A 288,358-nucleotide genomic window follows, 5' to 3' on the forward strand; every position below is an offset into this window, starting at 1 on the left:
TTTGTATAGACAGTATTATGATCTTTGACAAATCAATTAATTTGGTTCTAAACCAACACATTATTTCATATTCTTAAGAGTAAGACACTAAAAATGTACAAAACTTCGTTCTTAACAACAAAATACATTTGGTTTGGAAATATCCCAGTGATACTTATTATGGAAGAATTAATCTACAGTCTTAATGAGGAAAATGTTCTCCTGAAATACAACTTTTATGTTGAGATATCAACTCAATTAGTTTCAATAAAATCTCCGTTCTTTTTGGTTTCACTGCCTACTCACCGTCTGTCATTGAATTTTTTTCAATCCTTGATCTATATGTAAATATATTGAATTCCTTCCCAGTGCATTTCCTCTGCATTGAGGAATTTTAATCTCATGTATATAATACTATTTCTTTATAGTACAATAAATTGTACTTTTTACCTATTTTTCTAAATAAACTATGAAATGATTATATGCATTTATATTTTTGGCATTTATATTTCTAAAGCTGACTGTTCTATTTGGATTAAATTCATAAAATGTGAATATGAATTCATGATTTTTTGATGTGAAGAAAATCTATACATATCTTAGTCTCTCATAGTTATTAATTCTTGAGGATTAAGTGGTATCTATACATCCCAGTACCTGGAAAAGGAATAATTTCAATTAATATTTACTTATTTAACAGAAAGTTAAAATGGAAAGTCAGAGGTAGCAACTATACTTTCATTTAACCAATGGACACTAATTTGTTGTTTTATATTCAAACGTTGGAGTGGTGACCTGTATACCATAACTTGCTAAATAACAAAAGAAGGGAAAACTTCAAATTCTCTATGTCATTCTTCCTTCAAACATTTTTTTTTTTTTTTTTTACTAAAAGGGCAGAGAAACACTTATCTCAAACTTTGTTTTACTGCAATTTTAAGAGAATGTGTTTTATGCAACTCTGTGAATTTGAAGATCCTCATTTTTGGCCAGGGATTGCATTCTAAAAATGAAGGATGCCATATGTAATTTAAAAAACTGACTTGCCAGAAACTTTTTTTCAAATCAAAGCAAACACTTTCACTAAATATATGTAGCTATAAAATATTGCTTTAATTCATGTCCATACTTCTCTGTTCCCCTCCAAAAAATAAAATAAACAAGACAAAGACTAGAGTGAACTAATTTATTTGGAATGTGATCCTATGTGCTTTACTGATAGTGTGCTTTATTGGGAAATTCATAAGGAAAGTCTTCTAGGAGCACTCAGTTGAAAGATTAAAGGCTGGGGGCATCTGGGTGGCTTAGTGGTTGAGCATCTGCCTTCAGCTAAGGTCATGATCCCAGAGTCCTGGGATTGAGTCCCACGCTGGGCTCCCTGCATGGAGCCTGCTTCTCCCTCTGCCTATGTCTCTGTGTCTCTCATAAGTAAATAAATAAAATCTTAAAAAACAAACAAAAAAAAAATGAAGGGCTGGAGCATTTTCCAACAAGATCCATCTATTAACCTTGGAGAGCTGTGCCCCACACTTCCAGGCTAAAGTTTCACCAATATCTAGAGCTCTAGAAGTCCTTGGGAAGGTCCTAGGGCACATGTGGAAAACTAACAGATATGCTTGAGGCTGATACTGGTGCCAGGGTCAATCAGACCTTTTGGGCATCTGAGCTAAAATCAGATATTAGCCAAAAGGATGTGCTGCCGTTACCCAAATTACTTGGCACAGTAGTTTTCTTTAAGACCTGACTCCAGGTGCTTGGAATGCATCCATGAGTAATACAAACAAAAATCGTGGCCCTCATGAAACTTCTATTCTGGTAACATAAAATGTTTAAGTTGAGTTAGGTAAAGATTTGGGTAAAATCATTCCTTTATCATTTCATTGAATTTAATAGAGAATAATTTGCAATATTTCACAATAAGCTTTTCACTAAAAAGAATTTACTTTTGTTACAACAGTTTTCCATCTGGGAAATGCAGGAAATTGCACTAATATTTAGTGATAAGAAATAGCAGGGCTAATATATTACTATTAAATTATTTATAAATATCTTCATAATCAGAACATAACGTGTATACTGATATGTATATTTATTGAAAACAGTAAAAAATTTTCCATATGTAACATTAATAGCATCTATCCAGAACTAAAAATTAGAATACTCTACTTTTTTAATCATTTCCTTTTAAGACACATTTTATTTTTACTTTTCACAGGAAATTCTGCAATTGGTAACATAAATAAAATAATACAACATTTATCATCTTAATTTCTCCCCAATTTCCACAGATTTTTAATTCTAAAAAAAAAAAACAAAAGAACTATCATATTTCCGTATTTTTCATGATGGAGGGGGGAAAAAAGTATTAGTTCACATGCCCAAGAAAATTTTTATAACATCCACCATGAAAATAGAATATTTCTATAATTAATTACAATAAAGAAAAAATATATTTTTAAATCCCAATGTAATTGTTTCAATAAACAATCTACAATTCACCTTGTATTTAACGTTCTCATTCCAAGATACCCCAAGATATTTCTGAGCAGCTTGCTTAATTTGCTAATGCTAGCATCTAAATAGTTTCATAACGTCGAAAAAAGATTCAGTTGAGATCCTGTCCACCTGGAGCCATTCAAAGTAGCTGCAAAATTAGGATCAAAAGAGAAGTTTTATTTGAAAAGAATGTGTGAGATCTTAAAATATTGATAATATTTAATGCCCGCTTGGGAGAAGCAATTCTCCCTAGGGTTGTGCAGAGAGAAAGAGGTATTTATTCATAATATTTGGACTGATTACACTGCTTCTTGTGGCAGGCAGCATTTTTGAGAGAAGTCCACAACAATGATTTTCCATATCACGTGCTCTTCTAGGTGGTGACTGTGTATTTCTACAATGGATAGAACATAATCCTTCACTCCTTGAATCTGAATCATCTGTCACTCCCTTGCAACTAATTCGATGATGTAGAAGAGACACTGATGACTTTGGAAGCTAGGTCATATAGGGCAATGGACTTTCTGCCTCCTTTGATTGGACAACATTTGGAGCCCTGAGCCACAATAAGAAGACCCTTCTACTCTGTGTCGGCCATGGCAAGGAGAAACTCAACCACATGGAGAAGCTCTTAGACTACATGAAGATAAAGAGGATGTGAGAAAGAGAGAGGAGGAAATGTTTGAGGGAGGGAGGGAGATTGAGAAAGAGAAAAATGATACATTTACAGATGCTCCAGTCCCGTGCTGTTTCAGCTCTGCTCCCTACCTGAAGGTAGTTACAGGAGAGATACAGCCAGAAATGCCCATCAAGGCCTTTTGGGATTCCTGACCCACAGAAACCATGAGAGATGATAAAACTATCCTTGCTTTAGGGATATAATCAAAGTACTTCTTCAGGATAATATCCTTAACTTTTGTATCTTTAAAAATTATAATTTATACCAAGACTTTATCCTTCTAATAGAGCCCTAAATGTTTTTGCTTAATATATATTAATTGATAATTTAACTTGCTAACTTTCTTTTATTGGAGATATCTGTATGTTTATACCTAAATTTTCTTCAAATACTTTAATACAGAAAAACATAGTTTATGCAAAACTGTATATGTGAAATAGTTAAATGATTCCCCAGGACCTCATTGTTTGCATATCTTGGAAATAGGCCAGGGGTTTTCTGAGATATTACTCAACTGAACTGGAACCTTTTTTTTTTTTTTCTAATCAAAATTATTCCTAAAACTCAATGGCTTGGAGTTCAGCCTTTCATTCTCCAATTTCAAGAAATCTGCAAGCTATACATTAACTTTGTTATTTATTCTTCACTCTGTACAAACCATTTCAAAACTCGGTAATTTAAAACAACCACCTAGGCCAGAACTGGAAGGTCCTTTTTGCTGCTTTCTATTGGCACAGCAAGTCACAAAGCCAATCCATATTCGGTGGATGGTAAAATAGACAAATAGACTTCATCTGTCAATGGAAGGGAGCCTCGAAGCCATGTTGCAACTGATTTCAAAAGTTGGAAAATAACTGTCATTTTGCAAACATTTTGCCATATGAACCTGGTGGCCAGTCAAGTCATATGTTACCAAAACAGAAAGAATAGAATCGCTTTCTCTGACAGTCAACCTCTCTGCCTCCAGACTCTGTATTTTGTTTATTCTCACCAGATTTACTTTTTATACTTTCCGTGATTGTGGTGATAACAGAAACAGGAACACCAACATTCAAAAAATAACAGTTAATAGCTACTGACCACTACTCTCTACTAGATATTGTACTATTTACTGGCATCATCTAATTTATTCCCCTCAGGAATGCTATGAAATAAATGCAATTATCATATGAAGTTGTGATTGAATAACTGTGCATAGTTTTTATTTCATGCTGTTATGAATGACAGCTCTATATTTCAGTGTAGAAACAACTGTGTATTGGCATTTGAGGACCCACACAGTCTTACGCACTAAAGATTCTTTGATGGCATCTTCCGTTCCACCGTCATCTCATTGCCCTACAGAAACTCTGGCCTCCTTGCTCATCTCAAAGTGGGACAGGCATAGTCCTGTGCACTTGGCATTCCACCCACCTGGAGCAATGCTGCCAGCTTGATGTGTAGCTACTTCCCTCAAGACTTAAACATATCGAGCCTTCTTAATGAGCTCCACCCCGACTACGTTATTTACTATTGTAATCTACTCTCCCTCCTCCATTCCCCTAACCTTGCCTTTTTCTGTTTTCTACTTATGATGTGTCACCTTCTAGCACATTATAAAATACACTGCCAGAACTCAGGTTGGCCAACTACAACCTCAATTGTGGTTGGGTCTAGCCTGATTTCTGGTTTTAAAACGAAATTTTATTGGAGCACAGCCATACTCCCAGAATTGTGTATTATCTAGGGCTGCTTTTCTGATATAATGGTAGAGTTAAGTACTTCAAACAGAAATGTAGGAACCCTAAAGCTGAAAATATTTATTTTATGGCTCTTCACGGAAAATTGTTCTGACCGTGTCAAAATGTGAACTCCAAAAGGCAGAGGCATTCTTTGTTCTATATAGTCTAACGTCTAGAAAAACAAGTTAATTTCCGAAGAAATGAATTCTCCAGGCTGCATCTCTTTTTTATATATCTACACACTAATTTCTAGTATAAATATTTTGGGTCAAAATCAACATAATATAGGAGGAACAATTTTGAGGCGTACAACATAACACAGTTTAAAAATATTTTCATGTCAGGGTGCCTGTGTGGCTCATTCAGCTGAGCATCGGGCTCTTGATTTCAGCTCAGGTCATGATCTCAGGGTCCTGGGATCAAGCCCCAAGCTGGGTTCTCCATGCAGCCCTCAGTGGAGATTGTGCTTGTGTCCCTCCCTTTCTCTCCCTCTGCCCCTCCCCCCACTCATGCTCATTCTTGTTCTTTCTCTAAAATAAAGAAATAAATGTTTAAAAAACATATTTTATGTTCTACATATATTCATTATGTGAACAGGTAAATACATTTGTCTATTCCTTTCATACTAGAGTTTACTGTTGAAAGATTTTTCTGATGTCTATGTCTTGATATTATTCCTCCTCAAAATTGATTGTTCCTCCTCCTTTAAAGGCCAATTAAAGGCTCATATCTATTTTTGGATCCTTTCCAAATACTTCAGTCTCAAACATGTAATACCAATTTTAATTTCTGTATCTCCTAGTAATTCTATTATCAGTATAGACAGTTTGTTATATGCTAAAGTTTTCTAGATGTATGCATAGTGTTTTGACAAATGACATTTAAAAAAAGAGTTTCTTAAATGGGAGTTTTGTCTTCATCTACAGTGACCAACACTGAACGTGGATTTTGTTGTGGTCAAAATTTAGCTTTGCTAAAAATAATTTTGAGCCTGCCAAGTGTCTGTCTTTAATTATAAAATATTATGCTTATTATTTCCTGTGATGATAAAAGCAGTCTAATACATATTTTAAAAAAATCATTAGAAGTTTCTCAAAAAGAGAAGTCCTCAAATGCCCAGCCCTCCCTTTCTTTATCCGAGGTGTAAATGTCACATCTCAGCCTTTGTCATTCTACTTTATTTCAGACAATATTAGAAAGTGTTGACATGTGAGAGGTGGATACAAGTTTTCATTTGAAAACCATCCAACCTCGGAGAAATATTATTTCACATAATTACGAGTGAATTAAAGTCAGGACTTATCATATGAAATCAAGATTCATTTTTAGCTCCACTGTAAGATGTATTATATTCATTCATTTGTTCAATAAGCATCTTAAATTTCCATTTGCACACACTTCATTGTGTGACTCTGGATAACGAAGGCAACTAATGTTTGTTTTTTCTCATAAAGGAGCCCACAAACGGAGACATGCGCAGAGTGTTACCCATGAATTCTCACTGAATTCTACATTCAGATGTGTATTTGCAAGATTTACATGGATTTGGTCCAATCTATATAGACTAACATTTTACAATTAAGTTTTTTTGTTTTTTTTTTTTTTTGGTTGTTCTTTATAATCATACACGGGAATTAAATTATATGTCCTTTTATTCTAAGTCTTCTGAAGTTTCAATTCCTTAAAAAAATAATTCTGAAGGATATTTTTTGGAAATTTCTATAAAAAATTCTTTAAGTATCTATTTATTTATTTATTTATTTATTTATTTATTTATTTATTTAAATTCATTTATTTATTCATGAAAGACACAGAGAGAGAGAGAGGCAGAGACACCAGCAGAGGAAGAAGCAGGCTCCATTCAGGGAGCCCGACGTGGGACCTGATCCCGGGACTCCAGGATCACGCACTGGGCTAAAGGCAGGTGCTAAACCACTGAGCAACCCAGGGATCCTTATCTCTCACTTTAAAGACAATACCTGATACTGCAGAAATAAATTTAATGAATGAAAGATATTTATATTTCCTTCATCTTTTGAAAATTAGTGGTTCAAGAAAATCCCTAAAGAGCATATATCCTCTGGATAATATTTTGACATTGATAAAATGTCATTTCTAATAAAATATTGTCATTTTTCCTAATATCCTGTTTTCTGACTACTTTTGCCTCATGTGATCTCTTCATATGCTCGATAAAATTGCTAAATATAGCAACTACTTGACACCCATATAATCTTCTGTTTTGAGTTATATAGCCATTTGTATATACTTTATCTTCTCAATTATATTTTCCATAGCAAGGAATGTGTTGTATTTATTTTGTATCACCCATTAAAAAACTATACTTTATTAGATGTTCATAAATATTTTAAATGATTGGTATTTTTAAAACTGTAGATTTAAAAAGATATTCAATTGTTATTTTATATTTCATCTCCACATAACAAACGTTTGTGGTGAGTTCCATATCACATAGAAGTTAGAAATTTCTTCAGAATTATGTACAGTTAGAACAAAACCTCCATTCTTATGCTCAACATCAAAATGGAGATCTGTTCCTGGTCTTCCGCTAACATTTTTTTTTAAGATTTTATTTATTTATTCATAAGAGACACAAAGAGAGAGGCAGAGATGTAGGCAGAGGCAGAAGCAGGCTCCCTGTGGGGGAGCCGGATGTGGGACTCCATCCTGGGACTCCAAGATCACACCCTGAGCCAAAGGCTCAATCACACCCTGAGCCAAAGGCTCAACCACTGAGCCACCCGGGTGCCCATTCTACTAACACTTTAAACATACAGTCCATGCTTAAATCTTAATTGAACCCATGTTTGCCTTGCCTAGAAGACAGATTTCTCTCTCCTTTGCTCTCCATTTCTTTCCAGATTCTGTTCAACATTACCTTAGCAAAGGAATCTCTCAGATTACTCTATATAAGAAAGCAAACTAAATCCTGTTTATCCATTTGCCACATCCCACCACATTATTTTTTCAAATATCTTTAGACTCTGGAGATATTTGTTTATCTATCTATCTATCTATCTATCTATCTATCTATTTATCTATATCTATTCACCACCTCCACCCCCAGAATAATGTTCTCTGATAGGATGAATATGTTTGTCTATTTTCAACCCTTTTATTTCCTAGTGCATCAAATAATACCTAACACATAGTAGGCATTCAATAAATAACTTTTATCCATACCACCAATTACAATTTTTTAAAGTAATAATGAAAATACCTTAATGGATGAATGGTGATGACTAGTCAATATTTTAGTATTTCCTAAGTGTTAATATGTTTGCCATTTCTTTCATCGCTCTTCAGTACACCAATATGTAAATAAAATATTATTTTTGTTTTATTAGTTTTAAATGATAACTGTTACGTTTTAGTTCTTATTTGAAAGCAATACTGAAAATATAACGTTATTTTCGTTTTATTAGTTTTAAATGATAACTTATGTTTTAGTTCTTATTTGAAAGCAATACTGAAAATATAGGTATCTTAATTTTTTGCCCTATCCTTTCATAGGTAACTTGTAACCACATAATTAATACACTTATTAAAATACTTGGATTTCATTTTCAGAAATTCCAGTGAGATATTGGGAAGAGATGATCTCATTTTGTTCAAAGGACTATTAAGACAAAATGTTTTCCTTTTCTTTTTGCCCTAAACTATCTAGTTAAAGGCAGAATTTAATTAATGGCAGAAAATAATGATTTTGTTGAAGATGTTCTCATTAAATTAATCTCTAGAGTTTCAGTATTTTTAAGAGTACTGAAAGGATTTGTATTTTGGATTAAGAAAGAATAAGTGTAGCTAAGTACCTGTTTGTCATCAGCTCTTCCTATAATAGTTCTACTTCCCATTTTTAAAAAAATTGTGATGAATTGGGACTCATTCAACAAAGTAGTATGGGACAGACATATTTAATAACTAAGTAGTATTTTTATTTTTTATTTATTTTAATAGTATTTTTAATATATATTTTTTATTTGACAACAGAATCTTCAAGAGAAACTCCATTTAACTTCTAGGAAGTTAGTAGCAGCTAGGTACTATATAAACTATTACTTGAATTATTGCCATGAGCTGATGGGATCAGAGTACTTGATTCCAATGGATTAGAACTAATCCTATTAGATGAGCATATTCCTTTAAAAAATAGGTCAACATGTCTCTAGCCACTGCTGAATACCCAATCTTCAGTTAACAGAGGCCAACACTGAATCCCTGATATAGCACCATTCTTTGGGTTATCAGGCAGGTATCTGGTAGCAGATTGATTAATTTGGACCACTTCCTTCATGAAAAGGGTAGTGCTTTGTTCTTACTGAAACAGATCCTTACTCTGAATACAAATGTGCTTTCTTACAGTTCTTCTGCAAAAACTACCACCTATGGACTTAAAGAATTCTTAATCTATTGTGATGGTGTTCATAGCTTTGCCTCTGATCAAAGAATTTACTTCCAGCAAAAGAAGAGCAGCAATGGGCTCATGCTCATAGAATTCACTAGTCATCCCATGTTTCTCACCATCCTAAAGCAGTAGATTGATAGAACACTGGAATGGCCTTTTGAAGTCTTTAGAACCAGCTAGATGGGTCTACCTATCAGTCCTGGGACAACATTCTCCAGAAGACGGTCAATGCCCTGAATCTGTATCCCATCTATGCTGTTGTTTGTCCCATAGTCAGGGTTCATGGGTCCAGGAAGTAAAAAGTGGAAGTGAGAATGACACCTCCATTATTCCTAGTAATGCACTAGCAAAATGTTTGTTTCCTGTTCCTATAAGTTTATGTTCTGCTCATCTAGAGGTGTTAGCTCCAAAGAGAAGAGTGCTTCTGTTAGAAGTCACAATAATGATTCCATTGGATTAGAAGCTAAGACTGCCACCAGGACATTTTGGGCTCCTTACATCTCTGAATCAACATGCAAAAAAGAAGTTGCAGCACTGGCTAAGATGATTGATCCTGACTACCAACAGGAAATTGGAATAATATTTCACCATAGTGCCAGGAAGATGAGGAAGATTGTATCTCAAATCCATTGTGGCATCTCTCAGTATTATTATGCCTTGTGATTAAAATCAATGGAAAAGTATAAGAAATCAATTCAAGCAGAACTACTAATGGCCCAGACCCTTCAGGAATGAAAGGTTGGGTCACCACTCCTAAGTAAAGAACACATGATCAGCTGAGGTGCTTGCCGAAGAAAAAGAGAAATAAAAAATATGAAGTGGAAAAAGATAACTATAAATACCAGTTACATCGATGTGATCAGTTACAGAAATAAAAGCTGCAATTGTCTTATTTTCTTATTTTGTTATGAATGTGTGTGTGTGTGCATGTGTAGCAAATATTGTTCTCTTCTCCCTCTTTTCCCTTATCATGTAATATAAGATGTATTGACTATATATCATGGTATTTAAATATTTTAAATTTCATATTACAGTATTTAAGAATAAACATCACTCACTACTCCAGGATTTTACCCCCTCTTCTAGGAAGAGGGTTAGTGATTTTCAGTAGTACTCAGGATAGTTATATCATGTTATGTAAAATTATGACCTTGTTATCTTCTTCATTTGGAGAGAAATATGATTTAAGAAAATGGATGCCAAGATGACAAAGGATTGACCTCTGATAGTTGATTTTATGTGTTAACTTTATTGGGCCTATGGAGTCACCAGATATTTGATCAAACATCATTCTGTAGGTGTAAATAAGTTTCTGAATGAGATCAACATTTGAATTAATAGACTGAGTAAATCAGATTGCCCTCCCTAATGTGGGTGGTCATTATCCAATCAGTTGAAGACCTAAATAGAACAAAATGCTGACTCTCTCTCTAATAAGGAGAAACTCATCTTGACTGACTGCACTACAGTATTGATTTTTTCTGGCCTTTGGGTCAGAATGAAATGTTGACTTTTCTTGGATCTCCAGCCTCCTGGCTCTTGGACTGGAACCTATACAACCTGGTCTCCTTGTTCTCAGGTTTTTGGACTCAGACTACAACTATCCATCAGCTTTCCTGGGTCTCTAGTTTGCAGACTACAAGTCTTGGGACCTCTCAGCCTCCATAATCAAATGAACTAATTTTCTATAATAAATTATATATATATGTGTGTATATATAAGTGTATATATATATTCTGTTTATTACATATTATATATATATTATTCTGTTTATCTAGAGAGCACTGACAAATACAACAGATATTGGAGATGAGGCTAGAAGTGTTAGTGGAAAGGTAATGTAGAGGGTTAGACTTATCAGAGGCACACAAAGTTCTGAGATGTCTGCCTAATTTACCAAGTGAAAATATCAAGCCAGGGAAGGGCAAGTTTATCCAGAGCTTACAAGTTGCTGAGAATCTTCTGGGTTGCTGCCAATGCAGGTGTGAGTGCCTGGAGTGAGGGAAAACTTAACTGGAGCACATGTTGCTCTGGGACATCCTCAAGATCCCTGGATTGTCATGCTGGACAATTGGGTTGGAAAATTAAATAGAACTTGTAAAAGATAATTAAGCAAATGTGAGATATCATAATCACCAGAAGCTAAAATCTAGGAACATATATTTTGCCAATTTTCCTGCCAGCAGGATTCTTTTAGTATGAAGAAAGGGAATGATATTTGGAAAATAGAAGTGTAAGGAAAATCCTTATTGTTCCAGAGAAGGTGAGCAGGGATGTGAGCTTTGCAAATGCCAAACATAACAATTTGTCAATGGTTTCCATCATCTTCAATTAATCCCACATTTCATTGCTTTAAAAAAAAAAAAGGCTGAGATAAACAGCACCGGTTTTCTGTGATACATGAAACCTTAGGCTATTTTGGAACACTGGAATTTTTGAGTGATCTTTGTTCTAGCCCCTCCATGTGTTTTATAAGCACATAATTCCCTACATTAAATCCTTTCCTTGGGGCACCTGGGTGGCTCAGTGGTTTAGCATCTGCCTTCCACTTGGGTCATGATCCCGGGATCCTAGGATTGAGTCCCACATCAGGTTCCCCGCAGAAAGCCTGCTTGCTTCTCCCTCTGCCTATGTCTTTGCCTTTTTTTTTGTCTCTCATGAATGAATAGACAAAATCTTTTTAAAAATCCTTTCCTGCCAGAAACACATATAATTAATTCATTGGGTTCTTTTTTTTGGGGGGGGGGGATGTTAAACTTTGAGTAATATGGAAATGATTTCTAATTTATGTGCAGAGAAAATGAAGCAGGCATGTAAAGTGAAACAGAAATTATACTGTATCTTTAAGGTTTCTTTTGAAATTTATTACTGTATTAATTTGCTCAGACTACCTTAAAAAAAGTACCACAGGGTGGGTGGGTGACTTAAAAAAAAAAAAAAAAAGAAAGAAATTTATTTTCTCAAAGTTTCAGAGATGAGAAGTCCAACATCAAGGTGTCAGCAGCCCTCAGTCTCCTTTGAGGGCTTGTCGAGGGCCTTCTTCTTTCTAGCTCTTCACATGGGTTTTCCTCTGTGTCCTAATCTCCTCTTTTCAAAAGGACACCAGTCATATTGGATTAAGATCCACCCAAATAACCTTATTTTAATTTACATACCTTAAGGACCTTATCTCTAAGCCCAGTCAGTTTTTGAGATCCTGTGTGTTAGAATTTTAAGAAATACATTTTGTGGGGAAAGATGCGATCCATCCATAGTAATCACTTAAACAATATAAACCCCAAAATCTTGTAAAATTACTCTTAAGACATAAAATACCAATTCTAATTGTAATATTTGTAAGATCTTTACTAGATTTCCATATGTGCATACAGGGTTTTCTAACTCCTCACTCGATGAAACAACTGAAACAACTTAGTAATCAATATTTTTTTTAAAAAAATTGCTTATTCATGAGAGACACAGAGAAAGGCAGAGACATAGGTGGAAGGAAAAGTAGGCTCTCTGCTGGGAGCCCAATGTGGGACTCAATCCCAGGACCCCAGGATCACGACCTGAGCCAAAGGCAGATGCTCAACCACTGAGCCACTCAGGTTCCCCAGGAAATCAATATGCTTTTACCCTCATTTTAGTAATTAATATTCACTCAACTGAGGGTCTGAGTTGTTGGATAACTCATCCAGTGCCATTTACCCAGAATGATGCCTGTTAAGAATGAGCCATTTGGGATAATTGTAATGGGGCAGGAAGATATAGAACCTATATTATCAGAGATGAAATAAAATAGAAATCATCTCACTAACACTAAATGTTACAACTAACTCCCGCTTTGAAATCTGAAAATGTTTTATTGTTATACTTGGAATTGTGATCCTATGGACAATTACACTTTCTTGCTTTTCGATCTTCATCATTCTGCCTCTACGATGAGCTAATTTCAGAATTTTCCAGGACATGTGTTCTTCATCTGTTGATATTTATAATGAAAAATTAAAATAACTAGGCAAAAATTCTGAAACCCATCTCTTACAGTTTTAGTATTGAAACACATTACTATTATAATGGAGTCCAAAGTCATTCTACTGGCCTGTGATGGGCCAATAAGTCGAGAGGCAAGATGTTGAGGTAAGGAAAGCAACTTTATTCAGAATGCCAGCAAATCAAGGAGCTGGTCCCAAGAATCATCTCCCCTTAAGCATAAAATTCAATTCAAGCATTTTTTTTTTTTTTTTGGTTAGCAAAAGAGGGAAGAAGGAGGGAATTGGAGTCAAAGCCAACTGACATTTGTAGATACCCAAGAAAGATTGGGCAACATCTTTGTCAGTTGATCTTTGCCTACAGTAATCTGCCATGTGGTTCCTGTTAATCTTAAACATAGCATGGTCATTTCTGTATGTACTTTCTTATCCCCTCAAGCAAGGTAATTTTTGGAAAGAGCAGTTTTCATAAATCTTAGCTGTAAGCAAAATTCCTTTGATGATTAACTTAACTATTGCAGGGCTAAGCAGACATTTCTAACTGTAGGGCACAGCAGCAAGGGAAATAGAAGCAATATAGAGTCAAATATGCTAAATCTCTCTGTTACACTATAAGAAAATGCCAATTTTATTTTACTTTATTTTATATTTTATTTTATTTTTAAAGATTCATTTATTTGAGGAAGAGGGCAGAAGGAGAGGGAGTGAGAGAATCCTAAGCAGATACCTTGCTGAGCATGGAGCCCAATGATGGGTTCGATCCCATGATTCCGAGACTATGACCTGAACCAAAATCAGGATTTGGACACCTAATGAACTGAGGCACTCAGGTGCCTCAGAAATATACTGGCATTTTAAATAAGAAGATTTTAAAATATTTGATACAAGAATCTGCTCTGCAAATAATTTGGCACAATGGAGATAAATAGGAAAATAAGTAGGTATTTTATAAGGATTGGAGAAAATAATTATGAAAAATGAATATTATACTATTATCCATTTTTCAAGTCATTTTTATATGATTTTCTAAAGTATTAAAAGCCACAGTAATTCCTTCTTCCCATGTCTGAAGTGATGCTAAAGACATGGATGGTGATGAGAGGAATTGTCTCTGCTTTATGCGTTACTTCTCTGTGTCGCCAACTGCTTTGCCAGCTCAAAGAGTTAAGAAGAATGTCAGCCTCATAGTAGTCCATACAAAGGGGCAACCTGATGAAACAGAGGAGAAATAAAAATCCCATTGCAAGATAATTATGGAATCATGCACAAACCTTTAAAGGTTAATGAGCTCTCTAGAGAAGATGAATGACAGTTCTGGAATCAGTTGTCTGCCTATAATCCATTTTCAACATAATCCTAGTCATGAAGATTTGACATATTACAGGTAATTTGGGGTGAATGTTAACTGTGAAAATGGTAATTTAAGTAAGCCCAACTGATATTAAAAGAAACATCATTTGACCAAAGGATAAAACAGAAGAATTTAAAACTTAGTAGCTAGAAAAAAACCAAGTGCACCTTAATGGTAAAAAGCAAAGTGAATGACTGAAAAATGATCTTTGAATTCATTCATCTAGGTATTAGGTCAAATGAGACCTGTTTTTCTGATTCCTCTTTTAGGTGAATTTTCAAGTATATAATAGAGAAAAAATTTTTCTATTTAATATCATGATAGAAAAGATAATACAAAGAGAATAATGTTTATCAAAATATACCTGAAACACCTAGATTGCTTTTACAGTAGAGGAATATAGCATGATTTTTTTTGAGACAGTATTTTCCTACGTTATATTTACTAAAAACCACACGCTCAAAGAACACAAAGGCTGTAGCATGGATGTTTACAGGGGTAGCCAATTCGCTACTTGGGGAATAAGTTAGGGTAAGAATAATTTGTAAAATTAATTTGGTGAAATCATAAAAAAATTACATTTTTATTTCATATAAAAAGTGTGTTTTATAGATATAATGTGTGTTTTATAGATATAATATTTAAATCTGACTTAAATGTTAATCACATCTGAAATATAATTTTATATCAATATCTAGATTGGTGTTTGATCAAACAACTGGGAACCATAGACTAATTGATGCACAAAATGAACCATCAGAAATGTCCAATCTGTGAGCATGACTAAACTTCATCATTTTGAGGAACCTAAAATAAGTAAGCTAACAGTGATTCAGCTGATGTTGTGTGAGGGGTTTTAGAATAAATAAGTGAGAGAGAGAAAGAGAGAGACATATTTCCTTTAAAAAAAAAACTCAAAAGGGAAACAATAAGAACACTTTTTCTTAAGATTCAAAGCTTAATTCCAAAACTAAAATATTAATTAAAAGTTGTTCTGTATATCACACTACAAAACTCACTGCTAGAGCTTTTATGTTGATTAATATCCACATGTGGATGTGGCTTCAAGACATCAAGCTATGTCGAGAGGAGACGTGAAGGTGTGAAAGAACTCTTTTCATTTTGTAATTATAGTGATTGCAACATTTATAGATTAATTCCATATCCATTCTTACATTTAAAAAATGCTGAAATTAATTTGCACCTAAACTATTTTAAATGATTAAAATATGCAAAAACTGCATTTAACCTGAATACTATATAATTTTTACATTTTGTGTTGCATTTTACAAAACAATGATCACTTATTGATTTTGTTCAGAAGACTGAAGGCCTGTTTTAAATATTCTCTGTTCTTTCGAACACTTTACAGTCCTTTACAAATGTTAACACTATGAAAGTAAAAGATTTTAATTGGTTACAGACTACTGGAAAAAAGTTCATACAGATGTAGATTGTAAAAAAAGGACTCAGTCCAGTGACAGAAATATAATGGTGCTTCTGACAAAATTAGTAGAAGAGGCATTCCTCTTATCTCAGTTTTCTTATAGGCAAAATATGAAATAAGCCATATAATATCTAACAGTTCCTAAATTACATTTACATTATTGTCATGCAATATCATATACATATGTATATATGCATAGATAAACTCATGCAGGATGAAAAGATTCTATATCATAGTGAGTATATAAAAATCAAAACCAAAATCTTTACAATAAATTTGTTCCTTTTTGATTAAATAATTAAAAAATCACTTTGCTCATATTATTTCTGTATAACAAAGAAGGGACTCTAAGGTTACAAGAAGTGTATGGTATTGTCTGTCCTCATGATTGGAAAGAACAGATATTGCACACTTTGCTTAAACTGTTTGACAGTAGAAAGGCTGAAAAGTTATTATCATGAAAGACACTGAGTTTGCAAATGTTCTTCTCAGAGCCACTGAGAGCAGTTCTAAGCACGGGGAAGGAAATGCATACCAGAAACATGATCAGAATCCCTGAAATCCCAGAGACAAATCTATCTGTATTTTCATGTGCTTCCATAATGGGTTATCACGTTTCCATTTGGGTACTGGACTTTCCTGCTGCTGTCAGGCATTTAGTATCTTTCCAGTTATAGGTTTAAAAAATCAGCATTTCTACTCCAACTTTTGCAAATCCTTCTGAAGGGGAAAATTAAATAAAGCACTTACTGCGAATACTAAGGCAAGTAGATTTTCCAAGCATTTTATGTTAAAATAGAATAGCATAGCAGACAATAGAATGATGGTTCTTAAAGATTTCTTTTTCTTCATATACACTCTTCTTTTTTGTATATGCCAGATTTTGTTTTACTTTCTTTCCTATTTTTTTTAAGCTAGCTTAAAATATTTAGAACAGAAGATAGCAATTCTCCTCCAGAATTTTGAATGTGAGATGTGAAAGCTAAATTGAAGTCTCCATAAAAATGGAAGAAGCAAAGTTATCTAAAAGAGACGACCAGGGGAGTAAAAAGGAAACAGTATTTTTTTTTTCCTGTTAGAAAAAAATAAAGCAAGGACTGGCTTATCTAGGATCTTAAAATAAATCTCCCTCTAAATAATTCTGTAATATATATTAGCCATTTCTCCAAATCATAGGCACAGTGGTCTTTACTAATACTGTTAATAGGTTGGAACTGATGAATGAGAACAGATGGAAATTGGCAGAAGGCTATCTTAGATATATCTGGGATACATTTCCCTGAGGATTATAAGATGTATAACCGTTAAATATATATTTGTAGTGAGACATACTGTTCATTCTCAGTCTATTCTGAACATTCTTCATTGTTTCTAGGTAACATCTTTTTTGTCTGGTAGTTTTTCTTCCTAAAGATAGCTTAAGGTTAACATTTGCCATGAACTGGTGCTGACTTTGTATATTTCAGTTTGCCTCCAAAAGAAATGTGAAACGATTAAACATTAGTTAAATTTTACAAAGTTGACATTTTGCATAATCCACATACATTAAAGAACTTTTCATAGAATGAGAGATTGTCATCCCCAGTATATGCAAGTAGCATGGTGTCTCTCAGACACACTGTGGGAAAATCGGCGTGAGCAATCATACTCTTATTTTTAGTTGTTTGCATTAATAGTTCAGTGTTCAAGCATGTGTTTGTTATCCGGATGTGATAACCCTTTTTTCGTTGATAATGGCTATTTTTTCATTATAGCTTAAATGACATGGTCTTTATTGTAGATACAACACCATTAGTAGAAATTAAATAATTGGCTAAAGATCACATTTTCCAAGGGGCCAAATGTTTTATTCTTGACACTTCTCTGTCTCTCTCACACACATGTATTTGACCTATTGGCAAATAATTTCAACTCTACCTTTTTGGTATGCCCAGAATTTATCATTTCTCAACATCTTCATTGCCACTACCTGGGTCCAACACAGCAACAAACCACACAGTATTTCTTGCAATAGCTTTCTATTTCCCCGACCCTCTATTTCTGATACAGCAGCGAGTGTGATCCTTTAAAAATATTTCAGACCATATTATTCCTCTGCTCCAAGGCCACAATGATTCTTTTCTGATTGTTCCAAACAAAAGAGTATTACCAACCTCACTCTCAACGTCCAAACCCTTTTCAGATGCTTTAATCTTCTGAATCGCTCCCATATCCGTGTGACATGTAACATTTCTGTGTTTGCCATTTATCCTCCCAGATACAACATAATGAAAATGTGGGGTCAGGGACATTAGTTTCTTCAATACTATATTTCAAGTGCCTAGAATCTTCCGGTCCATTATAAGCTCTGAATAAATATCAGCTGAATAAGTAAATTAAATTAATAATACACCAAAATCCATGATTGCAAATAAAATATAGATAGCCTGGGGGTGCCTGAGGGCTCAGTCGGTTAAAATGTCTGTCTTCAGCTCAGGTCATGATCCCAGGGTCCTGGGTTTGGAGCCCTGCATTGGGCTCCCTGCTCAGCGGGGAATCTGCTTCTCCCTCTCCTCTCCCTCTGCCCCTGACCCTACTCATTCTCTCTCTCTCTCTCTCAAATAAATAAATAAAATCTTTAAAAAACACATCATATAATATAGTTGACAATTGCACATTGATTAACAGGTAATCTCCTTTAATATAGATCAATTTTATCATTCTTATAGGTTAATCATACCAACAACTAATTTTTTTTTCTGTTTTTATGTTATAAGGCACTGTGGTAGATTTTTATATACATTGTTCTATTTAATATTCTTATAGTACTATGAGGTAGTTGCAAAAATTTCACCATTTTTACAAATGAAAAATCAAAACCTCGCAAGATTACATTATCTTCTTAAGGTAAGAAAGTGCTTACATAGCAGAGCTGAGCCACGTCAGATTTATTCCCAGACCTGTTTTATGTGATGGCTGCCCCAATCTGCAACTTAGATATTTTAAATTAAGTCGTGGTGTGCAGATTTGCCAGGCAACATCACCTGCATTGAGTAATATTTGCAAATTCATGAACCATTTTCCCAATTCTCCAAGTTTTGTCTCATTATATTCTTTATCATCATTCTCAAGAATATAGATTCTCATGATTCTGTTCATATTTACTGCATTCCTTTTACTATCCAGGTATGCTCTTGAGATTTCCAGCTATGATTCAGACTCTACCCTGGCCTTATTCAGTAGTGGTCCTCTTCCTTTATCCAGGATCTCAGAAATTTCCTACTTGTGGTTTTTCTTTGTGGGCAGCACGTCTTCCTTATCCATCTCTACCTCACATAAAACATGACAGTAATATCTGGCAAAATGTTTTGAGCCACTTTCTCCATTTCTGTAATTTCTTTGCTCTTTGCCTTTTCATTTGAAACTCACCTACAGAATATGTTGAAACAATTTCTTCACTTAGAATTTAGTTTACTAGTATATTATACCTTTTCAGATTTAATTTAGGGTAATAAGAACAGAAATACACACTTATTTCAACTAAGGGGTCTTTGTCAAGACTTTTCGGATACCTAGAAAGTCCATGGGTTAGATGCAGGGATTCCGAGAACAGCTGTAAATTGTCTGTCAAACTGGTATGTGTGTTTGTACAACTGTGTGTGGTTTCCAGAGAGGACATCCGTAACATTTATCCTATTTCCAAAGGAAAAGTTGCCACAAAAAAAATTAAGAATTTTCATATCATTGCACTATATTTTTAAGAAGTTTTTGAAAGGATGTAACCACAAGTGCACCCATGAGCTGAATCTGAATCTGGGCAGGTAGAGGCTCCTAGCCTCCTTCCCTGTCCTTGGAATGTAACTTCTGCCCACTGTTCTCATGATGGGAAATATAGTCATGAGAGAACAATGTGTTGTTGAACTCATCCGAATGGTATATTTGGCTGAACCCAGTTAAGGCCTCTTGATAAACTTCTAAGATTCTAGTGGGTGGAGGCAGAGATCTATTCACCCGGTGACTGCCAAAGGCAAACTTTGTATATAAGTTGCTTGTTTATTAAAACTTACAACTACCAATCTGGGGTGGCCCGTTTCTGTTTTTTATCTCTCTTTGCCCTTTGTATATGGGATCTGGTTTGTGAACCAACAATTAGTCGAACAACCAGGAGACAGCAAAAAATGGGTCTTGGGAAAGAGTCATCAACAGAGAAAATCCTAAATTGGCCATGAAGCTCTGTGGGGAAGGGATCCTGTTAGATGCTTGTGGTCCACAAGCATCTAAATATGAGGACTTCCTGAAAATGCCAGCTGGTTTGATGCATCTGTTTGAGGAACTGCAGAATGTAGGGTGACAGGGAAGGGAAACAAATGGCTGCTGCAGCGTGCTGGCCTCCACTGCGGGCATTTTGACCAGATGCCAATGCCCAACTTGTGGCTGAAACTCAGGTTAGAAAGTTAGAAGAAGAGCTGAGATTAGAAAAACACGTGCATGTTTCTTCACTTTAGGACTGGCAGAGAAGGTAGAGAGCAGGATAATCAGTTGGAGGCCTTAGTGTCTGTTTTGCAAAGCTAGGAGTGTGCAAGCTGCCACAGATTCAAATCTGAATGATTGTGACAAGCCTGATTAGGATGCTAAGAGGGTGAAATCCCAGAGAGAGTGAGGAGAATGAAGACAAGGATGTCTTGGTGATTGACAGCACAACAGATGAAACACCCCTGTCCTCTGACCCCTACTACAAAGGAAAGTAAAAGCACAGCAACAACAACTCCAGCCAGTGAGGCCACTCCCAGTTCAGGCAACATTCATGAAGAGAGGATATGCTATTATTGAGTTTACTGATATATAGCTGCCAAGCTTCGGCAGAAGGCCAGGGGAAGAGTCCATGTGTTTTTAGTGTGGTTATGGGATATAGAGTATGATGGCATTTCTCTGACCAGGCAAGAGGCAGAGAAAGTGAGCAACAGCACCACCCATCCTGCTCTCATAGAGTGACTCATTACCTTAGACTGAATTATTCTAGCCTATAGGGAGATCTCCTTGGGCATGCAGGACCCTGGACATCTACAGAGGAGGTACGACACATTCTCAGGGAGTTGGGAATGTGACAGGCTCTATGCTCCTCTTTGAAGTTCTTGATCAAGACATATTCACTGCAGCACTGAAAGCTAAGATACGCCAGTCTACCCACACCACCCCTACCCAGGACCTGGTTTGGGATGCTGATATCCATGCTGAGCCTAGTCATGGAACAAGATATTTATGATATTGGACAATCCATTGCTGGAATCTGGAAGAAACTGACCACTCTCAGGAGCAGGTAAAGACTGTGCTAAAGACCCAAGATAGAGAGGGAGCTTGGGAAGCCAAGAGACTTCCTCAACATCTGTATGGTTCCCAGCAAATGTAACACGGAAGCATATGTGGTTGGGACACCTTGGTGGCTCAGCAGTTGAGCATCTGCCTTTGGCTCAGGGCATGATTCCAAAGTTCTGGGCTCAAGTTCCCACATTGGCTCCTGCATGGAGTCTGCTTCTCCCTCTGCCTATGTCTCTTCCTTTCTTTCTTTCTTTCTTTCTTTCTTTCTTTCTTTCTTTCTTTCTTTCTTCTTTCTTTCTTTCTTTTTTCTTCTTTCTTTCTTTCTTCTTTCTTTCTTTTTTTCTTTCTTTCTTTCTTTCTTTTCTTTCTCTTTCTTTCTTCTTTCTTTCTTTTCTTTCTCTTTCTTTCTTTCTTTCTTTCTTTCTTTCTTTCTTTTTTCTTTCTTTCTTTCTTCTTCTTCTTTCTTCTTTCTTTCTTCTTCTTCTTCTTCTTCTTCTTCTTCTTCTTCTTCTTCTTTTTCTTCTTCTTCTTCTTCTTCTTCTTCTTCTTCTTCTCTCTCTCTGTCTCTCATGAATTAAAAAAAAAGAGAGAGAGAGAGAGAAGCATATGTGGCTGACCTCAGTGCTACCCTGACTCTACCTGAAAAGATAGACAAGCAACCTGGTCCTGTGCTTGTCAGCCTGTAGAAAGCCTCAAAATGTGAACAACACTTTAGACCTTCCCAGCCTACGCTTACCATCCCCCATCTATTGGAGCAGAGCCCTCAGGGATATAGTCAGGGTGGATGCCTCTCATACCCAGGAAAAAGATGCAGACCAAGACTGACCCCAGATGAGTGCTGTTGGAAGTGATCAGAGGCCTAATGTTGAGCTCACTTTGGTCTCCTAGAAATAATCAAAGGTGATAGCTTTGCTTATACTGGAACTGAGTGTGCTCTAACACATGGTAACCTTCAGATGTTTTCAAGCCCTCTCAGTGCCATTGATGATTACAGTTGGCAAACTGTTAAGGTTGGGAAGGTCCCTTTGAATTTGAAATTAGGTGTCCTTCCCCAGAAAGGAAAACTTTTTATCTCTTTAATACTGGAAAACATACTGGGCATTGATACCCTACTAAGGCCAGATCTGCAAACATCTATTAATGAATTTCCCTTGTAGGTTAGAACAGTCAATCCAGTGTTGAGGGGAAATGCCAACTGGAAATCAGTAAGTCTTCTGCCCCCATGAAGACCGGTAACTGTCAAACAATATAAAGTGCTTGGAAGCATACGGAATTAGACTATACCAAGTGGGTATTGTATGCCCTGCTCATAATGCTTTCAATAGCCCAGTATGGCTGGTAAAAAAAAAGCCAGATGGCTCAATGCTGATGATGACAGACTACTGAGAATTGAGCAAGGTAGTCCCCCCGACCCATCCATGAGGCAGTGTCCAACACTGCCACCATCTTAGGTACATTTGTCATGGTCCTAGGACTGTACCATACTACACTGGACTTAGCAAATGTTTTTTCAGTATCACTGGGTCACAAGATCAATTGGTCACTGAGTCATAAAATCTATTTGCCTTCATGTGAGAATGGAAACAATGGGTTTTTCAAGCGCTTTCCAAAGACTACTCACACAGCCCCACAATATGTCATGGGATGGTAACCTGAGATCTGTCCCTATTTTCCTTCCTCATATCAATAACTGGGTCCATTATGTTGCTAATGTTAGCATGTGAAGACTTGCCTCTGCTGCAGGGCATTCTGCAGACTGTGCTGGTATAACTGTGAAGGAGAGGATAGGTGATGAACCTATAAAAATTCAAGGCCCAGACACGCTATAAAGTTTTGAGGATTTCTTTGGGTTGGATAAGACAAGCCTTGTTCCAGAAACTGTAATTGACAAGGTGGAGACCCATCCAATCTCAAGGAACAAAAAAAGAGTACAAGACTTTATAGGGATTTGGGATCTTGGGAGAACTTTAACTCCCTGTCTGGCACAGTGTCTCCATCCTTTATACCACCTAGTAAAGAAAGGGCACATGGGTGACAGGACAAGCAGCCTTTGAAAAGGCAAAATTACTAGTGGAGCAGATTAGAGTTCTGGACATCTCCCAAGCACAGCTACAAGCTGAGTTAACTGTGTCTATGACTCTGGAAATTATGGGTTGGGCTTTATGGCAGACATAACAGAAAAGAATATCCATAGGACTTTAGTCTCAGCTCTGGAAAGGGACAAAAACCTAAGATACCCCATAGAACAATAGCACTTAACAGTGTGCACAAGGCTCCCCTAGGAAGAATCTCTCATGAAGGAACAACATTATCATGGTAAGAACTTCCCCATTTGTCAAAGGATGAATTAGGAATATGTTCTATTGACCCACCTTGCTGTGATTCAAATTCCCCACATAGACTACATGGCATGTCTTGTAGTAGTGGACTACCCTGTCTCCCAACACACTGTTTCTAGAAATGTAGGTGATACTAGGCTTTGTAGAGTACATAGAACCTTCAAATGTCCCTGAGGTGGCCTCTGTGGCCATAGAAAGGGAGTGGGGGAATTTCCTTCTAATGCCTGGTACATAGGTGAATCTAGTTCAGGCAATCTGCCCAGGTGGACTGTGGCCATGATTCAGCCCAACACTGACCCATCTGAATGGAAACAGAAATGAATTACAGCAGCCAGTGGGCTCAACTGAAAGCAGTTTGGTTGGTGATCACTCAAAAGCCCTAGCCATTGACTCTTTGTACTTATGGGCTTTCTAAAGAGATTAAACCTATGACTTAGACAACAGGAGGCTAAGGAGTGCATCATGAATTAACCCTTGTGGGATCAGGTTATGTGGAAAGATGTTGGGTTCTCTCACATGAGTATAAGGCGATCCTCTCTGTCTACCATGTCCCAGCTCACAAGACACTGACAGCCCTGTGCAATTAAGAAGCTAATGTCCGAAGAAGAAGAAGAAGAAGAAGAAGAAGAAGAAGAAGAAGAAGCAGCAGCTAATATCCTAGCTTGGGTGCAAGCCCTAGCAACTCATCTTTTAATAGATAGAGCAGATTGGGTGTATAGGAAGGGCAGCCACTAGAGTGCCCGGGTGGGATGACATATTGCCAAGGACACCAGATTGCCTTTGAAATACAGTGACTTGGTTAGTGCAGTAACAGAATGTTCTGTGTGTTTTAAACAATGCCCAAAACAACTGCCAAAGGAGTTTGGGACCATCCACCAGAGTTACCAACAAGTGAGAAATTGGCAAATTGATGATATTGGCTCCTTCCCTGCGAGTGGGGTTCTAAATACATGCTGGTTTGTTCAGACATCTGTTGTAACCTAACCTTTCCTCTGGCATTGCACATGACATGCTATCACAATTAGGGGACTAAGAAGCTGAGTATTATGGACAGACACCTCATTGAATAGATAGCTATTTGGGTCATATTTCAAAGGTCATGATGCAAGCTGGACCAGTTGAAACATATGGTCTGGAATGGAACATGCACCACTGAAAGAGGTGCATCCCACCCACCCCAGGACATGCCACCCCCAGTGCATCTCATCACATCTGACAGTGGTGTCTCCCCAGGTTTCCCCTGGTATACACAATCTGGTCAAATTCCTAAAGCTGCAGCCACATTAACTTCCCAGTATTAGGCCACAACTGCAATTCTTACAGAAGGGGAAGAGCTCTCCATATAAGCTCATACTAAAATATCAGTCTTTCCAACCCTAGACTTCTGTGGTATCCAGTTACACTGATATCTAGTCATGGAATGGGCACCTGTTGGAAATACCTTTGTACAGTGGGCTGACTGTATGCCTAGCAAAGGAATCAATCCAAATGTTAGGCATATGGGTAGGTGCCTCTCTCTAGCTTGTTAGGATTATCATAGTGGTTATCAACATTCCAGGGGAAATAGGAAAGCCCTCAAGCAGCACATTAAGGAAGAACAAGCTAAGGCTAGGACTCCATTTTTTTTTTTTTAAGATTTCACTTATTTATTCATGAAAGACCCACAGAGAGAGGCAGAGACATAGGCAGAGGGAGAAGCAGGCTCCTGCAAGGACCCTGATAGAGGACTCCATCCCAGGACTCTGGGATCACACCCTGAGCCAAAGGCAGGTGCTCAACCACCGAGCCACCCAGGTTACCCAAGGCTAGGACTCTTAATACATCTGATATTCCCAATACTGATCTAGAAATGTGACTTATATCGCATACTATCAATAACATTGGGCATGGATATTCTACACATGCAGCCCATCAAACTCCTGACCATAAAGTTCCTAAAAATACCATCATTAGATCCATGGGTAACAGATGCTCAGATTTGGGATGGGTTCATGTGGGTCATGTGGGGTTATGAACATTTGAACAGCTGAACACAATGGAAAAAAACACTCTAAACAGAATCCAACCCAATTGTCTCAGGAATATGAGACGTAAGTCTAGGACTGTGTAGCCAGTCACACTAAAGATAGTGACTGGTTTGCCACAGACTGGTTGAACCATCCAGCTATTCATTGTGTAGCCTAGACAGGACCCAGTGGTTATGTGGCACAAATCTTGGGCCATGGCTTCCACATGTGTGGTTGGATTGCTTTAGTCTGGGCTTTCTCTGGAAAGAGGGGAGAATCTGTTCCACGGAAACAAAAATTGCCAACCACCCTCTCCTCAAGGCCAGATGCACAAGTTCTAGTTTCCACTGGCCTGGCCATTTGGTTGAGATTTTTGTTCCTTGCATTGGTCTAGAGGACATTTTTGCACCTATAGGAGCCCTTACTAGATTTGCTCAGCAAGCTTTAAATGATAGCTAATAAAGCCTGTCTTTACTGAACACTGGACTGTCTCTAATGAGAAAAACTGTTCTCCAAGATAGGAATTGGTCTTAGGCATTATTACTGCCTTGCCAGTAGGCACCTGCGCCATTATCCAAATAGAATGTTGCGTTCATACTTGATGAATCTGCTTAATGTATCATTTTTATTTTTATTAAATCACATGAGGACATTCATAATGGCCTGAGTGATCAACACCCAGCCTAGGAGAATTAATAAATCAGTGGTTCAGATAATGAGGCTCAGATACTGGGGGAAAAATGTTCCTTATTTCAGGAATCATTATGTTAACTTGAGTTTTCTCTTGCATATAGCTATTTTGCTGTGCTATCTGCCTCTATATAGCCAGACACATGCCAAATGAGCTATCTCCATGTTAGGGAAACCTCTTGCTGGACACTCAGGACACACTGCAGAAGAGAGGGCCCTGTAAGATTGTAAAAGCCCCATTCATGAGGGATAGGGTGTTGGAGCAGGTCATCCAGAGGATGTGACCAGTGGTTGACTAAAGAGCTGGATCCCAGCAATATGAGGTGCCTCACCCCTTCCTTATCCTTGGAATGTAAGGTCTGCCTGGCATTCCTCAATGAAAACTGTTTCCAAGGACACAGACTTAAAAGCATAATGTGCTGTTGAGACCCCCTGGATGGTGTACATAATGGAACACAGCCAGGTAAGGCCTCTATACGAACTTTTAAAATTCTAGAGTGAGTGTGGAAATCTACTTGTCTTGTTGCTATAAATTCCCTTCCTTTTAAATCATCCACCTACCAGTCTGGAGTGGTGTCCCTCTTCAGTGTCTCCTCGCCTTTCTGTGTATGGGAGCCAGGTCGCAAACCAACATTATTATAGACATATTATCAAATAAATTGCATTTCTGCTAAATACTTTTAGTCCATTTAGAAATTATACACTTTTTTTTTTCACTTTATCCGGGCCTGTTTAGAGTTGCTATTATTTTTCCTAACTGGCCTCATTTCCATAAAGTTTTGCTTCCCACTCATCAGGCCAACCTGAGCCTTTTGTATCATATTTTGTTTCTTGAGGCACCGTTGTTTTCTGTGGAGGAAATAATACATCAAACACAAAGAGTGTGCGTCTTTATCGGGGAGGGGAGAGGAGAAATGTGAGATGTGAATTCTGTTCTGCCCACAGCCTTTGTCAGCCAGCAGCAAGGAAAAATTTTTTTATAAAAATCTACTGCTCTAGTGGAAAGGGAATAGGTAGCAGGGAGTATTACTTTAAAAGGCAAAACAAAACCCAATAATAGAAATTTTTGTTACTGTTTACAGCTGTGTTTTTCTGCCAAAATAAACATGGCTCTGTTGCAGCTCACCATTTCTCTTTCTGTCCCTCTTGGCAAAAGAAAGAAAAATTCACACTTTACTGATGAGTTAAATCATCACTTTCTGAGGCACAGGTGGGGAGTGTGTTAATCGTTCTTACAGATATTAGTCAGCATTTTATTTCTCTATTAGGAAAAGTTGACGGACAGGATTCAGTTTTTTCTTGACTGGCCATGCTATCTTCAATTTGTCAGTTTCCAGATTACACATCAGCAATTTCACTGGTCAAAATTTGTCATGTTTACGACATTTTCCTCACCATATAAGTATGTATCTAATATCAAGAATCCCTAAGATTTGGCAGATTTTCAGTGTGTGTGTGTGTGTGTGTGTGTGTGTGTGAGAGAGAGAGAGAGAGAGAGAGAGAGAGCAAGAGAGAGAGCTGTTTGAAACTATAGATAACAGCTTAACTCTGTGACCTGTAATTCAGAGCAAAACATCATCAATATAAAGTTTAGTTTATTTAGTTAGTATATTTGGCAAAGCAAAAAGCAGAAAATAGACTCTACCTTTGATTAGTACTTTCAGGGCAACACCTAAGTAAGGGGAAAAATATCAACTGCAAGAAAGAGAGAAGTCAAATAGGGATTATGTTTAATGACTATTGTTCTAGCACTATATTAGTTTCCATATTAATAATTATATTATTAATTGTTACTGCAAAAAATTATCCCAAACTCAGTGGCCTAAGACAACAATAATTTATTATCTTAAAGTTCCATACATCAGAATTATGAAATAGGTCTCCCTAGGCTAAACTCAGGGTGCCTGCAGTGCTGCATTCTGTCCTGGAAGTTCAAGGGGAGAATCTGTTTTATTGCTTTTCCCACCTTCTAGAAGCTGCCAGAATTCATTAGCTCATCATTTCAATTCATCCACAAAGGCATCAATGGGGCAGAGAATGAATGAGTCCTTTTCGTATCTGAAAAGTAGCAGAATATGCCACCCCAGAATATGTCTCTTTGGCATAGGGATTATTTTGAGCTGATTATTTTTGAGAAATTTCAGACACAGAGAAGCTCAGAAAACAAACTAGACGTTACTCTTTGTAAGGGAAATTTACATTTATAAAGAAAATCTCCATTTGTAAGAGTGTTTCCCTCTGTACCAGGTAGGAAAAGATGACTGGAAATCACAAGAGAATCTTGTCAATGGAGAAGGTCTAAACTGAAATAACATAATAGAGCAATCCTCACCCTTGTTGCCCTTGCTTTTCCTGGTCTCCTAACTGGCTTCTTTTCCCAACACGTTGCTTTTATCTTTAGTTGAACATGTTATTTAAGGTGGTGAGTTGGACAATTTTGGGGAGTTGCTCACTTTTCCTGGGTTATCACCCCTATGTAAAAGAATAAACTTGCATTTTTTTCTCTTGTTAATTTGGCTTTTACTACAAGGGGTCTCAGATAAAAATGCAAGAGTGGAGGGAAAATTATTTTTCCTCCCATACACATCATATCACTCTGACACAGACTCTTGTGCCTCCCTCACCCACACTTTGGGACCTTCCTGGTCACTTATGGCCACTAAATAATCTAGGATCATCTTTCCATGTAAGACCTGCTGATTTGCCTTAATTATATTTGCAACTTTAATTTCTCAGTGCATGTAACATAACATATTCATAGGTTCAGGAGATTTGAACACACACACTTTGGGGGCTATTGTTCTTCCTAGCAAAATAATATAATATGTACTTTATACTGTGCCAATTACTCTAGGAAGTTGAGGGAGGGGAGAGCAAGTCGGAAGTGGATATGTATTGATAATACAGTATATTTGTTAACATATAAGTATTATGAAAATACTATGTACCAAAACAGAGAATGACCTCCAATGGCTCAGGGAAGCCTGGGAGATAGAACTTAAGAGAGAATCTTAAGTAGGCTCCACACTCAGCAGGACCCTAACTTGGGGCTCTACCTCACAACCCTGAGATCATGACCTAAGCTGAAATCAAGAGTCACCCACTCAACTGACTGAGCCACCCCAATGCCCCTGGACATTCTTTTTGTTTGTTTGTTTGTTTGTTTGTTTTTTGTTTTATTTATTTATGATAGGTACACAGTGAGAGAGAGAGAGGCAGAGACACAGGCAGAGGGAGAAGCAGGCTCCATACACCGGGAGCCCGACGTGGGATTCAATCCCGGGTCTCCAGGATCGCGCCCTGGGCCAAAGGCAGGCGCTAAACCGCTGCGCCACCCAGGGATCCCCTGCCCCTGGACATTCTTAAAATAGTTACCTGTGGGTAATTGCACAACCCTAAGACAATGGAAAAAGTGACAGCCCAATGTAAATGATAAGCCCAAAGTAAATAAATAAAAATAAAATAAAATAATAAATAATAAATAATAAATAAATAAATAAATAAATAAATAATGGTTAGCTAATTTTAGATAACTTATAAAACCTCACATTAGAGGCTAAGAGAGGTCTTCATCCAGGAGGAGAGATCACTACCTTGTAAAGTAGCTTCTTTCTTCTGTACTTAAATCATCGTCCTTTTCTCTGAAGGGATTGTGCTTTGCATTCTTTCTCATACAAAGCCAATAAACTCTCTTGGCAAGGGGCCTAAGGCCTTCCCTCTTGGGGCCTCAGCCCATCTGGCATCAATACCATTGAATGCTAGAGGTGTTAGATTTAGCTCTATATGAATCTCATTATCATTAGGCCTTGATTATTGATTCATCCCACTAACAATATAGAAGAATGAGAAGATAATTTTGATCTAGAAAGCACCTGTGTTTGGGAAAGTTTGAAGAATTGCCATTTTACCTATCCCTTGACAATTCTTCATAAGTTCCAAGAGTACGTGGAACACCAAATTGTTCTCACAAGGTATGGATAAACCTAACTTCGCTTTTAGAGGAAGTCTGTATTGAAGGTTTAGAACAATTAGCACATATTAGGTACTGGATAAACAAAAATGAACAAGATATATTTATGAAATGCAGCATCATGCTAGAAGTACACTGAGTATCAAAGAGTATGAGGAAAGGACATTTAGGTTGCTTCAGAGTCAAACATCTTGTAGGAGGTGTTGAAGAACAAAATCCAACTGAGTACTTTTGAAGATCTGATTGGCTTTATTAAGGCATCCATGAATGGGGTTAGCATCCCATCCAGCAAGTAGAGGGGAGCTGTGAAGAGTTGTACTAGATGGAAAGTTTTTATAGGAAGAAGGGTGGGGCAAGAAAGTCAATGACAAAAGATAAGAAAGGATTATTCCAGGCAAGTTCACCTGCCCCTGGATGGAAGGACAAGGGGTCTTACTGAGTGGATTACCTCATCTTTGGGGATGGAGGTGGTCCATATGACAGATAATCTCATTGGCACTGATCAAAAACTTCCTGAATGACTGAGGTTGAAATTGCAATTTCATTAGGTTTTAAGCCTGGGTTTGGTGACAACATAAGTGACACCATTTTGATCCTATGATTTTCTTTTTAACAGAGGTAGTATGTAATTGGATTCTTAGACAAGAGGTAAGATTAATTTGTGACCAAATGTGAGTAGGAAAAATGGGTTGATGGCATGCAAGCAGAGCAAATAACATGAGAGAAAAACCTCACAAAAGTATGAAAACATCAGGGTACTTGGAGGTTACAAAGATTTCTAAAAAGTCTGCATTTTCCACTGGCATCTTTATAAATTGTACATAAATAGGAGATAAATAATTGCTTATGAATAGACTAATCAGTTATAATAATTGAAGCACATAATTCATTTATTCACATAGAAAATTATGATGGCTTAGAGTAGATGGTCAACCTCTCAGTTGTCTTCCACATATCATTTATTCCAGGTGGGAGAAAATAACAAAATAATACCAAAGAAAAGCTCTGTCCCACTCCCATGCTAGTGAAGGGAAACAATACACAAAAACATAGTTATGACAAAATAATTTCAGATTCAAAGACTGGCAACAAGAAAATAAAACAAGACATAATGTGACTGAAAAAAAAGAGGGGATAGCATTTGAATAAAATTCATAATAATAAGAAAGACCCAATAGTAAAAATATCTAGGGAAAGAGGATGTTAATTTCTGGGGCACCTGGATGGCTCAGTGGTTGAGCATCTGCCTTTGGCTCAAGTCATGATCTCACTGCCCTGAGATCAAGTCCTGCATCAGGCTCCCTGCGGATGTCTCTCCCTCTGCCTATGTCTCTGCCTCTCTCAGTGTGTCTCTCATAAATAAATAAAATCCTTAAAAAAAAAAGATGTTAATTCCTACAAGCAGAAGCATAAATATCTACAGCTATATAAAAATAGTAAAAGTTAAATATTACGCAGAGAGCAAATGTGGATTTTATTGATCAAAAAAGGGCATCTTAAAAGTGAGAAATCATATTAGAATATTTATTGAGTAACTGAATGATCTTATTCTATTTTATTAGTGGTCAACAATCAGTCAAAATTTATTTAGAAAATAAAATTAATTCAAAACAAGTTAAAATCACATATATCTACGTTAATTATAGATACATTGTTACTAAGGCATATCAATGAAAACAAACGTATTATTTATATTAAAAGTGAAATAAGCAAAATATTTTTTTCTGTTGCATATTCATGCATTTCAGTTCCTTTTTCTAGTATGCCTTGCAACTGGTCTTTTGCTGCAAAATATTTTTTTAAAAATATTTTATTTATTTATTCATGAGAGACAGAGAAAGAGAAAGAGAGAGAGAGGCAGAGACACAGACAGAGGGAGAAGCAGGCTCCATGCACCGGGAGCCCGACATGGGATTTGATCCCGGGTCTCCAGGATCGTGCCCTGGGCCAAAGGCAGGCGCCAAACCGCTGCGCCACCCAGGGATCCCATATTGTAACATTTTTAATTGAGAAAATTTCTTTCTGTCTCACTTTTTGGTACCTCGTAAAAACAAAATAAACTATTAAAAATGGTAACTAGTTTTCGTCTTTTGTTTTGTTTGTTTTGTTGCCATAAAATATGAACACATTTTTTTCCAGTCAACTTATAGATACTGTCCTATTTGCCTTCATTTGGAACACTAATATTTATAAATAATATTTTATAGGACAAAATTTGCTAAATTAAATTGACTTATATCTGGCTCATTTGAATAATCTTTTGTATGCCTCCTTTGACAAACATGGGTGCTTCAAAAGCAGAGAATCTCTCCATTTATTTCCATGCCAGTATAAAATAGAAATTATCAATAAAAAAATAGTACTCCACCAAAAATTCTCCCCACGTGTAGAGATATTCCAAAGCACATTTGTAGACTTTTAAAATTAAATCTGTACATGTATGTTCTTACTGTTTAATTCGGTCTTTTCATGGCTTTTGTAGGAATACATTTTAATGGTATCTTCTTTGCAAGATTTATTTGCAATAATTAAAAGTTGATAATATTTCCAATATAAGTGTGTGCCACTCCACTTATTGGATAATTTTATTAGTGAATTTCACTTGAATTTGAACAAAATGAGTTCAATATTTAGAGGATTCAGTGGCAAAAAAAATGTATTGCTCTATATGCCTAAGATAATTAAAAAAAAGCAGTTATTCCAAGGCTTGAAATATCTAGAATGCGATCACTGACAAGCAGTCAAAAATCAAAACACACGTAATCAACATCAGCTTTATAACTATCCATTTTTAGTTTAGATACTTTGTGTGTGTGTGCTGTATATGTGCATGTGTGGGTGTGTGTGTGTGAGAGAGAGAGAGAGCTGCATTTGGTCAGTAAGATGTCTATAAGCATTTATAAATGTATTTTAAATTGTGTGTGGGGGGGTATGAAGGTGGGCTGGAAATGAAGAAATAAGTTCATACAAGAAAACAGAGTAAAATGTATTTAGGTTTTCAGGATTCTTTGCATTATCTCCAGACAATTTGGCAAGTTTTTATATTCAATGATATCCTTATTTTTTTTAAATATAAAAAAGATGAACCATAAGAGCTATTTTAAAAATATAATCAGTTTGGGGGAAAGGGGAAGATAAACTTCACTTTAGATAGGAGTATCAAATATCAAGACTATTTTAATTTATCTACAGATGCATATACACTAAAATGCACACATACATGCATATACATAGGCATGTATGTGTGTATTTTTACATGGATTAATAGGCATACATATATTTTAAAACTTTATTATTCGGAGAGCCTAGAAGTAGTGATGCCTCAGTAACAGTGAACACACTCAGTTCCACATCATGATTTATAAATCCCATTCTTCAATAAAATAAACCAAGTTTCCCTGAAGTGATCGTGGATTCTAGAGCTCACAAGGAGAATGCAAGATAAGCCTGGTGCATCATGTAGTTCCAGAAAACGAAAAGGATAGACTATATCAATATGATATCAGAGGTAACATCTCAGTGTTCCCAATGGCTCAAGCTGGACTAATTTAAGCAACAAAATAAATAATGGGAGTATTGGATTGCCACCCAATAAAAGTAATATTCATAAATCCATACTGATGTGAATAAATATTGTACAGATACATATAGGGATGAGAAGGTATACTTTTATTTTAACAGAGGAATGCCACATAACAAATGTAAAAGGAATGAAGGAAATTGAAAATCACCAACAGAATACCACAGTAAGTATGGCTATAGGAATGTCCCAATAATGAATGCTAAAATCATTGTGCAAAATTCTAAGGAGAAATAATATATTTGCAAAACCTCAAAGTAATTTCTTCAAAATAGTGATGAATTGCTGGGCCCGATTTACCATTTATACATTATACATCATCTATACATTATACATCTATACATTACTTGATACTTTTCTTTCTACGAGGTGGAGATTTACTTACCTCCCCTTGAGGATGGGCTGGATGTAGTGACTTGCTTCCAAGAAATAGTATGGAAAGGGAAAGATAGTAACTTCATAGTGGAGAACCCTTAGGGGACACCACCTTAACCAAGGGATCAAGATTAACATCAATAGTTAATGCTGATATCATAAGTCATGTTGATATACTTCATGATACTTTGGAATGATAACGCTATTTCATTCACTGCTGCATCATTCCTCCAAACATTGTGACCCTAGCCTGATCATAAGAAAATATTAGACCAACCCAAATCAAGCAACATTGCACAGAATTGCTTGGTCAGGACTCATCAAAAGTGGCAAGGTCATGAAAAACAAGGAAAGAGTGAGAATTTGTCAGACAGGAGGAAACTAAGGAGACATGATGACTAAATGCATTATGGTACCCACGTTGGACCTGTTAATAATAAAAGAACATTAGTGGAAAAATATAATAAAATCTGAACAAAGCACAGGCACTGCTCATTTCTTGTGCTTCACTTTATTGCACTTTGCAGATACTGCGGGGGGTTTTTTGTTGTTTTTGTTTTACAAACTTGCAAATTTGTTTTACAAATTGAAGGTTTGTAGCACCACTGCATCAAGCTAATCTCTGGTTCCAGTTTTTTCTGACATTTGCTCACTTCATGTCTCTGTGTCACATTTCAGCAATTTTTGCAATATTACAAACATTGTTATTATTACATTGATTATGGTGATCGGCCATTGTAACTAGATAAAAATGTAGACGATGGTTAGCACTTTTTTTTATCAATATGGCATTTTTAAATTAAGATATGTACATTGTTTAAAAAAAACATAATGCTATTTATTGCACACTTAATGGACTACATCAGAGTGTAAACATAACTTTTATAAGCACTGGGAGACCAAAATGTTCTTTTGACTCACTTTATTGCAATATTCACTATTTTGTGGTGGTCTGGAATGGAAGCTGCTGTATCTCCAAGTGTGCCTGTATTGTAAATGCTAATAAAATATGAATGCAGTCTAATAAATGCTAATTTATTAGTTTTAATTATGTACCATGATTACAGAGATGTTTGTATTAGGGCTGCTAGGTAAAAGTTTTATGGGAGCTCATTAAACTATCTTGACAATTATTTAGTAAATCTAAAATGACTTCAAGATAATTGACAACTTGCAGGAAGTTTAATGGGTAAAAAAAAACATAAAAACTTTGTTCTCAGTTTTATGTCAAACAAGTTGTGTTTCTTCTTTGGTTTTCAGCTTTCTAATTTGTAAAATGTGAAGATAAGACAAGGTACTTCACCTCTGATGCTTTCTTTAGTTTCTATAACATCCTATAATGTTATGTGTAAGATTTAAATTATGTTGAGCCATAACTTGGATTTTTGTTAGTGAATTGTTAGAAGCGGCTATAGAAATAAGTGGGGCACCTGGGTGGCTCAGTGGCTGAGCTTCTGCCTTTGGCTCAGGTCATGATCCCAGGGTCCTGGGATCCAGTCCTGCATCAGGATCCCTGCATGGAACCTGCTTCTCCCTCTGCCCATGTCACTACCTCTCTCTCTGTGGCTCTCATGAATAAATAAATAAAATTAAAAAAAAATTAGTATAGCAGACAACCTGTAAAATGCTCCCCACTGATGTCCTCCTCCATGCCCTGGTGTAATAATACCCTCTCCTGGAGTGTGGGCTGCATTTGGTAACCCATTATCAACAAGTAGCACATGAAAGTGATAGGATATTATTTCTCTGATGATCTTATAAAACATTGCAATTTCCACCTTGGGCTCTCTTTCTTTCTCACTGGTTTTGAAAGAATCCTGTCATCAAGCTGTACAGAAGCCATGTGGATGCAAATGTGAGAGATTATCTAGAATATTGAGTCTTGTTTCATAAGGGTTTATTTCTTATGTCTGTTCTGTCAAATGATATATTTAAGCCAAAAGACAATCTAATATTAAATGATAGGACACCTTGTTCTAAATATGCATTTTTGAGGGACTGTGACTTGCCTTTAACTTGTGATTATAATATTCATTGGAATAGGTAAGGCCTTGGTTATTTCCGTAGTGGTCATCAGCTTCATTACAATAAACAGACTCATTCTCATTTTTTTGTAAACTTTGCAACTGAACAACTCCTTTGGGGGGTAGCGCCTCATAATCATTCTTAAATAAGAAGTCTTATTTTACATAATTTCATTTTCTCTGCTTGAATCTTATACCAACTTCATTCTTTCTCTTCTTCGTACCCAGAAACCTTTTTGGCACCACAACTTCTAGGGGTTAAAATTTGACTAAATGAAATATTGGTTTCATTTCATGTTATATTTATTACTCTATCTAAAATCATATGCATCTATTTAATTTTACAGCATTAGTATAAAAACTTTCCTTTGGAGTAATTCTAATTATACAAAATATAATACCATTAATATTGAAAAAGAAAATATGTAAGAATGTTCTATTTTATATGATGATGAAACACCATGATGATTTATAATATTTCACTACGAAATAAATATATCTAATTCTGACCAAAACTACACCCTATGTGCTCTCAGAAAGAGTTAACTTTTTTAGGTCAAGTTTGGAACATCAATTTGCTATATTTTTTCTACTTCAAATATTAAGGTTGATAATTTGAAGATACTAATCTTAAACTTTCAAGAAAATTGCTAGTTGGTCTAAAATAAAATATCATGTCATTTTGGAATTAGCTATTTAATTAAAATTTTCATTCATCTTCTTGAAAATAGAGATAACTGACAGGCAAATTTTAACCTCCAAGAAATTACTAGTTATAATGAAATTATTAAACCTAAATTACAAAAATTTAATTTTTGGTTTGCAGACTTCTCAGGTATTTTATCTTCACAGATAGTTGAGATTTAATTGTCTGAGAGAAAATCCATATAAATATACATTTAAGACAAGGTCGCCTCAAAGTTAATCTATTTATTTTTTAACTAGTAAACTCATGACTGATCTTTGAATTTATTTTGTGATATTAGTCAAAATATGTCTTAATTTTAAAAATCCCTGTTATACTTCCTTGACAAACATAAAGCCTGAGCATGCTTATCCCTGTACAATAAATTGATATTATTTTCATGATATCTCATTTTAGTTAATTAAATATCTGATACAACTATTATTTTTTCTTTAAAATTATTTAGACTTCTATTTCATAAATTAGCTTACTACTCCAAAATAAAGCTTCACATTTAACCATCTCTTATAAACAACAATAAAACATTAAATAGCTTTGCAAAGTCATAGGTATGATTTATCGTCAATTTTGCTCTTTTAAGCATTTCACAGGGTAGATTGAATGACCTAAGAGTTGAAATAATGGGTCTAAACTGCAAATTCAAAATCCATTTAAATACATACACCAAGGTCTACATTCTCACTCAAATATATGAACTGCGTTTTAAAATTGAAGGAAAAAAAGTGCAAGAAGTAAGCATATATATGTAACTGCTAATTCTGACTCTTCCTGTTGTTCCTGTAATTCTAACAGTGGAGAATATTAAATGAAATCACCAAGTAATGGAAAGGACAATTGTGTTAAAAGGGCGGAGGTTATTACCCTTCCTCTTGGCAGTGCCACTGTGATATGATAAGGGACCACAGAGATCAGCAGGAATGCAGAAAACGTAATGATGATTCTAATTTTTATGCAGATTTTCCTTGTACGCGTAGAGTGTCTTGCAACACGTTCCTTTCAAAACCAGGAACTGCCCTAATGTGCTCTGCCACAGGCAAAAAGCATGAAGGAAACATTTTAAAGACACGTCCTCAAGTCTGAGTTAAACAGTGTCTGGAAAACCAGAGTGGACGTAAAGATAGTGTGTTAGTGCCAGCAGGCAGCAGATTAGCCAAAGAATCAACGTGTTTCATTGTTTGAATCCTAGCTCTACGACTTGTTAGCTGTGATCTTACGTAAGTTATTTAACCTTTCTGTGCCTTAGTTTGTCAGTTGTAGAATAGTGATAATAATAAAAATAATAGTATCTCTTTTATCAAGTTCATGTGAGTCATAGAAAAATTAATAGAAGAGCAAAGCACTTAAAGTAGTAGCTGGAACATAATGGGCACAAAGCTTATTTTTATGCCTAAAAAGAAAAAAAATATGTTTTACGAAATAATATTTGAAATTGCTTTTCTGCTTAGAAAAGATATGCAAGTCTATTGCAGAAAAATTCGGAAAACAAAGAAAATAGTGAAGAATGGAATCTTAATCGTTCATAATACTCACAAGTCACTATTATGTTTTAACCCAATTGCTTTGTTTACATACTGAGAATATTTTCCATCTATTTAATATACTTTTATAATACTATTTTTAGCAATAGGTTATTATTATTAGATTTTTCCATAACTAATTTACTGTAAGCACCCGGAACAGGCTACCCCAGGATTGCTTACTTTGGTATAAAGATTATTTTGAGCTAAAGGGTTTCAAGACCTTGTAGACTCAATGGAAACTCTTCACTCCTCGCTAAACTACAAAGAAGGGTTTAGATTGATAGTCTTCTCCAGAATAATGATTATTACCAGATATAAATTTTATCTGAGTGATTCATCTGTCTATATAGCAGTGCAGACTTCTAATTACCAGTACCTGCTCTTCTTATTGCTATGTGAATTGTATTTCTTTCCTCTGAAGTCCCAACACCTAGGCCCCCTTCTCCTTAGTTCAAGATGATATAGATACTTCATTTTGCCTGATTGGCGTCGGAATATCCATGTCTCTGTGGATTCACCATATATATCCTATTAAATTTTATCTTCTCCTGTTGATCTGCCTCATGTCCATTGATTTTTAGTCCAACTAGAAGGCCTTTGAAGGGGACTGAATACTATCACTCTCTGACACTACCATGTAATATTTGAGCAGACCTCAGTTTCTCATCCCTAGAGTCCACATGGTAGTATCTACCTCTTTTTATTTTATTATTATTATTTTTTTTTTCTTTAGAGAAGGAGAAAGAGAAAGGAGGAGGAGAGGGGCAGGGAGAGGGAGAAAGAGAATCTCAAAATGCCACACCTAGCACATGGCCCAAGGCTGGGCTCTATGTCACAATCCTGAGATTATGACCTGAGCTGAAAGCAAGAGTCAGATGCTCAACCAACTGAGACACTCAGGTGCCCCAAGTAGCTACTCTTAGTATAATAGGAAAAAATTAAGTTAGCCAATGTAGAGAGAGTTAAATTTTGGGCACCAAAAACAAATGTTGGTTATTTCTCATTTCTATTTATTGTTATTTCTTAATAATCATAACTTCTAAAAAAGTCCATTTTACTTTAACCCCTACATCTTCAAGTATGTATTGAAGAATTCACCAGCTTGACATATTGAGGCACACATTATAAATGCTGCTAAGATTTTAAGTGTAAGAATCATTTTTAGGGATCCCTGGGTGGCGCAGCGGTTTGGCGCCTGCCTTTGGCCCAGGGCGCGATCCTGGAGACCCGGGATCGAATCCCACATCGGGCTCCCGGTGCATGGAGCCTGCTTCTCCCTCTGCCTGTGTCCCTGCCTCTCTCTCTATATCTCTGTGACTATCATAAATAAATAAATAAAATAAAATAAAATAAAATAAAATAAAATAAAATAAAATAAAATAAAATAAAATAAAATAAAATAAAATAAAATAAAATAAAAAATAAATAAAATAAAAAAAGAATCATTTTTAAATTGCAGTTAAGCATAACTATTTTGACTAAATTTTCCTTGTTTTTTCCTCCAAGCAAATTAAATCCCAGAATCCCATCTCATTTTTCTCTTCTTAAGGTCTCAATTCAATAGTTCTCCAAACAAAGACTTAGTATACCCTTTCAAATTCAGGATTACACTATACGCACTGCCTCATTTATCACCCTTTATATAGTTAATAGGGTTCTTTAGCCTTGAACCATCTTTTAAGATATTTAAAGGTGATTTTATAATGCAAATAATTTCAATTTTATATCTATGACTGTAGGGAAATTATTCTAATTTGCAACGATATTAAATGCAAACTAAGTGAAAAGTACTAGTGAGGAACTGCAGTCATTCAGCTTTAGATTTTTTTCATAATGATATCTTCTGAGTTCTTCATTGGACCAAAGTTACACAGAAAGTCTATATCTATATCATCTATATCTATATCTATATCTATATCTATATCTATATCTATATCTATCTATATCATCTATATCTATATCTATATCATCTATATCTATATCTTTATCTATATATCTATCTATATGTGCAATTTAAAATTATTAATTCTCTAAACACGAGCTCACATTTTTAAACAATATGTCATGTTTTCACATAAGGACTGGGTTAAAAGAACTGGGGAATTTTTGTCATGTGTTGCCAGTATAAGATTCTATTTCATAGCAAAGATTTTGGAGCATATTTCTTAGATTATGGACATTTGGCAACTGAAGAACTAAGGACATACTCTTTTGAATGATGGAAACTCTATTAGAATTTACTATGATCTTTTTTTTTTTATTTTTTTTTAATTTTTTATTTATTTATGATAGTCACACAGTGAGAGAGAGAGAGGCAAAGACACAGGCAGAGGGAGAAGCAGGTTCCATGCACCGGGAGCCTGACGTGGGATTCGATCCCGGGTCTCCAGGATCGCGCCCTGGGCCAAAGGCAAGCGCCAAACCGCTGCGCCACCCAGGGATCCCAGAATTTACTATGATCTTATTAATTGTCTTGACTGAGTAGTTTAACTTGTAACATACACATTGCTTCTAGTTTGGCATTGCAGTTATTTTGATAACTCTCTAACTCTTTTTAGGCAGTATGCACAACCATTGTCATAGAACTATGAGAAATTATTTTAGCAAGTGGTAAAGTCCTACAAATTGCTATGACACTATTAGTAACCAATACAATTCCTAGTATTCTTCTGAAATCCTTTTCTTGTTATTATCAAAAATTATGTTAATTTTTATAAACAAAATTGCACTCAGAAAATAGGAGGCATGCAAGTAATGGTAGCTAGTCTTCTTTTATTCATGAACATTATCATTATTCTATATTGGATATGGAATAGGTTCCAAATATTATGCTAAATCTGGAGAATTGTAATGAGGATCTAAAACTGTGCCAAGAACCAAAGTAAAGAGATCGATTAGCAGTACTTGCTGAAAGAGTATTGAGAAAACTAGTGACATGTGTACCATGTATTAATCATGCCCAATGAATTCATTCTCAGACTACATTTTTCTCATTTTCAATCCCTCTTGTGGTTCATTATTTCTTTATTAGTCAAGCTTCTCCCAGCTGCAAGGAATAGAACCAAATTCAGAATTGTCTAGAGAAAAATAAATGTTTTTGATTGTCTAATGTAACTTGCATCCTTACTGTTACATTTATGTTCAGGAACAGGCAGATATGGGGCCTTTCTCAAATCCATCTAAGCTCTCTTTTGCCTCCATGTTGCCTCACTTCAATATACAATCTGTTTTTGTAATTTCAAACACAACCAACATCTTCAGGTTTTTATATTGTCAGTTTATAAACCCCAGCAGAAAAGAGCATCTTTCTAGTTACAGAATAAATTACATGGTACTTTCATTTGTTCAAGTCAGAATGCAGCTCAGTAGTGGAGGAGGGTTAACTAGATCCAACAGAATTATATCATAGACCAATGGTGGAAAAGAAGTGGTACTTGAAAGAAAATTCAGGAGGTTTTCACCTGAAAAAGGATGAAATCACAAATGGTCATGCTAACAAGAGATATTAACTAAAATGGTACTTTAACCATCTTCACTCTATTAATTTTTTTTTATTTCTGAATAAATAATTGCCACAAATTTAGCTAACAGTAAGTTGTGCCCTTTTATTTTGTTGCAGTATTTTAGGTCACAAGTCCAGGCATAATTTAGCTAGGTACTGTGCTCAGGATCTCACTGAATGGAAAAAAGATGTCAGCCTGAACAGTATAATTTTTACAGTCTTCCTCCAAGCTCAATGACCATCGACAGATTTCAGTTCTTCATGAATGTAGAACAGAATCCTTTAGCTCTTAGAGGCTTTTCATCATTACCTGCCACATGTCATACTATTTTGCTTTATCAAGGCCAAAATAATACTGTTTCTGCTGCTTCCATGCCACTGACCTCTACTTCCAGACCTGCTTTTCAGGGATTGATGGGATCATGTTAAGACCAACCAGGATAATTTACCTCTTTTTTCACTTCAAGTCAAGTGATTATATCTGCGATAGTACATCTGCAAGATTTCTTCAGTTTTTCCATATAATATAACATTCATGAAACATGAAACTTGGTGACTATTTTAGAATTCTGCTTATCACATCTAATGATCACTGCCATCAGTATAAAATGTCAATGCCCAGCTCTAAGATGGACGTGGACTCATACTCTTTAACATATGAAGAAAGAATATTTTCAATGCTATGTCTTTCTGTTAAGCTTATTGGCATCTCCTACCATCCTTCTTTAACACAAAGAATACATTTTGGTTGTTAGTTTCTTATTGTCTATGCTTGTTTACTGTCCTTTTTTTTTTTCCTTTCCTACTTCTAGTAACCCATAATCTTCATTTCTATCAAAAACTCCAAACATGAGATAGTATTTCTCCCATTATGTAAATCTTCAAAAGAAATGATATAAAGTTTCACAATTTAAACTCATATAAAATTATAATATAACACAACCAAAGAATCCTTTTGTAAAAAGTTTAAAAAGATTTTAGGGGTCATGTGAGCTATTACTATGGCAATGGCATTTTAAAATTCTTTCACTAAAAGCAGGTATAAAGCAAGACAAAAATGACAAAAACAACTATTTTAGTACACTGAAAATTGGCAATATATTTGCTTGAAAAGGTGTCTATGCCTGAATGAATACTAGATAGACATCTAGTAAAAGCAATATGAATCTGTGGGGATCCAGAATGATGATTCTCCTTCCCCAAACTCTTATCCCAGAGCTTGACAAATGCAGAGACTCTGCCAGGACAGGACAGAAAAATACAGCTGCTTCTTGACTGCAGTCAAAAGATGTTCACTTGATCTGGAGGTGTGGACAGTGTCTATATCCAGCAGGTTATTGATGAGAGTAACAATTTCAGATATGGTGTTTGAGAAGGGCCAACTGTTGTACTAGCTCAGGGTTATGCTCATATTTGAAAAAAGCTTATTTATGGCTGGGTGTATAGGAAATCGCATCAGAGAAGAAAGTGTCAAATACAGCCATACACCTCTGGCTGACGGTAAGGATTTCCATATGTGCACAGAAGACTAAAAACATAGCTCAATAGAAAAAATAGAAGATGGGGTCGACTTGAAAACAACAGAACTTTTAAATATTTCTACTGCTTATAAACAGACTTATCAGCATCAATCTAATAATTGATTGACCTCTAAATTGCATTAGGATAATAGTTCTAGTAAACCAATCTTAAAAATAAAATACAAAAAATTTAAAAAAAAAGATAATTGAACAAAGACAGCTACTGAGGCCACTCACCACAGAAAAGCAAGATTTTGTAGATTTTGCCAAGACAAATTACTTAATGAAAACAGAAACAAAGACAGAGCAACAACAACCTTCAGAAGAGTAAATCAAAATCCAGAATTGCTATAATGCTGAATTTTCAACAAGACATTATGAGATATTTAAATCAGAGAAAAGAAATATAAGTCATAATTTGGGAGACAAGATACTTAACAGATACTGTTTTAGATACAGGACTTGGCAGGAAAAGACTTCAAAAGAGTTATTATAAAAAGTTTGAAAAAACAAAAGCAAACAATGTTTAGGAGTTGAAAATATTAGAATAATGATTCAACGAAAAGAGATATAGAAATCATTAAAAAATGGAAATTCTGTAGTTGAACATTAAAATAACTAAAAAAAAAAAAGCAAGAGGAGATCTAACAAAATTTGAGATAGCAGAGAATATAATTAATGGACATGAAAAACACCAACAGAAATTATCCAAGAAGAGCAGAAAGTAAATAATGAAGAATAATTAGCAGAACCTTAGAGAACTAGAAAATTATCAACCTATTGACAAGTATGAAGAGACTTCAAGAGGAAGAGAAGGTAGAGAAAAGAAAAAAAAACTGAAGAAATAACAATCAAGAATTTGATAAAACAAATTAGTTTTTTAAAGGAAAATTAGTGTTTTTTTAAAAAAGATTTTATTTATTTACTTAAGAGAAAGTGAAAGCAAGAGAGAACACAGAGGGAGAGGGAGAAGCAGACTCCTCATTGAGCCAAGAGCCTGACACAGAGCTCAATCCCAGGACCCCAGTATCATAACCTGAGCTAAAGGGAGACACTTAGCTACCCAGGTGCCCCCACATTAGTGTTTTAATAAAATTGTCTTTAAGGACAATTGTAAATAAATCCACGTCTAAAAAAAATCATAGTCGAACTGTTGAAAGACAAAGACAAATTTTGAAAAAAGCAAAAGAAAAATGCCTCACCGTGTAGAGCAGTGACACAATATGATTAAAAGCTGACTTAATCTAAAACCATGGAAACCCAAAGACAGTGAAATGACATATTCAAAGGAGTGAAAGAAAAACAAACTAACAGAAAACTGTCAACCCAGAAATGTATATCCAGCAAAGTATCTTTCAAAAATAAAAACAAAATTCAGATATCCATAGATAAACAAATATTGAAAGAAATTGCTCCTAGTAGATCTGCCTTATATGAAATTATACAGGGAATTCTTCAGACTAAAGGAAATTATGTGAGACAATACTCAAGTTACTGGAAGTAATATAGAATACCATAAACACTAAATAAATCAGTTAATATAAATGAATCTATGAGTATATTTTTCTCATATCTTCCCTAATGTCATTAAAAGGCAAATATTATAACATAATAATTATAACATTTAATTATTCGGTTTATATCTCTTAGAGATGTACTGCATATAAGCTAATAATAGTATAGTGGTGAGAGATAAGAGCTATATTGGAACAAAGTTTATAATTATACTGGAATCAAGTTAGCATTCATATGAAGTGAACTTAATAAAGTAAAATTACTATTGTAATCCTGAGATCAATCATTAGAAAACAACTCACAAAAATATACAATTTTTAAAAGGAACTAAAATTGACACTAAACATTTAGTACAAAATTAGGCAGTCAAGGAGGCCTAGAAATACAAAATAATAGAAGACATACAGAGAGCAAAGACCAAAAGTGAAAATGTAAATCCAACTATATCAATAATTATGTTAAAGATGAATCTCTAAAGACACCAATAGGGGCACCTGGATGGCTCAGTTGGTTAAGTATCTGCCTATGGCTCAGGTCATGACACAAGGGTCCTGGGATCAAGTCCCACATCCTGCTCCCTGCTCAGTGAGGAGCCTGCTTCTCTCCCTCCCTCTGCCTGCTGCTCCCCCTGCTTGTTCTCTTTCCCCCTCTCTCTCTCTCAATTTCTCTCTGTCAAATTTAAATAAATAAATGATAGGCAAGATAAAAAATAAGAACCAACTATACACTGTCTACAACAGACAAAACTTAAACTCAAATAAGTCCATAGATTGAAAGTAAAAAAAATAGAAAAAGATATGCCATGCAAAAAGATAAGAAAACTGAAGTAAAAAGTATACAAGTATCAGAAAAAAGTCTTTAAAACAATAAATTTTCTTAGAGAAGGAGAAGTACATTTTGAAACAATAAAAGGGTTAATAAGTTAGGAAGATTAAACAATTATAAGTGTCTATTCATTTAATAACAGAGCCACAAATACATAAAGCAACAATAAAAGTCAGAAATTTTAATTTTCAGGATCCCTGGGTGGCGCAGCAGTTTGGCGCCTGCCTCTGGCCCAGGGCGCGATCCTGGAGACCCGGGATCGAGTCCCACGTCGGGCTCCCGGTGCATGGAGCCTGCTTCTCCCTCTGCCTGTGTCTCTGCCTCTCTCTCTCTCTGTGTGTGACTATCATAAATAAATAAAAAAAAAGAAAAATAAATTTTAATTTTCTACTCCCAATAACTGAAAGAACCACTAGATCAAAAATCAGTAGAAAGCACAAAAAAATAATAATCTTCAGTGAGGAATAAAAAACTTTAATAACAAGATCAACTAGCACTATTAAACTGACTTATATAGAACATTCCATATAATGATTACAGACTACACATTCTTTTCAAGTAGATGTGGAACATTCTCCAAATAGATCATATGCTTAAATCAAGTACCTTAAGCCATAACTTTAAATCAAGTTTAATAAATTTTAAAAAATAAGTCATACAAAGTATATTCTTCAACTGCAACAAAAAATTGAAAATTAATAACAAATATGAAATGACTGGGATGCCCATTTTTCCACTTTTATTCAGCATAATACCAGAAGAAAGCCACAATCAGACAATAAAAGCTAATAAAGCATACCTAAATTAATAAGAGAGAAATATTTGCAGATAAAATAATACTATATATAGAAAACTAGATGGGATCCCTGGGTGGCTCAGCGGTTGAGCATCTGCCTTTGTCTCAGGGCATGATTCTGGAGTTCTGGAATCGAGTCCTGCATCAGGTACCTTGCATGGAGCCTGCTTCTCCTCTGCCTTGTCTCTGCCTCTCTCTGTGTGTGTTTCTCATGAATAAATGAATAAAATCTTTTATTTTATTTTTTTATAGGAGTTCAATTTGCCAACATATAGCATAACACCCAGTGCTCATCCCGCCAAGTAAATGGATACAATCTTAAAAAAAAAGAAAAGCAGAGACTTTACAAAAAAAAAAAAAACATTAAACTAACAAATAAACTGAGTAAAATTGCAAGACACAAAATTAATACACAGAAATCTATTATGTTTCTACGTATTAATAGAAAAGTAGCAGAGAGAAATTAAGAAAACAATCTCATTTCCAATTTCATCAAAAAGAATAAGATACTGAGAATTAATATTATTAAAATATCCATTCTACCAAAGGCAATATACAAATTCAATGCAATCCCTATCAAAATACCATTTGTCATAGAACTAAATCAAATAATTCTGAACTTTTATAAAACTACAAAAGACTGAATAGCAAAAGCAATCTTTAGAAAGAAGAACAAAACTGGAGGATCCCAACCCCAGATTTCAAGCTATACTACAAAGCTTTAGTAGTACAAACAGTATGATACTGGCACAAAAACAAACACACTGATCAATGAAACAGAATACAGAGCCCAGAAATAAACCAACCTTCATAGGGTCAGTTAATCTATGACAAATGAGGCAAGAATAAACAATGCAGAGAATACAGTCTCTCTAATAAATGGTGTTGGGAAAACTGGACAGCTACATCTAAAAGAATGAAACTGGACCAGTTTCTTATATCTTAGGCAAAAATAAATTCCAAATATTTCAAGACATTAATGTAACACCTAAAACCATAAAATTCATAAAAGAAAATATATACACTAATCTCTTGGACATTAGCCTTAGCAATATTTTTCTGGACATGTCTACTTGAGCAAGGAAAATAATAAAAATAAACTATTGAGGCTACATCACTGTAAAAAGCTTTTGCACAATGAAGAAAGCTGTCAACAAATGAAAGGCAACCTACTGAATTGAAAAAGATATTTGCAAATGATATATCTGATAAGGGGTTACTACCCCAAAAATATAAAGAACTCCTACAGCTCAACACCAAAACCCATAGAATCTGATTAAAAATGAGCCTAAGACTTGAATAGACATTTTCTCAAAGAAGACATATAGATGACCAACAAGAATATTAAAAATAAAATCTCCACCAGTAACCATCAGAAAAATGCAAATCAAAACCATGATAAGAAATCACCTTTTTCCAGTCAGAATGGCTAGTATAGAAAGACAAGAAATAAGTGTCGATGGGGATGTGGAGAAAAGGAGACATTTGTGCACAGCTAATGGGAATGTAAATTGTTGCAGCCACTTTGGAAAGCAGTATACTACATTATCCAGTAATTAAAAAATAAATATACTGTATGATCCAGTAATTCTGCTTCTGGGCATTTATTCAGAAAAATAAAATCAAAACCAAAGCCAATATTAATTCAAACAGATGTATGCACCCCTATATTTATTGCAGTATCATTTATATTAGCTAAGATATGAAAGCAACTTTAAGTATCCATGGGTAGATGAGTGGGTAAGGAAGGTGTTGTGTGTGTTGTATTTTTATGCACACATACATATACACACACAAACATATATAATATTTCATTATATATGTGAATATACACATATGTATCCATGAGTATATATCATATATAATAATATATATACACATTGTGTGTCTGTGCATGTATACGATGTATATATAAAATGGAACTTTTTACACATATAAAAGTATATATAGATAAATGTATATATATATATATATATATATATATATATATATATATAATGGAATTTTTTCGGTCATAGAAAAGAATGAAATCTTGCCATTCATGACAACATGGATGTACCTAGGGGTTATTATGCTAAATGGATTAAATCAAATAGAGAAAGATAAATACCATATGCTTCCACTTATGTGTAGAATCAAAAAAATAAACAAACAAACAAACAAAAATAGAAGCAGACTTACAGAGAACAAACTGGTGGTTGCCAGAGGGAAGAGGGGGTGGATGGAGAGGCAAAATATAAGAGGATTAGGAAGTACAAATTTCCAGTTATAAAACAAATAAGTTATGGAGATGAAAATTACAATATAGGGAACATGCTCCATTTTTTTACACAAGAGCCCTTGGTGCATATTAGAGTTTCCTCTTTGTGTTGTACAGTTCTATTGGTTTTGACAAATGCATAATATGAAATATCCACCATTGCATTGTCCTACAAAATAGTTTTTCTGTTTTAAAAATCCCCTGAGTTCCACCTACTCATACTTCCTTCGTTTCCCTCAAATTCCTGGCAGCCATAGATTTCATCCTACCTCTATAGTTTTGTCTTTTCCAGAAACGTCATACAGCTGGACTTATACAGAATAGCTTCTTGGGTAAAAGTTCCTCTATGTCCGGTCATAGATTGATAGCTGACTTCTTTCTAGCAGTGAATAATATTCAATCACAAGATGTATCACAGTTTATCCATTTGCATATTAAAAGGCATCTTGATGAGATGAGCGCTGGATGTTATACTATATGTTGGCAAACTGAATTTAGATAAAATTTAAAAATTTAAATAAAGGGCATCTTGGTTACTTCAAATGTTTGATGATTATTGATAAAGCTCCCCTAAATATTTGAGTACAGGTTTCTGTGTTGGCTTACATTTTCAACTCAATTGGATAAATACGAAGGAGCATGATTGCTAGATCATATGGTAAGACTGTTTTACTTTGAAAGAAATTGTTAATTTTCAAATTGCTGTACCAATTTGCATTTCTACCACTCCATTTTGTGACATTCTTGTTGCTCTACATCTTCATATATACTTTGTATTTTCAATGTTTTACATTTTAACCATTCTAATAGATGTAATAAAATTATGATATATTTAAATACTTGTATATGGAACAACTACAAGAAAATTGATTCTGTAAAGAATTCTCTTTAACTGTGACCTGGCAATATATAAATGATGTTTTTACTTAATGGAATATCTGTGGAGAAAGCAAAGCACACTTGATATATTAAAAAAAAAAAAAGTTGTTTCAAATTGTTACGTTCTAATGACATGATACCAAACATTATTTCATATGCTTATTTGTGTATCTTCTTTGGTTAGCTATCCAGATCTTTTGCCCTTCCCCATTTTTTCTGCCCATAATTAACTCGTTAGTTTGTTTTCTTATTGTCCAGTTTGAATAATTCTTGTTATATTTTGTACACAGGTCTTTTATGAAATAAAGATTTTTCAAATATTTTCTTGCAGTCTGTGGATTATCCTTTTATTATCTTCTGAGTATTTTTCAGAGAGCAGGAGTTTTTAATTTTAATAATGCCCAACTGATTCCTGTATTGGATTGCAGTTTTGGTGTTGTATCTAAACAAGCGTATGTTAGTAAGGTGTTGGGGAAGAAGTTTTCTTTAATCTTATGATTTGGTCTCAGTTTTTTATTATATCTATACCCCTGGGCTCTAACCTTCACATTTGCTTCTGAGAACTTTTTTCCCTGTAAGTACACAGGTAGGCAAGATAGGGGCTAGAGTTGGGTACTTCCCTTACCCAGGTCAGTTAGAAACTGTGATAAAATAGTTTCATTAAGGCAGATGTTTATTAAGGAGAGCAGAACACTCTGGACTTATTACAAAATGGCTATTTTCCTCTATCTATGCCTGAAGTTTTAGGAGATTTTCCTCAAATATTCACCCTGAGAATCTGGTGGGTTTCCTGAAGGTTAAACTCATAAAATTATTACTTTTTCATTAAGCATGCTCTAATACTTAAGATAATCATCATATATTTCATTCTATCATATGAAAAATTATGTAATAGCAGTTCTCATCAGAAGTATATGCAATGTGAAATTAGGCATTCATTAATTTTTAGAAATGCAAATAATGAAACTAAATTCACAGAAGTATTTATTGTATTTGTTCAAGCTCATGAATGAATAAATGAGTGATCAGTACAAAGAAATCAACCAATAAAACTTCAGAAAGAATCCATAACTTAATATTCTATATATTTTAAGAGAATTCATATATCGACTGGTCAATATCATACTAATAGTCTGGACATCCTCACTCCTTTATTCAAGCTAATTGTTATTATTAATTTTCCTTTGAAGTCATATTCTGATATTGTATGATGTACATATACATTTGTTTTACAGAATGTATTTCAGGTTAGCAAATCCTAAACACTCAGTTCCTTTTGATCATGTTTCTTCTCATGCAAATGGGTCTGATGAAGATAATAAGTGACTATTCAAGGAGAGTTTGCACAGTCTTTCAACAGACTCACAAAACATTTTATAAATGTTGGGGTTCCCATAATCTAATTTATATTAATGTGGTCAGAAAAAAAAATAAACCAAACTTCTATCAAAAAATTGGTGGTGTTATAAATCTTCTCTTTATATTTGAGCAGAGCCACCTTAATGAAAATCATAAATATCATATTTCTTCTTTATACTTAGCTAGGAATTTTACTCTCTTTATTCTGGAGATGTGAAGTTCTTTCCATGAAATACAAATGCTTATAGAGAAGAAAACAGAAAATCACTGATTGAGTCAAGATTAGGTGGAGGGAGCAAGACAGATGGGAGAGAGAGAGAGACAGAGAGTATGAATGAGAATTCTAAGAAACAAAAGAACGTTATATGAAGGGAGATGATTTCACAGAAAGAAACTCCCAGTAAGAAGACATGGAATATGGAATTAATGTGTAATTATCATTATATTATTCTGGGTTTTCACTGAGAAGTTTACTCACCAGTGGGAAGGTAATTTCCTTTTTCCATAAAAATTATAGTATTTTTTTTGTGAAGTCTAAAAACTATATCAACAGGGAAGCCTGAGTGGTTCAGTGGTTGAGAGACTGCCTTCGGCCCAGGGCCCCAGGCCGTGATCCTGAAGTCCCAGGATCCAGTCCCACATCAAACTCCCTACAGGCAGCCTGCTTCTCTCTCTGCCTATGTCTGTGCCTCTCTCTCTCTCTCTGTGTCTCTCATGAATAAATAAACAAAATTTTTAAAAAATAAATAAGAATAAATTTTTAAAATAAAAAATATATTAACAGAATAACATACTGTAGTCCATATATGTATTGAAAGAGGCACTTTTAAATGGAACCATGAAGGGATGGATTAATGAAAGCTAAGCAAGAATCCTAGGCTCTTATATATCAGTCTTCTAGAAATGCTAGGTTTGGATTTCTTTAAAAAGTATGTCAACTATTTTATTTATTTATTTATTTATTTATTTATTTATTTATTTATTTATTTATTTACGATAGTCACAGAGAGACAGAGAGAGAGAGAGAGAGGCAGAGACACAGGCAGATGGAGAAGCAGGCTCCATGCACCGGGAGCCCGACGTGGGATTCGATCCTGGGTCTCCAGGATCGCGCCCTGGGCCAAAGGCAGGCGCTAAACCGCTGCGCCACCCAGGGATCCCAACTATTATCTTTTTTAACAATAATTTTCTTTCAAAATAAAATAATCCTTTTCCCCCTATTTATTTTGCAAAGACCAAGTCTATGGCAAAAAAGCAGAATTCCATACTTTACATTTTATGGGCAGTCTCTTTAATCTTCTCATATTCTGTACCTTTGAGCTCATGACACTTAGTTCATGTTTTTTCAGATACCTAATTCCAATTAATGTTATTCATGGTGTGAGGAGATGTCAAGTGATGGATGTTCTGAGGTCTACTAGAAAACTACCAAGCTTTTTGCTCATAAGCACAAAATCTATATATTAAATGGGGGATTTACTGGGTGTAAACACATTTTACACATTCACAGAAATGGAGGGGTTCTTTTTTTTTATTATTAATGTATAAGGGGTAATCTTATATTGTCCGTTGAGGGTGAATCACAAAGTTTTTACTTGTCTTACTAAAAATAAGTGAAATTAAAATTTTATTTTCCCTATTTTATTCCCATATGTCAACTCTCTTCTTTTAATTAGTTTATTATTTATGATTTTTGCTATTGTTTCAAAATTTTTCTACTCATTCCAATTAGATATATCTGTCATTATATGCATTATTTTCAACTTATGTCAAGCATGTAACCTGATATAGTTCTTTAAAATTACCAGCATAAGACTTCAGCTTTCTATTTATCCATATTCCCCATTATAAAAGTAATGTATAGAAAACCTGAAGCAATGTAAAAGTCTGTAAGTTAAAAATAAAAATAATATTTTCTTTGTCGTCACCATCTGTCTTCTTCCCACTTCAAACCATTCCTATCATGAGTAAGTATGATGAATTTTTTTATATGTGTCATTCCAGATCTCTAGATCTTTTTCACAGAGCATTCACACACACACATATAATTTATTCTAACATGATTATTTTAGACTTATGAGTCTGTGAGCAATTTTCCCCCCACTCTATTACTCATCAAGTTAGCAACACAAATGTCATCTCATCTTTTTAGCTTACTGCACACTATTCTATACTCCTGAAATTACCACAATGTTTTTATTAAGGTACGTGTAGGGAGTTACTGATGGTTTTTTCACCTTTGTAAATAATATCGTAAGAAACATAATTTGTCTAAAAAAAGAAATATAATTTATCTCTATGCATCACACCAAGCATAAATAATTGCTTATGATATTCCTAGAATTAAACTTGGGTAGTCAAAAGTATATATATTTTATATTTTTGTTAGATACTATCACATTAATCCCTAAAACCTCTGTAAACTCTGTGACAATTTATTTTATTTTGTTTTTATTCATTGTGTTTTGGAAAAGTTGTCAGGCTATTTTTTTTTTAAACAAAAAAGGCATTGTGATAACCCTAACTTTTGATAGTATCTTCCTAAAATATTAATCAGGAAGGGAAGCAAGATTAACATAGTTCTAAGTAACTGCCTATTAGCCTGTCGTGAGAGTGAGTTTTCTCTCATTTTTCTGGAGACATTATTTGACTTTTTAATTTAAATTTAATTTCCAGGGCACCTGGGGGGCTCAGCGGTTGAGCGTCTGTCTTTGGCACAGGGTGTGATCCTGGGGTCCTGGGATCGAGTCTCCCATTGGGCTCCCCGCATGGAGCCTGCTTCTGCCTCTGCCTGTCTCTGCCTCTCTCTCTCTGTGTCTCTCATGAATAAATAAAAAAAATAAATCTTTAAAATAAATAAATTTAATTTCCCACACCAAATACACAGAACTCAGTGACTTGGGCCATTATCTACCTAAGTTGTTCTCATTTAGATTTTTCACATGACCATTTTCATCTGAAATACACAAAAATAACTAGAATTAGATAACATTAACTTCCAAATTAAATGATCTTAAACTATGGGCATTCTTTCTATATTGCCCTGAAGTCTGATTTTTCAACGGTGTAGTCACTGATATTTAAAATGACACTATTGGGGCCTTGGGTGGCTCAGTAGGTTAAGGTGTAACTTCAGCTCTCGTCATGATCTCAGGGTCCTGGAATAGAGCACCCCCTAAATCAAGCATGTTTTGAGCCCTTACCTGGCTGCATGTTCAGCAGGGAGTCTGCTTCTCCCTCTTGGTCTCCTTCTGTCCGTCCCCTGCTCGTTTCTCTCTCCCAAATAAATAAATAAAATCATTTTAAAAATTAAAATAATATATAATGGCACTACTGATTTCGGAATCACATTAGTTCTGCCATTGTGGTGTTTCTTTGGTGTATTAAGTTTCAGTCTTCCAAATGGACTCATCAAATTATTTCTAGCCTACCTCTGTAATCTCTATTGCTTTCATCTGTGGGTGTCCAGAAGTCCTGCCTATTTGTGTTTAATCAATTTGGTGATTATTCTCTGTCCATGTCATTAATGCAGATACAATACAAGATCCTTTGCTGCATCCAGAAGAGATTAGCAGCGGGCTCGCCTGGTGCTACTTCTGTGAAATGAAAGAGGCTGTAACTCATGTTCTCTAATCTCCCTTCCTTTCTGATCTTCCTTCTCATTACCAACCTCTCTCTCACCATATTTTTTTTTTCCTCCACTTTCACAAGTACTTTTATCCTTGAGAGGTTTGTGTTTCTATGGAATCTTTCTTTAAAAAGCAGTTCGAAATGCTTACCTGTCATCATTTTGGTTAATTCTCATAATTCACTTACGTTTCCAAGGAGCAAATTCTACACTGAGAGTCCCATTTAACATTGACTCTAAGGAGTAAAGAGACCAAGTATACTTTTAAGAACACATCACAAAAGAGAAATACAATCAGGATTAAACTTACTTTGAATTCATTCTTCAACAGCTATTTACCAAAGGTCTCCTTTGTCAGAGCTCAAGTATGACACAGTTGATTCTTTTTCTTTTCCCAGATAAAATACATGATGTTTCTGTAAGCATATAAAGAGACACGGAGTATTACTAACATTGATGTATTATTATTCAAGAGTAGGAAAAAGTGTGTATTTTCTGCTTTTATTTTCATTTCCAATCAGCAATAAAATATGTATAGAACTCACCGGTTTTTTTTATTTGCCTACACTTTGCTAAAACTTTCTTGGGGAACTCTGGCAAGGGTGAGATTAAAAAAAAAAAAAGACATACCAAGAAAGTTACATCTTTTGATGTTGGATCTCTATCAATATTTGGTGAATTTAAATAGTTTTTTCAAAGATTTTACTACTCCAGGAATACAAATTAATACTTCTAAGTTCCATAAATTTTAGGACTTAAAAGTATTTTCATATGCATCATCCTAATAATCTTATCAGTCCTTGGAAATGCATATAATTGTTCCTGTTTCATAAATGAGGAAATTGGGATCAGAAAGTTTAAATAACTTTACTTTTTAATTTTTTAAAGGTTTTATTTATTCATGAGAGATAGAGAGAGAGAGAGAGGCAGAGACAAACATGCAAAGGGAAAAGCAGGCTCCATGCAGGGAGCCCGACATGGGACTCGATCCTAGGTTTCCAGGGTTGCACCTTGGACTGGAGTCAGCACTAAACTGCTGAGCCACCTGGGCTGCCAGTTTAAATAATTTTAAAGGGCTAAGGGTATCTTAATTTTTAAATGAAAGAACTAGGGGATTCCTGGGTGGCTCAGTGGTTTGGTGCCTTCTTTTGGCCCAGGGTGTGATCATGGAGTCCTGAGATGGAGTCCCACATCGGGCTCCTTGCATGGAGCCTGCTTCTCCCTGTGCCTGTGTCCCTACCTCTCTCTTTCTCTCTCTCTGTGTCTCTCATGAATAAATGAACAAAATCTTTTCAAAAAATAAATAAAAATAATCTTTAAAAAATGAAAAAAAATAAGTGCAAGTTTTCCGGCTCCAGGTCAGTAACTTTTGACTCTTAAGACACATAATAATTATTAAGGGTTTATAAAATGCCAAGAACTATTCTAAGTGTTTTTATGTTTCAAACACTGAATGGAATGACTTATTAGTATTCTAGCTTTACAGGTGAGGACTCCGAGACATGAATTCCATGGTTAGTTGAGAGTGAAGACTGGTATCAAACCCATAGGCCTGACTGCATAGTCAACACCCATGGCTGTTAACACCCACTTTTTGTCACTTTTGACACTACCTGAACCAGCATTTAGTATATACTTTATTCATGTAATTTTGACCAGTGTAGAACAGTTGCTTTATATTCCTCAAAAGTACACTGACACATTATGCCTGGGATGAAGTCATGGATGTGTCTTTTGTGCCTGACTACTCATCAAGGTGCTGGCTGCATAGCCAGAGCAATAGCTTCACTTGAAATCCTATGAGGAATTCAACACCCAAGGCTCCACATGACAGACCTGCCGCATAACAATCTTTATTTAACTAAGATCTCCAGGTGATTCTCTGAATGCTAAAATTTAGAGAGCACTGACTTAGTCAATTGGCAAAAAAAAAACAAAAAACACTTTGAATATAAAAGAGGATTTCAGAGTTATCTTATTTTGGTAATTTTTAGTGGCTGCATTTATAAATATACTTTTGACCCTTATGATGCCTTTGCACTTTGTAGGGGTCTGTGGTTTTATGAACAACAAAATTTAAGAAAATGTCTTTTCTATTTAGCCCCATTGGGTCCACCTTGGCTTTAGCCCCCTAGATTTCTCTTTATTAAGTTTCAGGAAGATCTGTTATTTGATGACAAAGTACTTTGTATATATTAGCACTATACTCCTGCAATATAGATTACATACTAAAAAAAAGAAAGTGAGGAAAAGGTTAGTTTAGAAAACTTGAAGCATAAATCAAAAGCTTGGGAACATTTAAAATAATATCCAAGAAAACCATTGAAGATAATAACATACCTAGGTCAGGCTTTTGTTATTCGAACACTGGAATATAATAATACAGTATTCCGTATAATGTCAGAAATGTTTTAAGATTTCATAATATCTCTCCTCTGAATCTGTATCTCAAGTTAAAAATGATCAGAAAAATATTGTATATGCATGATTTGCATCTGTTTAGAAAATTTTGAAGAATAGAAGAAGTATCAAACGTACATTTATATCCTCATAAAGCTCGGACACCTAAAGAAAGAAACACATTTTTTTAAAAGGAGAAAAAAATGTTAAGGCTATCAGCCCAGTTGATCACAATGTATCTTTCCAATCCATAATATTACTAAGGTTATATAGCTCTAAGTGTCAAGTGATTTACCTTCATTCATTGCTATCTTTTCATCCATTTGTTTTGCATCATTTTAAAAGGTTATAGAATGTAAGGAAGTATATTACCAGTTAAAGAAAGACTAGTTTTCTGTCTACTTTTTTACCCTCAGGCAACAAGTTGACAAATGGACGTGAATTTAACCTCTGAGTGTTCCATAAGCTGGTATTGTCGTGACATTGCAAAGTGTTTACCACAAAAATCCTCTGCATCTATCACCCAGGGCCAGCCTTTGCCTGATTCTAATTCCACTGACATTGAAATCTGAAGCTCTCTGTGAGTCATTTATCACACTTATTAAAATGTTCCATTGTGGATTAGAATAGCAATTCACTATTATTTCAGAGTGCTGCCCACAGGGCATTCTATGCAGCAATCTTAATACTTTATTGAAATAGTACTTTGGTTTTAATAAACGATTCTTTGTAAAGGTACCTTGCTTTCAATTATGAAAGGTGATGTTGGCTCTTTAAATCTGGCATCTGTGCTCAAGATTATGTAAATCCTTTAGTTTAATATTGCATTTTTCTGCTCTAAATATTCCACCCTCAGTATTTTAACATGGATATGTCAATTGGATTAATTAAAGTGTTGTGTAAAGAATATCTTTCAAAATTTCCTTCTTGAAATGTGGTCAAAAAGGGACACCGGGATGGCTCAGCGGTTGAGCATCTGCCTTTGGCTCAGGGCGTGATCCTGGAGTCTCGGGATCAAGACCACATCGGCCGGCCCCCTGCATGGAGCCTGCTTCTCTCTCTGCCTGTGTCTCTGCCTGTGTGTGTGTGTGTGTGTGTGTGTGTGTGTGTCTCATGAATAAATAAATAAAATCTTTAAAACAATGAAATATGGCCAAGTGATCAACATATAATGAAGACTTTGAAGTAACAAATATATTTCATATGAATAAAGAGAAAATACTTTTTTATGAGAAATGAGGTATTAGCACAACCAAGAGATAATTTCAGAATAGAACCTATTATTTTGTACAGTAGGCTTTCTCCCAAACCAAGTTTTGTTACAATTTTTTTTTCTCAGAAACTTTTGGATATATGGCATCACAAGCCACTCTTCTGTCTTTCTCCTCCTTTCTTTCATTCTCAGCATGAATGACATTATCTCTTTGATATTTGACTAGGAAAAGGATAAAAAATGATTTGATACAAGTTCTAATTCTCCTCTCTTATTTGAAGATTCAGTCACTGTGACTCCAAATAAAGTTTTTATTTTCGAAAGAAAAAAAATTAAAAATTTTAAATACTGCATAAAATTATAGGTTGTGTAAAATGATGTCCCATGTCTTTTGTTAGCTGAAACATACCAGAACAGTGTGTATTTCCTCCTGAAATATATTTCCACCTTAGCCAATAAAATGATTGAACTACAGGTTAAATTACTTAACCAATGTTACACAGGAAATGAGAGGAAGAGACAGAAATATAGCTTTTAACTAAAAAATCTTAATGCCTTTTCCTGATGCTAGGTTGTACTTATTTCTCAACTTTGACATGTCTCTTTAAATACCTGCTTTTTTTTTTTTTTTCCAACCAGGAAAATTGAGTTGGAGACTATATATACATATTTTTTTTTCTAGATTCAAACCTGATCCAGTAACTTTATAGCAATTTATCATACTGAACCATAGGAGATTTAAATTTCAAAATGACCTTAATTCGTTGGCTCTGCAATGTGATCATTTTTTAAAATCTTTATGGAAAATTTACAAGGGAATGTGATCCCCATATATAGTAAAACACATAAAAAATACATGTGATTAGATCTCTTATGCCAGACAACAAGGAAAATGCTACAAAGCAAAACTCAAAAAGACCAAAAAGTTAAATATGAATACAATAGAGTGAATGTGGAGAAATTAATCTGAGGGAGCTAGTGAAAACAATAAAAATCCTATCTGAATGAAAGGGATTCAGACCTCTAAAACTACTGAAGCACACCTTCAGTCCCCATTTTTAACTATCTTTTGTCTTCAAAGTGGAAAATCATTGGATTTTGTCTCAGAAGACTGTTCTGTCTAGAAACTGATTCCAAAGAAGTCTCATTAATGGCAAAGAACAAGAAAGAGAAGGCAATCCATAGGGTCTTTACTTCTTCTCCAGAATAAACACCTGGGAGTGGATTCAGAAATTAAATTCATCCTGGTTTCAGGATGAATGCTTAGAATTTCTACAGCTAACAACAACAACAAAATCCAAAGAAGTATGTAGACAGCCTCTAATGTAGCTTCTATTCTGTGACAGAATGGATTATATTTTTATCTTCCATTTTCTGAAATTTGGGTCCTGAGAAATTGAGAGATTCCAAAGCCTTGCCCAATTCTGACACACATGCAGTCATGCAGAGGTGAAGATTTAAAATCATGGGACAGGTGATATCCTATGTATCGACAGACCTGATTATGACTATTGGGAGTCATGATCATTTATTAAAGAGGTAGCTGAATAGACAACTAATACAGTTCAAAACAGCAATTATAAAAATAGATGGGATAGTATCCCACCCTTTGTTTAGAGAGCGAGAAAGAGAGCAGGGATAAGAGGAAGGGAGAGGCAGAGAGAGAATCTTAAGTAGGCTCCACGGTCCACACAGAGCCTGATGCGGAGAAGGATCTTAAAATCCCAACATCATGACATGAGCCAAAACTGAGAGCTGGACATTTAACTGACTGAGCCACCCAGGTGCCCCACCATCCCCTTTTCTGAACAGACTGGGACAATCTACGAATTAGTTTTATGAAAAAGTACTTTTTCCTATAGCAACTATCTTTACAGGATGAACAAATTCCCTACTTCACAACCCAGAATATATATATTTCAACATATATTTCAATTTATATATAATATATATTTCAATATATATTTATATTTCAATTTCAACTTATTCTAGGTTAAACCTGTCAAGTTGAAGTAGTATTTTCTTTTCTGCTACAAAAATTTGAGGACTTCTGTGAGTATATGAACAATGATGACTGTGTTATAGTTAATTCAATATCTGAAAAAATAATAAAGATATAAATAAGAAAATATGATAAGTGTGGGAAGAGATACCTTCAAATTGAAGTTTGATTCAGGTGTCCTTCATGTAACTTCCTATTATAGAAATAAGAATTAAAGCCCAATAACACTTTGTTTTTATTTACTTATTTGTTTTAAAGATTTTATTTATTCATGAAAGACACAAAGAAAGAGGCAGAGACATAGGCAGAGGGAGAAACAGTCTCCCCAGTAGGAGGCTGATGTGGGACTTGATCCCGGATCCTGGGACCATGACCTGAGCCAAAGGCATGCTCAACCATTAGGCCACCCAGACGTCCCAACATTTTGTTTTTAAATAACTTATCAGTAAAAATAAAACTATTAGAAATAATCTGACAGCCATAGTAAGAACACATGAATCCAATCACATAGTGATAACATTTTTCCATCTCTGTTGCTAGTTTAATATCCATAAAAGTTTGGAATTCCCTTCTATGTTAAATAACAGCCTGATCTTGAAGAAATTAATTAAATTGCAAATAGTAATTTGCATGTTCCGTTTTCACAATAAATACATACGTAAAGAGATTCACTTACCAGGCACCTATCTAATTAAAATTTTTAACATAAAATAAAATAAATGGATTGGACTCCAGTTCATCTAAATCACATAAAGTATATGAGAAAAAGGCCAGAAATACCAACTGTTATGAAGTTGCAATAAAAATATGGACTTTTGGGGCAGCCCGGGTGGCTCAGCAGTTTAGCTCTGCCTTCAACCCAGGGTGTGATCCTGGGGTCCCGGGATCCAAAACGTGTCGGCTCCCTGCATGGAGCCTGCTTCTCCCTCTGTCTGTGTCTCTGCCTCTCTCTCTCTGTCTCTCCTGAATGAATAAATAACATCTTTTTTTAAAAAAAGAAGATGGGCTTTTGAAAAAAAGTTCTAGGATTTTACCTATACTCCACTACCTATAAATGTGATGGTACATTTATTCAGTATCTTTGAGATTCATCAAATTTCCATGAAAATTATGGACAATAACACATGGAAAGTTACTAGACCTATGCCTGATACTTCTTTGGTAAGTTCCCAAGAAATAAATTCCGAATTATAATTACTAATTGTTAAACTGGAAATTTTGTGATTTAAAATTTTAAATTCTAGTAAAAAGCTTACAGCTTTCAGATATACTAAAGTTCAGAGGAAAAGTTATAAAATGTGAATTTTTTCACTCTCAGATTAGTAAAGTTAAAAAATAATATATTAGCATATCTAGCTAGAGAGTGTTTCACTTTTAAATTTCTATGGAGATTCAAAATTCAAACTTCATGTGCTTTTCTACCCATTATTTCAACTTCCAGGGATTTATTATATAAATGTACCTATATATGAAATGGATATTTTTTCATTGCCATCATTCTACTATTCTTTTCTAGGGTTATGCGTTATGGTCAGATAGGTATCTGTATTATTTTCACTTCTTGAATTTTCTTGAATTACTTTTTGCACTAAAATTCTATTAAGAAATTATTTAGATGCTGGGAAGTACTCTTTGGTGTATGATATTTGATATTCTTTTGCTTTGTTTTAATTTATAAATCAATTCCTGTGAGCCATATATCACACTGTTAAATCTTTTTGCCATTTCTGTTGAAATTTTTTTGCTCAGGAAATTTTAATTTAGAGTTTATTTTATTATACATTTCATGAAATAAGACATTAATATCCAACGTATTTTTGTTTCTGTTTATATGCTATAGTTAAGAAATACTCTGGCACCTGCCACCCCCCCCAAAAAAAAATACTCTGGCCGAGAAGAAATTGATTGGGTTATTATGAAAATACACTAAGGGCAATTTTTTTTAAAGATTTTATTTATTCATGAGAGACACAGTGAGAGAGAGAGGCAGAGACACAGGCAGAGGGAGAAGCAGGCTCCATGCAGGGAGCCTGACGTGGGACTCGATCCCGGGTCTCCAGAATCGTGCCTTGGGCCGAAGGCAGTGCTAAACTGCTGAGCCACCTGGGCTGCCCTAAGGACAATTTTAAATAGATTTTTTAAAATATATTGTTTTAAGATAAAAATATGCTAAGAGAAAAACTTCTGATGTGGTTTCTGGCTGTGATTTTTTTTTTTTTCCTCTAAGACAGAGTAAATGGATATGTTCTGTTCCTAACCAAGAGAGCCAAACATACTTTTTTTGTTTCACTTCATGCAAAGGCCAGATAAATACACGGGTATAGTTAAGATTTGGGGGAAGTTATTGAGAAAATGTGAATTTGTACCCATATTCCACCACTTAATAAGATTGTGAGAAACCTACCTAATTTCTCAAGGGCTTGGTTACCTCATACATTTGCCTAAGGATTAGCTAAAATAAGGCAAATAAAGTCCTAATTGAGTGCCGTACATGGTAACCTCTCAGGGTTTAGAGTATGAAGAAGTGTATATTAGATTTAGCTTATTTTTATGTTATTAAAATGTAAATACCTTTTGTTCATTTCATATATAGCTGAAAGAGCTGAACTGAATTTTCCTTCTATTAATGTTTTTCTATATTCTCTCATATTCTTACAGGTTGTTTTTTGTTTTGTTTCATTTTGCTTTGTTTTTAATAGCTTTGTACTGAAGTCCTCTATTCACTTGTAAAAAAGAAAAATGTGTTCTGTTTTTGTTTTTGTTTTTTCTCAGTGTCTTGAAATCCTTTCAGGGAATGGTGTTAATATTTACTGAGCACCTTCAATGTGCTGTTTGGTGCAAGAAAAGTTCTTTTTAGCAAGAACAGTCTTTTCTGGGGGTGGAGAGTCAGTTTCATAAATAGAGCTATATCTGCTACTCTTATGAGATCTAGCTGAATCTGGCTAAAGGGGTGATGAGCTGAATGGGGGCTCTGTCACAATGAGACCTGAGACAAAACCTATAATACCCATCCCCATCTTACAGGCTTTAATGATAACATATGATGCTAAATGTTATGGCTCATAAATACTTTAACATTTCTAATTTGGGGTTATATATTTTATAATTAAAAGATAAATACTTCTCAGGCACCTGGGTGGCTCAGTCCGTTAAGTGTTAGTCCGTTAAGTGTCTGACTTTTATCTCGGCTCAGGTTATGATCTTAGGATCATGAAATCGAGCCCCATGTCAGGCTCTGTGCTGTGCTGGGTGTCGAGCCTGTTTAAGATTCTCTCCCTCCTTTTACCTCTGTTCCCCTGCTCACATTCTCTCTCTCTCTCTTTAAGTTTTTATTTATTTATGATAGTCATCAGAGAGAGAGAGAGAGAGAGAGGCAGAGACACAGGCAGAGGGAGAAGCAGGCTCCATGCACCGGGAGCCCGACGTGGGATTCGATCCCGGGTCTCCAGGATCGCGCCCTGGGCCACAGGCAGGCGCCAAACCGCTGCGCCACCCAGGGATCCCTCACTCTCTCTCTCTAAAAAAAGAAAAGAAATAGAAAAGACAGAGAAGAAAAAGAAGAGTGCTTTTGTCTTATTTAAGTTTTCTTTTACCTTGATTTTAGTTTAGTCTTAAAGATTGTGAATTCTAAATTTTATGTTTTTATTTGCCTGGTATGACTTTGCTCATTTTATAGTTTTCAATGTCCTTGGGCATTTTTTTAAATGTAACTTACAAACAGGTTTTCTTTATAACCTATTTAAACTTTTCTTTTTAGACATGGGTTTAGCCCAGTTACACCCATTATCGTCACAGAAATATTTCGTTGACATTCTTTCATATACCATGCATTATCTTTTGTCATAATTTTTTGCTGTTCATTTTCTTTTAAAATTTTATTATATGTTTTGTGTTTTCCTTCCTTCGTTTCCTCCTCTTCTTTCTTTTCTTCCTATTCCTTATTTTTAAAATTATTGATTGATTGATTGATTGATTGATTGATTGATTTGGTGGAGGAAGTGTACTTTTGTAAGCATTTCTCTATAACTCAATTTTACTCTGGATTAATTTGAAGAAAATCTGATTACTTGATTACTTTCTCTTTGTAAGTGATTTGAAATTTTGTTTAGTTGCTAAACTCTTTTCTTACCATTCATGAACACAATCTTTACTGAGAAATGTCTCATTTTTGACATTTCTGTATCAATAGTTCTTGGATTTGTGTTACTTGTTATTTCAAAGCACTTCAATTAGGTATTAAAAAATAGAAGAAACTAAATAGATCTGTGATAGATCTTCTTTGATTAGATCTGTGTTTGAACTCTGCTCCTTTCAACTTCGCTTATTTCTTCTTCATTGAGCAATTTCTGGCTTACCATTCATTTCTGTCATAGCATCCTATTTTCTTTTTAGTTATTTCTTGAGTTCTGTTGTTCATATTTCATCTCATTTATACACTTTTTTTGGTCTCTGCATTGTGTTCTTATTATACAATGGGAATTGAGGTTTTGTTTTGTTTTTCAATTTATAGTGGAATCTCGTCAAACACTTAGTCTGCTCAATGACACCATTTTTTTTATTGCTTATCTGCCAACATTTTCACGTCTCCTTTTTTTTCCTTTCCTTTTCCTATTATTGCTTCCTTTTGTTTTCTTTTTCGTGATATTTATCTTCAGATTCTATTTGGGTTTTAGGCTAATTATTGTACTTTTTCAAATGAGGTAAGTTTTGGCTGGACCCAGCTATTAGTAAAAGGTTCATGTTGGGGAAAGGCCAGTATCTTGTTATAAGGTATTTAAAATTCTTCTTATGATACACAGTTGTTTCAGTAATTGATTTATTAGCCTTCATGTCTCCAGTCAACCTAATTGACACAGCGTGAGAGCTCACAGATATTTTTGACTCAGCAGAAGAGTGTTGAAGAGACTCAAAAGATTTAATTGAAAGAATGGAAATATGGAGATTTTCCATCCTTATTTCAGTGGCATTTGGCACAAGTCCAAAGTCAGATAACTAATCTGTAAAGAATTAGGGATTTTGGCCATAGCTGTGTCACTCAGAGTAAAGCCGTTTTTGTTTTGACCTGAATAGAGTCCTATGCCTTATCCTTGATTCCCTTCCTTTTATTCTATCAAAGCAGGCCAGTGGCTATCTCACCTAGAGCCAATCTCATTTTCATGCGTAGAGAAACAGACTTACCCAAGATAAGAGTGTAAATAGACAAGCCAGGTCCATCCGACCTTATTACTATACATATATCCATTTTAGTAATTAGAAACATAAAACAGAAGACAGAAAACCCCCAGCAATAAATTAATAGATTTGACTAGGAACACTTAAAAAATCAAAAGGAAAATATAAATCAGAAAGTATGTGCAGTATGTTTAATATACTTGGAGGAAAATTATTAATAACAGCAGCAGAAAATAGATAATGTATCAAAACAATTTACAAGAAAAAGGAATACATGTCCAATTCAGATATATTGGTTCTTTGTTGGTGCTCAGTTGCATAATATTTAAATAACTTGCCTTCAAATGGGAATAAAAGGTATTTTTTAAAAATTCTGTCGAGTTTTCAAGGATACTGTGCATACATTGTTGATTGGGATACAAGCCGGTAGTCAATTTATCAAAATATATTAATCTTTAAATATATGTGTGCTATTTTACTGAATCATTCAACTTCTAGAATCATTCAACTTCTAGAATCATTCAACTTCTAGAAACCGAGTCAGAGGAAATGTTTGGCCTCTTTCAGATAGAGTAGTCAAGGACATCATCTCTGAAACTCAAATCATGAACTTTCTGGTTCCAAAGCCCATTGCTTTCAGCTCTTTTCATAAAGTGGGAAATCCTCAGCAAATATTCTAGGTTTTTCATAATGTGTTATCAGTATCAGACACTGTAATTCCACATGCATTATACATTCTTGATGTAACGGCCCACTTAGGCTTTCAATAAGCTGAGCTCTTATCTTTTCTTACCACGCTACCCTATATTCTATGTTTATTCTATTTTTCTCTCTTCCTGGAATCTTCTTTTCTACACTCACTTTTATTTTCCCCTTTCTGAAATATGTTTTGGCCTATAGAGGCAAGAATATTCCCATAGTTTTCCCATCTCAGTTATTGGCTTCTCATTCTTTTAATATCTCAGATCAAAAAAAAACCTTGGAGGTATTCTTGACTCCTCTCTCAAAAAGCGCATTAATTATATCCACAAATTTTGCCATCCTCCCTTTCAGAATGAATTCTGAATCTGACCACAGTTCACAGTACCCACTTCTTGACAAATGCTGGTCAAGCTATCTTTGTCTCTTATTTCTACTATTAAAATAGTCTCTTAATGAGTCTTCTTCTGACTCTTTTCATTTGGTGGTAGTAGCAATGATTGGGTTAATAAATCAGATCCTGCTATTCTTTTCCAGCCCTCAGTTACATTGCTGTCTGAATCCACAAACAAACAAGCCGGTATTTGAATAATGACCTAAGAGTCCCAATATGATGTGATCCTATTTGCCTCTCAGACCTTCCCTCCCCGTCCTCTTCCTCCCTCACTTATCTCCAGCAACATGGGCTTTCTTATTCATTTTCAGTCAGGCTGATGTATTTATACCCACTTTGGGGACTTTGCACATGCTTTTTTAATTTTTTTTCTTTTCACTTTTTTTCATGTTACTACTTATTCTAACGTAACCTGTTTCTCATGCTTACCTGATCACAATATATTTTTCTTAGTGACAGGATTTAAAACTATCTCCAAACTATCTCTTACAGAAGCCAAGAATATCATATGTAATTGCTAACTTTACCATAAAATATTGGTTAAATTGAATTGAACTTGGATTCAAAGGGCTTAAATGTGTAACTGAAGGTCACACAGAGTTAATAGTAGAGAAAGAAATGTGTCCTGATTTGTTGATTGCAAGTCAAGCAGCTGGCCTGTTTTTTACCCCTTGTAGAAATTCATATTGAAGGACTGAGTCCTATTTTACTGAGTAGTTCTCATTAACTGACAATTTTTTCTTCATAGTAGAAAAGTCTCATTAAAAGGACACTGACACTCATGGGATTTTCATATGGGCAAGCAGAAAAACACAGATATCATTTAAATAAAAACTTGTACTTCTCCATGAGTGGCCATCCCTATAATGTCTCTCTGTAATAACCCTCTATGGATATAAATATATATTTATGTCTCTCTCTCTCTCTCTCTCTCTCTCTCTATATATATATATATATATATATATATATATATATATATATAAAATGTGTGTGTGTGCATTATTCCAGTGTATTTAGTAGAAAAAACATCTTTACTTTATCAAATGTTTTTTTTTTCTGAGAAAAATCAGGTGTAGCTGAATAATCTAAATGGAATTTAAAAATATCTTCCCATTCCCTACCCTTACACACTCTCTTATTATTTCATTCTTTTACTTATTCTGCTATTTTAGACCCTATTTTTTTCTTCTTAGTTTCTTAGAATACTGATGGCCAAATCATCAGGATGACTAAATATTATAAAAGTCATTTCAGATTTTAAGACTTAAGGAGAGCTACAAAAAGATGTTAAATAATGGATGAAATACAGAAAAATTATTTTTAAAATATTTTATACTAATTGGCCATATTGTGTTTTCCTTTAACTTAAACCATTGAATGAAAATGAATGCTGAATAACCCTTTTAAACAAATAAACAAAAAGATGATTTTAATTTAATCTTTAAGTCTATCAAGTGAAAATAAACTATTTTTTCCTTTGGGAATTTTTAAAAATATTTTATTTATTTATTTATTCATGAGAGACAGAGAGAGAGAGAGAGAGAGAGAGAGAGAGAGAGAGGCAGAGACACAGGCAGAGAGAGAAGCAGGATCCATGCAGGGAGCCTGATGTGGGACTTGATCCTGGGAGTCCAGGATCACGCCCTGGGCCCAAGGCAGGTGGTTAATCACTGAGCTACCCAGGGACCCCCTCCCTTGGGGATTTTTGATCATGTTTAAACTACCCACTAGGGATACTTTCAGAGTAATGATAGACTATATTTAAAAAAATAAATAATTCTATTTTGTTACAGGATAGAATGTTGTTGGATGAACATTGTTGTTATTTTCATGTTTGTCTTGCCACCAGATACTGAGCTTTCATAAGAGATACAGAAAACTTGACTTTGTCCTTTGAGCTTGCATTTATATAACTCTACACATTGCTCCATTATTATTTAATTGACTTGATTGGAATGTAAGACAAGTTACTTTACCTTTTACAGTGTTGTTACTTAACTATGTGATTACTGTGTTAAAGATTAAACTGTTCTCTTTTAACAATATAGTAAAAATGTATAATATGAAGTTTCCAAGCTTCTAGAAAGGTTAATCCAACTTTTTTATATCAGTCTAGTGAAATTCACAAAATATTTCAGAGAGGGAATGAGGAATACACAAAAGATTAACTATAAAACATGTCTTAAGTTTAAAGAGCCAGATTTATGAAGAGCATCATGAACAATGGAATGCAACGAGAGTAAACATAAGAACAGATATCATAAGAAAACAGACCCACAACTACATTCCTTTTCTTCATCTAAATTCTTTATTTTAAAAAACTGATTTGCACAATAATTTGCATGTGCTTTGCCATAGATAACATTCTTAATATAATGAGATTCTTAGGAATAATATTCAGAATGTAAAGAAAATATTTCATCTCACAAAATATACAAGATCATATACAAACTCCTTTAATAATTTTATGATGGAGCATTTAAAATAATAATACATTTGGACCTGAGGATAACAATGAGGATGGTGATGATGTTGATGGTGATGACAATGAAATCCTTTCAACCTGTTGTATAACATAGCCCAGTAATGAGAGTGACATCTCACTTCATTTGGTAGATTTAATTTGTTAGAAGCAGTGTAGAGGTGTCACCTCCTCTCAAGGAGAGGGAACTATACCACTCATTGGGGGTTACCCTAGTATATGTCAGTCACAGTTAAAGGTGTTGTTAGAAAATAAGGATGATGTTTAGAATATGACTTAAAGCAAACGTCGTGGACTTCTTTGTAACTTAAGTCATTCTTTGACTCATTCTCTTACTCTTATATATTTAACACCAAGCTCCTAAATTGGACTATATGAAAAAGTCATTAAAATTGCATTTACTTTCTTTAGAAAGTGAAAATTGAATTTGGATAAAGAAAAGGTGCTGCTGCTAAAGTGTGCACATATTCAGGCTTCGATTTTTCCAGAAGGCATTTAATATTTTTGGCTGAAAACATTAAACATCTAACCACAGGGAAGAATCAAGTTTCTAGGATGTCATAAGTACACTATTCAGCACTGAAGAAATTGGTTTTAGGAGGTAGCCAAAAGTAATCTTGAAGTAGCATGAGATGCTAGATGATCGGCCTAAAAGAAAGCAACCAACTTGTGAAAAAGATTAAAATCTCCATGCAGGGATCCCTGTGTGGCGCAGCGGTTTGGCGCCTGCCTTTGGCCCAGGGCGCGATCCTGGAGACCCGGGATCGAATCCCACGTCGGGCTCCCGGTGCATGGAGCCTGCTTCTCCCTCTGCCTGTGTCTCTGCCTCTCTCTCTCTCTCTCTGTGACTATCGTAAATAAATAAATAAAAAACCTTTAAAAAAAAAAAAAAAAAAAATCTCCATGCATTCCCAGAAAATGCTGCTTTAACGTCTACTTTTGGAGCTATTTGTTTTGGTACCTTTTTCTTTTTCTTTTTTTAAAGAGAAACAAAATGTTATATGCTTTTGGCAATGGATACAATAAACTGTAATGGTCTGTAAATAAATAAATATTGACATGCAAAAAAATGATTCATTTTTGATAATTTGATTTTGTCCTAAAATAATGAAAAGCAAATAGATTTCAAAAGTAAGGTCATTATACATTTTAGGGAAGTTCAGTATGACGTTTTATATATCTCACACCTATGATAATACATTCAAAGGAAATACTGAGAGAAATACTTTGATGCTGAGTAATAAAGATGTTTATTATATCACTGCTATAAGAGTAAAACATCAAGAAAAGTCTAAGTGTCAGAGAATTAGCTAAATATGTAACTATTTTATTGAATACAGTGGACTAAATAAGGTACCTTCAGAAATATTTTTTCTACAATTTATATGTTCAAACATCATCCTCCTTTGTTACCTTCAAACTTAATGGTATCTTGAACCAATGGCATAATTTTATTTTCATTTTGAAAATTACTTGTAAAATCTATTTATATATTAAAATTCAGCTAAATCATAGCTATAAACTTAATTTCAATCTTAAGTTTCTGCCTTTCCTCAAAGTTCATCTGATCATGGATCCAAGAACAGTGGGAGAAGAGAAAGCCTATGATCTTTTCTTTTCAGACTACTGTCATGACTCTCCTGCTTATCCTTCTGCTTCTGTCCCTTTTATGGTTGAAGAGAGTTGTAATCAGAAGAGCAAGAATGAGAGCTAAAAGATCAAATTTGTGTTTTGTTTGCTTTTGATTTTTCGTTAGTAAAGGCTATTTACATTTCTCTTCTGCAATCTATCCAAAGGCAGGTATTCAAGTATTGGCTATATGATGGGATTCTTTAGTGGGTTCTTCAGAGCTTTACAAGATCTTCACAGTGCACCATTCCCTGCTTTGAACCATGACTTCCTGCATTGTTCTTTCCTACTTCTTAATAACAGAATACTCCAATGTTCTTCTAACTATACTCTCCAATTATCAGCCAAGTCTGTCATTTAATGGACTTGGGGTGAAGAAAGGAACTTTGATTGTTCTTCCAGTTACCCCAGTGTTCTACTTTCTCTGCATCCTTCAGATCAGGAATAGGGATGGAGGTAAAGGGGCCAATCAACACCCTTCTTACACTTTGGCAATCAGGATGCCTCTCCTATGACATATGCATCACACAACATATGCAAGTAGCAATAAAAAATACAATAAATACACTAAAGAATATGGATATCTTGTTCATTCAAGATCTTGCTCAGTGTTGATACAAGAAGACCTGTAATTTCAAGGCATTTGCCCTCCTAACCCTGTTGTGACCTCAAGGAAACATTTCTCCATCTGTCTTTTGTTTATTTTGAAAGAAAAAGTACCTACCTTCTAGTAACTGGAGAGTTTGTGTATCCTATCTTCAATGTCAGAGTCATACAATAAATACTTTGATTTTCAGTTAATATTTATGTGATGGAAATGCTGCAGTAAGAAAAAAGACTGATGAATTAATTTGCTTATTCTTTATTTCAGACAGTATGCGTACAATGGATTCTTGCTTAGTAAAATATTTCTCCTCATCTGAAGAGTGCTGAATTTTAATTTTCTTGTTTCTCCAGGTGATTCAATTCGTGATTTCAGAATTAGTGAGATGCTTTCAGGCAGCAGGTACATATTGTGATTAAGAAACACTTTAATATTAAAAAAGTATGTCACTTTAAAATTTGTGCATATTACATGTGTCTGTGTGTGTATACATATCTAAATATAATGTGCATTATTATTTTAATATTTTATGTATTTATTCATGAGAGATACAGAGAGAGAGAGATGCAGAGACACAGGCAGAAGGAGAAGCAGGCTCCATGCAGGGAGCCCGACGTGGGATTCGATCTTGGGTCTCCAGGATCAGGCCCTGGGCCAAAGGCAGATGCTCAACCACTAAGCCACCCAGGCATTCCCATAATGCATTATTAATGAGATACCAACCTATTAAACTGCCAACATGTTGCTAGCTTGCAAAATTTATTTTTAATTATATGAAATACTTGAATATATTTTAAAGACTTAAAATGTATCTTAATTTCAAATGTTTCTATATTCATTATTGATAATTTGTATTTTGTCTTTTAATGCTAATAGGGAATTGTGAATTTAGAAGCAAAGTAAATTTTTGAAGCATATGAATATGATATAATTATACTTAATTATATTTTAATAGAAATGTTCACATTTTTATGCTTTCAATAGATTACATTTTATTTATAAAATATTTTAATTTATTGGCATCTGAGCATAAATTATTTGAAAAATTTGATTAAAATAACATAATTATTGTTTTTCTGAGAAAAGGTAAGCAAAATAGTCCATCTGGAATAAATATAAAAATTGTGAATTATTTGTATATTTTACCTTATTACTGACTTAAATATAACTTGCCATATATAAAATATTTAGAAATGTACAATAATAAAATTACTCATATTTCATAAAATGTGAGCCTTACACATATTTTAAAATTTTATCATTATGAAGTAGTATTAAGTAGGAAAACTGAGTGGATGTTATTTAACACTTTGTTATGTTGATTTATAATTGATAATATTTATATGTATATTATTTGAACTTTTATATGTGCCCTTGCTGCTGGCTTGGGGATAAGAGGAACATTATGGAAATATATCTTTTTATTTAACTAGCAGAGCTTGTTTTGTTTTTCTTTTTCCTCTCTCTCTTTTTCCCTGAATCTCTAGGTATAATGATTAACTATCAGTGTCTTCTGTGGCAAACATGCCAATGTTGAAACATTTTTTTCTAAAGTATGTTTGAGGGGCATCTGGACAGCTCAGTCGGTTAAACATTTACTTTCGGCTCAGGTCATGACCCAGGATCCTGAAATCAAGCCCCACACCTGGCTCCCTACTCAGTGGGGGGTCCATTTCTCCCTCTCCCTCTGCCCCTCCCCACCTTGCTTGTGTTCTCTCCCTCTCTCTCAAATAAATACATAAAATCTTTTTTTTTTTTTAAGTATGTTTGAATTCTTCAACAAATCCTACATATCTTCCCAACAGCCAATTCTTTTTTCAAGATCTGGCTTATTGTTTTCCAAACAGCCCTGCTGCCTCAGCTGTTATCTCCATCTTTGTACATACATTTATCTCTTGTTCCTAGAATCTCTTGGGCAGGCAGACAATACTCCTGGGTTTGGTATTGAGAAAATGCCTCTAGATGAGCTAAATTCTTCAATGGTAACCCTATATTCACACAACATTCACATATCAAATGGAGGGAGTGAGTCTGTTACACTCAGGTAAGTTGAAGGTTCAATCTGGTATTTTTCTCCAATTCTTAGGTTGGCACAAGGGTGACTCATAGAATTGAATGCCTTGAATTCTTTAAAGCATCATATTGAACAGGGGCTACCCACTTCCAAACAAAATGGGGAAAGGAAAGAGTAGAATATTACTACTGAACCACTCTTCCCCTGTTTATTTCTCTCTGTAAACAGTGAGTGTGGCACTGAATTAGTAAGTGGAGTCTCTTTAACTTGGCAATTCAGGGAAAGGCATCTGTCCCTGATATTGGCAATTCTATAGTGGTTCATTTCGGAAGAAGAATTTTCACTTATGTTTTTAATTATTAGAGACAATTAGTGTAAAACCCCCATTCTATATCCTGTTGTGATGGTAAGCTGAAGCGTGAGATACTTATAATACAAATTATCTTAAAGGAAAATTGGCCTATTATTACTTCACAAAAAAATGTCAGAAACTTAACAAACAAATATATATATTTTGCCAAGCTGGGGGTGGGCGTGGGGCAGCCTGTGAAAAAGAAAGTGCTCTTCTTTAAGAGAAGAGTAAAAATCTTAAAAAAAAAATAATATTAGAAATGGGGAAAACAAAACACTAAATAGCAATCCACAGGTCAAAAAAATGTGATAGAACCTGAAAGAATCGTCAAAGGATGACATCGGCTCTGAAAGGATCTTCCACTTTAAGAAAAAATCATTTTATTTTCCACTCAGAAAGCAATTTCCTATTTTTAAAAATGCATGTCTAGCTTTGACATTAAACTAATATGTATCGATTCCTATCTTTCTGATTGTACTAGAGAATATTGATTCATATGTTAAAAAAATTATCGACACCCTTATCACAGTGTTTCTGAAATTAATATTTTAACATTTTCAAGAAAGCACTAATCTATTCAATCAGCAGATTAATATTCTGACCTCAAAATTCACATTTGCGGAAAAAGGGTAGAGAGAGAAGACCTCAAGAATATTATAGAATTTTGTCTACGCCTTAACTTTTCCTCTTTCTGTGCAATCATTTGTCTTTTGTGTTCATATTACTGCGAATCTTCAGTGTTATGTGAAATAATTGATAGATATTTGACATGTATGCTCAGAAAAGTAAAATATTTTTCTAACTGTGTGCTATAAGTAGAACAAAACATTCTTTGTATGATGTGTCAGGTTCTAGCCATCTACTATTAACTTACTCATTCCTCTAATTATATATATAATTTTGTATTTGGAAAACAGGTATAGAGACACTAGAGGATTTTATAAAAGTAACAGTTAATAAATCCTAGAGGTGAATCCTGAATCTGGGGCATTAGCTTCAGTGTTTCCACTTTACTCATAACAAAATAGTGTCTGTTATATTGACCAAATATTGTGGTATTAAATAATTTTGTCATGGTGATGGTGGTGATGATTTGTAGTGGTTTTTTTTTAATTAAAATAGAAACTAAAGAATTTATTTGGCTAGGATTTAGTGAAATTATGAAGGAGGAGGAAGAGAAGAAGGAAGAAGAGGGGAAAAGAAAAAGGAAAAGAAACAGGAAAATGAAGGAGGAAAATAAGGAGAAAACAGAGGAGTATGGTCAGGAGGATCATGAGGAGGAGGATCATGAGAAGGAGGAAATGTTATTCTGTTAACTAGAGTTAAACCAATGTTTGTTTATAGCTCACAGGCTTATATCAAGATTCAAAATTTATTTCTCATGCCCTATGTTATTAATAAACTGATAATCTCATATACTACAAAAACATAGACCAGTTTAATGAATAAGTTTCCGAATTAGAGACCTTCAGAATCTTATGAAACCATCGTATTTCTCCCCATGACTGCTGATTGCATTAATACTGTATTTATTCTTTTTGGCCTTTCATTTGATGATGGAAGAAAGTTTAAAAAACATAAAATATCTAGTTCTGATAAACTCAATTCTGGTAGTGGACATCTGGCAGTAACAGTTTTCAGATATTTTGGGTTAATTAGTTTTGCTGATGAGGACAAACTCACTTCAATCCTGCTACATTAGCTAACATTGAGCAGAAGAGAATCCTGTTCTCTACACAAATTTAACCACAAATAGTCACATCACATGCAGTATAGAGGTTTTGGTGTACACAGAGATTATAATATGAATAGTTTAGTAAAATTTATAAGATGCCAAAAAGAAGAATGTGAGAAAATTTGGTGGGGTCATTTTAAGAGTTGAAGTACTATACCTCAAAAAACCTCCATACATATTATATATGAAAAAATATACACGTGTTTCAACAGCACAATACTAATAATTGTTGGGTATGGTTTTAATAGAGGATATTCATGAACTGTATTTTAACATTTGCTTTTTAGAATATTTTGAAAGCAAATGGCATTCAAATAGATTAAACATATTTAGAGATACCCACTCTCTGTGGTATTGAAGCTCATACATTAAGTATATAGAAATAAGTAGATATTGTCCCTAATCTTAAGGATCTCATAGACTGGAAGAAGAGGAGGTTTTCAACAGATGCACAATATATGAAAAGAAGGTTGAGAGGATTCTGTGCCAGATGAAGAGATAGTAGTACAGAAGGAAATTCAACTCTAGAATGGTTTATGCAATGATTTAATTCATTCAGCCAAGGAAAAAACATGGGGCTGACAATCACATGTTTCTTTCAGAAAAAGATTTCAGCAAGTTGTTTGGTTCCAGATCCTTTGTGGTGGAGTGCAAAGGAAAAGTGATAATGCAAACAGTAGTACAACATGTCTGTATATCTATCCATATTTTTTAATTTAAATTCAATTAATTAACATATAGCATATCATCAGTTTCAGAGGTAGAGTTTAGTGATCATCAGTTGCATATAACACCCAGTGCTCATTAAGTCCAGTGTCCTCCTTAATGCCTATCACCCAGTTACCCCATCTCCCCCGACACACATCCCCTCCAGCAACCCTGTTTGTTTCATATAGTTAAGAATTTCCTATGGTTTGTCACCCTCTCTGTTTTCATCTTATTTTAAATATACTGAACACTTCACAAATTTGCATGTCATCTTTGCACATGGGCCATGCTAATCTTCTTTGTATCATTTCAAAGATTTTGAGTTGAAATTTCCATACAACTACCTAATTCTGGGTTACTCAATGCCTTAGAGAAGACCAAGCTCATAATCAGTACTTATTATTAACTACTGAATTGAATTGAATCCACTTCCCAGCATTGCTGACAAATTGTTGACAGGTTTAGTTAAATTTCAAAAAATATGTAAAATGGAAAATTAAAACTTTATTGACACAGAAGTTATAAAGTGCCCAATTTCTTGTATAATTAGCATCTCTAAAATTAAGAATTTTAAAAAAGTGACCCAGTGTAGTGAAAAAATTCCTCATTATATTAGTGGTAGTCTAAATTAGTTCATTTATGGCAAATAATTTGACAAAAGCCTTAGCATTTTACAACACTCACATCAAAAATTTTATTTTTAAGTATTTATTTTATAGGAGAAATTGAGGACATATTTAAGATACAGCTGTAACATTGTTCATTGCAATATAGTTTGCAATAGAAAAATTTCTAAACAACCTAATAGCCTTAGAATAGGAAATTGATTGAATAAATTTTCAACCGTTACCATATAACACTGTGCAGTCATTAAACATTATGGTGTGGAATAATATTTAATGGCTTGGAAAATGGTCATAAGGTAATGTTAACCCAAAGAGCAAATTACAAAATAGTGTGTAAAGAATAATGTCATTTAATGCATACAAGATAGATAGATTCTCTCTCCCTCTGCCACTCTGTCACCCTCCACCCTTATTGTGTGTTCACTCTCTCTCTCAAAAACAAATAAATAAAAGTAATAATAATTATATACAATCACTTAGGATATTAATGATAAAAATAAATTAATATTGACACATGTGTTATGTAAACTGAACATTTGAATGAATATTTTGATAGTATTGAATCTTTCCTTCTGAATCATTGTTAAAAATCCAATTGAAAAAAAATAAAAATAAATCCAGTTGAGCTAATATGATATATATGACTATTGGAAATTGATTTAAATACAAATTTATTTCAATTAATTGATTTTCTGACTTATTTTTGTGTCTCTCCCTTCATTTTTAAAAGTTAGCCAGATAGAGATAATATTTTGGTAGTTAGTCCCTGATGTTCTTGACAAATTACTGAGATAAAATTGAGAATAAAATACAAAAGGAAAAATTCAAATTTATTTTATTTTTAAGAGGTTTTGCTTAGTTCAAAGAACCTCAATGCTTGAATTACTTCAAATATATATCAAAACTATTGCAGACAGATATCTATTCAATATACAATTTCTAGTCAAATAAAGTGATTGGTTATTTCTTAATGTTGGGGTCAGCAAACTCTATGTATAGGTCAAATTCAGTTTACCGTCTCTTTTTGCAAATAAATTTATATTGGAACACACTACCTAATTAATTTATATATATTTCATGCTTTGTGCTGCAAAGACAGAGTTGAGTGGTTGAGACACATAACTGACTCTGCAGAAAATGTTTGCCAAACCCTGCTGTAGAAGTACCTATATATTTATCATTTATTTAATAAATTGTTCACTAATCTATGATCATATAAGTCAGTGTATGAGTAAAGGCAAACCCAAATGAAGAATTTTAAGTTCAGTCTTTTAGAATTAGAAAATAATGGTAAGTGGCTATTATTCTTTAAAACACAATAAAGAACAGTTTTAGGATTTTTTAAAACTTTTTTTGTTTTTAACTTTTTTGTATAATTATATTCAAACTTAGTCCTTGCTAAATTTTCTTAAATTTAATGTTAGTTGTGAAAAACATTGGTATGGTCTATTCTCATTGTGTGAATCAAGAATGAAAGTTTTCAAAAGCACAGATTTTAAAAGCCAAATATAGTTGAGTATACATTTTCTCATTTCTTCCAACTTACATAATATACTTGAAAATGTTACCAATATACCAATATTTCTGCTTGGCAGTGTGACTTCCTAGAAATAAACAACATTCACGACAGGCATTGTATTATTGTCTCTTCCATTAGTTTAACTGTCTTTAACAGATCACATTAAAATGCTGTTTTCCTTGTTAAAGCAGGCTAATAAAACCTGCTCTGGAAATAGATCAATCAATGTGCATAAAAATAAATAGAAATTTTACATATCATAAAAATTTACATGTCGATCTACTAGTTATGACTATTAAGTAATGTGTTCTGTATGTATTTGCATAAGTGTGTTCATATGTGAAGATATGGGTGTATTCTAGCTAAAACTCACAATTTATCCACATTAATGCTAGATTTTGAAAGATAAAACTCACTCTGAATTCTAATAATAAGGGAAAAATTCTTTAAAACGTTGTTTAAATTGTTTAAACCCTTTGATTAAAACCCTCTTTGGCTCCCACATCACTTATCTAAATATCATGGTCCTTTGGTGGCAAAATTATTCATTTGGCTTCTCCCTTATTAATCTCCCAATTATGTCTTCTGGTACACCCACATTATTGCATGATTCACCTTAGGGCCTTTGCACTGGCTAAGCCTCTATGCCTAGAGTATTCGTCCAAAAATATCTACAAGTCCTGCTTCCTGATTTCTTCACATCTTTGCTTTAAAACAAACAAACAAACAAACAATACTGTCTTAACATTTATTTTGGAGACTCTCTGACTTTGAGTAATTCCCTAACTTGATATTTATCTCTATGCATCTTTATTTTGACTTCACTTTTCTATATTATTTTCTCTATATATAAAATTGTAGTTTAACAGATATTTTCTTTCCATATTTAAAACATTTGATTCTATTGTTTCCTCACTCTCATTATTTCTGTTGATAAGTCAGCTGCTAATTTTATTTATTATCCTTGATAACAATATGTCTTTAAGATTGTCCCTCTGTTCTTGCATTTTAGCACAATGACGTGCTTAGGTGGGGTTGCCCTCCTTGGTATTCATACTTGCTCCTTGTATCTAAAACTTGAAATATTCCATCAGCTGTAGGCAATACTTTGGGGGAAGGTTGAAGCTGTGATCGGACAGGAACTGGGAAATGAGTGCCATAGCTTGCTGACAGAAATCTAGATGAGGTGCCAAGCATGCTATATTATTGGTAAGCAAAGATCAGAAACTATGCAACATGAGTCAAATATGGCTTACAGGGTATTTTGTGAATCATATTTTATTGGATCACAGTCATACTCATTTGTTTAGATATTAACTAGATCGGTTTTCATTCTGAAATGAGAAATTAAGTAGCTAACACAAAGACCATACAGTTTACAGAACCCAAATATTTATTATCAAGTGATCTATAGAAAGCTTTCTTACTTCTGGTTTAGAGAAGGAATATATATGGTCTTTGCAGTCAGGCCATCTTGATAAAAAAAAAAATAAGAAATCTGGTTTTAAAATATGATAAAACTCTTTACCTTGTACTCAACTTTTTTGAACTTTGCTTGGTCTTCATATACAGTGGTAGTAATATTTGCGTAACATGATTATGAGAAATACATAAGAGAATGCATGTGAAGATTCAGATATCACCATGCGGTACATAGCAGGCACTGAGAAACTGTGATTTGATCAATCCAATTTTTCCTTTGTATTTTGGTTCATGATACCTGAGTTCAGGTCACATACGCCTCAAGTCTGGAATACTGTAATAACAGTCTGGATATTTATCTACTGTTTCCATTTTCTTTCCTCTCCAATCCTTTACTTGACTACATTTATAACAACAAATGTTTTCTTATGTTGTAAAATAGTAAGAACAGCTGTTCTCTTTTGATACAAAACTCCTTATTTACCTTTGCTTTAGCCAAAAGAGTGATTTTCCTTATTTTCAAATGAAAGTGGCTTTCCCAAGGGTAGAATGTGTCCATGCTGAAAAGTCAAATGTGTTACATGGAGATTGAATACTTCTAATAATGCAAAAAGGGGAAATATGTTGTTGCATTGTTATTGTTGCATTGTTGTTATTGCCCCTGAAGACTCAGTACATTGCCCTGACTTCAGTGGACCATTAAGGTGCTTTTGGCTGACCACAAAGGGCTTTTACATGCATTTTATGGATATTCTAGATATTCAGGGGATGATGACAAAAGGAATAAATAGTCCAAACATTAGGCAATCATCCTGGGATGTCATCCAGTTACGCTGGCAAAGGTAACCATTGCTTGAACCTTGCTGGCTCAGGGTCCACTCCAGCTGACCACCTTGTCCTCAAATACATGGGAAACTAACCTCGCCTGGATTCTGATTAAAAAGCAGCTAAATGTGCATTCTTCTCATGGGTGGAAAATCCATCCTTTCTGTCAAAGTGTTCTTCCAAGTCATCTGCTCAGTAGAAGTAATGTCCATGAAGTATGTCCTGAATCTTCACAGTATTTCCTTTGAAGTACTTCATGAAATCTACCCCCAGCACAATTTTCTGAGGAAAGTCTAAGAACCTTGAGTACTGGGGAGCAGATCCTTGACTTAAATATATCTGAATTGCCAGGAACTAGGACATTATGTAGGGGCATTACTATTGCATTTATTTCATTCTCTTTTATGTGATGTTGCCTGTTTTGCATCAAGCGTCTTTACATTTTGGGCAATGAGTATACCTCAAAGTATTTTACCAGAGAGCAACTCTTAACTGTAGTGTGTATCAGAATCAACTGGGGAGTTTGTAAATACCCACGTTATTGGGCCCAGACCATAGAGTTTCTGATTCAGAAGGATTGGCATGGAACCTGATTTTGTATTTTAAGCCAATTTCCCACATGATGCTAATGTTGGTGGGAAGACAATTGGAGGACCACTGATAGGACATTCGAAACATAGAAAAGAAAAAAAAAAAAAAGAAACATAGAAAAGATAGAGTTCTATTATGGAAATATTCTGTGGGATAATACTCATTTGCATTTTTCATTCTGGATTACTACCATCTTTGCTGCAATTTTCTCAACTAGTGTAACCACTTCAAACATCCATCTCCTGTCTTTTGTAGATATTTTCAGAATTTAAAATTAATCCACCAGGTTATACTAAATCCCCATGATCAAGTGAGAATATGCAATTTATCTGTTTAAGAATTTATATATTATGTGTGTGTGTGTATTTAAAATTATTGCACTTTATTTCAGTTGCAAATTTTATTCAGGTATGACTTAAGGATGGGCCTTTAAGCCCTGGTCAGTGCTCATTCTCTTATTCTGGCTCTGGATAATCCATTGACTCTATGCTTTTTTGAGAGCCACACAATTTCATATGGAATAGCTACTTCAAAGAATATATGGCCTCTTTATCCTTTTAGCCCAAATTCCTCCTTATGGTTATCAAACATCTTTAAAAAAAAATTGATTGCAAAGAGGGGCGCCTGGGTAGCTCAGTCAGTTAAGCATCTGACTCTTGATCTCAGTTCACATCTTGATCTCAGGGTCATGAGTTCAAGCCTTGCTTTGGGCTCCGTGTCAGGGTATGCAGTCTACTTTGAAAAAAAAAAAAAAACAAGATTGTCAAGAAATCCCCCTCTTTATGCAATTGCTGCTCCTCTTTCATTTCTCAAAGATGGTTTTTTTTTTTCCTGAAAGTTCTCATTATTCCTCTTTTTCATTAAGCTTTGACTATGTTAAATTTTTCAATTTGTGTTCTTCATTATTCAAACTGTCAGCTGCAAAGTATTGTTATATCTATTTATTTACCTTTCTCCAGTCTTAATTAAAATATAAGGTATCGATATTTGCAGTTCTGGAACAATGAAAAGGGTTTACACCCCTTCAATTTTTCATGGAAAGAACTTTTCCATATTTATACTAATTGAAACAAATCTTTCCTCCTATTCACAAATAATAGACTCTGATACTTTTCGTTCTAAGATGAGCAACCATCTCCCATGCTATAGTCTCCTGCGATTAATTATAAGTTAACTAACACAACACATAGCACATATTAGACATTATTCTCATTTGTTGACTAATTCTTCAAGTCACAATTAATTTGAATTATGTTACTTGTTTCAGCAAAAGATTTAAATAGAGATAAAATTTAAAAATTAAACAAAAACCAAACAAATGGAAAAACCTAACCAGCTAAGAGCATGTTTAGGATCTTACTTTGGCATATGGCTTACATAAAAAAATAAAAAGATATCTGTGCATGAAATATAAGCTCTTTGAAAAGGATCTTATTGTGTTTTCTCTACTCTCTTTCAATCTTTAGAGTTAATGAAACATTATCATGTTAGGTTTTGTTAAAAATATATATATTTTTTTGCTAATGAATATGACACGTGAAAGAAGCAGTTACACTTCCCTTAGTTTACTTTTAATGTTAAACCACTTTTTTGGTTAGTTCATGGACAAATAAATGAGGGTTGTATCTTTCTTTTTAAGAAAAACATCTTCTTTTAAAAGAAAAATGCTCATCTGACAAATATCTGAAGCTAATTATAGCTTCAATCTCTGTTGGGTTGGTTTGGTTACTATTTGATTAGGAATGAAAAGACTTCCAAAACATTGTATTAAAGGAAGGGCAGTGTCTTCTTCACCATGTGGCATCAGAATTGGGCTTTTCTAGGAATAAAAATGCAAAACAAATGTAAATAATGTGTTTTAAATTAATAGCAAGCCAAGCTGTCTATGGACATGTAATCTCTGGACATAAAATTTCTTAATGATTAAAATTTCTAAAGTCTAAAGTTATAATTATAAACAAGCTCTACTTCATGGTTTTTATGTCATTAGAATAATTATTGTTTAACCACTGCCCTCTTTCTAAAGTAGAAAATAAATGGTTTCAAGCAAAACTCATCATTCAATTTGTAGTTAATTGATATAATTAAGAGTATATTTTGTCATTTTATCTTTCTAACTGGTAATAATGTGAAATATGTGTACCTACTTTGCATTTTCTTTTTTAAAATATTTTTAAGTGAGTTAATAGACTGGAGAAAGCATTTTCCCTAGTTTTCAAACTACACAGAATTTTTTTCAGTTTTTCATATAAGCTAGGGTAGCTTTCATATAAATTTTGATTGTTTTTTTTTCAGTTGTGGTGTTCTTTCGGGATTTATGGTAGATTTAGATCTGGCTATTACTTCTCCCAATAAATAATTTGGCTGAAGACTTAACCTACTACTTGTTTTCTGCAAATCCTAAAATGTTAGATTCATAATTTTGTGATTATTCTATATTCATATGGCTCAATGTTTGAGGTTAATTTTAGAAATTAAAATAAAGCAATGATTCTATAATGAATTGATTTTGCTCCCTAGGGTAAAGTTGGCAATGTCTATACACACCCTTGGTTGTTACAACTTGGGAACGTGGTGTGCTTTCGACACCTAGGTGTAGAGGAAAGGAATGATATCCTATAATGAACAGGACAGTGTCCCATAATAAAGAAGTTGCTACCCGAAAATATCCATGGTTATGAGGTTGATAAGTCTGATCAAAAGTATCTCACTCTATTCTACTATACTCATAACAAAATTCGAAATCATATTTGGAACTATTCTTTCTGTATATTTTTACATTAGCATCTCATTAGCATCTGAGTAGATGACCTGGTCAGTCATCTCTGTTTACTTTGTCCTCTTTTAATTTTCCTGAAATATATAATTCCCTGACACGTTGGCTGAGTTGTGTGTGTGGGGGGAGGCAAGTTGAGGAATGAAAAGAAGATCTCACTTTTTTTTTGGAATGGGTTTTTGCTTTTTATGGATAGGTATTAAAATTGTACAGTACACCACCACTGGTTTTATTGTTTTATTTGTTTTCCTTTCCTGTGTGATTATATTATGTTTAAGTGAGATTTTTAGATTTCACAGAATAGATGCTTTATTTAAAACTACAGGAAACGTCAAGTTGCTACTCATCTCTCTTCTCAAATTCCAATTTACAAACAAGGATGCAGCGTCTTGGGGAAAGAATTAAGGTTAGTCATAATTCAGATGCAAAAAAAAATGATTCACTTTCCCATCATTTCTTTGAGTAAGCTGGAAAAAAAATGCAAAGATGAGCTGAAAATTCAAAATAACATGAGCATAAAATTAACAGGGCAAAAAAATGTGCCCTATTTTCATCTCTTTCATGAAGAAAGAAAAAGAGCAACCAACATTCTGTTCTGAAGTAAATTTTGAAGAGAAAAACACATCCATGATTTGAAGTCAGGTCTTGAGACTTAGGCAATTGTATTATAGGACCGTGTAGCTACATGATTTTTTTCAAAATGAGGCTTAACGTTATTGGTACAAAAGTGCATTTTCTCTTTACCTTTCTCCATGATCAAAGGGATATAACTATCATCTTTCTCCTAGGACAATGAACAGTGTTTGTCTTGGGAGAAAATGAATGTTGTGAAGAACAAAATCTTTGTATCTCAGGAGTTTTCTGCCTTTATAGTAAAAATGTAAAAAAAAAATGCCTTTGAGTACTTCATGTGTGCCTGCCTGTTCTAACTACTTAAACAACCCCAAAGAGCACCTATGCTTGAGGCCTCAGTAGCTGTCACACAAGGACTAAACTTTTTACCCAAATGGGGCCTAGTTTCCTTGAGACTTTGGTATTGAGATAAAGAATTAACATTTATGAATAAGCCATGTATTTTACCATGCATATGAAGAGCTGAAAGAAAGGGCCCAAAGAAACAGGGCTGCAAAAAACACAAGGAGGGACGCAGAAATAAGACAGGGAATATAGAATTCATAACATGTCCCAGGGCTCTTGTGGTGCTCTGAAGCCAGATAAATATACCTGCTTTATTTTCCATGAAATCCATTAAATCTTTATAAAAATGTTACTTCCAGGGTGTAAGTTAAACTATGCTATTATGTTACTTTTAACAAAGGGATTCTAATATAGTTTATGATATCATCGATAATGTTCAATGAATACTAAATACACCCCACACAGTTCTAATGTGTTTACATGATGTTTTCACTCATTGTGTTTTCCAAACCTATGTGATTGGAAGGTTGCCCACTTTTATAGATGAGTTAACTAATTGTATTAAACTGGTCATTAAGAAAGAAAAAATATGCCTCTGAAGACTGATGTTTTACACAGAGTTAATTTTTTGGCATAAGCCAGAGATAGATTAATGTTCATAGTTGGAATATTCAAAAGTTATTCAAGACGTTTGCATGAAATGTAAAAGTCGTGAGAACTTTATCAGTAGTTTCTTTTAATACGCTATAAATCACTATTTTCTAGTATTATGTATTTAAATTTGTCTGGGTCTAATTAAAGTGAATTCATATACATACAGACTTATATCTTCAGCCCCTCCTCTATACATCCACACCCACCACTTAAATAAGCACTTATTATTTATATAGCTTATAAATAAATATATATTGTATATCATCCTGCATAGCTCCACCCCAGAAGACTCTAAGCCAAGAGTGAGGAGGGTCTCGTGAGGCCAAAAAATTGACCTAGAGACAGTGATTGAAACATAGGTTTATTAGGGGAACTTATACACAGGAGTCCAGGAGCAGCTGACCGGACAAAGCATCTGCTTCTGGACTCTACATGCAACAAGCTTTTATAGTGTAACAACTTGCCCAGTAACTATCTGTGGCCCTTCCTCCCCTTGCTTGGCTAGAGTTCAGAGAAGATAAAGGGATTCCATCTGGACATTCTTCAGTACCAAGGAGACACTGACCTCGATTACTGAGCAACATGTTTCTCTCCTGTTTGATGGGAATATAGAAGGAGAACGGGATCTCTACATTCTTAAAATAGTGATCAATAGGGACATTCAGGGTGTTTTTGTACAAACTGGCCACCCAGCACCTACCATATACATTTATACTTACATATATTTATATATATATATTAATATGTTAATATATAATATAAATTATATATAATGTATAATAATATATAGTATACATTATGTATAATATATAAAATATATAGTATACATTATAAATAATAATATATGATATATGTGTATGTATATATTAATATATATAAATAAATTGTGGGCTTAGGAGAGATTTCAAATATAAAATGAAAGGAGTTGCTTTCAAAGAAGCAGAGCCTTTTTTTCCTCTTCTGATTTTTTTTTTACAAATACTCTTTCATAATCAAAGCAGACAGAATAATTTTAAAGTATCTTCTGCTTCTCAAAAATGCAAAATAGTGCTTCATTTATGGTTCAGTTTACATTTGAAAGAGAAAAGGAAATTGTTTTTGAGAATGGATTCTATTGCATAACTTTAATAAAAGTTTTTAAAATAAATATTAATACTGTAATAACCTAGTAGCTGAGGGTACACAAAAGATGCAGAGGTCAGGCAGGTCACCAAAATCTTCATCCCTTATGTATTGACCGTCCACCCTGAGACAGGCTGTTCCTGGGTTAGAGCTGTGAGGAAGAAAGTAGGAACCTGGTCTTCATAAGGCTCATGATCTGTCCTCTGGTCAAGAGGTAGGTGAAGGAATAGACAATAGAAATCAAGTTGAAAAGACAGGCTACAATGAGTCAGTAGATCCGAGTGTGAAAAAGTGGAATCCAGGAATCAAATTGTAGGAAGCAGCTCCCTGACTTCCTATGCATGGCAATGGAAACTTTGAATCACTGGCTATTCTGAAGCTCATAGGCAGAGGTGAGTAGAAATACCTGACCCAAATGATATGTAGGTTATAAGACACTCTGCCCTGTATTAAGCTTTCTAAATCAGAAATGATTATTTCGAGTCTTAAATCTTTTTCATTTTTTTGCTCTTGATGGCTAATTTAATGTGTCAACTTGGCTAGGCTACCATTCTTTGGTCAAACTTTGGCTAACCCCATTTCTTTGGTGAAACGCCAGTCTGGATGTTGCTCTCAAGGTATTTATTTATTTATTTATTTATTTATTTATTTGTTTATTTATTTATTTATTTGAAAGAGTCAACATTTCAATCAGTAGACTTTGAGCAAATTAAATCATCCCCCAGATTATGTGTGGGCATTATCCAATCAGTGAAAGACCTTAAGAACAAAGACTGAGGTTTCCCAAAGAAGAATTTTCCTCAAGATTGCAACATAGGAACTCTGCCTGAGTTTCCAGACTTCTACTCTGGAGAATTCACAGGAAGGGAGCATTAACAATTCCTACATTTCCAGCTTGTCAGCCTTTCTTATGCATTCCAAACTTATAAGCCACACAACTACTAAACCAATACTTTAAAATAAATTCTCTCTCTCTCTCTACTTATAGATGGATAGATTATAGATATAGATATATAGAAAGATAGATATACATATACATAAAATATATATATATATATAATAGGTTTTTATAGGTTCTGTTTCACCTATAAATACTGTTTCTCTGGAGAACCATGGCTAACACAATTGTATACACTGTTGTTTCTGTGCATTGTATCAGTGTCCAGTGTCCATTTTCTGTTTCCCTCTGCCCTCCAGCAAGGTGAGATGTCATGATGCTACTTTTCTTTGTGTCTTTGGCAATGGACCTTTCACTATTCTCCGCCTCCCCCGGGTCTTGATTAAGCTGATTCTCTTGCACATGATTTTATGCCTACAAAACTGCATCTCCAGTTGCTTTTAAAATATTTGTTTGATAACTTGCAGAAGCATTTTTTTAACTGTTGAGACAACTACTGTTGTATAGGGTTCTATTTCTATCCCCTGTGGCTACCCTCCGGCAACTGCTGCTATCACTTTTATACCAAAAACTTTTGCAAGTCACAAGAGCTCAACAGATTCTCCTTCAGCTCAACGATTTTAAAAAGATAAAACCATTTGATCTAAAAAAAAAAAAAATACAGAGCATTTAAGCTTACTAAGAAATTTGAGGAACACACTGATACTATCCTTTGCTACTGTTAAAAGTCCTTCTGTTGTCAATGTGACAGTGGTATGAGATTGGCAGGATTGAGAGAAAGAGTTGAAAAAAGGTCTTTAATCTGTAGTATCTGTATATCTATTCTACAATGGAAATACTGTTGCAGCATGCCCTTTTCTCAGTAATCTTTTCCTACTGCTAAGATTTCAAAATAAGTAGAAAAAATGTCAAAGGTATTCACATGTTGACACATATTGATGTTTATGTGGCACGTCTCTTGATACTTGAGCAATATGCTAGACAATTTGCATAATAAGGGACTAGAAACTGGTTCCATGATATAGTTTATTTTCTCACTTCAAGATGGTTACTTCTGGATTAAAGTCTGTGATTCTAAAAAAAGTATAATCTTACACGAGTATCCTTACTTCATTCTTTGTTGACAGGAAACAGAAAATGTACTGCTAGGTTGACAGTTGTCGGCAATTATTAAGCTTTTGTTCTGAGAAATAATTATATGTTTACTGAGAAAAGAAAAAGATTTATAATTAAAAGTACTCCAAATTTTTTACCTTTAATATTATTTCAGAAACCATAAAAATAAAGTTTATAATATTTTATTGTAGATTTATTACACAATTAAATAATTCTGACTAAAATTCTCTTTCTCTTCTCACTGTTCCATAATGTATCCATCCAACAGATGCCTCCTGCCTTTAACCCACATTGACCTTCTCACCATTCAGTTATTATTACACCCTTTTTCTTTTTCCTAGAACATCTTTAGTTCTCTCCTGTAATTGTAGTATATATACTCAGTTAAAACTCAGTGAAGGGCAGCCCGGGTGGCTCAGTGGTTTAGTGCTGCCTTCAGCCCAGGGCCTGATCCTGGAGACCCAGGATTGAGTCCCACATCAGGCTCCCTGCATAGAGCCTGCTTTTTCCCTCTGCTTGTGTCTCTGCCTCTCTCTCTCTCTGTCTCTCATGAATAAATAAATAAAAACTAAAAAAAAAAAAAAAGACAAAAATAAAAAACCTCAGTTAAAATGAGTTTTCTAATGAGCAGGCTTATTTCACACACCTACCTACATAAAACATATTATGTCATCTTTGGTGTTGGAAAAGAATATACATCTATAGAAGAATATACATCTATTCTAAGAGCTCCAATTTTAGATGAGGCTTCTGTTTAAAGCATCTTTCTTCTTCAAAGTATGATCTCCTTGAGGGAAGGGGACAGGTCTCACTCTTATTTATGTATGAAATAATATAAGCCCATTTTACTCATACCACTCCAAAATGTGAGTTTGTTTATAGAAAAAATACAGAGTTAAATATCAGTGATAAGAGTATTAAACCAGAGACTCTACACATCCTACATTTTTATAGCTCAGAATTTTGTGTATTTTCCTTTATTTTTCTTTTTCATATAATGATAATTTAACTGATATTTCTTGTTTAAACATGTATATTTAGCTCCCTCACAAAAATTTCCAAACTACTTTTTGTTATCTGGGCTTATATACTTTTTAAAGAGAGGATCAGCTCAGAATTTTACACAGTCTACAGAATAAGGGATTAATCTGAGTTTACTACAGCATTACTTATGAAGCTTTAAAAAAAATAATATATTCTTTCCTGAGTGCTGCTTTTGGATAGCTTGATGTATTTGAAATTCACATCAATAAAAGCTTCAAATGTCAAAAGAAACTACAGATGTAAATTAAAAAGTAATAAAAAGTAATAACATTTTTAAAAAGAATACAGAAAATGTGATGAGATCCGTAGTGAGTCAGATGGTAGTATTAAGCAATTTATTTACTTATATAATTTATTTGCTTTACTTATAGAATGCCTACCCTGCATCAAGCACTGGGCTACATTATTTGGGATATATCAGTAAACAAAATCATCCCTATCTTGAAGGAAGTTATATCCTGCCATGGGGAAATACATAAATAATTAAAATAGCAAAGATGTCAATCTATAATTGTTAGGAAGTGAAAAGAAAGGGTGAAAAACAATCTTACCTTGATGAGCACGGAGAATTGTATAGAATTGTTGAATCATTATATTGTATGCTTGAAACTATTATAACACTGTATGCTTATTATACTTGAATTAAAAAATAGGAAAAAAAATAGGGTTACAAATCAGAGGTGTTAATCTGGGAAGACGAATTTATATATAAATAGAATGCAACAGATTGACCTTACTGCCAACAATATTTGGTATGGACTTTTGTAGGTGAAGGTATTGTTCAAATGGATAGCTGGTATAAGCGAATTACAGACACAGTAATATCTAAAGTAAAGCTGTAAATGAAGGATATGGCTGGTAAATTAAAGAGCCAGAATAAATAGTGGTATAGCTGGAGTGGAATGACTGGAGTCAACAGGAGAGATATAAGAAAGGAAGGTAGAGTTACAGGGTTGGGAACAGTTTATGTTGGGTTTGTGGCCCATGGCAACAAGTTTGCTTTCACTTAGTGGATTGGGGAGACATTTCAGGTTTTTAATTAGTATATTGCCATAACCTAACTTAAGAGTTTGAAGGATGACTTGATTCTTGTGTTGACACCTGAATGCATGTGGTAGGAATAGAAACAAAAGCACTTGTTAAAAAGCTATGGCAAAAGACATGTAAGTATTGATGATGGCTTAAAACAGCATGGTAGCCATGGAGAAATGTAATTACTTTGAAGACAGTCAGAATTGTTTACCAATGTTTTAAACATGAGGCATGAGAGAAAAGAAAACCAAGATGATTTCAAGGATTCTGGCCTCATAAATTGAGTGAATGCAGCTCCAGTCACCTGGAATTTATAAGTGACACCTTATGTGGGAAAGGTTTTTGCAGGTGCCATTAAATAAATTAAAGATCTTGATGTAGGGAAATTATCCTGGATTTTCTTGATGGGCCCTGAATGCAATTACATGTATACTATGAAGGAGGTGTAGCAGGCTGGGATTTTACACACAAACAGAGAAAGAATGTGAAGATGGAGCAGGGAGAAATTTGAAGATTGTGGTGATATAGCTACAAGCTAAGGAAAGTTGGTAGTCACTAGAAGCTGGAAAAAGTAAAACAAATTCTCTCCTAGAGCCTCAAGAAACAGTCTGTCCTAGAGCTTCTGTCAATACCTAGTAATTTGTTATCAGAAATGCAGAAAAAATACTACATATACTAACAGGTCATACTCCAAGCTGACATTAAAAATTGCAACTCTCATAGGTATATAGGGACCCACATTGTTCTACACTGCTGTCAACATTTGACATCATCACCATATTTTGTTAATGTTTGCCAACCTGACAAAAAGTTCCAACTACTTTTGTTCTAATTGTATATTTTATTTATTTATTTATTTATTTATTTATTTATTTATTTTAGATTTATTTATTTATTTGAGAGAGAGAGAGCAAAGTGGAGAGGGGCAAAGGGAGAGGGAGCAAGAAACTCCAAGCTGACTCCATGCTGAGCATGGAGCACAGTGACGGGCCCATCACAAGACTTGAAGTTCACTACTTGAGCCAAAACCAAGAGTCCAATCAACTGTGCGACCCAGGTGCCCCTAATTATATATTTTAATTATTGCTTAGGTGGAACATATTTTCACATGGTTCTCACATGGTTCTCTTATCATATGCTTATCAAATGATTACCATTTATATTTTTTAATATATTTATAAGAAACATTAAGGTCATCTGCCTGCTATAAAATGTAAATATTTTCTCCAAAACTAGGTTGTATACAACATTGAGATTTTGGTTTAGTAAATATTTTTGTCTTTTACTTTCCAGCTCTTTATTATTTTATTTTAGATAGCCTGCCTCCAAAATATAAAAAATAGTTTTCTATATTCGCTTTTTACAATTTCAGGTTTGTTTATTAATTAATTAATTAATTAATTAATTTTTTAATTTTAAAATCCGGTTGCTTAGATCTTGGAAAGTTATTTTTTTGAAAATATATGAGCTACTGACATGATGTTTTTTATCTCAGAAAGAGTGCATGTGTGTATGTATGTTTAAGATAATTACTTAATATGTTCTTTCTGTATGGATTTAAATATTACAAAATATTATTGTATAGTATTCAGATTTTCATGCCTAACCTACCATCAAAATTATAGTACTTAATTTATATAGATATATGATACACTTTTATATATAGTAGGACAAGTTCCCCCTCTTGGCTTTTCTTTTAAAAATTATATTTGAGTACATTTTGATATTGTATTTTGATACTTACTCATCTATACAAATTTTACTCTTGAATAGGTACTGGTTCATACGAATTATAGGATTCTATAAGAAGCTCAAGAGTTCTAGAGAAAATCATTTGGGGGATATGACAGATGCAACATTTAATTTATATATTATCGAGGTAAGGAAAAAACTTTTATTTGCTTATCATATTTATTTGCCTAAATTAAAATATTAACATATATATTTTAAATATACATTATAATAAAATCTAAATACAAATCCAATACATTCTAAATTAAATTTTACTTTCATTAATATTACAAAAAACAGGAAACTGCATTTTCTCAAAAAAGTATTCATATTTTGTAAAAAATCAGCATAGCACTAGTTTTATGATTTTTATAGATTTCACTAACTCTAATATATTACAAATTTTATTTTACTTATTTATTTATTTATTTTGTATTATAAATTTTAATCACCAATCCTATTTTACGTATAACTGCAAAAAGACAAAAATCCTGCCTGTAAAACAATCTTTTGTCATATCGACCAGTCTTTTACCATATTTTATTTTCTAAAAGAGATGTTTTCAACTTAATTAGATAGAAAGTTAACATATAACTCTTGCATCTACCTTAAAAAAAGCAATACAAGCAAAGGCAGTTGGTTAAGATGCCAGACTCTTCCACTTTCAAAATACAAATTTCTAAATATCTTTCTAGTTCATGGCTTTCATGTCCATATTTTTAAACACAAAGTCATCCTGAATACCAGCGAAACCACCATGGTGTGACTTTTTTTTTTTTTTTTTTTTAAGAGAGGGAGAGAGCTCACAGGTGCAGGGGAGATGCAGAGGGAGAGAGAATCTTAATCCATAACTCAACATGGAGCCCTACAGAGGGCTGATCTCAGAACCCTGAGATCATGACCTGAACCAGAATCAAATTGGATGCTTAACTGGCTGAGCCACTCATGTGCCCCCATGATACAACATTTCTTGAAAGAATCCATAAAAGACCTGAAGCCATTGACTCTGTGTCCTAAAGCTAGTTTTACCTTCATGTGGGTCTCACCTTATTTTAACTCCAACTTTGACATATTGACAAATATGTCTGATTCATTATTTCCTCAAGACCAGCGATTCCTGTGTGTTAAAAAAACAACTCCACTAGCATCATATGATTTTTTTTCAAAATCATTAGAATTTAATTTTAATATTTGGATGCAGATGGTTTTGATGTCAATATAACCACAGATACAACTAGACTGCTACCAGGTTAAATCAGTCATATAATGATATAAATTATAAGATGTATCCCAATTTCAAATATATTAAAATATAAAAAATGTACATCTTAGGACTAGTGAAATGCAGAATTTATTTTGTGTGGTTGAAATGTATCCTAAACTCTAAGATATCACACTAACAATGGACATTCCTCATAAACATTTCATAGAAAACATTATAGAGATTGAAATTATTTATAACCATTCAATGTGATTGATATCAAAGAGATTCAGGGATAGAAACAATGAGATGGAAAAAGAAGGACCACATGGTAAAAAAATTAAGTCATCAGAGGCAGCAGAAAAATTTAGCATTTTCTTGCTGCAAAAATTTGAATTGGTAACATGTTCAGCAAACTTAAGAATCCCCCATACAGGAAAAAAAAAAAAATCCATGAATTGGGAATTGACCATCAGTGAGTTTTTTGGCCCTGCTTCTTTTCTTTCTGAAAATGAGCTGCTTCTTTTTATACTGCAGACTGCCTTCCTCCATACAGGGTGAGGGAAGAGGACTTAGCCACTGATTTTTTGGGGCCCTCTCATCCATTTGCAAGATATCTGCTGCACCCACCTTACCGCTTAAAATAAACTTTAAAGGTTTCTCTCTGTGGAATGATGCTAAGGGATTTAAACTACATCATTTTCCTAACTTTGGCCATATACCCCGGTTCTATAATATATTAATCTTACTTTAGGAACAGCAAATACTGTGGTTAAATACGTTAAGAAACTTTGCATCTTAAATTTCTCCCTTGGAGATTTGAAGAGTATGTTAAATACGTGGAGAAATCCCACAGTGAAAAGGAAACCTGTTTAAGATTATTCAATTCTCAAACAAAAAGACATTTCTGCAAGGGAAGGCTGATTTCTTTGCACAACACTGAAGAAATTTCCCTAATTCTGGTCTGGTTCTTGCTTCTCTAGCAAAAAGAGAGTATTCTCTTCTAATTTATGCTGTACTCAGAAAAAAATAGAATAACTGAAATAGAATTCTTTAAGTGAGGAGGGAAAGTCAATTGTCTGGTTTGCTCACAAAAGTACCACTCTCCAGCCTCTAATAGTTAGAAACAATCATTTCTATCTAACAGGACATTACATAATAGTAGCAAACTCATGACTTTGTAAAGAATAAATAACTTTGCTGGGAATAACTCAATTTACACAATTAAACAGTAGGACATAGAATAGTGTGATTTACGGCATATGTTCCAGGTCTCTCTAGCTCATGACTGTGAAGTGATTCTTCTCTTTTTAAACACAAATTATATCAGCAGAGCTCTTGGTGAGTTTGATTGTTAGTAGTTATCTGCCCTTCTTACTCTTACAAGTACCCAGATGGTGCCTCCTCTGAAGCTACCAGTGGATCCTCAGCCAATACAGTTCTCACCAATGATACTGACCAAGATGTCCTGAACACTCCCCGAGTGTGACCAAAGTTCAGATAGGATCCTTCCTGAGTTTAGATTTTTACATCTTTTTAGTTAGGGCATTTTCTTTGGAAACATAATTGTAAATTTCTTCCCAGAACTCTCTGAGAAATCTTTTTAAAGTCCTCTTTACAGTTTCACAACTCAGGAATATCTCTCTCAAGGCTCTAAGACCCATTCTTTAGAAATGTAAACATCAAGGGAGATAATAACATCCATCTTTCAGCTTATTTGGGCAAGTAGGAGCCTAACTTTGTATGCACTTTGCTGCAACTTGTGAAATAAACAACCTCCCATCATGGTAACACATGAAAATTTCCTTTTTTTTTTTTTTTTTTTTTTTTTTTTGAGCAGTATCAACTAGCAAGCAAGATGGCCTTGTGTTCCCCCATGGTAGCACATGAAAACCATCCAGTCTACTTCAGCTGCATTGATTCAAACTAGTTCCAAGCTCTCTCCCATTGCAATTACCTGTTTAACTGTGTCCAGAACAATTTTTGCTGTGACAGGACTATCTTCAGATTTTCCAAAATACTTATAGTATGTCTATGCCAGAACTTCCACACAAACTACTTCCAACTCAGTCAACCTGATCTTAATGATCTGCTTGGGCACAGTCCCTCTCAAAACATGATTTCTCTAGTTTCTGGCACTCACTTATTTAGTTGTAGGAGTTGGAATAAAGTGCTAAGGGGACTTCACAAGAAATAGATATCATGTGGTTTGTACAGTTCTTTTTTACTTTCCTTTGAAACTTCCTACCTCCCTCTGAAAATAAAGAAGTAAGTGAGACAAGAACATAATTGCCAAAAGTATTCTCTATCATTTATATCTGTATGGTGAAGCAAATAACTCATAAAGTGAGTTTGGGTGCTGTTTAGAAACACTTATTAGAGTTCCTGTGTCTGCATAGTCTGCCTTAGAAATGCAGATTTTGTACATTTTAAGGTCAAATATGAAGATCTAAAAAACATTTCATTTTTGTTAAAACCATGAGCTTACTGGACCAGAATTGGGGTTTGACCAATGACTGCCTTTCCTTAAGTTAACTTCTGAGAGCCTAGAACAGACACAAGGTTTCTTATAAACACAGCCTCTTATTAGCAATACATAAAACTCTGTTCTATATATCTTAATATACAATCTTTATACACAATATTTTTTTTATTTTTATGACCAGTACTTACTATCTCCGTGGTGCTTATGAATTATAAATAGGCTTTTAAAAGTGCTTTGCCTGTTAGCAAATTGCAAATAAACAACAATAACAAAAAATGGTTTGAAAATAAAAGTGACACAAGTACTATCATCTCCTGTGACATATTAATGAAACTACTTTTTAAAATGCGAAAACCTATTTGAACTCGCTTTTGATTCCAGATATTCTGACCTTTACTTTGGAGCAGTTTTCCCTGTATTTCATGAGCATTTATTCTAAAATCTAAAGACTCTTTTGCACAATACTACATATTCTTGCAAATAAACACATTTCAAATAAATCTAATTTATCATAACAGAATTCTTTAAGTCACTTAATGTATGTTGTAACTGGAAATTTGGCGCATATACACACACACGTACGTATATAGCATATACAATGCATCTAATATATATAACATGCATACATTTACAAACAACCTTTATGCATATGCATTTTTTCTGTATAGCAGATATATTTCCTGTTTCTAATATATCAAAACATTTCCATTAAAATAAAGTTCAATTCTTTACTCTACTTTTTTATTATTCTACATCAATTCTGCATCTCTGAACTATGATGTAAAGTTTTCTTCCTTACAGATGAGCCTCATTCATAATGCACACGACTGCTCTAGATCTTAATAGAATCCACATTCTATTGCTTTTCCAGGTATGAGAGTGATGGGTATTAAAGAAGTTACTGAAGAAGTAATATTACAATTTGAGTTTAAAATGAAAAACACATTTTCGTGTAAGTTACACAAGATAATTGGATATTCAGGTACAAGGATATTTATCCAGCCTTAATTATTTTTCTTTTACTCCAATTTTACCTTCTGGAATGGCTGAAATAAACTTTACAAGCACTAGAAAAAACAAATTCTCTCATATAATTTTGAAAAAAAAAAAAAACCAGAAAAGAGAGTTCCAGTCAATGCTTGAACCCTATTAAATCTTTCATTTATTATTATTTTACCTTTGTCCCAGCCATGCCTTTGTACATCAGCATGTCCTAAGCCTTGAGCTTTTATAGATAGTAAGAGCAAGTTTTGCTGTGACCTATCCAACTCTACAGTTTCAATAAAGCCAATAAACATTTTAACCAATAATCTTTGGGGCTGGTATAGATAAGAGTGGAATAGCGAAATTAAATTATTTGCTCTTTCCAACTGGAAAGAGTCCTAGGTTAAGTAGGAAACAAAATTTTTTGTTTGGTTCTACTTTTGATTATTTATTTATACCATCTATATGAGATAGTCCAGTATTTAATAAAAACACTGAGAAAAAATGGGAAAGCCATGAGTAGAAAGGCTCTTGGATTTCTTTTATAGAATTGTGTATCCTTTTGGAAATCACTTCTACTCACTTAAGACTATTAAATTCAGCTCCAGGTCTTTGTTCAGGATTATATAGGTAGTATCCTCCCAACATTCTGTACTTACTTTTCCATTGTACTTACTTTTCGATTTTAGTTAAGAAAACTAAAGTCAAGGAAGGAAATCTCAGAATTTTTGACTCTTAAAAAAAAAAAAAAGATTTATAACTTTGCCCTAGAAGAAGCTCTCTATGTATCAGTATACACTTTTTGAGGGGATACCACACTTGAGGAGATGGGCTTTTAACTCAGGAACATTAGAATTCATTGATCTCTCTCAGTTAAATGAGAATAATAGTGACAGACTTTCTAATCTCAAAACTTTGTGGAGAAGACCAACAGTCTTACTTCTATGTATATATTTTAGAAGTTAAGTATAATAGTACCATAATTTTAATGTTAATTATGATAACAATAATGTGCATAGAATGAGTCAAATATAAACTTATGAAACTTATGAACACTGATGTGTTCTGTGTATATAATTAGATTATATAAAATAATATAATTATTAATGCTCTCAGACTCCTACAAAGCCCAGAACTATGATCTAGGATCACAGATACTTAGGGGAAGAAAAGCTAAGTAACAGCTCTGTCTCAGAGTCTGTGCATTTTAGACATTGAGTTCTTAGTACTTGTTCAAAACTGAGTTTTCTATCTTTCACACAATTATAACAATTTTATTAGTTTCTTTTGCAATAAAAAGCAAATTGTACATGGAAAAGAATGAGTTTTGAAACATTGTTAGATTTCCATTAATAGTACTAACACAAAATATGAGTAGACAATCACAGAGCAATCTGTTCCAATAACACAAGTGCTCCAATAATCTGAAAGCATTTAAATTAAATTCAAGAAAATTTATATACTTTAATAACTTAATATAGAAATCTGTGCCATCAGACTTTAAAATAAATTATAGCCATAATGTGAAATTTATATAATGGAATTAATTTTCATATGTCCCCTTTACATTTAAAATGGCTAGTAATATGAAATGTATTTTCATCAAAGCTCTGACTTTTAGAGATCTCTTAAATTAACTCACATAAAATTGTTGATCCCTTAAGAAAGCTGAATTCATTAAAAACGAGCTTATGAAGAAGAACAAATAGATTGATTTCAGTCAATTAGACATTTTCAAGTAAGGAAATTATTATTCTTTAATATTCAAATTTGTAAAATAGCCCTGGGAGAAAAATGAGTCAATTTCTACAGTTAGGACAGAATATAATGACATAAACTGTTGAAGTAGATAGGAAGTTTAAAATAAACCATACTTAATCTAAATTAAAAGGACCAGAAAATAATAAGACTAGGAACACAATTTTTAGTAGTGGAATAATATTATTTTTTGCAGACAAATTTGCACTTTTGTATTAATTTCACCAATTCTTTTACTGAATTTTATCATTCTTTTTAAAAAAGATTTATTTATTTGTGTGCATGTGGGGGGTGTGGGGGACACAGAGGCTGGGGCAGAAGAAGAGGGAGTGAGAGTCTCAAGTAGACTCCACCCTGAGCGCATAGCTGCACTCAGGGCTGGATCCCACACGCTGAGATTATGACCTGCCCAGAAACCAAGAGTCAGATGCTTAACTGACCGTGCCTCTCAGGCACCCCCATATTCTTTTATTCAGAAAACTCTTGACCACCTACTATGTGTCAGGAATTGCTCTCAAATTTATGGATATGATGCTGAAATGGGTAGATCAGTCTCTACTCTCCAAAGCTTGCATTCTAATTGCCACCAGAAAATAACAAGTGCTAATGTGAAAATAAAGCACATGAGAAGATGAGTGGCTAGGGAGTACTTCAGATCAACGTAGAAGAAAAGCCCGTTGGAGCCTGATATATTTCGGTTGAGGTCAACAAGAAAAGGAAAAGCCAGGCTTATGTAGAATTAGAGGTAAAGTGGTAACTTTTCTTTTCAAACCAGAAGCTTTCCCTTCTGCTTTGGCTAGAACTTTAGGCCATGTTGAGTAACAGCAGTGAGAAGAGACATCCTCGGCTTCTCCCTCCTGTTAGGGGAATCTTTCGATCTTTTACTTTTATGTATGAAGTTAACTGTGAGTTTTTTCTAGATGTCTTTAAATCAGCATCTGTCAATTTTTTTTTTCTTTTTTAAATTTTACATTGCGTTCTTGACCAAGTATATATTGGTCAAATATACTATTAGTATTTTTCATCATTGGATTGATTGGATTCCATTTGTTAAAATTTTATTTACAATGTTTCTGTGAAGAATATTGGACTGCAGTCTTTTAGTAATGACTTGTCTACTTTTGGAATAAGGCTAATGCTGGCTGTCTTTTCATATTGAATTTCTTTGAAGAGTTCATGCATATTTGATATATTTCCTATTTAATAATTGGTAGCATATTCACCAGTAAAGCTATGGGGGTGTGTGAAATTTTCTTGAATGAACTTAGCAGCTAACATCTTTCAAACCATTTTCCCATGTCATAAAATTGTTGACTTATTTTTTTAATTTTTTTATTGTTGATTTATTGAAATAGAATTATGCACAGTATTTATTTCCCTCTCATTCTATGTAGTGAGTACCTGTGGATATGGCTCCATTTTTTTTAAATTTCTGATATTAGTATTTATTTCTTCTCTCTTTTCTTTTACTTAATCTCTGTTAAAAATATAAATGCCATTGATATCAGTGAAACTACATTTTCTGTCATTGATTCTTTTTATTTATATTTTTAAAGTTTCTATTCCATTGATTTTTATTCTGATTTTGATTATTTCTCATCTTATAATTACTTTGGGTTGGATTTGTCCATCCATTTCTGGTTTCTTTCTTTTATGAAATTTTTATTTATTCATGAGGGATACAGAGAGAGAGGCAGAGACATAGACAAAGGAAGAAGCAGGCTCCTCACAGGGAGCCTGATGTGGACTCGATCCCAGGACCCCGGATTACACTCTGAGCGAAAGGTAGACCCTCAACCACTGAGCCACCCAGGCATCCCAAAATTAGATACTTAGTTTCTAAAATATTTGAGAATTTTCCAGATATCTTTATTAAATTTTTAATTTAATATCGTTATGTTTAGAGAATATACTTTGTAAGATTTAATTCCTTTTAAATCTGTGATTTGTTTTATTGCCAGATTTTGGTATATCTTAGTGAATGATCTTTGCATACTTCAAAAAAATGTATTTTCTGTTTTGGAGTAAGTATATTATAAATACCAACGGATAAATTTGGTTGATAATGTTGTTCAAGTATTCTATATCTTTGGCGACTTTTATCCATGTATTCTTTTTCTTTTTTTTTTTTTTTAAGATTTATTTATTTATTCATGAGATACACAGAGAGAGAGGCAGAGATATAGGCAGAGGGAGAAGCAGGCCTCATGCAAGGAGATCCATGCAGGACTCCATCCCGGGCCAAAGGCAGGTGCTAAACTGCTGAGCCACCCAGGCATCCCTTATCCACATATTCTATCTACCTATCATCTATCTATCATCTATCTATCTATCATATATCTATCTATCTATCTATCTATCTATCTATCTATCTATCTATCATCTATTTGTCATTGTCTATCTAAAATCCAGTTATTGAAATATGGGTTCTATCATGTCTAAATGTAACTGTGGATTTAACTGTGTGTACTTTTAGGTCTAACAGGAATTTTTCTCCCTAATTTTAACGTAATCAGATACATAAACATTAGGACTTTATGTAAATGTATCTCTATCATTATGAAATATTCACTTTTATCCCTTATTACATTGCTGGTTCTGAAATCCACTTCTTTTGACATTAAGATACTCATTCTAATTTCCTTCTGATTACTGTTAGCATGGTACATAGTATTTTATCCCTTTACTTTTCACCTGTTTATGTCTTTATAATTAGAGTAAGTTTCTTGTAAGGCAGCATGTAAATGGGCCTTGCTTTTGCATTCAATTTGATAATCTGTATTGTAATTGAGTAGTTTAGATTATTTATGTTTTATGTGATTATTGATTTTCATGGGTTTACTATTTTCTATTTGTTTACTATTTACCCTATGTGTTCTTTGTCTTTTTTTTTTAAACATCTATTGTTAGTTGAGTGTTTAATGATTCCACTTTATTATCTATGTTGGTGTGGTGTAAGGGTTTATTCTATCAGGCATGGAATTATTCAAATCTATTATGTTGAAGTAAGAAATATTCCTATCAAGGCATGAATTACAATGATTAACAGTGGTTTTTTTAACCCTGGTTCCTAGGTCAATTTCAGGGTTCTCTTATTACTTCGTCATTGGAGTTTATTGAAAACAGTGAGCTCAATGACTTTTAACTATTTTCAGGAGTCTGACTTTTAACTCTTTTGGGTCTCTGCCCCTGAGACTGGTCTTGAAGTAGAAATACACCTTTTTGACTAGGGTATAAGAAGTCGTGGGGCAGACTCTCTCTGGACTCCCTGTTTCTGAGTAATTGTGTGCACATATCAATGGCTCCTGACTAAAGAAAGAGAAAGTACATCTGATATGATGTCCTTCAGATGGGAGGCACTCAAAGTCATGCCCATTCTCTCCAAACTATTTGTGGTGAGGCAGCTTTTGTCTGTGATGCACATCTTTACTTTCAGAGTGGGATTGATACTACCAAAAAGGATAACTCACCAGCTGTCATGAACTGAATTTTGTTCCCATATCAAATTTAGATGTTGAAATGCCAAGCCCTACAGCCTGAGAATGTGACTTTGTTTATAGGTAAAGCCTTTAAAGAAGTAGTTTAGGTTATAGGAAGTCATATGGGTGGGCACTGATCTAATCTGACTAATGTTCTTGCAAGAAGAGGAAATTTGACACACAAGAGACACCAGAGATGTGTGTGCACAGAGGAAAGGCCATGTGGAGACACAGCAAGTATGCAGCTATCTGCAAGTCACTCTGAAAAGCCTCAAAAAACTCAGCCTACAGACAGACACCTGGATCTTAGACTTCTAGCCTCTAAAACAGTAAGAAACAAATTTTTGTTGTTTAAGCCACCCAGTCTGTGGCAACTTGTTATGGTGGCCTTAACAAACGAATGCACCATTCTGGGCACTATTTGTGACTTTGCTGTTGGGATTTGAGGGGGATATAACAAGGGCAATTGTAGATCTGTTCTTTCACCTTCCCCATGTAGGACTTCAAGATAAGAAAGTTAAGGCTTTTCAAAAGGAAATCAAAATAAGAAAGAAGATAATAATTTGAGCTCTTATATTTGGAAATCATTAGATGTTTAACTAAAAATGGTATGAAAAAAGGAGGAAATTATTGGTAGGCGAACAAGAATTTTGATAACATTTTATAGGAAGCTAGAGGAAATCACAACAGTGCTTCATTAAGCTTCCAAGAAGGTGAAAACTATAAGGCAGTTATGCTTAATTTATCTGACATTAAATGAATTTCCTACACAGAAAGGTTTTTGATAAGCTTCAAGCATTGGACCCCCGAAATGCCTGCTTTTGATATTAAAGTAGTAATGGAGAAAATAATCGATCAGGAGGTTAGAGTTTTTGACACAGATCCTATTGTGGGACTTAAGTCTTTTATAAGTGTGTGGGTGAAATGGTCTGGTAGTGGAAAAGAATCCCTTTAAAAGTCTACTGCTTACAGAGACATGTAAAACAGCATTGCCTAGGACTGGAATAGCACCTTAAGGGTCAGAGAACTATTTTAGTACAATATGGGGATCCAAAGTGGAAAGGGAAAAAAAATCTGCTTAAAAGTTGAAATGCATGATGAAAAATAGTTACACTTCAGTGGCATCTCCCTTACTAGAATTTTTTTATTATTATTATTTATTTATTTATTTTTCCTTACTATAATTTTTGCTAAAAGTTCTTTTTTGAAGATTAAACAACAAGCTGGGTAACAAGCACCCTAATAAAAATTCTTCAAGGAGTGGTCTACACAATCAAAATGAATGAACAGATGAGAGATCTATGACCAAATGGAAAAATACTAATATGACTATGTCTCTAGGTTCATGTTTCACAGAATATCAAGGACTCATGTTAGGAATATTCACCCAGCCAAACCCAGAGAACACTGACTAATAATACTCTGAACGAACCTTGTGTGACCATTAATTTTGATGAAGGCATAGGAAGAGCTCTAAGATACAATGGTAGAAGATTTCTGCTTCATGACCCCCTGTCATGACATTATCTGTAAAATTAGCTATTTGGCCCATCGTTGTGTATAGAAACCTGGAAAGAGTTGGAGAAGCAGATGGTACACTTCCATCACTGACAACAACAAATGAGATTTGATTATAATTCAGTCGTCTTCTATTCTTGAGAATAAAAAGCCAGAAATTTCATGTGAGTGGTTATGTGGAGTATTGTTTTACTCACACCAATGTCTGTCTATTTGGTGGTGACTTCTACTCATTATCCTATGTCTTATTCTTGGGTATTCAAAAATTGGAGGTTCTATATTTAGTTCTTGATTGAAATGCAACAGCAGTTAGTACTCTGACAGCAATGGCTCATCAATCAAAGAGAATTGGTCGTTTGAAATAAGACAGCTTTCATTGTATTATGGTGGGGGCAGGACTACCAGCCAGTTAAAAGTTTCTTCTAATGAGAAGATACATACAAAAAGATAAAGATACAAAGAAGATATCCAATGTTGATGGGATATCTCGAAATCATCTTATTCCAGGTAGATGAACAAGGATGGCAAGCTTTTTGGAATGATAACATGGTCCAAATAAACTAACCTTTACAATTAGGTCATAAAGATGCCCAAGCCCAGATATAGAAGCAGGCCTACATACTGAAATAAAGTAGAATATTTGATGTGGTGATTCTAAAGAAATCTGAACTAGACAAAATGGCTAAGGGTTCTTACAGAAGCCTAAGATAGACAGGCTTTTGTAAGGAAGGTATATGAACCACCTCATCTATGGAGATCTTTAAGCAGAGAATATAATCTAATGAGATCCTTTTGGATAATTTTAGTGCCACAGCTGAAGGCTAACCACTTTTTACCTGTAGTACAATTAATGGATATTTTAAGACAAATCTCAAACAGAACTAGAATACTTCCTGTGGGTGACAGAGGGTCTCTGGCATGGAGACATTTTCACTGGAAACAAATACTTGTTAATCATGTAACTTTAGAAAAGGAATCTGATTGTGTGTTCAAGACATTGAGATTCTGGAATAACAGATTTATTACCTCTAAACTATATTCTTATGAGGAATAATGTATTATAGATGGAATAAAGTAGATTTTTGTTGGATAGGACAAAATGATGGTATTCTATGTCAATCTTACATCATAGCAATGTAGTGGAGTACTACATAGCAGTATTACATAATGAAATATGGAATAATAAGCAAAAATAATAGCTGAAAAGACAAAAAACATAATAATACTATTGATTTTAATATAAAATAATAAGTAAATTAAATATTGTTGATATGAACATCTAATTAATATCTGATCAGAAGACTGAATCAAGCCCTCTCAAGACTCTTTCATATGGAGAAAAATGGACCTAAAGCAGATTTAAATGTGATTAACAACAGATTGATTATGGTTTTTAATCTTACATACTGAAAAGTACAGTTAACTTTAGATCTGGGAGGCAAAAAAATGATGTGCAAAAATATTACATTAAAACATACTTCATGAAGTTTTGTTGGTATTATTATATGCTTAAAATGTCTGCTTAATTCCATATCATCAGTTACTGCAAATGTTAGGTATCTGTGTGTGGCTTTTGATTGCATAATTGATTACATGATATTGTAAGGCTATCAGATTGAGAACCAATTGTTTTGTCATAAAGTCTTTGTCCATGGCACAGTGCTGTGGGCTATGGTTTGAGGGTTTGTTCTAGCAGGCCTGAAGTTAGCCTAAGATATTTTGCTGAAGTAAGGATGTACCTGCATGGAGTTGATCACTGGTCAAGTATAAATATATTGATTGACAGTGCATTGGATCTGAAACAAATAGGAATTTTGTGCCAACTTATCAGTATCAAAATAGGAAGATTGATGCTTTGCACCTGGTTTTCATGAGACCCTCATAGTTTTTTTTTCGTTTTTGTTTTTGTGGCTGATCACATAGCAATAAAGTGCCTGCATGACCAGCAGTGTATAAAAAAACCCAGCCAGGACTCCATGTTGAGCTACCTAGATCTGCAGCGTTCTGGTTCATGTGTCAACAGTTCCTGATCTAAGAGGATAAGAAAATCTGGTACAATTCTGCAAAGGAAGGACAAATGAAGTAGGTGCTCAATATCTCCAAATTACTCACTATAAGGAAGCCATGGACAGCAAAGCATGTTTTTACTTTATTGTTTCTGTTATATTGTACCACTTTCATGAAATAAGTTGTAACTTTATAAGATATAACGGTTTAGGTCATGCTTTTCTTCTTTAACAAACCAAACCTATTTAGAGCCTGCCAAATTAATTTAGTTAACTTATTCGATATAACTTATTAGATACAAATTATTATAGATATATATAACATATATAATATATATTATTATTAGATATAAATTATTAGATTTTTTCTTTATTTAGTGGTGATTTAGGGTTTGAAGTCTATGCGTTTAACTTAACCCAGTCTACCTGTAAGTAATATCCTATCACTTCATTTATAAGAACATTAGAAAAGTATATTTTCATTATCACAGTCTCAGGTTTGTTTTCTTGTTCTAAACTTATTTATGTTTTAAATTTCATAATATATTTTTACTATACTTGCTGGAAAGTTTCAATTATCAGCTTAAAATAGTCTAAAATGTAAAAAAATAAGGCCAAGGGTGCCCAGGTGACTCAGTCAGTTAGGCATCTGACTCTTGATTTGAGCTTAGGTCATGATCTCAGGTTTGTGAAATCTAGCCCCACATCAGGCTCTGTGCTGGGCATGGAACCTGCTTCTGATTCTCTCTCTCCTTGTGACCCTCCTCTTCCCATTTTTTTTTAAATAAGAATAAAAAGTCCAATGTTTACACACATTCTTACATTTTCCAATATTCTTTATCTCTTTGTAAAATACAGATTTTCATCTGTTATTATTTCCTTCAGAGTAAAAAAATTCCTCTAACTTGTACGTTGTTTATGAATAAATTCTTCAGATTTTCTGGATTTGAAAAACTTTCTTTTGTCTTAATTTGAAAAGAAATTATTAATTTTAGATTCAAAAGTTTAGGTTGGTAGCATTTTCTGTTTTGTTTGTTTTCCTTTGTCTTTTAGTATGCTGAACATATGTGTCATCCTCTGGCTTGCATTTAATCTGATGAAAATCTTCTGTCCTGATCTTTATTTATCTGCATATAATGCGTCTTTGCTTTTTCTATGGTTGTTTTAAAATTTCTAGTTTTAAGCCATCTCATTTTAATTGTTTTCATGTAGTTTTCTTTTTTTTTTGTTTTAATCTTATAAAGTACGTGAAGATTCCTAAGTCTATAAATGTATATATTTTACAAAATCTGGAAAAATTTTGGCCACTAATTTTTATTTTATTTTATTTTATTTTATTTTTTTATTTATTTTATTTTATTTTATTTTATTTTATTTTATTTTATTTTATTTTATTTTTTTCTGTGACACTTCATTCCTCTCCATTAGGCATTCAAATTACACATATATCATCCTACTTCCCAGATGCTCAGATCCCCTATGAATTTTATTAAAGTTTCTTTATTTTTTTTCTTGTTGTGTTTTATTTAGAATAGTTTCTATTGGTATGACACTTGGTTCATTAATTTTCTCTTCTGCATTTTATTATCTATTAATACCATCCAGTCCGTTTTTAATTTCAGGCATTGTAGTATTTATTTCAGCTTTAGGAAAAGCTCACTTTGAGTCTCTTTTATATTATCTATATGCACACTTTATGTGTGCAATCTTCCCTCTAGCTTTTTGAACATACAAAATGTAGTTATGATGACTTTGTCTATTGATTCTAATGTCTGTGTTAATTCAGTGTCCTTCTTGATTGATTGTTCTTCTCTTTATTTGAATTATATCTCCTGCTTCTTGACATGCTAATTGCTAAATGGATACCAGGAAATAGGAATTTTACATTGTTGAGCATTTTATATTTTGTATTTCTATAAATACTGTTGAGTTTGCTCTGGAATGCAATTAATTTACTTGGAATCAGTTCGATCCTTTCAGGACTACATTTTATACTTTGTTAGATGGAACCAGAGAAACTTTAGATCTGATTTTTCCACACTAGCAAGACAAGACCGTCCTGATTACACAATACATCATTTATTCTGAGTTTTTCCACTATTTATGTTGAGAATACAAATCACTTCTGCACTGTGTGATCTATTGAGTTTCTTCTGTCTGTTCCTTTTGGTGATCCTTTTCTTGGGCTTTGTGTAGTTTTCCCTTGCACATACACTGATCAATACTCAGAAGATGAAATAAGAGAAAACCTAAATAATCTTGGAGTGTAGTGATGACTTTGGAGATACAATGCCAAAACAGTGATAAATAAAAAAAAAAATTAACTGATAAGATGGACTTCATTAAAATTTAAGACTAAGAAAATATTTCAAAAGGCACTTTGATAAAAGATAGTTATTCAAAATATACAAAGAATTCTTAACACTCAACAACAGGAATATAACCCAATTAAAAAATAAGTCAAGCCCTTACACACTTCACCAAAGAAGATACATGAATGGCAGATAAGCATATGAAAATATGTCCCCCCCCCCAAAAAAAAACGAAAATATGTTCCACATTATATGTGACCAGGGAAATACAAATTAAAATGAGATGCTGCTACACACCTACTAGAGCAGCCCAAATCCAGGGCACTGATGACAAACACAAAATGCCCATGCAGTTGTGGAGAACAGGAATTTGGTGGGAATGCAAAGTAGTACCATACCTTGAAAGACAGCTTGGTAGTTTCTTACAAAACTAAACATATTCGTACTACACAATTCAGCAAGCAAACTCCATGGTGTTTACCCAAATGAATTGAAAATTTATGCCTACATAAAACCTCGTACATGGATGTTTATAGAAGCTTTATTCATAATTCCCCAAACTTGGAAGCAACCAAGATTCTCTTCAGTTGGTGAATGGATAAATAAAGTGTGATACATTCAGACAATGAAATACTATTCAGTGGGACAAAGAAGTCAACAATTAAACATTGAAAAAGCACGGAGGAAACTTAAATGCATATTACTAAGTGAGAGAAGTAAATCTGTAAAGGCTATAAAATATGTGATTCCGACGAGACATTCTGTAAAAGACGTAACTATGGAGACAACAAAAAGATCAGTGGTTAAGGCGCCTAGGTGGCTCAGTCAAATAAGCTGTCAGCTCTTGATTTCTGCTCAGGTCATGATCACAGTCCTGGGATTGAGCCCCACATTGGGCTCCATGCTCAGTGGGGAGTCTGCAGGAGGATTCTGTCTCCCTTTCCTTTTGTCCCTCCACTCCACTTATGTACACTTGCTTTCTCTCTCTAAAATAAATAAATAAATCTTGAAAAAAATCACTGGTTGCTGGGGAAGGAATCATGAATAGGCACAACAAGATTTTTAGAGCAGCAAAAACACTCTGTTATTAGATTAATGATTAGATATATGTTATCTTACATTTGTCCAAGCCCATTGAATGTGCAACACTAAGTGTGAACTCTATGTAACTGTGGACTTTGGGGTATTATGATGTGTCAGTGTAGGCCCATCCTTGATAAAAATATACTTTTGGTCAGTGTTGTTGTAATGGGGGAGGCTATCCATGTGTGAGGGCAGAGGCTATATGAAAAATCTCTGTACATTCCTGTTTTTTAAAAAAGATTTTATTAATTTATTTGATATACAGAGAGAGCATAGAAGCAAGTGGAGCAACAAGTAGAGGGAGAGAGAGAAGCAGGCTCCCTGCTGAGCAGAGACCCTAATGTAGCACTCCATCCCAGGACTCTGGAATCATGACCTGAGCCGAAGGCAGATGCTCAACCGACAGAACCACCCAGGTGCCTCCATTCCTCTCAATTTTGTTGTAAACTTAAATCTACTCTAAAAAAATAAAGTCCCAATTAAAAATAAAAGATAACCAATATCAGGAAAATTTGATATAATATGCCAGTCAATTTGTTTGCTGTAACCAAGGTTCTATTCTACCTTCTAACTAAGTGGTGTCAAGCACATATTACTGGCTACCCTATTAACATTAAACAAAACTTTGGTTCAGATCATCTCCCCAAAGTACAATGAAACATGATAAATGACCTATTGCCAAACACTCATTATCAATGTTATGGCAGGCATCATAATGGACTCTAAAGATGTCTATATCCAAATCCCTAGAACCTATGAATATGTTACCTTATGGCAAAGAGGAATTAAGTTTACAGATGTTTTTTAAGATTATTTATTTATTTATTCCTGAGTGACACAGCGAGAGAGACAGAGACACAGACAGAGGGAGAAGCAGGCTCCATGCAGGGAGCCCGACGTGGGACTCCATCCTAGGACTGCAGGATCATGCCCTAAGCCAAAGGTGGCACTAAACTGCTGAGCCACCCAGGCTGCCCCCAAGTAACATCCCTTTATATGAGCTCTTATTCTGCGCTCTGTCAGTTGCTCTAGCAGCTCTCATTTATAGCCAGTTGGTCAGAAGCACAGGTGAGAACTTGGATTTATAATTGGTGTGTGAATTAGGGCAGTCTCGTGAGACTGAGCTCTTAACCTGTGGGATCTGATGCTATTTCCAGGTAGATAGTGTCAGAATTGACGTAACTGCTTGGCAGCTCTGGAGAATGACACATGTCAGAGCAGGAAAAAAATATGAGAACAAATAATTTGAAGCCAAAGTGCTATTAGAGATCACATGGAGATCAATGTGAGACAAGGAATTTCTTCTGTTGGAAGAAATAATAGATGTCATTAAATAAATAAGGTTGATACATGGATATTTGATGTAGACATATATTTTCAATAATCTTTTCTAAGAGAGTTGTGCTTCTTTAAATTTTTGTTAAATGGTACCTGGGATACTGACCTGATATCTAGAATACTGAAGACAAAAAGATCTCTGAAGACCTGCTGTGGAGAGTACTAATGTTCTTTTAATTTTTTTTTTAATTTTTATTTATTTATGACAGTCACACAGAGAGAGAGAGAGAGAGAGAGAGAGAGAGAGGCAGAGACATAGGCAGAGGGAGAAGCAGGCTCCACGCACCGGGAGCCCAATGTGGGATTCGATCCCCGGTCTCCAGGATCACACCCTGGGCCAAAGGCAGGAGCTAAACCCCTGTGCCACCCAGGGATCCCCTAATGTTCTTTTGAAGTACAATGAATTCTCTATAGTTTAAAAGTAATTAGACTATTTTTTTTTCCATTTAAGGTAGTAATAAAGATTTGAGAAAACATTTAAAAATATTAAGAATTTCAACAGACCATTTTCCTGCCTCCAGCCAGAACCTGTATGAAAGAACAATATTCGTTTTTGTATTTTGTGATCTTATCATGTTATTTCTATGATTTAGACATAATCATAATTTCTATGATTTAGACATGTAAGGTGATGTGCTTCCAAGACATATCCACCGAATCACTTTCAATATTCACTACAAAAATTAAAAAAAAAAAAAGCACTGCTGTGATGGCAGAGGTTGCCTATATCCAAACAGGTATTATTATTATTATTATTATTATTATTTTAGTTTTAGTTTTCTCAGTTTTTCCTCTCGCGGGTGTTGTTAGTACTAGAGAAAGTACTTATTTTATGTGTATCACTTTATTTGACAAAACATTATAAATATTTTAAAAACTAAAAACTAGTTCTTTAATTTCATGTTTTATTCCAGAGCAATTATATTTCCTTTAGGACTAATTTTCCTTACCAACATATATTTTGTTTGCTGCCAGCATTTTTAAGAGTCAAATGGTCTATCATCTCTTTTTTCACTTCCCCAATAGTTCATCATTTTAGGCTGGACATCATTTATTTATAAACTAGAAAATCATATCCTGAGGCACTATATCATAAGAACCTTTAAAGTTTAAGTGACAGAAATGGTAAGAACAAGACGGGATACAAAAATAAAACCACTAAATGAGAATTTCCATTATATGAATATGTTAAACTGTCACGTTTTTCAGTCTCTTTGATGTTTGCTACCATTTATTAACCACATTATCAATATAAAATTTTTATTCAGAATAACTAACTCTACTAGAAGACTATTTTTAAACATGTGTCTTGCATGGAATTTTAAAGAAAAAAATTTTTCACTATACTTTTTTTATAATCAAACATAAATCCTCTAACAAGAGAGTACAGAATCTTCTCTATAATATCATGTGTGTGTACATAACGTTAACCTACTCAATGTGGAAAGCATTCCTTCTTATATCCATAGCAAATCCCTTGAGTAAATATAAAATGAATAAGCTTTATGTAAAATAATCTGAAAACAAACTTTTAGGGATTCAGTGAGATCACAAATGAAGAACTTTGAGTCATATAGGATTTGATAACTATCACAATAGCTATTCATTCTATGAACTGAGCTTTACTGCAACCTCTATTTCTTTATCTGCACATATTTCCTCCATTAAACAAATATGTATTGACTGTTTTGATGTTCAGGATATATATGAAATAAAGATTTTTTCTCTTATGGGTTTTGTATTCCAGTTGTGGAGAGATTCAGAGAGGTAGGTAGGTTGGCAGGTGGGTAGATGATTAGATAAATAGATAGATGATAGATAGATGATAGATAGATAGATAGATAGATAGATAGATAGATAGATAGATAGATGATAGATAGATAGATAGATGATAGATAGATGATAGTTTCTCATATAGTAAATTAAATGTGAAAAAAGAAGAGCAATGGTCAAAGGAGTCAGGTAAAGTCTCTTCAAAGAGAAATCGACTAACGCTGGAAAAATATGGATCAGTTAGGTACATAAAATTCTGAGAAATGAGACTTCAGGATGGAGAGAGCAGGAAGTAAGAGTTGTGAGGCAGGAATGTGCTTGCTATGGTAGAAGGACAACAAAAAGGAAAAAAAAAAAAGACCACTGGGGTTCAGGGCTTACATTTAATTTTAAGTGTGATTAGAGAATTACTAAAAGAGGTAACCAAAGTTGAAAGTTTGAGAGAACTTGAGAAAGTTGAGAATATTAAATTCAATGATAAATATACACAAGTATCTTGAAATACTGGTCTTCAATAAGTGTTAGACTGTCTTCTATTTTTCAAGAACCAATCTATAAGATTTTACATAGGCAGTTTAGAAGAACAAAGAAAATCATAAGCAAAAGGCAAACAAATTTGGATTTAACTCTTTGCTCTGACACCTACTGAATATGTGATTATGTGTCTAAAGGGATTAGAAGCCAATTTAAGCAGCTTCCATTTCTCCTTAAAAGCACTTTCACAATCTCATTTGCTCTATAAGTTAGTGCATTTCCTGTTTATCTTACCAAAAAAGAGTCAAGTATAAAACATACCAGAATGTTGAATATATAATAAATGTGGAACACTATCAAAATATCAATATGTCATGGGGTTCCTGGGTGGCTCAGCAGTTGAGCATCTGCCTTCAGCTCAGGGCCTTATCCTGGGGTCCTGGGATCGAGTCCCACATCATGCTTCCTGCATGGAGCCTGCTTCTCCCCCTGCCTTGAGAGAGGCAGTGTGTGTGTCTTTCATGAATAAATAAATAAAATCTTTAAAAAATATATGGATACATCATGATAGAAAAAAAATTATACAAATAGTCATACTGTGAATTTCCTCAAAATTTAGAAGATTTCTAAACAAGGAACATATTGGCAAACCTTAATATCCACACTGAATTGAAAAAAAAATACTTTGACTTTTCATGCTCCTTTTGTTCAGAAGAAATTTTTATCTAAAAGGCCCAAATCAGTTTACTCCTAAAAGTATTTCTAATCTTATGAATTATGCTCTTATTAACATAGAGACATTTAATTAGCTTAATTTGCATGGATTCCACCTATCCAGGCTAATTTCATATTAGACTTGACATACTGACCACAATATTAACAAGTTTTGCATATAGATAGTTATGTGATGTGAATTTGTCGACATTATACTACCAATTTGTAGTATCACAAAATCAATTAAAATAAATTAAGAGATGTACCAAAAAATCAGATTTTTTTCATAAAAAGTGGAAATTCTTAAACTTCTATAACCAAGTTTACCTCCACAACAGCTGTGATAGTTAATATCATCTTATAGGTAAATATTTTTAAAATCTGGTATAGTATCTACAAATTCCTCATAAAAACTGTGTCAAAGATTTTAAATAGTCAATAACAGGTAGATATAACTGCCTTCCTTTCTTTCCATACAAATGTGTTGATTGTAATTATGTTGCACTTATTCCATTTTCTGGGAGAGAGGTGGGGTGGATAAATTTTGTTTTAAGAGTTAGGGTCATTGAATAAGATGGAAAGTACTCGACTTTACTTCAGTTCCTGTATTTGAGTTGTTCGGAATACATGCAGAGATTTGGAGTTTGTCCACTTGAAGAGGAGGTGCATAATTCTGTGAAAGAAAAGAAAGAATTCAATCCTCCAGGTAACTATAGCTAATACCAGTGGCATGTTCCCAAATCTTCTCTTCTCTTCTTTGGTCCAGAGGAAAACTATTTTTCCTAGCCTTTTTTGCTGTTAAATGAATTGTGGCCACACTACTGAGCTTGTACCAATGGAATGCACTCAGAATTACATGTCATGTCCAGTTCTGGCCTCGAAAATCATTTATGAAATCCTCCATGCTTTCTCTCCCATCCCTGTGGTAGGAACTGAAAATTCACAGATGATGGAGCCACAGAATGGAAGGGGTCTGGAGTACTGAATGACAGCTTGTTGGGTATTAGATAGAAGAGCCATCTAACCTGCACTTGATTTACAGGGGTAAACATTAATATTTTAAGTAAATTATATTTTGGGGCTTGTCTATGACAACAATTTTCTCAATATTTTAAAGAAAATCAGAATTTCAGAATTCTAACTTTAAAGAATATTGGTGTATTGCATATATTTTTCATTTCTGTCTCCAGAGTGTTTTCCATGATTCTTGGCATATAGTGGTACTCAATCAACTTATGATTGACAGATTGACTAACTGGTGGGATGAATAGATGAATATCTAGAAAGGTTACATTTGATTAAATAAATGTCTCCCCAGCATACCATGGGTTCATTTTTGCTTTAGGTTAGATAACCTAATTTATCCTTTATAAGCAAACATGTGAAAATAAAATTAAACACATATAAGATCCTTGGTCAGTATTAGATTCATATCACAATAATTCTCTATAACAAACTACCATATACTTGATGGCTTAAAATAAAACAAATTTATTGTTCTACAGTGCCATAGAAAAGAAGTCTGATGAGCGTCACTGGGCTAAAATCAATGTGTCAGCCAGGCTGAATTTCTTGGGACTCTTGAGAATGTTCCTTTGAATCTTTTCAACTTTTATGAGCTACTTTGTCTCATGGCTCTTTTCATCTTTTTCCAAAGCCAGCAATAGCAAGTTGAATCCTTTTTACATCTTATTACTCCGACATCCTCTTCTACCTCTGTCTTCCACTTTTAAGAATCTTTGGATGATATTGGGCCTACCCACATAATCTAGAATAATCTCCCTATTTCAAAGTCAGTTGCTTAGCAAATTTAATTTGGTCTGCAACCTTAATTCCCCTTTGTCACTTAAGATAACATATTCATAGGTTCTAGGGATTAGGATGTGGACATCTCTAGGAGCCCATTATTATGCCTAGTACAGTTCTTTTACATAAAAGTAACAGTTTACTGTATTTAATGCAATTCGTAAAACTCCACAATCAATAATCTGCATCAGAAACTACAGATTTTCAGAGAATACATCAGTCTAATTTTGTTGATCTCCATTTTTGCATAAACCCTTATAGGAAGGTACTGAAAGAGTTAGGTAGGTAAAAAACTGAAACTCTACCTCATATTCATTTTGAACATATTTGGAGTCACCCTGTATTATGCAGGATCAGCATAATTAATGAATTTTCCATCTGTTCTTGTTTGTTATCTTACCAATTTACTATATATGCTTGCCCTTAAAACAGCTGAAATAGTCTCCTGCAGGAGGCTGCAATGTGCCATTGTAAAGCAGGGGACAATTTTGAGAGATTTTCAGTTTCCATTGTAATGGTCTAGAAGTGTCTGGAGTAGCATCAGATTTCACATTCATCCTTGCTCACTCAGAAACCCATTTTGCTTGGGGCAAATGGGACATATTCTCTTTCACTTTGCTGACACTACGGAAGAGCCAAATGATGAAGGATCCTAAAGCTTTTGTTCTTCAATACCCCAAATCCCATGTTTATACCATGTTCTCCCCCCCCCCCACACTGGAGGAACATTGGTCTCATATAAAAAAACTATCTCAGATATCATATTCACTAGCACTTCCTCATATAGGACATTTGAGTTTGCACGAGAGAATCTATCACATTTTCTGTTTATCTTTTTTCAGTATTTTTCTCAATTCCTTTTGTAAACAAACAAATAAAAAACAATTAATATTTGGTTATCTACCCATTGGTAAATTAAAACTTTCAAAGACACGGAAAATGTTGCAGCATCCTGGGGAAATTTTGTTTCCTTTCCTTTAGACCGCTAATTTGTTTAAGTCCCAGCTACCTAACTTATGATATTTGGCATCTGTGTTCTTATTATGACCAAGCTTATCTGACCATCCATTTAAATATTACTACTAGGACTGCTAAATTTAAGGAATACCAGGAATTTCAGTTGAATGAATTTTTATCTTGTCCTCTTAAGGCATTAAATTTTTCCTGATTGTTACTCAAGGTCTAAAGGGAGTAGAAGGCATAAGCCAGTTGGAGGTGCAATCTCAACTGGCACAGTTTCCAGAGAGCTTTGGGACAGAAATTCTTCAAAGGACAAACAACTTTCAAATAATTAAGCACCAAAATAAGAGGAATGAGAAAGTGCCATCTGATCTCTAGTTGAAGTCTCCTACTTCAAACAAAGCAAATTCCTAAGGCCAAGTCAAGAGCAAAACCACATTTGAGCTCACCCACCAAATTCCCCTTTGGAAACAGAAGGCCAAACCGATTGCTAGCAGAAAAGTGAGGGAGTTTAGAAGAATCAGTGCCAAAAGCCAGGAATAAGTGAAGAGCTAGAAAATTAGTATCTTACCCATAATCAGAAAATAGGGGCTGAAGGAAAACCAGTTTTGATTTCCTGAGAAATCAAATTTGTGCTGACAAAATTTTGAACTTCACCATGTTTTGCAATACCCAGCTGGATTTCCTTTGTTTTCTTGTTGATTGTTCACACCATTTGTGTATCCATTTGGTTTCTTCATCCAGACCTGTGTAGAAAACTAAACTGGGAAAAAAAAAGAAAAGAAAAAGAAAACTAAACTGGGTCTTAATTCCATAATTTACAAAACAAATTTATCTCCGATATAGCACTTAGGCTCACACAGACTTAGTTGATCAGTCATTTGAAGGCTATTTGCATTTCTTTGGACATCCGACACTATAATATTCAGACTTCTTTACTCTAATTTTAAAAATATACTTATTAAAAGGGTTCCTCTGGGAGAAAATGTCAGGAAGAAAAAAAAAATTTCTTTCTCTCAAAATATTTTCTTGCATTATTATGTAGAGAAATGCAGAGTTTGGCTATTACGCACACAAAATTGAACTTCCTACTGACAAAGTATTCATAATAGGCCAGAATCCCAGAAGGGAAAAAATACAAGCAGAAAATTTACTTTCAAATCTCTAAAAAATAAGTAATCTTTACTATCTTTCACTGTGACCACTGGCCTCAAAAACATCTTATTTCACAGTCCCTCTGAGAATCTCTTTGAACCTATTCTCATGGGATATACTTCTAAACTGAGTTGGAAATATCAATCTTTATTTTTGTTGTTATTGTTGTTGTCACAGATCATGGAGAATGTAAATAACAGTAATATTCTTTGAGGCACCGCAATGTAAGATACATACTTACATACTTTGGGACAGAAATTCTTCAAAAGACAGTTTTCAAATAGGTAAGCACCAAAATAAGAGGAATGAGAAAGTGCCATCTGACCTCTAGTTGAAGTCTCCTACTTCATACTAAATAACTCAATGACATTGTATATTTTTATACCTATTGGATGATTTTATTTATTTATTTTATTTTAAATTCTATTATATTGAATATACAATGTTATATTAGTTTCAGGTATACAATATAGTGATTCAACAGTCCTGTACATCACCCAGTGCTCATCATGACAAATGCTCTCCTACTTTAAGGATGAAGACACATACTGAGAAATCAAGAGTGTGAGTCGGGATGGAAATCCAGATCTGCTTGATTTTAAATTCATGCTTCCTTTTATATACTGTCTCTATATAAAGAGCAAGTCCTCCCTCACCCACACTTTACCTGCCTATTCATTCTTCCACCCTGTAGGTCTTCCTCAGAAATGGCAAGGGTATCCAAGGAAGATAGCAATTTTGCCACCCAACTGACCTCAAATTTACATCTTAATTTTCCAGAATCTATTAGATTAACATTAGTTACATACATAGTGCTTTTGTTTTTCTTAGCTTAATATCCTTCTTAAATTTCTAAAATACAATGTGTATCATACCTGTTACATGTATATACATACATATATATATATTTATATATGTACATATGTTTGTCCTATAATTATATGAATACTATATGTATATATAATGCTTATATATCTAAATGTATAGAGTACATAAAGTTCAGCATAGCAATAAAAGTATCTGTCATTATGTTAATGAGGTGACTTCTGGAAATCCGTAAAGAATGAGGGGGCTGGTTGCCAAGTGAGCTGACCATGATTAGAATGTTGGAAATTTCAATCCCCAACCTCTGGAATGGGAAGAGGGCCTGGAGCTTGAATCAATCCCCAAAGGCCAATTATTTATATTATAATTAAATTTAATTTAAATTTAATTATAATTTTATTTAATTATTATATATATATAATGAAGCCTCTATTAAAAATCTAAAAGGAGAAGGTTCAGAGAGCTTCCAGGTTGATAAACCAACACTCATCCACATGATGGCCTGAAACATCTCAAGGACAGAAGCTCTTGTGTTTGTCTTAGGTATTTATTCACCTGGCTGTTTCATTTGTATTCCTTAATACCTTTTGTAATAAACTACTAATTTAGTATGTAAACTGGTTTCCTGAGTTCTGTGAGCCACTTTAACAAAATAATTGAACTGTTGAAGTTGGAACCTCCTGTTTATAACCAGTAGGTCAAAAACATGAGTAACAACCAGGGTTTGTCTTGAGCTTCTGAACTGGGGCCAATCTTATGGGACTAAGCAGTCCATTGGTGGGTTCTGCTGTTCTTTTATTTTAATTATTATTTTTTTTATATAAACGTTATCCTAACAGATGTGAGGTGATATCTTATTGTGATTTTGACTTGCATTTCCCTAGTGATTGGTGATATTAACCACCTTATTATGTATCCAGTGGTCTCTTAGATATTTTCTTTGGAGAAATATCTATTCAATGTCTTTGTTCATTTTTTATTTGAGTATTTTTTCCTGTTGAAGTACTCTCAACTATTGAGACATAAAAGGAATACATACATATATATATATATATATATATATATATCAGACACTATATAAACCTCAATACTGCTGTCTATTTTATATAATGAAAACATTCTGCAATTTTGTTCTCTAAAGAAGAGTAAAACCTGATTTCTTGCAGGCTCACGATGCCATGGGGTTGGTCATGAAACTGTACTGAATTCTTTCTTTGAAAACATTCTCCTATTTAAGCTGATTCATATCTAAGTTAGTGCATGCACGTACAATTGTTAAAGCATTAAAATTTTATACATATTCTCCATTTTTACCAAAGTAAAAAAATAATGTACATTGTTCTTTCCAATTATTTGACACTAAATCTTTTACATTACAAACATTTTGAACTATTATAAAGGAGTGAAATACTTAGAACAATTTTCAATTAAAATCACAAAGCCATCTTTTTTAAAAAATATTTTAGAAGAAACAATTGAAGTGAATGGGGAACATAGGAATTGTGCCAAAGAATATCAAAGCAGATTAAATATATAAAGCAAGGGACATTATTTTTATAAGGCTTTAAATTGTAAATATTCTGATTCATAAAAAAGAAATTATGTATTACAAAAACTAAATAATGAAATCATGATGATTGTGACAGGTACAACATATTATGGAACAAGAGTATATACCTAGATACTGAAGAATGTGCCTTATGCTACTGGTCTGCTTTGGCTCAATTAGAACCTTGGAATCATCTCACTTAACTGAAAAATGAATTTTTAAAGTATAAAGAGAGAGAAGAATCATTGAACTGTATAATCTCCATGATTTTGCAGGTCATCTCTGTTATGTTTATCTTAATTCCCTGGATCAGAACTAGAAAACAACATTGTTTTTTTAATTCACTGAATTACCCTCTCAAATTGTCTCACTTTGTATATTTACATTCTTGACATGTTGGATGCTGTCTTAATCTGTTAGCCTTTTGGTTTTAAATAGATTAAGGTATTTAACTTTTGTCCACACAAACCCAGCTAATCCTGTCACCATCCATGCTCAAATGTGTTATTCTAACAAGCGCTTTGGAAAAATATAGAGAAGCAGAATAATTGACAGTGGTGTTAGTAGGACATAAACTTTATTTAAAGTGTGGAGTACTGCTTACATCTATTTGCATGGAGTTTCCATTTTCATTTCCTTTTGTGTATCTTTATACAAAAGTATCTGGAAAGCAAAAAATTATGTTTCCCAAACATCCTTGATACTAAGATTCTGGATACAAAAAGAAGTTACCAATTTGATGCATTTGGGTGAGCTTCATAAGGAGGAAATGATGTAAACGCCATTCTTCTGTAGTTTTTGCTCTTTTCTGATGGAAAATATGGTTTTGGAGTTCTAGAATTATTATTCAATCTTCTCTGTGTCTACAGGGACTTGTAGTGGAAGTTGAATTCTAGGAGTCATTTCTGGAAGTGCAGCTTACAGCCTGCTTCTTCAGTTGCTCTTTTTTTTTTTTTCCTAAATGTATTCCTATGTATTAAATCCCTTTCTGTTTAAAAATTTAAATCAGCTTGTGTTTTCTGCATTAAACATCATGAACTGCAAGGCATTAAGAAAAGCCTCATTGGGAAGATGACTCGTGATCAAAGACTTGAAAAAAAGGAAGGTAGCTACTAATTATTTGCATTTGTGGAAAAGAACATTTCAGGATGCCTGGGTGGCTCAGTGGGTGAGCATCTGCCTTCAGCTCAGGGCATGATCTCTCGTCTGGGGATGAGTCCTGTATCTGGCTCCCTGTGAGAAATCTGCTTCTCTCACTGTCTATGTCTCTGCTTCACTCTCTGTGTCTCTCATGAATAAATAAAATATTTTTAAAAAAGAACATTTCATGATAAAATGGCAAGAGGTAAGAGGTAAGAGTATACCTGACATATGATGAAGAGAGTCTGTGGAAACAGAGTAGGCAAAAAGGAAAGTATAAAAGGAGATAGTTGCCCATGTTCAAGGAGAGGAAGACAATATTGAAAAGATGTAAGTTCTTCCTAACTTGATCTATAGATTCAACATAATCTCAATCAAAATCCCAGCAAATTATCTTACGGATACCAACAAATTTGTTTTAAAATTTAACTGGAGAGGCAAAAAACTCAAAATAAAGAGAAGAATAAAGTTGGAGGATTAATACCACCTGATTTTGTAAAATTACAGTAATCAAAACAGTATGGTATTTGTGATAGAAAAGATAAATTGATAAATGAAACAGAGTAGGGAATCTAAAAATAGACCCACATAAATATGGTCCACTGATCTTTGAAAAAGGAGCAAAAGCAAAAAAAAAAAAAAAGAAAGAAAAAGAAAAAGGAACAAAAGCAATACATGGAACAAAGATGTCTCTTCAACAAAGTACTGGAACAACTGGATATACACATGCAAAAAAAAAAGGATTCTTGACACAGGCCTTATACTTTTCATAAAAATTAATTCAAATGGATTGTAAACTTAAATGTAAAATGCAAAACTATAAACATTCTAGTAGATTATATAGAAGAAAATCTACATGATCTTTTTAGATACAACACCACAGTCACAATCCACAGAAGAAATAATTGACAAGGTAGACTTCACTAAAATAAAAAATGGCTCTGGGAAAAACAATGCCAAGAAAATGAGATGAGCCAGAGACCGGGAGAAAATATTTGCAAAACTATATCTGATAAAGGACTGCTTTTCCAAATGTCCAAATAACTCTTAAAACTTAACAACAACAACAACAAAAAAACCCATATAATCCAATTTAAAAAATGGGCACCATACCTTCACAAACACAGAAGATATACAGACGGCAAATAAGCATATGAGAAGATACTCTACATATACATGTGTCACCAGGGAAAAGCAAATTAAAACAGCAATGAGATATCACTACACATCAATTAGGGTGGCTAAAATCTGGAATACTGACAACGTCAAATGCTGTTGAGAATGTGAAGCAACAAGAACCCTCAATCATTCCTAGTGAGAATGAAAAATGGTACAGTGACTCTGGAAGACACTTTGGCAGCTTCTTACACAATGAAGCAAACTGTTATGATACCATTTTAGCAATCATACTCCTTGGCATATACCCCGAGGAGTTCAAAACTATTTCCACATAAAAATCTGCATATGGATGTTTGTAGTAGCTTTATTCATGTTTGCCAAAACTTGGAAGAAACCAAGATATCTTTCAGTAGCAGATTAATAAATAAAGTGCAATATATACAAATAATGGAATATTATTCAGTGCTAAAAATGAGCTTTCAAACATTAAAAGATGGAGAGGAACTCTTAATGCATACTACTAAGTAGAATATTTCACTCTAAGAAGGCTGCAAACTATGATTTCACTCGTATCACATTCAGGAAAAGGCAAAACTATAGAGACAGTAAAAAGCTCAGTGGTTGACAGAGCACAGAGGAATTTTAGATCAGTGGAAATACTCTGTATAACAGCATAATGATGAATATATGTCATTATGCATTTGTCCAAACCCTAGAATATACATAAGAGTGAACTCTCAGTAAACTAAGGTAAACTGGATTTGGGGTGATATGGTGTGTCCATGTTGGCTGATCTGTTCTAACAAATGTACCACTCTGGTGGGGGATTTTGACATTGGTGGAGGCCATCTGAGGGCAGGAAGTATATTGGAAATCTTTTTTTTTTTAATTTTTATTAATTTATGATAGTCACAGAGAGAGAGAGAGAGAGAGAGAGAGAGAGAGAGGCAGAGAGAGAGGGAGAAGCAGGCTCCATGCACCGGGAGCCCAACGTGGGATTCGATCCCGGGTCTCCAGGATCGCGCCCCAGGCCAAAGGCAGGCGCCAAACCGCTGCGCCACCCAGGGATCCCTATTGGAAATCTTTTAACCTTCCCTTAAATTTGCTGTAAACCCAAAATTCTATTTAAAAAGGGCCCTTAATAAATGGGAAAGAATATATTATATTAAAAAAGGGGGGGGAATGGATGAGGCTAAGGAAAACAGAGGGCTGGATCACTCAAGGCTTCTCCCAGCTGTGTTATAATGTTTGTTTTCACTTTAACAAAAAGGTAAGCCATTAAAAGGTTTAAACACAAAACTGTCACAATTTTTTAGATTAACAAGAATTCCCTGATACCATTGCTTTGTTAAGAAACAACACGAACAGGCATAGGAGGAGGTAAAAGACAAAGGTGGAAGGAGACCAGTTTGAAGCTATTAGAGGCACCCAGAGGTGAAAAAAAATGAGCCTGGGGCCAAAGTGATGGCAATCACTACTGAGAACCAAACAGATCCTGAATTTAAAATTGGTAGGATTAAGAACCTGAAAGGAAACTGAATGAAGGAAAGCTCCAAAGTTTTGGCTTGAGTAATTGGGAGGATGGAGTTTTCATCTATTGATATGCGGAACAATGTGGGAAAAGATTGAAGAAGCAGGATACTGCTCAGGCACTCTGGTATCTAAATTCTTTGTGCCAATATGATTATCTACAAGCTGCATACCCTGGGGCAATGTATTCAACTTCTTTGTGTCTCAATGTCTTCATTTATAATAACAATTAATTCATAGATTCGCTGGAAGAGATGGGCTACTAGGTGTAAGACCCAGAGTATTTTTGATACACAGTAAGTGCTATATAAGTGGTAGCTGGTATTATTATCAAGTGCATGACTTTAGGCATTTAAAATTTGAGATGTTTACGAGACATACAATTGGTCTTATTTAATAAGCAATTGGACAGTAAATCTAGAGTTCACGGAAAAGGTCAACAATAGAGATACAAAATAAAGGCTCAATAATCCAAAATTACGAAGTTGAGAATTTCCTCCTTTAAACACCATCCAATCAAAAACACGTGACTTCTGTGCACAATGAAGTTTCTTAAATACCATTTAGTCAGATGATATTTAAAGGCATGAAACTGGATGTCATAACCAAAAGAACAATAGAAGATAGAAAAACAAGTGGTTTGAATACAGATTCCTACAGCACTAGACTATTCATTCAGTAAGGTTACGTAGAAACTTTAAAGGAAACTGAGCAAAAATTGTTTACCAATAACAGAGAAATATCAAGAGAGTGAAGTGTAGTGGAAATCAAGTGAAGTGTTTCAGGGATGAGAGAACAATCAACAACAAGTGCTAGTGAAAAGTTAAATAAGATGGACTTCATTAGGTGACACTAGCAGGCCAGTTTTGGTGCAATAGGTGAAGACAAAGCCTAACTGGGATTGATGCAACTGACGATGGAAGAAGAAAAAAATAGAGACAACTGCTTTAAAGTTTTTCCATAAAAAAGACAAGCTGGGAGCTCCTGGAGACTTGGTGCCAAGAGTGAAATTTTGCTTCCCATTGTTGTGTTTAACAGGGGAGAAATCTTAACATATTTTCATGTTCATAACAAACAGTCGAAGAGAAAGAGAATTTCTGAAACCTCAATGAAATTGATAGAGGGTGTACTTTATTATTTATTTATTAATCATTTGAGTATAGTTGACACAATGAGTGTTACATTAGTTTCAGGTGTGCAACATAGTAATTTGACAAGTTTATGCATAATGCAATGTTCACCACAATTGTAGCTAACATCTGTCCCATTACATCACTATTACAGCATCATTAACTATATTCCTTATGCTTGCCTTTTTTTCCTGTGACTTACTTATTTCAGAACTAGAGGCCTGTATCTCCCTCTCTTTTTCACCCATTTTCCTCAACTCTCATTCCCCTCCCCTCTGGCAACCATCAGTTTGCTCTCTAAAATTTGCAGATAGAAATTCTTAACATTGTAATTTTGGATTATTGATCCTCTATTTTGTATCTCTATTGTTGACCTTTTCCGTGAACTCTAGATTTACTGTCCAATTGCTTATTAAATAAGACCAATTGTATGTCTCGTAAACATCTCAAATTTTAAATGCCTAAAGTCATGCACTTGACAATAATACCAGCTACCACTTATATAGCACTTACTGTGTATCAGAAATACTCTGGGTCTTACATCTAGTAGCCCATCTCTTCCAGGGAATCTATGAATTAATTGTTATTATAAATGAAGACATTGAGACACAAAGAAGTTGAATACATTGCCCCAGGGTATGCAGCTTGTAGATAATCATACTGGCACAAAGAATTTAGATACCAGAGTGCCTGAGCAGTATCCTGCTTCTTCAATCTTTTCCCACATTGTTCCGCATATCAATAGATGACACTACTGATTCTGCTTTTTGTTTATTCATTTTAAAAATATATATATATTCTATTTATGAGTGGAATAATATGGTATTTGTCTTTCTCAGTCTAACTTATTTCACTTAGCATAATACTCTATAGGTCCAACCACGTTGTCTCAAATGGCACAATCTTATCCCTTTTTATGGCTGTGTAATATTATCACATTTTCCTTATTACATCATATGTTTTTTTTTCCTTATCCTTTTGCCTATTGATGGACACTTAGGTTGTTTGCATATCCTAATTATTGTAAATAATGCTGCAATAAGCATAGAGTATATCTATCTTTTCAAGTTAGTATTTTTGTTTTCTAAAGGGTGTACTTTAGTTTACCAACGACAGGGGTAACACTAGTTAAGAAAATAAATGGGATGCTACTTATAAAAAGGGGAAAAAGCAGAAGAGTTATTAAATGCATGATAGAAATTTTGGCAAGTTCTCTTCTGGGTGTTTCAGGGAATTATGGAGCCAATTCATCCTATGCAAGTGAGGATGAGGAAGTGTACGAAGTCTAAGGAGGGACAAGAAGGCATGAAGCAGTCTACTGAGAAAGTGGGAAGGAGAAAAGGCAGGGAAATCCAGCAGTATTGCTGAACATCCCATTGTTGTTCGTGATTTAGTATTTAATGTGAGCCAAGTCAGAGTGTGTGTGTGTGTGTGTGTGTGTGTGTGTGTTTCCTCTAAACATCTTCATTGACATGGCTACAGATGCAGAATAGGAAGGAGTTTGATTTGATGAGTTATGACTTTGCTAAGTGCAAATACCAAAATAAGATAGGAAAAAAGAATTGAGTATGCACACGAATGATTTAATACAAAGTCTATGAAACAAAGACGACGTGACATGGTAAAAAGGGGTGATATCAATACATTTTTGCGCAGAGGATTGTGGATTGAGGTTCTGAGGGAGTGAGGTAAAATATGAGATGGTGTCAGACATGTGGATGCCTGAAGCTGAGCTATTGCTTTTATTAGTGATGAGCAGGTCTATGGTATGACCATCGGAATGAGTGATTGAAGTAGCGAAGAGATAAAAATGTTGGGAGATGTGGATTCAGATTCCACTCCATACCAGAAAGAGAATGCTCAGAGAGACAAATCAAAGCTTTAGTGGGTTTTGGTAGATGGCTGAGATCCAAAGGGCACAGGTAGTTTGTAAAAGAAGTGATACTTGCACCAACATATCCTGACCCTTACTCCAGTGCTGCAAGCATTTGGCTTATTCCCCGCAATCATAGATTAATCTGAGTTACTTATTTATTTGTTTATTCTGTAAGTAATCCTTAAAGTGAACAAATGCCCTCCAGCAGGAGTTGACATATAATTGTACTCATATAATTGTAGGACAATAACCTCCACTTAATCTGTACCTGCAAATAGTCCAGCAAATCTATTTGAGGAATTAAAACTCTGGACACAGCAAGAAAAGGAGGATAATGAAATATGAGATCTCCACGTCAAATGATGTGAACCCTTGCTCCTCTACACTTACCTCAAGCTCTGCCAATGTGACAATGCACTGCCTGCTGTAAGCAGGGACCTGGAAACCGATGCTGTCATTTTTACTGTAACTGACACATTCTGCAGTAATGTGTCTAACACAGTAATTGAGACATCAGGATGAATTCTTCCTATAGGCCCAGTGGAACTGCCTGAGAACCTGCACATCATGGAAATCTTGAAGACAGTCAGTCGGTGTTTCTATCTCGGGAAGCATCACAGACTCCAGTTTCCCAAGATAGAAACTTGAGAGCTAACCTTGACTCCTGATGTCTCCCACATATCACACATCCAATCATTCACTTATTAATCCTTCCTCATAGATATCTCTTGAATCTGGCTCTTCCTTTCCACTTTTTGCTGCCATGTCCCCTAGTTCAGGCCTTTGTTATCTCTTTCCCGGAACTTTCAACAGTCTCCCTTATAGGTAGGTATCTCTTCAACTCATCTTTTCTTCACTGCAGTTCACACCGTGCACTGTAGTACAGCTATAATCTCAGGAAACTATTTGGGTGCATGCTGACTCCTGTTTTTTTGGAACTCATGAGGATCCAAGTGAGGGGAGTTATTGAATATGTACATTGTTTCCTGAATTCAGTTTTAAGTCTCCCAATGGAGGGCTGGTTTTCTTTTTGTTTTTTTGTTTTGTTTTGTTTTTCTTTTCACATTTGTTCACAGTGCCCATGCAACGGTGAATGCAGTTAAATAAAGTGGTTAATGCAGAGCTGGATGATTAATTGCTTTATCACAGGTGAGATTTCAGCATTTTGAGGGAATGTCAGAGTTATCATTTTGTTGGCAACCTTCTCCTAAATCTTCTCTGGCAAAGGTCTTGTGCTTTCACTATTGTGGAAGATTCTAGGGATATGCTCTGCTTCTTGCCAATATTTTTTATCTATGTAATTCATAAGATAGAAATATGGTACAACACTGAAAATCCCTAAGGGAAAAATGAGGTATACGAACTATAAATAACTGGGTAGTTCATCTCAGGGCTATAATCAGTATTCAGATATACTAATGGAGAAGGGCAGTTCCAATTACACATTTTATTTTCTAAAATTTGGATACTAACAGCCTTCCTAGAATCTAGAGTATAACCCAATACTAAACAATCATTCAGGTTTTGAATAGATGTACTGATTCAGATTCTAAATAGGTGGGTTCACAGTACAACATTTTTGCATTCATGTGAAATATATTTTTTGCCATTTTTATGGGAAACAGTCATGATAGAATATATTTTGGACAAATTTAATGTTATTTTCAGATCAGGAATAATTGTTGACCTAGTCCTTTATGCTGATAGGAAATATAGACTGGTGAATTGAGGTTGCATTATGGTAGTGTGTATATCTTTGGACATTTAGGTAGAGAAAAGACTGGAGTTCTCTTAAAAAACATTTATTCTCCTCCTGAGCTATTTGAGTTTTAGAATGAGTTTGAATAATAATTAATGTACATAATATGAATTAAGGTGATCATAACAAGCTTCAATTAAATGGATTAAGTGAAAATTTCAAACGATGATTGAATCTTACATTTTACTCTGCCTTTGTTCATGATATTAAACACTAACAGAAACCAGTTTGATATCAACCCCATGAGCATATCTTTCCCTATGACTGGAGGAAGACCCGCTGAGATCTGTGACAAAAAGGCCACATCAACTTTTGGCCCTCGTGGGGACTCTGGAGAAGGGAAGAGCAAAGTACATCATCACATTGATAAAGGGGATTAAAACACAGGCAAAGAATTGGACCAAGGACGACAAGCATCCAGCTTAGATGTTTACTCGTGTGGCAGCCATAGATGGACAAAACAATCTAGCAACATAATGATTCCATGAGGCTGGGAGACTTTTCCAGCTTGGTGTAGATGTAGATAATGATGTGGTTGAGGCTGGGGCAGTCTGGGAGCAACTCAGAGCCAATCTGCATTTGATTTTCCACCTTTATAGTACTCATGAGGCACAGTAGCTGCTCACAATGAAATAACTGCTCACAGTGAGTGCTGCCTTCTGCTCTGCGAGGAATGCATTGCATGGCAGTAGTCCAACTTCAGCAGATATTCGAGCAGCTATAATGACTGCTTCTGCTCTAGGTGACCAATCATCTGTACCAACTGTTTCTGAATCTCATTGGCTAGAATCTGCTGGAGAAAGGCCTGGAGAAATACCTTTCAGAGTGTCTTTTAGCATGATGTCTGGTAGTCCCATGTTGGACCCTGGGCACTCCAGAATGCTGGCTCAGCAGTACTCAGGGGCCTCATCACTCAAGGCTACTTCCATCCTGGCTAACATAAGTCTGAGGATACAGGCCAGCAGCAACTGGCAGTGATATGAGTCTCTATGGTGGATGGCTTGTGCAGTGTCACCTCTGTGGGAACCTTAGGTGCTAGTGGATCTGCTGGTCCTTGGGATGCTGCTTGAGCCATCCACTAGATTTTGGATGAAGACATGCAGCTGTCTGAGGAGAGGCAAAGCCTTGAGTTTGGAGTCACTCCTTCAAGCTCCTGGTCTAATAGCAGGTGGGGAGAATGATTGCTGCTAATCCAACCTCCTGATATTCCTGAACTTGGTGATGTTGTCTTCCTGGCACACCACTCTTGTTGCATTCTATCATCTGTCTACATCTATCTACCTCTTCTATCATCATCATCATCTATCTATCCAATTAGGCAAGGAAGACTTTCTTCAAGCCTCTTGTTATAGCAGAAAGAGATCGGAACTCAATCTGAGTTCAACTCTGGTGGAACAGTGAATTAGAACATTTTGAAAAACTGAGATGGAGTGGAGTAGGGAAATCTTAGGCCATCTGTGTTTGTTGATGGACCTTACCCAAAGGAAAAGAAAATTTTCTCTTATCTTCATGACAAGAGATAGTTTTATAGCTTGGAGTACAGTGCCCACCAAGTTAGACTCCTACCCTCCCACAGAAACTTAGAAGTAGGGGCTCTATCCTCTATGATCATTACATTCCAAACTGTTGGCCCCCAAGTCCTTAACAAAGACATCCCTAGCCAGTAAAAGTGGCAAAAGTCTTTTTAAAAAATTTACCTCTTAGGGGGAAAAATGATTTACAATTATAAACAGTGTAAAGTAAATGTTCTAAAAAAGGGAGGTCGGGGCCGAGAGACAGAAATATTGGTCTAAAGTTTAGGAGAGCTGAAGAAAACTTTAAGACCAAGGCTGTCTTGATATATATATATATATATATTCAAAAAGCATGGCAGCATTAGCTAGCTGTAAGATTCAATTTTATGCATATGTTCTATTTCTCTTGTGGATTTTCTTGCCTTCAGGAGCTTTCTTAATTATTGTATATGGACCAAAAAGGTGTTTGATGGGAAAACCCAGAGACACATTACTGGAAATTATTTTAAGAATCCTTGTTCAAAAAGATGACATGTTGGAATAACAGAAGCAAAACAAACAAACGAAAATTAGTTTGGTTACAGATGGACCTGAATCCTCTCCACCAAGTGTGCTATTTGTGTAACATTAAACAAAATGAATTAATTTTCCACTAAAACCTGTTTTTATTGTTATAGTTCCTATAATGTAAGTTTTTTTTTGTTTCCAGAATTTTGTTTAAAGGAAGTAAGATTAATGGTATAGATGAAATTTATAGGAAATGTTAAGCATAGATAGTAAGTAAAGTTGTAGCTTGTAATAAACCTAACTCATAGGATGTGATAAAAAAGTAAAGATAGTAAATAATCAAGTAACTTCTGAGAAGTATAAATAATAAGCAAGTTGGCAATTGGCAAGACATGCTAAGGATAGAATAAAGTTATGATACAACAAACAAATGCATAACTTTTAGTTGGAAAATGATGGACTGAGTAAGATTCTATCCATAAGATTTGAGATGCTAGTTGTGTTCTTCAATTGTCACCTATGGATGACATCCAAGATAGTTCCATTGTGCATCTATATGTACATTGCTAAGAAAATGCAGGGACATCCGATAACTCTTTAGTAGCTAACTGATAATCTGTATCTGTGGCCATGTGTCTTTCCCATACAATACTTTCCGTGAGCCCCTGGTTCAGACCTCAACTATAATCCTATTAACCACATCAGCAGCAGGACAGGTTGCAATATGTAGAGAAAAAGGCAGTACATAAGAACTCTGCATAACTTTGTCTTCAGATCTGCGCACTTGGTCCATATGAAATCTGTTAGCATATCTCATTCATTTTCCCTGTTTCTTCACTAGCCGTTTTACATTGAATTAATTAACCATTTAATTTGAGCATTTTAATTTTTTCCATATATCTGTTCTGTTCCTCTGCTATATCTTATGTGGGAGCAACCATTGTGTCAAAGTTGTTTTTCTACATGACAATTATTGTACGGAAAAAGCCTCGCATAAGGAATTGACTACAGTTGATGTTCAATAAATGACTATTATCCCTTAAGATAATTTTGAGACTTAGTATCCTATAATCATATTCTTATCTAAAGAAATGGATACTTAAAATGGGGCAATTTTGCCCTCCAAGGAATATTTGAATGTCTAGAGACACTGGATTTTCACTGCAAAGGGGATGCTAGTAGCATTTGATGGATAAATATCAGGGATGCTGTTAAGCAGCCTATAATGCACAATATAGTATCATAACATAAAGAATCAAACTCAAGTGCCAGTATTAGTGTGATTTATAAATTCCTATCTAGAATCATTATGCTTCCCCATCTGCACTGAAGGGCTTGAGATCAGTCTAGACTTAGAAATTTATATTTTTGTTAAAAAATTCTACTTCAAGAAATTTACTTATTTCAAAATGATTTTGAAATGATCTCCCTTATGCAATTATCCCAGCCACTATTTAATATGCTAAGATACTAAATGATTACTACAGTGGAACTACATCACAGAGATTTCAGCTCAAACTAAATGTTTATTATGAAAAACAAGAAAATTGATTAGTCTCTGGTCTCAACTTTTTGTTAACTCAAATATTGTTAACTAAGGTTCAGGAAAAAAATCTCTTATTAATCATACTTTGAAAATGTCATTATAAAGAAGAATTTTCCAAGAGTTAGTTGGAGGCATTAGGGATTTTGATGAAACCAGAGATTCTCCATTGCTAAGAACATCAAAGTCAGCAGTTTAGCTGTGTTATACTAATTGGCCAAAGGTAGTCTAAAAGGCAAGATTTAGTAGAGACTAAAAAATAATTGCCAACTTAATTCAGCCTCAGATAAGATTTTTTGTCTTCATAACCAAGTTTATCTTTTCAATATTTAAAGATAAAGAGTAGCAGGAGGAGGAAAGACTAATTGTCCCCTTGATTTTAGTTAGTATCAGACAATTTTATACGGGCAATATTGGTGTCTCAGCATTTTCTCCATTTGGCATTTTACACTTTATTGTCCAATTCCCATTATTAAGTTTATGTTATTTATGGAGAAAAGCACAACATTCCTTGGAGTTAGTGTGATGTACATGTTGGGGAGGCAAAATAAAAACTAAAGAATAAGAATTTGGATTCTCAGAATTGAAAGTCTGCTTTCTGGTTTCTTTTCTTTGGGAAACCTTCCTTGGTCAATATGAGAATGGATCGATCCACCCATCTATTATCTTGACGGACAAAAGCTGCATATGAAGTGAGGGGAGTCAAATAGAAGATGAGTTTGTGTGGGAGCAGGTGGGTGAGGTGATCCCCAAGCTGTCTCCTATGACAAATACTTCACAAAATCTGTGGAATAGTCTAGTCGATCTCCGTTTTCACCTGACTATGTAGAACACTAAACAAACAAAACAACAACAAGAAGAATTCAATAAAGATAATGTTTTCTAATGTTCTAAAATAATTAGTAGAGCCTGTGATAATAAGGCTGCCCAAGAGGTGTTCGAGAATCAATATTCATAAAAATTATCTTCATTGAGCTAATGAGAAGGGTTAGATAGATGAATAAGTTATTGAAGTCCTTCATCTGATAAATACATAATCAACATTTAATCTCTCCTCTGTGTTTCATTAAGGCTGAAGGTTATCCCCACTCCATCATACTGCCGTTACTCTTTGTGGGGCTTTATTCCCTTCCCAGTTCATGACATATCTCGTTTCATCTCAATGACCTCTTGTCGCTATCAGCTCTTACTAGTTCTTCAAGTCTGAACTCAAGCTGCATTGATGGCTGCAGTCCAGACTGACTCCTCTTTGAACTATCAAAGGACACTGGTTTGAACCATTCATAGCCTTTAAAATTTTAAACAAACTATGTATTTTTCTTCCTTACTAGATTGTATACTCCCCAGCATGAATCAGGCTTCATTCCATAAAATGTTCAAATGCTTTATTTTTTTTCAAATGTTTTATTTCTGATATGAAAGATTCACTGCAGTGTAGTCCTGCTCACATTCCAAAGTTGTGTGGATTAATTAAGACTAATATTTCCAAATGTACCTTGCCTGATCTTTACCACAAGGTGCGTGAGAACACAATATATGTTCACATGTATAAATATATGAAACATATGGGGACACAGAACAAGAAGAAAATGGAATGAACCAGGATGGAGAGATTATTTGGTAGAGCTGGAGAGATACAGAGAGATAGAGATTGAGATAGAAATGAGAGACAGAGAGGTAGAGAGAGAGGAGTGCTCTGGTTCCACCATTCAACAGGGAAATACTTTTGTCCCTTTAAACTGGAAAGGAGAAAATAAGCAAAAAGTAATTATTTATGCCCAGACAAAAAGAGACATTCTCAGTTGTCCTCTTCACAACAGTCTACTGCTCCTGTGGGGAGTAGGAGAAGGAAAAGAAACTCTTCCCCAGCACAGGGAATGGAGAAACTGTATCAAGTAAATGCATGCCAAGATGGCGCAGCAGTGCCAGAAAATTTCAGTGAAGATTTAAGAAAGTGGTGGCACAGAATTAAGGTGACTCAGATGATGATTTCAGTCATTAACTGTGCTGATTGCTACAGAAAAAACTATGGAGTCAGCCAGGATTCTGGTGGGGGAAAAATATGGGACTCAGAGTAGCTCAGGATTCAGTCATTATTCTTCTATGTGTTTGGCCAAACAAGGCAGCATTTTGGGATGACTCATATCACATTGACTGGCCAACCCCAGGCTGATTGCCAAGAAAGCACCTGTACTGTATATGGAAGTTAGAGTTATATAATAATAAGTATATCTAATTTTTCATCCTCAAATCTGAATGACTTTAAAGTTTCTAATGCGTTCATGCTGTCTACCCATATTTCTTATTGACCTTGTTTTGAACCTCCATATGAATATTTAAAGAGGTTTTGTGTGAAAGAGAGGGAACCTTAGTATAGTCTTTATCCATTCGCTTCCTTCTTCAGTATTAGCATCACTAAGTGTGCCTCTTTCATATTTTCTGTTATAATGGTGCTTAGTAAAATTTAACTTTATGTGCAAAATGATTAATGAGAGATGTAAAAACATCACCAAGTATACTTTCCAACTCTCACTCCAGGTTAGGACAATTTGTCAATCTGAAATGCTGAGGATCTATGGAAAAGTCATGATGACGATAGCTTACTGGTTTAGAGACTATTAGGTTATATTTTGAAATGTTTTGAAGGTATATATGGTGCCATATTCACTTTTGAATCTTATTTTGAATGCAGGTCCAGCAGCAACATATATACATTCTCAGTAAATATTTGCTAAACTGGATGGAAATTGAGCATCAGTACTTACCGTGACTAGAGAATATTATCCTGGGAGTTTTGTTTCCAGGAGATGATTGTGTCCAAATGGGAATTGTTGAGTCTGGTTTTATCTGGGCTTAACTCAGGACATGCATCAAATAGTGATTTTTTTTCTCTGTGTATGATTCTGGGGGAGGGGCAGGAAAAGGAAAGATGGGCATATCAAAATCTCAAAAGCACTCCCTCTGCTCGTTCAATACCCTTCAATCCAGAAAACATCTTTAGATATCCTTGGTATTACTGTTACAATGAATACTATTATAGAGAAAAGGAACCAAAGCAAATAGTTAAGTGTCCCATTTATGTATTAGCTAGTGTAGATTTAATGCATGAATGCAGATATATTTGTAATTTGTCTAATAGAATCCTGAAAAAAAATATCAAGTTTAAATGGTAGGGTTATATTTATTATGGAGTGACTGGCAATCTATCAGGATGCTAAGAAGGTGATTATGATTTGTGAACTTATGTCAGTTACCTATTACTAGGTAACTACTGCCTCAAAATCTAGGGGTTGATACACTGCAGAGGGCGTCACTTGAGACTCTCATTCAGGCGGCAGCTGAAGATGGAATCACGTTAAAGCTCCACTGAGATACTTGGATATTGGGCAGCTGGGTTTCTGACCCTTTGTATGTAGTGTCTTGGCCTCTCTATGTCACCTCTCTACTATAGCTGAACTATTTACATGGTAACTAAGGGATTTCAAGAGCACAAATGTAGAAGCTGCTAGCCTTTCTTAAGGTTTAGAAATAAAATTGACACAGTGTCCATCACTCCTTCTGTTGGTTAAAGCAACTTGCTGAGTCATCCAACAATTCATTACAGGAGGGGATCAAACAATGGGGTCAATGCTAGCAATGACAGTTTATGGGGAGGCATGTTAGGAAAACAACTACCATAGGGATCGTTCAAGATTCCTTTTCTGAGTATCTCCAAGAGTCAACAATGTGTAGAGAGGAGGAAAGGAAATAGCACATGGTTTAAGCAACAAGACCATTAACCACACATATATGATTACTTTTCCTGAAACAGAATCTGTTTCCCTTGTAGTTCAGTGTATAGGCATACCTCACTTTGTTGGGCTTCAATTTATTAACTTTGCAGATACTGTGTTTTTTACAAATTGAAGGTTTATGGAAACCCTACATCAAGCAGGGTTTTGTTTTTTGTTTTATTTTGTTTTTTTCCCCAAAATCATTTGCTCACTTTGTGTCTGTGTGTCACATTTTGGTAATTCTCATTATATTTCTAACTTTTCCCTTATTAATAGACTTGTCACAGTGATCTGTGAGTGGTGATTATGACTCACTGGTGGTCCAGGGATGATCAGCATTTTTTAATCAATAAAGTATTTTTTAATTAAGGCAGGTACACTGTGGTTTTTTTTTTAGACATGTTATTGCACACATGATAAACTACAGTATAATATAAACATAACTTTTATATGCACTGGAAGGCCAAAAAAATTCATTTGACTCACTTAATTGTGATATTTGCTCTATTGCAGTGATCTGTAACTGAACTGGCAATATCTCTGAGGTATGCCTATGTTCTAATTTTCATTAAATATCATACATTCTATGCCAAAGCAATCTTTCCCTCTGCTTTTTGGTAACTGTTTTTTGGAAATGTTGCTATCTAACATATTTTCTTTTTCTGAGTTCTGAAACAATTGGTATAGGATAACATTGAAACCACCCACTCTATGTGGTACAGGTGTTGACCCTACAACATATGGAAGTTATGTTGAGGACACTTACTCCCATACAGAATCCACCAGAAGGACATCATATGCTTAGACTAGGTATAAAATGGAGAATCCAGCTAGAAATGGTTTCCATAGATGTGCAAAGAATAAGATTATGTTATTCTTCCATGACAGGATAGACAGCATTCTCAAAGGGAATTAAGGTATTGAGAAGAAACATGAGGCCATGCATGATGCACATGTGATAAATGTGGTTTAGAACAAATGTGTGGGGTTGATAAAGGTTAAAGGAAACCACCCAAGAATAAAGAAAATTGATACCCCATTTCCTCCATCTGAAATAATAATAATAATAATAATAATAATAATAATAATTAACAATAATAATGTTATTATTAATAATAATTTTGAAAACAGTATTTCTACAGCTTGTGTTGAACCAGGGAAGCAGAAAAGAGAACAATAGAGTTGGCAATTAGGCGAATGTTGACAATGATGCAGACTTTCAGTTCCTTCAAGGAGTTCTATCCCCTAATTTGAGTGGCGGGTGTGTGTGTGTGTGTGTGTGTGTGTGTGTGTGTACAAAACAGACATCCTCTCTGAATCCTTATTTTGCACTCCCATGCATCTTCTTAATTTTTGCTGAAACAGGTGTGCTGCTTTCTGGTTTACTTTCTCCAGAGAATCTGCATCTAGTCTTTCAGACAGGGAGTAGGTTGGAAGTGAGTTGGGTGGATGGGAAGAGGTAATGGTAGCTGCCTGGCTGCTTAAGGTAGAAGAGCAGCAGACCAGAGTTTCCCACAGCTAACTTGATTTTCTCAATGTTCAGCAAGAAAAGTTTCAACCAATCTTGCTACTTTCAAACTGGTCAATCAAATTATGCCTTCCTTCACGTTCTAAAGTCAATTATCACTCTTCCACCTGAATTACTTCATCTAAAAAATATAGAAATATTTTTGTTCAATGTGATTACTTCCTTTGATGCCTGATGTCTTTTTTCATTATTGAGTACACTTTCAGTGGGTTTTTGGAAAGAATAAATGATTAACACTCAAAGTCAGAGTTTTTAGCTGTTATTGCTCTTTTTTGCTACCTATTCTTGAGATGGTTTTAAATCTGAAAAGTTAACTCCAGTAAACTAAGAATAAAAATCATAGGCTCTTTTCTGGTTGGACATTCATTCTAACTTCTTTGGTAGCTTTCTTCTGAAAGTTATTCCAGTTAGTTTTTTTTTTCCTCTATAAGATCTTTTATAAGGAACAAGTAGGTTATTAGAAAAAATAATCCAATATTGATCACTACTTGTATTTCTTAATAGGAAAAACTACCAAGAGGAGTATACATTTTCTTTTTTTAAAAGAGTTTATTTATTTATTCATGAGAGACACAGATAGAGAGAAGGGCAGAGACACAGGCAGAAGGAGAAGCAGGCTGCACACAGGAAGCCTGATGTGGGATTCGATCCCGGGATTCCAGGATCACGACCTAGGCCGAAGGCAGGTACCAGAACACTGAGCCACCCTGGGATCCCCTACATTTTCTTATAATATTTTTATCACTCACTATCTTTTAATTAAATTAAAAGTAAGATGTTGATCTAGAAACCACTTTATTAAATGCTCTAAAGACCAATATTCTGTAAATACTACCAAACAATTGGCACAAAGAGAATATTATTTCATTGGCACAATGATAACTCCTAACTCTTCTTTTATATTTATTTTGGGTCTCAGATTTACATTGGTATTATTTGCCATATCACATGGTTTTAAATTATGCTACTTTGACTGATGATAGAAAACTTTATTGCAGAAGTAATCACCTGAACAAGATAATTGTTTCAGTATTGTAAGAAAAAGTAGCTTAAGACCAGGGGAAAAAAAACAAAAATTATTTAGATGAGATACTTGTTTTTAATGGAATAAACATTACAAAGTATTTTTATATAATAGCTAATTTCATTTATATATTTATATATTTACTCAATATGTAGTTGTACTAACAACGAAACGACAGCAACAACAAAACTATTGTAGGATCCATTTGGGGTTCTTTTATGGGAAAGCAAGTGAAAATGCTACGACTCTAGGTAATTGTGCTACTTCAAAATTTCTCACCATCCTAACAAATTATGAAACTGGCTCACATGTACTCAAATTGTTCACACATAATTGAAAAGCATCATTGCCTTCATACTAGGCTAAAGTTTCTTAATTTTTATAACAAAATATCACTTCTGTTCCCTCTTCTCTAGGCATTAAAATCAAATTCTAGTTGGAAGTTGATTCCTTGGAAATAAATGATGAATTTTGTCAAAAGTTAAAAGATGGTACAGACTAATTGTGAAAACAGATATTAGTTTTATTTCAGTTTCTTTTGTTTTTCAGAGGTTTTATTCTATGGAATGTGTCATTACTAAATATTAAGTAATATTTAGTAGTCCTGGGTTAAATATTACATCGTAGTATTTTTGAGAAAGCCTAATGTGTAGAGAGCTAGTTTCAGCTCTATCCCTAAATCTCTGTATAATAAAGAATAAATTGGGTGTTTTCTGCGTGGAACCATGGATGGTGCATAAGAGAAGGGAAAAAAAGGTTCCTGTTATGCCAGAAAGCTTTCAGAAAAAGTGAAGGAATTTCACAGAGTTAAAGATCAAAGTCTGAGAAAGAAGTTTGCTCAAAAGATGCTTCGAAAGGCAAGGAGGAAGCTTATCTGTGAAAAGCTAAGCATTACCACAAGGAATATAGGCCACTGTACAGAACTGAGACTTGGATGGTGAGGACGACGAGAAAAGCTGGCAACTTTTATGGACCTGCAGAACCCAAAATGACATTTGTCATAAGGATCAAAGGTATCAATGGTGTGAGTCCAAAGCTTCGAAAGGTGTTGCAGCTTCTTCACCTTCACCAGATCTTCAGTGGCAGCTTTGTTATACTCAACAAGGCTTCAGTTAACATGTTAAGGATGTGGAACCATATATAGTCGGTGAATGAATTGATCTCCAAGCATGGTTATGGCAGGATTACCAAAAAGAGAATTTCCCTGACAGATAACACATTGATTGCCCTATCTCTTGGTAAATATGGCATCATCTGCCTGGAGGATCTGACTCACTAGATCTATACTGTTGGAAAACGTTTCAAAGAAGCAAACAACTTTTTATGGCCCTTCACATTATCTTCTGAAGGAAGAAGAATGAGGAAAAAGACCACCCATTTTGTAGAAGGTGGAGACGCTGGCAATGGAAAAGACCAGATCAATTGGCTTATTAGAAGGATGAACTGAAGTATCTACCATGATTATTTTTGTTATCTGGTCAGTTAATAAATGACTACTTTCAAATGGGGAAAAAAAGAATAAATTGTAAATTCTCAAAAAATGAAAGTATAAAGATAAGTTGCAAAAAATTGATATGCAGGAATTGCAAAAAAAAAAACAAGTAGAAAGATATAATTCACATGCCATGCAATTCATAATTTAAAATATATAATTTAATATTTTTAGTAAATTTACAGGACTATTTAACCATTACCACCATCTCATATCTTATGACATTTATATCCCCCCTAAATTAATCTTCGACCCCTTAGCAGTTAATCTGCATTTCCCTTCTGCCCGACCCTCCACCCTGCCCCAGCCCTAAGTGGCCACTAATAAATTCGCCTATTCTAGCAAGTTGCGAGGGTTTTTGAATAATTACTTGACAGTGAATTTCATTAATCAAATTGTTGTTTTGCCATGGAGAGGGGTTGCTGAGCTACTTACTCTACCATTCTGTAAGCAAGTCCTGTTGCCCCCAGTTGTTTTGACTCACTTTTATTAAATACTTCAGCTTAAATCATATTACATAGGAAATAATTTTAATACAAATATGTATTGCACTATGTAATATAAATATGTATTTCAGATGTCCTCCAAACAATTCTTGTGTCTGTCATAGGCAGAAAAATATCATCCCAAACATATCCATGTTGTAATCCCCAGAACCTGTGAACTCTGGACCTTTCTGGCAAAGAGGAAGTAAGGTCACAGATGGAATTGAGGTTGGTAGTCAGCTAACCTTAACACAGGGAGATTGTTCTAGATAGTCTGGGTCCTATGTAATTACAACGTCCTTAAAAGTGGAAGAGGGATGGATGCCTGGGTGGCTCAGTGTTTGATCTGCCTTCAGCTCAGGGTGTGATCACGGTCAGGAAATCAAGTCCCAAATCAGACTCCCTGAGAGGAGCTTGTTTTTTCCTCTGCCTCTTTCTCTGTGTCTCTCATGAATAAATAAATATTTTTTAAAAAGTGGAAGAGAGAGGCAGAAGAGTGTGTATCAAAGTAATATGATATGAGCAAGATTGGGTGGCCATTGTGGGCTGGGCTTTGAGGATGAAATGGGTGCAATCTCTAGAAACTGTAAAAGAGGAGGAATATGGGATCCCTGGGTGGCGCAGCGGTTTGGCACCTGCCTTTGGCCCGGGGCGCGATCCTGGAGACCCGGGGTCGAATCCCACGTCGGGCTCCCTGCATGGAGCCTGCTTCTCCCTCTGCCTGTGTCTCTGCCTCTCTGTCTCTCTCTGTGTGACTATCATGAATAAATAAATAAAATCTTAAAAAAAAAAAAAAAGAGAGAGAGAGAGAGAAGGAATATATCCTCCTTTAGAGCCTTGAGGAAGGAATTAAATTCTGATGGCATCTTGATTTCAGCATGGTAAACCTATTTTGAACTTCTGGAATCTATATATGTGTTAACTCTAAGCTAACAAGTTTGTATTAATATGTTATAGCTGCAATAGGAATTAAATGTACCTTCCATCTCCTGAAAGCACTAATTCATTTTAAAATGGAAAAAAATAAAACAAAACAAAACAACAAAGGACAAAAGTACACATGTAAAATCATAAAATAGGATGACCTCAAATCTTTGAATTAAGAAAAAATTCTATTTAACAATTTGATGCTTATAAAATGAATCAGGTTTCAGGGTTGAACAAGTTTTCATTTTATAAATATAAATATTTATGACACATAGTCCAAAATCACAGCTAATCCTTTTGAATCCTTTTATATATAGGCATATGGGAAGAGCAAGGATCTTAAACATCACATCATTCGCTGAATTCTTGAAAGAAATATTTTCAGAGACTGCTTACTGCAAATGTGCTATATAACCTAGTAATTATATAAAAATGTCTGGCATAAAATGAAAACAACAAAGTTGAATATATTAAAGAGACAGAAAACAGCAGGAAAGAAGTTAAAACCAAAAGAAATGTACAACTTGAGTTTTTTAATTGTACTTAGAATGCATGCGGAACCTAAGGGCTGCTAAAAAAATATGTAGAAAAGAAATTATTTAAAATTATTTAAGAAGTCATTAAAAAATCGTTTTAAGGCTCTCATTATTTTCTTACATGAAAATTTGGCACTTTTACAAGCCATCAAGAAATACAAAATCAAAGTTCAAGGAAAGTCATTGTATTCCTTGTATACTTTTTATTCATGGGATATATAGAGTCTTCACAAATACATCAGATGTTAATGGTTATCTCCAATGTGAGACAACTTCTTGGAATATAAACATAATGTAACAATATCAGTTGGAATCACTGAGCTTAGCAAAGTGACACCGAAAATGAGATGATGCTGGACAAAGGCAGCTTTTGGACTAGAGTTAAGAAATGTGGTTCAGGGCTCCAGGACATACTGGTGTTCTTTTAGCACTGATTTTCTGCTAAAATCTGAGACTTCTTTTGTTAATATTTCTTCTCTATTCAGGTAACAACAGATGGACACCGTTTTATTAAATATTTAGTTGTTCTCTACACTCTTTATCATCCGTTAACTGCGCAATGTTGTTCTGAGAAGCAGGTTTGTTTGTTGGTTTTTCTACCTTATTGTCTGAACAGAGATTAAAGTCACTTTTCCTTTGTTGTTCTTAAACTTCTGTAACCCTTACTTTTTTTTTTGAGACATGTACTTCTGATTTATATTGTGATTTATATTTGTCTTGGCTTATGAGTTCTTATTCCGATCTTTTATGCATTTCCCAAAGTTATACTTTCTGGAGAGCTCCCTGGCCTCTCCTATGTTGTTTTAAGTTGTCTTCTCTGTTTCTTCCATAAAAACAAATTATAATTGCATAGTCAGAAATGTGTTTTTGAGAGCTTCTCACCTCTCTTGAGGCACATTCCTCTTCTAGTCTCAAACTGTGGGGTTGCCCAGGAGTCTCTTTGAGGCATTTTTCTTCCATGTTTGGCTCTTCCTATTATTCTCTTTCCTAATGACCAAAATAAGTATGCACGTTTTTCCAAAGACTCTTCAAACACCAATTCAACTGTAAACCTTAATTTTTCTACCTAGTAGTTTGCTTTGCCCAATGTATTATATTTCATTTATGAGCATCTTGACACTCATTTTGATTTCATTTCCCATCTTCAAAATCTTATAAGAATAGGGTTTTTGTTTTTGTTTTTGTTTTGTATTGTTTCCTGTTTGCAACCAGGAACTCTTCATTTAGTCCGATCAGTTAGAGTGTAGAGAGGAAAACTAATTTTTGTCTTTTCTCTAAAGCTTGCAGCTATTGATTACTTTAAATATGAAGACACTGTAGTAGTTTCACTGGAGTTCAGATTTCTTTTTCCTGATGCAGTTTAGAGGATACCTAATACTTGAGAATTTCTGGTCCTATTTCCTCTGAACCAAAGTGGTCGAGTGTTCCACATATAATTTGATATAAGCTCCTATGTTAGCATTAACATGCTGTATTTTAATTACCTGATTACTTGATTCCCTTTTCTATATTGCTGTAATCTTCTTGGGGCATGACTTTGATTAATTAATTAATTTAGAGTATAATTGAGAGATATGTTGGAAGTAAACTTAGTAAAACTTGGATAATTGAATACACATGGTAGAGGAGTAAAAGGGAGGATCTAGAACTATCCATAGGTGTCTGAAATCTGTGAAGAGATGGAAAATGAGGCCATGAACTGAAGTATGAGATGCAGATGAAAGAAGTGTCTACACGTATTTTCATGTAGATAATTTAGTTGGGTCTTATGATAACATCAATTGTGGGTATATTATTACTGTTTATGAAAAGTAACAATATTTTATAATGATAAAATTAAGGTTTAGAGAGTTGATTTTTACTTGGCTATAAAGCTAGTGAGCTCTTGAGTCTTAGACACCTAATGATATCTAAAATGTCCCAAAGACTTTCTATGGCTTTCATGTTGTTCACTGGGTGTTGCACTAGATGCAGAGAGGCACCCTATCTCAGTGCTTTTAAGTGAGCACCTTCCTAAAGGAACTGTAATGCTTAAGAAGCAGGAGCTAATACAAAGGAAACAGGTCCTTCTGGCTTAATTGAAACAGTTGTTCCTGCATGAAGTAGTGTGGAGACCCTGGACTGCTGCTCATTCTTTAGGATTGAATAAAGTCTTTATATTAATATTCAGCATAAAATGAATGTATACCTGAGAAGATTTTTCAGAAATATTTAGTTCTCATTTGAATTCAAGAGGAAATGAAGGGAAATGTCTTGCAAACACAAATTTCTCTCCAGGCCCAGGAGTTTGGCTCTTGTTTATTTTGATGCTTCACATTGTTCATCTCAAAGTTGCTTGTCAATAAAGTTAGTTAATTTTCAGAAAAAAGGGATCCCTGGGTGGCGCAGCGGTTTGGCGCCTGCCTTTGGCCCAGGGCGCGATCCTGGAGACCCGGGATTGAATCCCACGTCGGGCTCCCAGTGCATGGAGCCTGCTTCTCCCTCTGCCTGTGTCTCTGCCTCTCTCTCTCTCTCTCTCTGTATGACTATCGTAAATAAAAAAAATAAATAAATAAATAAAAAATTTTTTTCAGAAAAAAACTTGATCGCTTCAAAAACAGACTCTTTTAATTCAACCTTAAGAAACCATATTAAAAATATATGCAAATTTTTTTAATTTAAAAAATTAAAAAATATATATGCTGATTTGTTAATCTAGAACATGGAATGCAGACCTACTACCCATGATCCAATCTTGCCCCCACAGTATGTTTTTATATGTCTCACAAAATAAAAGCGGTTTCTATATTTTGCAAATATTCAAAAAATCAAAAGAAGGGTAGAAGTTCCTGCTAATTTTTATGAAATTCATATTTCATTGTTTATTATTACAATGGTTTGACACATAGCCATGCAACTTAATCAGTATATTGTATATGACTACTTTCATATTCCCTAAGTGGAACTCAGTAATTGTGACAGAGCTCTTAAGATCCACAATTCCTAAAGTATTTACTATCTGGCCTTTTACAGAAAAAGGTTTCCAGTCCCTAGTCTAGAATAAGGAACATACTTTTATAGTTACATACTTTTATAATTTAATCCATAGGATACTACTTTTCTATATCAAGCAAACAGGAAATAAATTGATATTTAGTTGTTTTTAGCAAGATGAGCATTAGTGAGTTTGAGGAATATATATTATATATTTGGAGAAGCTCAATGGTTTATTATTGTACCCAAATAAGGTGGGATATAAATATGCATATGTCATTTCTATTCTTCTAGCCATTTTAGAAAACATATATTTTAAATATTCTTTTTATTTACTCATTTTATTTATTTACTCATTTCCTTATTTATTGATAATTCTATCAATACTAGCACAAGCTCAATTTATGTAATAGTCATAAATGGTCATATGATACCTGTTCCTATTAAAAGATGTTTATGACCTCATGGATAGTTTCATTGTTCTTTATTTTTATTCTTTGAGAGACACAGAAAAAGAGAGGCAGAGACACAGGCAGAAGGAGAAGCAGGCTCCATGCAGGGAGCCTGATGTGGGACTCCATCCAGGGACTCCAGGATCATGCCCTGAGCCAAAGGTAGACACTCAACTTCTGAGCCACCCAGGTGCCCCTTGTGCTAGAAAATGTTGACAAATCATGTTTTTGGTGTCTCACATTGTTATCATGTCCTCTTCATATATGTTCATTTAAAATTATTTTTCTTTATCACTAGTATTCATACTATAGTGTGATAGGAATCATACAGCAAGACTTTAACAGACCACCCACATTGAGATGTTGATTTAATAATTCTGAGGGAGTTTTCAGGAATCTTCTCAGCAAGCACCTCAGACATTTATGATTAAGATGGCTTTTGAGCCCCAATAAGAAGGAAACTGTGCTTTACATTTTTTTGGTGCTCTATATTTCTAAATGATGCTATATTTATAGACTGCTTACACTAAAACTGTCTCACTTTGATTAGACTTCTAAAATGGTTTATTTTATGCTTTGTTGTTCTGTCTCTCTTTTTTTTTTAAGATTCTATTTATTTATTCATGAGAGACACACACATAGAGAGAGAAAAAGAGAGGCAGAGACACAGGCAGAGGGAGAGAAGCAGGCTCCATGCAGGGAGTCCGACGTGGGACTTGATCCCAGGTCTCCAGGATCAGGCCCTGAGCTGAAGGCAGCGCTAAACCGCTGAGCCACCCAGGCTGCCGGTTTCCTCTTATAATAGTGATTTCTCCATGCTTGAAATTTTTTGAGTGAGGATATTTTTTTTAAATGTGGCATAAAATATGATATTATAATGAGTGGGAATGTAAGGCAGCAAATAACTGCCACCTAGCATCCACAGTTTATTTAACACTGAATAAATAAGAAAGAAATCAATACAAAAAAACATGATATTCTTTTACTAAATATCCTGACATTATTATTTTTTTAATTTATTTTTACTCTTTTGTATGGTATAAAACCAGTAAAATTTTATCATATTAGCTGTAGTTAATAACCAACATTGAAATGACTGCCCTTAAAATGTTAAGTTTACAAAACATATTTTGACTTTAATCTCAGAAGCAAATTTCATATCTATCTTTCTGGAGATTTTGCTATTTATCTTCCATTGTTCTATTTACTGGTCTAATTTCCATCAGTAATCTATGCTTTTCCTAGTTCCTTATTGCTTTCTATTACATTCATTTATAGGGAATACATCAAAATTGTTAAAAAATGACCCTCAAGCTGTAACAAATAAGATATTTGGTATTTAGATGGCATGAGTACTTTTTCTTTTAAGCTATTAAAGTATATATTATATATCACACATCAGCCTAGGATTAAAGAATTGCATTTGAACACTAGAGCAGCTGAATAAAACAGTCTGAACCAATAGATTCAGATGAATTTTATCAATACTAGCACAAGCCTAATTTATGTAATAGTTATAAATGGTCATATGATAACCTATTCCTATTAAAATATGTTATAGATAGCTTTGTTGTTCTTTCTTTTTATTCTTTGAAACATATATGCACACAGAAAAACATACATACAAAAAATTGTGGAAAAATCCTGATTTAAGCTCAAGCATGGTTGGATCATCACGATTATTTTTATTAATCATAGTGATTAATAATATGTTTGTCACATTTATGTACCAAGCTTAAAATAATGAAATAATAGTTGTAAATGTACCCAAAAAACAGTTATATTCCAAGGTTTCAATTCTGAAGAAGTCATTTCTTGTAAATATAATTATATTTCCCTATAAAAATGGGAACTTTAATAGATTATACCTGTATTATTATTAATGTGCATAATTGAAGAGTATTAAAATAATTTTTTCCTAACTCATTTATTTATTTACTTATGCATTCCTATCCTTTCTTCCTCCTTTTTGATCCCTCCCACAGTCCTGGCTATCAAACATCTTCATCTTTCAAATCTTAATTTAAGCTCCTTCCCATGAGACATCTCTTCATCATTCCATATCTAACTGCATTATCTTAGTCTTCCATATATGTATTAAATCAGATGCAACATGCTACTGCAGAATTATTATACATATTATAATTACTGAATTCTCTGTCCATAAACTTTGTAATTGGGACTATATCCTTTCATCTTTACATTTCCAAAGACTGACATAACAGAAACTACAAATATACCACTATAGAAACGAATAAATTAAACTTATGTTTGAATTAACTAGCATGATAATACAATTTAATTTAATGCAAAATAAACTAAGAACTCTATAGGAACACATTAATTTACCTATTCATTTAGAAACTTGGATAAAGTACATTATAGGACAAGGCACAAAAATACTCCAGGGGGGAATACTTCTCTACTATATTCACAAACATTCTAAAAAAAAAAAAAAAAAGAAAAAGAAAAAACAAAGCCATCTGGTATAAAGAAGAATTCTAGCCAAGAACTGGCAAAAGGAGAAAAAAAAAAAAAAGTGGTTTGACAACCTTGACATAAGAGCTACTTATTCCCAAAGCCATTTTGTTCTGTTTCGCCAGTTCAAAATCACCTTTCTCTGAGAATAGTATTTAGTCTCATTGGAATCTGATATGCATGATAGACCATTTTATCACATCAAGGATTAATGTGAATATATTTATTCAAGGTGCCAAACTTTAATGACAGACTAACCCATAGCACAACTTGCCAATTGGATATGAACTATACAAACTAATAAATGTAGTAGAGAGTATCAACCAGTAGAATCTGTGACTCAGACACAGTGCAAATAGCACCAGCTGACACTAGAATTAATCATCGTCCAGTGTATTAATGAGGGTTTTGCTATTCTTTCCTGTGAAAATTATTTTTTTTTCTCTTGCCATGATGACTTAAGAGAGTCAGAGAACGAGTTTTCCAGAAACAGGAAATCAGCATGTGTGGTCTACACTACTTAGCCTTTATTCTACCTAAGAACATCACCCTCGTATAGCAGGAAATTGAAAATGACTAAACCATTCTATCTTACTTCACAGACATCATTTGATATCCTTTTAATAATAACACTGTGATATAAATCATTGATACTGATAGTTCCTCAATGCAAAAATCAGTGACCTTAATTTTTTGCCTTTTTCTTTTATGCTCATGATTAATGAAAGCTAAAATAGAACAGAAAGCAATGACTTCTTGTTTTTAAAAGGAAAAGGCTTCCTTTTATGGTTTCCAAATATTGACACAGATAACAATAGCAATCTAGGAATAGTAAAGAACATGTAGATGAGAATGCTCAGGGCTATGTAGATGTGGATTCCAAGAGAATGACAATATTAACCTTTCAGATATATAAATTGTCCTACTCAACTGCAAAAGGAGCCACTATTCTCTGTTCTGCATTAAGCAGCAAGGGATAATGGATTTTGGAACAGAAAAAAAAAATCAAACTATACTTTTTGGGGTTTTTTTGGGTTTTTTTGAGGCATCTGTTATTAATTGACCTCTGGCCAGTCAAAAAGCTGCAGTATCTGATTCACATATACTTATTTTTTTATTCATAATTATGAAAATGTCTCACATATGATAGTCATTTACAAGCCCTAGAGTACGTTCATATAATTTATGTGAATCTATCAAGCTGGAAATGAATACGAATTTCTTTTACTATTGAACTAAGATATAATTCATTTCATTGAGTTAGAGTACAGAATAATTCTGTTGTCTGAGTTAATTCAGCATCAACTGTTTAAAGACATTTGTTATTTCTTTTTTTTTTAGCCCAGTAAAATGTAATCATTTAAAAATATAAATCTGTTCATCCAAATGCAAATATGAAAATATACTCGTTGAATGTTTCCTTATCCCAGGCACTCTGTCAGATATGTGCTTCCTTACTTAATCTTTTTACCAGCTCTTTAAAATCAATATTATTACCACATGAGGAGACCAAGGCTTAGAAAAGTTAAATGACTTGCCCAAAAATATGCAGCCATTCAGTGTACAACTTAGGATTTGCACATTCCTTTTTCTTCAATAGCCCCTTAATAAACCCCTTGTATGCCAGTCCACATAAAAGTGTCAAGTCACTGAGAATTCTTGTTTCAAATTGCGTTCTAGTGGCAAGAATATTTATATCATCCAGAGATCATGTGAGGATAAATATGACCCAATGAGCAGTTTTATAGACATGCAAATCAATTTGTATAATTATTAAATTTACTCACAATGTATTGTAAAATACCCATTATTAATATAAACTACAATTCTATAAATATAAATTATCAAGATTTCTTGTGTATTGATATTAATAAAAATATTCAATAAATATACAGTCTGAATTCTAAATTTATATCTCCTTGAACTTATTCTCTTCTTTACTGGATACTCTATTTTAAATTCCTAAAACTTACAAAAATAATTCTTTAAAAAATAAAAGTAAAATAAATCCTTGAAATAAAAATATCGTCTTATTTCTATGATACTTAAAAGACTATGGGACCACAACCAGTGGTTTTTGCTTGCTTTTGGTAAGTTTTATATATATATATAAATTTATTTTTTATTGGTGTTCAATTTGCCAACATATAGAATAATAACACCCAGTGCTCATCCCATCAAGTGTCCCCCTCAGTGCCCATCACCCATTCACCCCCACCCCCCGCCCTCCTCCCCTTCCACCACCCCTAGTTCGTTTCCCAGAGTTAGGAGTCTCATGTTCTGTCTCCCTTTCTGATATTTCCCACTCACTTTTTCTCCTTTCCCCTTTATTCCCTTTCACTACTTTTTACATTCCCCAAATGAATGAGACCATACACTGTTTGTCCTTCTCCGATTGACTTACTTCCCTCAGCATACGAAGCAAATGGTGGGTATTTGTCGTTTCTAATGGCTGAGGAATATTCCATTGTATACATAGACCACATCTTCTTTATCCATTCATCTCTCGATGGTCACCGAGGCTCCTTCCACAGTTTGGCTATTGTGGACATTGCTGCTAGAAACATCGGGGTGCAGGTGTCCCAGCATTTCACTGCATCTGTATCTTTGGGGTAAATCCCCAACAGTGCAACTGCTGGGTCGTAGGGCAGGTCTATTTTTAACTCTTTGAGGAACCTCCACACAGTTTTCCAGAGTGGCGGCACCAGTTCACATTCCCACCAACAGTGCAAGAGGGTTCCCCTTTCTCCACATTCTCTCCAACATTTGTGGTTTCCTGCCTTGTTAATTTTCCCCATTCTCACTAGTGTGAGGTGGTAAGTTTTTTAGAACAAAATTCTAAGGAACATCAGAAGGAGATGATAATTATAGCTTTTGCTGTAGATTGACAGTGTAATTGAATTGCAAATGCAAATATGAGAGGTCATGTTCATTGCCTGGACATTGCTGAATCAGTGACATTCATGTACACTATAATAATATTCTCTTCCTCACCAAATACCTAAAAACAAAAATAGAATCTACAACCATTTAAAAATTCATGAAATGTATATTTTTCTCTAACATCTCAACAGCCATATGAGCTATTGGAATCATATGCCTCTAATAGGATATTTATAACAACACACCTGCCATTGAGGGATATTAGTGAACTCATCATATAAAACTGCTTATAAAGTTTAATTGCAATGCTCAGTACTGGTGTTATTCTTAAGAAAGAATATCTATAATTATCACAAATAATGATATATATATGCAACTACCCTGCAAAATAAAACTATATAGTGAATAAAAAAAGATAATATTTAGAATTTTTTCCTGAACTCCTTTTCAATTATTAGGTTAAAAAAATGGAATTGTCATTTCTGGACTGTATGCATTCAATTCCCATAGTCCCTCTCTATACTTAAAGTATATGCTTTAGTGTTTGTTGTTTTAAGATCAGTCTTCTAGTGATCTGAGGTGGAGGGGATACACACCAGAGTGACCCTCTCGGTATTCTTCATGGCTTCCTGAGATATTCCAAAGGGAGCAAAAATCTGTTTAGCTTTGGAATCATTTAGCTCTAGCTTCAAATCTCAGCTTCTTTTTTTAAGATTTTATTTATTTATTTATTCATGAGAGACATAGAGAGAGGCAGAGACACAGGCAGAGGAAGGAGCAGGCTCTATGCAGGAAGCCCTATGTGGGACTTGATCCCAGCACTCTGGGATCACACCCTGAACCAAAGGCAGACTCTCAACTGCTGAGCCACTGAGGCATCCTGAAAAATCTCAGCTTTTTAAATTATTAATGCTGCACTTTAGGGAAGGTAACTAACCATCAGAAGCTTGACATAGCAAACAAGGGGAAGAGACTGACACCTATTGTGTACCCAGCTGTATAGCCTCACAAATTATCTGACCCCAAAAGGGGCTCATCCTGCTGCAAAGCAAATGATCTTTCCTAAGGAACATCAGAAGGATTCTAAGGAACATCAGAAGGAGATGATAATTATAGCTTACCTGCCCTGCAGATTAGTGAGAATGATCAGAAATCAAGTATGAGGAATAATGTAACATAATGCCAGGCAATTGAAAGCGATCACTAGATCTCAGTTTCCCTTCTGTACTTTCTGTCATGAGTACTCTTAAGATCCTGGATTGTTTGCTTTTATTCGTAAATCTAAAGTTAACTCATCTATATGGGTGATCTATATTTGTGGTCCTTTCGTTCTCTCTCTCTCTCTCTTTCTTTTTTTTTTTTTAATTAAGTATAGTTGACATTCAATGTTACATTAGTTTCAGGTGTACAACATAGTGAGTCAACAACTGTATACTTTATGCTATGCTCACCACATGTGTAGCTACCATCGGTCACCGTACAATGCTATTATAACATAACTGACTATATTCTCTGTGCTGTACCTTTCATCCCAGTGACTCATCCATTCCATAACTGGAAGACTATATCCCCCTTACCTATTTTGTCCAACCTCCTTCCATCCCTCCCCAGGTCAGTTCTTTTGATTCAGGTTATCAGATTTCTACAAAAGTGACTCAAAAAGTTGTCTAAAATTGTGTTGTCTGGAATGAAGTGGAGAAACCTTAATTAAGTGTATGACATTTAGATTTGGAATGCTTTTCTTCTGGCAAATTTTGACATGCTCAATAATATTAACTAAAATTGTAAATATTTTTGGTGATGTAATATTTTAGCAGTATGTATTTTCCATGTCTAAACCATAATAATTTTCTTTTTCTCATCCATTGGTCCATTTTGAATACTTCTGGCTTCAAATCACTTTTAAAAATAATGGGAACTTGGAATTAATTTTTTAAATTTAAAATAATAGGAATTTAAAATATAAAACAAATGAAAACTCAATTATTTGGTTGGGTCAGGTCATGTAATAAGGATACAGTTTTGTCTACACATTTCCTTGCTCAATAGCTCTGTTTTAGATCCTTCCTTGGAAAACACCCATCTTTCTGAGAAATGTCTTTTTAGTATTTCCCAAGGCTACATGCTCCTATATTCAAATCTAGCAGACAAGAAAAACTAAAGTTTCATAAAACTAAGTTTGAAACCATGGATGGGACATTTTAATTGTATTTTGACAATAAATCATAATTCTAAGTATGGAGGGGAGGATTGATGCCAACAAAAACCACATGACTGGGAAATATGCACTGTTACCAACAGATAGGTTGCCAATAAGTTTCAATCTCAGTTCAATTCTTCAACTGCCCAATTAAAAAAAAAAAAAAATCCCTGCTTGCCATTAATGACTGACTCCTAAAAATTTTCAAAAGAGATAAGTATGTATACTAAACTCCCTCCAAAAGGAAGACACAATCTGATATGTTATTATATTCAATATTACACTCAGGATCCCGGAGGATATGCAGCCCTCTTTGTGAAATCTGGCTATAGCTTCCTAAGGGCTGACAACTTAACATGAGACGACAAATATAATTAAACCTAGAATGTCCAATATATTCATATAAAAACAAGTATAAGGCAAGAATAGTAAAAAACTCCATTTGTAGACACATGAGGGCTACTAGTTCATTCTGAATGAAATAACAAACTGAAGGCCTGGGGGCTTAGTTGGTTAAGTGGCTGACTTGATTTTACCTCAGGTCATGGTCTCAGGGTCATGATCTCAGGATCCAGAGATGGAATGCCACATCAGGATCTGAGATCAGCAGGGATCCTGCTTGAGGATTCTATTCTTCTCCCTTTGCCCCTTGCCCCATTGGTGCATGATCTCAATCTCTCTCTTTCTCTCTCTCTCTCAAATCAATCAATCCATCAGTCAATCAATCTTTTCAAAAAAAAGAATGGAATTACAAACTATTTCTATACTATAATTTAAGTGTATTTTATTGGTTTTAAAATATGGGGCTTTTAATTTTGTTTTAGTTTTTGGTAGGTTTTCTTGTTTTTGTTTTGTTCTGTTTTATTTTTTAATCTGCATTGACCACTGCACTTCATTCTTGCTGATTATCCTTTCCTGGAGAAACATCTTAAAATAATAACCTCCATATCCATGCCACTGTTCTTGCTGTTCCATAGGTTTCTTTTTGTTTGTTCAAATTTTAAGGTTTAGGGATTGTTTTAGGAGTTAAGCAATCACGTACTATAATACTTTGGATTGAGCTGTTCCTGTCAATAAGACCTATAGAAAAACTAAATAGGTTTCTGTTCTATTCATTTCCAAGGTATTCAGTTGTAACTTTTAGTATAGAAGAAGGCATGTTGAATTTCTTTTTTTCCTAAGCATTAATTTTTTGCCCTTTGTCTATTTCTTCAAACTTAATTTTCCTGGAATTTGCCATCCTCTGGCTGCCTAGAGGAAATTTGAATTAAGTATAATAGTCTATACCTATCCTTACATGGCATTGAGATTTTCTTTTCAAAATGATCCTGTTTGTCATAAACAGTGGTATTTATCAATTAAATTAGTAGGCTTTTGGGATCCCTGGGTGGCGCAGTGGTTTGGCGCCTGCCTTTGGCCCGGGGCGCGATCCTGGAGACCCGGGATCGAATCCCACGTCGGGCTCCTGGTGCATGCAGCCTGCTTCTCCCTCTGCCTATGTCTCTGCCTCTCTCTCTCTCTCTCTGTGACTATCATAAAAAAAATAAAAAATAAAAAAAATCATTAGGCTTTTAAGTGTGAGAGATCAATGGAACTAGGCTTCTCTTTGAATCTTAAATTATCTCTTTTTAAATTCCCTTCTTCTAGAGTCTTTTAACTGGGTAACACTCCACATTATTTCACCCACTTACTTTGTTTTACAATCCCAGGTAGAAAAATTCTCATTGGCAAAGCCATATTTTTTCACTGCATGACCTCAGTGGTTAGTTATCTAGTGAGAGATTTTCTTTTTAATCCTAAGAAGAAGTTCAAAGATTCAATAAGTAGCCAGGTGAATTCCAATACTATTAAATTATCCTACCTTGAGTCTTAATTTTATGGTCTAGGGAGTCACATGATCTGTGTTTCAAGGTACATTAATCCATAGTGTATAAGGGTAGAAAAATATTTGCTTATTCTTCTGCTCAGGAAGATCATCATTGCTTTTACCAAGGAAGATAGAAACAGTGTGATAGGGTATCATTTTAACTTCAGTAAACAATTCAAACACATCCTCAGTGCAAGCAGATAAATACATTAAGTATTGTAAGGCCATAGACAAACTCATATGATAGATTTTATTAACAAAATCCTCTGATGTAAGCCAAGATAAAAAAAAATCAGAAGTGTATAAGTACTTGTCTACAAGTGCTCCCAAGTACAAGATTAAAACTAACATTGTAAGAAAAGAAGGAGAAGGAATATGTAGCCAATGGAGTAGTAGACTAAGAAACCATGATCTTATGCCAGAGCAAGAATAAGCTAGTTACTTGTTACCTACTTGTGAGGTTTCTGTAACCAAGGCTGCTAACAATAATCAAATATGAGTCTTCTTCTTAGACACACACTTGACTACATTTTCCAGATTCCCTTGAAGTAAGGTGTAATCATATCCCTCTGATCTAGCCAGTGAAAGAGGAAGTTATCTGACTCCCCCTACCCTCACCTCAAGTAAATAACCTCCCATTAAAAGTTTTCCATGTCCCTCCTACCTTCTTGCTGAAATGGAAAGAAAAAGACATGTTAATCTAGAAAGTCATATACTGAAGATGAGAGAACAGTCTTCATTCTGAGTCTCTGAATCTGTGAAGCTGACCACCTCATTTGCCTGGATACTGCAAGATAAGCAAGAAATATATTTCTATTGCATAGACCCATTAGAAATTTGAATCTAATTGATATTGTTGTCTAACCTATACTAATTAATATAGAAATCAGTATTTGTATTTGGCCAGCATACAGTAGGCAATTATAAAACTGATATTAGAGACTGGAAACCTTTCCAATCCTGCAATCAATGCAGGATTGATTAAAAACACTTGTAACACTGTGATCTCAGGAACTCAGAAGGTAAATAGTCTACTATAACTATAGTTCTAGGGGAAGAGATCAAATGCAGCCATCCAGATAGAATTTTAGTGTGTGTTGACTTAATTGTTGAATTTAGCAAGATTTAAAAAAAAAATAAATTAGCTTAACCAAGAACTTGAGAGCAAAGCTAAGCAGAAACAAGAGTCAAGAAATTTAGTTTAACAAAAATGGAAAAGTCAACTGCTCCTAGAACCTAAAATGTAGAGTATAAATTTTTCTACCCAATCATATTTTTATATGGTCTAAAGGTTGAATGACTTCTATGAAAATAATGCAGACATGAGGACAAAGATAAAGATTAAAATAATCCAAAGAACTCTTTCCTGAAAATAAACTAAGTGGAAATTATTAGCATGTGGAGCTGAATGGAAGCAAAAAGGATTAGAGGCCTACTGAGTTAATTTTGAGGAAAATAATGAGACTGATCTAAAAACACTTGTGATTATAAAAACTTGGGACGAAAGTTGAGTATAACCTAATATACATTATATTTCCTAATGACCACTTCAAATATAACCACACAAATAATGGACAAAATAGAAATGCTCTGAAGATGGAGAGGATGGATGTCACTAGAACATGGTCAGGCAATTTCTACACAGAAGATCCAGGGTAGAGGGGAATGCCCCCCTCCCACTCATTTCTGGGTCACACAGTGTTTTCCCATGTATAGTGTCACACAGTGTTGTCCCGTGTATAAGGTAAATGACTGCTCTGTGTTTACTCCGACTTCTTCTATTAATAGAAACCTGTATTATGCATCACCTCTCTTCTTTCCATCGTTCTACACTGGAAGTGGAAAAGTTGCTGGGAGAGAGAATTTGCATTTTGTAAACTGGCTTTCTTAAAAAATAAAACAAAACAAAAAATATATTCAGGCAATGTGAGGAAAATATTTTAATTATCAGGAAACTCGGGACTTTTAAAATGAATGCAGAAACTGGAGAGACTGGTAGAGGGGGTTGAGCGTGTTTTATGTGAGTACATGAAAAGTAGGGTACAAATGGATATTTGGTGAACCGAAGGTTTTCTTGTGGCATACTGCTAAGTTCATCAAAATCTGATTCCTCTTTCCTGACACACAGCTCAAATACATACTTCAGCTTCACTAGAAGTTAGGTGTGACTGGGTTCTAAATAATAGGATATGTGCATTTAGCTTTTCCTATATAACAGAACACTATGAGATTTAGTGGCTTAAAACAGTAATCGTTTGTTTAGCTAATAGTTTTAGAAACCAACAATTTGGACAGGGCTAAACTGGATAGTTTTTGTTGTCATTATTGTTGTTGTTGTTTTAAATTTTGCTTGACCCATTCATTCACCTTTGGATCTACTTCCAGCGGTTGTTTAACTGTCAGTCAGAGCATTGGGGAATTCCGAGCCATCTGTCTCTCAGCATCCAACAGATTATCTGGGACTTCACATAGCAGGCGTTTCTAAGAACAACAAAAGAAAGTAAACCCCAAAGCTCAACTATTTTTTCAGGTTCCTATCTGTATCCCTTGATTTAAAACAAAACAAAACACCAATAGCCAAGTCCAAATATAAGATTCATGAAAATATAATTGAGCTCATAATGGAAAGAACCGATAAGTCCCGTTACAAAAAAGCATGCGGACAGCAATGGGAATAATGAGTGCCCAGTTTTGCACAGGAAAATGAGTAGAATCCATGTGTGCCCCTTCCAGACCTACTCATTAAAACCTCCCATGATCTTTTCATGGTCTTTCATCCTTAAATTAACTGGATAGAGACAATTGCTTTGGGATATTAAATCTGGTCATGAGTTCCTTGCCACTTTTTTTCATCGGGATGAGAATGTCTGCTAGCCATGTGAGTAGTTGGGGTAAATAAAATGCAATTGCAGTGGTGTGTCCCATTTCCAGGTCTAGGCTTTAGATCTAGGCTTTAAGTCTTGTCAATCTCAACTTTTACCCTCTTGGAACCGTGAACCACCCTGTAGAGTTCCCTCCACCGTGTTTGACCATGTGGAGAGAGAGAAATTTCTTGCAAACTTCCAACTTCAGCAATTCTGAGCTATAAAACATATGAATGTAGACATCATGGATTTCTGGCAAGCCTGAAATTATTCCCACTATATCATCTGAGCTTCTGGATGGAATTATTCCAACTATGTCATCTGAGCTTCTGGATGTAAGAATGGAGAACAAGCTGAAGCTCCAGATGACTGTAATCACATGAGTGAGCTCAGATGATACCACATAAAGCATTTCTCAAGTAAATCCAGAGGTTTAGGGTAAATTATAAACATGTTTTTTGTTCCTTTCTTCTTTTTTGGCCATTAAATTTGAGGGGTGTTTTATATAGCAGTAGATAGCCAAAGCAACCATTGTGCCCTTGGAAGAAACTTGAAGAAGGTGGAGCCTTTTTCTACTTGTATTGCCTGAATGAGTCAGATAATAAACTGTGATCCCAAAAGAGTAAGTAATGAGTGTAAGAAATAAAATGTTATCCTATTGAGCCATTTCATATGTAGTTCTATTTCATTTTCTTGCAATCCAGTCTGCTCTAAATAATAAAAGCTCCTATTTTTGGTGGTCAGACTTTGTTTCTAGACTCTACTTAGCCATTTCCCATCCCATTCCAATAGGCAGCTCACTTTCTGGTGATTTAAGACATCTCAAAATCATCTTCCTCTCCCAGAATATAGGGTATGAGGGTTTAAACATCTTATATGTTATTGGAATTATAAAACAGTCTTGCCTGTGACCAAAATGGAACAAGTAGAATCATTGTGAAATTGCCCACTTAACTGGTACAATGATAGAATACTTTGTCCCTGTCACATCAGAATGGAACAGCGAAAAACTCATTTTGAGTTGACACAAGAAAGATTGGAAAAAAAAAAATTCTACAGAGGTAATACCAAATGGAAATCCCAAGGCCTTAATTTCCATGGGAATAAAGCACTTTGGAATCACAAGGCAATCTTTTCTACAGTAGTGATCATTCAAGTTTCCCATGATCATGAAATATTTCAAGTAAACATGAGGAAATGATCAAATCTACAGAGATGGATTTGTTCATGAAAAGACTAATATATCATTGTATGGAATGTATACAGAAAATATTAAAAGCCTCATGAGAAAGAGGATGGAATTGATGTTACATTCTATGTACAATCTTATCTTTGGAGAAAAGCCCAATTCTCATGGAGTGGTAAAGAAATGAATTAGTATCAAACAAAAGAAGAGATCGAGATGCAAGGTACAAAATCAGTGTAAACTCTTAATTTTGTGGAGTAAACCAGCATAGAAGTACACAGAAAATACTCGAGAATTAATTACTGTCAAATCCCCAGTGTAAAGTAGTCATGAAAACAAGAATAATATATGTCTTTCCCCTGATATAACGGGGGAAGTTCAGGGGAACTATATGGGATAAGTTGGTCACTATATGGATGAATGAGTATATAAGTGAATAAAGAAGTATATAGAGGCATATGGGATGCATCTCAGTTCATGAGATTAGGTGCATTAGATTCAGCTTTATCAATAGAATTTTCTTTGAAAAAAGAAATATAATCTGAGCTGTTAATACAGTAGACACTAAACACATATGACTATTGAACGCTTGAAATGTGAGCGATGCAACTGAGGAATTGATATTTACATTAAATTACATTTACATTTAAAAAATTACATTTACATTTACATTAATTAATCTGACATTAATTAATGTAACTGTAAATATAAATAGCCATGTGTGGATATTTGAGCTGAGATGAGCTGAGATACTAATACTTGTGGGACAGGTGATGATCATAGAGCTATTTAAATGAAATACCATCTTATCAAGATCCAAGTAACTTTCATTTGAAGGAAAATCTCTTTTAATTAGCACCTGTTCATTAATTTACTAAGACTACATTGAGCCTATCCTTTCTTGTCTGATTGGGTGCTAGCCACCCATGAGGGAACAAAACAGCCTCTGAAGTCTACTGGAAAAAGAGATCACCAATAATTATTTCGCTTCATATTTGCAGAAGGTAGTCAGTGTTTATGACATAGTTTGGGCCTATGTATTTGCTTGCCGTCAAGAGGTTTTATAATTTGGCCCTGACCCGGTTTCTAACTATTCTGCCAAATATTCTTTCCACTGTAGGTGGATCTCACTATTCTCTTTGGAAGTCATACCTCACCTGTACCTAATCCATCACATTTTCTTTCTTCTCTTCCTCTCCTTCTTTTCATCTCTTTATTTTTTTAAGATTTTATTTATTTGACAGAGAGCACACACAAGCAAGGGGAGAATCAGGCAGAGGGAGAGAGAGAGAAGCAGGCTTCTGCTGAATGAGGAACCCAATGTGGGGCTTGATCTCAGGACCCAGGGGTCATGATCTGAGCCAAAGGCAGATGCTTAACTGACTGAGCCATCCAAGCACCCTTCCCTTCCCTTCCCTTCCCTTCCCTTCCCTTCCCTTCCCTTCCCTTCCCTTCCCTTCCCTTCCCTTCCCTTCCCTTCCCTTCCTTTTTTCTTTTCTTTCTTCTCTTTTCTTTTTTCTTTTCTTTTCTTTTCTTTTCTTTCTTTTCTTTTTTTTCTTTTCTTTCTTCTTTGTTTTTTATTGTTATTTCCTACTTTATATCCAGTTAAAATTGTCTTCTTTTTTTTAATTTTTTAATTTATTTATGATAGCCACCCACACACAGAGATAGAGAGAGAGAGAGAGAGGCAGAGACATAGGCAGAGGGAGAAGCAGGCTCCATGCACCGGGAGCCCAACATGGGATTCGATCCTGGGTCTCCAGGATGGCGCCCTGGGCCAAAGGCAGGCGCTAAACCGCTAAGCCACCCAGGGATCCCTTGTCTTCTTTTCAACCCTTATTATCCTCAAAATGCAGGCAGAATTCATAAAAATAAATTATTTTCCCTACTTTCTAATCGCATGACTTTTACACATAACTATATATAATTTATCATGAACTCCTCCTGCTTATTCTTTTTTTAATTCATTTTTATTGGAGTTTAATTTGCCATCACATAGCATAACACCCAGTGCTCATCCCATCAAGTGTCCCCCTCAGGGCCCGTCACCCAGTCACCCCCACCCCCTGCCCACCTCCCCTTTCACTACCCCTTGTTCGTTTCCCAGTTAGGAGTCTCTCATGTTCTATCTCCCTCTCTGATATTTCTCACTCATTTTCTCTCCTTTCCCCTTTATTCCCTTTCACTATTTTTTATATTCCCCAAATGAATGAGACCATATAATGTTTGTCCTTCTCCAATTGGCTTATTTCACTCAGCATAATACCCTCCAGTTCCATCCACGTCGAAGCAAATGGTGGGTATTTGTAGTTTCTAGTGGCTGAGAAATATTCCATTGTATACATAGATCACAGCTTCTTTATCCATTCATCTTTCAATGGACACCGAGGCTCCTTCCACAGTTTGGCTCCTGCTTATTCTTGAATGACTCTTTCCTCTGTCTTCTGAGATCCTTAGGCCTTAACTCAATGTCTTTTTCTAAATGTTTTCTCTAAGAATGAAGAAAAAAAATAGAACAAATATTTATTAGGTAAGTACCCAGAACCAGTTTTATGTAGTTATAAACTGTATTCTCTTAAAAATTGTATAAGATAAACAGTGAGGGAACAGAGGCCTAAAGAAAATTAGTAAATTGAGTAAGGATGCATAGCTATTAAGTATTTGAATTTCCATTTAAATACTTTTTTTTTCTCATAATAATACCTTCATTTTGCTTCCCTATTATCAGCACCAGAACTCACTCAGACAGCCACTGACTTCTGGGACTTCGGGGTGAAGTGGGGAGGAATATTCTGTTTAAGGAAAGCTTGGCATAGGTAATTGACCTCATAAGCCTGCCAGCCTCCTCATTGTGAAGATTCTGCTCTATTTCAAGCCTGACTCAGGCTAGGAAATATCATTGATGAAGCTCTTATAAATAATTCTTTTCCTATATTAAAATATTTTCTCAATCCCTTCTCAATGCTGCAAGTCCCATCTAGCTACTCTATCTTTGTACAACCTGTAATGAGCAACTGGAGTTGCACACAAGAAAGTTTGCTTTTTCTGGGGTCCCTAGAGTCATATTGCCATTCTATTATCTACCAAATCACAGGCTTATGCTATAAAATTCAGGAGGCCTATGGGACTTGCTCCTTCCTGGAAGCCGATATGAAATGTGATTCCTTCTAAATCTTCTTGTCTGGCATCCTTTCATTAGAAACCACAAATTATCAAAATCTTATAGGGAAACAAGGGAAAACATGAATTTTTTCATCTTTTTATTACCAATAACCTAATTTCAGGGGCCTTGACCAAACCCAAGAAAAAAATTAAAATGCCTTCAGATCCCCACTGTCTTGGGTCAGGTAACTCTGCTGGGGAACACAGGAATATACTGGATTTATTGGTCTTAGGGTAATTGCAACATTTGGACAAAAAGGAAGACTATTTAAGTCAATTTTGTTCTACCTTCAGTTCAAATCTCTCCAAATACATTTGATGGAAGATCTCTGCAATCATGCTACCTCCCAAGGACTCAACACAATATCTGAGAAAGGGTAATGGGAGGGATTCACAAAGTGTTCACTCTTCTCTAACTCCTCTCCGATTGATGAGCATACTAAATACAGTCCTGTAAGTTTTCTTTAAGCTTATGAAATCTGGGCACAACTCATTAATTCCCTAGATTGTTTTCACACAAATTGCATTAGGCTAAGCAATTTTAGGTCAGGCAGTAGTGGAAGTCCTGTTTACTTCTATTATTCTGAATATGTTCTCACCAAGTTGTTCAGCCTGTCAGTTTTGTGACAAAAAACTTTCTAATTACCATTCCTTCAGTGTGTTCTGCTACCATCAAGCCCAAGTTGCATTAAATCCTTAGAGAAATCAACCCCCAGTGAAAGTTCTAAGTGATGTTGATCCAATTATGAGAATACAGTTCTTCAGACTTACCATTCATTCACTTGTATTCAGCAGGTAGCATTTCTTAACTGTCTGGTCCTTGTCTGAGGAATTGAGTTGTTCTGCAGAAAGAAAGGGTTTTCTCTGTATCTTGGCTTTGCAATTGGGTGATTCTTAGCCACAAACAAAATGGTGCATTTGTAAATATGGTAGAGAATGACATCAAGCTAGGATGGTTTTAAAATCTTTTCTCAATCATTCTTTAAATCCACAGGTCCCATCTAGATTTCTAGTGGTAGAAATCTTTCTACCACTCATAAGGAACAACTGGAGTCACAAATAAGAATGTTTGCCTCTTTCAGGGTGGTATTGACGTTTCATTGTCTATCAAATCACTGTCTTCACTAATCAACGTTATACAGTCTCATATTGGGTACCAGTTAACTTCTTCCCTGAATTGCTTCTTACCCCTACATTTCTTGCACTTTATCTATTATAAGTACAGACTTACATGGGGGAATTCAGTAGGAAATATTACAATTTGTGCTAAGAATTTTTGAGGAAGTGATATCAAATAACCCTCTCATGAACCATGTTAGACTATTAGAGGACAAACAGAAACCAAGCCAAATTTATGTGAAATATGTTTTAATTAATTTTCCATGTTCTGTAGAAGATATTAGAACGTAATGTTTATTATTGCACAGAAGAGAATGTGAAGGATTCTGCTTGAAAATTATCTTTGTGTTTATGTTGCTTATAAAGGCTTGTTGGGCAGCCCAGGTGGCTCAGCGGTTTAGCGCTGCCTTCAGCCCAGGGCCTGATCCTGGAGACCTGGGATCGAGTCCCACATCAGGCTCCCTGCATGGAGCCTGCTTCTCCCTCTGCCTGTCTCTCTGCCTCTTTCTCTCTCCTCTCTGTGTATTCTCATGAATAAATAAATAAATCTTTAAAAAAAAATAAAAAATAAATAAAGGCTTGTTATCTGTGACTTTCATGGAGATATCGGAAGGAAAGTTATTTCGGGTGGGTTTTTTTGCAGTACTGATTTATAAACTTGATATTCCTGGGGGATGAATTTAACCACGTGAAAGTTAGCAGGATGGTACAAAATGAAGAACAGAGACTTTGATTTTAGACACCTATATAAAAGCTCCTATGTATTTTTTGAGTTAAATGTGTCATTCTGGGATAGTATATTACTTCCCATTTGTTTTCAATTCATTATTACATGAATGAAGATAACAATACATATTCCATCTTCGTTGTGAGGATTAAATAAGGTAATACACATAAAGGACCTGTAATGTATGTACTTTCTCAATACATGCTCTCTCTCTCTTTCCTTCTCTTATTAAGGCACAAGAAATGTGCCACGTTAATCCTAAAATATTTTTTCGTATTTTTTTCATAAAAGAAAATGTTAACTTTTCAGTCAACTGCATAAGGTACAATAAACTCAGAGGCTGTTGTCAAAAACCAGCTAGTTAAAGAAGAATATTTAAAATGTCTTTAAAAAATGTCTTGATGTTTTAGACTGGCTCCACTCGTTATTATGGCAACATAGGTTTGACAATGACTTGAGATTGACAGTATTCACATGGACTGAATTCTTTGCTTATGGAAGACAATGATGTCATTCATTTGGAGAGGAAGTAAAACATCATAATGACTAAATTGTGCATTCTGCATTACTGCAGATATTCATTTGAGTCACAAAAAACTTGTATTTCAGCTCTGCTTATTCTTGACAAATGAGAGGAGATGATAAAGCTCTTGACTCATCATTGCTACCTGTTTATCTCTACAGCACAATAAAATGGGAAGGAAATGAATACAATAATATAACTTTTTAAGGGGAACTAAAAATAAGGTGCAATATAGATTTAGAAAGTGAAGCATAGCTTTTCAAATTTAGCTTGTAGCCAACTTTTCTCTAGGTTAGGTTTTACTTAGATACTCTACCATCTTTTTAGTACTTAAATTTTGGCATTCTCTGATTACAGTACCCACTATATTTAATATAGAGTTGACAGTTTACACTTAAGTGTGAAAATACCCACAAAGACTATACATGTTTTTTTTTTTTTTAAGATTTTATTTATTTATTCATGAGGGACACAGGGAGAGAGAGAGAGAAAGAGAGAGGCAGAGACACAGGCAGAGGGGAAGCAAGCTCCATGCAGGGAGCCCGACGTGGGACTCGATCCTGGGTCTCCAGGATCATGCCCTGGGCTGAAGGCAGTGCTAAACCTCTGGACCACCCGGGCTGCCCCTATACATGTTTTACAAATACCTGATATAATAAATGATGAGACCTTTAGGAAGGGCAGTAAGGTAACCTGACAGAAGACATAGACCTTGAGTCTTTTATTCTCTTTATTCTTTTATTCTCTTTAACTCAATTCTATAAAAAATCATGAAGTAAAATATGTTATTTACACTGAATATTATGTTTCAACCATACACAAATAAAGTGTGCTTAAATAAACTGGAGATTATTTAATAATACCATTATCAAGATGTGGCTGTGATTTCACTCATAGTTGCGGTCTGTAAAAGCAGTCAACTAATGAGGTCAAAGTGTTGACAATCTATTTTTTACAATTAAGCAACTGTGCCAAATAGAAGAGTAATCATAATATTTAGCAGCAGAGCAGGCATAGCTATTTACTTCACTGTTGATTTCCACTATCTTTCAATGAAAATGGCTTTTCCTCTTCTATGGATTATAGATACGAATTTGAAGTTTTGAAAATATTTCACTTTTCTTTTTTTGTGGTTGGGAAGACTGGGGTAGTTTGGATATGTGCACATGCTCACATCTTGACCTAAAATGTTGTCATTATAAATTAACTGCTGAAAAAAAATAAAAAATAATAAATTAACTGCTGAATTTCCATTCTAAAATGACATTTCAATGTTTCTTAAAATCTATTTTATTCCTGCACTGGCTTCTTTTTATACGCTATGAAGCATTTGGACCAATCCGTTCTATTCAATTGATGTAACTTATCACCATGAAGTTAAAAGTGTGTACTTAAAATAAAACTGAAGATAAATCTCATTTTGTCACTTGCAAATTGAGTGACCTTGGAGAAATTACGTCAAATATCTGTGACTCAGCTTTCTCATCTGTAAAATGAGTATAGGTATCTTTAACTGCGTTGTGGAGCATCTATTGAAAGCTAAATGCACACCATGAAAAGAATTTAAAAGAAACAATAATCACTGTAAACATGACACATAGTCCGGACTCAGACAAAAAAATAAAAACTTAAAAAAAAAGATAAACTTCTTTATAATTATTTACTTGTCATTATATGTTAATTCACAGATAAAGTAGATACTTTTAGCCACAAATATCTGCACTGTTTTCCTCTTTTAGCCCAAGTTTATTTTTTAATTTATTTTAAAGATTATTTATTTATTCATGAGAGACACACAAAGAGAGGCAGACACATAGGCAGAGGGAGAAGCAGTCTCCCCACTGGTAGCCCAATGTGGAACTCAATCCCAGGACCCTGGGATCATGACCTGAGCCAAAAGTAGATAGACACTCAACCATTGTGCCACCCTAATGACCCTTAGTCCAAAAGTGACACACTGAATCCCAATCCCTAAGGAATTAACATTGATTTCTCCTCCTATCTCAACTAAGGTATCAGCCAACCTCTCTAGAACTTCAAATACTCTCTTTGTTTCATCTTGATTCATTTGACTCTATTACTTAATTATTAATTCAGTATTTGGAATCTATTGTGCTGTGAACTAAGAAAAACTGGGAATTTCAAAATGAGTGAGACAAAATCTCCCATATAGAGGTCAAATATGATCAAATACAGTCTCAAAGTTGTATCTGAATTGTGTGTGTGCATATAAATTTTTTGAAAGGGCCACTTTAGTAGAAATTATGTTTTACTCCTTGAGAGCCTTTCTATCTAAAATGATTAATCAAAACCAATACTGTTAATTACAGCCCTACTGATGTTGAATGATTCATGAATGCCCATTTGATGCAATTCTCACAAATGAGATATGAGGATCCAGCTGTTGAGTTGCTCTACAGAAGTTCTAAGTCAAAGTCACAGGAAGGCAAAAATTTATCTAGTTATTATTACAACTCTCTTTTAGAGTCTCCTATCATCCAACTATTTAATTCTGTTTTCCAAATACATCTATATTCTCTCTATATATAGATATATTGATATGTATCTATATATAGTAGGTATCTCCATGGTTATCTACTTTAGGACCTTTTGTTTAAAGATTTTATTATTTATTTATTCATGAGAGATACACAGAGAGAGGCAGAGATATACGCAGAGGAAGAAGCAGGCTCCCACGGGAGACCTCAATAGAAGACAAGGCGTCCCTACTTTAGAACATTTTAATGCATCCTTTGCTTATATTAATATTGTCAAATTGATAGAACATAGTGATTTTTATTTAATATTTATTCAATATCTTCATTGCATATCAATGTTTTATAGCATGTACTTCCAAAGAGCTATACTGATATTCCATTGAAAAAGAAAGTAAAGTTAGAACTTTACCATTGTTAACCGTTATTAACCTTTATTAACATGTATAATATCAAATGTAAAAGTGATAAAGCATCCCTTTTATCACTGATTTTAAAATATCCAAGAAAAAGCTATTTATAAACTAATTGAGGAGATAGAAAACCACATTTTTTAATGGGAGGTTTTAAAATGTTGAATATTTGAACATCATAAGATATAATTACAAAAAATTTACCAAATCACAAGAATTCAATTACCTACATAAATTTGAGTCTGCAAATAAACTGATTAAGGATAAAAGAATATATATTTGATCCTTGATCATTATATTGGCAACACAATAAAGTAAGTTTACAATAATTTATTTTTCATTTAAGCATTCTGTGTAATGTTAAAAATGATAAACAGAACTTTTACAGCATGCTAGCTGAGCTGTTCATTTCAGGTGACAAATGAATTCATATTTAATGTTTTATCACAAAAATTAAAAATGAATGAAGTTGTGGTATGGTCAAAAGTCACAATATTTCACAAAACAATGATTCACATGTACCTAGTTTAAAATCTTTCTTTCAATAAATTCAGTATTTGAAGATAAATTTTCTTCTATGGTGGTGTAAGAACTTTCTAAGTGAAATAAGGTTAATGAGATTCATAATGCACTGAAGTGTCTTTTTACTTTTATGTGAATTACTGATAATTTACAGTCTCATAAAGTAAAAGGTGTATTTTTATCTTTTTCTTTTTTGAACATAGTGAAAGACCAAATTTAACATTTGACATTTCTAAAATTCTGGACATTGAAAAGAACATACACATACTTACATTTTTCTTTAAAATTTTCTGAAATTCAGACACAACTATGTTGTCTGAAGTCTAGAAAGTGGATAATAGATTTCCATTAGTTGCTTGGCAACATTGTTTTATGTTCTGCAGCTGAATTTCATATTGATGATTTATTTTTAAAGCTACCTACATGAAGTTGTTGGAAATTTGAACAGGTATAGTTAAATTCACTGAAGTCCTTATGCAGTTGGAGTTTATTGTTTATGAGAAAATGATTAATATAATTAGCTAATGGTAGATGCACAATAGATTATTGCCATTTGCCATATAATATAATCTTACCGATTATATTCTATATGCTCAAAAATTTAAATTGTATTAGCTTATTACTTTATAGTCGTGAATATCACCTTCAGTACTAAAATCTAATTAATTTTTATCTAAAAATGTGGCTTTCTCAGTTTACTTTTACACACACATACATACACTCATATATATATATGAAAATATAAAGCATTAATATATGTATATATGTTACACACACACAAACACACACATATGTATTTTCTCTTAGCGGTATGATTTCAGGAATTCTGTAAATGATCTCTTACCCTGCAGAATTTCTTTACAAAATGTCTGGATTTCAGACTCAAAATCTTGGCTACAGTTTGATATCAACTAGGCCTCTTAGTAGGTAAATCCAGAAGTTGGATAAAAGGAACTGATAAAGGAGATAAGAGAAAAGGCACAAAGCATTTTGAGTTGTAATTTGCCTTTTCCTTGTATTGGCATTAAGATCCACCACTCCCTGCAACTTCAAAATTTAGGGCAATTTTTTTATTCCATGTTTTTCTGTTGAGAATAATCTGGGGATAAATTTTTGGTGGCTAAAGTCTAAAGTTCCATCTCTTCAGAGCATTCAATCCTGTCCTTGATTTGGTCCTCAACATTCCAGCTTTGTTGCTGTTTATAAGTGTTCAGCTAGAAGCCCTGTGACATAAATGCGCCAGGTATTTTCACAATGACATTTGCCTTTGACATTTTCCAGCACTGTTTCTCCTCTTTTATTGTTATTTTATTTTACTTTTGCAAAAATGAGAAAGAATTCCTGCCATTTCTTCCTTTTGAAATACTCCTGCCTTTATTATTTTTCCCTCTAGGCCAAATATTTTGAATATTTTCAGTCCTAGACCAAACTTTTTATCTTTCCAAAGCACTAGTGCTTCATTTTATTTTATTTTATTTTATTTTATTTTATTTTATTTTATTTTATTATTATTTTATTTTATTTTGTTTTGTTTTATTTTATTATTTTTTATTTTATTTTATTTTATTATTTTACTTATTTTATTTTATTTTTAATTAATTAATTAATTAATTAATTTATTTATTTATTTATTTGTTTATTATAGTAACAGAGAGAGAGAGAGAGGCAGAGACACAGGCAGAGGGAGAAGCAGGCTCCATGCATCGGGAGCCCGACGTGGGATTCGATCCCGGGTCACCAGGATCACGCCCTGGGACAAAGGCAGGCGCTAAACCGCTGCGCCACCCAGGGATCCCCTATTTTATTTATTTTTTAGAGAGAGAGTGGGCAGCATGCAAAAGCAGGAGTGGTGGGAGGCAAAAATCTTAAATTGGCTCCACCCTCAGCAGGGAGCCCAATCTGCAGCTCAACCTGAGTTCCCGGAGATCATGACCTGAGCCAAAATCAAGAGTCAGATATTTGACCAATTTAGCCACCTAGGAACCCCAGTGCTTTCTTTTTCTTACTATGTAATCATTTATAATCATGTCATTCTTCATTGTATAGCATTAGATGTTTATATATCTATTTCTGTCACTCCATTGTACACTTGACTATGGCAGAGATGTTGTTTTAGTGTCCTTTATATAAAAGCAGAAAATGAATGCATGTTGCTTTTAACTTTAAGAGTAATCCTCTGGCCACAATAGATTTCTTAAAATGCCCTTTCTTCATATGACACATTTATTCTTTATAACCTGTGTAAATTGTCAGAACTTGCAAAAACATATGCCATCATATGCATTTATAAAATTGGATCTTTGAAAACTATTCTGACTCTCATTTTTCCTATATGCAGAGGGTCCAACACATAATATTCTGTCAAATAATTATTATTATTGCACCACAAGAATGTTCCAAATTTACATTAAAAATTTAAAGCATGTAACCCATATGAACTGCACATTATTTTATAGAGAATAAAATATTATAATCCCGATTAGACACAGCCTGAGGACAGTTTATGAAGTACTTCTAATCTGATTCCCTTAAGTCTTATACTAGTTCAATGAATATTCACAAAATTTGCTGAAATTCTTTTTTAACTGAGGTTACACAGATTACATCTGGTCTCAGAAATTTTTATCACAGTGTTAGTGACTAATCTTTATTTAAAAAAAAAAATTGTCCCCACCTTAAAAGGAAATTGGAAAGAATGAGAGAGATTGCTTTTCTTCCCCCTAGTTTTCATGTATGTGGATGTGGTTAAAAATATGAAATTTACCATCTGAACCATGTTTAAGTGTGCAGTAAAATAATATTTACCATGTATACATTGTTGTGTAAAAGATCTCTAGAAATGATTTCATCCTGCAAATCTTAAATTCTATATCTGTTGAAAAAAATCTTCCTGTGCCCCTTCAACACTGACCTTGGCAACCATCATTCTATTTTTTATTTCTATAACTTTGAATATTTTAGACTTCATATATATGGAATCTTGCAGTATTCCTCTTTTTGTAATTGTCTGATTTTGTCATTGTTGTTGTTGCTGTGTTGAATTGTAGGACATCTTTAAATATCCTGGATAGTGACCCTTAATCAGATATATGTTGTGCAAATATTTTCTCCCATTCCATCAGTTGCCTTTTCATTCTGTTAATTGTCTCCTTTGCTGCACAGAATGGTTGCCTGTATGTTTGATGTCATATTCAAGAAATTATTGCCAAGTCCAATGTTATTAAGATTCTCTCCCATATTTTCTTCTGAGAGTTTTAGAGTTTCAAGTCTTATATTTAGATCTTTAATTTATTTTTAATTTTTGTATATGGTGTAAGGTAAGGGTTCATTTCATTATTTTGAGTGTCAATATCCAGTTTTCCCAATACCATTTGTTGAAAAGACTATCTTTTCTCCCATCGTGTAGCTTTGATATCCCTGCCCAAGATCATTTGATTAGATGCACAAAGGTTTATTTCTGGATTCTCTTCTCTTCTACTGATCTACATATGTCTTTATGCTAGTACTACCCAGTTCTGATTACTGTACCTTTACAATATGTTTTGAAGTCAGAAAGTGTGAGACCTTCAGTGTTTTTCTTTCTTAAGGTTGTTTGACCCCTTGGGGTTCTTGCAAATTTCATATGAATTTTAGATTTCTTTTCTTTGCAAAATAATGTCATATATATTTGATAGAGACCAAATTGAATCTGCAGATCACTTTGGTCAGTAGGGACATTTTAACAATATTAAGTCTTCTATTTCATGAACACCTGATGCTTTTCCATTTCTTTGTGTTTTTAAATTGTTTCATCAATGTCTTACAGTTTTTAATCCATGAGATTTTTTAACTGCTTAGTTAATTCCTAAATATTTTATTTTTGTTGATATTATTATAAATAAAATTGTTTACTTAATTTCCTTTTCAATTATTCATTGTTAGTATATAGAAATGCAATTGATATTTGTCCACTGATTTTTCTATCCTGCAATTTTGCTGAATTTGTTTCTTAGTTATGTAATTAATTGTGTATGTGTGATATCTTTATGATTTTCTATAAAGATGATCATATCATCCCTGAACAAATATTTTCCTACTTAATATCAAAGCTGGATACTTCTTATTTCTTTCTCTTGACAGTTTTCATTTTGCTATTTATTTCTAGTTTTATTCCATCATGGTCTGAAAGATACTTGGCATGATTTCAGTCTTCTTAAAATTGTTAAAACTTGTTTTGTGGCCTAATATAATTTATTCTGCATAATTCTCATGTACTTAAGAGCAATGTGTATTCTATTGTTACTGGGTGGGGTTTTATATACATATATATGTTAGGTCTAATTGGTCTATACTGCCATTCAAGTTCTCTGCTTCATTATTGATCTAATTTATCTTTCCTTCAGTGAAGGCAAGGTATTGAAATTTCAACTTTATTGTGTTACTGTCTATATCTTCCTCCAGTTTTGTTAGTGTTTGCTTCATACACTTATGTGCTCTGCTGTTAGGTATCTATAAAGTACTATTTGTCATGTATTTTCGGTGAATCAATCCTTATTTTTTACAATGTTCTTCTTTGTCTCTTATGACAGTATTTTTGATTTAGAGTCTATATTGTCTATTATAAGTATGGTCATCCCTGCTGTAAAATTAATCTCTTATAGACAGCAAATAAGTTTTTTATCCACTCAGCTAATTCATGCCTTTTGATTGTGGAGTTTAATCCATTTATATTTAAAGTATTTACTGATAGGCAGGAGCAAGGATTTGCTACTTCATTTTTTTTTTTTTCTGCACATCTTTTGGTTTTTGTTCTTTTTCTTTCTCATAATTTTCCTTTGTGTTTCATTGTTTTCTGTTTTTTGTTTTTTGTTTTTTTTTGTAGTGATGTATTTTGGTTCCTTTCACATTATTTTCTATGCATCTCCTGTAGATATTTTCTGTGTGATTATCATGGAATTACCATGAGTATACTAAGAGATTGCATAAAGCATTTTATGGTTATAACAATCTATTCAATCTGATAACTTCATTCGCATACAAAAATGTGCTCTTACATCTTCCCCCACTTTGTTATTTATTTTACGAATTACACCTTTTTATATATTTTTATCCATTAACATAGTTCTATAGTTGTGGTTATTTTTATGCTTTTATTTTTTAAGTTCTATAGCTGAATTAAAAGTGGCTTACATATCACCTCTACAGTATTATAGAATTCTGTATTTTTCCATATATTTACCTTAACCAGAGAGCTCTATATTTTTCTGTGTTTATGTTGCTGCCTTTTTTTACAAAAAAACAAAGGATATTTTTTTTAAGATTTTATTTATTCATGAGACAGAGAGAGAGGCAGAGACACAGGCAGAAAGAGAAGCAGGCTCCACGCAGGGAGCTTGATGTGGGACTCGATCTCAGGTCTCCAGGATCAGGTCCTGGGTGAAGGTGGCACTAAACCACTGAGCCACCCAGGCTGCCCATGTTGCTGCCTTTTGTTTCAACTTGAAACATTCCCTGTGGTGTTTCTTGTAAGTCAAGGCTGGTGATGAGAAACTTCCCCAGCTTTTGTTTATCTGAGAAAATCATTATTTTTTTCTTTAATTTTGAAGAACAAGATGTATTATTTTTGGTTAGTGTTTTGTGTTGTTTTTCCTTTTCAGTACTTTGAATATTTTATCCCATTTCTTTATGGCTTCTAATGTTTCTACTGAGAAACACTAGTAATCAGTGAAAGCTGCCTTATATATGATGAATCATCTTTCACTTGCTACTTTCAAAATAATCTCTTTGTCTTTGAATTTGATAAGTTTGGTGATAATGTATCTCAATGTACTCCTCTTCAAATTCAACCTAGTTGGAATTCTTTGAATTCTACAAACTGGATGTCCATCTCCTTCCACAGATTTAGGAAATTTTCATCCATTTTTTCCCTTGAAGTAAGATATATACTTCTCTCTTTCTTCTCTTCTTTTTTATTGTCTTCTCAGGGTTCCCATAATATCGAGATTAAAGTGTATTGATGGTGTCTCATAAATCCTTTAGGGTACCTTCACTTTCTTTTACACTTTTTTTTCTTTCCCTCTAACTCAATAATTTCAAATAACTTATGTTCTAATTTACTAATTATTTTGCTTGATTAAACCTGCAGTTGAAACCATCCAGTGAATTTTTCAAGTCAGTTATTGTATTCTTTAGTTCAATAATTTTTGTGTAGTTCTTTGCTATAATTTCTTCTGTTATTTTCATTTTGTTCATGTATAATTTTTCTGATTTCACTTAGTTGTCTGTGTTCTTGTAGTGCATTGTGCCACTTTAAAACAAATATCTTAAATTCTTCCTCAAGTGATTTGTAGATCTCTATTTCCTTAAGGTCAGTTTCTGAATATTTTTTTTCTTTGATTGGGCCAGATTTCCCTGTTTTTCATGCGCCTTGCAATGTTTTGTTGTGATTTGTACATTTGAATAAAAAAGCCACTCTTCAAATTTTTTTCTGACAAACTTCATGCAAGGAAAGACCTTCACCAGTCACCTTGGGTGCTGGTTCTTGGAGAGGGGGCTCTCAAACTTTTGGGAGGATTACCTCTCTCTAGGCATATGTGTGTAATTTCCCATTAAGAGAGAGGTTTGCCTGTTGCTTTATCAGAAGCTTGTAGTCTTTTGCTCCCTCCCATGTCTGTCTGCAGTACTGCAAGTGTTCCAGTGTGGCTCTAAACCACTGAGCTCTCTTGTTTTGATCTCTCCAGAGCATCCACTGTCTGTGGTTCCCCATACCATTCAGAGTCAAGTAAGACAGAAACCAATTTCACAAAGAGGTCTGTGAAAAGCCAGAATGTTAGATGAGTGTTCTACTCCTCTATCCCTCTCAGGTGAAAAGTCACAGGTTAGATTTCCCCTCCTAATTGTGGAGCTTGGTAGAGGAACTGAAATGGTTGAAATAAAACAGATTTTCTTACTTGTTTTTGTGTCGAAGTTTTTGGCTTTGAGCTTGTCTCAAGCACTGCGACTCTCCAACTGGTTTCTAAAGTTCTCACAAAGGCTTTCTGGATCATATATTGCTGTTAAGCTGGTGTCTCTGTGGAGGAGCAAAGTCTGGACCTTCTTATTCTACTATCTTGCTGATGTCGTTCTGGGTATTTGGGGTTCTATTCTAAGTGAATATGTTTAGGATACGGGAATGAAAAGATCTATTGTTATACAACTATTAGCTAATGGTTCTGGAAGCACTGTAAACACTGTGGAAGAAATAATGCGATGATAGAGAACCACTTTTAAATGTGAAGTAAAGGCAGCTAGAATAAGACAGTAAAATAATAAATACTGTATTTATGGCTTCTTTACATTCTGATATGAACTACGCATAACTACTAACATGTTAAAATAAACAGGCAAGCACAAGGCCGTTTCAACAATCTCAGTAGAGCACCTCTGATCTCCTATGATTCCTCGTAAAATGGACTCAGTTCCTGATGGTGCCTTTCTTTATCACAAGACCAAGTTTTTATTATGCTGCTGCTGCCTCTTATCCATCACAACCAATGCAAAAAATTCCAGAGTCACGCTTTCTGAAGTTAGATCCAAGATCAGGAGGAAAACTTTCAAAAACTTTTGTAACTCTGGCATCACTATTAAACAATCTCTCCAAATTGGGCTGTTGATAGGACCTACAATTAAGCTTTTAACTCTTTCCTTGCCCTAGAGGATGAGGGAGGATTAGAATATGTTCTGAAGCTCTCTTTTTTTTTTTTTTCTGACAAACACAACTTTATTATTTTGGCAGAATTATATTTCATTTTAATCACTGAAAGTTAATGCATAAATTTAGATATGAGGTTAAGTGTAAACACAAGCCATGTTTCAAAGACAAAAATATGTGGTATGAAAAAAGAAAGATAAAATATCTCACCAACTTTTTTTGATTAATTCCATGTTGGAATGACAAAATTTTGTACATATTCAGCACAACAATATATATTTTTAAAGTTAACTTTAAAAAAATAATAATTTAAATTTAATTTGTCAGTATATGGTTTAACACCCAGTGCTCATCTCATCATGTGCCCTCCTTAATGCCTATCACCCAGTTACCCCATGCCTCCACCCATTTCCCCTTCTGCAACCCTTTGTTTCCCAGAGTTAGGAGTCTCTCAGGGTTTGTCTTCCTTTCTAATTTTTCCCCACTCAGTTTCCTTCATTTCCCTTATAATCTGTTTCACTATTTCTGAAGCTGTATTTCTGATCTGTGGGTCAGAGCTTTCTTAGCTTCCTATCATCCTTTTGGCTTTTCTTTTATCATCACTTTCACTCCATTTTCTTAATCCCACTTACATGGTATTAGATTCTTGTACAAAGTTATATCTAAGGGAGGCATATAGTATAATTATATGGTCATAAGTTATATTTATTTCCTACCTTCATATAGTTCCATAAAGTGTTCCCTAATATTTTTATAATTGTAAAATCCCTAAAGCAATTATATGTCTTTTCCATAATTATTTTTTTTTATCTTTTCTATAATTCTGAACAAAATTTGACCAGGATTTTTAACATTCAGATCAATGGCTTTGATATATCATGTTGTTCCTCTCTAAATATAGAGATAGTTAGCATTTTAAAATATACTTGCAATAGACAGGTTCTAAGATGGCCCCAGAGTACTATTCCTTGGTGTACGTGCCCTAAATAATCCCTGTGATATGGGTGAGATTTTTTAGTGTGATCAAATATCACTTATGCTATGCTATTGACAAAAAGTATGTTTGTGGGTATAATTAAGGTCAAGTTTTTTTTAGAGGTAATTAAGGTCTTTAATCAATTGACATTGAGTTAAGAAGGTCATCTGTCTGGAACTTAATTAGGTGGGAGCTCTTGAGAAGGGAGAGACTCAAAGTTAGAGATGCTCTCTCTACTGGCTTGGAACGCACAAACTGCTACATTGTGAGAGCAGAAGTCTTGAGGCAAAGACCAGAGGGCAGTCTCTAGAAGCTTAGAATGGCCCCTGGTGAACAACCAGTATGAAAACAGGAGCTATCCTTCAAGGAACCAAATTCTTCTAAACAAAATGAATAATGGAAGAGGACCCTGATCTCCATATGAGAACTGTAGTGCAGCTGGCATTTTGATTTTAGCCCATGAGAGTCTGAGCAGAGGGTTTAGCTAACCAGTACCTAGACTCCCTAACCCATGGGACCTATAAGATAATAACAGTTGTTCTCTGTTGCTGGATTTGTGACAATTAGTTTTACAACAAAGGAAAACTATTACACTTTTTTTTAGCTAAATAGATTTCATCTTCCATGTATAACCAGCTAAAATCCTTTGTTTATATATTGATTGTTTATCTTTTACAGGAGTTCTTTATGGATTTACAGTATATTTTGCCTGTTTTATATGATGTAAATTATTTCTCCATTTGTTTTATTTTGATAATTGTAACTTTATACAAACTTTTCATCATGTTGATATAATTAAGCAATTCATTTTTATATGATTTCTATTCCTTGACTTGGCTTGAGAAACGACCTCCTACAGCCCTCAGGCAAAAACATTGTTTCTGTGAAAGAATTTCACATGTATAATGTTTGTTCACAAAACAAAACACAAAACAGCATGTGCTTATTGATTCAGTATCCATGAGGTTCAAAAAGGGGAAACACTACTCTGTTAGAAATCAAAATAGTAGTGGCCTTTGGAGGAATAGTGACTAGGGCGGGTTCTCTCTTTTGCCAGTATACCCTAAGGTTTGATCCAGTGCTGGTTTCACAGATGTGTTCCCATTGTAAAAATTCAGCACACTGTACTCAGACAATCTGTGCATTTTTCTGCATGCTTGTTTTTAATGACCATAGTTTGTGCCTTCCTGCTGCCGTGCAGTATGCAATGGTATGACTAAATCAAAAAATATTTATCTAACTTACTGTTGATGAGTAGATGGGTATTTAGGGGTTTTTTGACTACTAAAAATAATGATGTTATAAATATTTTTTGTTTTATGTTTTTGGTCAAACCATGAAAGCATTTCTCCCTTTTATATAACTAACACTTTAATTACTGTGTTGTAAGGTTTGCATTTGTTTATCTTTGAGTGATATTCGCAAAGACTTCTCCAAAGTAGAAATATATACCACAAGTAGCAGTACATACGAACTTTAGCTATTCCACATTTTACAAATAGTGTCAATTATATTTATTTTAGCTATTGGGACAAAGGGTATATAGTAGTATCCCATTGTGGTCTTAGTTGCGGTTCCTTAATGAAATATAAATTTGAGTACTTTTAATTTGGTATTCACGTATCACATTTTGTGAAATACCGGTTCATATCCATTTTTTTATTCTATTGGACATTGTTATCATCATCGTTGATTTATAGAAGCTCTTTATTGTGAATATGAGTCTTTGTCTGATACATTCATTGTAAATGGCTTCGGCCACCCTAAACTTGCATTTTTTTTATTCTCTTCATGGTGACTTTTGATAAGTAGTAGTTCTCATCTTATTCAATAAATATTTATTTCTTTGTTCTTTTGTGCCTCATGTCATATGTTCGTCTCACTTTGTACAGTGCCATAATGTTGCTGTTTCACATGGACTTTGAAAAAAGCATAATAGTATTGTATCCAAGAGGAAGGCTCAGGGATTTGAATCTTACTTTTGATACTTACCAGCTTTATCACTTTGGGGAAGTTATTTAAGCTACCAAAAATGGAGCTATTGTTTTTTTTTTTTTTTAATTGATCTTAAAAAAACAATCCAACATGTCTCAGAAAACAGTTATAAAAATTAAATAATCTATGTGAAGGCCATAAAACATTGTTTGGCATATAGGAAAACTGCATAATAAATGTAAACTATTATGCATAATTTAAGTTAATTTTGTGCCTACAGAATAATACATAAAAACTTAAGAAAATTGGTATTAGTTGTGAAGGAAAAGCAAATCTGACTTTCCAACTTAATTTTTAGTAGTCATATTATGTTAAAACTCTTGCTTATTGGAGAAAGTGCAGATAATGAGTAAGAAAAATAACTATATTCATCAGGTCAATTAGCTGCAGGTGGTACAACCTGACTTTGGATAATTTAGGCAGACACAATATTCATCAAAAGATTTTGGTAAATTTGTGTCATTGTTGGTGTAGCTGAAAAATCTGGTAAAGAAGAATACTGTCAGAAATGACAGCCAATACTATCCTGCAGAATGTTCTGTTGAAAGATGTGCATTTTGCTCACTATCAGTGCTTTGGAAAATTGAGTCTTGCTTCACTTGCTACTGTTTTTGGGGAAGCATTATTCTTCCACAGGACCTATTTCTTTGGATTACTTACTTCCAATATCTGTCAGCATCCCTCTCTTGTTCTCACTTCGGTGTGATAAAGTCAGCTGGCATATTGCAAGCTACCCTATGGAGAATCCCATGTGACAAGGAACCAAGGACATCTTCTGCACAACAATCAGTGAGGATCTAAGGTTCTCAGTCTAATAACTTGTGAAGAAGTGCGTCCTGAGTGAGCTTAGAAAAGAATCTTTCCCCAGTCGAGCTTTGAGAGGATGGGAGCCACACCTGACAACAGGATTGCAATTTGATAAAAGATATTGAGCCAGAGGAACCAGGTCTTCCGAAAAAAATTTCCTGACCCACAGAAACTTTGAGATAATAAATGTGGGTTTTTTAAGCTTCTAAAATTCATGTTAAATGTTTATGCAGCAATAGATTACTAATACAGTGTCAGTATTTTGAATATTATTTTCTGACTATGAGTATTAAACTTATTAGAAAATAATAAAACCAAGAATTTTAACCAGAATCACATTAACCAGGATAGTAGAATAAGTGGATTGATTTTTTTCTCAGAACTTTATGGTGTCTTGCAATGAAACTATATTTGGAAAAATAAGCAACATCAGGGTATCATTCTTATATTAGTAGTAAAGTTTCTGTGTTCATATACACAAACAAAGATAAACCATAGATCTTGAGAGTACCTTATACCAACTAAAGAGGAAATTTATGGTAAAGGAGTCACATATTTCTAGCTCAATAAAAGTCAACAAATGCAGACCGAATGAGGAATGCCTAGGTGGCTCAGATGGTTATGCATCTGCCTTCTGCTCAGGTCATGATCCTGGAGTCCTGGGATCAAGCCCCACATCAGGCTCCCTGCTCAGTGGGGTGTTTGCTTCTCTCTCTCTCTCTGCCCCTCCCCTCACTCATGTTCTTTCTCTCATCTTTCTGTCTCAAATGAATAAATAAAAGATTTTTAAAAGGACAAAATAAAACAAAACAAAACCCAAACATATGCTGAATGAATGAATGACTCATTTCTTCCAGAGTAATAGTTTTTTTTTTTTTATTTTTAATTGCAGAAAAGAGACAAATACATTATAAAAATGATGGTTAAATCTATAAATCAAGTAGTTTTTATTTTGTTTTTAGTTTAATGAAAATTTATCTTTCCTTAAGTATTCTAATTAATCCCATCAAAATCCATCTAGTTAATCCATACAAAATAATTTGGTTGCTGCAAGTGATCCATAAAACATTCTGTTATAGAACTCTAGGTTTTGTTGTTGTTATTGTTTTAATTAGCACATTATTTTCATATTAGCATTTAAAAGGAGTAAGCCTAACCAAAGGAAATTAAGAAAGATTACCAAGGGTACCTGGATGACTCAATAGTTGAGCATCTGCCCTTGGCTCAGGTCATGGTCCCAGGGTCCTGGGATCAAGTGCTGCATTGGGCTCCCCATGGGGAGCCTGCTTTTCCCTCTGCCTATGTCTCTGCCTCTCTCTCTGTATCTTTCATGGAAAATTAAATAAATTTTTTTAAAAAAAGAAAGATTACCAAAATGGCTACCATTTTTGATGCTATAAGTTCTTCAACACTCATTGAATTATATCATTTTAAGTTACATTATTTTAATATAAAAAATTACTTTAGATGAGAGACAAAGAAAATAAAAGCAATGACTATTCAGAGTAACATTGTCTATAGCTAATACAAAAAAATCCTTTATGAAATTTTGGAGTTGAATATTCAACTCTCAGAAATAGAAAATTCACTGGGGCCCCTGGATGATGCAGTTAGTAAAGTGTCTACCTCTTGGTTTTGGCTGAGGTCATGATGTCAGTGTCATGAGATCAAGCCCCTTATTGGGCTCAGCATGGAGTCTGCTAAAGTTTCTCTCTCTCTCTTCCTTGTCCCTCCCTGTGCTCATGCTCTGTTCTCTCTCTCTCTCTCTCTCTCTAAAATAAATAAATGAGTAAATCTTTAACAAAAAAAAAAAAAAGAAATAGAAAATTCAAAGTAATATCACTCAAAGCGATTCTAATAGTACTTACTGATATGTAGAATAAGCTGACATCAAGTCTCTTAAGACATAGCTTATTAGGAAAAAATGATTAATATTAAAGTATTTTTAACCTTGCCTACACAAATCAGAAAATATATCTCCAATGCACTTATTCTGTAGAAGAGTTTAACCATTTCAAGTCCTAAAAAAACTAACAAAGGTCTTAATAAAACAATGAGTTTTAGGCTAGTACCTTTTGCACAATAATCATTTAAAATGTGTCCCATTCAATGTCACTCTTAGGTTTATATTGAGATCATCGAATTTGTTATTAACATAGAATGTAGAAGTTTAGAAGTTATTATACCTATAACTGTAAGTAACTTATTTACTATTAAAAAAAATCCTCATTTATAGGCTATTGTTCAACCGATGCTGAGGTAAGAAGGAGGAATAAACCATGGCTCTTGAGCTTAAAGATCTCCTCATAAATCCATATAGTTCAGCATTGTAACCAACCTCCAAGATGGCCTCTAGTAAATCTCAGCTGATAGAAATGCATGACTATGTATAATTTCTTCCCACATGGATTGTATGTTGAGAGGCTACCGTGAAATATGACAAAGCTAGATCATAAAATATATTATAACTTTCACCTTGCTCTTTGGGATCACTTGCTGGAGGAGAAACCAGCTGTCATGTGTAAGTCCACTAAAGCAACCCTAAAAGGAGACCAACATGGTGAAGGCCTACAGCTTCTTGGCAGTATCCAGAGAGAAAACAAGGCTTCCTATTAACAACCATAGTTAAACCTTAGATAAGAGTTCCTCCAGCCAAAGTTAAGCCTTCAGATGTCTGGAGTCACAGCTGCCATCTTAGCTTGCATCTCATGAAAGATCCTTCAGCCAGAAATAACCAGATCAGCTGTCCCTAAATTCCTGACATACAGAAAATACATGATATAATGTATAGTATGGTTGGATTAAAGCTCCAAAAACTAATATACACAGACCTGCATATATTAAAAAGTGTACACTAGTATTCAGGTACTAACGCACATATGTTTGTGTGTACATATATGCCTGTGGATACATGTGGAAAAGTAGAAACGTAGATGCATTCAAAACACCAAGAGAGCACATTTCAGGAAAATGTGTGATGTGAGTACATCCTTCTTTCCAAGGAGAAAGCACATTGTGTGACATGGATTTATAAAGAAATAATGGACACAATAAATTCCTCTCACATACTCCATCATGCCAAAGACTGTTAAACATGGATTCTTGCCCACTGATGCACAGCAGGATAAAAATTAGAGGATGTTTAACCAGGTGTCTCCAGGGCTGTCCACCATTGCTGTCAACCAAAATGTTCCAAACTGCTCCTCTCACACTGTTTGCATTAATGAATAGATGATGTCTAAAACCATATGGGATTCTGTACTTGCCTTAATTAAAATTAATTGCCCCATGAATGATTAATGCTTAGTCTGAATTTTTTATAGTTCCTATATTACTGAGATACCAAACAATGGAACTCATCTACAATTTTACATTACTCTTTCAATCCCCATTTAAAAAGTAATCAATTACTGCTTCTATTTTCTTTTACTAAATATGACTAATTGCTCATTTTTAGACAGTAAGTATTTATGGCAGAAATTTACCTGATGAAATTTCTACTATTTTTAATAATTTAAATTTTATTTGAAACCATGAATAATAATTCTTTGATAGTTACAGGTAACCCTAGAATGGAATGGTTGGCTTTACCTGTCAATAAGAAGACATATGTACATGCCTCGATCAATTTTTGATAAATAAAATTTAAAACAAATTTGTGTCATTATCTCAGCAAAAACAATACTTTTCAAAAATAATGTTTCTTCTATACAACGTTTGAAATTATCATTTCTGTTTTCCTTGTAAAATACAGATTTTCCAAAACTATTGACTGTCATACTCAAAATATTATGCCTTCCAGATTAATAAATTAATCAAAAAGCTCCAACCCTAGGAAAGGTACAATAGCAATCATCTTTTCTTATGGAGTTTCATGGTACAGCCTGGACTAGGTTTTATTTCCCTTGAGAGACACGGCCTCCTAATCATGGAACTATAGTGGCCATTATTACTCACAAAACACTAATTGGCTCTAGGAGTTAAAGTTTTGGCCAATTAGTGGTAAATGTCTTCAAATATATTTTAAGCAAATTCTATTATTTAAGTAAACTAGCCAAATATACTACTTAGGTTCATTAGTTCAGTGCTCTTAAACTCAGTCAACCAATTTAGATTATAGCACATTTATAAGAAAGCTAATGAGGGCAAGATTTGAGTCTTTATTTGAACGTGTTAATTTTGTACACAGACAAACTCAGCCCCCATCACCCATTTTTACTAATGTGTAACATTGCTCATGAGCAAAATGGGTATCAGAGAAAACACAAACTATATCCCAGAGTTTTTTCAAAAGAAACCCACATATGATGCTTAAAAAGGTGGGTCAGTAACTTAAGAAAGAAGTTTTTTAAAAAAGATTTTGTTTATTTATTCATGAGAGACACAGAAAGAGAGAGGCTGAGACATAGGTAGAGGGAGAAGCAGGCTCCATGCAGGGAGCCCAATGTGGGAATCAATCCCAGGACTTCAGGATCACTCCCTGGGCTGAAGGCAGATGCTAAATCGCTGAGCCACCCAGGGATCCCAAGATAAAATTGACACAATTTCTAATGTATCTTCTGCTTCTTTAAATTTTTGTTAAAGTATAAATAATATAATTTAGAAAATAAAGTACTTAATTTATTAAAATAAGAATTATGTGGTTTATAATTATAAAAATAATCCTTTGTCCCCATCATTACTGTCCCACTTTTTAAAGCATGAACTCTTAAATCATTTAGGCAACTTGTCTTAGTATTTACCTCTATGTTTTTAAATTATTTTCTTCTATTCTAAGCTTACTCAAATTAAGATATTTCTATATAAGAAAATACTGCAGATTTCCTACAGTTCCCTCACAAAACCATTAAAAATTTATGCAAAAATACCCCCCTTTAATCCTCTCAAGAATTTTATATGTAAAACTTTAGTCAAATCAATAATCAGTGTTTACATTATTACAATGATTTAACTACTATTCACTGCAGCAAGCAGAATAGATTATAAAGATGTTCCCCCAAGATTCCTGTCCTTTGGTTATTCAATCAAACACTAATCTAGCTACTGCTGTGAAATGATTTTCACAGACAAAATTAAGGTTGCTAATCAGCTGACCTTAAAATAGGAAGATTTTGCCAGATTATCTGGAGAGCCACACGTAATTGAATGAGCTCTTAAAAACCAGAAGAGAAAGGCAGAAGACACAGGTAAGGGGATGTGACAGAAAAGAAGGCAGGAGGAGTGAAGAAAAAGTAAAGGACAGAGAGATTTGAAGTATACAAAGGACTCAACCCACCAAGGCTGGCGTTGAGCATAGAGGATTAAGAACCAAGGAATGCAGGTGGCCTCTAGAAACAGAATGGACACTGCCAAAGCCACCAAGGAAACATGACCTCAGTCTTAAAAGCAAAATAGAATTAAATTCTACCAACAACCTGAGTGAACTAGGAAAGAGATTCTCCCCACATTCTCCAGGTTGAGTTCAGACAAGCCGACATGATGTTAGCCCAGAGAGATCCTAAACAGATTCTTTGGGCCCTATCTGAGATGATACAGTTAGTTCTTTTTTTTTTTTTTTTAAGATTTTTATTTATTTATTCATGAGAGAGAAAGAGAGAGAGAGAGGCAGAGACACAGGCAAAGGGAGAAGCAGGCTCCATGCAGGGAGCCTGATGTGGGATTCGATCCCGGGTCTCCAGGAACAGGCCCTGGGCCGAAGGCAGGCGCCAAACCTCTGAGCCATCCAAGGATCCCCCAGTTAGTTCTATCTATAGAACTGTAAGATAATAAATGGGTGCTGTTTTGAGCTGGTAAGTTCATGGTGATTCCCAATATACTCATGATTGAGATACATGATAAATATGGTCACTTTTCATTTACTAAGCCATAAGAACTTTCTTTCACCCTTTCATTTTTGTGGAGAGCATCTTTCAATAGCTTCCTGAGAGAGAGAGAGAGAGAGAGAGAGAGAGAGAGAGAGAGAGAGAGAAACCTTGAAAGGTTCTTATTTTTGAAACTGTTTTTACCTGAAAATAATCTTGATCAACCCTTCATAATAAGGTGATTGAGGAGTTGTGTGGAATTCTGGTTTGTGGGGCACATGGGTGACTCAGTTGGCTGAGTGCCTGCCTTCAGCTCAGGTCATGATCTCTGGGCCCTGGAATCAAGCCCCACATGGGGCTCTCCGCTGGGTGGGGCAGGGAGTTTGCTCCTCCCTCTGCCACTGCCTGCCACTCCCCCTGCTCTCTCTCACTCTCATTCTCTCTCTCTCTGTCAAATAAATAAATCAATAATCAAACAAACAAGAGAGAAATCTGGTTTGTAAATAATGAAAGGCAGAGTCTAGCCTTATTGAAAAGTTCAATGCCATTTCAATGCTGGCTCCTTTGTACAAAACCTTTTCATCTCTGTCTCTCTTCAGAAGATTTTTGTGCCTCAGGAGGCCATTCTTTCCATTCCTTATGTTTGAAAAATTTCTAAACTGTACCTTAGTGAATTTACTTCTTCCATTTAGTATGATTACTATTTGGTTAGCCCTTTCCTTATGTAAATTTCTGTTTATCCATTCTAGAAAAAAATGAATTATTTATTTTATACTTTTCTTTCCTCATTCCCTCATTTTCCTCATTTTCAGTTAATGAGGAATTGGATAGTCTAGGTTAATACACTAAAGTATTAAAATATTTTCCATCTTATTGTGTGTGTCTTCTATTCGTTTTTCTTGGAGATTTTTCTCAAATTTATCTTAAAAACACTCCTTTAACATAACAGAAATATAGTTATATTTCTGCTATCATGTTTTTAATCCCCAGAAGTTTCTATTGTATGCATAGTTCTAAGATTTCTTGTTTTCAGAATGTTTCCTTTATAGAAAACTTTGTTCTTGCTTCATGTTGGAAATATATTCTCTCATATTTCTAAACGTATGTTATAATTTATTGTACTGAATTTTTCTTTTTTCTCCTTGATTTTCCTTCTTATGCCAATAATTTTAATATATTCTTCTATAGAAATAAAGGAAGGAGGCACCTAGGTGGCTCAGTGGTTAAGCATCTGCTTCTGGTTCAGGTCATGATCTCAGAGTCCTGGAATCAAACCCTGTGTCCAGCTCCCTTCCCAGTGGGAAGTTTGATTCTCCTTCTCTCTCTCTCTCTCCCTCCCCCCCACTTTTGCACACACACTCTCTCTCTCAGATAAGTAAATAAAATCTTTTAAAAAATAAAAGAAATGAGAAGTTATTTCAGTCTCTTTTTGCTTCATGGTTGATAGAAAAATTTTGAGTATTCATAATTGGACTATGTTTTAGGCAGTCACTTTTGATATTTATAGAACAAACAGAAACTTTGATAATTCTGTTTGCATAATTTATATTTTAAAATGGAAAACATGTGATATTATAATTAAGTTTCATTATCAAATACTTTACTGACATTAGAGAAGTGCAATTTCGAATAGATAGCAATAAAAAGGAAACCTTCCCAACATCTAATAACTGGATGGTCTACACTGGTTATCAGTTCTATATATCTGAATCTGTTTCCCCTCCATTGCCCACATGTTCTGGTTTTGACACCATTTTCCAATATTTCGATTATATGACCTCTGGCTCTGTAGTTTGTTACCATGCCTAGTGAGTCAGCTCAGTGGGCAGTATCAGTATTCCTAGAAGTCACTTCCACACTAGGGCAGCTGGCAGTAATTCAATACAAATATTATCATGAACCACATACCTGCAATATCTCTAAACTTACACTAAATGTATTCCCAAATCATTTTCTCTATATTTAGATTTAAGAAATAACCTGCAGGGCCTTAAATACCTTCTAACAGGAGGGAAACTGGGATGGAAGTGAAGCCAGAATGAAAAGAGATAATAGTCTTACCTGATTGTAGGCAATATATTTGATGTTGAAAAATCTCTCCAAATATATGTCTATGTGCACACATTACAGGAGCCCTCCCAAGGCCTTGGAAGGAGGCCATGCAAGTGAGGAGCCCTTAAGATTAAGCTTTATATGCTTCATGACAAATTTACCTCTGCAACAAATTTGCTTTGCGTACCCATCCAGGAAACTGATTGGAAGTATAGATTTTGCCCTCCAAAGCCTATGAAATAGATTAGGATTGTATATTAAATAAATCAACTTCAAGTCAATCTTCTACCTAAATCTGAAAATTCACTCTACTATGCAGCCCAGAATAGATCCAGCTGTATTTTCCAACAAAGCCTATCAAAGGCTAAGCAGTGAGATAAAACTTGAGCATTATAGAGATGTATTAGATTTGAAGATTAACGTACTCTCATTGTGGAATATACAGAAAAAAACTAAAATTCAAAAATTGCATCCTCTTGCAAATTAAAGTCCAAATAAATAAATTCCTCTGAAATTAAGGCCCAAATCATATTACTGTATGCTTAAGAATTGAATTTCAATAAACTAAATTAGGTGAAGAGTTGTGTGTCCAACTTCTATTTCTACTAAAATCATTTAGAAGGGTTTTAAGCCCTCAGCTAGAAAAGGGCTTTCTTTGGATGTGCAGCTTGAACCCTTTCACTGGAAAGGATGCAGTTAATTCAAGGAAGCCCTAATAGTGCCCTATTAAATCAAGACATTGTCTCTCACACACTTTACTTTTACATAGTAGAAACAGTGAATAGTTCCCATGATATTATTAAGCACTGGCCTTAATACAACCCATTTGGAAAACAAATGATTTTTCTACTCTAGGGGCAGGAATTCAAAGTAAAATTTATTCCCAGAACTCAGTACTTAACAGTTGGCAAAATGTGAAAAGCAATGATTCAGTCATATCTGAGTAGAAAGGCAAGATTTAAAAATGTAGGTTTCAGCATCATCAGATATCAATAAATATATACCAATAGCCTATAACCCATGACTTTAAACTTTAACCTAGTTGTGGAACTTTCTCATTAAGAGATTACTAAGGGCTTTGTGTATTTACTATATCATTCTGAGAAAGTTTGGAATGGAATAGGGTAACTACCTAGAAAAACAGTTTCATGTCAGAAGGTGATATTTGAATCGGTATATTTTTGCAAAATTTAGAATGTTATTGACTGCAAGCCAAGACCCCAGGTGTTCCTACAGGGCCAACCTTCCCCATACAGCCTATTCAAAACTCATTGTCTACCTGCCCTTTGAGATCCATATTTTTGGCACCACAGTGCTGTTTTGGTTTTTGCTTTGTTTTTGTTCTTAGAATGATCTAATAAGATAGCATCCATACAGTAGCCTGAGAAAACATTGTCACTAGTGTGCCACAGTGACTATTTCTACTACCTTTTCCCATAGAATGGCTTGGGGTGATGAAAATTGCTTACTGGGAATCATAATTAATTTTCAGAAGCTGTTTCTCTTATTTCATGGTAGGTTATACAGATTACCTCATTGTTTTAGTCATTTTTTAAGTCAATTCATTGCTCCAGAATGTATTCTTTAGTTTCCCATCATAGATACAATTCTGTGTGTCATTGTTCTGGAATGTGAGAAGGCAGAAAGATGGGGTTCCCATTATTTAGAAGACAATTCCATGCTTCAGTTTCCTGCATTCATGTTACTCTTCGTGATGCCAGCTATCCCCATGGCTGAAATATCTTTAGTTTAAATTAACCAAAGAGCAAATTCTCCCCTACCTTGTCAAGAGAGTGGTAAGAGCTTCACATCGTAAGAAAATAAAAAGGTTTTGAAGATTTGATTAAATTGTATACTTCAGGTCAAGCTTACTCTTTTAGCCCTCCTGCTTCCAGCTCTTTGACCTTCAGAGATACTGGTGCCTCCAAATCTGGAGGCTTTTGAGACTTCTGGTTGCCCTCCTGCCTTATAGACAGTTGAACTTGATCATCTTATGCTCTATTGTACATTACCATGCATCTGTCTACTTTCCAGTTTTTGGTTTTGTTGACATTGCTCATCTAGTACACCTCCATAACATTTTCCTGTTCTTCTTGGACTTACAGCTTTGTTTTTATTATATAACCATTATTTTGAGGGAAAAACATTTGGTTGGAAACAAGTTAAATATTTTCATTTAAGCTACTCTGGGTATTATACACTGAATTATGTCCTCCCCAAATCCACAGTTCAAAGCACAGTTCAAATCCCCAATGTGACTGTTTGGAGATGGGACCTTTAAATGTAAATTAATATTAAATGGGGGCAGTTGAGTGCTCAGTCATTTATGGATTTGTCTTCAGCTCATGTCATGATCCTGGGGTGCTGGGATTGAGCCCTGTTGGGCTCCCTGCTCAGCGGGGTGTCTGCTTCTCCCTCTCTGTCTGCCTCTCCTCCCCCGATTCATTCTCTCTTTCTCTCTCTCAAGTAAATAAATAAAAATCTTTTTGAAAAACTAAGATTAAATGAGTTCATAAGTGTAGTGCCTTTATCCAATAGACTGGTATTCTTATAAAAAGAGGAGACAGAGAAAATGACATGTGAGGGCACCCGGAATAGGAGACTGTCTGCAAGTCAAGGAGAGCGATCTTACTAGAAACCAACTGCTGGCACTTTGATCTTAAATTTGCAGCCTATATACCTCATAGAAAATAAATTTCTGTAGTGTAAGCTGCCCAGTCTGTCATATTTTGTTATGTCAACCCTATCAGACTAATAAATACAATGTGTCATTAGACATCATTTTATAGTTCTTAACGAATTGAATATCTCATAATTGTGACAAATAGATCATTCTTAGTCGTATTTGGGGACTTCTTTCATTCCATGTGGGATACCATAACTGATTTGAGATGCTAAACAATTTATAACGGTCCTTCTGGATTTTTGCCAACATTTATCATTTTTTTTGCATGTATTTGTCAAGTCTGCATCCTCCCTTGAAGGCATGCTGTTCTGTGGCTTTAGCACTTCCTCATGGATCTCTGACAAAGCAGACTTGACACTTGTGGCTCAAGTTTGCAAAATTCATTATTCTCAGATGTCCGACTACATTCTAGAGGCTCAGTGAAGTAAGGGGTTAGGGATCACCTTCTGGAATCATCAGGATCCTAACCTTGCTCTCAGTAATGAGATTCTAACCCGTCTCTTCTAATATCTCGCCTCCTTTACTTTCTTTCCTCAAAGTTATTCACCATTTCATTATGTCACCTTGTGTCTGTCAGAATACAAGGGAAGTAATTAGGTTGAAGGTTACAAACTCAAAGTGTATGTTTTGAATTTCTTCTGCAGATTTTATTTGTATTTTATCTTGACCAACACAATGTTTTATTAATTGAATCAAATTTTAAATTTATAGATTTTTTTATTCTCTTGAGGGATTTATAGACCTACTCACATAGGGCTTATAAAATATCTCCTGGAGAGAAGTAGTACTGCCAACTTTTATGTGAACTATAAGCATATCCTTTTACACAATGAATGTGTGTATACTTGCAGTCAGTTGGCTTTGATCATTTAGTTTCCTCTGTCATTCTTATACACCTCTAGGTATAGCAAATAAGTTTTTTTTTTAATTAAAAGAATAAATAGGTAGTTGGGCTACCACAGAATGGTGCAAACTGGACATTAAACAACTCTAAATGTTGTGACACACAGAGATTACCAAGTGCCTGGATGACGCTGCCCAGGTTTGTGTACAGACTGTATTGGACAGCTGGAACAAATGCAGGCAAAAATGCTTAGGCCTAGTTCTCCTTCCACCATCTGCTTTTGAAACACAGATATTCTTGGGGCACCTGGGTGGCTCAGTGGTTGAGCATTTGCCTTTGGCTCAGCTTGTGATCCTGGGGTCCTGGAATCAAATCCTGCATCAGGCTTCCCACAGGGAGCCTGCTGTTCCCTCTGCCTATGTCTCTGCCTGTCTCTCATGAATAAATAAAACCTTTGCACAAAAAAAAAAAAAAAAAATATATATATATATATATATATATTCTTAAGGCAAAAGGACACAACTCCTTGGAAATTGAGCGGGAAAAAGTCCTAGGACACCACAACATCTCAATAAATGATCCTGCCATAGGGGTATATGAGGAATAATGCAATTAATGTATTTTCCAATAGAATATAATATTTAAACATTACAAAAGGCAGAAACTATCTGGGAAATTATATGAGGACAGTTATGGAATTATCTAGAGAGAAGTAGTCTAAGTAAAACATCAAAATTTTTTGATAGCCAATGCAGTAAAGAGTACAGAACTAAGAACTGGCAGGTCATAGTTCTTAATCTTCCTAGAACTCATGACCCTTATCTGTTAAAAGAAGAATTAAATTGATTATTAAGAACTCATTTTATGTTTAGATTCTTTGATTATAACAAGTAGTACAAACCCTTTCAATTCCTAACTCCCAAAGAATGTAATATTGACTACTGAATGCTCTTTTATGGTTGCTTTTAAAGACAGCTTTGAGCGAAATGATGTTTGTGCTCCGAGCAAACTTATATTGCCTTATTCTACTTGTATTATTCTCGTTTGTGATGGAAGAGTCTTTGGTTTGATTTTCTTTCTTTTTTCTTCTTCTTTTTTTTTTTTTTTTTTCCTTTTCTGGAAGCCACTGCAGATTTTATTTCCCTTTAAGCAGTAGAGTAATAACACAGTCTCCTTCACCCTACAGTTTGAACAGATTGAGAGTTTTAATGGAGAAAACATTCAGTGCAGGTAGGGAAAGCCCAGGAGGCTCCAGGAAAGGAGCCCTAAATTTAGTAAAAGAGATATAACAGCAGTATGAGTTCTACTGTTAAATTTCAAAGGAAAATCCATTCTTCCTACATTCTCAGTTCTCCCTCTCATGTTTTATTTTCCATTGTGTTTTCATTTCCCTGAACGCTTATCCATTCAGTACTTGAGGGGTAAAGAACAACCACTTTTGCACCTTCCCTCCATCTAAACCTCTCTTCTTCAGATTGCTACTTTATCTTTTTTTTTTTTCAGATCCTAACTACATTTTTAAAGACCATTACATTTCTAAAACTTTAGAAGTAAACTAAAATCATAATTGTTCAGCCTCTTAAGGTGGCAAGTAAAATGCACATTTTGATACACTGCTTTTGACAATCACCATTAAGTCCTTCAACATTTTGAGTACCCATTACAAAATTTAGAGCAATGAGCAAAAAAGGAAAAAAAAAAAAACAAACAAACAACTGTACTTCATAACCTAAGGTCAACCAAGGTAAAACGTTGGCAGGAAAAGACATTTCATTTCGATTAGATGCCAATAATGTCTCTGTCTCCAGACTAAATGTTCTAGTAGAACTAAGAGGAGAAATAACACAAGCTCTGGCAGAAATTGTATTCAGGAACCATGAGTTCAGGAGAGCATTGAACTGCAGTGGGACAGAATATACCATCCCCAAACATGTCTATTTGGCATAAGGATTATTTTAAAGAAATATTAGATATAAGAAAATCTCTGAAAATGCAGTGGAAATTACAATTTTTAAGAAATATTTACATTTATAAAAAAAATCTTCATTGTAAGGGTGGCTTGTCCTGTATCAGAAAAAAAGAGGATAGGGACAATGGGGTGGCTCAGTGGTTGAGCATCTGCCTTCCTTTCTGGGTGTGATCCCAGGGTCCTGGGATGGAGTCTGCATAGGGCTCCCCACAGGGAGCCTGCTTCACCCTCTGCCTATAACTCTGCCTCTCTCTGTGTGTCTCTCATGAATAAATAAATAAAATCTTAAAAAAAAAAAAAAAAACAGAAAGAGGAGGATGTTTAAATCTCTAGAAACTCTTTTCAGTAGAGAAGGCTCTCCCTAATAACCATACCCTTGCTTACTGTGCTTTTCTTGGTAACCTTCCATAACTTGCTTCTCTGTTTCCTGACATTTTCTTTTAGTTAGAGATTGTATTTAAGGCAGTGGTTTGGGTCATTTCCAGAAGTTGCTTTGTTTTCCTGGGTTCTTCCACATATACAGGAGGTACACACATTAGTAAACTTCTATTTGTTTTTCTTCTGTTAATCTGTCTCTTATTACAGGATGATCTCAGCCAAGAACCTAGAAGGGTAGAGGGAAAATTTTGTCCCTCCCCCGTAGAACTCACAGTTTATCTTTCTAGAATCCAAATCAAGGTCCAGTTAGCAATGTTTTCTACTACTAATGTTAGATTTTTCATGAATGAAGAGAACATTTTAGGGGATCCCTGGGTGACTCAGTGGCTTAGCGCCTGCCTTTGGCCCAGGCCGTGATCTTGGAGCCCTGGGATCAAGTTCCACATTGGGCCCCTGCATGGAGCCTGATTCTCCCTCTGCCTGTGTCTTTAAATCTCTCTCTTTGTATCTCATGAATAAATAAATAAAATCTTAAAAAAAAAAAGAGAGAACATTTTATTTTAAGAATTTTTTTTTATTTTATTTTATTTTATTTATTTATGATAGGCACACAGTGAGAGAGAGAGAGGCAGAAACACAGGCAGGGAGGGAGAAGCAGGCTCCATGCACCGGGAGCCCGACGTGGGATTCGATCCTGGGTCTCCAGGATCGCGCCCTGGGCCAAAGGCAGGCGCCAAACCGCTGCGCCACCCAGGGATCCCTTATTTTAAGAATTAATGAAATGACTTGAGTTGATATTTTAATATTTTTTCTTTACCTTTAATCTTTAATTTCAAATGCATTGTTATTACACAACATTCTTTAGGAATGCTCATTGGTTATCATTTTAATAAAAAATATACATTAGAAAAATAATATTTGCTACATTTTAGTAACCATATTAAGATCTTATTTTCCATGGAAAATTTAATATGTTTCTCTGCACTCTGTACTTAGGGTGATTAATCAATTTTGGGTTGTTTTATTCCTTTTTTGTGACATAAATCCTACTGCGTTCAAGTAAGTCTTATTACCTCATTTCTGCAATCTAAAATCATTCTTTCCCCCTCCCCCATTCTTTTATTTTCTTGTCCTATGTAATTGCTATTTTCCTGATGCCTGGCTTATGATGCCCACTTTTTCCAGAAAGTTATCCATGAATTCCAGTGCCCGCTGTACTAAGTGCATCTTGGTCATTATCATACTATTTATGTCCTGTAGTACTTGGCAAAGGCACACTATTGTATAAAGTCCCAGGAGGGAAGTATTGTTACATGAGTTGAAATTTCAGTCCTTAATCAGTGATTAGGTTAAGGATAGAGATATGATCCTGGATTATCTGGGTAGACCCTAAATACAATCACATATGTCCTTTATAAGAGGAAAGCAGAGGGATATTTGACCACACAGAAGAGAAAGGCAATTTGACCAGGGAGATTGGAGTCATGCAACCTTAAATCAAGAAATGCTGGAAGTCTTACGAATCCGAAAGAGGTAAGGAATGGATTGTGCCACAGAGCCTCTGAAGGGTGCACAGTCCTGCAAAAACTGATTGTAGTCCAATGATATTGACTTCAGACTTTTAGCTTCTGAACTAAAGAAGAATAATTTCTGTTGTTTTATGTCACCAAGGTTGTGGACTTTGTTACTGTTTGAGGTTTTTTTTGTGTGTGTTTGTGTGTATGTGTATGTGTGGCATTTTTGTTTTTATTTTTGTTTTTGTTTTTAATAGCAGCAGTAGAAAGTTAATGCAGTAGTCAAAGATCCTTTTGTCATGTTTTGTTTTAGTATGGGAACACTTGATGTTCTTTACGATTCTTAAAGTCATTTATCTTTGCAATACACCACACATCTTCTCAATATCATCTAATTCTTTAGTTTCAAAATATATTCAGACTGGATGACTAATAAGTAAATCTTTAATTCTGACCTCTCTCTTGGGCTCTGAATACTTACATTCAACAAGTTAAGGAAAACTACATTTTGAAATCATTTCAGTACCGTAAATTTAACATGCTAAAAAAGAGAATGAGTTATACGCAACAAAGTTCTCCTGAGTCCAGTATATTACTGATTAACACCAAAATCCAACAAGCAACCCAAACCATGTAATTCAAAGTTAGCCTTAATTCTTCATTTTTTTCCACTTTGTATGTCTATTTATCTTCTAAAGTTATTGGATGCTTGCATCTAATACATTCACTTCCATAATCCCCTGCCTCTAGCCTTGTTCAAAATACTATTATGTCTGCCTGGCTGGGTTATTAAAACAGCCTCCTAACTTTAACTCCAGTATTATATGCCCTAACCCTGCCCTCACACAGGCCTAGAAATATCTCTGTAATACAAATTTACTTATGCCATTCCCTTAATTAAAATCATCTGATAGTGTCCCATTCTCTTTAGAATAAAGTCCAAATTCTTCTAGGAGCTCTAAAAGCCCTTTGGGTATCTGAGTTCAGGTTGACTCCTAAGCATATTTCCACATCTTCTCAAAACCTTACCCTCCAGCCATATTGAATCTCCATTAAAAATAGCAGTGTTCAGGGCACCTGGATGGCTCAGTTGCTTAAGCATCCAATTTTTGATTTTGGCTCAGGTCATGATCTCAGAGTTGTGAGATCAACCCCATTTCAGACTCTGTGCTGGGCATGGAGCCTGCTTAAGATTCTCTCTCTCTCTCCCTCTGCTTTTTCCCCCTAATAAAAACAAAATAAAAGAAAACAGCAGTGTTCTTTTCTGCCTCCAGAATATTGCTTGTGCTATTCTCTAACTGTTGGAAATGCTCTTTATGTTCTCCATTCACCTGGCAACTCATTCTAAAGCATGTTTCCTCTGACACCCTGCAGATAAGATGAGTGGCTTCCATCATGTGTATCCACAACATACTCCATATTTCCCATGATAACACTCATCATAATTTATTCTATTCAGATTGTATACTTGTCTGTCTCTCCTAATAAACTATAAGGACCAAAAAAGCAGAGTTCACATTTGTAATCCTATGCTGCACCTCATCCATAGTAATTCATTTGTTTGGTGAATAAATAGCTATGCATAAAGAACAAACAGAAAGGCTGCAGCAGTTGTATACTCCCAACTTCAATATTATATTTATTCAGAGAAATCTGCTTGAGATAATCAAAACAGTTTGTATTAATATTTGACCTATTTTTTTTTATTTTGAAAACATATTTTAAAAATATAACAGAAAATTTTAAGATATCATAAGTACTGGTATGATAGATTTTCTTTTATTATTGTATTTTATGTAAAAGACATTTTTTTTAACTCACTGGGATAAATGCAATTTAAACTTATATGCATCAGCTTTACAAAATTTCAATCTAACATGAGGTGGCACTTTCTGCCAGCCAAAGTTTTTAACTTCACAGGATTAACTTCTTGGTCTGTGTCTATTTATGTGATTACTTGAAATTTCAGTATATTTTGCTTTTATGACCTCATAAAAATCCCATTGAAAACTGAATTTGCTAATTCCAGCATCCTAGATCTAAGTATTTTTTCTATAATAGTCTACCTCACTTGGTTTTATCAGAACCAAAGTTATGTCTTTCAGAACTGAGGCACACAGTCATATGTGAATCTTATTTGACAAAAGTCAACAGTGATGTTCTCATTCTCCATGCCAAACAGTAGTTCACACACAGTTTGTGACCCAGAAAAATGCTTGAGATATGGTGAAAAATCTGAAGGACTTATGACAATATAGACATGAGATACGAGCATTCCTTTTTTCCTGACCTGGGACTTTTTTGTTTTTTCCTAAATAGATATATTGGTTGGAGAGGGCTGCAGCCATCTTGTGGCCCTGAGGAAGGTGTCAAGAAAATCACACGTGGGCCCATTGGGAGCCATGACTTTGCTGAGCTGCTGAATAAAAAGTCTTGCCTGTACCCTATTTCTAGGATTTTTTAAATTTAATTTTTCCTTATTTTTTATAATTTCTAAATAAAAGTTTCTCTTCCTTTTTGTGTTCATAAATGCATCATAGTTTAGATAAAGATAGAAATAACGAGGCATGGTAAAACTTGTAAAAATGTAAACCCTAAAATCAAGACCCTAACTGAGCTTAGTTTACCAACTCTGTGTTCAAATATGAAGGAAAAGAATCAGATTCAAGATCATAAGCAAAATCCTAAGATGACATTAGTGTTTGCATTTAAAATCAAAGATATAATTACAGTTTTTTACTCTTTTGTTACTTTGTTGTGAATAGAAACTATTTTCTAATGAATAAACATGATTTTTGACTGGTACACCTTCTGCTTTCACATATATATTTAGAAATGCATAATTACGTAAAAATAGGAGCTCATAATAAATTCTCTTGAAATATCTAAATAGTTTTTATTTTGTATAGCTAATTATGTAAATATGTACTGCTTAAGTGAGAGTGAATACAATTGGAATCCTTTCACTTTTCATCTTCTATGGTTTCTCCTATGTTTATGAAATTCTCTAGAAAATGTGTTCTTCAGATAATCTGACGTCAGATTATTAAACAGAATAAAACTGTTCTGTGGTCATTATAAGGTATTAGTTGATTCTAGATAATTTTGCTATATCTGAGAAAAACAAAGTAATGCGTTTTGTTCCATTAGTGTGTTCAAAAGGTGTAGGTTCCTAAAATCAAATGAAAAGGTAAAAAGAAACACTAATTTTTTCCACAAAGTCTATGCATTCAGGACATAAAAAGCACAATCAGCACAAAAGTTCCTTAAGCCATTTATTAAGTCTGTGACTTTCAAATTCCTGTCCATTTTTTTAAGTACTTCTAAGTCGTTCTAATGAACTTTATTATTGGTTTTTGGTTTTGCTTTTTTTTTTCCCCTCTCAGTATTATAATCATTATTCTTCTTATTTCTTAATCTGTGGGGAGAAAAGTTTTTGTGTTCTTCCGTCTAACTGGGTTCTATGTCTATTGTTTAATAAAACTAAAAGTGAGGAGGCCTCATTCATCTTACTCCCCTCAGGTGTGTCAATTCAGTGTTGAAAGTCAGCTTGTCTGATTTTCCTTTGGGGATGTTGCTGCACTAATGAGCACTCAGGTGTAATTCATTGGAAGAAGTTTTACTGGTGGAAATTGTTTGTTTCTTATGGTGACAATGGGCATTCTAAGCCAACGCAAAATGATTTATTACAACTTTTTGCAATACCAGCGAAACGGTTTATACTTGCCAATTTTTGCTTTGTGTGCAAAACGTATATTTTAACAGAAGTCAGTGTATTCTTGATATTAATTGTGGTAGTATTTCCAAACAATATAAGTTCTGAAAGAATTTTGGGTGCTCCTTAGGATAGCTGTTTTTGAAGCAACATGACAATGGTATGAATCTTTTGGTTGAAGGTCCTTTTAACTTTCACCTATAATCATATTTTAACATATCCCAGAATGTCATACAATCCTATTAAACTGGAGAAGATAGATGTACTTCGACAGATGAATATACATTATATATATGGAGAGAGAGAGAGAGAGAGAGAGAGAGAGGAGAAAGAGAGAGAGAGAGAGAGAGAAATTTTTTTTTTAAGATTTTATTTATTTATTCATGAGAGACACACAGAGAGAGAGGCAGAGACACAGGCAGAGGGAGAAGCAAGCTCCATGCAGGGAGCCTGAGGTGGGATTCAATCCTGGGTCTCCAGGATCATGCCCTGGGCTGAAGGCGGCACTAAACCTCTGAGCCACCCAGGCTGCCTGAGAAAGACTTTCTATTAATGCAAATCACATCAAGCTGCCTTTATATCCACAGAGATGTATTGATGTGATATAATGTGATATGGTCTATAAACCATTTGTTTTTTTAACACACACATATTTTTAATTGAATATTTCTATATTCTATAGACTTAATTACACTTCCTTAGACTTTGGATTGTTTTTTTTTTTTTACATTTTTGTGTTAAAATTATTTATCTTGAGAGTTGTGATGACTATATTTATATATATATAAATTTATTATAAATATATAATATATGTGTACATATATAGCATATGTATATATTAAAAATAATACACCTTGTTTTATTGCTTTTGTAATACATGTAATGAATATAATGGTGGTACAAAGAACCCAGTTTGCCATTTTAAAGAGGGCTGGATATCAGTGTTTCCTGGACAGTTTAGCTGGACAATGTTATAGATTTTATACTTTCATCGGAAGGAAGCTTCTAAAGAAATAATATTAACATTTTGTTTTCTGCATTACACAAAATTCTATCAACTGAATGATGAACAGTGTCTATTTTTTTCAGTACCCAAAATATATGAAATTTGTTGTTCAGCCAAAAAATAAAAAAATAGGGATCCTTGGGTGGCGCAGCGGTTTGGCGCCTGCCTTTGGCCCAGGGCGCGATCCCGGAGACCCGGGATCGAATCCCACGTCGGGCTCCCGGTGCATGGAGTCTGCTTCTCCCTCTGCCTGTGTCTCTGCCTCTCTCTCTCTCTCTCTCTCTCTCTGTGACTATCATAAATAAATAAATGAATAAAAGTCTTTAAAAAAATAAAAAATAAAATAAAATAAAAATAAAAAAATAATAATGATCTCTTCAAAATAAGATCCTTTGCTGGCATTAGCTCTCCAGTTTTGTACTCTATTCATGGTAGCTCTGGAGCTTCCTGGGGAAAGGTTAACAAACATGGATCCACAGACTTATTTAATTAGAATCACGGTTGTAAAATCACCCTCTCTAGGGTGATGACAGTGCAGCCTGCCTAGCATCAACCCAGGAACCTATACTTGACCTCTCTAGTCTACCAGAACACAGTGAGTCATTGCGGTGGCTGGCTCACCGCCACCAAAGAGCGGTGATGTGTTTGCCCCTCTAGGAGACCTGAGTCTTAACTGAGTATCAGTAAAGCCTGGTACTAGTTGCGGTTTTGACATCTACTAGCTTTGAGACCAGAGCTTTTTGCTCCATTCTCTCAGCTTCAGCTTATGACTTACATAATTAGGAAACTGAACTAGATGATTTTCGGTACCTTGACAAGAAATTTGATGACTCTCCAATATGGTTTAGACTATAAGAAGACTCCATGTTATTAAAGTTATTGCATCTATTTATAGGTTGTAAAGAACCATATATTTTTGTTTATCTTTTTTTTTGTCCTCACTAGGTTTTGAATCACAGGAAAACTAATATCATTGACATAATACATAGAGTAGGTGACTATAATCCTTATGAGAGCAGGTGTATTTATCTGTTTCATTCAGATTTCCAGACTAGAAAATACATAACATGTAGCTAGGTACTCAATACTTATTTTTAATAAATAAATTAATTAATGATTTACTATACAAGGCTTCCTGCTTATTGATGATAAAGCCAATCCTCACTTTCCTGTCTTTTTTTTTTTTAACTTGTCCATGGATTGGAAAAAAAAATACTGATTTCCTCTTAATCCACATGTCAGGAATAAGCATATCACCAGTGTGATCTCAGGGAACTTGGGTCACAGGATAGGAAAGTCTTTGCTTCCTATAATCCATAAGATGGTGTGATGATTGTAATATTGGTGAAGTGTGTTCTAAGCACTTTATATCCTTACAACTGGTATTATGAAATCAGTCCTCATCCTAGCACAATTTTTAATACAGAGGAAACAGAGTCACAGTTAACTTGTTCAAGATCATAAAATCTCCCATGTCAATTACCTGCCAGTCTTTTTTACTTATAAGAATCCATCCATTTCATGCACACACACACACACACACACACACACACTTCCGAATAACATCCCAGGTGACTCTGTTTCAGGAAGCATTACCATATACCCGTATGCACTACTGTAAATTTCCAATCTGGGAAAGTGAATCGGAACTCAGAATCTTTGCTCTAACTCAAAGAAAGATTACATTCATTTTGGGGCAGTCTATGTACAGTAACCAAACATAATCAATCAACACGTTGACAACAAAGGCAAAATATTACAACTTAGTACGGTTCTTGTTTGCATTTGCAATTAAGATTTCATTACTCAGAACTTGCCATTTTTGAAATACATAAAATGCATGAATCATATAAAATCACGTCTTAGAACAAAAAGTATTAGTCATATCAGAACTCCGTGATTAAGTTAGTTCTTTATATATTAGTTTCCTAGGGCTTCTTTAACAAAGTATCTAAAACCCAGAGACTTAAAACAATGAAGTCATTCTTTCACAGTTCCGAAAGCTATTACTTGTTGAAAATGAATGTTTTGGCAGTGTTGGTTCCTTCTGAGAGTTCCAAGAGAGGAGGTGTCTCATGTCTTTCCTCCTAGCTTCTGATGATGACTGGAAACATCTGGCATTCCTTGGTTTGTAAATGAATGACTCCAATTCCTACCCCTGTTTTCACATGCGATTCTCCCCACATATTCCTGTGTCAAAATTTCCCTCCTTGGAGAAGGATAAGAGATTGCATCAAAACCCCCCTAATGACCCTGTACTATCTTAATTAAATCTGCAAAAACCCTACTGCCAGATAAGGTCACATTCACAAGTACAGGGGTTTAGGAATTTAATGTATCTTTTTAGGAGATTTGCAAATTTTGCAAAATAAATGTTTTTTTTTTTCCCACAATAATACTGGAAACTAATTTGATCTCCTTTTCACTACTTATTTAAAAATATTCAATAATTTGGTTAATACATTGCCATGTGTGTTGCTATACAATTTGCCTGTATAAGCTCATGAAGTTTTCACCACAAGTTTAAACAGTAAGGATTTGAGATGCTGGGGTGGCTCAGGGGTTGAGCATCTGCCTTCCACTCAGGTTGTGATCCTGGAGTCCAGGGATCGAGTTCCACATTGGGCTCCCCGTTGGGAGCCTACTTCTTCCTCTGCCTTTGTCTCTGCCTCTCTCTCTCTCTCTCTCTCTCTCGAATAGATAAAATATTTTTTAAATAAATAAATAAATAAATAAACAAACAAACAAACAAACAAACAAATAAACAGGAGATTTGGACCAAGGAGGTCAGGCTCCCAAACCCTCCTCACAATTTTTTTTTTACCATATTCCTCCTTCAGTCTCACACATTCCTGCATCTTTCCTCTTCTTTATTCTTTTTCTTTCACCCTACCATCTTAAGATTCTCCTGACCTGTCAGATCATTCTCTCTGCTGCCTTCATACACATTCTAGATGTTTTTCTCATTACTCGAAACTGATACAAGTTATAACATTTTCTGATTGCCAAGATTTCAAGAAATTCAACTTAAGCTAGTCCGCTGAAATACATATGATGGGTGTATGGGGTACCCTTCTAGGTCTGAGTTACAAAAGTATGAGTCTGATATGGGAAAAGACATCCATTAACTATAGGGCTAATAATGATTAAGTAGGAATTTGAAAGTTGGATTCAAAAGGATTTGATATGGAATCTGTGCTCTGCTGTAAAGCAGCTAACACATTAGATTACATTGAATTTCTGTAATATCAGGATACATAAAAAGTAGGTTAACCTTATAAATCCCTCTTAATAGATCAGGAACCTGAGGTAGATGAAGGTTGGACAACTTGCTCCAGGTAACAAGTCTAGTAAATAGAAGTTGAGCAAGCATTGAACCATCCCATACTACTTTTGTAAGAGTATTTATAAGAATTAAATAAGATAATGCATTTATAAATCATATCCCTGTGAGCTTCTTCTTCACATGTTTTCTTGTTTGTTTGTTTTCTTAAATCAGGTCTGCTTGCCATTGAAAGGGCACATTCTAATACTCAGCCATATTATAATTTTCCTAACGACCGCTTAGTCTTCCAAGTCATATATCAGTATTATGTACTCTAATCTTTGACTAATCCTAACAATCCCACATCAGAACTAAACCCACTTTAAGGGGATCCCTGGGTGGCGCAGCGGTTTGGCGCCTGCCTTTGGCCCAGGGCGCGATCCTGGAGACCCGGGATCGAATCCCACGTCGGGCTCCCGGTGCATGGGGCCTGCTTCTCTCTCTGCCTGTGTCTCTGCCTCTCTCTTTCTCTCTGTGACTATCATAAATAAATAAATAAATATTAAAAAAAAATAAATAAACCCACTTTAAGCAATAAAAATGAATGAATTAAAAAAATCATTATCTGTTTACTAGTGTAATAAATATTTTAAGAGATGCTTGTGCTTTCCTTTTAAATAAGAAGCTAAATCAGCATTTTGTGTAAAATGTGACTAATAGTCTGTGTTATATATTTTTAAAAAATATTTATGACTGACTTAATCAACTTGGGTTGCATAACAAAATGCCATACACTGGATGGCTTAAGAAGTACAAGTTGTTTTGTTCTGTTTCTCACAATTCTGGAGACTGAAAAGTCCAAGATCAAGGTGCCAGACAGTTTGATTACTGGTGAGTACCCTCTTGCTGGCTTGTAGATAGTTATCTTCTCACTACATCCTCACATGGCCTTTCCCTGGAGCATGTAGGAGGGGAGAGAAAGAGAGACAGAGACAGAGAAAGAAAGAGATCTCTCTTCTCTCATTATAAGGTCTCCAAGCCTATGGGATTACAACTAATCTTTATGACCTCACATTAACCTTAATAACCAACTTAAAGTCCTATCTATACATACAGTCACTTTGGGGGTTAAAGCTACAAAATATGAATGTGATGTGTGGGGGGGGCACAAACTAGCTCATGGACTGACTTACCCTTTTATGTAAAATGATCCATTTTAGATAATATGATCCATTTTCATAAAAATATATGAAATCTTGAATGCAAGAAAAATGTGAAGCAGAATTTAAAATGTATTATAATGAATGAATTCTAATTTTATATTATACGTAAGTCTTCACTCTTTTATAATGATTAAAACATGAGACTTTTTTAGCTTGCCTTTGGATATCTGTACTTAGATTTGAGTCTTCTCATAACATTAGGTAGAGATTGTTTTTGCTATAGTCACAAAAACTATAAAAGTTGTTGGCATAATCTTATTGTAATTAAATTCCCATTTATAGAAATTCTAGTGTTTGAACTGAAAGTGTTCTATTTCCATAAAACCTCAATATGCAGAATCTTATTATCCATGTTACTACTCAAATGTTAAAAAGCTCAGACTGTGAAAACATAGTTATATAGTCAATTTCCATTTAAGCAAAGAGCTTTAATAGAAGCATCAAATGTGCTATTTACTGAATTAGTACTTTTGCAAGTCTTCTTGAAAGAAAGCTTTTACCTTCCTGTTTTACAACTATATTAAAGTCAATTATAGAAGAGCTCACTCAATTTTTAGATCAAAACTCATTGCCAGTAAGTCAATTATCCTGGTCAAACTGTGCTTTGAAAGGAAGGCACTCTGCTTAGGGAATTTTGGGAAAGAACTTTATATCCATTTAGGAAGCCTCGGGGCCTCTTTCACAATGTGAGCTAGTCATGTAGTCCTGGCATCACTGGGCCAACAGACATATACACTTTCTATTCCATTTTTCCATACCTGTGCTTCATTTCACCAACATTGTCAGTAAAATGGGACACATCAATTTTACATGCTCATAATAAAGAAATAAATCATTCTATGTATATATATATATATATATATATATATATATATTTGTATGGTTAGCAGCCAAAGAACATGATGTCCTTTTTATATATAAAGATATAATTTATAATTGCCTATTAACAAGGCTTACTTTTTAAGGATTTTATTTTAATCATGTATGTGGGAGTGATGACATTACTTGGATCAGCCTGCATTCCTCTGTGTGTGTGTGTGTGTGTGTGTGTGTGTGTGTGTGTGTGTGTGTATGAGAAAGAGGATGAGGAAAAGAAAGAAAAAGAAATTCCTTTATGTGCCTAGTATCATTTTTAGGTTCTGCAAATATCACGATGGACCAGTTCTTGTTCTCTAGGAACCCACCATCTGGTAAGGGAAACAGAGACAGGAACCTGAAACTATTAAACTATAGGCTTGCTAGTGTTTGTCTTCTATAAGAGAATGATATAATATGCTTTGGTAGCACAGAGAAGAGCATGATAAAATCTCCTAAGGAAAAAATAAGAAAAGGAAGTCAGGAGAACTTTGCAGAAAAGATAGCTCCGTAGTGAAGAATTAACTTTACCAAGACATGAGAGCTTTTCCTTTAACCCAACCAGACTTTACACTATGTGTTTTCTTTCCTTCACCCAGTTCAAATTTGTACCCTGCAATTATAAGCATAAGATTTTTCTAGGCTTCTTGAGTTGTTCCAGTGAATTACTGAACCTGAAGATAACTGTGGGAACCTTTGAGTTTATAGCCAGATAATCTGAAAGAAATTGGCCTTGGAAAACCCCAAATTTGCAGATGGTGTCTAAAGCGAGGACAGCCTTTTGGGGGCTACTCCCTGACTGCTGCCTAACTCTTTACTGTGACATTTAAACTTTAGTGGATAAACTTGTAGTTCTGAGCAACTTGATGAGAATTCACATGGAGAAAGAGTAATCTTCCTATGAAATAATTCACTCCAATCTTGACATATCAAACCTCTAAGCTGTTGGAAGGAAAGGATGTACCTTACACATACTGTTTCATACTCAATTACTTTTTTCCTACTCAGACTCATATGATTCTCATTTGAGTCATGGAAACTAGAGGGAGAAAAATAGAAGCACGGTAAATAAAAATTGTAAGAGATTTTTCAGTGAAAACTATTTAAGTCCCTGGGACAGAAATAACAGTGCCTTGGGGCTTGTTTTAGAGAGATGAGTTGGACCAACTCACTTACTCATTTTGAATCCTTCCTACTATGCCTTTTTTTTGTATTGCACAGTTTACAAAACCAATAGCCAAAATTTGATTCTCTTGCAACTAGAAGAAGTCTGAATGTAATTTTGATGTAATTGTGTAGGTCTTGATCTAGAAATAAATCCAGTGGGTAGGAAACAGGGCATGAGCCATTTATTATCCAGATATTTAGCATAGCAGTGCTGCCAGAAGCTGTAGATGTGGCTTCCCCACTTCGCAGATCGGACCAAAATGGTGTGTGATTCTGGAACCAACTACTGTAGTGTTACTTCCACTTTCCAAAGATAATATCCTGATCTTATCAGTATAATAAGCTTCCTTGGGACATGTTTCTGAATTGAGCTTCTAGAAGTCATTCCTGGGGGCTTTATATAGGATCTGTCTGTTTAGACTAAATGAATCTGCAAGTCAATTTTAACCCAATGCTTGATCTAGTTATATTCTTTAACTAAACCCTAACTAATAAGCTATATCAACCTTCTACGTGAAGACACACATTCATACACACACAAACAGGAGACATGAAATTCCTAGACAAATATATTTCAACTGTGAGCTCGTTAGAAAAGCAGAATCTCAGACCCAACTTTGGACCTACTAAATCAGAATCTGCATTTTAACAAGATCCTAACTGATTCTCAATTAATATTTGTTTCCATCAGAGAAAGAGAAAAAATAAAAAGGCAAAACAAACATATTTCATAATTGCTAAGAAGTCAATACAAGATGCTGTATTACAAACTGATGGAGAAGGGTGGTGCTACTTTAAATATGTTTCTCAGGATAGAGCCTTTAGAGGCTCTAACATTTGAACAGAGATTGAGATGGTCTTAAGGATCCAGGCATGAGAAGATCTGGAGAATATCTTAGATCTGTCAACCATAAAGCCTCTGAAACAGAAATGGTTTGACATATTAAGAAAATAGGCTATTGTGACTTGAATTCGCTAAGTAAAGAGAAATGAAATGGTGAGAAAGGAACATCAACCACGTAGCCTGTCTCTGGCATTAAAAGGGAACAAACAGGGATGCCTGGATGGCTCAGTGGTTTAAGCGCCTGCCTTCGGCCCAGGGCGTGATCCTGGAGTCCCAGGATTAAGTCCCATGTCGGGATCCCTGCATGGAGCCTGCTTTTCCCTCTGCCTGTGTCTTTGCCTCTCTCTCTCTCTCTCCTCTCTCTCTCTCTCTCTCTTTCTCTCCTCTCTCTCTGTCTCTCATAAATAAAAAAATAAATAAATAAATATCTTTAAAAAATAAAATAAAAGGGAACAAACATTGATTTATACTAGCTTCAATTGGAATAACTGTGAGTGGATTGTAATCAAACAAGTAATCTGATATGACTTAAATTTTTAAAAGACAAATTGTGGAAAGTAAATCATAGTCCTAAATAACTGGAAACAAGGAGCCTTTTTTAATACGAAGACAAGAGATAAAAGTAATTTGGGCAGTAATCGTGGCAGTGGAGATGAGGGACAATTGGAAACATTCAACATTTTGTAGATTATTTCAACAGAACTTAGTAATAGGCTGGATGTGAGAGGTGAGGAAAAGAGACATAAGTTCAACCTCCTAAACTCTGAGGTTTAGGGTTTAGCCAACTGGTAGGATGATTCGATAATCCTAAAATGAAGAAAGCACAAAAAATAAACATGCAAAATACTTAATTGTGGGTTTATTAAAAGCTCTTTTTTTGTGTGTATGCAAAGTTTAAGATGTCTGTTAAACCTACAAATAGGGATCCCTGGGTGGCGCAGCGGTTTGGCGCCTGCCTTTGGCCCAGGGCGCGATCTGGAGACTCCGGATCGAATCCCACATCAGGCTCCCGGTGCATGGAGCCTGCTTCTCCCTCTGCCTGTGTCTCTGCCTCTCTCTCTCTCTCTCTCTCTCTCTCTGTGTGTGACTATCATAAAATAAAAAAAAAAAAAAAATTAAACCTACAAATGAAGATTATGAATAGGAACCTTAGAATGATGTTCAAGTTCAAAAAGGAGTCAAAGCTCTAGCTGAAGTTTAGTGATCAATCTGTACCGGGGTTGTATTCAAAGCCAGAGGCATCAATGAAACTCTCTAAAAACAAAACAAAACAAAACAACAACAACAACAACAAAAGTATAGGGATGATAGAAAATATTCACAACCAATTACAATTATTGGGGTTTCTCTTGAATCCACACAATAAATAAGCAAGAAAGAGACAATAGGAGTGGAAACTAAACAAAGAGATGAGGGAAATTAGAGGGAAAAATATGGTATCTCATTCAAGAGTTAAGGATTTGGTCAATATTGTCAAGGGCTGATAAAATTTCAGATAGAAGAACTGTTACTATTACTTTTGGCATAATGGAGATCAGTGATGATGTTACCCAGAGCAGTTTATAAACTAATAGGAATGGAAACCACAGTAAAGTGGGAAGAAAGAAATGCTAGCAACAAGTCCAGGCAAATATGTTAGAGTATTTACTAAGAAAGATACCAGAGGATTGGGGTAGTAATTGAAGTAGGATATAAGCTGGAAATTCAAGGTTTCATTTAGTTTTATTTTGTTTAATAGGAAATAGTAGAGGGCATTTGCATGCTGGGGGAATATAAAGAGATAACATACATTAATTGCAAACAAAGTGACTATTAAGTTACAAGTGGTGACAATTTCTTTTTTCTTATTTCTTCTTCTTTTTTTTAATAAAGAAAAAACTTAAAAAAATAAATACAAAATAGAAGAGTTTGGAAGTGCCTGGGTGACTCAGTTGGTTAAGTGTCCAACTCTATTTTTTAAATATTTTATTTATTTATTCATGAAAGACACAGAGAGAGAGAGACACACACAAAGGAGAGAAGCAGGCTCCATACAGGAGCCCAATGTGGAACTTGATCCCGGGAACCTGAGGTCATGCCCTGAGCCAAAGGCAGATGCTCAACTGCCTAGTCACCCAGGCGCCCCAATGTCCAACTCCTGATTTCAGTTCAGGTTATGATCTCTGGGTACTAGGATCCAGCCCTGTGTTAGGTTCCCCACCCATGGAGTCTGGTAGACAAAAATAAATAAATATATCTTTAAAAAAAGGAAAGACTTCTTATGTTTCTTTCATAATACAAAGGAACATAGAGACTATCAGAATAGACAGAAGTGGATTTTAGACATGGTGGTAAGAAGATGAGGGCTTTCTTATTTTTTCAGCTGACTTACAAGGAGAGGCAAATGGCAGGAGTTGTTGAATGACCATGTAGTCTTGCTGTTACTGTGGTTTAACTGAGCCACACCAAAAATTGAAGGATAATGGAATTGGTTCTGCTAGTCTTTTGAAAGAAAATGTCTCAAGATTTATGAACCTTTACTCTCCCTGGAGTTTAGACTGATTATCCCCTCCTTTGGACAGCCCCCATTCTGGGTCATCTCATTAGCATAAATTGTCATGTTTGGTCCCATTTGCCCTTCTACTACCACTTGGGGTTTTTCTGGCTTCCACCTTAAACATATGTCTGTAGTTCTAACAGCTATCTTGGATCATGAGTTTACCTTGAAGATCAAAGACACATTACAGACAAGAGCTGGCTAACCTATGACTCATGAGCTAAATCCAGCCCACCAGCATTTTTGGTCTATACAGTCTCATTGAAATGCTCTTAAACCTATTCCAGTAGGTATTGTCTAAAGCTACCCTTATGCTTACATGGTAAATTTACTATTTCTGACCAAAAAGGAGTCGATTTGATTTGTCATGATGGACAGATATGACTTGCAAAGCCTAAAATATTTCCCTTAAGAAAAAGCTTCCCTCTCTTTGATCCCTTCATCTAGAATGATAGAACAGATCAGAGAAAGAGTCTGTGTTCCTGGCAATTGTGGAGCATCAGTACCAGCCCTGTACTACTTCCTCTCAGGCTGCTTTTAGTGAATATGAAACAGATTTCCAACTTGTTCACATCACTGTGATTTTTATTATTTTTAATTTTATTCATTTATTTATTGCTCAATGGAGCCAAATCTACTCCTTAGTAATACATCTGGTATTTAGGATAGACTTGATTCCTAATCTTTTAAAAATTCTTCATTTTAAAACTGAATACATTTAAATGTTTACCTTGTCAACATTTTGCCATATGTCACTTATTTTCATTTTAGGGAGGTTCTAAGAACTTTTTAGTAATTTATGTCAAAATCTCATTTTGTTAGCACTCATTAGGAAAGTGCTAATTAGCAGAAACAAAGTTAGAGCAAGAATTTTTAAGACAACTATTAATATCTTTCCTCTTGCTCTAACATGATTTTCCTGATTCTCAATGAGCCAATATTTGCTGTGATCCAAAAGTATTCTGAAAATGTAGTCATTACTGTAAATATCCCACAGCAAAATATAAATCCTACTAATTACCGTATGTCAAGTTAGATATAAGTTATCAGTTTATTTTGGGGGGCTTAATGCCAGAGATAATATTTTTCATAAAAAATACTATGCCTTCATTTTATAGAATATTCAAAATGTTCACTTAGTTTTCAAACATTTTATTCAAAATGTTAATAATATCTGGAGATATATTCACTGATTTTGAACAAATGCTGCATTAAGTTTTAGTGTTATTAAATCTTACAGTAGATCAAATAACATCCCAATCTACATCAGGCAAATGCCATGGTTACAATAATTTACAGTAGTATCTCAGCATAGTTCCATAATTACACATTTATTTAACCAATTAAGCATGAAAGTGGCATTATTGTCAGAGATATGATATATGACCTGAACGTAATTTGGTTAATGAGGAACAAGAAATGCCTGCTAAGTAGGGCAGGTACTCTGTTAGCGGAAGATTGCTAATTGCCCCTGACATATGTCAGATAGAATGGTCCTGTGTAAAATAAATAATAAATAAATAAATAAATAAATAAATAAATAAGCAAGCTGAGTGGATAAATTATATTGAAAACAGGCCACTTCTTTTTTATTTGTAGAATGTTGGTAAACATTTAGTTCTAGAAAGTTGAAAAAAAAAAAAAAGGATTCTATAGACAGCAGTTGCAGACATTGTGCAAATTCTCCTGTGGACTCGGTCAATGATAAATAACTGCTGCCATTTCAGGTTTTTGTCTGTTATGAACTTCTAGAGAAAAATCTTTACTCCCAATTTCTAATTATCTAGACTCCCAAATGTATCCACCCACAGAATCCCCTGGCTTAAGTTGGAGCCAAGTCTTAACTCATAAAATCCCTTTAACTCCCTCTTTCTCCTTTCCTACAAATAAGCAAGACAACCAACATTTTACCTGAGGAAGACAAAACTGTTGAAGGGAACAGATTTTTGAATTTTTGTTGTCAGTTTCAATGAAGTTCCTTATAGCTGATTGACAAAGAATTGATGGAAACCTAAAGAGTCCAGGCATTGCAGGATGTCTTAAAGGTTTTTTTAAAGGGATTTCTGCTAGGAAATACAAACTATCAGAAAAACATAGAAATTATGAAATACAAGGTATTCATCTGTACTGATGAAAAACAGGAAAGATTCTGGGATGCCTGCGTGGTTCAGCGGTTGAGCATCTGCCTTTGACTGGGGACATGGTTCCGGAGTCCCAGGATCCAGTCTGCATTGGGCTCCATGTAGGAAACCAATTAGTTACTTAATTTTGTAAGTAATAAAGGAATCAGACTCTTCTCCTTCAGCCTGTGTCTCTGCCTCTCTCTTTCTGTGTCTCTTGAATGACTGAATGAATAAAAACTTTCAAAAAAACCCCAGAAGATTCTAATGATCAGCTTAGAGTCTCTGAAATAATTCAGTAAGATTTCTGAGCCTGGATTTGTGGCTGTATCTAACCTGCATTAAAACATATGGAAATGGTCTATATGAACTATTAATTATGATCTCTTTTGCTTTAAATATTCTTTCATGTACACCTTGTTAATATGACTGTTTCAAAATGCTATGTTAAAGAAGTAGTGTAGCACAGAAATTATGATATCATACAGTTCTTATACCTCCTAGATTTATCATGTTGGTCAATTTATTTTTTACTTTTTAAAGATTTAATTTATTTTTAAAGAGCAAGAACATGTGGTGATGATGAGGACAAGAAAATCTCCAGCAGATTCCTCACTGAGTGTGGAGCCACATATGGGGCTTGATCCTAGGACCCTGAGATCATGACCTGAGCTAAAATCAAGAGTCAGTCACTTAACCAACTGTGCCACCCAGGCACCCTTCATATTAATCAATTTAATAGCTTCTCTGAAACTCTCTTCATTGTAATGAAATTCTAATATTATTATTGGTCCCACAAATTTATCACACAAAAATGGTACTCAACATTTGCATATAATAGTCATCTCCTCATCCTTATTTCATCTTCCTCTTCCCACAACCATTCAAAAAAGACAGTGTTTTCTTTTTAAAACATTATACATTTAATTTATAGAAAACTTGTAGTGGCTGCATTAAGAATTACTATAATTTGTCAACTTCATAATTTGTTGAGAATTTGGTTTTAAGCAGTAAATTTATTTTGAAAAAACAATATACTTCTTTAATTTTTCCAGGTTTCTTTCTACACCCAATTTTGGTGAGGTTGCTTGACATCTAGAAATAATTTTAAGGGGACACCTGAATGGCTCAATGGTTGATCATCTGCCTTTGGCTCAGGGCAGGGCATGATCCCAGTCCTGGGATTGAGTCCTGCATCAGGGTACTTGCAAGGAGCCTGCTTCTCTCTCTGCCTGTCTGTGTGTCTCTCATGAATTAAAAAAAAAAAAAAAAAAAAAAAAGAGCACTTAAAAAAATAAATAATTTTAAGTATTTGAAGAATTTTAAACATAATTTAAATTTAAGCATAATTTAAATTTCAAATTTCTCAAATATCTTGTTTTATGTTTGGTTCTTTAATTTTCTCTCCACTGGTAAAAATCATTAGACATATCCCAATAATTTTCTTTCATATTCCTTTAAAATAAAGCTAAGTAAACATGGCCAAAGAAATTCAAGAGTATTTTTATTTTTTTTCAAGAGTATTTTTAGTTTTCTTATTTTATATAAGTAGGAAATAGCAAAGACTTTATATTTTTTTATATAGCACAAAATGCAATTCCACGTTGTTGTGTGCAGGTACTATTGTGTACTAAAACTTCAAACAATTTATAATTAAGTTATATTTTATGAAAAATGTAGGGTACTATAAAAAAAAGAAAAATGTAGGGTACTTATTTCATAAGTAATAAAGGAATCAGACTCTGATTTCTTAAATAAAAAAAAAGCCTTTCTGATGTTCCTTTTCTCATGAAATTCAGAAAATTGTGTTTTGTACTCTTTCCATTTGTTATTTTCCAACCATATTTCATTGAAAATCTATGACTCATATCTTGGCATTACTTCTAATTGAGATTAGTTAGTTCTAGCTTATCTGAAAACAAGTTTACAAATCTTAAGTTTTGTCTTTCATAAAAATCAAATGTTATGTGGAGTTTTAACTTCTTTGCAGTCCAGTCTCACCCACATTTTTCATTTTTATTTCTTACCACTTTCCAACCAATTTCCTTAGCTCTAGGAACTCTGTCCCTCAGCTCAAAAATGGTAGATTCTAGTCATTCCATCTTCTATCCTCATGCTCAAGTTTCACATTTGTCTAAAATTCTCTCTCAACTTAACTGTTGTAAGTCACAGTAACTTTTCGAGATCATTTGTCTCATTTCTGTTGGAATTAATTGTGGCCACTCTACTAGATGCCTCATTCTCCAATACCTTATAGAGATTGAAATCTGCCCCATGAAATTCAGCGACGAACTATTTAAATTCATATTTGTTTCTATATTTGTTTCATAAATGTTAAATCTGTCTCCCAAATAGTTTATGGCCTCTGGGAGGGGAGAAATAGCCTATTTCTCTTTTATGTCCCACAGCTATAGTCAGAGGAAAGTGTTAAAAAAAAAGTTGTTTTTTTTTTTTTTAATTACGTTTATTTAGCGTATGTACACATAAAAGAGAAATCGCCCTCTGATCCCACCCAGCAGAAAACATGCACAAACCCAAGGTATATGTGGAGGGAAGGGGCCCCAGCTCCAAGTTAGTGGTTGGGATGGTGCAATCCTGGGAGTCCCAAGCCCCAGTCAGGAGAGGGCTGGCCCAAAGTAGCGGGCAGCCCCCCTGCTGCCAGCCCTAAAATAAGCGTGTGCCATAGCCAAAGGTCTGTTTGATGCCCTCAAAGTAGTACCGCTGCCAGCCCTGCCGCGTCCTCTCTTCCTCGGGGGCAGGGATGCCTCTGCCTTCCATGCACAGCTCAGTCTCTCCATTCTTGTCAAGGAAGGACAAGGTGATGGTGGCAAAGTGCCCTTCTGGCCAAGATTTAAACCTCCATTTCATCACAATAAGTTTCTCAGGGACCAGATCGGTGAACTCCCCAGAGACGTTGCCATCTACCAGGTGAAACTTCCCACCTCTGTCTGTTTCAGAAGAAAGGCTGGCAGAAGCAAGAGACACACTCATCCTATGAGGAAATTACTCTTAGAAGGAAAAGGACCCCAACCTGTTATTCTCACCACTCTGAAAGGAGCACTCCATCCTTACCCACATTAACAACTACCTGATAGGTAGATGAGCACGTGGACAAAAACCTGATTGGGTGACAACTGCATGGAGGGTTAGTCAGATTAAAACAGCCTGCCAACAATCTCATAAAAACCCCTAGGTTTAGGAACTCCAGTGGCAACCCACTTGGTCCTCTCCCTCTTCAGGAGCTTTATACTATAAGTCAATAAACTTTACTATCACTCAATAAATTTGACTTTGCTGCCTACCATTCTTTGTCTAGTCTACCTTTTCATTATTCAAAGCAGTGTAACCAAGAACCTCAGGCAGTAAAGGAAAAGAAATCCTGAAACAGAGTGGCCCACCTTTATAAATATATATAAGTATAAATATAAAAACTTTATAAATTATATTGCTAATTAACTTCCAGATGCTACCTCTATGACTATGCTGAGTACTCAACATGGTGCCTGTCTGTCTGGTACACTATGAGTGTTCAGCAATTGCCAGACATTATTGACAGTATTACTTCCTCTTTGTCTGGGGTTGGGCAAATGTCAGGCTAGGATTGCCTTTTGCCCTTAGCAAAGTGTCAACATTGAGGCAATTGAGTCCCTAGAGGAATGTCACTCTGATAGATTCAAGGACTTGTCAGTTAAGGAAATTTATTAATTTTTCTTCTTGGGACACCGGGTGGCTCAGCAGTTGAGCATCTGCCTTTGGCTCATCATGATTCCAGAGTCCTGGGATGGAGTCCCACATCAGGCTCCCTCTATGGAGCCTGCTTCTTGCTCTGCCTGTGTTTCTGCTTCTCTCTCTGTGTCTCTCATGAATAACTCAAAATCTAGCTTGGGAAAGTGTTAAAGGTAGTACATTCTGATAAATGTCAAGCTATAATGAAGGGGTGCAGGATGAGGTGCCCCCAAATGAGACTCTTTGGCATAAATATTGTTCTGAGTTAAAAGTAATAAAAACCCAGCAGATTGAGGAAAAGCTCTCAGCCTCTCCCATCATTGCCTAAATTTACATTAGAAAGGAGAACTTGTAATGGGAAGAGAACTATTAACAGAGACACTCCTTCAAGGAAGGACTTTACCCACCTAACCTTATTTTTCCCCAAACATCCCTTTTCACCTTGCTAATGAGCTTTTGTCCCTCTGTATCCTCAGACCCTGCCCCTCTTCTTAGCTAAGATAAGCTTCAAGTTGCCTCACTGTCTTTGAGATCTAATGTCTATGTGTACTCCCTGTACTTATGTCTATTAAATCTGATTTTCTCCTGTTAATCTGTTTCATGTCGATTTGATTCTGAATCCAGCTAGAAGGACCACAGGGCAGAGAAAGGTCTTCCTCCCCAACAATAACAATAGAAAATATACTAAGGACTTCAAAGTGATGAAAGAACAGAAGGCGCTAGCTGAGGACAGCGCAAGCTGACACCCTGCAAACCACCTCTGCCTCCCACTCCAGGGTGGGATATGAGTGACATTTCTCCCGGGAGTGCCCAAATATCTTAATGTTAATGCCTTACTAGAGGGAAAAACAGCCTTATCTTGACAATGGCAAGGCCTCAAGTATCTTGTAGGTCTTCTTTAACATATGAAAATCCTTTTAAAACCTCCCTTTTCCTTACCACCTCCAACCAAGAATATAATCAGTCACCCCTCCCAACCCCAGTTCAGCAGCTTTTCCTGCCCAGGTGTCCTGTCCCTGCATTTTAATAAAACCATTTTGTGGAAAAAAAAACAAAAACAAAAACAAAAACATTTTGTACCAAAGAGGTCTCAAGAATTCTTTCTTGGTCGTTTGCTCCAGAACTCACCCCACCAAACCTCACCTATGATCTAAAACTACATCCAACGAACTAAAATTTTTCATTCTTATAACATGTAGGCAGATTTCTGAGGCAATGGCATAACTACTCAGATTCAAAGATTGTGTCTATGCCACCACAAGTCAAGTTAGTTATTGTTGTGCCCAAGATTACAAATCCGAGGAACCACCAAGGAGCCGACACCGATGCAAACACACGAGGGTTTATTTACAAGCTCGAGCTTGGGTCCAAGTGCACCCTACACAGCAGAGCAGGGATTTGGACCCTGAGGTGGGTTTCAGCTTAGTTTTTTATAGGCTGGTCTAGGGGATCTTCAGAAGGGGTGGAGGAATTTCTCAAGTTCTGTTTACATTTTGATATGGGGCTTTCAAGGCATTGAGCTCTGTTCTTATTCTAATAGGGGCTTCCTGCCCTTGGCTTGGGCTCTGTTCTCATTCTAATAGGGGCTTTCCAGGACGTTAAGCTGTAAGCTGTTTTCTTCCTGTAACTGAAGTAAGGTAAAGTTGAGCTCTTACTCACAGAGGCCTGGGATGGCTGTACTTGTCATAACGCTGAACTTAAAGTGGAATGGCCTGAGTTTTCTCAGCCTCCACAGTTATCTTGATTATTTTTGAATATGGGACAGGCAGGGTTAGGTAAGGAAAGATAGGTAGGGGACCACAGAATCAGGCTCACAAAAAATCCCAAAAATGTGAAAGTGAAAAAAAAAAAGTGAAAATGAAAGAAAACTAGAGATAAACCAGACCATTTTGTCCCAGTGCCAGAGGTGAGGTCTTGTTATAAGAGCTACTTGTGACCAACAAAGAATACCCAAAGCCTTAAAAGGAAGTAAGCCATTGAAGGTGTTATCACTAGTCCTTACTCACTGTGATATCAGTAGAGAAGCTAAAAGAATTTAGGTGCCCTGGTTGGCTTTCAATAAAAGACCAACCCTACAAGCCCCTATTGGCAACCCTGTTGGGACCCCTCTCATTTCTGAAGGCTTTCTGTGTATATTTACTTAATAAACTTTTATCACTTTACTCACTGTCCATTGTCCACAGACTCATTCTTTGACTCTGTAAGACAAGAACCAAGCTCTCCCGCATCAGTTTGCCTGTAATAATAACCTGACAAAGCAACTTTTGCCTCATAAATGGTTAGCTGAACTATTTTATCCTCACTGATGAATTAGAACAAAATAGCTGTTAATTTTTGGCTAAGATTCTTCCCTTCCTCTTTGGCCTAAACTTTGGCCCACCCTCAGTTTAGGCCAACATGAAACCCTCCTTAATGGCCTCTCTCTAGATCTCAGAGTAAAACACTCTTTGATCTGCTATCAGATCAGTGCCACCTCCACCTGTTAATCCTCTTCCTTCTACTACCTACATCTAAGTCTTTCTAGCCTTTTTGCTCCTCACTATCAAAAGATCAATACTTAATAGATCTGAGACACTCAACAGATCTTTTTGTAGTTTTATCCCTTTTGCAATAGTTTCCTCTTCTTATTGTCATAATCTATTCAAATAAAGCTCTCCTTACGTAATTTTACTTTGTAGTTTTGTTTTTCATAATTCTTTAAAAATTTCCACAAAACTTAATTTCCCCTGAGCTATGCTCTCAGGAAAACAGCAAAATGGACAATTAATAAACCCTCCACCTTATTGTGTTCCAAAAGAACACCTTTGCCCTGTCAAAGAAAAATTTAATGAGACACAGTTAATCAAGCAAAGAAGAATTTATTCAAGACCACTGCAATAGGGGAGAGAAATTAGCTCAACTCCACTGAAACAAAAGGAAGGAGAGATTTTAAGTGGTCAATGAGCTCGTGGAATAGAAGGACCTTAAGGAGAGGTTGGCAATGTGATCAGTTGTATTTGCTAAGTAGTGTTTATCTAAATTAGGATCCTACCCAAACTAGGGGATGGGGATCCTTTCTTTCTTGATGGTTACTTTTCAAGAGTCTGGGATTAGATTTCACATCTCTACAGAGAAAAGAAAGAACTTAAAATTACAAGTTTTCTAACGTAAATGCTCTTAAGAAAAAAGAGGACAGGGGCCTATAGATACAGAGCAAGAGGTCTAAAGTGTAGTCAAGCTGAGAGTAACTTTAAGGCTGTCATGCTACTTTGCATATTCTGAAATGAAATCCATTTCTGTCTTTACTCAATGACTTAGAGAAGATTCCTCTTTCTTCCTCATATTTTGCCTTAGTAAGTGTAAAGGATGACTTCCTTATTTATCTGCCTCTCTAAAACCTCAGGGCTCCCTCCCTTTTCTTTAAGACTTTCTTCATTAATGAATGTTTTCCCTATCATAGTAGCCTAGATAAAATTATTTCCTTGTTTTCTGTTGCATTTTGTCTTTCACAAGGCAAAGTCTTACATCATTTCATATTTTAAAAAGATTAAATGAGATGATATAAACAAAGCACTTAGCATGATACCTTAATATAATTTACTTTTAAGTAATCAAATCTGTAAGTAAAATTATTGTACCTACGAAAATTTGTCCTTTAAACAAGTGTCTAATTAATTCCATTAGGAGGTAGTGTTGTATCACTTCCCACAAGTAGATATAGATGGGATTACGTCTCTCCTTAACCAGGTGATGGATTTAAGTGAAAGCAAGTTTCAAATTGGTACCAATGCATGTATAAGCATTCTTAGCAAAGAAGCACAAATCCATCATGTAACTGGCTTTTCCTAAACTGCCCCAGTTCTCTTTCTTCAGATATTGTGACAAGTGCCTTGTCAAAAAGTTCTCTCTGAGTGGAGAAGAATCATATTCTGATGGCAGGTCAGGCGAATATCTGGTGGGATCAGACCATAGAATCCTCCCTTCGTAACTGGAAGATGATAGACATGAGACCAACCAGAAATTTTGACCTTCAGATTAGTTTCATGGGTTCCAAGCTGCAGGGCCTGCTGGAGTCTTATATTCTTTTATACAATAACAAGATCCCTATAGCTTTTCTAGGTAAATTTTGTCTTGAATTTATTTCACTAACAAAAAATTATGTATAACATTACTCATGCTAATTACTGAACCTTCTGTGCAGAGTTAGATAAACTATTTAGGTCATTTACTATAACCGTTAGAGTATTGATTCTTGATTGGAGCCTTTAGAGTACTTACAAAAAAATCCCTTGGATGTGAATTCCTGATCAAAGCACCTCAAATGTTAACTAACAGCCCTTAGATTGGTATTTAGCTCTAAATTGTTTAGTTGCAATACATTCCATTAATCCTAACAAACCATCGGTAGAGTAAATAATATATTAAACATCATTAATATTTTATATTTTGTTTTGTTTTTACAAACTGAATAATGAATTTGGATCTACAAAAAGTCTTGAGTTTGTTCTTACACATACAGCCTTTATAGTACATGGAAAATTTTCTCCTGCAGGCCTTTTCCAACAGTTTGAAGAGATGACCTCTAAGCAGATGGGCTTGGAACATAGGATTTATGCTGGTTAGTCTGTAATTTTCATTGTTGATATCTACTTATTTTACCCATTGCCTGAACATATTTTAAGTATATAGGAAATATTTGAAGGCTTGAAGAGATTGCAGTTGATGTGAGTAAACAAGGTATATTCTGTATTAAAAGAAATAGGGAAAGAAGGAAAGAGGGAAAGAAACTAAAATATGGCAGAGATATTAAACTAAATAAATTTGTTTAGCCAATTTTTATTTTAAATTACATATAAAATGCCAGAAGTATAGAAATGAGAAGTACTCATCAAAATAGTCGGTTTTCTTCTGAAAGGTCTAAATGTATTATTTTTCATAGAGTGCCTGAAAGAACTAAAAAACAACAAAGTAAATATTTTTAAGGTGCTGCATCAGCTCTTAAAACTGACAGTGCTGACATTTTGAGGTGAGCAAGAGAAAGGAAAAAAAAAATTCTTTACTGTTTCCTGTTGTGGTTTTTTTATTTGCAACATCATCCATACATCTACTGGTTCTCTTAAGGAAACAAGACAACGGCAAACAACATTTGAATGTGAGTCGTTGAAGTATTGTGAAGGCAATTTTTGAAAGGAAATATTTGGAAAAATAATTTACAAAGGTATCAGCAAAGCAAAATTATCAGGGAGGAATTAACATATTTCTTTGTTAAAGGGTTGCTTTCTGATTGCTTTATATTTACTTTACCCTGCCCTCCAAATTTTCATGTTTCATTCTCCTTACAAAAGTATTTTGCTAGGCTACTGGTTTGGACAGGTGGTCTAGAACTTTAATCATGGTGCACTGTGCATAATAATGATTTTAGGCATGAGTAGGAATAGATGGGGATGGACAGGCACAGGATTTAATTTACCTTTACTTATTTTCTCCAGTGCATGGATTTATTAATAAAATTTATTAACGCTTAATTATTCATTTTAGTAATATTTTCAAGTTAAGTAATTGTCTCTAGAAAGACCTATTATAACATTGACACATGAACAAATGTGTGGATTGCTAAAGAAAGACTAGTTTGTAATCAGTACAGTTACATTCTGTAAAAACTAAGACATATTTCTGATGCATAGTATTTACTCCAGAGACTGGGAGAGTACATTTAGTAACAGCCGTTTTGTTTTTGTTTTCTCCAAATATCCTCTCTTTATCTTCTAGCCATAGCAACCAAATTGGAGGAGAAAACTTTGGCAACTTTAGGTCCATGTGTTTTAGGATGGACTAACCCTACACCTGTAGTTCTTAAAAACAAGGCAAGATCCAGGCCAGCCCAATTTGTGTTCCATCCCTGTGTCCACAATTATTAATTCAGTGTTGCATAAGTGATGATGGTTGGTTCAGAGATAATCTCTGGAACGCCCTGAATTCTGGATTTGGTAAACTGATTTAAGATGGGACTGGCACAGTAGCAGTTATTTTGGCATCAAACAATAAGAGAATGTTTGAGAATCAAACCAATGTAAAGAAACTAGAGTGAGAACACAGAAAGATAGAGTAACAGATAAACAGTGGGTCTTAAATAGTTTGAGCATCAAGACCCAAGATATCAATTCCTAGAACTTTTATTTCATCTACATAAAATGATTTTCCTTATTTAATAACATGAATTTGAAGAAGAATCCTGCCACTCAAAAACAAAGGATCTGGTGCACGTAAAGGGAGCTACTCAGATAGATGGCTGAGCCATAATCTCCTGTAGGAACTTGCTCTTATCCTCAGCTTTTACTAACCCAATTCATGTGTTCTTTAACATTCTTAACTTTTGTTTTTGAGACATGCTGTGACAAGTGTCTTTCTTCTTTTGCAGAGTTGTGGAGACTATTTCTTGGGATTCCACAACAATACATTTTACTTAGATTGCAATGGGCTATGTTTGAGTCTGCTTTTCTGTCAAACAAAGTATAGAATGTTTTATTCCTCTCATCTTTGTAATATATATTTTTTCAGTTTGAAAATCCACCTTCCTTTGCTGCATAAAACCCCTCATAAGTTAGTTTCCATTTTCAAATTAAATCTGTGCTATAAATTATAAATACTTTGGTTGTAGAGAAAATGCAGTTAAAAGAATGCAATACCAAACCTGAAGTGTCTTGAGATTGTGAGGAATTCATTACTTTGGAAAACCTTAAATAAAAAATATTCTGTCATTATTTTTTTTTTAATGTTGGTACTATTCTCTTTATTTTTCAGATCTTTCCATACAGGCATTCAAAATCAAACTGTGTTTGCTCCCATGCTTGAAGAAACTCAACATCCTAAAAATTAGTAGAACATATTTCCAATTCTAAGAAAAGGACTATCTGGTTATTTTTTTTTAATTGCTTTATTACCTTGTCTTTCTCAAAGGTAATTAGTTAAAAAGCTGGATAATCTTCTTTGAACAACTATTTTTAAGAGGGGGAAAGGATATATGTGTTTGCCCCTTTAGAGGAGGCCAATGATGTGTGCTTGTTGTGTTGTTTTTGTTATTTATTTTGCTTCTGCGTTTTACAATTCCCAAATTATCAGCTACTAAAGAAAGATGATGTTAAATAGACCCTTCACTTGACTTATTGTTTTTGCCATCACCATGGTTGAGGAACATAAGTAAAAACACAGTTTCACTTCAAGGGTCTGTATGCCCTGGTTCTAGCCACTGAGCTGCTGGAGAGCTAGGTCATAGTCATAACCTCTTATTGTGGCTGTAGTGGGGCTAGTGCTTGGTGTGAGGAGTGGCTAATGCAGACCTGCAGCATGCTGTCATCAAGGACACATGACTGAAGGAAACTATAACAACTGAGAGTCTATGATACCTTGAAGAAAGACTGCTAGAGATGTGTATGGATTTGTTAGAGGGCAGGTGAAGATTAGGCATTCCGTTGACCCCCCTCCCCCCCATGAGTACTGATATGATTGTGGATAAAGTAGTGGAGGAAAGATTGGTGGAATCAGAGCAGCATGAGAAGCTACTCTCAGCAGAAGAGGCTGTGACAGGTTACATGGTCCCCTACTCTGTGCAAAGCTTTTCTCTTCCAGGCTCTGAAGAAGGGTCTCATTCCCAGAAACCAAGACCTGTTAGAAATCTAGCAGTACACTAGTGCCATGATGGATATCCTATGCTCTTGAACATCACCTGTGCCAGGGAATATAGGGAGGAGGAGAGAACCAATGTTCTCTCAGTGTCCAAAGACAGTGCCAAAGAACGTTTTGACACCCTCCCTGCCCCAGCACTACCACCATCACAGAGAAGCAGGTCATGCACAGCCATCTCCACCAATGGTACTGGCCTGACAAGCTGACAAGCTCACAGAGCTGAGCTTGCTGTCACTCTCAGAAGGCCATCTGGATCCAAAAGGAGGAGATCTAGGCCAACATCTAAGTATGTGAATCCTTTAAGAAGGGGCTGGTTGAGGTACTGGCTGGCAGCCTCACTCATGCCCATATACCTGCAACCTAACATTAGATTAGTAGTTTTATCTTCACACTAGTTTGCAGTTATGTTTTAACAGGATATCTGGAGGCCAGCAAATGGGGAGTCAGGAAAGTCAGAGACTTGATCTGAAAGTACTTCCAAACAAAGCTACCAGAAGCCAGATCAATTCAGGCAGGTCCAAGACAAAGAAGATCAGAAACCCTGACCATGGAAGAAACCAAGTAAGGGAGAAAAGGTACAAAGTCCTGCTCCCAAAGAAATATCCCCCAAGAAATTAAAACCTGCCCTCCCTAATTAACTCTATAAAAAAAATAGAGATCCAAAAATCCAGGATATGTAGGTCTCCCTTGAGCTCACTCACTCTCACATTTCAAGATTGTGCTCTCTTCTAATAAACTTTTTACTTGCTGTGCCTAACCTTTATCTGATCCATCCTTGAATTCTTTTTGGTGACAAGACTAAGAGTTCCCAGTAATATCTGGAAGAGGGACTGGGTGGAAACATCAGGGCCCAGGGATCTCCCCAGTCCACCTGGCAAAAACAGTAGGATAAGATTAATCTTTTATTGCACAATAGTCAGAAATAATTGCAGAAAGAAATCCAGTATTGTCCAGTTCAAAAGAGCTATCTTACCTTTCCTAGGAAGTTCATTATATAAATGTGATTATTAGGACTAATAAAGTAAAGTGGTCAGAGAACAGTTTTCTGATGCCCCTTTTGGGGAGGAAGAATTTTACTCTGACCTTGAAGGTCCTTCTAGTTGGACTAAGATTCAAACTGACATGAGACAAAAAACAAACAAACAAACAAAAAACTGACATGAAAAAAAAAAAATTGACATGAGATAGGGATGCCTGAGTGGCTCAGGGGTTGAGCGTCTGCCTTCCACTCAGGGCATGATCCCAGGATCCGGGATCGAGTTCCAATCGGGCTCCCTGCAAGGAGCCTGCTTTTCCCTCTGCCTGTGTCTCTGCCTCTCTCTCCCCGTGTGTCTCTCATGAATAAATAAACAAATCTTAAAAAAAAAAAAATTGACATGAGATTAATAGGAGAAATCTCCAGATTAATACGAGAAAATCAAATTTCATAGTGTACATTTGGGGAATCCACTATGGACTGGAACTCCCAAAGACAGTGAGGTAACATGATGCTTATATAGTCTAAGGAGAGGGGTGGGTCTCAGGACACAAAAGGGAGGAGGACCCTGAGCAGGAAGGTGAACGGAGATGTTTGGAAAACAAAGGTTGCCCTATTATGTTGATCAGTTCCTTAGGTAAATAGGAATCTCTGTTAATATCTCTCTTCCTGGTACTGGCAGGCAATTGTGTAGGTGGAGAGGGGGTGTGGGATGAGGGAGCTAAAGAGCTTTCTCAAATCTGCTGGGTTTGGATTGTTTTTAACTCAAAATAATGTTCTCTCTATCTTGGGGAGGCCTACCTTTAGCCCCTACACTACTGAAATCTCTTTCTCTCCTGTCTGCTTCCCACTGCCAAGCATTCAGATTGAGAGCCTTAGGGTAGATGGGGAAAAACTCACTTGAAACCTTAATACTTAGGACTCAGTGTGTTACTTCTGCTAAGAGAATTTGCACTGAAAAAGAATTATACTAAATATCTATATTTATATAGATATAAATAAATATGGTATTAGCATATATATAATATACATGTATATATACAAAATGGCATGAGCATAATTATATATAATGATTAATAAACATAACAACAAATGGAGGAGGATGTTTTGGGATTAATGGGTACTTTATAAATTCTATAAATCATCAACAGAGTTGGCTAATCACTCACTCTACATAAAAGCTGTTTTCCAAAAGAAAAACAAACATTTTTCTGTTTCTTACACCCTGTCTATGCTTCGATCCCTTCCCCTATACCTACCTCCCCCATTCCCACTTGTTACTGTTACCCCTTTTTCTCTGTAATCGAGACTCACGGGCCTCTTGAGCATTTAGAACCCACCAAGTTCACATCCATTTGAAGCCTTTGCTTGTTCTTGAATGTTCTCTCCCTCTCTATCCAAGAGCCTCCTCACTTAAGAGTGCCCAAATGTCAACTGAACATTGAATTTCTCCTAGAATACTTTATGTACAATGGCAAACAGTACACAAATCACCTCTCACTCCTGAAACATTGCATTATTTTATTATCTTTAACTTTTCCTAGTATTTTCTTTTATAAATGCTTCTAGGAAATAGTTGTTTTTCTCTGTCTTATTTATTGCTGTCTTTTGCCTATTAAACTTTCATTTTATTGATAACTATGACTTACTTTCACCAGCTTACTTTATAATTTCTATTATTCCTATGTTTCTATGATTTTGTTCTTCAATATTCATCTTTCCTTTTGGATTGATGGAATTATTCTTCAATTTTCTCACTCCATCTTTCCATCTTCTCTCTGTTTCTACCTGTCTCTCCCTGCTGTCTACCACAGTCTGTTTTATGTTTTGTTTTGTTTTTTTACACTCTGCAGTAGGAATCTGTAATGTAAGGAATAGTTATGTTGTTTAAGGTGGATTGGATTGGCTTTTTTGAAGATAATTTAGTTCAGACATGAAATAAGAACTGGGAGAGGTATATGAAAATGACAGATATACTAATCTCAGAGGTCCTAGAAGAGCAAGATACTGCACACCACATAGGAGCCCATATAGAAGGGGCTGCAAGGGTATGGACTCTACTGAGCAAGTAGGGAGCTGAGAGAGAATGAAGACCCATGGTCAAGTACCTTTACTGGGAGTCAGGGTGGAGCACACAAGCAGAAGGCACAAGAGGATTTCATTGGTGCATCTGAATGTCACTGTCACAGTCAAAGTCAGGGCCTGCCAGGACACTTGTGGCAACCAGCAGCCTTATGACAGTGATGCACATTGTCAGCTAAATAGCATACTTAGACCCTGTTTCTCAGGATATTGACGTGTCAAGAGGATATGAAATTTTAAAAATTCAGAAGACATGCAGTCTATATCCTAGATGGAAAACTCAGCTTCATATCTGTTTTGTAAACAAAGTTTTATTGAAACCTAGACATATCTGTTTGCTTACATACTGTAAGTTTTCAAGCAAGAATGGAAGAGTTGAATAGTTGAAACAGAGACAACTCCAAATCCTAAAATATTTATAGAAAGTGTTTGCCAACCCCACTCTAAAGCGAGTTATTTTTAAAATCTTATCTTGTATATTTATATTAACAATTCAAATATTTTAACATCCTTATGAACAGTATAAGGATCACGCAGATTCTGTTTTTTTTTTCTTGTCAGCATGCACTCTATTTTTCCAATATTATAAGTGCTTTACTTTTAAATCCATAATTTAACCTATTGCTATTATAGTTATTATTGTTGAGAATGAGCCTCTGCATTTAATTTATACTTTTATTTTCTTATTATTCTGTTTGTACTTTGTTTATTATTTTTAAAGATTTTATTTATTTACTCATGAAAGACACAGAGAGAGAGGCAGAGATATAGGCAGAGGGAGAAGCAGGCTCCAGGTAGGGAGCCCGATGTGGGACTCGATCCTGAGACCACGGGATCACGCCCTGAACCAGAGGCAGGTGCACAACCGCTGAGCCACCCAGGGGTCCCCTGTTTGTATTTTAGATTATTCATTTGTGCTCAGTGTCCTTCCTTAGCAAACATTTTACGTTTCTTTAGTTCAGGTATCTTGATGGAAAACAATATAACTTTTTGTTTATCCACAAATATTTATTTCACTTATTTTGTGATTGATAGTTTGGCTGAATAAGCAATTCTGAGTTGTCAGTTTTCTCAAACCTTTAAGGTATTATTCCACTACACAGTGACTCTATCATTATGGAAAGAAGTCTGCTCTCAAGTTAAAGACCATTTATCTGTAAATGACTTGTCTTCTTTTTTTTTTTTTTAATTTCTTAGCTTCTTTTAATCTTTTATCTTTAATGTTCTACAGATTTATTATAATTTTAGTAGCCATAGGTTTATTTATTTTAATTCTTTTGATACAGTCTGCTTCTTGATGTTATAGACTTTTTTTGTTATAAATCTGAAAGAAAATATTTAGCTATTAATATTTTTAATGAAGACAAATCTGTATTGTTTTTCAGAGGTGGAGGAGAAGAGGGAGAAAGCATCTGAAGTAAATTCCCTGCTGAGTGCAGAGCCGGTCCAGAGCTCCACCCCACAACCCTAAGATCAGGACCTGGGTAGAAATCAAGATTCAGACACGTAACTGACTCAGCCACCCAGGCCTCCCTAACTATTAACTTATAAAATATTGTCTCTTCTTCTGAAACTTCAATTATATGTCCTCAATATCTTTTAGGAGCATCTTCATAATTTCATTTTAAGGTTTATCTGTGCTGCATTGTAGACAAACTCCTTGGGAGTATTTTCCAGTTATTCCTTGATTCCATCTAATTCTATTGATTTTTTTTTTTCAAAAATTACATTTTTTTACTTAGAAATTTTTTTTTCTTAAGTTGACCTACTCATTTATCATAGTCTTTTGAAATTCATTCATGATTTCCTCAACTTCTATATACAGAAATTCTATATAAAGTTAAGGAAAGGGGTGCCTGGGTGACTCAATTGGTTAAGTATTCAATTCTTGGTTTCATCTCAAGTCATGATCTCAGGGGTCCTGGGATTGAGCCCGGCACTGGGGTCCACAATCAGCAGGAAGTCTACTGGAGATTCTCTCTCCCTTTCTATCTCTGTCTGCCCCTTTCCCCACTCTCTCTTTCTCTCAAATAAATTAAAAAAAAAAGAAATTAAGAAAAGATTAATGAATTTCAGAAGACAATGATATATATATGTATATATCATATACATATGAATTTTAAAATATTATGATATATATTTATATATATATATTTCTTTATCTCTCTATAAAACAAGTCATATATATTTTTTATATATTTTACTTACAGTTATTTGATATTCTGCATGTGATGATACAAATATCTTCAGGTTTAAATTTGCTGGTATATTTCCTTGCTGCAATTGCCACTTTTATAGGTTTGCTTTCTCTTGAGGGTCTATATATTTATATTTATATTTATATTTATATTTATATTTATATTTATATTTATTTATATTTATATTTATATTTATATTTATATTTATATTTATATTTATATTTATTTAAGAGAGATTGACATCATGAGCAGAGAAGAGGGACAAAAAGAAAGAGATAGGCAGACTCCCACCTGAGCAGGGAGCCTGAGGTGGGGCTCAATTCCAGGACCCCAAAATCATGACCAGAGTCGAAGTCAGATGCTTAACCAACTGAGCCTCTCAGGCACTTCTTTTCTTGAGTTTTGTCTGTTTTTTGAATGTACTTTGAATGTGAAAGGACTATATATATATATTTTTAATGTGAACCGATCACTTTATCCTTACTTATGGGAGACCCAAAGACCTGAATTGGATACACTTTCCTCCAGAATTTGCTTCCAGTTCTGCCAGGAGCTAAGGTTCCCACTAACCTGGGATCATACTAGTCCTCCTTGAGGATCCTGGCTCAATTGATAACCTCAGCTTTAGAAATCACATCACATACCTTAGGCCCCACATTTTAGAATCTGGATGGTACTACTATTATTGGCAACTGCTTTCAGGTACCCCCATTTTAGATGTCCATTTCTTAAGACCCAGGGCATTCACTGCTCCGATCCCAGAACATAGGACTTTTTTTCTTTGTGTGAGACTCTATATAGACTTTACATTTTGTGAGACTAGGTTCTTAAATTGTCAGTGTTGTTCAGGATCTAGTTGTTTCTGGTAAACCAGGGTCCTGCCAAAAAATTTTGTCCACTATTAATGACAAAATTGATATTCCCACTTCACTTTCTATCTCCTTTGAGCTTAACTTTTCTTCATAGAACTTTTATCCTATTTTTATTGCATGCCAATTTGTTCTTTTTCTAACTCTCTCTTAAGTATCAGTTCCTTTATGGTTTGTGTTTACTACTTTATTCTTTTCATCTAGAACAGTATCTGGAACATTTTTGGGAACCAATAAATATTTGCTAAATGAATAAAAATAAACATGAAAACAGATGAATTCATCAATAAACACATGGTGAGATTGGTTTCTATTTGTGATTGTTCCTTCTCAATAATGTCTCAATAATATTTATTTTTCAAAAACCAATTTAAATGTTTTTCTCCATGAAAATCTGTTTTTTGCCTGTAAACCATATATAGTAGGCACTTTTATTCTGTCATACCTCACAGTATCATTTACACACTGATTTCATCTGAAGAAATTCCTGTATCATGGATTCCATCTCTTCAAAGTGAAAGACAAAATTCAATTATGTAGCCTCCTTTGTACCTAAGATACAAAGCATGTGATTGATCTAGGCTCTGCCAATCAGAAACACCTTCATGAAACTTCAGTTAAGAAAAGAGCACTGTTGTAAAGTAGGTATTTCTTGGAATCTGTTCCTGGTGTTTGAGGTGAAGTCTATTTGAGAGTTACCAAGCTCATGAAAACATCAATGGGAAATGTGTTACTGTTAAGTTTGCAGCCCTCAGCATTCTGTGGCACGAGATTTGGTGCTTGGCCCAGATGTGGTGGGATGAATTTGTAGGTTCTCTCTCTTCTGTGGTGACTTGACTCCTGCTCCAGCTTGCATTTTTTTGTTTTTTAAGATTGTATGTATTTATTCATGAGAGACAGAGAGAGAGAGAGGGAGGCAGAGACATAGGCAGAGAGAGAAGCAGGCTCCATGCAGGGAGCCCAATGTGGGACTTGATCCTGGGACTCCAGGATCACCCCCTGAGCCTAAGACAGGCACTAAACCATGAGCCGCCCAGGGATCCCTCCAGCTTGCATTCTTTATAGCTTAATGACTTCAGCCTTCCTGGAGATTATGTGCAGTAATAATTCTTCTTATGTTTAAATAAGCCAAAATAGATTCTTTTCCAACTAAAAATTGTATGTGATTATTATTTTTATAATTTTATACCACTTTATACTTCTTTAACAATTGCTTTAATTATATTTAGGTACCTTTTTCCTAATTAGACAAATATTAGCTCTTTGTAGGCATTGTGTGACATAATTCTGCTTTATTGTTTTTAAATAAATATTTAATTATTCTTAATTAAATCAATTATTTATAATGTCATTAATATCTTTCAAACATTAAGCAATTTGAAAAGAAATATCTAACATTTAACTTTAATGTCTCACTGCCTGCTGTCTACTGCTGACAACACTATAATAACCACCCACCTTCATTACTCATTTGTCTAGTTAACCCTTAGTTAACTGTATTAGGAAAACAGTTCCTTGATTCTTCTGTTTTCCAGTATAGTCCTTTATCCTTTCTGAAATTATATATTTATTCATATAGTTATTTATTTAATAGATAACTTACAGTACCGTATATGTTTGTACACTTATATATAAATATTTATAAGTTTTAGAAAATGAACAGGGACATTTCCCTCATTTTTTAAACTGTATTTACAATGTCCCTCTATGTAAAAGGCAATCAATACATACTGGTTTCATTAAAATCACAACATTTGGCAAATACACATAACAAGTTCTTAAATATTCACAAACTATATAACCAATAAGGGGTATAAAATGTATAAAAAACTTATACAATTCATTCTTGGTGGGAATATAAATTGGCGTAGCCACTATGAAAACCAGTATGGAAGTTCCCCCCAAAATTTAAAAGAGAAATACCATATAATCCAATAATTCCAGTTTTGGGTACTTACTGAAGAAAACAAGGACACTAATTCAAAAGATATATGTGCCTCTATGTTTATGGCAGCATTATTTACAACATCCGAGATATGGAAGCAATAGATGAATGGATAAAGATATGATCAATAGATGAATGGATAAAGATGTGAATACACACACACAACATGGAATATTACTCAATCATAAAAAAAAAAAAAGAATGAGAGCTTGCCATTTGTATGAGAGCTTGCCATTTGTGACAACACAAATTGCCCCAAAGGGTATTCTGCTAAAGTAAGTCAAAGAACGACAAATACCATATGATTCCATTTATTTATGGTATCTAAAAAAAACAAAGAAATGAAAAAGAAAAAAAAAACTAAAAACTCACAGAAAAGAAGAAAAAAAGCAGAAGCAGACTCATAAATACAGAGAACAGACTGATGACTGTCAGGGGGGGAAGGGTGGGAGGATGGCAAATGGGTGAAAGGGAGTGGGAGGTACAGGCTTCCAGGAACAAATGAGTAAGTCACAGGGATTAAAGGTACAAGGTAGAATAAGTCACTGGGATGAAAGGTACAACACAGAGAATATAGTCAATGATATTAGCATTGTATGGTGTCAGATGGTAGGTTCATTTGTGATAAGCATAGTGTAACGTATAGACTTGCTGAATCACTGTTTTACACCGGAAATTAACATATCACTGTGTGTCAACTATACTTTGGCAATAAAAAAGAAATCTTAAAATGTTAATGAACAAAGAAATCATTAACAGTATGTGCAGAATGAATACTAAATGGAAATATGCAATAAATAGGGATGCTTAGTAATTTATACCTAATTATGTTTTTTAAACTTGATCATTAGATAAAAATATCAGGCAGTTTATTTGACTGAAGCATTATTCTAATTACACCCCCAAGCCCTATATTTTTTGGGTCAACTTGGGGCATGGGAGAAGCAGATAGCTATGGTTTAGTTTTATACTAATGGTAATAATCAGGTGCAAATGGAGGTTTTCCATGATTACAGAAGAGTTTTCATTCCGGTTGAAATAAAATGTATAGGAGAGATTAAAAGAGATATCTGCAGTACTTAATGTGTGAAATATGTTAGTGCATACGTGGTAATGTGTTTGTATATGCTTTTAACTCATTTATCTTTTTAAGAATTGTAAGCCATAGAGATGAACTATTTTAAAATTAATTTAAAACTATCTTAAGGGATTTTACTTTCAAAATATGGAATTGTAAACTACTGAATGTATGAGCTTTCTGTTGCTACATTATACATTAACTCAAGACTCAGTGACTTGAAGGACAATTATTATTTATCATCATTTTCAGTGTCTGTGGGTAACAAATTTATTAGCGACTCTGCTGGTTCTTCCGATTCAGGAACTTTAATGAGGTTGCATTTGGACGTGAGCTAGAACTGCAATCATGAAGTGTTGCCTAAGGTTGGAAGATCTTTCAAGGTAGCTCTCTCTTACTACTGATAAATTATTGTCATCCATGCTGGCTTCTAGTGGGAAGCCTCAGTTCCTCTCCGGATGTGTTTATCTCTGATGCTGCTTGAGGGTCCCCATGGCATGGCAACTGACTTATTCCGAAAAGAGCAATCAAGAGAGCAAGGTGAAAGTTATAATATCTTCACGACTTCCTCAGAAGACACACACCCTCACTTTCTAAACATTGACCTCATAAGTTCACTTTGATTCAATGTGGATAATTACAGAGAAGCAAAGATCCTCAGCGACAATCTTGGAAGCTGGCTACCATAATGATGAATTAATTAAATGATTAATTATTTTGTTACGCAAAAGGAAGTTATTTTGAATCTTTATGTTTCTGTGGTTTGTTTTCATCACTGGATAATCATAATTATATGAACTTACCTGTGGTGGTATTTTACTGTATTTATTTATTGTTTGCATATTTAGGGAGAGGTTAATATTTATAACAAATCTGTATGAAAGTTCATTCACACTAAAAATAAAATGTACATGAAGACTCTTCTTTTTGGGGGTACACTACATGAAGACTTTTATCATCTATATTACTTACTGATAAGGACACTTGGGATGTGCCCTAACACATTAAAGCTAGGTTTCAGTGATGTTTGAAATAGCAATCAAGATTTTCTAAATTGTGGACACTTAATCTCTTCCCTGTAGTACTTTTTTATGCATAGAAGAATCAATGTGTTTATTAAAATAATCCAAGATAAATTAATTAATTTAAAAATCTATTTTAAAAATAACTATCAAAGAGTTCCTATTTTCTCTTACATATGCTTATTTTTCTTTCCTTTCTCAGTTATCTTTATTCCTTTATTCATTACTTGATTATAAATTCACAAAAAACTCACTTTTGTATTATATACAAGTGCTAAGTGCCCTGAGATGTTAAATGAATACAATACAAATTTTAAGGAATATCTATTATAATAAAGTTTTTTTTTTTCCTTTGGGAAATATAACAAATGCCTAAATAGCTTTGCCTAAGAAAGCTTTCAGGTTGGTTGCAGAATAAAGACATATTCTCAGAAAAGAAAAATAGCAAAACAATCTAATACAATTTATCAGATTGGATATATGGATAATGTATGAGTAAGTCCTATACTTTATTTTTCTAGTAATTATAATTGTTTATTGACCTTTCAAGGACTGCTACTAAGAATATAGTAAAATCATCTGATTTAAAATGTAGTTCTAGTCCCTAACATCTGGGAGGGAAGCCAAGCTATTGTTATCATAAGTTAAAAAGAAGAGGAAGGTAATGGGAAGCTAAATAATTATTCAGTTATCTAATCAGTCTTCAGTATAAGAGAGTCAGCATGAACTCTTCTTTCAGTAGTTTAGGAAGAAGAATTTGGAGGGGAAAGTACATAAAAAATAATATTTTTAATTGTGGTATGATAATAATTATATAATATATATGATTTTTGTCCTAGATTTGGTTCATGTTATAGAGTTCTTAAACCTCTCTTGAGTTGTAGGAGTGTTTTTTTGTTATTCATAACAAACCCTTTTCAACCACACCTGAGTTTATGCTGATGAAGCGATTGTTGATGGGGGCCCAAGATATCTTCTGAATAGAAGCTGGTAGCCAGAGGAGACAATAATGGAATTAGAGGGCTGTAAATGTCATCCCACCTCCAACCCCTAGAGAGTGTGAGGGGCTGGGGATTGAAATCAATTATCAATAGTCAATGATTTTAATCAGTCATGATTGTAATAAAGCCTTATATAAAAACCCAAAACAATGGGATGTGGGAAGTTTCTGAGATAATGAACACACTACTGGTAGTGTGTGTGGTGTGCTCCCATCCTTCATACCTTGCCCCATGAATCTCTTCCATTTGGCTGTTCCTGAATTGTGTCCTTTATAATAAATTGAAAGAGTAAGTAGAACGCTTTCCTGAATTCTATGACTCACACAGTCAGAGTGTGGGTAGCTTGGTGGCTCATTTTTGACAGGCTCCCTAAATAAGGGCAGTATCTTATGTAGGACTGAGTTCTTAATCTGTGAGGTTGGCACTAACTTCAAGTATTAGTGTTAGAAATGAATTGAATTATTGCCCCCCCCATTGATGTCAGAACATTGGAAAATTGGTGTGGGAAAATGATATAAATTTGATGTCAGAAAAAGCCACAAATTTGGTGTCAGATAATAGATATTATGATATTTATTCAACTACTTCTTCATCTAAATCTAGTAAGCCTGGGGAATTCTTTATAAATATTTGGATTAGGATTGCTTATCTTCTGAGGATTTTTGATAAAGCAAAAGTTGAAAACCTATCAGGGATTTGGAAGGGAGACTTGAAAAAAACCTAGATTACAAATGCTGAAGGAAGATCCTAGAGAGGGCTGAGGTAAGAAACAGTGTTTAAGGGAAAATGGAAACATAAAAATATGGGTGAGAGAACATCTCTTTTGGGTGTGCCATGTAATTTTCTTACAACTTAACAAAGAAATGTAAAGTTGCTCCTTTCCTATATTGGAAAATAATGAAGAACTAAAAGCAGCTAGAGGAAGAGTATAAAACAACAACAAAATATTTACTGGTTAGAATGAATCAATCACTCCTGGAGATAAGTGGGTATTTGAAGATCTGTCAAACCAGGCTGAAAACCAGGAGAAGAAAGAACACAATTTTGAATTAAATTTACAATCCCCAAAAGGTGTCAAAATTCTAGGAAGAAACTTTGGTATATAAACTCAATATTGGATTTTATCAAGTTTTGTAAGTACATACATTGATATACTTCACTGTATAGCCACCTGCTTTCCTGGTAGTTTTTAAATTCAAGAAATGATTTTCAAATTTTCATTTTGTTCTATTTTTAATTTACTAGCTTCATTTGTCTGAGTGTGAACATTTCAAATACTTTCATTTACTAAGAAGGAAAAATAAATCTTCTTTATGTAATTCACTGCTTTCTTGGTAGCAGAATGCATGATTATGTAGTAAGGTAAGAAATGTTTGGAAAAAAACATGCTAAAATCATAAATTAACTTTGGGAGAGCATTTTATAGCTTCTCACATATTCTTCTCTAATTCCTAGGGTCAGTTTGTCTCATAGTGGTAAACAGCTAAAAGACAGTGAATCCAAGTAAATCAGTTTTCAAGCTACCAATGAAAAAAGCAAAGTACAGCCAGCAAACTGGCTATCTAAAACTTCAAAGGGAAGTTATACATTTTACATGCATATAGGAGAATTAAGCTGCCTCTTATGTTTCCATTTTTTCTCTCATTGGATATACGTTGGGTTACCATGAACTTATCTTTTAAACCAATTCACATTTGACAAGGAAAAAATATCAGAGATTAATGATCTAGAGTTTAACTTTCTAAATGCTACATCATTTTGTCTCTTGCAAGAAAAACCATTATAATTAGTAGTTATTTATTTTTCATCACAGCTTTAATTCTCAACAATAAATATGTAATTTGTGCCAAGAGTCTTGAATATTTTATTTCTCTCCTCATGAAGAGGGATGTATTTTTTTCCTAGTTTTCATGAAAAAAAAACAAAAAACAAAAAAACAAAAACCAGAGCTTTATTTCAACATTTTCATTGATTTGAAAAGTATCTGTGAGTTGATTCTTATTTTATCCTTTAGAGAGACAGAACCAATAGGATATGTAAAAAGAGATTTATTGTAAGGAATTGGCCCATGTGATTGTGAAGGTTGAGATGTCCCATGTTCTAATACCTAAAAAATAGAGGGCCAGAAAAGCTCCTGCTGTAGTTCTAGCCTGAGTCTGAAGGCCTAAGAGCCAGAAAAACATGTGTAATTTCTAGTTCTTTTTTTTTTTTTTTTTAATTTCTAGTTCTTAGTCCTGAGGTCTGAAAACCAGGGATGCTGATGGCTTCAGTCTCAATCCAAGGGCAGGAGAAGAGCAGATCAGTCAGGTAGAGAGTATAAATTTTCTCTTCTCCCATCTTGTATCATTCAGGCTCTCATGGATTAGATGACGCCTGTCTATATTGGGGAGGGTAATCTTTTAACTCAATTTACCAGTTCAAATGGCAATCTCATCTAGAAATATCCTCACAGACATACTCAGAAATAGTATCTAGTTAAATAAGGGCACCCTGTGGCACAGAAAATTAATTAACACATAAAATTAACCATCACAACTTTTATCTTTAAAACCATGGTATATTGAAATTATAAAGTAGTATAACAACTGATTCTGGTTCATCAGAATTTAAAAATCTTGATGGTAGGGTGAAAGAGAGAGAGAGGTAAAAAATGAGAAAATAGGGATATAGGGAGAGATAGAGAAGGAGGCAAATATGAATTATTAGATATCATGTAATTACTGTATAAGTGTTTTTAGCTAAGTAAGTCCAGGAAGAATCAAGAAAGAGTTTAACAAAGAAATGGGACTTGACTTGGTTATTGAAGAAAAGGCTTAATTGAAGAGATGGCCAATTCTTAAAGCAAGAAAGACATACAAGGAGGAATGAACAGAACACATGCTAAATATATTCAGGGCATGGTTATTTGAAAATTATATTTTTGAAGCAGATGGTTCATGCAGAAAAGAGTGAATTATGGGTACATATGGTCCAGAAAATAAAAGGTCTTAGATGCCAAGACCAAAGTGGTTGTTTTTATCCAGTGGCTAATTAGCAAATATGATGGATTTAAAATAGTTTGGTAATGACATTTGTTTTGGAAACCTGTCTTTGCACTGATGTGCTGAAGGAAATAGTTCAACACATCATAGAATGTAATATATTTGAGGTCACCTTTGTGGCTTACAGTTTAATATAGATATGTTGAGAGATTTAGAAATTCCTTGGCACCTTGTCAAAACATCAAAAAGATTCTGAAATGTTCAATGAGATGAAAGAGACACAGTGCCCAGAGAATCCTCTTGCCATTCGTATCTTAGATGGACACATCAACTTGATATTGAATCAAAACCAGGATGTATCAGTTGATTATTTGGTCCAAAGTATTATTTTACAGAGAAAGAATATGAGGCCCCGAGAGGCTAGCCACAGTAGCCAGCCAGGGCTTGTAATTATTAAGCCATAACTTTTCCTGTAGTGTTATGCGTTCTAAAGCAAATCAATGGAATCCGTCTACTTCCTCTAATTTCTAAACCTCTTCTTCAAACCTTCTTTAAGAATCAGATGTAACAGATTTCATTTATAGTGAGAAAAACTCAAATTCTTTTCCCTACACTGTCTACTTTCTTGAAAGTGAAGCCAATAGTTTCATGAGAAATAAATACCTATTGGTGATTTGAAGGCGACTTTGATACAAGACTTGTATCAAGAAAATTTAATAGATAATATCTATTTATTCTTTGAGGATTGAGTTAAGTGTATAACTTTCTAATCTACTTAAAATAAATTGGATTTTGTAATGATTCTATAGAGTAAAAGGAATTTATTAATTTATATGTTTCTTAATGTAATAGTGATAGGTTTTCTTAAGATATTAATAAGAATTACTTAATGATCATGATGGCAGTTGAAAAATACCAGTTACAATAATCTGGACTTACATCTTTAATCGTATCATAACTTTTAATTAAATTTGAATTTTTAAAGTATCAATATGAAACTAAAATAATATTAATAATGAACATTCATTTAGAGCCTTCTTTGTCTTATGAAATTTATCTCCATTATCTTTAATCTTCATCTAAGCCTTGCAAGTTAAGCAGAAGTGTTTCCATTTTGTGGGTTTGGAGAAAAATCAGTAACTTGCCACACACATACACACACCAGGAGGTGGAAGAGCTGAGATTTGAATTCAGATTTCTCTGACTCAAAGGCTATAACCTCTCCTGCAACCTCATTTTCTTCCTTCCTAATGTTATTCTATATTCCTAGGGTTTTTTAAATGTCAATAATAATGCCTCTTCTTTACATCTTGATTTGAGAACCATGTGAGCACTAAGACACAGGAGGCAGGATAATGGAGATTGCGATATTGACTTTGGAAAATATGATTGTGTTTATATGGTAAAATAGGCTTCCTCAGTTGTCACCTCTGAAGTATAGAGATTCTCAAAGCCAATCGGAGACAGAAGTGGCAACCGTAGGCTCCTTAACAGGGAGAGTACCTCTCCATTAAACTGGTGGCAGGGTGTAGGACTATCACAACCGCCTTTTGAAGATTCTTTATTTATTTGAGAGAGAGAGAGGGAGAGTGCATGCACCTCACTGCAGGGAGTTGCGGAGCCAGATGGAGAAAGAATCCAGAAGCAGACTCCCTGCTGAGTATGGAGCCTAACACAGGGGTCACAGGGCTTGATCTAAGGGGACCCAATATCTACCTTTGGGGGAAGGGGGTTGACCTCACCAGTGGGTAAGAAAGAATTACATTTGTCTCCCAAATTCACCAATAAGACAGCCTATCTTTCTTCTCCTGGACCAGAGTTATTGGCAAAAAAGAGGTCAGAGTGGGCCACCCCATAGTAGAAACATGAGTATACTTGTTTAAGTCTCCCTACAATGTATTACCAGCATAGGGTGTTTGACTATATTTGAAAAATCACCAAATAGGAAGTTTGGTTTACTTTATAGCTTAGCCTATTTTAAGACAAGATTCTAAAAACTAATATAATGAATGCAATAATATATAATATAATATAATATAATTTAACAAAATCATGTCATTAATATAATTCCTTTTTTTAATATAATTTCTTGATGAATGAAAAGGTTACAATTTGGAATATATTGAGAATTTTTTTTTTAATTTAGAATATAGTCTTCTAATTCGTATCTAAAATAGATGTCAAATATTTAATCATTTGAAACTCTTCCCAAGATTCATAGAAACATATTCAATAACTTGAAAGTCAATGCTAATTTTTGAAACACATATGTCACCAGGGAAGAATGACCTAATTTAGATGAAATGTGAATCAAGCATTCATCTAAAATTCAAGGTTGACCTACATCAAATGTGAGAGCCTGAAAGTTTGGTTAACTTTATTCATTACTTTTCCCCTTTGTATGCCTTCTTATTTCCTGGTTCTGACTTGGATTGGAAGCAGAACTACGAGCAGTATTAGAAAAGCTGTTTTTATGATAATTCTATCCAATTGCAAACCTCAAATGTGCAAATATCTAAAAGAATTTGAGTCTAGATTTTCAACCTCTAGATGTTTTGAATATGGGGATGGTTTTATAACTGTCTTTCCTTTTCTATAGCATGTGATTTTTTTAAATCATTCTTATTGATAAAATTTAGTTGATGTGATAAATATATTTTTTATTTTCATTTGCTAAAATATTTTGAAACCAATTCTTATTTCAATATATATTGACTGTTATCTTTAAATATCATTGCAGAATTAGCAGTATACTTTTACACAAAATTAATTGAAAATCACATACAGGAAAAAAGCATTTTTTAATGATAAATTTTTCATATAGCTGCCTTCTACTTCTCTTTTATATCTCAACTGGAATGCAATCTTTTCAAGAGGCCTTTGATGGTTATCTATAATAAAGTAGCTCCAGCCATTATCACAGTTTTATTCTCTCACTGAATGATATAACTACCAGTTAGTATCTTGTCTTTTATTTGTTTTTTAGGTGATTGTATTTCTCCCTTTTCATTAGAAGAGAAATTGCATGAGGTCAGGAATCTTTCCTTTTTTGATCACTTCTGTAAATATATAAAATTTACATATATTCATACATATAGAAGCATGCATACATATATGTGTATATAATAGATTCATATTCTTTGCAGTAATTATATTCTGTAAAGTAACCATGAATGCTGAATTAGCAAATCCTGAGCCATTGGTCTGAGGGGAAATACAGGGATAGGTTCCCGCAAGCCTCTGATGACACATTTTTGTCAACTAAATTATCATTTGCGTATGTAGGGTTGTTTGCCAACATCCTTGTCAAACAAGCCAGTCTCATCAAGCTGAAAACTTGCTCTTACACATAACCTTTCCCCCACAGAACACTTAGGAGATATGTAAAAAAAATTCTCCTGATTTGCAAAACCTGTCTCACCTGCAAGCTTAACATTTTTCACACTGCATTGCCTTTTGAGATGAGCAAGCCAGTCAGCACTCGCAAAGAAGAGTTTAACATTTTCCTGACTCTGGGAAACAAAGCCATAAATTACTTAGGCTTTCTGCCTCACAACAATATTGTCCACTACAATTTTTTTTAAAACCCCAGTTGTCATTTCATGAACCCACAAACTTAACCACTTTTCCATCTTTCCATAGCATCATCATGCACTATAGACATTACTTTAGCACTTTCCCTGTGGCCTCATGTAGGGATTGGCAAATTTCCTCTTGCTTTTTCTGGATGTACTATATCATTGATTCATCAATAATGAACTCATGGCAACAGCACTATAACTCACGTTTGAGCAAAGTTTACCTAGTGCACGTACTTTCTCCATTAGGCACATCACAGTCTTCTCCCGCTTAAGAATACTAGACAGCAGTTCAGCAGTATGCATGGGGACCATTTTCAAACAGTAAAATCATCAACAGAAATCATGGGAAATGAAACACATATGGCATTAAATAGATTGTGGAAAGCACACGTGTTTAGAATAGGAGAGCTAAAATTAGAAAACAAAGAGATTATTGCTTTCTTAAACCTCTACTCTGAACATGTCCAAAGGTGAAAGTGAAAACATCTTCAGTCAAAGCATTGATTTGAGTGTGCGAACTACATACACACACATACACACACACACACACACACCAATTATTTCATAGGATTTTTAAAGGCAGGAGGATATATGCTTTATTGAATTTTGTAGCCCACTATCATGCACTGTGCTATTATTACACAGTTGGAACTCAATTTCCTGTAATTGAACTGGCATGGCCTAGAAGCTAATGTGTTCTAAGAAGATCTGATTGTGTATATTTTGACTTCAGGATGATATATCTGCTTTGATGCATCACTAAAATATGAATAAATGCTCAAGACCACAGGCTAAAGAAGAATGGCAGTAATTACACAGGTAAAAAAGATCTCAAGAGAGTGATAAAGTTTAAATCCAAAATGGGTTTAGAACTATTTTTACTCTGAAGAATAAGACAAGATTTGGGAGATAAGTTCAGTATTCCAAGAGTGCCTAGATGTTTTTATCAATTGTCTCCCATTCATTTTGCCTCATAACAGAAGGACTCTATGTCCATTCTTTCATCACCTCCTGACATACATATCTCTTATTCTGCAGTGGTGCTATATAATTGCTTGTATATTTCCATATTTTAAGAGAAAAGATTCCAGGACTGACTGGGACTGAGTGTGGTTGATATGGAGCAGAGCCAGAGAATGCTAGGACTTATATCTTTAATGAATAGTCACTTGCACTATTTAGCATATACCTACAAAAAACATCATGATGAATATGAGAAAAGACATTATGAACAACTTTTCCAAACAGTTAACAGAAAAAACAGTAATTGTAATATGTATATGAGTATGTGTAAACATAAGGTGGATCTATTTCATTAAATAATATGAACTGGACTGACATAATATTTACCAGTGCTTTTATACCAAAAAGCACAATTAAAAACCTGTAAATATAAATGAGCTAGATGTGGAAATATAATTATAGTTGGAATTATTAAAATGCAAAGTTGGAAGAGTGTTAGATACGGCCTCATAGACTGATTAGGAACATTTCCTGGAGCAACTTTTATGTCATGATGAAGAGCTTCGAAAGCATTTGTATATAATAAAAAAAAATTCCTCATGAATGGCTCTCAATTTAAATTTAAAACAAATATAATTCCTGTGTTCTGAGGTATAATCTAAAGTGGATTCCTGATTGTCTCTCATGTTATCCCTCTTATACCCAAGGGAATAACTCAGTCCCAGACCAGCCATTTCAGGTTGATTCACTTTATCTACCATCATATGTTTTATTGTGTATATTCCCTTACAGCCTCTGGCCAAAGCTATGTAGATTATGATTCAAAATGTACCCCATGGAGTGTTAAGGGTTCAAACTCCACGGCACATCACCACATTGCATAACATCGCCTACGAAAAGCTATTTATTAATCCAACTAATATCAGCTGAGCATTTACTGTAGATGATGCACTATTGTTTGCACATGTCATACATGAATGAACAAAATAAACAGAAATGTTTGCCCTTATGGAGCTTATATCCTAGCAGACATGCTAATATATAATGAAATGAAAAATAATGTCATCATCTGTCCCAGCACCAGGTGTGGAACAGCCCCTAAACTGATTCTGACTTTTGTGACAGTAGGTTCAGTAGCTTTGAGATGGTGACGTCTTAGAGAAATACTTTTGAAGCAGATTCCAAGATGAGGGCAAGAAGAGATATTCCACTGGCATCTGGTTTATCTCTAAGGGGGTCACCTCTCAGCTTGCTATTTTTTTTTTTTTATGTGTTTACAAGCTCAATTGCCTATAGGCAGCCTTGAGTTACTTTATGGGGTCCAACATGCATAAAATATATTAGCATTTACTCTTTCAGGAATCAGGAAATCACATTTAGACCCTTCTATGACTGAGCCTCAGGAACCCCACTGTGTTATTTGTGTTCTAGAAGCAGACATCAAGACTAAGCAAGAAGTGCAAGACAATATTGTGCATAAGATCTAGGACAGATATAGGGAAGAGGGAAAGATGGAAGCAGGAAAATTCTGCAGACCACAATGTCTGTTCAATGTCTATGAAAGGATCACAGAGAAAAAAGAGGATAGAGTAGAGAAAGCCTCAGATGCAGTGCAGCTCTAAGAAAGTTTTGGCATGGCAATGAAAGAGCTCTGATGACTGCCAGAGAGGAGGTGACAGTAGGGAGAAATGCCTAGACGAGCACTAACATCTTAGGCTGTTGTTGCCTTCTAGCTGCTTGGGAAAACACAACCTCTGTTAAAACACTGCAGTGGATTTCAAGTATTATGTGGCTAATGGCTGTCAACTCAATACACTCCTTACAGATTGTTGGAAAGGTCTTTTTTTTTTTAATTTATTTATTCATGAGACACACACACACACACACACAGAGAGAGAGAGAGAGAGAGAAGCAGAGACATAGGCAGAAAGAAAAGCAAGCTCCATGCAGGGAGCTTGATGTGGGACTTGATCTGGGGACTCCAGGATCATGCCCTCAGCTGAAGGCAGGTGCTGAGCCACCCAGGCATCCGGGAAAGGTCTTTCTTGAAATGAGATCCCAATAGCACACTTCAGTGATGCCACACCTATCACATTTATGCTGTGTCCTTCAGTTTTCTTACTGAAGCAAGTCTCTGGACCTCAGTCTGATTACCTTCCCTCTGAGTAGCTTGATACCACCAATCCTCAAATGTATTCCTTCTTTCAAAGCACCTGAGACTGAATGTATACTGACACACACTTCCCTCAAAATTTTGCTGTTTAATTAGATTGGAAACAAGTATAGATCTTCCTTGAGTTGCAATGATGCTAAATCCTGATATGTCATGAGTCGAAAAAAGCATTTAATACACCCAACCTACCAAACATTGTAGCTTAGCCTACTTCCTTAAAACATGCTCAGAACACTTATATTAGCCTACTGTTGGGTAAAATCACCTAACACAAAGACTACTTTATAATAAAGTGTTGTATAGCTCCTGTAATTAATTACTACTGTACTGAAAGTAAAAAAAAAAATAGAATGGTGGTGAAGGTTGTAATTTGTAAGTGTATTGGTTTTAAGTGTATTGGTTGTCTATCCTCATGATCTCATGACTGACTGGGAGCTGTGGCTCATTGTCACTACCTAGTATCATGAGGGAATATTATACCACATTATCACTAGCCTGGGAAAATATAAGAATTCAAAATTTGAGGTAAGGTTTCTACTAAATTCATATCACTCACATACTACCATAAAGCCAAAAGAGCACTAGTGAAACCATCATAAGTCAGGGATCATCTGTACACATTTTTTCTTTCATTTTAATTATATTTCTGTTTTTCAGTACCAACATGCACTAACAACAACAAACACAAGTTTGGGGATCTTTTAATAATCTGAGAAAAGCAATCTGTGATCTATAATTCTTAATTATCTTTTAAACTAGAATTTCACTGTTTCATGCCCAGCCAACTTCGCCCATGATAGAAGGTTGATGAGGTCTTCATCCTTTGGGGCCCCTTTTTATTGAAAACCTGGGGGTAATTTTCTCTATAAAGGTATTGTTTTTAGAGGTAGCCCTATAATTTCTTCATTGGAGAGCAATGAATATAATTTTCTTTCAGGTGTATGATGTCAAGTATCTCTTGACAAGATGGTAACGCCATTCTGCACAGCAATTAACTTTTTGGATTGTTGCCTAAATAAGTTAGTCTTCCCTTAATCTTTACAATTTTGAGTTTTCACTGAAACTGATATTTTCTTCAGTATTACAGTGAATTTTTCAAATTCTTTATGAACTCTTCCCTCTATCAGAGGCATTTTAGTAGTGATTTTGATTATAGATATCTAGGGTTCCTTTGATGGTCATGAATAAAAATACTACATCTTAACTCTTTGGCAAGTTTCAATACAAACTTTCCATGTCTGTGTTCTTAACTTCAGATCTAAGTATTTGCGAAGGACCCAGAAATGGCTGTTTATTTGGGTATAACGTTTGCTTAAAATTGTCTTAGATATGACTCAATATAAACTTACCAGGTATTTAATAAAATATATTGTTTTTACTGCAATTTCTTGCTATACATTCTTTCATTCTTTTAATATATGGGTAATGTTCTGAAGTTTGCTGCAGTTTCCAAAACAATTTATTTCTTAGTTAAACAAGCAACAAATTAAAAATTTAAATGGGATTGAAATGGGTAGCTTGCAGGCAAAACACCAGACTAGCTGAAATATTTACAAAATATGGATGAGTGGGAATGTTAATGGCTGTTTCTCAATGTTGAAGCTCAGAGATGTTAAATATCAGTAAACTAATCAAAGTGTTAGATTTTCAATAGAGAAATCACAAAATATCCATTGAGTCTAGCGAGTGTGATTAATAATGACACGTTGACAGATGTAGCTACGCCAATGTATGTCTCATATACAACCAAGGAAGAATCAGGGACATTTTTAGTGCACTATTATTGTAGAAATGTGTACAATTCAATATGAGACTCTCCTAAACAAAAACTGATTAGGTAAGTCAAATGGGTCAAACTAATATGGGAATAAAGGCTATTACTGCAACAAACGAAGCATTCTGGAAATAAATTGCAGACAGAATGGTCATTTTATTAGGACTAAACAATGCACTTATTTTCTTAGTATTACTGTAGTATTTTACTAGACAAATTAGTGGAAAGTAAATAAAGTGGATCTTAAGAAAAAGAAAAGGAAATTAAATCTGAATATCAACATATTTTTTTAAAATTGGTAGCTTATTAGAAAGAGCATAACCTTTGTTATCAGGAAGGCTTCAGCTTAATTACAGAATGAAAACTTACTTCATCTCATGAAATAAAATTTTTCACTTATAAAATCTAATAACCGCACCAATTTTACAGAATAGTTGTGAAAATTAAATAGTTACTATAGTAACTGGAAAATCTTAAGTTCCCAATGATTGTCATCATAAAAAAATGAAAATAATAAAATTTAAACATAAACTATATACTTTGTCTTATACCATAAGTATAAGAACTATATTTATTATGTTTATTATTAAAATACTAATTTTCATGCAGTGTTTCTTTTTTTTTTTTTTGCCCTTTTCCTGGATATGAAATAAACTTGCTTAAAAGAGCTGTATATATCATATTCCAGTCCAAGAAACATTTAGTATAATATTAGCATAATACAAAAGTCAGTTGGGAAGTCAGCCTAAACTAGATTTCTTGGTGACTTTAATTTGGTTGGTCCCTGAAACATCCTCTGTCTCTTGCCCCTCTCCGACTGGATCATTGATAGATATGCAGAAGCTCTGAATGGTGAGAGCACTTAAAAAGAAAAACAAAATGTAGTGAGTGATATATGTATACATATATACATATATATCATATATTAGCTTATATATACATATATATGTATATATTATAATATATATTAGCTTATTTATATATATGTGTGTATATATATATATATATATATATATATATTAGCTAAGAGTTGACTCTATAGAGGAATGGGGAAGTGCATTATGCCTGCTTTGCCTTGGCAGGCTGTTTTTCTAGCATATTTCTTTAGAGCTCGCTGCTGTGATTCACTTATCTGTTATGTGACGCTCATGATAAGCAATGAATTGCCTATGAGTCAGCAATACAGTGCTATTTAAAATGTTATAAAACATTTAGCTGTCTTAGCAGACATAATGATGTACCAAAGGCAGAGAACTAACAAAAAGTCAAGACGGCTCCTTGGCCTTATAGCTTCATTATCTTGTTACCTGAGTGTGCTTGACTGAAAGGTCAAAATACTGGTAGAGAAAAGCAGAATTTAAGAGTAGAGTGAGGGAACCAGACTGCCTTCTCGCTCTCGGCATTAAGGGAAGTCAGACTATGTTCTTAGAAGACTAGCAAGATAAAAAGCTACACCAAAAGTTTATAAACACTTAATGGTGACAAATCATTTTGTTATGCTGTTTATTATTACATAAAGTTGGGCATGTCAGTGATTTCACTATTACAATTATATTTCACTTTACATCCTTGTATTTGACAATTTTTATGAGAAAAAGTCTACAAAAGTCACAAAAAATGATAAAAAAATCATCAAGCATCATATTATTACTAATAGTGATTATTGGTGATAGTAGTGATTATTACCAATTTATAAGTGGACTTTTTAATTAAAAAAAAAATAGGGATGCCTGCGTGGCTCAGTGGCTGAGTTTCTGCCTTCAGCTCAGGAGTGGGGTGGGGTGGTCCTGGGGTCCCAGATCGGGATCCAGTCCTGCATTGGGCTCCCCGCGGGAAGCCTGCTGCTCCTTCTGCCTACGTCTCTTCCTCTCTCTCTGTGTCTCTCATGAATGAATAATGAATAAATGACCTTAAAAAATAAAATAAAATAAAATAATAAAATAAAATAAAATAAAATAAAATAAATAAAATAAAATAAAATAAAAAGACATAATTTAATTGCTATTGGATTCATGTGTCAAATGATGGATGATGAATGTTAGTCACCTAATACTACCACCGCAGTGGTTTGAAGCAGAAAACAAGAATGTCAGATATATATCAAATATATGATATTAAATTAAAACACCTCTTAATGTAACTTCAGAACAATAAGCAATAAAGTGGAGCAAATTAACTCTTTTAGGTAATAAGTTTATCATCATGATTTGTATATCCTGGGCCAATTTTCATATTAATGACTTGGGTGAGAAATTGATGTAATTGAAAAAGCATGTGTTTTAGGGTAAACTAGCACTCATAGGAAACGCTGCTCCAACACTGAGTTATATATGTATGTATGTATTTAATTATTTATTATTAGAATGCTTGAATCAGGAGCAAGCCATCTAAGTTCCTTAGTTAGAATTTGTTATTGTGTAAAATAATGAAAATTCCTATTTTGCAAGGCTGTTGTATTTTTCACAAATTTGTGCATAATGCTTCACATATAAGAGATAAATGGGGGCAGCCCTAGTGGCTCAGCAGTTTACCGCTTCCTTCAGCCCAGGGCGTGATCCTGGAGACCCAGGATCGAATCCCACATCGGGCTTCCTGCATGGAGCCTGCTTCTCCCTCTGCCTGTGTCTCTGCCCCTCTCTCTCTGCCTCCTCTCTCTCTCTCTCTCTCTCTCTCTGTGTGTGTGTGTGTCTCTCATGGATAAATAAATAAAAATATTTAAAAGAAAGAAATGGAAACTATTATAACATTTAAGAGGGTAACAAGAGGATGAGTACCAAGGTATATACATATATCATAACTCACCAAATTGTATTTTTTAAAATACAGTGTAAAATGTATTGTACATTCAAAAGTTTTACTCTAATAAAATTACAGACTATCTATGTGGAAGTGATCATTGCCTATTTCTCACTCTTTTGTGAACAGCAAACCACAAAAGATAGCTGTTTTTCTTTCCTTTTATGTCACATAGATATAAAGATGACAATAAAAATATTGTTACTTACTGCTTTTTATTTACAAACACTTGAGGAAAGAAAAACACTTATTACTTAAATCCAATAAGATAGGAAGACAGATTTTTAAGATGCAAAACTTAAAATCAGGTAATTTAAACAATTTGCATAGTTAAAAATCTCCTTATAATCCATGTACCCCCATCAAATCTCAGAAACTGAGTATCATCAAACTGCATATTGTACCTCCATAGATTTTTCTGGAAACTTTGACATTGCTAAATGTTCAGCCATAAAATTTTCAGATATACTGCATTGCATGGAAAACATTGAGGAAATGCATGAAAATTGTACAACAAAAAGAGAATAGCAAGTAATGATATGGCACTAAATTAAGTTTATGGAACACCAAAGACCAAAAATGTACTTATTCCTCCTGTCTCTCCCTCATCCTCCTTTCTTTCTTCCTCATTCTTTTTCTTCCTTTTTTAATTCCTAAAAAAATAAAATAGCTTGCACCGTCAAATTCCTTTGTGTCTATCCATCTTGTTTTCCATAGATGTTTTAAATTATTCTTTAAATTCTACCCTTAACATAAATTATGGAATCAAGTACTCTAGTTTTTAAGTTTTCAATCTGATTTGGAAGAAAAATGACATCTTTAACAAATTGAATCTATTTCAAAATGTAATATAGTTTTCTCTTTATTCATCTTTTGATCTTTAATATTATTTTTGAGTTCCTCAATAACTCCTAGAACTTTTGTAAAACTCTCCCCCAAACACACACACATATGTAAGTGAGTTTTGACAATTTGTCTTAATCCAGCACCGTACTGAACTACCTCATATATTCTAATATGCTGGTTATTTTTCTTTAAATTTATTTAGATGTTTTATGTGCATAATTATTTAACCAGAAAAGTAAAAATTATGGGCCCTCTTCTCAACGCTTGTCATGAAAATTGATGTTCAACTCATCATTTTAGCTAGTTACATTATGTACAATTATATGGCTGTACAATATTGTATTTACTACTCCCTTTTGTTGCATATTGTTTCACATCTAGATGGTTTTCTATTTTTTTTTTTTTTATTTACTTATGATAGTCACAGAGAGAGAGAGAGAGGCAGAGACACAGGCGGAGGGAGAAGCAGGCTCCATGCACCGGGAGCCCGATGTGGGATTCGATCCCGGATCTCCAGGATCGCGCCCTGGGCCAAAGGCAGGCGCCAAACCGCTGCGCCACCCAGGGATCCCCGGTTTTCTAATTTTTTAATTAATAATACACTGAAGAAAGAAACAGAATTAACTACAACAATGATTATTTCCTTAGAATAAATTTTTGAGAGTAGAATAATTTAATGGAAAGCTGGGTTTTTTGTTTGTTTGTCTTTTGAGAGAGAGAGAGAGAGAGAGAGAGAGAGAGAATGAGAATGTGGGAAGGGCAGAGAGAGGAACAGAGGGGCTGAGGGGCAGAGAAAGAGAATCTTGATCTCATGACTCTGAGATCATGACCTGAGCCAAAATCAAGGATCAGACAATTAACAGACTGAGCCTCCCAAGTGACAAGAGTGGAAAGCTTTTTAAAAATATTTTTATACGTTTAGACCTATTTCCATGCAAAACTGAATATTTTACATTCACAAGAGATATGTATGACACTGTCAATTTTCCTACAGATATGCTTTTTCAGGGCACTGTAGCTTTAAATTCCATTTGTCAATTGTACAAATAATGTCGTTTTTTATTGTAATTAGTATTTCTTACATTAGTATATCTCAGCCTAGATCTGTTCTTGTTAAATTGCTCATTCTGAATAGACAGTTCCTACACTGATTTTAAATAGTTCAAATATCACTTTGACTACTGGTTTTTGAAGTTGAATTTACTTTTCTATTGCTACATTCATTATTTTACTGATTTAGTTTCACAAACTTTAAATTTTTAATCATTAAAACATTAAATAGATTATAAAATAGATACCGTATATTTGCTTATTTTATTCATTGTTTAGAATAAACAGTACCAATTATTATCTCTAGATGGTAGACTTTCTTAATTTCTTTGGTTATGTTTTATTAAAGTGAGCATAGTTAAAAGATACCATCTTGTAATTTTAAAAGCTTGCTTGTTCTTTAATCATTGGAACATGCCATTCTCCGATTTTATCTTGTCTTAGAATTTTGATATGGTATCTACTCTTGCCAGAAATCTTAATTAACTATGTTTCAGTTCTGTTTTCTTCACAATGAAGGTGGGAAGATATAGTTAACACATTTTTCAAAACTCAAAGAAATATATTAAATGGCTACACATATTATACTTAGTGCAAAAACAAATAATTTAATACACATCTTTATGTCATACTTAAAATCATAGACTTTAAAGACATTTATGAAGGGAGATTTAAGGAAAAAAACTCAAAATCTCTGAAATACTTGTATTTTTTAAAGATTTTATATATTTATTTATTTATTTGACATGAGGGATGGGGAGAGAGAGAGAGGGAGAGAGAGAGAGAGAGAGAGAGAGAGAGAGACCACAAGCAGGGGGAGCAGCAGGCAGAGGGAGAGGGAGAGGGAGAAGCAACTTCCCTGCCAAGCAGGGAGCCCCATGTAGGGCTTGATTCCAGAACCCTGGGATCATGGCATGAGCAGAGGCAGATGCTTAACCACTGAGCCTCCCTCATGCCCCAATACTTGTATTTCTTCCTTATACTTTGAAATAATTAACTCTGATCTGCAACACAATTACTGAGATAATTCTTCATAGTAATACACACAAAAAAGGGATCATTCAGTTACAAAATTTAAAGGAACACTTTTTCTTTCTTATCCCACAAATTAAAAAGAAAGTCCAATATTCAAGGCAGGTAGAAACTAAGCTTACATACATTCGAGAAAATTAATTGATCACTTATCATGTTTCAAGAACAAGCATTGTTAGGATCAAATGAGGATTGTATAGGCACACAGAAACCTGTTTAAAAGGGATGGCAAATACAACTTTCCCACCATACTGCAAATTCTGTGGCTAACACCTTCCTTCCTGAGAAAGAGAACTGGACTGTATAAAAGTGTTTTTTTGACACTAAACTGTGAGCTGTCCACATCTTAGTGATATATGTGAATATGTCACAAGTGTCTTCTCCTATGATTTCAGACATTACTTGAATTTACTTTCTCTTTACACATAGCAAATCAAAGTCATAAGTTCCTATTGAGTAATTCTACCAATATTTCCTCCATAACTTTTTTGTGTTCAAGCGTCTATTATCTGGTAGCTATATGTTATTCCTAGGGAATAATGTCTGTTCTTACACTGCAGACCTAGATGTATTATTGTAAACTAATACATTTCTAGAGTTTTGAAAGCAACACTTAACTACTTTGTGTTGTACCTTACAAGAAAAACATATTGATTTGAACTACAGGGCAAACTATCCCTGCTGCATGATGACTGCCAAGACACTTGATGGATGCATCCGGCATTTATCGATATTCACTCTAATATGATTTTTCTTTCTTTATAAAACTTCCAAAATTTATCTGCATTCAGTGGAATAATAAATGGAACACATTTGTATGCAGACCTTGATCACTGTAAAATATTCTTGGATTCCATTTATTTTATTACTTTACTACTTTAAATTGTAAAGTCAACATCATTTTATAACTAAATGTAACTGTATATTCCATAATTCCATAGGTAAATATAAATGTAAAATAGAGCCAAATTATATGAAAACAAAAACAAAAACAAAATGTTTTGTTATCTGTCATTAAATTGAGTCAGAGCTCAGTGCTATTTTATGTTTTTTTTGGGGGGAAAACAAATTCCCTGAATAAATTATTTCCCTGATTAAAAAAAACCATATTTCTCTGATAAGATGTCAATAACTAGTAGTTTTATATTATAAATTAATTAAAATGCTTCAGTTCACAAAATACTTTAGTGCTTTTTATGTTTTCATCACTAAGTCCATCTTTGGGAATATAAAGGTAAATAAATCTCAGTCTCTTCATTCAGGAAAGCATAGATTGGTTCAAGATATATATGCAAGAAAGTAATATTCCATAGAAGTTGATAATAAAGATAAATAACACACACAATAAAGAGGGGGTTGAGAATATTTCATTTGATCTTTGCTAATTTTCAACAGAACTCACACCATTTTAAAAATAATGTGGTTTCCAATTAGTAAAGAGTGAGAAGAATGATGAATTATTTTCTAGTTGTTTATAAATCAGAACTGGCATATTACTGTTGATTATGAATTTATATTAGATGAAAACAATGCAGAAAACACTAATTTATATCATTACTGCTGGTAAATGAAAATTGTGAGGATTGTACATATATTGAATCATCAAAGTATTAAACCTAAACTTTTTTTACATTAAAGTTGTTTTCAGAGGTGGAGCATTCAGTGCAGAAAAGAAAAAAAAAAAAAACAGAGATGACATTCCATGTTTTAGCTCAGATACTATGATTTGAAATCTAAATCAGTTTTGTCATAAAACTATATATTTTCTTCTCATGGTTACAATTTTCCACAATACCAATCTGATTTGCAAGCATTTGACTTTGATTTCAACTACTGAAAATGCTTCCTTCAGAGATCAGTGATAAACAGTATCTCTTGACTTTATTTTTCTTCACTCAAATGTATAAAAGGTCTTCATAAAGACAAGCAAATGGAAAGGAGTTTGCATGCCTTCCCCAATATAAAGATTTTCCTTATGAAATAGCATCATTATTTCCCTCAATACTAAAGATTACTTTGCTGATTTAAAAAGAGTTTTCAGGCAAACCATCTGATTGAGACTTAAACAGTAACATCTCAGTTTCACACTCTGAAATGAGACAAATTTATAATGAGCTTATATATAGTATTTGCAGATTTTTTCTTTGATAGGTATAATATTAAAAAACTTCTAGGAATGGTCAGTGTATCATGCAACCAAAGCATTATTTAATGTGTATAGACTACTTTTAAAGAACCTAGAGGAAACTAATACTCAAATGCCTCAAGTATAATTACCAATACTATTTCAGTAAAATAAAAACTCATGAATGTAGTCCATTTTGTTGAGATTTTACACATTTACTTAAAAGAAGTGATAAATGGAAGTAACCAATGATTTCTGAGTTTTACAACATTGTGTACAAAGGACTTGTGTACTAAAATTGTGCATTGTCACTATGCCAATTAGTAAAATATTAGCATTTTCATACAAATTTATAAATAATGATTTCTCTGAGACACACAATGCCTGCTACCACCTCTTTGACCCTGCCCTGGAGCTCCCTATAGCTTGCTAATTGAGAGACTAGTGTCTTCATAGAAGAAGTCCTTTACTCCGCCAAAAGGTTAGTGACCTTTCCTCTTTTTTTTTAAGATTTTATTTATTAATTTTATTGAGTGAGAGTGTGAGCTGAGGGAGGGGAAGAGGAAAAGGCAGAGAGAGAATCTTAAGCAGACTCCACACTGAGAGCAGAAACCAACATGGGGCTCTATCTCCATACCCTGACACTGTGACCTGAACCAAAATCTAGAGTTGGATGCTTAATCAATGGAGCTTCCCAGGTGCCCCAGTTGATGTCCATTCTGATTGCAAGATGGCTCATCCTATATCAAGAGTTGTTAAATATTTGGGATTTTATTTCTGGATTTATGGTATACTAATGGATGAAGTAGAAAATATATGAGCATTAGAAAATATGCTTTTGGCTGTTATTCTACTTTTACACATAGTAGAATTAGAGCCCTGGCTTCCTCACATGCAATGAACACAATTTCATAGATCATTAAAACTGTGAAAATATGAGTATTTGTATAAAATTATCTGGAAAATTGACCCTAAATAAAAATGGATGACATCTAAAACTTTAGTATTTTTTTTTCTCAGATATTTTCTACATTTCTCAGTTTATATGAAATACTTTTTAGGTATCTGGATGGGTCATATAAAGCAATTTGCAATAATCTGTTTATTGACCAAATACTCGCAATTTCTTATTTCTAAGCACAGATCTGGTGATAAGGATGTATCATATAAGAAAACAAAACATCAGCAACAGCAAAGGGTTCCATTATCATGAAGCATACAGTTTCATGGGGAAACAGATGATAAAAGTAAATAAATTAATCAGAAAACATTGTTACTGAAAATAGCTATGATGATAATAAAACATACTTCTGCATCACAGTATACTGTTTTATTACCCTTACTACATTGCTTATCAGGATTGGCCCCCAACTATTTTCTGCATCTAAATTTAAATTATTTCAAGCTCATGCAATATGATGATTAAATATGAAATATTTAATAAAATGTTTTAATAAAAGCATAAAGAAGAAAATTAGTAAAGTTCAGATTGATCAAGAGATGCATCAAGGAAAGTATACCACTTCAGAGATATTCGGGAAACTTACTCTCCTAAATACAGAAAGAGGAGTCTGGAAATTGAATGGCATAATGATATCTGCTATAAATCCTACTCTTACAAAAAGGGTCTCTTTCACAGAATATCAAAAACAAAAACCCAGAAAAAAACAAAACAAAACAAAACAAAACAAAACAAAAAAACATTTTAGGGATGGATTAATTTCTTGGACTAATCACAAAGTAACACATTAAAGCTTGCTTTATATGATAATGGATCTCAAAGGGTGGAGCCTAAGCCTGTTGACTCTAAGCATTTGACCTATGTCTGTGCTAGTGAGTGTCACTAAATGAGCTTAGCCATATTCAACTGCCCTTTAACCCAGTTGCCTGCTTTAATTGCACTTAATGTGTTTTAACTATATCTTGGTTTTTGATCATGTCCCATTATGATGGCTCAGTAGGTGGCCTTTTTTCCCTATTAAAACTTGAATAACCTAGAATAAAGAAAGATGAAAGCTGTCTTGAAAGTAGGTGCCCAAATAAGGAAAGTTTTTGCTGCTTTTAGGTTTGCAAATGGTACTGGCTCATAGAGGAAAACAGAAACCTAATCCTGACAGGTCTTCTAAACTGTCCTGTATAAACTTTATTAAGGCCTGTGACATTTTTTAATCATTGAATTAGAGAATATCCATGTAGATTGTAAGGGTCCATTAGAAACATATTTGCCGTTTTATTATTTTTCTTCAAGAGATAAAAAATGCCATTATTATTTGTTTTTAAAATTTAGTGGCATCATCATGGATCATCATCATGGAATTTCAGAAAAATTATGCTGTTTTATATATGTGTATATACACACACACATATACATATAAATACAGGTATATTATATGTGTAATATTAACACTAGTGTAAATTTTTGTCTATATATATATATTTGTGTATTTATCTATAAACATACATATGCCAATACATATATATATACATATACATGTATATTTCTATTTCTATTTCTTTATGTATATACTCACATATTCTGCTATACTGCTATGGATATATTGGTGGATAAGGACAGTAGGTAGGTATATATCTGTTTTTGCAATTTTTATTTTGTATAATATTTATAAGCTTTAAAACATTATACAACCTATGCAAAATACCTATAAACTATGAAAAGCATGCACTGTCTTATGTAGAAGCAAATATACAAAAATTACAATAGATATTTAATATCCCAAAATATTTCTCAGTTGTATTGACAAATATATTTTTTATTGCACCAAGTAGTTTTGAAGACCTGAGTATAAATTTATTTTTTATCTATTGTCAGTGGAATATTGAAGAAAGTCATAAACAGATTTACCAAACAGTCTTACCAATATCGATTATTTCTGGAGCAATAAAAATATCTAAAAACTATCAAGGGGATGAATTTTAAAAGAAATGTTTTTTAAATCAATAAAAGCTCCAGTTGTCATATCCTTCTTCATCAAAATAAGGTTAATGGATTCTAGTTTTCAAAAAGCAACATTTATATTGATGAAAGAAACACGGTTCTAGAGAATATACATATTTACAAAATTCTTAAACCAGTCGAGAGTACAATTAAGACACACTCAAAGACTAGAAGCATACCTTGGAAGAATAGAACACATTATACAACAGACATTCACATTGAATAACATTCCTCTCAATTAAAATATTCTGGTGATTTTTGGGTAAATGTAGCCAAATCATTTATAAATAGCTTTTATTTTTATTTTTATCACAACATAAAATCTGTTTAACATTAATATTTCATGAGTAATTTAAATTCTTATCAATACCGAATTACTCAATGTTCATTCTGAGAAAAAACTGTAATGAACCTACTTACTTGGATTTATTTTCGTAAGTTGACATTTAATTTTAAGTCAGAATTAATTATTAGAATATCATCAATAATATGTGTTTTCTGTGGAAAAGAGTTCATAATATAAATAATGAGAGTTTTAAGACTGGATGGTTGTCAGAGGGTCTGTGAATTCCCCTACACCATGTACAAATTAAAGTATGTAAATTTGGGGGGTGGGGAAAGGTCCAGAACTTTCCTGCAATTTATTTTTGGCTCTGTGACACTAAAATAACTTAACAAATATTGATCTAGGCTCATGTCCAAATTTGTCATTACTAAAATGTGTCCCATGGATTACTAGTCTGCATATGTGCTGCCCCTCTGGCTGCCGGCACAATAAAAGACTCTTGTCAAAAAAATGTGATATACTATGCCTGCTATACCTTCATCTTGAGGATTTACTTTGTAGCAATTTCAAATCTGTTTTTCATCTTTTTTTTTTTTTCTTTTGCCTTGGGTCTCTCTGGAGACTAGTGTTTCAAAATTCAAATTTGTCTACACACTTCAGTAAGGAAACTAAAGAAGTGTCGCTGTAAAGATACTTTGGGATCAGATCTCAACTTAGATGATTGAATCACAAGATAAGGAGTTTCCATTTAATTACATAGGCAGTAGGGTCCGATTAAAGGGGAAGGGAGGGATCCAAAGGGAGGGTTGGAAGTGTGTAGAGAGAACTTACTCTCGCAAGAGCCCAGGAGGTTACCCTAACAATCGACATCCTTTGCTTTATTTATTTGGTCACATACAGACTTTAATATAAATATTTGAAACAATAGCTCCTGGTTGGTGAGGTTTTAGGTGGGTCAGTCCATCAGGAGTCATGCATTGCATTCTTCCAAAATTCTGCTGCATTTCACTTGACACAGGCGCTGCTCCTCTGTTCTGACTGCCTTAGTTGCAATTTATCCCACGCTGTGAATGAAATACCTGTATCTCAATTTCATTTCTAGCCCCCAGTTTCCCAATTTCGAGATCATTTTTATTTCTTATTGACTTTTAGAGTGGACAGAAGAATTTATTAGGATCAATTTTATCTATCACTTTCAGAATTCTGTAACTTCAATTAAGGTCATGAAAGGTTAATGCTCCTTTATTAAAATGAATAAGCCCAATTTCCTCAAACCTTTCTCTCAAATAACATCATTGATTCTGATACACGGTGTGCTCTGCTCCTTCAAGGGTAATTATGGCTTTAAGTGGCCGTATGCCAAACGGTATTTTACAACATGTTCCAGCCATGTCCAGAATCACAGAGATTGTTCTGGTTTAAATGTAATGGCTCTTATAGTGTCTCTACTACCATTTTAGTCATGCATTAGGCTTTAGGGTCATAGACATTATAGTAGCTATAAAATAATTTTCTTCCGTCAAGGTCATTAGCTTAATATCTATTTAGGTGAAATTAGTAGATTTACTTGTCCAATCTGTCTCGATCATAAATGTCTTTCCCTGCATAGTGTACCACTTTACTTTTTATCTGACACAAAATTTTCATATGCTTTGTTGCTGCACTCTTATTATTCAAGATATGTTGCAAATGTGCCTTTTTTAAAATTATGAAAGTTTTGTGATAGGACTTTTTAATTGTAATAATAGTTAAAGGTAAAAGATGATATAACATTAGACATCATTATTAATCCTATGAAAATAGTTCCAATTTAATAACATTGGAGAATTTATCATTCTGGCCTTAGTTAAATATCCTTAGACATTATCTGAAGTCAATTATTTTACAAGTTAAGTCAGTAAAAGCTAGTAACGTAATAGGAAGCATTTAGTGGGTGTCCACATTCTGTGTCAAAATGGCCCTCAGAATCATGCTACAATTCCTCCTCATGTTCTTCCCCCATGTAACTCTGTTTTTAGTAACCATGAAATCATGTAACACAATTGGCTAAAAGATACAACCTGAGAAAAAGTGTTTACATTAATTGCCTCAGATTTTTATTGAGGTCCATCCACATTTTGTTAAAGTCTCGATTTAAATGTAACTGGGAATTTTTCTGACATGGCCAGAGCAATTTGGCTACAGAAATCATTAGATTATGAAACTGTCTAGTTTATGGGTACGAACTAACAATGAGTCAAAAGAGTTTTCTGTTCCTTAGCAAATATGCATTGTAGAAGACTTGATAATGTTTTGAGAAGGCTCTTCAATAATATTCTATAGCAAATATATGTAGTAGAAAAGTTGTTCAAGTTCAGATTTCAGATAACTTTTGAACTTTCTTAATAAAACATTAGCTGTTTGTTGAAACAAGCTTTAAGATAGTTGTACAAATAAGAAACTTCCTTTCAGTGGACTAAGGTTGTTTTGCATGTGTGAAAACTATTGGCCTTCAAATATGCTGGGACGCTTGGGTGGCTCAGCAGTTAAGCATTTGCCTTCCGCTCAGGACATGATCCTGGAGTCTCTGGATGGAGTCCCATATAGGGCTCCCTGCATGGAGCCTGGTTCTCTCTCTCTGCCTGTGTCTCTGCCTCTGTGTGTGTGTGTGTGTGTGTGTGTGTGTGTGTGTGTGTGTGTCTCCTGAATAAATAAATAAAAACTTTAAAAAAACAAAAAAATAAAAAAAAACAAATATGCTTATGCTATGAGAGAGACAAGAGATAAAATACAGATGTAAAACAATAGTTTACTATTTTATTTACACTAAGATTTTCCTACTTTGTATACCTTACTTTTTGAGTCTAACAAGAGTTAGAGGGAAAAAAGCAAAAAATATAGCCATCTGTTTATTATTTAGGGCCAAAACAATTTGCATTTTATTTTAGTTCACTGAGTTAAATAACTTACTCCATAAAAGGGTAAATAAATTTTTAAAATCCTGAATTTTGATATATCTTTAGTTTTGTTTTTTTGTTTGTTTGTTTTTTTCAGATTTTATTTATTCATGAGAGACACACAGAGAGAGGGGCGGAGACACAGGCAGAGGGAGAAGCAGGCTCCATGCAGGGAGCTGGATGTGGGACTGGATCCTGGTACTCCAGGATCACACCCTGGGCCGAAGGCGGCGCTAAACCGCTGAGCCACTTGGGCTGTCTCATCTTTAGGTTTTAAATCTCTATCTTCAAGTAAGATAGAAAAGGAGTGAGGAGAAATTAAGAAGGGGTTGTAGAACCGTGGATTAAGGTGAGAATTAAAACTGAAAATACATGAATTATGCACAGATACCACAGGAGTGACAGAGTTGACACCTATAATCAGATTTTAGGGCCATTTTAAACAAGACTGGCACATTTGATTACTATAATTATATATATATATTTTTAAGATTTTATTTATTTATTTAGAGCGCACTTGAGGGGGGAGAGGCAACAGAAGAGAAAGAATCTCAAGCAAACTTAGCTCTGAGCGTGGGGCTGGATCTCACCACCCTGAGATCATGACCTGAGTCCCAGGCTCAACTCACTGAGCCACCCAGGTGCCCCTTTAATTTTATATTTCTTTACTGGAGGCAAAGTCTCTCATTTCTCAACTTAATGTAAATCTTAAATTGAGAGAGTATTTTGCTAAATATATAAACCCGATGTGCGTTATTAGTATCAGCTCCTTTACTAAAAGAAGTGTTTGGAAAGAGCATTTTAAATATTTAAATGCTTTGGAAATATTTTGGAAATACTTTGGAAATGAAATACACTTAAATACTATGGGAAAGGGCTCATAAAAAATTAATCAGTGAACTATCCATAGTGACAGCTTATAGAAGAGGTGAAACTAACATGTGATGTCACAGTTTTTTCTAGCTCCAGCCCTGAAACATGGACCTGTTATTTTTTTTTCCCCATATCCCTTTGTTTCTGTATAACATGAGGAGTTTCTTTTTCTTCTTTAAAGAATTTGTGTTAGGGGGATCCCTGGGTGGCTCAGCGGTTCAGCACCTACCTTTGGCCCAGGGTGTGATCCTGGAGACCCGGGATCAAGTCCCAAGTCGGGCTCCCAGGATGGAGCCTGCTTCTCCCTCTGCCTCTCTCTCTCTCTCTCTCTCTCTCTCTCTCTCTGTCTCTTCTCTCATGAATAAATAAATATAATCTTAAAAAAAATGTGTTAGAATATAGTATACGCATCTCTTGATAGTCTCTTTTGTCTGTAGAACAACAAACTAAACATGAGGTTTGGATACACCTAGAAATCAAGAAACATTTAGACTTCATTCAAATATCTATATAATTGAACTACAAACATGTTTTCCATTTCCTGTTAAGAGTATGCCTTCTGTGACTCACTGGGGAAAGAACGGGGTTTCTATTCGGTCCTCTCAGGACCTTTTCAGAGTACTGGGATCTGCCTGCCTGTGTCATGGACCACCATCAATATTTTGCTGATCATCACCAAAACTCCCGGAGAGTCCCTTCAAAATAAAAATGTCTTAATACATGCTCGTGAATATCCTCTACTTCACTGAATTGCTCTGAGGATTAAAGGCATAAACGTAGATCCCTCATCTAGCACTGATCACACGATTGGTGACTATTACCTATAATCCTACTCCTTTATTTTTCCTGCTAGGTCCGCTACTCTGGGAAAGAATAATTCCATTTAGTATTGTGAAAATGTCTACATATCATTCAGTAAATATCATCCATTATCAAACAGATGATATTGCTCAAAATTTTAACCTCCCTCAACAAATATTTTCTCATATCTGAGATATTTATAAAGCAAAGGGGGGACACCTGGGTGGCTCAGTGGTTGAGCAGCTGCTTTCCGCTCAGGGTGTGACCCCGGGATCCAGGATCAAGTCCCACGCCGGGCTCCCTGCCAGGAGCTTGCTTCTCCCTCTGCCTGTGTCTCTGCCTCTCTCTCTCTCTCTATCTCTGTGTGTGTGTGTGTCTCTCATGAATAAATAAAGTCTTAAAAAAATTAAAAAATAAATAAAGCAAAGGGGCTCCATCAAGACAATTCAACAGTGTTCAGCATCAGAAGTGTCCCGATGACTAATGAAGAGGATGGGGTAAGGAGTGTATTCCATAATGGGAGTAAGCTGAAGAAACCCAAACCCCAAGCTGGTGTACACATTTCCATTAATTTCTTTCCAGGTTCTGCATGGAGGTGATTTGTAGTATGCTTCTGTATTTTTGTTCCAGTTGCCCATTAGATAATTCTCAGATTATTAAGCTTTTAAACTCTGCTTTAGTAGCACTTACCCCACAAAATTTGATATGCTAGGTCTTCATTTTCACGCAGCTCAACATAATTTCTAATTTTCCTTGTGATTTCTTCTTTGATTCTTATTTATTTAGAAAAGTATTATTCAATTTCCAACTATTTTGTTATTTTCCAGATTTTTTTTGCTGTTATTAAATTCTTATTTAATTCCATTAGAACTAGAACATATACTTTGTGTAATCTCAATATTTTTGTATTTGAAGCTTGGTTTATGGCCCAGTTCATGAGCTATCTTGTTAAATCCTCCATGTCATTTTAAATGTGTATTTGGGATCCCTGGGTGGCTCAGTGGTTTGGTGACTGCCTTCGGCCCAGGGTGTGATCCTGGAGACCCGGGGATTGAGTCCCACGTTGGGCTTCCTGCATGGAGCCTGCTTCTCCCTCTGCCTGTGTCTCTGTCTCTCTCTCTCTCTCTCTCTGTGTGTCTCTCATGAATAAATAAATAAAATCTTTAATTTTTTTTAAATAAAAAAATAAATGTGTATTCAACTGGTGTTTTTAGACATAAATTAAACCTAGTTGGCTCATAATATTATTCAACTCTTTGTATCTTTCTAACTACTGATTTTATCAATTATTGTGTTGAAATTTATAATAATAACTATGTATTTGTATATTTTCTTTCAATTTTTTCAGTATTTTATTCACACTTCTCAAAGTTGTTATGTGTTTTATCTAGGATATCCTTCATTATTAGTTATTATATTGTATGTATTGAGGTTTACTTAATATTAATATCTGTTCCAGTTCACTTTTGATTATTTTTTTCCATGATCTGTCTTTTTAGATCTTTGTATCTTTTTATGTCTCTTTACACTTATTTTGGGGTTCTGATGACATTATTTTCCAACAGCGGCTGACATTGTGTTCTTTTGTTCTTTAATCCTTTCTTTTCTGTGATTCATTTTGCAAAGGTTTTATTGCTAAAGCCTCAAATCCTCTGATCTTTTTTTCTGCAATGCCCAGTCTTCTTGCTTATTCAACAAGTGTATTTTTTATTTCAACTATTATACATTTATCCTAGAAGTACAATATAAGTATTTTTATAACTTCCATTTTACTCTTTATCATGTTCAGATTTCCTTTCATATCCTTCCTTCCTTGAGCCTACAGCATATATTAGCTATTTCAAAATCCTTGTTTGCTAATCCCATCATCTCTGTCATTTTTTTTGCTGTTTCAGTTGTCTGATTTTTCTCCTTAGTATAGATCACAAAAGGTTTCCCTGTTTCTTCATTTTGAATTTAATGTTACTGAATATTGAATTTGGTATTTTTTTTATTTTTTATTTCCAGCATTCATTTAAGTTAGTTTCAAATTAGTTTGTCCTTTCAAATTTTGTTTTTAAGTTGTTTAATATATATAGAGAGAAGCATGAGTGGCTCAGTCAGTTGAGCATCCAACTCTTGGTTTTGGCTCAGATCATGATATCAGAGTTCTGAGATTGACCTATTGTATAGGGCTCCGCATTCAGTACAGAGTCTGCATGTACCTCTTCCTCTGTCCCTCCCCCCCCAGATAAATAAATAAAATCTTTTTTAGAAAAGTATATCTAAAATAAGATTACTTCAAAGTAACTTTTAAATACACTTTCATATATATTTTCGAAATTTCCCACTACAAGGTATAATCTCTCTTCCTTTGAGCTCCTAATGCCTGTCACATTCAGAAGGTTTGAAAGCTGAAATAAATTATATTGGTAATTGTAGGCAGATAACAAAATAACCTGAAAAAGATGAGTTGAAGTGATGAACATGGAATAAAAGCTATTCTATCTAGTTCCCAGTTAAAATTCTGTTTAATTAATGAATTTATTTGGATTCTTTTGATACTACCATGCATTTTAGTTATCTATTGTTCTTGATACTTCATTTTTTTCTGTATGTCACCTTCCCCAGCTTATATGCACAGTAATTTGTGGAAGGTGTGGAAGTTAGAGATAATAATACATTTAAAAAAATGTTTATCCTCTATATCATTGGAACTAGACACTCACGTCCTGATGTCATTCTTTCCAAGGGAGTCAATGCATGTTGGTTGACCTAACAACTAGGATAAGAAGATGGAAAATCTATAGCAGTTATGGTTTAGATCAAAAGTTATTGTCAAAACTGTATGAATTATATCCACATTTGCTTATTGAATTAAAAAATATAATTATCATATATATGTGCTTATACACATACACATAAACACACCTTTTCTCTAAAAACAAAAACGATTCTAGCTTTCTTCCCCACCCTATTTAAGATGCTTTCTAACGGTGGTGAATTTTATCTGTTTTATGACTATAACTCATTATCCTTAACCTTGTATCTTGCATATGATGGATCTGATTTTCATAATTTATTTGCCGTCCAAGTTTTATTTTTCTAATCTTTTTTATCACTTGATATTTTCAATTAAATTCCTGAAGTGAGGAATGGAAGATGAAAATTAGAGCAATCAACCAGTCTCTCAAGATTACAAGAGCCCTTGGCAGTAAAGTGCATATTGCTTCTTTCAGGATTATATTCAATGAGTCATGGAATGTTGCACTCCTTAGGGAACTAGCTTTGTCTCTGATTTAAGTGGTTATTAGAGTATCAGGTGAGCATCACTTCACATCTATAGTTCTGTTTTCATTTTATATCACAGACAGCTTAGTTCATTCTGACACACAAGTACTTAACTGAACCCCAATCTGTACCTCACCAGGACAGCTTAACTCCACAGATATCTAGTGAGTAATTCTGTATTTCTTCATGATAGAATATTTAAGAGGATTAATATCATATGCCAGATGTATCTTCCAAGGGAACTCCCTCTCTCTACAAATCCACAATCTTATTTACACTGACAGCTGGGCTAATGCCTTTCCTCCTCAGTGTGCTCTCTTTTCAAAGCATAACACTCTTCAATGCACAGCCTGTTTCTCACACTGAATTGGGTAGGGTGAGGAAGAACAAAGATGTGGGAAATGAGGTTGTGAACTGAGAGAAAGATTAATACCAAGGACTTTCTAAATCTATGTGTTTCCCCTTACAGAGCCTATCCAAATCACTCATAAATGGCTTCTATCTTCTGCATTGATTATCAGACATCCATGCAGAGTGTTTGTAAAGAATTTTTGGATTAACAAGCAGGTTTATGCCAAAATGACTCAAATTTATCTGAGTTCCCCTTGTGAAACATAGGGAAAGTTGAAATAGATTGGATGAAGTAGGTTAATATTGCAGTACCCTTGTGCATCGCCTCTTTTCCTGCTCCATTCTGTTCCCCATACCCCTTTACTGTGCTGAGACACAGGTGGTTCATATGATCCATAGCTATGCATAAATGGGTGAAAATCATTTTCAGCTTCCTAAAGAAGATTAATGCCATCATCCTCAAATCAAGGTCACATACTATTAACAAAAGAAACAAAGTCTTCAGATTTAAGGATAAGAAGTATGAGAGAAAAAAAAAAAAGAAGAGAGATCTAAAATTTGTGGTTTTAACAATATCAATCTATGATACCACCTGGCCATAGCCAATCATATTTTTCCTTTTTAAAAATTATGCTAGGGATCCCTGGGTGGTACAGCGGTTTGGCGCCAGCCTTTGGCCCAGGGCATGATCCTGCAGACCTGGGATCGAATCCCACGTCGGGCTCCCGATGCATGGAGCCTGCTTCTCCCTCTGCCTGTGTCTCTGCCCCTCTCTCTCTCTCTCTCTCTGCGTGTGACTATCATAAATAAATAAAAAATAAAAATAAAAATTATGCTACCATTTCTTTATATGTTGAGATTTTATGGACTGGTCTGAGGTTATAACCAATGAATAAACTTGATTCTATAAGGAAATGTCTACCTAAGGAATCAGTCAGTATCTGGGAAAAAAAAAAAAGTATATTAATGCCTTTCACTCTCCTATGAATATGCTGACTCATGCACACCGTTATCTCATCTTATATTATTTCCATCTTGTTATAGGCAGTAAATGGACTGTTGTCTGTTCTTATGAAAGAAACCTGCAATTGTTTATGTATTCTATGTGACTCAATTCTTTGGCTACAGTTTGTTGGACAGGAGTAGACTCAGCCAGGGACAGCAGCATTTTTGTTATCAGGATTAAGAATTGGCCACAGGATATTCTAGTTTAAGAGACTCCAGAAAATAGAATAAGATAAAGGGGACTAATAGTATAGTCACTGTGATGAGCACTGAGTAATGTACACAATTGTTGAATATTATGTTTCAACATGAAACTAATATAACCCTGTATCTTAATTATAATTAGAGAGAGAGAGAGACTTTGAGAAAGTTTGTCAGCTAGCATAAACCTCAAAATGGACCTAAAAAGTATTTACTTGCTTTAAAATCATCTTTACAGCCTTAAAAGGTCAAAAATTAAATATATATGTCAAAAATAAATATAAATATATGTATATAGAAATGATTCTGACATGACAGGATATAATACAGAAAGAAAGACATGTATGGAAATGATAAATCCATGTGAGAAGAGACAGACATGTTCCAAGCATGACCTGGCCCCTGGTGAGTCAGAAAAAGTTCTTATCTGGCTCTATCAGAGGGGAAAACAGTCTTTCTACTCTGTCAATGTACTGTAAAATAGTGGTATCAAAATCAAGAGAGGACATTTGATAAGTATTAGTTCGCATTTAAAAAAATATTTTTATTTATGCATTTGAAAGAGAGATGAGAGAGTGCATGCTCACAGTGAGGGGTGGGCAAAAGTGAGGGCAAAGCAGGCTCCTCACTGAGCGGTAAGTCCTACAAGGGGCTGATCACAGGACCCTGGGATTATGACTTGAGCTGAAGGCAGAGCCTTAGCCCACCAAGCCATCCAGGTTTCCCCACATAACCAAATTTTAAGCATAAAGGACTTGGTACTTTGCAAAGTACCAGTGGACCGAAAATTAGAAGGTGAGTCACTCCAGGAAAAAAGAATGAAAGTCAACAACAATAAAATATTACTTTTAATTAAAGCTGGAGATGAAAGAACTTCATCAGATTAGTTTTCCTAAACAAACAAAAAACAAACAAATGAAAAATTCTCTGGGTCACTTAATTTGTTAAAATTCTTAAATATTCCCTATAACCTACAGGACAGAGGGAAAACAACAAAACCTTTTGAGGTAACAGAGCCCCCACCTACCTTTCCAATCTTGTTTCACTATCAGGGAATGGTCATTCCCAACCAGACTGGTTTCCTTATTTGTTCCAGGGAGGGACAAACCATGCTCATTTCAGCCTATCGGAGTTCGGAGTTCCTGGCACATAGTAGTTGCTCAGTAAATGTTTGCTGATGCAACAAAAACACAAATGCTTTTTAGGCCTGTACTCTGCACCACACTTCTGGGATACCCCTTCCTGCTAGTGAAAACCCAGCTCCTCTCCAAAGCCTTGCTCCACCAGCATGAAGCAATTATCTTTGCAGGTCTGCTCTCCTACTTCCAGTTCCTACAGACTTTAATCACTTCAAACTTTTATTGTTATTTACACCTTTCCTGTTTATGCTTGTCTGCTCCACTAAACTGGGGGTTTCTGGAGGAAGGCTGGATATTTTGAAGCAACGGGAAGCAACAGGAAGGCAGATCTAGTTTTGTGCCTTGGGGCAACATAGAAAACACAACAATACCTGCAACGTAGTTGGCACTGCATAAATAGTAGGGATTATCATGAATCATCTCTCACAGCTTTAGTTATCTCACTTATAAAATGAGAATAATAATAAATCTGTGTCAGGTGAGCCTTAATGAAGATTAGAAATAATGTCTGAAGGGGATCTTGGGTCGCTCAGTCTGTTAAATGTCTGGCTTTCCATCTCAGCTCGGGTCTTGCTGTCAGGATTGTGAGTTCAAGTCTTGCATTGGGCTCAGTGCTGAGTGTAGAGTCTACTTAATAAAAATAAAAAAAAAATAATAATATCTGAAAAGTCTCTAGTTCCTTCCTTAGCACTCAGTAACTGGTTAATGACCATATGGCAGCTATGATTACAAAGCCTGAGACTGGGTGCAGAGAACATGCTCCATAAGGACTTAGGGAATAAGGTGAATGAACCGAGAGGAACATAATCTAATATAAACTCAGATATCATGGGAAATTTTTTAGGTCATTCATTCAATAAATATTTATTAATGGCTTATTGTTATGTACTAGGCTTTGTTTTAGGTGCTGGAATACAATAGCAAAAGTAGTCCTATGAAGTTTGCATTTTAAAGGAGAAGGCAGATAATAAACATAGGAAATGACAGAGAAATAAAAGCTTATAGGATGTTAAATGTTATGAAGAAAAAAAAGCAAGCTGAAGGCAAGCTAGGGGGATTTAGAAGGGGCTGTCTGTAGAGGTGGCATTCAGGCAGAGTAGAATACTTAGATGAGCTGGATATTGTGAGATGTCCTCACCCCCTTATCCCCAAGCAGACTCTAGCTTCACACACGTCAGTCTCTAGTGCCAAGAGACCAGCACCGCTAAAAACGCTACAGTCTGGCTCCCAAGGCCAAGCCACAAAAACTGCTGAACCAATGATTCCAAACTTTTTATACAACTTTTTGAATTAGCCCCACGTGCAAGTAAATGGAATAAACCATACTGCTATTGGTCTTTTCTCCAGAAAAAGATGGTTTGTTCTCACCAAACAAAACCATCAGGGTGAGTTGAGTCGGACTCTTCTTTTCCCATAAAGTGACTGGGAAAATAGCTTCTTAGAGAGGGAGAAACAGAAAAGCAAATGGAAATCAGTATAACTAAGCCAAAAAAAAAAAAAAAAAGCCAATTTGGAAAAGAAAGAAGAAAGAAAGAGAGAAAGAGAGCAAGAAAGCAAGAGTAACACTTCAAACAAAGAATTAGAGCAATTTCTAACGCCAGAGAGTTCTCTTCTTTGATTTGGGACAGTGGCACAAAATAAGCAAAAGCATAGAAGTGAAACCCTAAAAACCAAACATAAAATAGATCATTGTTTTATCTTTGACATTCTTAAGTTACTCTTTATCATGATTTGCCTATAATACCATCAGCTGAGAGACCACTAAGCTGCATAATGCCTATTAATGAATATATATATCTCCTGATTTTTCCCTTAAATTTGAAGTGGTTGTCCTCTGTCTTTTAGATATTTCGGCATCTTAACTACAAATAACAGTATGTATCCACACACAAATATTTCTTTGCATAGATTTTCATAAGCCAGCTCTTAGAGCTGAGAGAGAGAAAGAGAAAGGAGACTATGCCACATTAATATAAAATTGGGGCTCTTGAGGAGACATGTTCTGTATAATGTGTAGTCTGAGAATTCAAGAAAAAATGTCTAAGAGAAGGATAACTTAGATCATCACAGAGGAATAACTGGGTTTTTACGGCTTTTTATATTCTCTTTCTGTTTTCTGAAAATTGCCTGTATTCCCCTTATGGATAAAAATGAAGTGTGTGTGTGTGTGTGTGTTTTAAGATTTTATTTATTTATTTGTGACAGAGAGAGAGAGAAAGAGAGGGTGAGAGAGCACAAGCAGGGAGGAAGGCCAGAGGGAGAGGGAGAAGCAGACTCCCCACTGAGCAGGAAGCCTGATTCTCAGCTCCATCCCAGGACCCTGAGATCATGACTGAACCAAAGACAGATGCTTAACTGATTGATCTACCCAGGTGCCCCTCAACTGTTTTTAGTAATCAAGGCTAATGTACATCTTAGAATTAGTATTATTTTTGTTTATTTCAAGTCCGTTCATTTTTCATATCATACCATAAAGCATCACATAAAAGGATGCTTCTAATCCAGCCATTACTACATGCTTCTTAATGATAGTCTGAAAAACAAACTATTGTATTTATGTAGTTCCTTGTTATTTTCCAAGCAGTTTTGCAACTGGCCCAAGATAGAGTGTAGAGTGATGTGTTGGTTATATTTGCCAATGTTGGAATCAGAATTCTTGGGTTTATAGATAGTTTCTGCCATTCAATGCCTGTGTGTGGCCTTGGAAAGTTATTTGTAAAAGGAGAAGAAGAAGAAAAAAGACATACATACATTCTAAGGGTTTTAAGATTAAATGAGTAAATAGATAATACATGTAAAATAACTAGATGTGTTCCCTATTGTTGTTTTTATCTGATTATATGCAAGAGAAAATCTTAAGTAGTAGATAAGAAAGATCGTATCAAAAAAAAAAAAAAAAGAAAGAAAGATTGTACCAAGGCTTCTTTCTGAGGAGGAAAATAGTTATAATAAAGATCTCTTGTTAATAGCATTCAAAGAGTTCTAATATTCTTAAATTTCATGTTGGTTATAAATTGGCTATTAACGGACTTAAGGTTTTGTTCTTACAATTCTACATTATGGTCATAGCAAAAATCTTAATTTTGTTGACTTTATATACTTCAGATATTCTTGATACCTTGCAATATTCCAGTCTAATGGCCAGTGCTGGTGATAATAGTAATCAATCCTAGAACATTGACTTGTTTCAATTGAAAGCAGCTCTGTGTAATGGTGAATAAAAAAGCTAAACTTTCTGGGAAAGGCACTGAGAAAATCTCTTTACTGACAGCGCAACTATCCATGTATAGAACGGAGATCAAAAGTTAGATACGTTATCTCTTGTCACTGTTGGCAGCTCCAATTCCTCACCTCTTCACCTCGTTGGCTGTAACACAACATTGTTGATAAACAGTTTCCTCATTTCTGAAGGCTTTATATTGGGATGGCATGTCGGGTTCAGTCCTTTCAGAAAGTTAATACTTTGTTTGAGTTGGGCTTCTACGTGCTCTCTGAGTGTCACTTTTGTCTATAGCACTTCCAGTCACCCCTCTTCAACTCATCATCAGCTGGCTCACTGGTTAGTTTCCTGCTGTCATTTCTCACATGACCCTGTAAAACAAAACTGTTTTCCGTTTCCTTTTCTTTTCTTCTTCTTTTTTTTAATGATATCTTCAATGTGAATGACCTCGGTGGCAAGAAGCTTGTCTTGTCATTCTATATTACATCTTGAAAGACGTAAGAACTGTTGAAAATTTCAGCAAATATCCACTCAGCTATCTGTACCACATTAAAAAAATATATACATGTGCAACAGGTCCCAATTCATTTTTAAATTTTTAGACTGCTGCTATCATTGATGTTATACTTCATATTTGGAGCAATTAATTACACATACTTCACATTTAATAATTATTCTATACATTTTGGGTGTTCAATTGACTAGTATTCTTTGAAAAAAGAAAGGAAGGAAGGAAGGAAGGAAGGAAGGAAGGAAGGAAGGAAGGAAGACGGAAGGAAGGAAGGAAGGAAGGAAGGAAGGAAGGAGCAAGGAGGGAAGCCTCCTCTATGCAACAGAGTGACCAAAACATATTTTATTCTCAGCTAGGTCTTTTACTGGATTCTTTAGCTGACCACTTTTCCTCTAATATTATAATATTAGTCCTGATGGTGTAACCATCAGTTTTTGTTTGTGTGTTTACTAATTTAATGTTGGTAAAAGCATTTTTCTAATTGCCAAAGGGGCATACATAAGGAAAACACTTTTCAGTTTTCCCAATTGCAGGATCTGACCTTGCTCCACTTTTCAAAACCAGTGAAAAACATTTATAGAGCTGTAATCAGTATCAAGTTACTCTAGCTACTTAATATGCAGATTTTACTTCTCAGTTCTGATAAATGGACTGCTGCCTCATGCTTGTACTACTTTTCACTGAGGCTCATCTATTCTAATAGCTGTTTTTTTGTTAGATACCAGTGGTACATATATCTATTTAGATAATCTCTAAAGCCTCTCTGACCACCCCATGATTGAGGCCCTTTGTGGATTATGCCAATCTCCCTCTCAAAGGCTGAACTCACCCCCCAATAGGTTTATATTTCTTGAATATGCTTTTTAAGATAGCAAGTAGTTTGAGATATTTCTCCCCTGCCCACAATTGCATGGTTGACATTCTCTTCACATGTTCTATTCTGCTGGAGCCAATGACCCAATGCAAAGTGGAGCTTAATCTACGACGAATATCCAAAATTCTTTTCTTACAAAGTTGATTCAGGAAAATAAGTTAAATTAAGAGACGCATTATTACATTTAAAAAAAATGAAGGTGCCTGGGTGGCTCAGTCAGTTGGGTGTCTGTCTTCAGCTCAGGTCATGATCTCAGGGTCCTGAGATTTAGCTCTCTGCTCACGGGAAGTCTGCTTCTCCCTTGCCCCTCCCCCCAGCTATGTGCACACACTCTCTCAAATAAAATAAGCAAAATCTTAAAAAAAAAAAAATTCAGCAAGAGCTCCAAAATAATATGGACGAAGTAAGAAGGAAACAGAAAGACAAAAGACATAAAATTTTTTTAACTTCTGGAGAGCATCAAAAGAAGTAGCACCATTTATATTGTCAGCTATCCTGATAGATTGGGTTAGAAAAAAAAAATTCTGGATGTAAGGAGCAACATTTATAAAAACATTGATAAAGGATAAAGCAAGCAAATCTTATAATACTAAATGTAGTGGATTTATCTGAATGTTATATAGTAGATGGAGATTTCTGTTTAAATTAAAACTTGAAATATGAGCTGGGGCCAATTTGAGGGTCATTTTGCTTATAAAAGGCCAATTTTAATTTGAGACCACAGGTTAGTTGCTTTCTTCTTCTCCACATTCACAATTGAAATCTAACACAGGAGCCTTTTCAAAAATGTAGATAAAAATAGACTACCGGTTGAGGCAGAAGTGTGAGTCTATTTGCATCCCCTCATGTCCTATAAGATCCATGATGGCTTCATAGAGGTGTGTTTGAGAAGCATAGCTCTAGTATTTGGAGGACTTCAAGTGATTCTGAGTAGAAGCGACCTTTGGGCAATAGCTTTTTACCTTTCCTTTTGAGTCCAGATGTGGGACTTGATCCTAGGACTCCAGGATCACCACCTGAGCCAAAGGCAGTTGCTCAACCATTGAGCCACCTAGGTGCCCTTTTCTTTTCTTTCTTTTCTTTTCTTTTCTTTTCTTTTCTTTTCTTTTCTTTTCTTTTCTTTTCTTCTTTCTTTTCTTTTCTTTTCTTTCTTTTCTTTTCTTTCTTTTCTTTTGTTTTCTTTTCTTTCTTTTCTTTTTTTCTTTTCTCTTTTCTTTTTTTTAGATTTATTGATTGATTGATTGATTGATTGATTTATGATAGACATAGAAATAAAGAGAGAGAGAGAGAAGCAGAGACACAGGCAGAGGGAGAAGCAGGCCCCATGCTAGGAGCCCGATGCAGGACTCGATCCCGGGACCCTAGGATCACGCCCTGGGCCAAAGGCAGGTGCCAAACCGTTGAGCTACCCAGGGATCTCCTTTTCTTTTCTTTTCTTTTCTTTTCTTTTCTTTTCTTTTCTTTTCTTTTCTTTTCTTTCTTTTTTTTTTTCTTTCTTTCTTTTCTTTTCATGTTCCCAGAAAATATGTGAGGAATAAAACAAGGCTGTGGCTTCATGAAGGATCAAGATGGTCTAAAGCCTAGAGTGTAGACCAATATTCCTTCTGTACATCTGCCTTTAGAGCCAAAGCAAAGAAGTTCTGTACAATTTTCAGAAATATATAACATTTTCTTGTTTTCTTTCCTTTTTAAAAAAATATTTTATTTATGTATTCATGAGAGACACACAGAGAAAGGCAAAGACACAGGCAGAGAGAGAAGCAGGCTCCCCATGGGCAGCCTAATATGGGACTTTATTCCAGGATCCTGGGATCATGACCTTAGCCAAAGGCAGACAGTCAACCATTAGGCCACCCAGGAGCCCCAAATGTTTAAGGTTTTCAATCACAGAATTTCAAAAGTGATGTTTACTAGAAGTCTTAAAACGTATTTGAACACTTGGGTCCAGGCTCTTCATAGCATAAAAGTGTACCTGTATTCAATGCTGCCACACGCAGTTGAAAATGGATGGAATAGAATGCCGGCAGATCCGATGTAAATGATTGATGCGTTAAGGTATAGCTTTATGATCAGCATAAATGTCTGTAATATCATTATTCCCCTTGTGCTACCAGACAAAAATGTGTAGATTTCATTAGTATTCTTTGGTGAAAAATAATGTACCCACACATAAACATAGGTTAAATATATGTTCAAATCAAATACATTATTAAATTGGGCAACAAACATAAGCATTGTTCTTAAAATTGTGAGAATAATTTGAGAAGAGAAGGTGGGTGGAAAAGCTAAAGAAGGATGAGTTGAGGTCACTTAGTTGAAAGTGTAAGGGTTGGGGGGAGCAATAGCAGGCTTCATACAATGAAGAATACAATCAGAAATGAAGGGTTCTGTGTTTGTCTTATTCACAAAGGAAAAGGCAGGAACTTTCCAATAGTTATCATAGGAACACACTTAGACAAGATGCAAAAGTCTTTTTTTTTTTTTTTTTACGATAGTATTTATTTATTCATGAGAGACAGAGAGAGGCAGAAACAAGGCAGAGGGAGAAGCAGGCTGCTTGAAGGAAGCCCAATGAAGAACTGGATTCCAGACTCGAGACCACACACTGAGCCGAAGGCAGATGCCCAACCCCTGAGCCACCCAGGCGTCCCTGGAAAAGTATTTTATACCAGTTCTATATGTAAATAAATAAATGTGTGTGTGTGTGTGTGTGTGTATATATAGAGAGAGACAGAGAGAGACAAAAAGAGATAGAAATAGAGACAGAGTTAGAGGGAAGGATTGATTCTGCCTTGAGATCAGTTCTGGACATTCATCATTTAGTAACCAAGTTGTCTGTTTTCCTTCTGCCAATATTCACTAGTTATATTTCGTCTTTTTAAGTAAAGTCCACTGTTACAAAGCATTAGCTTAATTCTCAATTTTGCTTTCTATTTCTCTCTAGTCCCTAGTTGGTAAAAAATACAAAAAAAAAAAAAAAAAAACCAAGAAACACCCCCTTAATTGTTTTTTGTTTTGTTTTTGCTTTTTAGTAATCACTTTTATTTGCTTGATTTTCTTCATGGTGGAAAAAGGTAGAGCAATGGTTCCTTTAATCTTGGGTCTGACATTTTATTCTGGGGTCTTTGAATCCATGAGTTGTGGGAGCTTGGAGTTGTCATTTAGATCAGTAATTGATGATTTAACCTGATTCACCATCTTTTCTGCCACAGTACTACATAAATATGATGACATTTGTGGAAACAAATTTAAGAATTTCTGGTTTTTTTTTTAGTCTGATGACCTCGTCAAATCAATGACTGACTTATAAGTCCCTTTTTTGTTGTTAGGAACTACACTCCAATTTATACCAGAAACAAATAAATCTGTATAAAAATGAAATGCAGGGGTACCTGAGTGATTAAACATCTCCCCTTCAACTCAGTTCATGATCCTGAGGTCCTGGGATCAAGCCCAGCTCCCTGCCAAGTGGGGAGCCTGCTTCTCCCTCTCCCTCTGCTCCCCACCCCCTGCAGCTCCCTTGCACCCAGTCTTTGTCTTTTTCAAATAAATAAAATCTTAGAAAAAATAAATGCGTTTTTTTCATTTGAGTTCACCGTAGTACTGTAGATATATAAATTGGTAGGTAGATAGATAGATACTGTATTTATAATCCTCTAAGGTTTGTTGTGTTCAGCTGTGTAATTTGTGTTAATTTGTTATTGCTTAGTTGTATAAAATTTTAACTTGCTGGGAAACATTATCCGATATAACTGCAATAATATGATGTCACCAGTTCTTGATATAGCAATTTGGTATGAGAAAATTTGCTCTATAGAAACATAAACCACAGTATATACAAAATAATGTAGCTTTATTTTCCTGATTTCTGGAATCATATTGGCCAAATACTACACTAGCATTTTTTGATGCCAATTAAATTTGGTTGATATTTTGAAATATTCTAATCACAATATAAAAGTAAGGTAATATCATGCAAAACAAAGCAATATTGCTAAACAGATGTTTCTGAGATCTGATTGAATCCTTAAGTGAATATTTGCTTTTTCTGCTTTAGTTCCCTTCTACATAGAAAACTCTGACTCTGTGGAAAACATGTAGGAAATAAATATTTCTTAAAAACAAGCAAACAAACACACATTTTTAACCATGGAATGGTCACATAATACAAAACAAATTATTGTCTTGTCTTTTGCACTCTTGTATTTGCAGTTCTGTCCCTTTCCCCTTTTATGGCCCTTTGAAGAAGAAAAGATGGAAAAATTGTTTCTAAATGCTGGGACTTCTGTAGCCATCATAAGAGAGGTAAAGGGCTTCTGTTCCAAGATTCATTTTATGATCTAAATATTTTACCTTAGAGATCGTCCCAAGAGATTTACAGTCTTCAAAGTTGGAAGCTTGTCAAAATGCCTTTCCACATCAGAGTAAATAATGCTCGATAGTTTGAAAGGAAGAAGTAGATGAACCCTGAGGAAGAGAATTTTCCCAAACTAGAAGGAGTGAAGAAGACATAGATTGACTATTGATACTTTAGTACTAGATGCCAGGGATTTAAAGCTATTTAGGGAGGAAAGTTACCAGTGAGGTTGGCACCTTTGGGGAGATATTTAATTTCCAATTGTCGCTGTAACAAATTGCCACAGATTTGGTGGCTGGAAAGAACACAAATTTATTGTAGAACAGTTCTGGAGGTCAGAAGAGTGACATGGGTCTCTTTGGGCTAAAATAAAGGTGCTGGCAAGGCTGTTTCTTCTAGAAGTTCTGGAGGAGAATCTCTTCCCTTGCTTTGTCTAGATTCTAGACGTTACTCAGTTTTTGGCTTCTTCCTCAATCTTCAAAGCAACATAGACTTTCTTCCCCTGCCCCCATTGCTTCCTTTGTCTCATTCTTTGCCTGTCTGTCTGTCTCTCTCCCATCCTCACCACTGATTCTGACTAACTTTTCTGCCTTCTTATTCCATGACTTTAGGGCTCTTATGATTACCTTAGATCCTTCTGTATAATCCAAGATAATCTATTTTAAGATTAGTTTATTACAAACTTTCCAACTCAGTTCTCTCTTGAAATGCAACAGAATATATTCACAGGACCCAGGGAGTAGGACATGGACATCTTGGGAGAGGAGCATTATTCAATCTATCACAATGGGCAACCTGGGATTGGGCAAGATGTCACAAAAATAGCTCTTTCTATTAAGGATAGTATATCAAAGAAATTCCCATTTTATCCTGGATCACTGAATCTTCGCACCTCAATAAAGAACAAAGAAAGAGAAGGATGTCTTAAAAAATTGATGGAAACTTTAGTGGATTGGCTTCAATCCAGATATTATTTGTCGTAGAAAAAAATAAAAAGCTGACATCTCTTCCTTTAAATATAGTAGGACAACTCAAGTCCGCTAATAAAAATTAAATTTGTGACCTCAGTTTTGTCTCACTTCTTAATTTATAGTACCAAGGAGAGATCCTAAATTCATTTTATGAATAGTAACTTTTAGAAGAATTGGGATTTTTGTTGTTGCTGTTCCTGCAGTTTTGAGAATAAAATATGTTGGAGTTTTCTATCAAAACCAGGTTCCTTGTTGGGGTGCCTGGGTGGCTCAGTCAGTTAAGTGTTTGACTCTTGATTTTAGCTCAGGTCATGATGTCAGGTAGGATCTGTCTATGTTGTCAGGCTCTGCGCTCAGTGGGGAGTCTGCTTTAAATTCTTTCTCCATCTCCCTCTGCCTCTCCTTCCTAAAATAAATAAATTGTTTAAAAAAAAGACAGATTCCTTGAAACTATAATGCAATGGAATATTTACTGGATATCTCCATTTCACAAGGGAAATTGAGATTAAGAAGGGTGAAATATCAATACCATACTGTTTTGATTACCACAGCTTTGTAGTATATCTTGAAATTTGGAATTGCAATACCAACAGCTTTGTTCTTCTTTCTCTCAGGATTGCTTTGGCTATTCAGGGTCTTCTGCAGTTTAATACACATTTTAGCATTATTTGTTTTACTTTTTCAAAAATGCTGTTGGCATTTTGCTAGGGAATTGCACCAAATCTGTAGATTGCTTTGGGTAATATGGACATTTGATAATATTAATATCTTTCCATTTGTGTGTGTCTTCAATTTTTTGAACAGTGTTTTATAGTTTTCAGAATATAAGTCTTTCACCTATTAAGTTAAATTAGCTATTTTATTCTTTTTGGTGTCACTTGTAAATTGTGTGTGTATGTGTGTGTGTGTGTGTGTATGCTAGTTTCTCTTCCTGGGACTTCATTATTAATGTATAGAAATGCTATCAATTTCTAGATATTAGTTTTATGTCCTGCCACTTTACTGAACTTGTGTATTCTGGTAGTTTTTCGGTGGAATCTTTAGTATTTTCTATGTATAGTACCATGTCATCTATGAATAGTGACAGTTTAACTTTGTCTTTACCAATATGGACACAGAATAGATACCCTAGAAATAAACCCAAATGTATATGGTCAATTAGTCCATGACAAAGGAGTCAAGAATACACAATGGGGAAAAGACAGTCTTTTCAATTAATGGTGCTGGAAAAACTGCATAGCTACATGCAAAAGAATGAAGCTACCCTACTTTCCAATACCATACACAAAAATTAACTCAAAATAGATTAAAGACTTAAACTTGAGACCTGAAATCATAAAAATCATAGAAAAGAACATAGGCAGTAATTTCTCTGATATTAGCCATAGCAATATTTTTCTAGGAGGGAAATAAAAGTAAAAAATAAACTAATGGGACTACATCAAAATAAAAAAAATTGCATAGCAAAGGAAATCATCAACAAAACAAAGAGACAACCTACTGAATGGGAGAGGATATTTGCAAATGGTATATCAGATAAGCAGCTAATATCCAAAATATATAAAGAACTCATACAACTCAACACTAAAAAAACTAAAGAATCCAATTAAAAATTGGGCATTTTTCAAAAGAAGACATATAGGTGGCCAAAAGTCACATGAAAAGATGCTCAACATCCCTAATTAGCAGGTAAATATAAATCAAAACCATAATGAGATATCACCTCAACCCTATTAGAATGGCAAAAATCAAGAAGATAAGAAACAGCAAGTGCTGGTGAGATTTAAGAGAAAAAGGAACCCTTACACATTCCCTTTGGTCGGAATGTATATTAGTGTAGTACTCTAGGAAACAGTACGTAGCTTCCTCAACAAATTAAAAATAGCAATACCATATGATCCAATAATTCCACTATTAGGTATTTACCCAGGGAAAATAAAAATACTAATTAGAAAAGATAAATGCACCCCTATGTTTATTGCCACATTATTTTCAATAGGCAGGACATGAAAGTAACCTAATTGTCCATCAATGGATGAATGGATAAGGGAATATGATACATATACACAATGGAATATTACAAAATCATAAAAAAATGATGAGATCATGTCATTTGAGACCACATGGATAGACTTAAAGGGTATTATGCTAAATGAAATAAGCCAGGCTGAGAAAGACAAATATCATATGATTCTACTCATAAATAGAATAAAAAATGAATAATCAAAAAGCAAAATCAGAACTATAAATACAGAGAACATGCTGATGGTCGATACAAGAGAGAGAAGTGGGCATTGGGCAAAATGGATGAAGGGGAGTGGGAGATACAGGCCTCCAGTTATGGAACCAGTGAATCACAGGAATAAAAAAAAAAGCATAAGGAATACAGTCAATGATATTGTAATAGGGATGTAATGGGACAGATGGTAGCTATATTTGGGGCGAACATAACATAATGTGTAAAGTTGTTAAATCACTAAGTTGTACAACCTGAAACTAATGTAACATGTGTTTCTATTATACTTAGGGGGAAAAAAAAAGATGAAATACTTCCTTGATATCAGTAAAGTAGTAAATTACAGAAATGGCATCCATTCACAAGCTCTTTATAACAAAACTCATATATTTAAACATTATACTGCATTTTCCAAAATCACCTCTTATAAGAAACATAAGAATTTCATTTATTAAAATAAACAAATAGACAAACACAGGCTTCATCCCTTAGAGAGAGGCCTTCGGTTGGGATCTAGGAATCTGTATTTTAACAATCATCTCTGGTATATATATTATGCACAGGAAGCTTGAGATATTTTGCATTATGCAGTGCAGTCTCCCTGGTTCCTGAACAATGCAATTCTCCCAAAGTACATCTCTCTGTAATTGCATTTAGAAGGTGAGCTTTTGCAGAATTAGGAAGTCTGAAATGTCCAGCTGTATACACCATTTCTAACCTTCTAAGCCCCCAAATTCCAACTGGAAATCCCTGTAAATTGAAGAAATTGGCTCACTCCACAGAGAGGGTCTGTCAATTTATAAAGGTGGCTACTCCAACTATAGTACCAAGGTCTTATTTCTAAAATATGTTTAGTTTTTGATACATGAGATCTCCAACTAGCCACATCAAAGTTGCATGAAGCCCATTTTTTAGTCTCTCTGATAGCCCTATTCCTGAGAGGCTGCCAGCAGGCTGTCAATTTTACTATTTCCTCACTGTCATAGGCAATGTTGCATTGCCCACTAAGGAAAACAATCCCCAAACTACTAAAATTAATGTTCTCTTTACACTGCTGTCACAAATGAATGGATTTTCAAATAGAAATTATACAAGGAAAATTGCTTTCAGAACAAGACCACATTCTGCAAGAAAAATGTCACGGTACTGTTTATTTGTCTGACCAATGCATAGGCTTCTAGAAAATAGAGTTTATTATAGGGAAGTATGATGGGTCTTTGACAGACACTACGGCAAGAACACTGTTAGAAAAATGTTGCTTGGTCAACACAAAGCAATTACTTGTCAGAAAGACTAGTGTAGATGGAATGACGTTCCTCTGTTAGCCTTGATTTTACGACTGAATTTTGAGGTATTTTAGTCTTTATTACCAAGTAAAAATGCAAGTGGATTGTTAAAGTATATTAATTATGCATAGCAGAGTCCACGAGTATACACTAGTATACATACCTCAAAAATGTCAACAGCACATTTGTTTCCTCATGTAAAGATATTTTCTTTAATATCAGTAGGATAATAAATTTCAATGACTTACAATTTTTGCAGTGTTCTTGTTACTTTCAATGAATATTACGCATCTTTTTTTTTTTCTTTTTTCCCCCCAATGACTGTCCACATACACTTGTTTTGGGCTGATCTTCAAATCTTTGATAGGTTTTGTAAGATGTTAATCATATATGGAGAACAGAGGTCAAAGGAAAACGGAGTGAGAGAGATTGTGAAAACCTCATGTTCAAACTTTTGAGGGAATAGATATTTAGCTCTGTTTACAACTAATTATCGGTCCATTCGTGAAAGTGAGAATCCTCAGAATCATTTTTTATTTGTCCTCTCACATATCCCATACATATAATCCTATTTTAACATGTATTAAACATTCACCATGTGCCACTCGCTGTGCTAAGTTCTTTAAATATCTTATTTTACTTCATCTTCACGAGGAATTGATGAATTAGACTTTTTTTGTTCTCCCTAATATCTATGTTAAAACCTAATCCTAGTGTGTTTGCATTTGGAAGTGGGCATTTGGGTTCATGGCTGACTATTATGAGATTCATTCCCTTATAAAAGAGACCCCAGAGAGCTTTCTGTTCCTTCCATCAGATGAGGACACAGTGAAAAGATGGCTACACATGAACCATGGAGTGGGCTCTCACCAAACACTGAATTTACCTCTACCTTGATCTTGGACTTTAGCCTTAAAAATTATGAGAAATTTCTCATTTTTATAAGCCCAGTTTATGGTCTCTCTCTCTTTCTTTTTCTTTCTTTCTTTCTTTCTTTCTTTCTTTCTTTCTTTCTTTCTTTCTTTCTTCTTTCTTTCTTTCTCTTTCTTTCTCTTTCTTTCTTCTTCTTTCTTCCTTTCTTTGATAGAGAGAAAGCACATGTACAAGCAAGGTGGGGTATGGGGCAGAAGGAAGGAGAGAATTTCAAGCAGGCTCCACACTGAGCATGGAGCCCAATATGTGGCTCAGTCTCATCACCCTGAGATCATGACCTGAGTTGAAATCATGAGTGGGAAGCTTAACCAGGTGCCATGAGAGTATTTTATGATGGTAGCTTAAACTGTCTAAGACAAGTCCTTTCTTATTATGAATTTTACCCACAAAGAAAGTGAGATTTTGAAATTCAGATAACTTGTTTAAGGTCTCACAATCAAAAATGGTAAGGCAGCCCTCACTAAAATCATCTACTCTCCTGTCTCTTATCAATGATCAAGTCTGTTGAAATCAACTTTTCCATTTCCTAAATCCAGTTTTCTACATCAACAAAGCTACTCTACTTTGCCATCAACTTTCATCCAACTGTTAACAACAAACTTTGATACAGTATCCCTGAATCCAATCTTCCTTTTTTCCCCATTCACTCATCCATTCATATCATTATAACTAGGTCATTTTTTCTGGCGAGGAACTTTTCCTTCCTTCCTTCCTTCCTTCCTTCCTTCCTTCCTTCCTCCCTCCCTTCCTCTTCTTCTTCTTCTTCTTCTTCTTCTTCTTCTTCTTCTTCTTCTTCTTCTTCTTCTTCTTCTTCTTTTGAGAGAGAGCACAAACAGGGAAAGTGGCAGGTCAGATAGAGGGAGAGGGAGAAGCAGGCTCATCATTGAGCAGAGAGCGAGATGCAAGGCTCAATCCCAGAACCCTGGGAATATGACCTGAGCCAAAGGCAGACACTTAACCGACTGAGCCACCCAGGTGCCTGTATTTTCTTTCTTCAAAAAGAAAGAAACTGATTTATTACTCTTAAGCTACCCTCCTTAGATTCTTGAATAACTTACCACCATCCTTGGGATGACCTCCATACTAATGAATTTCTCAGTTTGCCTCTACTCTTAAATATTTGGGGGAGGGGGACTTATGAGTTACTATTATGCATCAGCCTCTGTCTGACCACTAACTCTCTCAACAATCCTATCTCCAATCGGTCACATTATTTCTTGATGAATGTTTTCTCAAATGCAAAGTTAGAAATGAAGATCCTTGAACTTTAATGTGCCAATGACTTGCTAAAAGTACTTTCAGCAGATACCAGTGTAAGATGGGAAAAGTAAAATATGGAAGAGGATGAAATCAGACAAGACTGCAAATTCAAATTCATGGGAATTCTAATGTAAGTTATGCCTCAGAGTTGTTGCTATCTGGGGCACGACTGTTGGACACTGATCCTCTAGCACCTCAATCATGGGCTAAAATCCTTTGGAGAGGAGAACATAAACTCCCAGAAATATCTCATAAGCAGATCCAGTAGCAAGCTCTCCAAGCAGAGTTGAAAGTATGCATGTTGGGGGGATGGGGCACCTGGATGTCTCATGGGTTGAGAATCTACCTTCAGCTCAGGTTGTGATGCCAGGATCCTGTAATTGAGTCCTGCATTGGGCTCCCTGCAGGGAGCCTGCTTCTCTCTCTGCCTGTGTCTCTGCCTCTCTCTGTATCTCTCATGAATAAATAAAATAAAATAAAAAATAAAAGAAGGGTTTTAAAAAAAAGAAAACATGCACTTTTGGAGCAACACTTTCAGAAATTAAGGGAGAGGGACCTATTAAAATTAAAATTAAAAGTGAGACAGAACACCCACAGTGGCTAGATCCACCAGTTACCATTAAGGAATTATACATAAATCCTTAACAAACAGGAAACATCTGTCTGAGAAACATGCATTTCTTTCATGTGGATGTTACTTCCAATGAATTATTTGCACTTTTTTTCTATTTCTGTAGATCTTTTCACTTTCCATTATTATATTTGTTTTTAATTGATTTTGAAGGTTTGTTTATATATAATGGCCATGTACAGATAATATACTGTTTATGCTTCTTATGGCTTCTCTTCTTAAAATCAGTTTTTATTTTTTAAAATATCCATTGTGGGATGCCTGGGTGGCTCAGTGATTGAGCATCTGCCTCTGGCTCAGGTCATGATCCCCAGGTCCCAGGATCAAGTCCTACATCAAGCTCCCCACAGGGAGCGTGCTTCTCCCTCTGCCTATGTCTCTGCCTCTCTCTGTGTCTGTCATGAAGAAATAAATAAAATCTTTAAAAAATAAAATAAAATGATAAAATAAAATACCTATTGTAAGAAACCTTAAAAATGAACAAATAACTATTTTTTTTTAATCCTAAGGAGAAAGGTAACAAAAGACATGCTACTACATAAGGATAATCGCTATTACTATTTTGGGTTATACACTTATATGTATGTGTGTATACAAATGAACACAAAATCAAAGCAAAAATATTAATACTATGTTCAGGTGTTTTTTTATTGTTGTACATTTATAACATACAACACTGTATATAAATTAATATGCCACTATATGGGTTTATACAATAACTGCATAACATTCATCACTTAGGTGTCCCATAATACATTTAATCAACACTTTAAGATAGTAGGATAGCTTTGCAGTCAAGATTATTGACTTTGAATAAGACAGAAATTAAATCTAACAGCAGCTTGGTGAAACCACTCAATCATTCAGTTCTCTATCATTAAAAATCATTGTTTCACCGAGTCATTTTGTGAATATGTGCACATTGGGGAAAAGATGCATACCCTCCATAAAGCTGTGTTGAGTGTGACTCAGGCTTAGGGCTTTTTCACTAAAGAAAGACAAGAAAGAAACTGCTTTGCAATGTAATTGGAAAACAAAGCAATCCCTTGACCATGAGTATAGTGAGGTAGATGTTGAGATGGTAGTCAGAAGTGAATTGCAACAAACATCAATCTAGAACAATCTTGATATCCTTTCATGGATATTTCTTTATGATCCTTTTTTATAAAATGAATTTATAAGAGTATCCTCAGTCTGAAGGCCCTTTATGAACATTGCCAATTTTGGGGCGGACAAGTTCAACTAATTTACATTCATATTAGTCATATACAAGAGAACTTTACTACTCCCACATTGACAATATTGGGCATTTTCTTTTTTAAAAAACATGCAATTTGAAAGAAGTAAGGTAGGGACGCCTGGCTGGCTCAGTGGTTGAGCGTCTGCCTTTGGCTCAGGGCATGATCCCAGGGTCCTGGAATTGAGTCCCACATTGAGCTTCCTGCATGGAGCCTGCTTCTCCCTCTGCCTATGTCTCTGCCTATCTCTATGTCTCTCATGAATAAATAAAATCTTTAAAAAAAATTAAAGAAGTAAGGTATGTCAATATTCCATTTTGATTTTTGTAATTATAAATGTGTTTGCCATTTAAAATAAATTCTAAATTCTAGAATATTTCATTTTTATGATTATATTTTTTCTTAAAATTTTCTGATAGTATTATATTTAAACTGTAACATTTTTTCCAGTCATAAATTTTCAAATTATTTTTCCAATTAATGTATTTGCTTTTAATTTTATAGCGTTTAATTTATAGTTATTATTCATGTTTAGAAGATCTTTTAGGTTTCCTAAAATCTCAATTTTTAAATTTTGTAGTCTCTTCTTTTGCTCTGATATTTAGAAATGTTCATGTATATATTATAGCAGAAATTCTATTATACTGGTTTCTTATATCTTGGTTTAAAAACATAGCTGGTGCTACTCTATTTCTAACCTATACAGTTTACTGAGTTCATAAATATATGTGGACATATCCTGGGTGGTCATTGAAGGTTTGCTTTCAAACCCAACTCTCATCTTTTATTCATAAAATGTATTTACTATATTTCTTTGTCAACTGGCTTCTAGCTTGAATGGGCCAACTGGAACCACTAGTAAGGTGTAGGGTGCTTGTTATAGTTTCTCTGCTATTTTCTCTGATTCTGTGCCTCTTAGGTAAACAGAAAAGTTGTAAAGTCTGTAAAATTGGAAGGACATTATTCTCTGTGTTCTAGTACCAATGAGTTTTTTCATTATTTATATTTCGATTCCTTTGGTTATTGTAGTTTGTTTTAGGATATTATCCTTAACAGAAATCCTCTGATAGTATTTTAATATGTTTAAGAGAGTGGTAGAAGACGGAGCTTATCCATAGCTTTTACAGAGAGAAACTTCCTTTTTTTTTTTTCAATCTACATTCCTAACAGTTACAGTTTACCTCTACTCAAGAATATTTAAGGTGACATGATTGTCAAATTGATAGGAAACAAGCTAAGATCATTAACCAATGATCTGTGACTTAAGTTCGCATTTTCTATTCTTAAAGTAATTTTGTATGTGTTATTTTTTTTTCCTATCTAAAAATACAACCATCCATTTAGCTATCTCCTAATTGTTCTCAACACACTTATTAAAAGTGAAGGCCAGACCGGCATTGAAAAGAAAAAAATAAATAAATAGGAAATTCTGAAGAGGCAGCAATGCTTACAGTCTCCATTCAAATTATGTGCCAAGGGGTAAATGACAGTTGCAGCATTTTCTGAAGTAGATCATGTCATTTTTTACCTCAACAAAAACACTAGAGAAAAACAATTCAAGAAGGCTGTTTCTACACAAAAACATGAAGTGCTCAGGTCAGGCAGGGCTCACAGAGGGTGACAAACACAACTCTAGATGCATTATTTAGTATACCTTACTTCTGTTTTCTTCCCCATATGTTTAGAAGTGAGTTCATAGATCTCAAATTTTAACTTAGTTTTATGTATATACCTCATGTTGACCTAAAAAAAAGTAGTTCTATCTAAGTGACTACTTTTTGTTAACTAACCATTGACTTCTTTGATAAATTATATGGTCACTAATTAATTTAGCTATTTTTTATCTCCAGGATGGCCAACCCATGTTAAATAACACTGTTACTACTCTTAGGAGCTCAGAAGATAGTGGGGAAGGCACTGTAGTAAGTAAACAGTAAAACAAAAACAAGAAAACAAAAACAAACAAAAAATCAAAACACAGATAAGGATAATGATAGGCAAAACACTTAATGTTTTAATATCTTGTAGGAAAGGCACCTGACACAGCCAGCATCTGTGAAATTAAAGATGATTTTTGTGAAGTTGTTGACTTATATAAATTAACCTAATAAAAATGAATATATATAGGTTTGCATGGGGTTGGGAGAACCACACTTTCATGGAAGAGTAAATACCATGTGCATTCCCAAAAGAAGGATGGTTTACTATAAATGGTACTTGAAATCTGGGAGTAAAAATAATATATTGCTCTAATGCTGGCATATTAGTTCTAATGCTATCATGAAATACCTCATAAAAAATCCTAACTGGTGTGGAAGATTTCATACAGGTAAATGATAAGAAAACCTTTCCATTTTGGAACAATTTCTCTCACTAAAAAGAATATGTAGGCAAGACAGAGTTATATGCCAACAAATTTATTCAAACAGATGAAATGAATAAATTCCTAGAAATATACAACCTACCAAGAATGACTCACAAAGACGTAGAAAATATGAGCACATCAATAAAAATGAGGACATTGAATCAGCAACCTAACTTCCCCAAAAAATATAAACCCAGAACCAGATGGCTGTACTAGTGATTTCCACCAAATATTTAAAGTATTAACACCAACCCTCAAATTCTTCTGAAACAATGAAGAGGAGTGAATACTTCCAAACTCATTTTACAAGGCCAGCATTACCTTGAAACCAAAGCCAAACAAGGGCCTTACAAGAAAGGAAATTTATAGGCTAATATTTCTGATGAATACATGCAGAATTATTCAACAAAATGCCAAATTCAACATTACATTAAAAGGATAATACACCCAGTCAAAAGATATTAATTCCAGGGACTCAAGGATTGTTCAACATCTACAAATCATTAAATGTGGTACATCGCATTAACACAATGGAAGATACAAATTATATGACCATCTCAATAGAGGCAGAAAGGCAATAAAATTCAACACTCTTTAATGATAAAAATGCTCAGCAAATTGGGTTCAGAGGGAATGTACCCCAATATAATCAAGCCCATGTATGACAAGCCCACAATTAACATCATACTCAACAGTAAAAAAGGAAATCTTTTCCTTTAAGATCAGGAACAGAACAAGAATGCCCACTCCTGACACTTTTATTTGACATAGTACTGGAAGTCCTATTCAGAGCATTTAATCAATCAATAAACAAAAGGAACAATAATTGAAAAAGAAGAAGTAGGTTGCCTGAGTGGCTCAGCAGTTGAGCATCTGCCTTCAGCTCAGGGCGTGATCTTGGAGTCCCAGGATGGAGTCCCACATCAGGCTTCCTGCATGGAGCCTGTTTCTGCCTCTGCCTATGTCTCTGCCTTTCTCTCTCTGTGTGTCTCTCATGAATAGATAAATAAATCTTAAAAAAAAAAGAAAAAGAAGTAAATCACCAGTAAGTCTGGAGAGAATTGGGCAGGTTCAAGTCATAGTAAGAGTTCAAATCATTTTGGCTTTATTGAAGTGTAGAGGAATAAAAGTAAAGACAAAGGTGGAATCCTGGATTTTGCTTAGGAAATTATGTAGAGAGTCAATTCCATATGATAGACAATACAAGAGAAGAAAGTATTGGAGAAAGATATACATAGCAAATAAATATTCATATATAATAATTTTTTCTACTAATGGAATAAACAATGTTAGATGTCTTTAGATGTCTAATGTGCTCAACAAATAAAACAGAGGCTGGAATACATTAATAGGTATACATATACAAAAAAATGATTGAACTATTTAAAAAAAAATACCAGAAGGAATCATCCATATAAATAAAATTTACAATGGTTAAAATAATTTTACAAATATCAGAAGGTAAATTAATTAGCAGATACATCAAGACAGACTTAGAAATCTGAAAGTTAGATCCAAATATGTTATTCAGAAAATAAAAGAGAAAAAGATGGAATTGTGGGGAACAACAACAACAACAAAAAGATTAAACATAAAGGACAGATGAAGAAAACCTAACATGCATCTAATTGATGTTCCAGAATGAGGTA

The 288,358-nt window shown here is 34.6% G+C and overlaps 1 pseudogene; it reads right to left on the reverse strand.

The window, feature by feature from the left end:
* Positions 1-76,502: 76,502 nt before the first annotated feature.
* Positions 76,503-76,601, reverse strand: LOC129510676 (U6 spliceosomal RNA; annotated as a pseudogene).
* Positions 76,602-288,358: the final 211,757 nt, after the last annotated feature.

This window comes from Nyctereutes procyonoides, unplaced genomic scaffold (assembly GCF_905146905.1).
Source record: "Nyctereutes procyonoides isolate TBG_1078 unplaced genomic scaffold, NYPRO_anot_genome, whole genome shotgun sequence".
Classification (NCBI taxonomy): Eukaryota; Metazoa; Chordata; class Mammalia; order Carnivora; family Canidae; genus Nyctereutes; species Nyctereutes procyonoides.